At 38.8% G+C, this 288,358-nt stretch overlaps 1 protein-coding gene across 1 annotated transcript; it reads right to left on the bottom strand.

Moving 5' to 3' along the window:
- Window positions 1-58,744: 58,744 nt before the first annotated feature.
- On the bottom strand, window positions 58,745-210,851 carry LOC136885340 (uncharacterized). Its single transcript, XM_068230281.1, has 6 exons — window positions 210,525-210,851; window positions 204,496-204,621; window positions 199,000-199,095; window positions 117,428-117,510; window positions 105,577-105,811; window positions 58,745-58,855 (listed from the first exon to the last, which is right to left on the bottom strand). The coding sequence occupies exons 2-6, from the start codon at window positions 204,559-204,561 to the stop codon at window positions 58,745-58,747; spliced, it is 591 nt and encodes a 196-aa protein (XP_068086382.1). The 5' UTR covers window positions 204,562-204,621; window positions 210,525-210,851.
- Window positions 210,852-288,358: the final 77,507 nt, after the last annotated feature.

Here is a 288,358-nt window from a genome sequence, read left to right as displayed (position 1 = left end):
AAGGCAGCTTGCATGAAAACTATGTCGGTAAGGGTCTTGTCGAGAAGGGCAGTATGCCTTAAAACATAGACCCCTCCGAGATGGTAACGGGAAGGGGCATGTCGAGAAGAGCATCTTGCCTTGATCCGCTGTTGTTAGGCCCCTGGCTGTGTCCTTAAATTCCGCAGCGTGGCTAAGTCCTGTCAAAATCACTTAAATTCCGCGATCCGCAGTCAGGATACGTCCTGTCAAGATGGCAGGGGTGCACGTGGTTAGGACCTATCAGATGTCAAAAAGCACGTGGATTTTGAATTCCACGCCACTAGATAGCAGCAATGAGGATAGGGTATGTCAAGATGGCAGCAGAGAAGCTAGCCACGTTCACTTGTTTGAAATTCTGCGGCCACGTGGTTAGAACCTGTCAGCTGTCAAAAGCACGTGAATGTTAAGTTGCGAGCCACCACGTGCACAAGGTGACAACTGTGAGGTTTAGCTCCGTCAATGTGGCAGCAATGAGGTTAGCCACGTTCACTTGTTAAAATCCCAAGCCCACGTGGATAGGACCTGACAGTTGCAAAAGCACGTCGATTTTAACTTGCCCGCCACCATATGCACTAGGTGGCAACAGTGAGGTTTAGCCTCGTCAAGTCGGCAGAGTGAGGTTAGCGATGCTCTGTTGTCTATAAAAGTAAGGTTTGAGTCTATGAAGATGTCAGCTGTCAAGTTGACATCTGTCAAAATGGACGTGGATTTTGAATTCCGTGCCACTACATGCATAAGGCGGCAGCAATGAGGTTTAGCCCCGTCAAGGTGGCAGCATGGAGGTTAGCGATGATCTGTTGTCCTCAAAAGTGAGGTTAGAATCCGTCAAGATAACAGCAGTCACGTTGTGAAGAAAGCACGTGGCTCTGTTTACAATGTGACGTCACAGTCACGACCTCGGGTGCTGACTCAGTAGGGAAAATGCTGACGAGGTGGCTTAGAATCCCCCTAGGCCTACTACTCATAGCGTTTGTTCTCCAGAGGAGTGACTACAAAAAGCGCCTATTCTCCATATCAGGGGCGGCCTAGCTACCTGTTGGTGACAGTCTCCGTGACCAGTCGGCCGTAAAATTGCATCGTCATACCTTTATGGAAATATATCTCATGGGATGTTTGTTGGCAAGCCCTGTCAGCTCGAAAGGGACGCAATGGTTACCGTAGCTCGGGCGGCGACAGCTAAACAAACGATTCAACACATTCTGTCTCACATCACTGAACGATGGCTGGTTTAGCGAATTAGCCACAGTACTTTAGATAAGCCATATAGACAGCTGCACGGTGCAGGAAAAAAGATGGAGTGCGGAAAGGTCAAGCGACGTTGGGTGAGACAACAAAATTATGTACAACGGATGCCGAAGAACAACCAACGGTGTTGGCATTGTAATACTGTTTGAGTCATCAGTCCACAGACTGGTTTGGTGCAGTCCTCCATACCACCCTATCCTGTGCTACCATTTTTATTTCTACGTAACTAGTTCGTCTTACATCTGCACTAATTTGCTCGTCATATTCATACATTGGTCTACCCCCACCGTTATTACCGCCTACACTTCCTTCAAAATCCAACTCAACAAGTCCTTGGTGTCTTAAGATGTGTCCTATCATTTTATCTCGTCTTCTCGTCAAATTTAGCCAAATCGATCTCCTCTCACCAATTCCAGTCTGTATTTTTTCATTCGTTTCGATCTATCCGTCTCATGTTCAGCATTCTTCTGAAACACCACATTACAAAAGCTTCTATGCTCTTCCCTTCTGTCCTAGTTATCGTCCACGTTTCACTTCCATACAATGCAACGCTCCAGATGAAACTCTTCAGAAACTTTTTCTCTAATTCCTATATCAATGTTTGAAGTGAGCAAATTTCTTTTCTTAAGAAAGCTCTTCCTTGCTTGTGCTAGTCTGCATTTTATGTCTTCTCTACTTTTGCCATCGTTAGTTATTTTACTACCCAAGTAACAATATTCATCTACTTCCTTTAAGACCTCATTTCCTAATTTAATATATCCTGCATGGCTTGCTTTCGTTCGACTGCACTCCATTACTTATGTTTTTGACTTATTTATATTTATCTTGTACTCCTTACCCAGAAAAATTTTATGGTTCGTATCCGAGGTGCAACGGTAACTTGATCGCTTGATGAAAATCGTATATATTGCGGATAAAGATAAAATACAATTTTTCAGTGACAACGCTCCACAAAACAAAGATACCTTTTGGGCACTGATTGACAAGAAGACCGCTGACTAAGTTATTATAGGTGGTGATCTGAATGGACACGTCGGACGGAGGAAACAAGACCACACAGCCCTTGGCGTACATTGATATGGACAAAAGAACGACGACGTCCGACGAATTCCCGATTATGCAGAACCTGATCATCGCAAACACATGGTTCTGAAAGCGTGATACTCATCTAGTCACCTATCACAGTGGCTCCGTTGCAAATCACATTGACTACATCCTTTTTTGAGACGACAGTATCTCAAAGATGTTCTCGACATAACAGTTATTCCTTAAAAAAACGTTCCGATGCAACATCGACCAATCATCTGTAAGCTGCGGATAAATTCGCCGAGAGCTCAATAGTCTTCCATAAATGGACCAAAAAGAATCAAATGGTGGCGCCTTTAAAATGACGCCTACGTTGTTGCAAAAATTACAGTGCCACTAACCACCAATGTTCAAGTAAGCTGGTTTAAACTGAAAGACGCTGTAGGCTCTATTCTTGGAACAACTAAACCAGGACGATGAGGGATTGATAATGACGGGTGACTTTTGAATGATGGTGAAACAGCTGTAGCGCAAGTTTCTTTCAGATAAAACTCCATCTCGATTGAATGCCTACAAAGCAGCCCGTAATGAAGCGAGGAAAGTCACTGCCGTAACAAAAGCAAATAGGTTTGCAGGCCTACACGTGAAACTTGAAACGCGCGAAGGCGAGCGGGACATTTACCGGCAAGTCAAATCGAGACATTGCTAAACGGAAGACATCCAACATTTTTACCGCATCAATGAGGAAACAGACGATCTGCTACTCTATTAGCAGGAAGCGCGGGACGCTGGAGAACTACTTTGACAAACTTTCAAGCTTCGAATTTCCCCATTTACTAATCCCAGCCACCTCGACTGTTTTGAAGTCCCAATTACGGATATTGATACAAGAAGTTCAGGCTATGCTGAAGGAGATGAAACCAGGGAAAGCCGGCAGAGTTTTGTTTTTCTCAATGTTGGTATGTAGAAGTGTGGCTAAAACAGCTTTTCAACCAGTACATCAAAGAAGGTCAAATACCAACAGACTGGCGATGGAGCATCTTTACACAAATTAGGGAAACCGTGCCGATTTTCCTAATTACCATCCGATCAGAATTCTGAGACACGAGGTGAAGGCTTTTCAACAAATCCTCGAATAAAGTATTAGTGATTTAGCCGAACTTACAATGAGCCAAGCTGAATTTGTGAAAATGTGTGGCACAACAAATTCAATCCACACTGCACGCCTGTTAGTTATAAATACCGTGAAAAGAATAAGAGGCTTCATAACGACTTTCTGGACCGTGAGAAGGACATCCATCGTGTACCACACGACCTAATCTGATCAGAGGTACTAGTACATGGCATTCCAGAGCACCTTGTTGAGAGGGGAAAATTGCTCTACGTAGAAGCAAGGAGTTATGTTCAACCCGCCGCAGGAACGTCCCACGACTTCTGCATAACTTTAGGAGTCCACCAAAGCCCCGCCTTATCCCCACTGATGTGTATTATTTTGATGGGCACCGTTATATCAGACCTGAATTAGCCAATACCACCGACACTTTTCTACGCTGATGGTGTCATTTCGGCTGCGGAGGATAAGCTACATCTCGAGGGCTCGACAATCGACTAGAGCAATATAGAACGCACCTCAACAGAAAGAAGAGAGAATACATGACATTAGAATCTCGAGAAGTTACAACCATCCACGTTAACAGTGAAGATACACTACGAGTAGATAAATTAATGTATCTCGGCTCTACAATCTCTGACGATGAGAAACTTACTGATGAAGTGAACTGAAATGACTAAATTGGCGAATGACAATGGGCGCCGTTGCTACCACAGGATGAAGTACCATCTGAAATCACAGATCCCGTCCTGTTGTTATCTACGACACCGAATGGTGGCCAGCTACAAAGGGGGTAGAACGCCAGCTAAGAGTCATGGATTCGAAGATGATTAAGTGGAAGGCTGGCATAACTAGACTGGATCACATTTCATATGATGTTATTAGGACACGCTTTGGCACGTCACCGATCCAGAAGAAAATTCAGGAAAGCTATGTGCGCTGGTTTGGACATATATTGCGTGCAGAGGATGATAAATTGTCAAAGCCAGTGTATAAAAAGGAAGTCAATGGAAAGAGGCGCATGGGACGAACAAGACAGTAAAGGAACGATAAAGTGCACAACGACCTGAAAGCTGTAAGACTACATACAAATATGAACAGAGAAAGAACTAATTGGAGACAACAAATCACAACACCGGACCTTGCCACCAGGCAGGACAAACGCTAAAGAAGCAGATTAACAAGAAACAGACTGATGAATATTCTGATGTACAAAAATGGTAAACAATGGATACTTTACACATCCTAGCATTCAAATTAATGTGTTCAAATTCCCTGCCTCAAAGCCTGTGTCCAATATATATAAAAGATATATTTTCACAAAATAGAGTTTCAAAAACAGAACGCTTGTTGATTTCGTGTTTAATTCACTCCATTATATGCATTATTGAGAAAATATATCTCAACGAAAGACAAATTTCAGGATTATATAAGTTAATTGGTAGTGATAGTTTGAATATCTGCTGTGATTCTATGAGTAACAACAAGAGCATAGTCTCTCAGTGTTTTCTAGGCTGAATGGAATTTCACAATTCATATGTCTGCTTACACCCCATCATAGATAGCAGTGGAAGGTAACCCTATCACTAAGTGGTTAGCTCAGGGCCATATGTCTCTACACACGTTGAAGGTAACCTTGGCACTAAGTGGTTAGCTCAGGGCCATATGTCTCTCAACATGTTGAAGGTAACCTTGGCAGTAACTGTTTAGCTCAGGGTCATGTGTCCCTCCAGGAATGGAAGCTAACTTCAGCACTATGTAGTTAGCTCAGAACCATGGGTGTCTGCCCAAGTGAAAGGTAACCTGAGTACTAAGTGGTTATCTCGGGACCATGTGAGACTTCGCAAGTGGAAGGTAACCTGAGTACTAAGTGGTTTGCTCGGGGCAATGTCTTTCTCCATAAGTGGAAGGTAACCTTGGCCCTATGTGGTTAGCTCAGGGCCATGTCTCTCTCCTCAAGTGGAAGGTAAGCTTGGCACTAAGTGGTTAGCTCAGGGCCATATGTGTCTACACAAGTGGAAGGTAACATGGCCCTATGTCATTAGCTCAGGGCCATGTCTCTCTCCCCAAAGTGGAAGGTAAGCTTGGCACTAAGTGGTTAGCTCAGGGTCATGTCTTCCCCCAAGAGTGGAAGCTAACCGCAGCAAAATGTGATAAGCTCAACACTATGTATCTCTCCACAAATGTAAGGTAACCCGAGGAATAAATGTTTAGCTCAGGGCCATGTGTCTCTCCGTAAGTGAAAGTAATCTGAGTAATAAATCGTTAGTTCAAGGCCACGTGTGTCTCCACACGAGGACGGTAACCTCATCAGTAAGTGGTAAACTCAGGGATGTGCGTCTTTCTACAGTACCAAATTGAAATGGAATATCTTTCAGACATTTTGAAAGAAGTCATTTATGTTGTTGCTTAATATTTGTAGACTGCTGAAATGAGAGCCAGGACAACAGTGCCAGAGGTGAGATATGAAAAAACGTGGGAAGCAGTAGGTACTCTAAGTGATGGTCGACTGGATCCTTCAGAAGCATCTAAGTCCTATCATATTCAATGGACTAAGCTACTTAGATCATTGACTCTCCTCTGCCTTCTATACAAAGGAAAAAGAGTATATGCAAAGGTCTTGTGCTTTCCTGGTTAGAGAGTGCCTCTTCACAAGATATAATAAGAAGAAATCAATATGAAACCCTATCCAAAAATAGAATCATGCATTGTGGAATAATGAATTTGTGTATCAAAAGTGTTCATAAGCAACATTTTTAATGGTGGTCCTATTACATTATTGTTATGTAAATTAGACTATTGTGTCCTGTTACACAAGAATTACAAAGAAACAGGAGAATATGAACCTCGAACTGTTGACATATCTGGGCATTCTTCAGTTGTGTGCATACTTTAGGAACAAGTCAGTGCATCGCATAACAGATTAGAAGAATCTAACCAGCCACAAAATCAAATAAACCTTTCAGAAATCATAGTTTCCATCATCAATCCAGTATGAAATCAAACCTTAGACTACGACTAGCCATTGCAGAACCTGCTGATACAAGTCCAAGCTTATACAATCAGTTTACATTGAGCGTAGGAGTGGCAATCAAGGATCATTTCACGCAGTAACCAACAAAAGTGTGACAGCTCAACGGCACACCCAAAGTTAAAAGTAAAAAGTTTGCAAACAGGACATAGAATGGCACTACTCTGTAATGTCACTGATTGGTAATAATGATTCCAAAATGAAATTACATCATTATATTACTATTTACCTGACATTTATGACATGGCAAATTTTATTATTTAAAGAATTCTTGCAATTTATAAAAACTGCGTGTATGAGATTGCAATCAACTCAGTACAAGCACTTGACTATGAGCACTAAAATGAATAGTAGGAAATGGCAGCGATCAGCCAGTATGACCATAACACTGGAACAAACTTCAATTCAATACCACAATATCTTGGTACTCTCACAACAATGTGGGAATTGTAGTTGAAAACTATTATATCTAAAATGTAGCTTTACTACTTTGAAGGTTTCATTTGTACAACAGAATATCTGCTTTGGTGTCCACAAATGGAGGAATTCAACTTAACAAACAACACAACAGGAAAGATCATAAAAAGGCAATGTATCGAAATAAATAATATGAAAATGGCAACAAACATTGTGTTTCAAACTATTGAATAGAGCCATCAATATGGTGATTTATGAAGGTAAATTATGTAATTTGAAATAACTATATTGTTTCCAATGCACACACAAATGTAACAATTTTGAGTTGGTTTACTCTTTAATCTATAAACATGGTTTCCTCTGTTTTTCACTGTTGGTACTAATGTACAAAATTTCTGACAATATCTGGAGATAATAGTTGCAGATGACACTTCAGATGATAAAAATGCGACGAGCAAATGATGCAGTGGCAATTAACGAATATATTTTTCATGGTAGCATAATGGTATTACAAACAAATACACTTCAGATATATCTAGCTCTACCAGACATACTTTTAGAGATATGTATTCAATAAAACTACGTCAAGGAGCATAATGATCTTAATGTTCCTAAATATTACAGATAATTTCAACCAATAGATTTTTTACGATGTTATAGCTTAAACGGTGGCGGTTTCTGGTATAACCCAAGGGAGCAATGAACCTCCAGTTTATATCACATTGTACTTAACTACTTAATTTTCACAACTGCCTTGTCAATCTCGAAGCCTTTGCCAAGCTCATCTATCCGTAATATACTCGTACTGACTTTCAATTCAAGCGAGCCGCGCGAAGCCCTCGCTGGATACTCGTCTGGAATGCACCCCCTATGCAAGGCCACATCTCCGTCCGTACCATGGTGAAGGGTGTGGTGAAGTGTGGTGAGGTGCGGGGAGAAACCGACCAACACGTAGACAAGACCAGGCTATCGCAGAAACGAATATCCGTGATTTACGCATGCGATGTATGCCACTCTCTCTCATCCGTCGTCGTGTTGTTGGGGTTAGAAAACTAGTACATGCCTGCCATCTGTTGCCCTTTCAGGAATTTAAACACGGCAGCAAAGAATAGTACATATAGTTAACACTGGTGTTGGAAAGCATCATTGCTACAAAAGGTCACATTAAACTGCCAAATTCACATTGATATTTTGTCCCAAATATATTACTAATACTTACTGAACATCTTTTCATTTGCCTTCTTTGGAGTAATTACTTCTTGGAGAGAAACTTGACTTAAATTATTGAAGCAAAAAATACCAATGGAAATGCTAACTGCCTAGCCCACACGAGTTCGTAAAATTAAGTTACCAACGTTGTCAACAGTGCTAACACACATCCCTAGTTTCCTTCTGTTTTTCAAATGTGATACTAGTGTTTATAAAACTTTGCAGTATTTATCATAATTCGTTATATTATTGTACGCTGTGCAAGCATGTCAGTGTACTATTGTGTCATACAGAAACTTAATTTTTAGAACATAAAGAAGTTACAATCTTATGTCCGTGTGTGTGTGTTTTTGTGCATTGTGGTTGCGTCCACAATCTTTGTGCTAGGGGAAGGTTAGGAGCTACAAAATGAGTATAAACATTGTCCAGATACCTAGAAAGACAAAATTTTCTTCTCTCTCTCTCTCTTGAGCGCAAACTTGAGATTAAGAATGCCGGCCACCCACTGCCTGATCTTGATATAACGATGCAGATTAAAAGTAAAGAAATCGTGCGTAAATTCAGAATGGATATAGGCACTATGTAAAAAAAATCTAGTGGATGTGTGGGTGCGAAATTACCAACATGATGTTTTGTTTTCCCTGTTTATTTTTTGTGAGCGATGAAAGCGAAGGGACTTGGACCAAAGTCGGAGTGGTAGTATGTGGGGGCGAAGGGAGGGGGGGAGGGTCGGCGACACAATAATTCTTCCTTCTGTTGAACCCCCAGTGACGAAAGTCACGTGCCGCCACTGAGCTTAAATATAACCTTGTAAAGAAAGGACCTAATTGATCAAAATGGCCAGTTTACAGAGATAAACCTCTCACTACTGAACACAACAGTAAATAGGTACAACATATTGTGGAGCGTTTTTGATGTATGTACTTTGCTTCTTCCTTGATGTATGGCACCAACTCGGTAACTGTATGTTGTTCTACATATAGTTCATCCTTAATGTCTGCAGAAGGTAATAAGTAGGATATAAGGAGTCCAGGAACAAAAAAATAAACAAGATACAGCTGAGATTTTTTGTATTGGCACAATAAGAGTATTAAAGGCGTGTTCGGCTTACCCGGAAGGATGTGGGTTCGAATCCCCGTTAGGAAGTCGTAAAATTTAAGAAACAACATTTCCACTTCCGGAGGTGCATATGGCCCTGAGGTTCACTCAGCCTACACCAAGAATGAGTACCAGGTTCATTTCTGGGGCAAATAAATAAATAAATCAGTCAAACATAAAACCCCTCTATCCCCACTGATCAGCATTTAGGGCTGTCACACAGGTGGCAGAATGTTTATCAGTTGTTTACATAGAAAAAGAATTTGGAAATTTATGAAACAACTCCCTTGGAAAATTATTTCCATCCCTAACTCCGCTTCCTATAAATGAACATTTGCCAAATTTGTCACCTTGAATTTCAAATTACTGTATCTTTCCTACTTTTACAGAACACTGACTTATTTATTCATCTACTAATGTCATTCCAAGAGATCTCTCCAATGACAACTCACGCTATGCCACAGTCGTGCAGCTTGTCTCCCTTCTCCAAGTCTTCCCAGCGCAAATTTTGCAACATCTCTGTAACACAACTCTTTTGTCAGAAATCACCAACAAGAAATGGAACAGCTTTCTGTGGATTATTTGCTGTTCTCTAATCAAGTAATCGTGGTGATGGTCCCATGCTCTAATTGCGGCCTTGCTGGAGATATAAATACAACCCCTACATAACCTCACAGAATCATTATAGGATCAAATAAAGCTTCAACTACCGTAATGCTCTAATATCAACAAGATGGCCACCAGTGCTTAGTAGCGTGTGTTTCAGTCTCCAGGTTTATCAGTGATTTGAAGGTGTAAGATCGGAATTTACGTGTGGAACTTTCAGTTAAGTGATAAGTAAAACGATCGCGCTACGAATAGCCGGTTCAATGTGTGTCAAAAGTAATTAACAACATAATATTTCTAGTGAACAGTCATGCCAGGGAAAGGAAAGGTAGCCCAGTGAAGCGCGCCCTACAGGAAGCTCTGAGAGTCAAGGAAACACTCGCCACGCTAGACGAGATCATACAAGACCAGGTAGCCAGGGCCGTTATAGAGCAGCTTAAAGCTACGATAGATTTAAATACCAAAGACGGGGGAAGCGCTCGAGGCCAGAGACAAAGCAATATCAGGCCTCGGAGAACAGCTCGAAACTAAGACGATGCTCTCGAGCAATACCAGCGGCGACAATCTCTACGTGTTTTCGGGGTGCGGGAATTGAGAACTGAGGACAGGGACAAAGTTGTCATTGATCAAGCTGACAATGTTGGAGTGCATTTAATGCACGAGGACATGGACAGTAGTCATAGGGTAGGCAAGATGAGTACAGATAAGCCGCGTCCGATAATAGTGAAGTTCTTGTCGTACCGCAAACGGAACGAACTGTTGAAGTCATAAAAGAAACTCAAAGGAAGGGCAAAACAACCAGGGAAGACCTCACGGCAATCAGGATTAAACTGTTGCAAGAAGTGATCACTAGGTTTTCTGTGTCCAATTGTTGGACAATAGACGGTTATTATTTTGAAACACAATGGTGTGAAATATCGTGTGTCGAGCCGAGCGCAATTGGACAGGATTAAATAAACAGACAGACCGAAACTAACACAGCATTGCACAATTTATAGTTTTAAGTAAATTAGATATTAGACTTTAGTGTATTACTATAATTGCTATTCCATCTATTACTTGTAGATTATATCTCCGTTAGATTTAAGACACGCTAGGCAAGATAGCGTACAGGTTGGCAACTCAAAGTGAGAGTGCTGCACATGCTTCTGTTTTCGGCCAGGTTAATGGTGGTCAGTTGTGCTGAATTTCCGCCCCCTTACCTACCCAGCCACCTAAAACTAATCCCCTCACAAGTGTTTTTAACAACTTCGCAAATTCCTTACAGGTAGTACATGCTAACGTTCGAAGTCTAATTCCTTACTTCCACGAACTCCGTAACGTAATTGCTAATGTCAACCCTCGCATCGTGATGAACGGGGAAACCTAGATGAAACCTTCGGTTGTCGGAATCCCTCGTCCACCTCGAAAATTATACTTTGATCTGAAATGATCGCACAGATAACCCGGAGGCGGAGTAGCTACGTATAATAGGAACGACCTAAAATATAAAATAATCTACAAAATAATTAGTGAAAACTGTGCAAGGTATGAGTTCATGGACATAAAAATTGAGGCTCTACGTGAAAAGTACTTACTGAGTGTAATGTATCGCCCACCAAAGATTGGATATATCACCTACCTTTAGGACATCCTACTAAACCTGATACTCAGGTATGAGCATGTTTTGTTACTAGGCGACCTCAATACTAACATTCTTAAGCATTAAATGACTGAGACTAAGCAAATAATCAATACATTTAATTCTTGTTACATGACGATTTTGCCACTTATTGCAACACAGCCACGTCACCTACATTACTGGACTTAATTGTAACGAATAAGCCTGACAGGGTACCGACCCACTGTCTGCTTGCGGACTATCCAATCAAGACTTAATTTATTTAGCATATTCACTTAAATGCCCCAAGTACAGACCTAAATTTATATTTCGAGACCTAAAATAATTTGACGAAGCCTTTGTATTTGAGAAAACATTGTTTTTAAGAGCCAATGCAATTTGTTGAAGAACAATTATTCGTGTGTGTGCTTTTATCTGTCGGTTAGTACCTTAAAATATTTTTTGTACACAGACCCCTACTGTTACGATGTCCGAGTTCATGAAGAAGAGGACGAAGAAGATGGTGGAGAAAATGTGTTAAAGTGAATTCGCATTACACTGACGTAGGTTACAATGATCGAGTCTCCACGCCTATTTACCCGCCGTTTGTTGCTGAAGAGACTGAAATAGAATGCAGTGCCAATTTTCAAGGGCCTGCGGGTAGTTCTAGTAAGAGATCACAGTCTCCACAAGAGCATTCGTTGGAGAGTGACTCTAATAATACCCCCTCCAGTGCCCTTTGTTCTGTTCGTGACATCAAGCAAACAGAGAGCGGAACATTTTTGCCCCCCTCTCGTACAGCTGGTGCTAGATTGGTTCCGTACTCAGATTCTGAAGATGAAGATTTTGGAAATAATAAGAATGGTTGTAAGAAAAGGAAAAGAAATACTCTTTTGTGGAAGAAGAATGTGAGGAAAGTAAAGTTTTTAGGTGGAGAGGAATGTGTCTCTTCAGCTGGTAAGTCAGTTCGTAAGCGTGTCCTTCGTTCTGAATGTAGAAACTGCAGTATGAAATGTTAAATAAAGGTAATTGAGGTTGAAAGACAGCAAATATTTAATGAATTTTGGAGCTCAGAGAAGAGTTGGGACTTTAAAAGACAGTACATTTTTTCCCTTGTGGAGGAAAAGCCAGTTCGGCAAAGAACAGCAACAAATATTTATCACTTAAACGTGTCAAACTATAAAATCCCCGTTTGTTAAGGAATGTTTTTAAGTACACTGAGGATAAGTATTCAAATGGTGAAAACTGCCTTGAAAAAGGCCAGTGGGTGTGGTATGATTGAAGTTGATGGAAGAGGTAAACACATGCCATCAAATAAAATCTCAGAAGAGCTTTGTCATGATATTAGAGCATATATTGACAGATGTCCGGTTTATGAGAGTCATTACAGCAGGGAACGAACAAGAGGAAGTACAAAGGAAGTGAATTGAATCTATCAAAAATGTATTCTTTATACTGCCAAGAATGCACCAAGGAAGGAAAAATAGCAGCAAAAGAGTGGTTGTTCAAAAAGTATTCAATGAAGAGCATAACATCGCCTTTAAGTTGCCTGATAACGTACGTGTGATAAGTGCGATGAGTATGAAATCCAGATAAACCAACAATCGTCCACACAACATGAGATATCGGAGATTATGGAAAGGAAGAGAGAGCACTTCGAAGAAGCCACTCGCCGCTACAAGATGAAAGCAAATGACGAGGAAACTTGCGGCGAAAACGGGAAAGTCGTAATGGTGGACCTACAAAAATGTTTACCGGCACCATATCAAACAAATTCAGAGTGCTACAGTCTCAGCAAGTTATGGACACTAAATTATACTGTATATGATTCCACACTGAGACAGTACTATTGCATGATGTATGATGAAACCTGTGGAGGCCGTGGAGGAAATGCGATGGCTTCATTTCTTGAAATGGGCAAATAATCATCTAACTGATGAAACGCACATCCTCACTGTCTGGTCAGGTAACTGCTCAGCAGAGAACATAAATCATCAAATGATTATCGTGTACTTCTGGGTTATTTCAAAATGGAAACATTTGCAAGTTATTAACCACAAGTACTTGTTGCGTGGGCACACCCACATGGAAGTGGATACTGTACACAGCATTACTGAAAGGAAGAATAAAAGGATCGAGACACAGAACATCCTAACTTGTAGTGATTGGATACGCATAGCAGAAGAAAGTGGGAAAAATAAATGTTGAAATAATGTGTTTGGCAGATTTCAAAGATTTCTTGTGTGTTTCAAGCAAAGAGAGCAGCATGATTGTTCTGAACAAGAAAAACACCCTGGGAGAAAACGCACATATATCTGAAATGGTTTGGATGCAGGTGAGGAAAGACAAACCATACACCTATCAGTACGAAACCTCGTTCCAGGATGAAATGTTCAAAGTCGTCGATTTCAGGAGGAATACCAGAAGTGCCATGACATCTTTCCCACAAACCCTTCCTGTGATTAAAACTGTTAAAAAGTCAATTAGTAAAGAAGAGAATAAGGATTTGTGCACCAAGTGGGTTGCAGAAAATATCACTTGTACTTCAGGAATCTTAAGACTGAAGAATCCGTCACAGAAGACCACCCTGACTCGGAATAAAAATTGCCTGATTAACAGTTTTGGCTCATGATCTATAAACTTTAACATAAGCGCAGTAGCGCTGAATGATGTACTGGATTTTATTGAAGTTTTCTTCCTTGTGATTTTTATATGTTTATAATAAAGTCAATGTGAAAGAGTTAGCGCTATAATTTTAGAGTTTAACATGTTTTTCTTCTATCCTAAGTCCTTTCCACATCCTGACAAACATATATCTTAAGTCCACAAAAAATATATAAGAATGAGAGAACAAAAACCCGTCATCACAGTAGTGAGTACAAGTGCTTATGGTTATATAAATGTAAGATAAATGTTATTTCAGTCTTTTGTTACGACCTTGTACGGAAAGTTGCAAGTAAAAGTTCCTTTTCTACTGTTAAGCTTACTTAAGATAGTCTGGTACAGTATTAACATCGTGCGTCTGACAAGTACTTCATTCTCAAATACTGTAGCACCAAACAAAATCACTTCCTTTCGTATAGTTTTACTTTCATTACTACCATGCCTATGCTTTTGCTGGCAGGACCTAGTGTTTACAGTGCACTATGTCTTCTGGTATGGGCTAGAGCAATATTGTTACTTTCATTGATCTGTCTCAGCTTTATCCTAGGCTTTGACAGGATGAAAGTGACTGAGATATGAGTGATGCTAGTAATGCCATTCCTTATGCAGTCAGCCCTGCTATGTATGGTGTGAAAATGTTGCCCATAGGGTCAGTTGGTGCATGCATTTCAGTGGGCTTGGCAGACTGATATATAACAGCAACTTCTGGCTCGGTGAGGAAAGCAACGGGAAACTACCTCACTCCTCATTTCCCTAGTGCGCCTCTTCAGTGATGCCTAGGCCATTTATGACAGCTGATGGCGGAGCTGTTGAGGATCCAACCAGCCTTCGGGCTGAGGACTAAACATACTACCATGCCTATTTATTCATTTATTGGCCATGTAAAAACTACAGATTACTGGCGAATATCGAGACAAGAGAAGCAAGGTTTATTTTCATTTCATAATGCAATTTGTGTGAGGCACATGGGGACTTACAACGAAAAGTATGACGACATAAGTATACGATTCCCCTCTCATGCAACAACTGTCAGTGGCGGTTTCTCACAGTTCAACAAGCTGAAAACCCACCTATGAGTGGGATTGCAAAATCGTGTTTGCAGGAATGTTGTAAATACTGTAGTCTCTTCATTCGGCAGGTAAAAACGAACTCATGATCTCCTCATGAAAACAATTCTACAGATAGAAGGCAGTTACGAGAATAAAGTAAAAATTATTATTATTATTTTGAGTGTGCTAAGGATCCTTTTACCCGTACAGCGTTAAGGCCCTTCCTGTTTTACTTACGGCGAATGCATAGTTCGAACTGAACTGACACACAGGCCTACAGACGAACAGTCAAACGAACAAACGTTTTCTGTCACATACATCCTGCACGCAGCTTAGTTGAATTAAATTTTGTTTCAATTTCCTTATCGCCTTGATTGCTTGTTTACATAATTCAGACACTTTTTAAAACTAAATTTTCAGCGATTTTAGGGACGTATCATCAGAAACCCTCGTGACATATATAAACAACCACAAGCCAGCATATACCATATGGTACCACCATCAAACATACGAATTCTTTTAAATTCGCGCAAGCCATGTAAACACTGTGCGTAGAAACGCCGGTCAGCAGTGCGGTTGTTTTTACCAATTCCTTCACAGTCTAGAACGAATTCTAATCTCGTACGCTACTGTAAACGTTCATAACAATTTGTTTAGACTTACTCCTTATTTCCCCCCTCTTTTTATTAGCTTTGAAGTATTTCACTTGCGACCCAAGCGTCACAGCTTCACCCACGTGCTGCTCACGGCGGGCAGCCATTATGAATATTGAGTATGCTATTGCCGCCAGTCCTGCCAACAGTTCTCTTGGATCCACATTCAACACCGTAAAAATTATGCAAACTATACAGAAATGGAATGAACTCGAGCAAAGCTTAAAAGTACACAATGCAATAAGATATCAAACTCATGTTAAATAATTATTTTGTTACATACACTACCGGGAACAATAACTATTCACAGCCATCTACCTAAGAAATGTAAGAGCTGGTAACGAACCAGAATAACATACAACTTGTGAAATATTTTCCATATTTCTAAAGAGTGAAAATTTTTAATTGGTCAAGTCAGTTGGCCAGAATATCTAACCACATTGAGGGAAGCTCCTGACTGCAGCAACAAGCAACAAACATACGAACGATTTACCGTTGCAGAAACTTCTTCACTGAACAAAAGTCTGGCTAATATCAAAGGGAGACCGCTTAGGTCTTGAGTAGACTCCCACTATAGCCCAGGACGTCATCAGATAGCGGTGCACACTACGGTACTGCGTAGTCTTTCATATAACGACATTCATAATTAAATGTGTTCAACATGGCGTCTGTACAACATGCTTTGTAATCACCATGTACTAGAAAAAATAATTACTTTAAAGGTTGCCATAAAGAATGAAGTACAAAATAAAAGGCTTTTTTGGGGGCGTTTAGCATACTGAAGTATCCTATGAACACAGTTATGACGCATAACTATCCCGAGTACTATGCAGCTTCTATATCGTTTCTATAGCAAAACGTCATGATTGTATAAACTGAAACCAAGGAAAACTGAATACGATAAATGTAGCTTCTCCCCTAGTAACCGTGTTGATGGAAGAGTACACAAATACAGAGTTACGCTAACAAATTACTTTTTCATTCCTTATGCCATAGCGTATGTTTCAACCACTAATTGTAAACCAAAATAGGCATGCACGTAATGGTATCATCCTACGTATGTCCTATGACTATTACCACTGCCATTGGTTCATGCAGTATGACGTAAGAGCCAGGAAAAACAGAGTCAGATATAGTTACCAAGTACCGCAGAAAAAAATTCTAAACAATCTGGGCCAGCGGTTAGAAGAGCATGAGGAGGAGGGGGCAGCACCGCTAAACATCCGTCTATGGGTGGGGGCGGTAGAGTAGCACCCACCGCATCCCCTGCATGCCGTAAGAGGCGACTAAAAGAGCCCCCAGGGCCTCTCAAATTGAGAGCGTGGGTTGGCAACCGCAGGGCCCTCACGTGAATTCTGGCATCGCTACCCCTTGTACCAAGTTCTTCACTTTCATCTACCCTATCCGACCTCACTTCGTCAACTCTTGTTCTATCCCGACCACGACAGTATTAGGTATCGAGGCCTAGGGAGTCTTTCATTTTTACGCCCTTCGTGGCTCTTGTCTTTCTTTGGCTGATACCTTCATCTTTCCAAGTGTCGGATCTCCTCGATTATACCCTCAGATTAATGTTAATAGAGGATGGTTGTATTTACTCTTAAAACAATTATCACCACCACGATCTGCTAAACACTAGTCAGGCTGTGCGCAGACCAATAAATAAAGGCCATGGTTCCGGGATTGGAGAATCAGCAACCGCTCGATGTGAGCAATGCATGTGGAACAATCAACAAAAAATAGTAGAGCATCTCAACCGTGCTCCAGCATGACTCGGAGGTGACGAGGGGATATCGAGTACAGAATGCCGTCAATATGGTGCCTGAGTTGAAGCCAGCGGACTCGCACGACCGCCATAGTGTGTGTATCAAAGCATCGGAGATTGTAAACAAATACAGGGTAATTTATAGAAACGGCCCCATTTCCATCAGATAACACATAGGAAGATGCGACTGCATTCTTAATGTGAAGAAACTCTGTAAGATTCAGTTACCAATATTTGAAATCAATGTGCACCTTGTTCTTTGTTAGGCGGCAATTTTTTCTTGTTGCCGGCTTGCCTGTTGTTTGTACATTAATTGAAGATCCAGTGCACATTGCATCGGCACGTGTTTTTAGTGAAAAGTTATTGGATTACCATGTCCATTGTATCCACGGAAAGGACGTTCAGGAGAGAGACACGAAACTGGCTAAAGTGACAAAGATGGAGGCTGGCAAGCATCACACATCTGATTTGGCAGGGAATGTTCACTCGTTTGCTTGTTTCCTACGAAATCATTGCGATGTTTGTTTCAGGAGGCGGCATATTGGTATTCAAATTGTCAAAGTGGAACCGAGGTAAAGGAACTGCGTCTACACACGGCGACTCCATTCACGAGTTGCAGGAACCGGATAAGTATGAGAGAGTCTTGTACGGCTACTGGGAATTCTGAACATCAAAAGGTTCACAGGTGACTCCTGGTTACTTAAACTAACCCTTTCAATTTTTCCCGTTCATCACTGCGCATGTATAAACGGCAGTAAGATAAGAATTCACATAACAGCAAAAGCTACATGACAATAAGTTGAGATCATTTGCTGTTTATATTAAGTTCCTTTCTCCAAAATCATACCAGAAGGGCCTATTCATTTGAGAGAAACACTTTCGACAGTTTCATTTCATTCTATTACCAATTAACCCGTAAGATCATTAATTAATATAATAACAGTTTCATGTAGGTGCAGCGCCTGAGAGCAGACACTCCGGTTAGGGTGGGCGTTGTCTGCCATGTATAGGAAACTGCATGGAGGGTGTTGTGAGAGTCAGGGATGTTCAGTGGTGGTGGTCGTGGTGATGATTGTTTTAGGATGTAAAACTAGGCAACCATCCTCATTATACACTAATCAGAGAGAAAAAATAGAAGGGATCTGACATTTCAAAAAATGAATGTATTGGCCAAAGGAAGATGAGGGCCATGAAAATGAAAGACTTCCTAGGATTCTAGTGCCCTAATACCGTCGAGGTCGAAAAAGAACAAGAGTTGACCAAGGGAGGTCAGATGGGATAGATGAAGGTGAGGAGCCTAGCACAAGTGGAAGCAATGCCGGGAATCAGCTAAGGGCCCCGTGGTCGCCAACCCACGCTCCAAAGCACAGAGCCTTGGGCCCTTTTAGTCACCTCTTACGACAGGTAGGGGATACCATGGGTGTCATTCTACTGCCCCCACCCACAGGGGAAGCAGGGATGTTGAGTATACTGTAAAATCACAGTCCCTGAAGCAAGGAAATTAAACGTTAACCTCGACACAGCCAAGATTCCATTCTGGAGCCCCGAGGACTGAAGGCCAACCGTTCAATATGCTTAAAAGTTTCATACGTAGGGTTAGTGCGATATATATTTTCACAATGGCCATGTAATTTTCTTATTTATAAGTAGGCCTATCATGTGTATTTTTGTTGTGGCTGTTATAATGTATGTATACTAATATTAATATGTTCACACTGTGGTTCTGTATGGCTTTGTGAATTCGTTCCGCTATTTTTAGCTATACTTCGCAAATCTATAATACGTTTGAGCTAAATACAATTTAATATAATTATAGGCTATTTGATACCATAATTCCGAATTCTTAAGTCATTGCGATTTAAAAGTGTTCAGGACTCTCGAATGCATATCTTCACGATTAGGATGCCCTCCTATTCCATCACTGATAAAAACAACACTGAAATGTCTGATCATGTAGGAATTAAATGGCACTGGTGATCTTCCCAATATGGGTACTCACACAAAACTCTGCTTTCGAGTAAACAATGCCATTTATACATTATTTATGCATTTGCTGCAATTGTGAAATCTAACAGATACAATGAGGGGTTTTTATTCACAATTTGTCTTTATCTAATCATAGTAATCGTGTATGGCGATTAGTGCCGGTAGAGTACAAGGACAAGTTCGGCTAGCCAGATGCAAGTCTTTTTGATTCGCTGCATGTCTTTATCTGGTAACCGGTGATAATTTAGCGGCTAAAATTTAATTTCTAAGCATTATATTATGACTACCAATGCGGTTTTCTACATAATAAAAATATCATGAATGCAACGGTTGATATTTTGATTCAGCTGCAAGATGCCTTAAATAAAGGTTATCTAGCCATAGGCTAACTCACAGAAAGCTTGATAGAGTGAACCAGGAGTTGTTAATGGCATAACTAATCAAAATTGGTATGTGTGGAACACCTTTACGATGGTGTTTAAAACATAGGGCAAAATATGTACATCTGTAAAGCCTATAAAGCTAGGAGTGCCCCAGGAACCTCTTCAGGACCTGTACTAATTCTATAGGATAATTAGATCCAAGATGTAAGATGACACTAAACTCTTTCATACCTCTTCTTCACCTATTCTGGTCGTATACATACCCATCGAACGGACACTCCTGAGCTCACCTAGGGTCGGCTCGTCAGACGTCATGGGTTATTGTAATTAATAATAGGCCCACCCTTTCTTAGAAGTAATAGTTATCAAATATCTCGAAACCAATTTTTACGTCTGGTATGAGGTGGTGGTGATGATTGTTTTAATAGGAAGTACTATTAGGCAACCATCCTACATATACCAGTAATCAGAAAGGAAATGTGGAAGGCATCTAACATGTCAAAAGTGAAGACATCAGCTAATGAATGGCAAGGGCCATGAAGGGCATGAAAATGAAAGACTTCCTAGGCCTTGAGTGCGCTAATACGTCAGGCTTGTAGAAAAACAATTGACCAAGGGAGGTCGGAGAAGATAGATGAAAGTGAGGAGCCTGGCACAAGTGAGTGGAAGCAATGCTAGGACTCAGATAAGAACCCCATATCTGCCAACCCATGCTCCCAAGTTGACAGCCCTGGGCCCCTTTTAAACGCTTTTTACAACAGGCAGGGGATACCGTGGGTGTTTATCGGCCCTTCGCACAGGGGTATGAAATCTGGTAAAATAAAATCCGCACAAAATTTTGTGTGACCTAAATACCTGCAAAGCTCGTGACTGAACAAAATAAATAACAGTTTCTCGAAATATAGCATAAAGATGTGCAATTACTTGCACTTGTATAAACAAGGGTGGTGGTGAACTGTTTCGACCCCTGCCTGTTGTACAAGGCCACTAAAAGTGTAGTCAGCTTGTGGCAGCTTTCCTACCCAACCTCCACTATGTTCGCCGAGATGTCGGGATTTTGTCCGACAGAGGTTCCTTTATCTTTGACGTACGGGACTGGTGGTCATAGAGGTCCGCCACTTCCAAGAATGAAGGTGTCCGCTAAATAACCTAGGGTTCACAAACCGGACACAGTGAGTAGGTTGCAGTCTCCGCTAAGGGAAACGTGGTCGCTACCCATAGTCTTCGAATGTTGGTTGTGATAACCCCTTTGCACCAGGACTTGATTCATCTTCCGAGTAAGGCACCGCTGCGAAGTTAATCGTTGCGAGTCACATCGATCTCGTGATAATTAAGTTCCCTTTCACTGACGTGACATTCATGCGTAACCACAGGCACTGAAATTGAACATCAAATTTGCATTCAGAACAAGTCTAAGGAGACAATGTTCTTGTACAAGGGCTGAAGACGAAGGTAGAGTTTTGAGCTACTGGTCTAATTATAATTAACGGAACACACTAGTGACATGTAGCAAGGGGGAGCACAGGTGCTCAGTCTTCAGCAACAATTTATAATGACTTGATTCGGCACTTACTTATTCCCTTCAATTGTTTATTCAAATGTTTGAATATGTTTCTACTGCGCTTCTAGTCTTGTACCACTTGCATTCATCTTTGTCGTACGATTCTTCTGTGTACATCCGGATGACTTCTTACCCTCGCACCTAGACGGCTGCTCAATCAGGTTACTGACTACACTTCTACTGATGTCTGGAAGCAGAAAAGGGGTCGTCCTGTGTTGAAAACAAGTGGACGTAAATGATCTGGGATTGATCACGAGAAAACTCAAGAAATGTCCTTTGCTCCTTTCACACACGGACCTGGCATTTTACTGCCTGAAGATTCTACCTCAGAAAAAATGCCACATAGGGATGGACCACTCTCCAGAGTACATCATGACTTGTGACAAGAAGGTGCTGTTCTAGCTGAAAAAAATTAATACTTCTACGTTGTGTGCGATCGCATGTGCCTGGCTACATCTCAGGAATTGGAGAAGGTCTTGAGGAACTCAAGACCCTCGTGCAGTAGTTAGTGGAATATAAAAACAAGATAACATTATTACATCGCGTGCGGCTTCAGCCTAGTGTGACGATACGGTGCTGCGTGCGAACGATTTGCCACCAAACACAGCAGTGCGTCATCACTCCAGTGTGGTTCATATGTGCATGGTTAAGTTAAATGATGCTCTGAACATTTTATCGCATTACTGAGCACTCGTCTACCATCACACGCATGTAAACTGTTAGACTGACTTTCTAGCTTGACATTTGCCACAAGTATTTCAGCAGTATGGTTTGTCGTCTGCATGTGTTTCGAGAGTGGAATTCTCCCGCAGAAGTGCTTACTAAAGATAATGCAGCGGTGCGGGTACTCGCACGTGTGAATCCGCACGAGACGTACTAGGATGGACTTCGCGCTGGCTTCTCGCCTTTGTGAGTGCGCAAGTGACCTGCTAGCTGCCCTCGCCAGCTGAAGGATTTGCCACAGACATTACAACAGTATGCCTTCTCACCTGCGTGAGTTCGAATGTGATCTCTTAAACTGCCTCTACGGCTGAAGGATTTCCCACAGACATGGCAGCTGTGTGGCTTCTCTCCTGTGTGAACAAGCGTGTGATCTGTAAGATGGCCTTTTTGCCTGAAGAACTTGCCACAGACGTTGCAGCAGAATGGCTTATCGCCCCTGTGTGTGCGCATGTGAACTGTAAGAATGCCTTTAAGACTGAAGAATTTGCCGCAAACATTGCAGCAGTGTGGCTTTAGGTCCGTGTGAGTCCGCATGTGATCTACCGTGTTGTCAAATTTGGTGAAAAATTTGCCACAGACACTGCAACAGTGCTGCTTCTCAGTCGTGTGGGTCCGTATGTGAACCATAAGATTGGTTTTATAGCTGAAGGATTTGCCGCAGACATTGCAGGAGTAAGGCTTCTCACCAGTGTGAGTCCGCATATGTCCTGTAAGGCTGCCTCTTTTTCTAAAGAATTTGCCACAGGCATTGCAACAGTATGGCATCGCTCGCGTGTGATACCGCATGTGATCTGCTAGCAGGTCACGCCTGGTGAATAATTTGCTACAGACATGGCAACTCTCTTGCTTCTCAGCCGTATGGGTCCGCATGTGAACTTTAAGATTGCCTTTACGGTTGACGGATTTGCCACACACAGTGCAGCAGTGAGGCTTATCGCTTGCGTGAGTGAGCATGTGAGCTGTAAGACTGACTTTATGGCTGAAGGATTTGCCACAGACATTGCACCAAAATGGCAGCTCGCCTGTGTGAGTCCGCATATGAACAGTAAGATTGCTTTTTTGGCTGAAGGATTTGCCACAGACATTGCAACAATGTGGCTTCTCGCCCGTGTGAGTACGCCTGTGAAGAGTAAGAAAACCTTTCCACCTGAAGGATCTGGCACAGATATTGCACCTGAAACAAGGTGTTCCACCATCTGGAAGTCGATGATCCACGTAGCTCACGTCTAGTCTCGATCTACAATGACAAATCAAAACGATGTGACCAACAGTCCGACACTCAACTTCACTACAACTCTCACCGAATGGAAATGATACTGAATATTCCATTAACTGGTATCCCATCCTCAAAGCTCATTACTCATGGGAGTACACAATATCAGATGTCAAATTCAGAGTGTAGTCATAAATTTGAAAAAGCTGTCACTTTTTACGTGGATGTGTTGTGTCTTTTCTCTCTAATCATGATATCAAGTGCAACAAACGTCTGTCGGTTTAGGAACGTACGAGCTCACAGACAACTTCATCTAAATAATGCATGAGAAGAAGTGGTCCAAACTAAAAGTTGAAATACAAGCTCTTTTATCCGGCAAACATTTATTTATTAAAATCCTTATGTTTGTTCCGCTACGTAAAGGATGGCATATGATTTGGAGATTTGATCCTATTCAACCGCTCTGCAGTTTCTGGCAGGCGAGTAATATTTTTTGTAAAAGCACATGTTGTTGAGGTTGTCTGAGAGAATCTCAGTGTAGCAGATATTAATAAAGTTGAGAACATTGTTTCCCGACAGTCAACGAGATCTGATGTGGAATCAAATAAAGCCGACCTATATATATGATGGGAGGTTCATAAGAGGAAGTTGATACATACTAGCATACTACCATACTACTGATGTCATAGACATTATGATGGCGACAAATAATATGGCTTGGTTGTAATGTTTTATTACTATGTTCTGAAAACCTGAAATATCTGAACCCAAGTACAAGCTATCACGTTCTTGAATATTCGTACAAGTGTTCCTTTAACACTACAGTTAAAAGAAGCATGAAAATCAAGGCTTGGGAAAAAATTCAATGTTACAGGATATTCAAATGCACCATAGCGGATATTGCTGCTATATAAAGGAAGAAAAGAGATAACTTTTATTACAAAACCTCAACGACCAAGTGATAATGTTTAGGGATATGATAACATCGTTGGATACCATCCAAGTGTGTGCCTGTCTCCCCACCGCAGAGTGATTCTAGATACTAGCAAAATCAACCAAGAAATAAAAATTTCATGGTTAAAGGTGGGATTCGCTTGCAACAGGAGCATGGCAAATGTCCATCAAGCAGGACAAAATACATCATAATACGCGGAGTTTAACGGGTCAAGCAAGCAAGCTGCTAATTGTAGATACTCCGCCATCTTACAACAAGGTGTCCTTCTCAACATACTGTTAACTCAGAGAACGACCAGATGCCCTTCCTGACGGTCCCCATCAGACGGTGAAGTTTCTGACCTAGTAAGGATTCGAACTCACAGTCAAAGTACGCACCGTACACGACAGGGGAGGCAAGCAGGAAACTAAACCTCTACAGCGACTTCTGCTCAGCACGACTCTGTTAATCTAGACTACTCGTACCCTCGAACTCGAGATGTCCGAGACAAGAAGCAAGCAACAAGTCAACATGCTTTACCTTAAAAAATTCCTTGCTTCTTGTGCGGCAACTTTAAGGATGCATTTTTGGTCTGCAAAATTTCTGACCTGGTAAGGAAACGAACTCATAGTTAAAGCATGCACCCTACATGATGGGAGATGCAAGTAAAAAACTAAACTTCTACAGCCTTATACTTACATGTAAAAAGCGTTGGAGGAAAAAGAATAACTCATAATTTTTTGCATGCAGTCTGCTCTTAGTACTGCGAGTTATGCTACTGCTTGCGAAAACGTGAACGGAAGTAACATATCAAGTCGGCAAAATACACATTACTTAGTTCACGCACATTCAAGTAAGACACTGGATACTGCGATTCAAAATCCCGGTGACTTAATGTCCTGTTACTTGATTGACTTTAGGAAGGGCATCCAGCCATAAAACTGATTCTTATGTTTTTATTAATTACATCTTAGCGGTAAAACAGTATCCTTGATTTTGTTTTACGTTGCACCGACACAGATAGGTCTTACGGCGACGAAAGGGCTAGAAGCGGGAAGGAAGCGGTCGTCACCATAGTTATGGTGCAGTCCCTGGAGCAGGAAAGGGCTAGGAGCGGCAAGGAAGCAGCCGTTAAGGTACAGCTCCAGCATTTGCCTGGTGTGAAATAGGAAACTATTTTCAGGGTTGACGGCAGTGTAGTTCGAACCCGCTATCTCCCGAATACTAGCCGCAATTAAGTGTAATGCATGCAGGTACAAACTTCTAGCTGTGTAAAAACACTACGTTATGCTTCTCCTAGGCTAATATAACAGAGCTTGTTGTTGACAGGAAAACTATCCAGCGGTAAAACAGCATCTTTAGTGACTATGATCGTTAAGGCGCTGAAGTCTGACACCAAGGTTAACCGGTTGGATTCCCGCCAAATTTTCACCATCAGAATGTTAGCCGGCAGGGTAAGGGAGGTGGTAGTATACAATTTCTAACTGCGTGCGAAAAACCTGTATTGAATTCCAAGAGTGTGGCCATATAACGCTGTTGACGATGATTCGTCTGTTGGATGGGGATATTAAGCTTTGTGCAGGCCCCTTGATGCTGGAGTAGGCTATTTGCCGGCACCGTGTTTTACCGTCTTTCTACTGTCATACATCACGTCCTACTTCTCAGTGCTCATATAGAGTTAGGTCATATAACGTTTTAGATGGTGATTCATCCGTCGGACGGTTAGAGCCCCGCGAAATTTTTACTGTGATAATGTTAGCTGGCAGAGTAGGCGAGGTGGTAGTATACAATTTATAATTGTGTGCTAAAAAAAAGCCCGGAAAGCGCTGACATGAATTGTGTGCTAAAAGCCTGCAAACTACTTCTCAGTGCTCATATAGTTAAGTAAATGCCTTTATTTTCCTCCGATCTACAACATTGAAGCCTTATTGATCTATTAAGGAGAAAAATAATAATGCCCAACCTAGACAGCTTAATCTAACATACACATATAATAATTCCTGTAAAATAAACATATATAACACCACAGCAAGGAAAAAAACCAATACTGATCTAAATAAAAATAATCAAATGGCAACGAGGCAGAATGGTCTGTTGTCCCTAGTATAAGACAGTATGGCAATATGGCAATGAGAAATTAAACTGGTAATATATTGCTATGAAGAGTACGATGTTGTGTCAGATTTGCATCTGCAATTTAATCACAGAGTATATCACTTCCGGCCGGGTTCGTACTCAGCATATTCTTTCTTGAAAACTGACCTCTCTGGTTTTCTACCTAAGTTGCAAACCTGGCTTCGTATTTCCTCCACTGTAGTGCCGGTGTGCAATTTTTCACCTTACGTTTCGTTACTGTTGACCACTATTTGAACTCTATTGTCTCACTATATTTATCTTTAGAATCCAGTCAACTCACCACATTAACTGAAACCATATTCACTCACCATTAACTTGGACCCTCAGCTCATATACCAACCATCTCCACATATTAGCTTAATCCTTAACACCTATCCAATTTACAATCACTCTCTTCCTCATTCACTGCACACTTTACCGCCTACAAATTTAACTATTTAATCACTCTTGCCATAGTTACGAATAACACACAACTCCGCTATTCTCATGTGTACACCAATTTACTTTCTATTGCAGATTGCCTTTTTTGCTTCTTGTCACTATGCCTTCTTCCAATTTGTTCTTCTTACCCCATATCTCCCTTAGGCTCAAACTTCTCCCTTTTGCCAGGGTACCTCTTACTTCTTCCTGCCTCCCAGCCATATTTTTACTTCCTTTGTGTGCACTTGTCACATTTTGTGTTTCTGTCCCCACAATCACTTACTGTATCTTCCTTTCTTCTCTCACACAGGCCTTCGTCCTCAGCTCCTTAATTTGTGCCCAGGTCTCCCTGTTTTCCTTCCTTATTTCCCTCCTCATCTCAGCTGTTACCTCTCTGGCTCCTTCTTCGATCGATTTGAAAATAGCTTCTATCAAGTTAATTTCTTCTTGCTGCGAGCTTGGGTCCAGTGTCTTATTTTCTTTGGTTCTTCCTTTATCTCCAGGTCCGTCTTCACCCACTTTACTGTCTCTGACTTGCCTTTCTTCCACTCTTTTCCCCACTACTCCTTCATCCTTCCTATTCTCTTCCACTTCCTGTAATTTCTTCGCTGTCCACACTCTGGTCCATAGTCCATTGGATACCACTAGTTGTTGACCCTTAATGTAGGCTCTTAACCCTTGTATCTTAGCCCTAACTAAGTGTTTTTTCAGAGTGTTTATATTCTTTACCCCTTCTCTTCCCATGTCTCTTTCAATCCAAATTTTTGCGCTACATATATTATCTGCGCCTCTTATAACTACTTCCGACATCAGGGTGGAAAATATCTTCAGTTTTATCGGCCTATCACCCCAATTTTTACCTACCCTTTCCACGTCATCGGTATCAACTTCACTAATGTTAATTTTCATAATTTTCTGAATAACTTCCACAACTTTGTAGGTTGTCAGCACTTTGTCTTCCCCTTTGTCTTCCGGCACTCCATATATAAACAAGCATTTCTTCCTGCGTTCCCGGTTGCTGTCTTCAATTTCTGCTTTCAGCTTCACCACCTCTTCCTCCTACTCCTTTATTTTTGCCTTTAGTGATATCATTTCTCTCTCTCTGTTTTCCACTTTGTTCATTGTCTCGTCAGTTTTTCCCTGTATCCAACGCCTCATATGTTCAAATTCCTTCGTTTGTTCTATCATCATAATTTTAATCTGCTCAAACGGACATACTTCTTTCACCACTCTTCTTATGACATCCACGTCTTCCCAGTTCATGTTGCCACTGGAAGTCGGGCCAGGGTTCACTTCCACACCTCCTACGGCTAACAGTACCATAATCACCACTGCCACCAGTATCATCTCGCACATCATTCTTGTTTCCACTTTGCCTCCTTTATTTCTGTTTCCTTTTTCCATCTCCCCTGCCATCTTCCAACAGCTACACGATATTGATCCACACCAATAATCTTCCTCTTCCCTCCTGTCTTACTTTTCCACTCACCGATCACACTCCACACCGGCTCTACCGGCACCTCAACTCAGCACATCTGTCAACGAACGCTCACTAGGTTAAGACTCCAGTGCTCATATAGAGGGCATATAATGCTGTTGATGGTGATTCATCCGTCGGACGGTTAGAGTCCCGCTAAATTTTTACTGTGTGAATGTTAGCTGGCAGGGTAGGGGAGGTGGTAGTATACAATTTCTAAAGGTCTGCATTAAATTCCAAACCTCCTCGCAGTGCTTGAGGGCATATCACGCTGCTGATCCATCGGATGGGGACGTTAAGCTTTGGGCAGACCCCTTGATGCTGAAGTAGGCTATGTGCCGGCACCGGGTGTTATCCTGAGTCCTGGGGGATCATCAGGCAGGAAACACTGTCGGTGTTATTCTACACCACCCACTTACAGGGGATGTGTTTCTAATCTCTGACCCTGTTGTACAAAAACGTTGTTGGAGACGAAGTTAGGGAATATTTTTAGAGCAAGCTTCAAGCAAACACAAGCTGCTGAAGTCGTGTGTGTATGCTCTAGCGAGAGTACATTGGAATGTCGCCATCAGCAACTTTTGCCTCGGGGAGAGGACGAAGTGCATTTGCAAACTGTATCATAAGAAAACACACAACAGTAGCTCAATCAGTTGTAACAAGTTCAGTCTAGTAATACAACAGCCTCGTACTTGCTAACTAACACAGAGCCCAAGAGACACATGGTAAGCGCCTGGCTCATTGCACCAAAGTTGCCCCCAAATTAACAGTCTACAGATCTAAGCAACCCAGCTCAAGACCCGAGGGTCACTCCCAAGTTAACAGACTACAGGACTAAGCGCTCTGCTCAAGGCCCGAGGGACGCTCCCAACTTAACAGGCTACAGGAATAAGTGCTTAGCTCAAGGCCCCCAAGGGTCGCTCCCAAGTTACCAGGCTACAGGACTAAAGCGCTCAGCTCAAGGCCCCAAGGGTCGCTCCCAAGTTAAAAGTCACGTGTAGGCGTTGTTTAGAGCCCCTAGATCCTATCTTAGACCAGGCAGAGGGATAATGAAACGGGAAGGAAGAGCTAGGAGAAGGGATTTAGTCTACTGCTCACCCTATAGGCCTGTGATTTAGTAGATTTTAACTAGACATAGTACCAACCGCTTCTTTGAGGACACTTACCTGAAGGAAGTCAGTGCGTAAAATTTTGTTACAACTGTACTGCGAACGTACACACTTTCTGCTTTGCTCTCTAGCAACAAGTTTCAGTTCACCGGATGTACTCTGTATGAAGCGCACGGCAGTTGCAATGTTCATGTGAGCTAAGTGCTGATTATATAAAATCGTATGTGCATATAATCGAATAGGGAATTTACTGTATTCCCTCACTTTCAACGAAGCTGAACATCATGACGGATATCTGCAAAAAGTAAGTTTCTTTCTTTGCATATTATTATTTTTTTTTTCAATTTTTTTAATTTTACAATTTATTTTTCTTTGTTTTTTAGAAAATCATTGTCTGCTGTAAACATTATTCCAGTGATATCAGCTAAAGCATTCTTCAGTTTTGCAGCCTTTATCTACATTGCACGTGCACATCTTAAAGTGAGACTGGTGTTAAACTGTTGCTTATACGGTCGGTTAGTGCTTGCATTTTTCGAAGGCAACTTTTACGCTAGCTGGTGAAGATCTGGCTAACCTTCGAGTTGCATGTATTTTAGTTCAGTAAAGGAAGCTACCTTACTTTTAGGCTAGCTGTTGAACAGCACCCCTCCCTTACCGATAATATATGAATAATATAATACGCACATCGGGAGATTCGAGGCGTGGACTGCGACAAGGAAAGGCCAAAGACATGGCCCTGAACTGGAAATGACCCTAATCAACAATGCATAACAAGGATGAGACTAATACTACTAGCAATAAAATTCAAATACAATTTAAATGAGGGTTTATTGATGTAATATAATTCAAAGAAAAAGAAAATGAAGCCAGCAATTGAAAGTATAAGAAGGATACGTACATGGTGTTCATGAGGTTCAGTCGATGTACTAACCTAAATGTGTGAGCACAGCATTTCTCAAAAAACCAACCTTAATATTAAATTTACGACGTTCTCACCGTCTCAATTGTATTTTCAGTACATAATGAGCTACACTGAATACAATCCACACGGATTAGTTTGGTCGTTCTTTCCATAAGATTATTTACATTGTTTACATACGCGTCCTTCAAACTCCATCATCATCTCAACAACTGCAATATAAAGGTAATATCCCCAAGCATCCGGGAGAAACTCAGTCATATAAAATAAAGGAATGCAGGTATCAGCATGACACAGATAGAAAACATCTTTGGACCAAAGAAACAATATTCAAAACCCAAGGAGAATCACAGACATGCCCATAGCCTGAGTATAAGGAAGCAAACATGGTGGCCTCATGGGCAAGCTAACGGCCAAGACAGAAACCAAGGCAAAATAATTAACACCGTACCGAAAACAATCACAAGTTAAGGAAACAAGATCAAGGAAAAACTAAGCTGACCGATACGCCATCTTTTCACTCTCCTCACTCACCTACACACACCCAAATATTCAGGCATTGCCGTTATCGGCCAAACAATGCGAGCAGTAGCTCCCATCAATAAGCTGAACACAAACTCATATAGCATGACTCTCATGGTCACCGAGCTCGATAGCTGTAGTCGCTTAAGTGCGGCCAGTATCCAGCATTCGGGAGACAGTAGGTTCGAACCCCACTGTTGGCAGCCCTGAAAATGGTTTTCTGTGGTTTCCCATTTTCACACCAGGCAAATGCTGGGGCTGTACCTTAATTAAGGCCACGGCCGCTTCCTTCCCATTCCTAGCCCTTTCCTGTCCCATCGTCGCCATAAGACCTATCTGTGTCGGTGCGACGTAAAGCAACTAACAAAAAAACTCTCATGGTCACAAACAAAGGTCTCACATATGTCAGAGATAGTGTGCAAGGGGTAGAAAATTTGTAGCAGAATAATAGCGACCCAGTGGTCACGCAAAAAACCATCAACTTACGCACTCCGTACAACACGAATGGATCTCTGCGTCGAGACGCAGGGCATACATTAATTTGATGGCAAAATACATTAGAATGCAGTGCGCATAAATAGAATTGATCAGAGACCCAGTTACCAACATCACACAATCACAATAACAGCAACAAACACGCGGTCCATTCACCCCGCAGAGCAGAAAAATGCATATCAATCAGCTGTGATTAAAAGCAAAAAAACACGAGATAACCATAGAACCAATATAAATACAAGGATTACCATACCTGCAATACTAGCCGCCAAAATAAAAAGAAGGATGGCAGTATAGGCTGAGTTTAAATCTAATAAATAACCATCTATAGCTCAGAAAAGCCACTCCGATCTGCGTGGAGCCCATTTCATATTCCTCTTTCATAACCACAACAAACATTCGAGTCAAAGAGATAAAGTTACAGTCTCACCGGAAAGAATGAGCCTCCGTGTTCACAACTGAGGCTGCTGCCCTCTCTAGTACAACCTTGGAAATAGTAAAGTCAATCAATGTTAAGCCGCAAGAGGCCTTTAGCAATAATAGAAAGGTGACTTTTATGAAATTGCCATTCAAACATGGCACACTGTTGATGATCCGACTAACATTCGAGCCCTTTCCTATCCTATCGTCACTATAAGACCTATGTGCGACGCAAGTGCTCGCATTTTTCAAAAGCAACTTCTATGCTAGCTGTTTAAGATCTGACTAACCTTCGAGTTGCATGTATTTCAGCTCAATAAAGGAAGATGCATTATTGTTTGACTAGCTGTTGACGAACAAACTAACCTTTCCAGCCCCACTCGTAGCCCTTTTTTATCGTATAATTACTATAAGACCTATGTGCAACACAAGTGCTTGCATTTTTCAAAAGCAGCTTTACTTTAGTAATGCCTAGGCTGCTTCATAAAAAGCTACATACCTTTGTACGGCTCGGCTATCTATCAAGCTACAGACATACATTAACATTTTTTTGTTTTCTAGGTACATAAAGAATTATCATCATCGTCATTCATTCGAGTCGCGGTTTGCAGTCTTCATCTACATTGCACGTGCACATCTTAAAGTATGTTTCGATCTTTTTATCGATCTCATATGTTTAAATTTTTTTCTTAATTCTAAAAAATGCTATTTCGCTTTTTTGTAGAATGGAGAAGATGAACCAGCTAGGTCGAATTTCAGCTTCTACAAACAGGCCGCAGACAAGTCTACCACTAAATCAGCAATTTAAATTTACTGCGCTACGAAAATTGAAAACAAAATTTGGGGAAATAATTTTGTGCGTCTGTGAAGATTTTCAAGTTTTATCCGCAATAGATTTAGTGTGATAACAGATTTAGAAATAGAAGAACTAAATCAATGTTCTATTTGCATTACATACCGTGGAATAAAGAACAGATCTTGTGTCATTAATTTTGTTGATGCGTAATTATGACAATGAATTGGGAAACTATACATACATGTTTTTCATCGCATAAACCAAGCGGCATTAAACGAAATTTATCAAATGTGTTACATCCAAATTCCTTCTTACTCTCTTGCTATCATGCTTTTGAAGGAAAAGTCAGTTCTTTGCTGTCCATGCATACGGCGCTTAAACAAAACGCTAATCTTGCATGATGCTTAATTCTTTTCAAAAATAATCACGAAATTCATGAAATATTTTACATTTCTTTTTAAATGACGAAACTCTTATGTTCAGACGATATTTCGGTATGGTTTCGCAAACATATCGTCGACACATTGCTGGCTAAATTTTAAATGTTTGAAGAAGGGGCAAGTAGTAAAGCACTTGAAAGTAATTTGCATCTTCAAATTAATGTGTGCAAATTCGACCCGTTGAATTCAGGTAGGCGACACATCCAACTTCCTCCAGCGATTGTAAATAAGAGAGCAGTGATCAATATTCAGAATAACGAGGACTATTGCTTTCAATGGTGTATTGCAATGGCGTTGAAACCAGCAACAAGTAATCATTCAAAAACTTTTCAGTATAATGATATGTTTAGTCAGTTGCAAGATACATTAAATTTTGAAGGTGTTTCTTTTCCTATGGATTTAGCAAACTTCTCTACGTTTGAAAAAAATTAATTTTTCCTTTTCTGTATACGGTGTCAACGGAGACCATATTTTAGGACCACTTTACACCGCTTCATCTCCGAAACAACACCATCTTCAAATTTTATATGTTTGCAATGTAAACACAAGCCACTACTGCTACATATCCAATCTTTCCCGTCCCTTAAACTCAGAACTTTCAATACACAATGGGAAAAAGTATATATGCGAGAGATGTTTGCAATACTTTTCTACACAAAGCATGTTAGCTACACACTAATTGATTGTACAACAAATCCTGCCATAAAACTTGTTCTGCCAACCACAGAAAATGCAGAAATGAAATTTGGGAATTCTTATCAACAGGAACCTGTTCCCTTCACTGTTTATTAAAATGTTGAATGTTTTAGTGTACCTTTTGATCTTTGCCAACCAAACATGAGCAAATCATTCACGGATTATGTGCAAAAGCGCACTCCGTTTTCAGTAGCTTACAAAGTCGTTTGTTCCTACGATCCATCTCTATCCCTTATTAATATCTATCGAGGAGCAAAATGTACTGCATGGCTGTTAAAAGAATTAGAAAAGTAGCACAACGCGTTCAGACGCTTATTTCGTAATCCGTGCCCATTCAAATGACACTGGATGAAATGATTTTGCATGATGAAACTGATGAATGTCACATCTGTAAACAGCCGATTATTTTCCCCCAGATTAAGTTTAGAGATCACTGCCACTTTACCGGGAAATATCGCGGACCTGCACATGATTCGTGCAATCTCTCATATCGTGTACCTAAATTTATTCCATGCTTTTTCCATAACTTCTCAGGCTACAACAGTCACTACATCGTTCGAGAATTTGCACAATTAAATTGTACAAAGTTCACTGTGATTGCACAAAACCATGAACGGTTTATTTCATTCAGTTATCGTGTAGACGATATTGGCATTCGCTTTCTAGATTCATATAAATTTATGAACTTATCACTTGATACACTTGTAAATAGGCTTTCCAGCGACGACTTGAAATACATTCGGGAGTATATTCAGATCCTGAACAATTTAAACTTTGTATAAGGAAAGGTGTTCACCCCTATGACTATATTCAGAGCTTTAAAACATTAGAAGAAACAAAATTACCTCCTCAGTCTGCATTTACAAGTGTGTTATGTGAATGTAGCACGCCGTCACTCAGCTCATCGTCATACGATAAGCATACAGTATTTATTTCTGATGAAGACTATCTGCATGCCTGCCAGGTGTGGTCAACGCTTCAGGTACAGACCTTAGGTGAATATGCCGACTTGTATTTGAAGGTAGATACACTTTTACTCTGTGATATGTTTGAAGAATTGCTAATACTACACAACACTTGGTCTGTCATGGGATGCGATGCTCAAGTGTACTGGTGTTCAACTTGATCTTCTAGTGGATGTCGACATGCTTTTGTTTTTTGAACGCGGCATTCGCGGCGGACTAGTTTCGCTTGTCAACAGGCATACCATCGCAAATAATTCCTTCGCTATATCACTTTATTAGATCGACAACTACAATTCAGAAAAGAAGATTCTTATCCGACATATTTCGATGTCAATAATCTGTATGGGTGGGCCATGTCACAGCCATTACCATGTAAAAATTTTGTATGGTTAACAAAAACTGAAATTCAACATTTTGATGTTTTTAAGGATGCTAATGATCCTCATCGCGGCTACGTGGTGGAAGCTTCTCTTGCATACCATTCTCATCTGCACGATTCACATTCTGACCTTCATTTCTTTGTTTAAAAAATGATTTCACCTAACGATACATCGCAACATACTAAACTGCTAGCCACTCTTTTTCCGAAAAAACGCTATGCTATCCACATACAATGTCTCGAATACGTGTATTCATCGTATCGTTGCGTTTAAGCACGAAGCGTGGCGTAAAACATACATGGATTTAAATACTGAACATTGTCAACGTGCTACAACAACATTTGAGAGTACGTTTTTCAAACTGATGAATAACTAGATCTATGGCAAAAGCATGGAAAATATACGCAAACATCGTGACATTCATTTAATTAATCAATGGGATGGGGGGTATGGGGCACGCAGGTACATCTCAAAACCAAATTTCAAAGCCTATCATGTTATTGATCATGACCTTATTTCTGTTGAAATGAAGAAAGCAGAGATCGTCTATGCCAAGCCAATTTATTTGGGAATGGCTATACTTGATCTTTCAAAATTAAAAATGTATGATGTTCATTATGGATTTGCAAAGCAACAGTTTTCAGATCTTACACTTTTGTATATGGATACAGACAGTTTCATTTATTATATTCGGAACACAGACATCTAAGATGTGATGCGAAACCATTCGCAGTACTTTGACACTTCTTCCTTTTCACCTAGTAATCTGTTCAACATTCGGCCACAGAACAAGAAAGTCATAGGGCTTATGAAAGATGAATGCGGCATGAATATCATGACTAAGTTTATTGGTTTAGCACCAAAAATGTATGCCTATGATACTCAAAATTCACAGTCTGTTAACAAAAGCAAAAGGCGTACGTTCAAGGGTCATTAGACGTTTACACCTACAACACTATCGCGATGTACTTACCTCTAGAAATGCCGCTTTCTGTATGCAAAAAGGACAAAATCACGTAAACATCATGTGTATACGAACGAACAAAATAAATGTTCATCGTTTCTTTTCGATGATGACAAACGTGTATGGGATAGTGATTCCCTTACTAGTGCTAATGTAGGTAATGTACTCCATGGGGGTACAGCAACAATTTGAGAATAGCTTAATCATTTACGAAGTATACTAACACTGTATTCAAGACGAAACTTGTACATACTAAATGTAATGTAGAATTGGCATATTCTTTTATTTCAGATTAGGTATTCCTTTGATGTGTATTACCTCTTTCTCCTCCTCCCGCTCACTCTTTTTCTTTGCAAGATAACGTTTTGTTCGTTTGGTTAAATACCACATCACACGGAGAAGAAGAGGCAGTTTAAATTTCTTAAAATAAGTATGTCAAGAAAGAAAGTGTTGAAAAAAGCAGAATTGTAAGTATGTCAAGGTCTCAGCTTGCTTTAAAAACTAAGAGAGGAGCAGCTCAGTAAGTATGTTGAGAGGGGAATTCTTTTTTCTACAAAGGTGTGTCTCTATGATCTGTTTTACGATTATAGTATTGTTTTCGACAAAAGTATCTCTTGCAATGCAGTAAACATGTTCTGAACACGTGTTGTAGGTAACGATATCAACTATAGTATGTGATTCTAGTTTTAATATGTTTTAGTGTTCTGAGCACTCCTTGTAGATAACGAAATTGACTAGAGTATGTGATTCTAATCGTGATATATTTTAGTGTTCTGAAAACGGTTTTTTTTTTTTGCTAGGGGCTTTACGTCGCGCCGACACAGATAGGTCTTATGGCGACGATGGGATAGGAAAGGCTTAGGAGTTGGAAGGAAGCGGCCGCGGCCTTAATTAAGGTACAGCCCCAGCATTTGCCTGGTGTGAAAATGGGAAACCACGGAAAACCATTTTCAGGGCTGCCGATAGTGGGAATCGAACCTACTATCTCCCGGATGCAAGCTCACAGCCGCGCGCCTCTACGCGTATGGCCAACTCGCCCGGTATGTTCTGAAAACAGCAATAGATATTCTTAACAGCAGCTTCGTACGTATGTGATCAAGTCTAAACATACACAACTATGATGATGTCATCGCTGCAGGTTAAAAACAGAATAATAGCACGTGCACACTCTTGCCTTCACGTCGTTACAATAATGCATGTTTGAACTTGTTCGATAGAGATATAAAGCTATGCCTTGACATAGGAGGAGGAGGAGGAAGAAGTCATAACAGCCTACGTATAGCCGCCATCTTGTGTAGTAGCCTCTAAGCTACCAGCTGCCGTCTTGTGTAATTAGCGTCGGGAAGGGAATCTTGTCGTAAAACTAAGGATAGCCCCTTCAAGATAGCGGATGTGAGGTTAGGTTCGCTCTCTAAGGCGTCGTAAATGCACTGACGTTTTGTTGTTTAAAGATGGTCGCTGAAAGCTAACAGAATTTTTCAAATAGCCCGGTACCACATGCCTAAGGTGGTAGCCATGAGGCTTTTACCCCTGCCAGCTCTAACGTTTGCGATCGTCTGTTGTTTAAAGATGGCCGATATAAAAAAGCACGTGGATTTGAAGAGCACGTGGAATATCAAATTGCCCACTACCACGTAGCTAATGTAGCAAATATGAGGTTTAGTGGTGTCAAGATAGAAGCACTAAGGTTAGCGATCGTCAGTTGTTTAAAGATGGCCGCTGTCAAAAAAGCACGTGGCTTTGTTTACAAACAAGAGCACGTGGCTTGGTTTAAAGATGGCCGCTGACAGCTGTCAAGAAGGCACGTGTAATTTCAAATTGCCCGCCACCACGTAGCTAAGGTGGCAACTATGAGGTTTAGTGCCATCAAGATGGCAGCACTGAGGTTAGCGATGCTCTGTTGTGTAAAGATGACCGCTGACAGCTGTCAAAAAACGTGAATTTCATATTTCCCGCCACTACGTGCCTAAGGTGGCAACTATTAGGTTTAGATTCATAAAGATGGCAGCACTGCGGTTAGCCATGCTCTGTTGTTCAAAGATGGCCGCTGACAGCTGTCAAAAAGCACGTGGCTTTGTTTACAAACAAAAGCACGTGGTCGTTAAGTCACCATCACGTGACCGGGATCAATGACCTCGGATGCTGACACAGCGTATTTAGAACGCACCTAGCCCTACTAATTAATTGTCTACATTGGTGATAGAAGGAAAATCCAATTCTTCAGTGCAACGCTCCACAAACTGGACTAGGCACACAAACCGAAGATGCCTTCTGCACAGAAGAACGATGGCGACGGCCAACGAATTTCCGATTATGCACAAACTGACTATCCACCAGTCATCTGTAAGCTACGGATGTCACCAAGAGCCCAATACTCCGCAAGAAATGGACCAAAATGGATCAAATGGGGATCAAATGGTGGCACCTGAAGAAGGAGGCTGACGTTGTTACAAACATTACAGTGCCACCAATCACCACACTTGAAGTGAGCCGAACTAAACTGTAAGACGTCGCATGCCCTGTTCTTGGGACAACTAAATGAGGGTGACGACGACGTCGGATTAACAATGACACGTGGCTGCGGAATGATGATGTTAAGGATGCAGTAAGGTTGAAGGAACAGCTGTTCCACAAAATGTTTTGAACATTGGAATGCCTACAAAGCAGCCAGTAAAAAAGTGAAGGAGATCATTGCCATAACAAAACCAAACAGCTATGCAGGTCTATATGTGTAACTTGACATGTGCGAATACGAGCAAGATATTTAACGGCTAGTCAAATCGAGGCATTTCGAAAAGGAAGAAAGCCAATGTTTTTATGGTATCAATGAGGAAACAGAATATTCGCTTCTCGACTGGCAGGAAGCGCAAGAGCGCTGGCAGACTTCTTTGACAAAATTCCAATATTGGAATTTCCGTATCTACCAGTCCCAATCACCTCCGTTGTTGTTCAGCTTCATGGCTAAATGTTTAGCGTGATGGTCTTTGGTCAAAGGGGTCGCGGGTTCGATTCACAGCAGGATCGGGAATTTAAACCATAATTGGTTAAATTCGCTTGCACGGGGGCTGGGTGTATGTGTTGTCTTCATCACCATTTCATCCTCATCACGACGCGCAGTTAGCCTACGATCGTCAAATCAAAAAGGACCTGCATCTGGCGAGCCGAACTTGTCCTTGGACACTCCCGGCACTAAAAGCCATACGCCAATTCATTTTACCTCCGTTGTTGAAGGTCTGATGAAGGAAATTGATGTTACTGAAGTCCAGGCTCTGCTGAAGGAAATAAAACCACGGAAAGCCATTGGTCGCAAAGATTTCCAGCACAGTTTCGTTTTGCTCAAACGGTGGAATGCAGGAGTTGCGACTAAAACAAGCTTTGGAAGCAGATATCAAAGGAGGTCAGAAACCAACAGATTGGCGAGGGTACCCATTAAAAAAATAAGGGACGCCCAGGCGATTTTTACAATTACTGCCCGATTATAATTCTGAGCTATGCAATGATAGTTTTCGAACAATTCCTCGAAAATACGATTAGCGATGAGCTGGATTTCTGTAAAATTGTGGTGCAACAGGAGCAATCCTGGCACGACTGTTAGTTGAGAGACACTGTTAAAAGAATAAGAGACTTCATCTCGACTTTCTGGACCTTGAGAAAGCCTTCCACACGACCTTATCTGGCCAGAGCAACTTGCTGACGGGATAAAATTGCTCCACGTAGAACCAAGGAGTCATGTTCAAGCTGCGGCAGGAGCGCGTGATGACTTCCACATAACTGTAGGAGTCCTCCGAGGCCCAGCGTTATCACCACTGCTGTTCATTCTTTTGATGGACTACATTACATTAGACCTCCACAAGCCAATACCATGGACACTTGTCTATGCAAATTATGTCATTATGGCTGAAGAGAAAAAGCTTTATCTGCAGTGCCAAACAAAAATTGGAACAATCGACTAATGCAATTTTCCCCAGGCCTCAACGAAAAGAAGACAGAATGCATCACATTACATAGTTGAGAAGTTGGAACCATGCATGTTGAGGCTGAAGATATAGCATGAGTAGAGAAATTTAGGTATCTTGGTTTCACGATCTCTGGTGATGGCCAACTTACTGAAGTCATCTTAAGGATGTGCTGAAGTGGAGAATGACAAGGACAGCTCATGCAACCGTCGGATGAAGGACCATCTCAAACTTAAGGTACCGAAAAATTATACATTCTGTCGTTTTCTACCGCAACGAATTCTGGCTAGCTACAGAGGAGATAAAACGCCAACTAAGCATCATGGATAGGTCATGCTTAGGTGGAAGGTTGGCATTACTAGACTGGATCACATTTCAAATGATGTTATTAGGAAATGTTTAGGCAGTGCAAAGATCCAGAAAAAATTAAGGAAAGCCGTGTGTGCTGGTTTGGGCAAATCTTGCGGGCAGAGGGCAATAAATTGAGAAAGTCAGCGTACGCACAGGAAGTCAGTGGAAAGAGGCGCAAGGGACGAACAATACAGCAAAGGACAGATACAGAGCAAAAGACATGAAAGCTGTGAGACTACATACAGACATGGCTAGACACCAATATAGCTGGAGACAACGTACTACTGCCACCAGGCAGGACTAACATTAAAGAAGCAGAATAACAAGAAGCAGATTGATGAATATTCTACTGTAAAATTGAGGAAAATGAATATTTTACACAGCCTAGCATTCAACTCACAATGTTCGAATTCTCTTCCCTAAAGCCTATTACTAATATCTATAAATGATTTATCTTCACAAAATAATGTTTGAATGACAGAATGCCTCTGGATTTCGTGTTTAATTGACTGCATTAAATGTATTATATAGAAAAATGCATAACTCAACAAAAGAAAACTGTATGGATTATCTGTGTTAATCAGGAGTGACAGTTGGAATATGCAGTGAAATTCTGTGGGTACTAACAAGTCAGTCTATTCTAGGCTGAATGGAATTTCACAACTCATATTTTGGCTTACATCCATCATAGATAGCAGACGATCAGATCAATCAATTTATTTTGACCCTGAACACTATAAATATGACGACCAAGGAGGAGTGGCACAAAGTAGTCAGCTCTGTGCCAAGTGGCACTCAACACTCTACAAGTGGAAGGAAAACGCAGCACTTAGTGGTTATTTCAGGATCATGTATCAATATACAAACGAAAGTTAACCTCTTCACTAATTATTTAGCTCACAACGATTTGTCTCTCTGCAAATGGAAGGTAACCTCAGCACAAAATGGTTAGCACCGGGCAATGTGTCTCTACACAAATGGAAGTTAACCTCACCACTAATTGTTTAGCTCAGCACTATGTCTCTCTCCACAAATGTAAGGTAAGCTCATCACTAATTTTTAAGCTCACGAATACTAGTCTTTCCACAACTCAGCAATTAGGAAATTTTATGAATCTTAAAACCTGTCCTTACATAATTCAGAACCAAATTGACATGGCATATCTCTTAGACATTTTGAAAGAAGTCATTTAAGTTGCTGCAAGATATTTGTAGATGACTGACTTGAGAGTCAGGATAACACAGCACCAGAGCGGAGATATAAAAAAGTGGGAAGCAGTAGATACAGTAAGATCCGGTCAACAGAATCCTTCAGAAGTAGCTAAAACCTATGATATATACAACAGGCTCAGCTACATACACAATGGAATGTCCTATGCCTTCTATACTAAGAGAAAAGAATACACACAAAAGGCTTGTAGCTTTGCTGGTTCGAGAGTGCCTCTGCACAAGATATGCTTAGGGAGAACAAAGCTAAATTAAACTCCATCCTAAAATAGTAATATGCATTTGTGCTTGTAAAGTATTCAAAGCAACATTTTTATTGGTGGTCCTATTACAAGATTGATCTATTGTGTTTTGTTAAACAAGAATTACAAAGAAACAACAGAATTTGAACCTCGAAGAGTTTACGTATTTGGGCGTTCTTCTGTTGTGTGCATGGTTCTACTCTGACTAATGAGAGAATGTAAGCTGGTAGTGGGTGGTTCTGAGGACTGAAAAGAATATTTCTTGCCACTAGTTGTGAATGTACAGTAGGAAAAAGTCATTGCGACACATAACAGATGAAAATACTCTAACAACCCACAAAATCAAATAAACCATTCAGAATTCTTTGTTTCCATCAATAATCAGGTTTGAAGTCAATCCTTAGGCTATGACTAGCAATTGCAGAACCTCCTGATTCAAGGGCATGCTAAGAGCACAAAGCTAAGCTTACACAATCATTTCCCAGGGACTGTCAAAGATCATTCCACACAGTAACCAACAAAGGTGTGATGGCAAAATATTAATTAGCAATTAATTGAAAAACACTACTGCTTTAAAAGTTTGAAAACAGGATACACCCTTGTATTACTCTGTTATGTCACTGATAAAAAGAACAATTTTGAAATAATATTCTAACATTACATCATTATTTACCCACTCCTATGAGATAATAAATTCACCTAATTGAAGAATTCTGGAAACTCTTAAGCAACCTGCACAAATTTTAAACTTATCTTGTGGCTGCCATTTGATTAGTTTATAATTGTGTAAATGTGTTTGCAAAGAACAATCTACAAGCACTTGACTGACAATGAGCACTAAAATAAGAAGTGGGAAATGGCAACAATCAGCAAGTGCGACCACAACACTGGAACAAGCATAAATTCAATACCATGACATATTTATACGCTTATAACAATGTGAAAGTTTTATTTGATGACTATGGTATCAAAGATGTAGCGCTAATGATCTGAACGTTTCCTTCCCACGACATATTATCTGCTTTGGCGTTCACAAATGGAAAAATTTGATTTAATGCAATATAGAACTGGAAAGATAATTAAAAATGATTCTAACCAAATAGATAATTTAAAAAAATTATATGAGTTATAAACTATTAAACGGAGCCATCAATATATTGATCAATGAATCTATCTTATATTAGTTTGAAATTATTACATTTTCGACAATGAAAATAAAAAATAATTTTGAATTTGTAGATTAAGTTTATAATCTACAGACATGTCTTTTTCTGTGTGTCACTGTTGGTACAAACATCCAAAATTACTGAGAATATCTGGAGGTAGTAGTTGCACATGGCATTTCAGATGACAAATAGGTCATGAACAAATGATACAGTGGCAGTGAAAGAAAGAATGCATTTTTCATCGTTGCTTAAAGTATTGTAAGCAATGATACTTTAGAAATATCTAGTTCTACCGCAGATTTTTTGTAGATATATATTTTAAATAAAACTACATTAAGGAACAGTAAATTTGATCTTAACATTTCTGAATATTTGAGGTAATTTTAACCAATAGAATTTTAAGATATTAGTGTTTAAATGTAGCCTTGTAAAGACAGAATTAAACTGATAAAAATGGTCACTTCCAGATATAAAACAAGCACAACTGAACACACCTCTATATAGGTACAAAATTTTCCATATTGTACAGGCTTGGTGGTGTACGTACTTTGTTTCATCTTTGATGTATGCCAGCAGCTGATCATCAGTATGTTGTTTTATGAATATTTCCTTCTTAATGTCTTCGGAAAGCTGTAGACAAGAAATAAGAGAAGTTGAATGGGGACGTAAAGGAATAAAAATATGAGAATATAGGTTTACACAAGAAAACTGCTGAGAAAATGAATTTCATATTAGCACAATAAGAGTATAATTAATCTCCCAATTTCTAAATGCAAATTTCAACAATGGAACGTAACAATCAAATAAAAAGCACTTTATTTACAAAAGGGGTGTCCACCTCGGTGGCAAATGGTACACAAAAATACATTATTATCAAGCACTAAATTTTAAATTGACAAGAGAAGAAGACATTTTCCTAAAATACAGTGTTATACAATTTACACTAACAATTTAATCACACAGCCCATCCTTAATAAATTTAAATTATTTACAAAATTCTACTCATAACATCTTCTGTACTTACAAACATATTCAACTCATATACAGTGTGTGGAATAACTTTAAGTACTACCACACAAGTGCTATAAGATTAAAATTTACATTTCATGAAAATTTTAGCATTGCATTTAAATTGCAATTATTTCCTTTTTTACCCTTTTTTGGAACCTAAGAAGCATAACAACCTGCTGCGTCTTAACCAGAGCCCCTTTTGCCACCGTATTTCAGAGAGTGATAAGAGAGATAAGAACATGAAAAGGTGCATCTACTAGGATGGCAGTAGACAAGGTAGTGATAGAAAAGGAGGAACATGAAAGGAAAAATACTATCTCCATATCCTTACCCAATACCATTCCTTGCTTCTCTTTCTCTATCTGTTGATCCCTATTTCCACACTGACTAACTATTTTGTTTATCCTTATCTATTCACATTCCCCTGTTCCCATCCTTTTATACATGACTTGTCTTGTCGCCTCTTTGTTACTTTCCATGTTCCTATTGTCCCCTTCAAGTTCGGCTAATAATAAGCATTTTATCATGTGTTTCCAATGGCTAATAACATTCTTCTATTGGGAGTAGGGAGTTTGATCCTGGCCCTTATTTCTAATCCCGGGATTTCAGGATTACACTTCGTCAGCCCCGGGATCCCAGGATTATCCCAGGATTGAAGGTTACAAATAACAAATAAGAAAATCTTACAGAAATCAGCTGTTTAATCAGCAAATCGAAATTTAGACAAAATCAACATATTTTACGGTATATACCTAACTAATCTAATCACTCTTTCTAATCAGACTTAGAGACAGACTAACCAGATTTAAAATCACTCAGTCTCTACGTTAAACTTACATACATTTATAAAACCCTTATGTAACAAACTATGCAAATAAACTGTGGAAATTAACAATCTCTCTGAACATGGACTAAATAGACGACCTTCATGTAATAAAACAATAAGTACACAGAATGTTTCTTAGCAAAAATCATTTAGAAATAATATTAATTAGTCACATTTCACATTTATCGTGAATATAAGAAAACTAGCTACATAGGAAGATTCTAATTTTTAATTGCGAAAATATGGTCCGAGAAATAACAACGCGTCCAGTGTCTCATCACCGAGCCTATATGCAGCTGCTGAGAAAGCGCGTGCAGGTTCGATGGAAGTTGGAGGAATCGTTAGTAAATACTTATAAGCCTGCTCTAAGTTCCCGGTAGAATTCGAAGACTCGTATAGGTTCATTTGCTTCTTAACAATTCTGGAACATTCATTTTCATTTAATGCTTCAGGAGATATAATTTTCATGCTGTTTTCTATTTCCAGCTGAAGCTTTTCTTTGAACGTCAAATCAATTTTTTTTGTATTTGTAGGCTCGACTTGCATATTTTGTTCTTCCTCTTTGTCATTTTTTACCATTTAATCTCTCAATTAAAGAAACAATCTTGTTTTTTATCAGGAATTTGCTCAGACTTGAAATGCTATGCTTTATTTCCTAACTGAACACCAACGCCACATTGTCACTATGAGGACTTTGTAGGTAGCATAATACGCCACTCAACTAATTTCTTCGGGAATCTTTTATGCGCCTTTGTAAATGTATTTTGAATTTAGAATCCAACTCGGAGCTATCGTCATTTAACTGCTTAAAAAGAAACTTAAGGGCAGCATCAGCTGTGCATAAATTCCCATCAGTGCAACAGAGTGCTTCTAGAGTTAGTTTGACTGGAGCCAAGACTTCAAGGATTTCATCGATGAGTTTGAAATCTGACTCTTCCAACTGCACTGGATTATTCAAATATGTAAGCATGTTTTTGACGCTAAATTTCAAGAAGGCAAAACGCTCGATCTTAGTGTAGAGGCTGTTCCATCTGGTTTTGCAATGAAGAAGTAAACTTACTCCCTTGCCATGCTCTATCTTCACAAGTTTTGAAGAATGGTATCATTCTTCAAGGACGCTCATTTGAAAATGAGAACATTTTTGCGAACTTTTTATTACACACTTGATGTCCTGGTGATTCGTCAAATCTGGACAATTTTCTCTTTCTTCAAGGTCTAATACTGATTCAAGTTTCAAGATCAAGGTAATCGCTCATCTCACTCACAAGGGAGAGGGAATGTACTAATGCACGCATTGTGATCAGACTTTCACGCACACACGGTACGAACAGTACAGTCATGCGCTAAACGAGAAGAGGCATTTACACACCGAAAAGATGCATAAATAACGCACTGAGAGTTTCGCTTCACGCAGTCTATTTTGCAAATTTTTAAAAATGATGCATGCAATTTTGTTCAAAACTCCCTTAATCGATTGTGTTTGGGAGTAGGCAAGTTTGCCCGTTATTATAAAAAATTTACTCATCTAAAATGTGACTGGCATTAGGCATAGTGGCCTTGCTATTAGAAAGGAAACTCACAAACTCGGTGTGACTTTCATTAAGAAAAGGGTGCTGTCATTATAATGATAACAGTGCAACTCAATTCTGACAAGCAGTAGGGAAGGTGCCTGCTATTATAATAAAAACTCCTCAACTGTAATGTGTCTGGAACTAGGAACAGGCACCTGCCATTATAATGAGAACTCTCCGAATCTATTGCGACCATGCAGTAGGTAGAGGTGCTAGCCTTCGAACTGGATAATAAGTAATCACTCTCCTCAGAAAATTTTTGAGTTTAAGTCCAAAGCATGTCCTCCATTCTCGAAAATAATACCCCCTTTGTCCTTCCCGACACAATCTATTATTAAGTATATCATATCACACAATAACTTTTGCACACTAACTGTTAATTCAATGATGAAACATTCTTTGTAACATGTTTCGCATCCAGCAGATGCTTTTCAGTGTCGTTATTCTTGAAACATCCTTCCCCCTGTGATGACATTTTCGTCTTATTAACCATAAACGATTCCAGTGTATATGTGCTTAATGTGGCCCTCAATTCTGTAAATACAACATTACTTAATCATCTGTACTGGAAAAGAGCAGAGAAACTCCTTCATTAGCACAATGAATTTGACACGCAGCAATGAATTTGTATAGAAACGCTATACTGTGTCCAAAATGGCGGTGTATATGAATTTCATTTCTGAATCTCTCGATAAGAGGCAACAAGTGGATGTTGTTTATATGGACTTCTCTAAAGCCTTTGATTCAGTTCAACATGATGCTCTACTCACCAAATTACCAGCATACAGGATAGGAGGAAGTGCTTTGGAGTGGATTAGAAGCTATCTCACTATTAGAGTTCATGTAGTAAAAGCTGATGGTATTATGACAAAGCCGTACCACCCTACTTCACGTGTCCCCCAAGGATCTTTACTGGGCCCTATTTTCTTTGTCATATTCATAAATGATATAACATCAGTTATACAACACAGTAATTGCCTTCTCTATGCTGATGATCTAAAGATCTTTAAGGTGGTCAATAGTGAGATAGACTGTAAGTTGCTACAGTCTGACTTAAACCTACTAAGTAACTAGTGTAAAAAGTGGCTGCTGGGTTTGAATACTTCAAAATGCAACGCAATTACATTTTCACGCAAGTTGGAACCAGTAAATTACCCTTACCATTTATGCAATGACCAAACAGCTAGTGTGAATGAAATAAATGATCTTGGTGTGACACTTTCAAACTGCTACGGTCTTTCCTTCGAGAAACATTTAGACAAGATTCATAGGAAAGGGTTTAAATTACTTGGCTTTCTGAAAAGAAATTGTGCCGAATTTTGTTTCTCTTAGAACTCTAATAACTTTGTTTTGCACTCTAATCAGGCCATCATTAGAATACTGTTGCGAGGTGTGGCTACATTCTCAGCAGTATTTAATACAAAACTTGGAGAGAGTCCAAATTAGGTTCATGAAATGGTTCAGCTACAAGGGTTTGGGTATTTCTCTCTCTTCGTCTGGTTACGAGTCTTTTTGTGAGACTATGAGCATGAGGACATTGCACTCACGCTGCAGATGTGCCAATGACCTCTTTCTTTATAAGTGTCTGACGAACAGAGTGGATTGCTCATCATTACTGCAGCTAATTCCATTACATGTTCCTCGTCGCAATACTAGGCAAAGGTATACTTTTCATCTGCCTAAATTGAGAACTGTGGCTCGGGCTAACTCATGGCTTGTGAGGGCACTAACATCACTGAATGAGGTGGGCGAATCAGTGGACCTTTTTAATTCACCCCCGTCTAAAATCATACATGCGCTATTGACCTCATGAATGTAAGGCCCTATATGTAAGATATGTAAATGTTACTTGATGTAGTTTAATAATGTCAATTATTTAAGGATATTGAGTTTTATTTAATTTATTTAAGCTTTTCTAAATATGCATATAAAAAGGTCTCTAGATTTAGTTTGAATTTGGTTATTATTTTAGGAAATTAGTGTTATTTACTTAAGGTGTATTTGTTGTATATTATGTTTTATTGAATCATCTTTAATTGGGAAAATAACGTGTTGATGATAAATAAATCTATTCTACTATTGTTGCCAACTCGCAAGCAATGAAACAAGGGGAATTTATCAGACGAGCTGGAAAGGACTGAAAATATTTTCCTCTTTATATCTTTTTACCTGCGGAAAATGACTTTTGTGATTTCCGTAATAATTTTCCCTTCGACCATGATGACGTAATTGTGAGGTGAAGCCCGTATTAATTACAGACAACACGTAACAGTTAGCACCACTGAATAGATAATGGGGTCTCCCATAATAATAAAAATTACCAACTCAATTGTGAATGGCAGTAGACAGGTGAGCATGCTGTTATCATCACAACTCTGCTACTTGCAATTTACATTGGAAACAACGTATGGGAACCTCACCCTGCTGCTTCTGGATAAGCTGAGAGACATGCAATTTCTAAAACTCTTATTCACTGCACGTACAGTAATTTACTTCGATATTCGTACACAATATAGAATGCCTTAGGAAGGCACGGGTACATATGCTAGTAATTAATGTAATCAATAAGATAACAAAGGTGTATCAATTGAAAGAAACTAGTAAAATATCCAGTAACAGCAACAAAAGAATATATCTTATAGCAACTCTGAGCTCAAAAATATTTACGAAGTCAAAAGAATTAGTAGGAATGACCCCAGCACCCAAATTATATAACGTAGAGGTCTTTGCACCAATCGTAACTGCTACACAATACTTAAACTTTTCCACTCCTATGTCGAGTGCGGTTCAACATTAAAATATTACACTTGCGCTCTGATGTCAAACTCCACTCGACATGACATTATCTCGTACTTTTAGCGCTCATATGACGACTGTTCCGTGTTCTGTTATTGTAGAGCTATCTAACGGTCTCTAAGAGAACACGTTTTTCTATTTACAATTGTTCACGGGAATTGAGGTAACTTTTTTAAGCTCTGTTATTCTCGAATATTTATGCATGTGCACAGATGTTGTTGTTTGAATGTAAACATGGCTTCTGCTTTGTCTTCACTCACGGAACTGAATATTTTAGAACAGTTAGTGGACAGTGATAGTGACGATGATGAACCAACAACTGACTTGGATGATTTATTAGTGATCAATGTAAGTGAAAGTCAACAAAGTGATAGTGATAATGAAACCAGAGGTGGTGATGCTCCTCCATACCCATGGCGCGAGCGGAAAGCTGGCGATACTGATTTACCTGCATTCTCATTCAATGAAACAATTTGTGAAAAGAAAACATCAGGTAGGAACAATCCCTCAACACCTTACGGATTTTTTCAACTTATTTTTAGTGACGAGTTATTCAAGCAAATTGCCGACGAGACTAACAGATAAGTTAAAGGAGGTAGAAAGGAAACAGTTTACTACTGCAAAAATGTTTGAGGAAACCAGGTCTCCACCCAGAAAACTGTTTTGAAAAGTAGCACACAGTGAAAACCTACAAGGATTAACAAATTTTGTGTGCCTAATTGTAAATATATTGATGTAACATACTTATATTTTGTGTTAGATTCTTTTGCATTGTTCACATCCTACAGCTGTTCATAGTGCAGAAATTATTTAGGAGTGGATAAGGAAGCATACGCTAAGGGTAATGGAGTTTAAAGATAAAAATTTCATTGTTCCGTATTGATCGGCTGACGATGACCTGGACTATGGTCGAAACTGTTCCCAATTCTAATTACTATTAAATAAGAATGTAATCACTACATTTCTTTTTCTTATGTATTGAATACATTGATCCTCTTTTTCAATTATTCAATTTTTACGTTAAGGGTAATGGAGGTCAAAAGGTTAATGCAAAATCATGGAACAATTTGAAGGAAAAGTTAAAATTAGGTAAGTAAACAGTAAACCTCATAAAAAGTATATTTTCCATTGGACTATCAATTGTATGCATTGAAATGAAAGGTCAACCACGGCTTTCTGTACAGCCATTTTCTAACTATTTTCATTACCTGACGATGGCTTATCAAATTATGTACATTACCTCAAGAGAGTTTTCCTGTGTTGACTCTGACTCTGTTAACTCTGACTTGGCTTCTTTTTTCAGAGCTATCACTTCTGATACATGTTCAATATTTTCCTGTGGAAAATAATATATATTAGGTATGCACATAACACACATCTACACATATAGTCAACAACAAAAGGGCATGATAATTCATTACCTGCCAGTATTACAGTTACTTTCAAAATTTCAGTAATGTTTAAGGACGATTTCTACCAGCAGAGGATTCTTAAAACCAATGGCTCTACTAAGAAGGGTGTTACTATCTTTGCTCACTCCCTATATCAGAGAAAGGGTGAGACTGAGAACCAAATATAAAATGGGAAACATTTTCTAGCCATATCAGAAGGTATCCTACCAGGAATGGAATTGGAACCATCTCGCACAGAATTTGGAAGGAAGCTGGCATAGACATAAACATTGAATCTTGTGAACTGTTTCATATGTCCAATTGTATCAATCAAATTTTAGAGGTTGTTTGAACCACTTTGATGCGTTAAAACTGTTCTAAATATTTTTTTAATTCTCAGCATAGAGTTTGTTTACAGACATTAAAATACCTTGAAATATTTTAATCACATTCTCTACTCTGGTTTTGCCGTATACACAGAGGCTACATAATGCATTGAGACAGTCCTGTTTCAAACAGCACATTTCAGTGATTCCAGATGTAAATATAAAAAATGATCATGAAAGAAGCAGGCTCATCACAGTCAGACACCAGGGAAAGATATGATGTAGTCCAAACTCAAACCAACTACTGTACAAATGAAAATGGTTTACCATTGCAAAGATGTTATGTAGTGTTCTGTGAAGAACTGTGGGGATATGAACATCATCAGTGGAGAGTCAGCAGTGTTGGAGTGTACATCTACAGTTTCAGAAGCCCTTTCATGATCTACTACAAGACCTTCAAATTGCTCACTTGGATTCATAAAATGTTGTTGGCATTGAAGGGGTGGGGGAGGGACTGTGATCAAAAGCTTACATTCTAATGTAAGTTCATTTACTAATCAAAGTGAATTAACTGAGCTCGATAGCTGCAGTCGCTTAAGTGCGGCCAGTATCCAGTATTCGCGAGATAGTAGGTTCGAACCCCACTGTCGACAGCCCTGAAAATGTTCTTCCGTGGTTTTCCATTTTCACACCAGGCAAATGCTGGGGCTGTACCATAATTAAGGCCATGGCCGTTTCCTTCCCACTCCTAGACCTTCCCTGTGTCAATGAAGCCATAAGACCTATCTGTGTCGGTGCGACGTAAAGCAACTACCAAAAAAAAAAAAAAGGAATTAAAGTGTAAAAGTCTAGAATATACAGACTTGAACCATTCAATACAGAAGAAAGAGAACAGTGGCCATACAAAGAAAAGGATGAAAAAAGATGCACAAAACAGAGAAGGAAAAAATGATAAAGAAGAAATAAAAGTTTGTCTTTAATGTGCCTTAAGTTCCCAAAGTATCAGAGCCCACTAAGAACGGGCATATTAAAGAAAATTGCCTCAAAAATAATGAATTCTAGAGTCCTTAGACATGGTTCTCTACGTAGCATAGACACTGATCTGTATTTGAGGAATAAAATGAGCTTATTACTAATCTGCCTTTTTAATGAATTTAACGTCTGATCAAAATACTAATTTTGAGAGAAATTACATTTGAATTTTGAGCTATTTGATCTCTCATATGTCACAGGCAAATCTGCTCTTTCCTTAACACAGATATCTCCCAGCAGATTGTGGATGTGAGAGTAACCCTGAGTAATCACGCCTTTGTTGATATTCTGTTTACCAGACTGGTATATCCAGTCTCACGAACACTGATGAAAGTTTGTGATTTATCTTCTTCTACACTAATTAAGATAGGAGTAATAATTTTTAACATGTGGTGCTAATGGGTGTGTGGTAGTGTTTGACGATATTACAGTTTTAAAAAAGTACAATGGGCCAACCATCCTCTTTTATGATCAGAGTAACCAAAGCAATTTCGATACTGACGGTAACATGTACAGACTAATCCCACTGCAACATTAACACACTCGCTAACAGTTTCCGATATTGGCACACATTTCATTAACATAATTTTTATATCTCTACAAGTATGATGCAGTGACATTATAAGAAACATCAAACCTAGAGTTCTTGATCAGGAGTGCGCTCATATGTCAGGTTCATGTTTGACACAGAACATAAAAAGAAATGTTGAAGGTAGAGATCTTGAACAGCAGTACGCTCACATCTCGGATAAGTTCAGAAACCATTCTCTTCTGTAGCACCTGTAACTTAGAACTCAACAAGCACATATTAATTCTGAGAATTGTGTGCAGGTATTGCAGAATTTTAGCTTTAAGCAACTCTTGCACAATATCTCATCTATAAATTAGCATTTCACTGTATTTGCAATAGGTTATTACTGTCAAGTCACAGTTATTCATTGAACATCCCTCTTCCAACTTTCAAGCTTTTCAAAGACTCGCAGGTGCCATAATGAAGTACAGTAATTCACATTCATGCTGGTATCACTATAGATATGTGCTGGGATAATTCAGCTCCTTCAAATACCTCTATACCGAACCCGAATCACATTCGGCAAAATGAAATTAGCACGTCACCAGTTTACCCTCTGAGCTATCAAAAGAAGTCACTGAACTGAAAAATCCACACTCAGAGGATTGAAACAGACTGTGTACGCAACAGCAACAAAGAGCAAGGAAAGATAATGAAAATATCTTGCTTCTACCATAAATATTCCACTGCATCTCCACCTTCATCAGGGTGCTTGTCTTAGGCGAGCTATACTCACAATAAACTGCCGAAGCAGAATTTTATTACATGCTCACCCAACATTACTAACATTGTAAAAAAGTTTAAATGATGCAAATCTTACCCGGAATTTCTTTTTGAGGAAAAATATATTCACCATGTGAGCTAGAGACCTACTGGCCATAACCTAAATCCATTTAGCACCCACCATTTTCTATCACCTCAGTAACTACTAGCACTGCAATTGGCGAACATATAATAGGAAATTATGTCAATACCACAAAGATTCCATTACCAAACCATGAAGGATAAACTCATAAAAACGCACCCTCCAGAAATCCATTTCAATAACCAACAGAGGTAATCAATTAACAACAGACAGTTGGTCAAAGGGTAATTAACACATGAAATGCCCTGAAACCTCGAACATGAGACACTGCCTTCTCAACTTTGTCACAAGCTGGACCTAACCAAGGCTCCATCACTATCAAGCCCACAACATTAATTCAGCTTTTTGCCACTACAAAACATAGAAGGCACTGCCATCTCCCTAGCAAATGCTACAGGCCAATTGTCCACTCAGCAGCCCTAATCTGGGGGCTTATGCCATCAGAACATCTTTTCTTGTCCCATGAACAATGCTTTGTCACTAGCTGGACCCATGGATGTACAACAATAGTGTTGTTTATAGTTCCTAGCAGTTGGCAGCTTTGTTTAGCAAAGTGTGGCATATTCCCAGACAAAGAAACAAAACAGACACACCACGCCTAGATGCCCATGCAGCGAATGGTGAGTGCTGGTGTTAATATTGGGTAAGCGCATAGTAAATTTTGCCCCTGCCAAACTTATTCAGCTACTAAGGGTTAAATTCTGATCTCTATAAAGTTATCAGAATCAGACTTACAAATGATGCATTCGTTGTTTCTTCAAGCCAGGCTGGTTCCTCCTTGATGTTCACTTCCAGGTCCATTTCACACTGCAACCGAAGTAGTTACAAGGTACTGGGGTTGTTGGTTACTTTGTAAGTCCTTACACTGAAACACAGGCCAGAAAAATATATTACCTTATTGCTGTCATTGCTACATAGATTATTTGTCAATAGACTAAACAACAAGCTTGTAATTTTACATGTCTGTCAATATTATGGTAATACAGAAAAGACCCAAAATTTTAGGTGCCTGTTGATATTGTGATCGTACCTATAGGACTTCAAGTTTTCTATGACTGATACTATGATCATGGCTAAAGACCTCCAGTTTTACATGACTTCTAATTCAGTGATCACTTCCATACGATATCTAATTTAACATAAGTTCGATACTGAGGTCATAGTCAAAGGTTTCCTAGTTTTACATGACACCTTATTATCATATTCATAGCTATATATGATACAGTTTTTATTTATTTATTTATTTATTCATTTATTTATTTAATACATGTGCCACCAACAGAGACACGCTCCAATTATAGGTGGCTTTTACAAATTATTTGAACAAATAACATAGAAATACCAAAAAGAAGAAAATGTGAAAACGCTATGTAAATGAGATGATAATGCTCTGTATGAAATGGATGAGACAATATATCGTATACAGAAGCCTGTTAATAAATCAAACAAAAAATTGTAACAAAATCATGTAAATATTATACATATAAACAAATCACTTCGACGAGAAAAATTCTTTTAATATATTTACATATGTGTCATATTCATAAGCAAAGTCAAGATCTATATGATACTTATTAACTAAGTTATTTTATGTTTCACACATATTGATAAACGGAGAGTTCTTAAAAAATACAGTTTTGGAGACTGGAGTAATAAACAATTGCCGAAATCTTAAATTTCCTTTTCTAACATTAAAACATAACTCGTGAAGCGAACTATTATCGTCAATTAATGCATTAACCATCTTATAGAGATAAATTTGTTGGGCTATTACACGCCTACTGGCTAGCGATACATATTTAAATTCATTCAACAAAAATTCATATGAAATATAATTTCTAAAGGGGAATATCTTATATTTTTTATAATAAATATATCTTAAAAAGCGTTTCTGCACCCTTTCAATTTGATTCTGGTAAGATTTATAACATGGAGACCAAATTATACATGAATACTCAAGTTTTGGTCGGACAATACTATTGAATAATAAGGTGAGTGCATACGTGTTAGAAAAATCTCTTGAATTTCTAATTATAAAACCCAATTTCTTATAGGAATCATTAACCATTGTATTAATATGCTCTTTGAAAGATAAATTTCTTGTAACAATTACCCCTAAGTCATTAACAGAGTGGACAACTTTAAGTTCTTCATTATTAATTTTATATTTATAATTCAATGTATTTTTCTTATTTGAAATCTGAAGGAAACAGCATTTATTTATATTAAGTTGCAAACAGTTTTCAATACTCCATGCGTATAAGTAATCCAAATCATATTGCAATTTCAACATATCATCAACATTTTTTATCTCTTTATAAAGTTTGACATCATCAGCATATAATAAACAGTGAGAAAACCTAATTCTAGTGGGCAAATCATTAATATATAAAATAAAGAATAAAGGGCCAAGGTTAGACCCTTGTGGTACACCAGAAGTAACATTGTATGTGAAAGACTCATGTTGATGATAGTAAACATATTGTTTCCGTGCACTAAGATAAGATGCAAGCAGTTTTAACCAAGGAGGGGTCAGACCAAAGCATGACAATTTTTTCATTAAAATGCCGTGATCTAATTTGTCGAAGGCTTTGGAAAAATCTGTGTATATTACGTCGACCTGTCCTTGATTATTCAAAACGGTATACGCATATTGTATAAATTTTAATAAATTAGTCGTAGTTGATCTACCTGGCATAAAACCATGCTGATTGATATGTATACCGACCCTCACATGATTAAATATACGCGTGTACATTATTTGCTCAAATACTTTAGCCGGTGCACACAAAATACAAACAGGGCGATAGTTTTCAATATTTTTACTGTCCCCACATTTAAAAACTGGACACACTTTCGCTATCTTCCATACTTTTGGAAAGGTTTGCGTTTTTACCACAATGTTATATAAGGCTCGTAAGGGAAAATCCAACAAATTTGAACATGCTTTCAGTACGTACGGCGGTATTCCATCAACACCACATGACCTTTTAGGTTTTAATTTTTTAATAGCTAACTTATATTCCTTTTCGTCCACTAATTCTAAAGATAACGGATAATTAACATATACATCAGATGAATCAGGAATATCATAGGTTGGTGGAGGTTTCGAATATACCGATCCAAAAAAGGTTGCAAAGCCATCAGCTATACTTTTATTATTATTAAGTAAGATATTGTTAAATTTCATGCCCTGTTGCAGACCCTCCTTGGTATTTCTTTTGCATTTTATATAGCTCCAGAACTGATTAACATCACTTTTGATATTCTCTTCAAGTTTAGAAATATAATTCTTATACGCTTTACTGATCATATGTTTCGTTTCTCTCCTTAACTGGTTAAATATTACCCTACTATACTCTGAATGTTTCCTTCGCTTTCTGTGGATTTCCTTCAGTTTCAAGTTATTTATTATGTCTTTAGTAAACCATGGAGGATACTTTTTCTTTGTGTGAAAATTCTTCATAGGTACCGTTTCACAAAATACAGAGTGTACCTGAGCATAAAAATACTCAACAGCCTGGTCAGCGTCTGTAAATTCTACAATCCTAGACCAATCCATTCGCTCGAACCTTTTATACATTTGAAAGAAATTAGCCCTTCTAAAGTCAAATAACTGCTTAGGTTGTTCAGGATGTTGTGAAACATGGCTACGCTCTCTGTTTAATAGTAGCGTGACTGCAATTGCAGGATGATAACTATCCTCCTTAATTAAGGGGCACTCATCTCTATATACTGTTAATGTGTTAACATTCGTAATAATAAGATCAAGTGTATTTCCATTTGCATTAAGAATATTATTGACCAAGTGCAAATGATAGAGTGACATAAACTCAGCTAAGGTTCTATATGCAGGTCCAAAATTTACAATATTACTTTGCTCACCAGTAATTAATGGCAAATTAAAGTCACCAGCTATAATAAGATCTAAATTGGAAAAGTCCTTATTAACTTCAAACAATCTATAGAAGTCCAAATATGCTTCCAATTTGGTTGCAGGTGGAAAATACACTGTCATTATTACATAACTGTGACCATTAACTATAATTTTTACACAAACTGCTTCAGTATCACCAAAATCTAACGTTATTTGTCTTGATACTATAGAACCTTTAACAGCTATCAATGCGCCTCCTCCTTTTCTTGTACCTCCACGATTTTTTCTATACACATTAAAATCCCTACTAAACAGTTCGCTGTTAGCAACATGAGATTGTAACCATGTTTCCGTAATCAACAGAATATCGTATTCTGATTCACTATTGTTAACATAAAACTCCGAAATTTTAGTGTTTAACCCTCTTACATTCTGGTAGTAAATATTAATTGCATTAAAAATCATTTTTCTCAAAACAAAAAAGTTACACAGTCTCATTTAATCCATACACATCGTCCAGGGTTTTTAGATTAAACACCTGCCGATCACCCTCTCTTTTTCGGAGTTTAATGTTACCTCCATGATCTACCCATAGAAAAGCATAATTTCTCTCCTTCTTAATTTTTCGAGCTTGGCCAAGAACCTTTCTTCGTAGGGACGTCAAACTGTGGTTTATATACACCGTCTCATACTCAGAAAATCCGAGATGAGACGCATTTAAATCCCTTTTAACCTTGCGTTTTTGAATGAGTTCATTCTTGACACTACGGTGTACAAACTTCACTACAATGGCACCTGAAGCTTGATGCAATTGCCTCTTCAACCTATGACATGCATCAATCGATTCATTCTTGATCTCCACATTTAATACTCGACCAACATGCTTAACAATTTCATAAACATCCTCATTAACTCGTTCAGGTACGCCTAAAATTTCAACCGTGTTACGACGACCATACTGATCAAGTTCATCTAACTGTATTTGTGTGTCTTTTAGTTGCTTCTTGAGATTTAAATTTTCTTCTCTCAATTTTTCCATTTTCTCCATGCACTGATTTATTACTTCCGATTGCTTTTTAATGAATGTTGCATTCTCATCCAATTTTACGTGAGCTAACTCCAAACTTTTGCCTAACTCTCGCTCCGCCTCTATACTTGATTTCTTAACCTCTGCAATTTCTTTCTTCAACTCAAGTAAGAGCTGATAGACATTGCCAATAGATGGTGCTGTTGCTAGTTCCAAGCCATGTACACTATTTCGTCTTTCCTTTTCACAACAAGCACACCTCCAAACTTGATTTTCAGATTTTAAGAAATTTAATTCAACGTCTCCTATATTAACACATTTGCAATGGAACCAGCCTTGACAGTTACTGCACTGAATCTTAGAATTTATATCCTGCCTAGAAACAGCCTTCTGACATGCTACACAAGAGCTCATGGTGGCGAAGAATGGTATCACGATCGATATAAGAATCGATTGTGTAAGTTGACGGTAACTGCTCTTCACTACTCTTTGGAAATAAGTTCAAGTTGGTAGCACTTCACCTCAATGTTTACATTAACAGATTCTTCCTCAAATAACATAAACTTGGCTCGTAATACATCACTAATTAAGATCTAATAAAAATGCAATACGTACATCAATTCTTCAAACCTTAATAATCCAGAGGCACACGGTTTCACTTTGTTATTCAAACTACGTACAACCAAAATTACAAGATATTGAGGAGCACTACCGTCACACACCCACTACTCAGCCATGTTGTTGTGAGTTTTATATGGAACTGATTCACAGCAAGGTAACTTTTCAAAAATCCAACATACATTGATTGTGATTGAAATTAACAAAATTCCTTGAAAATTCAGTAACTATTCCATTTGCACACAACTTGGATCACCCGGGTCCATATCCTGGAATCTTCCCACTATTTTTATCCTCTGCATTTGCTTCAAACTAACTGAACTAGTTCACAGTGCCATTAGATTTGTTCTATCAAACTCTCCATTCCTAGCATCAGATTCTCACAAACCATTCTCCTCTCAACAAGCTGATTCACTGTCTCCTTATTTCAGACATATTATACCCATCTGATCTTCAACAACTTCCAATAACACGGCATTTCAAAGGCTTCAACTCTGGTTTTCTTGGCTCCAGTTATTATCCATGTTTCACTTCCATACAGTGCTATACTCCACACTCAGTGTAAACACAATTTTTAAGTTTTTCAATCCACTGAATCTAAAGAACATGATGAAGAAAGGATGGGAGTTTAGATAGGATTTAGTGATGATATTTATAGACATTGAGCAGGTATATGGCAGTGTACCACGACAAGTGGCCTTGGATGCATTGATAAAAAAGAAGGCACGGAGAGGAGAAGAACCAATTATAAAAACCAAAAACAAAAAATAAGTAGTATGAAGACTACGATAGAACAAACAAACTGCTTCAAAGTAGAAACAGGACTTCAACAAGGATGTGCATTATTCCCTCTACTCTTCATTACAGTCATGGACGAAATCCACAAGAGTATACAACAGAAATGGAAACCGAGGAGGCATAGTAAGATAACAAAGTAATGTGATGAGATGGTGAAATAGAAGTACAAGAACACAATACTGTATGGAATCACGAAACAGAGGTATATGGAATCAAAATAAGTGTGCAGAAGTGTACGATAGTAGTGGTGTGCTACAACGGTACTGAAATGAGCACACACAAGTAATAACACAGAATGATAACAATGACAGAAATAAAACACCAGGTCCAAAAAAACAAGGAAGGAAACTTACCAGAGAGAGACCTAGGAGGAGTGGATCAGGATACATACCTATACGGTATCAGTCTAATACCCATTAAAAGAAGAACACCTCTTAAAATTGAACAAGAAAATTTAATTTAGGAAAAAAATTACGCTTTAAAATTGAATAAGGAGAGAGCAGAATTAGGGCTTAAATTTTAATTAACAGGAAGCAAAATTTAAAGTCATCTTCAATTAAAATACAAAAAAAGGTATAAACAATAACAAGTTTTTATATGAGAACAAGATTGACAACTAGAGGACTAACCCTATTCAAAATGCAATCGGCTGATGCGAAAGGAAAATAGTTGAAAGGAAATGGAAATAGTTGAAATGGAAATCACATAACTTATTAGCAAGCTTAAGTTTTAGATTTTAAGTTACACCAGAAATAATTTTAAGAAGAAAACATTTTCAAAGATTCGCAATGTAGACATTATATTCACAAGCTCCGCTACATAAAATAGTTCAGAATGTGGAGTTGATGGGACAGCAGTACCATGATACGTAAATCACTCCCACAAAATACAGACACGAAGGCATGCATTCCCAGAAACACAAAATTTCCACAGCGGAAAGCCATATCTAAGAATGTTAACGAAGGGAACAACAGTGTAACCTCAGTTACACAGGTGACAAGAGGTAATAAAGAAGGAAGAGGGAATACTGAAGTAAATGGAAGAAAATCTGAAGTTGTGGAAAGCTTCAAGTATTCGGAGAGATTAATTGTATTACACACCAATTATGACATATGCAGCAGGCACATGGACAACAAAAAAACATTATGAAAGCAGAATCCAAGAGGCAGAGATAAAATTCCTTAGAGGAATAATAGGGAAGATATTAAAGGATAAAATCAGAAACATAGAAATCAGGGAGGGACTGTCCGACTCGTTGGCTGAATGGTCAGCATACTGGCCTTCGGTTCAGAGGGTCCTGGGTTCGATTCCCGGCCGGGTCGGGGATTTTAACCTTAATTGGTTAATTCCAATGGCCCGGGGGCTGGGTGTTTGTGCTGTCCCCAACATCCCTGCAACTCACACACCACACATAACACTATCCTCCACCACAATAACACGCAGTTACCTACAAATGGCAGATGCCGCCCACCCTCATCGTAGGGTCTGCCTTACAAGGGCTGCACTCGGCTAGAAATAGCCACACGAAATTAAATTAAAGGGAGGGACTTGGTTCCCTACATAGCAAAACAGTATAGAGACCAGTACGCTGAAATGGTATGTACACATGATGAGAATGGAAGAGGATACAGTTCCAAAGTGAGTATTTACAGAGAAACTGATAGGAGAAAGACATCAGGGAATGCCCAGGTAGAGGTGGATAGGTACGGCGTAGGAGAGTACAGAGAAGCTAGGTATAAATGTAGGAAATATACTGGAGGAAGGGATTGGTGGAGAGATAGAAAACTGAGGAGATCCTTGATTCACAACTTTACCCAGAAGAGTGGAAATAGAAAATGAAGAAGAATAATCTGTTGAACTGAAGACTACAATTTATACAACACTGCCATCAGCTCATTTCATTGAACAATGCCACCAGCCTTTATTTAAGTGTCCTATCATTATTTGTCTGTGCATGTCATGACTAATGACACAACCAGGCGTTGCTTACTAGAGTGCCCCTTGAAGGGAGTACAGTGTCAAACAATTGGTTTAAATGTTTAGCAGTTTTTATTGTTCCCCGGGTGGTACGAAACTTGTATGCGATGAATACTGAATGGTCCCTTACTGAATTAATTTCAGCCAAGAACAGTGTTTGTTAGTCACTTTGTGATATTCTACTGTAAAAGTAAACTCAATGCACTAACAGTGAATACTACAATTTCTTACACATATAATAAGAGCTTCGTTCCTGTGGCCAATTGCATTGATTCTTACTCATTGCCAGGAAACGGATTTCTATCTATTCAGGAAACTATGGTTAATTGTATTTTGTATATTTCAACATAGGGAACACTACTAAAGTGTGTAAGGTTTACTTGTCCTGGCCATCAATGGTTATTCTAATAACATATTATTGGTTTTACATTCAAGTATCTGCATTTTACAGTTTCCTCATAGGGAAAGGACTAGGATTAGGACGATTAAGGTTAATTAATGAGAAAATGCAGAAACCATGGTAACGCTTTGCAAGGCTGCCAATCGTGGAATTCAAACTCACGCCAACTCACTGCCACTCGCCCCTGAAGAAGATATTTTACACACCAATAATTATCAGGAAATATGTTACAAAAGAGAGGCAGCCTACTGTTAATTAAAACATGAGGACTAAATACTAGATATAGCTGTTGTGGTGTAATGATGTGATACAGAAGAATCTCCATAACAACACGGATATACCTACCAAGAATTCTACATATTTAGATCATGTTACAGATATCCTATACGAAACAACTCTGAAGATTTAGAATGCTCGTTTTGCAACCTACAGTGTAAAGAAAAACCATTCACAGCGTCACTTTTAATTCCCACACAGATGTAAATCAACAAAATAATTAATGTTCACTACATTTTGTAACTTCTTTCTGAAATTACCAACTAAAAATAAAATTTAAGAACATTAAAGGTATTAAATATACAAAACATGTAGGTTAGAATGCTGAAACTGAGAAATCTTAGTGTTATGTCAGTACGGTTCCCAATTGAGATCTTTAAGTTTGGGAAAAGTAAATTATTGAACTTGAACATTACCTACAATATGTTAGACGTGAACACACTGCGAAATTATAGAAATCACAATTTGTCAATGAAGAAAATATGTAACACAATTGACGGTTAAGCTGTACAACTGGCTAAATCGCGTCTTACATAACAACATACCCGACACTTCGAAACAAAACTGGATATTTTAATGTATTTTAATCACTTAAAACAAACGCTTAAAGAACAAATTTGATTTCTATCATTCCGTAGCATAGGCTAAATTTAGAAAATGATTTAGAACCACTGACAACTCCGAAGTATACGACACTTATTGAAAAAAGAGCACTCCCTGTCATGTGCAGTGATGTGCGCGAATGACGCCTGTAATCACGAGAATCGGTTCCTACGACTGCAAAGTCGCACTCAATGTCGCATGAGTCCAGTGGCGTATCCTGGAATCTCCACTGTGGCATGCAACTAGTAACCATGCAGTTAACACAACGTATTAAGTAAATTTCAATTCTACTCACCCTAATTACATGTAGGTGAACTCGAGCCAAACAGTTTTACTGTAAGTTTCTGGATTGAGCGTGCGTACACAATTCTTGTTTTCTGTTTTTAAATTTACGAGGGTCCGCCTCTGTGGTGTAGTGGTTAGTGTAATTAGCCGCCACCCCCGGAGGCCCGGGTTCGATTCCCGGCTCTGCCACGAAATTTGAAAAGTGGTACGAGGGCTGGAACGGAGACCACTCCGCCTCGGGAGGTCAACTGAGTAGAGGTGGGTTCGATTCCCACCTCAGCCATCCTGGAAGTGGTTTTCCGTGGTTTCCCACTTCTCCTCCAGGCAAATGCCGGGATGGTACCTAACTTCAGGCCACGGCCGCTTCCTTCCCTCTTCCTTGTCTATCTCTTCCAATCTTCCCATCCCCCGCAAGGCCCCTGTTCAGCATAGCAGGTGAGGCGAGGTACTGGTCATCCTCCCCAGTTGTATCCCCCGACCCAGAGTCTGAAGCTCCAGTACACTGCCCTTGAGGAGGTAGAGGAGGGATCCCTCATTGAGTCCGAGGGAAAAGCCAACCCTGGAGGGTAAGCAGATTAAGAAGAAGAAGAGGAATAAATTTACGAGGGAAGGTTGAGTAAATGGCTTTTCAAACTGATTTACAATTATATCCGTTTTAGACTCATCCATCGTCAATACCACATCTGCGCAAGATATAACAAAACACCGTAAATACAATGAATAACTCGCTAGTTAGCCACAACTCAAGCACTGGAGGTAAGTCACGCCAGTGGCATTGGTCAGTTTCGTCACGTTGGGTTCTCGCTGGGGGGGGGGGTAATCTGTGGGTCCCGTTCGCTGTAAAGATGCCGACTTTCTCCAAGTTGCTAACAGATGGCAGAGGGTAGCACGGATATAGGGTGACAAATTCTGACCAAGTTTCAATTGCAGCGACATCGTTCGGAGGGTTTCAAAACTATGTCTGCCACCGAATGCAATTTTAAGATTGCATGCCTTTCTTCCTGAACTCGTCCATTCGCTGTCTCTTTCTTCCTAGAGTGGTGTAGACGGCGAGACTACACCAGCACCACACGTAGTCAAGCAACGGAACCAGTACAGTTGCGCGGACATTTTGAACTTCTGAGAGATGAAATCGTTAATATTCGACTTGAAACAACCTAAAATCGTACATCAGACAGTTATTTGTGTTATCATAACGCATGGAATGAATGCCTTGCATTCAAGGAGAATACGCCCCTGCATGAGTCAGAGCGCACGCTTCTTGGACACGCGACATGGGACAGTAAACACGACTGAAATAACTTGTCCTGTCCCGTGTCCCATACGCCACGTACATGCACATCTGTGGGCCATTAGTTAAGATGTCCTTTAGTGATTTGGAAGGCTTGTTGTTACGAGAATTACGAAGAAGTCGGGTGACTAGACGAAAAAAGAGATTTTGGGTCAACTCATACTCGCATAACGTAGACTGCCAAGAGAATGGTGCTTTCGTGTTGGCTAAGAAACTTAAGATCCTTCATAATTTCATACATTTTATTACAGAATGAACTGGAAGACATTTCAAAAGTTACTGCATATGGTAAAGCCACTAATTGAGAAAAAAAAAAAAAAGAATTCAGGGATCCTATTCTACCAGCTGAAAGATTATTGATAACACTCATGCTGAATGCTTCGCCTATTTCTCGCCAGATATTTTGACATATGGACCTATTTGAATAATCCTTTAATCTGTAATTATACAGCACTTCATGCTTCTCCACTCTATTGAGGTGCATATATTGAAATTACTACACCAAACTCACGCGCGAAGTGGTGGGACACGTCCTACGAAATGCAACAGGCGATACCTCGACGGGACATGTCCGCTGTTACATGGGACAGTCCATGCCCTTGACCGATAAGTGTGCGGGCTTCCTCTCGATTACACGTGCTGTATCCACTTGGAACATGTCCCTTTTGTCGCATCCCATGTGTCGTGGCCCTTGTCCAATAAGTGTGCGCTCCGCCTAAGCAGTATCGGTTCCCGATGACGTCACCATTTATTTATTTATTCATTTATACCGAGCTCGATAGCTGCAGTCGCTTAAGTGCGGCCAGTATCCAGTATTCGGGAGATTGCAGGTTCGAACCCTACTGTCGGCAGCCCTGAAAATGGTTTTCCGTGGTTTCCCATTTTCACACCAGGCAAATGCTGGGGCTGTACCTTAATTAAGGCCATGGCCGTTCCTTCCCACTCCCAGCCCTTTCCTGTCCCATCGTCGCCATAAGACCTATCTGTGTCACTGCGACGTAAGAAAAAATTTATTTATTTATTTATTTACTCTCACAGGTTTCCATCCAATACATGGTTCAAATTTGGTATAGCCTAAGCGACATAATTAAAAAGTCAGCCAAATATAATAAACTGACAATAAAATGCAATCATACCTCATATGGCCATGATCAACCCTTATTAGTGATCCATAGACCTTGGCATGCAATCGACATAAACGGTAAAAAACAGAGTAAATAAGCAAAACAATATAATAATAATAATAATAATAATAATAATAATAATAATAATAATAATAATAATAATAATAATAATAATAATAATAATAATAATTAAAGAAAAGGAAACCCGATTCACCTTGGACACGCCATGAGGTCCTTCGGATACTCCGGAAACGTGGCCTTCAAGGGGAGGGTCACCACAGTAGTCATCTTCCGTCCCTATATGGCATGTCCAATGTCAACGACCTTCTTGCCCTCCTATCTAGTCACGCACACCTTTGAAAATTTCATTCCGCATACCTTACTACAACCTGACCCACTCTTGGTAGCTGAGTCAAGACTTACATCACCAGCCGCTTATGTGCACCTCGAGTCTTCCGTATATAAGTGTGGCAAATTCGAACGTGCAATATTTACTATTTCTTTTCATACAGGGAAATGTCTTATTGGTTGTCATGAATCAATTATACCACATAATAATGAAATAACAACTTATCCTGGTATTGTGGAATTCACATTACATTTCGACACTGTTGTTGTTATTTATGCTTATACTGTATTTTTCTAATGTGGTTATCAAATATCGCTAGTATGTATGTATGTATGTATGTTTAGTCCTCAGCCCGGAGGCTGGTTGGATCCTCAACAGTTCCGTCATCAGCTGTCATAAATGGCCTAGGCATCACTGAAGAGGCGTACTAGGGAAATGAGGAGTGAGGTAGTTTCCCGTTGCTTTCCTCACCGAGCCAGAAGTTGCTATTACATATCAGTCTGCCAAGCGCACTGAAATGCATGCACCAACTGACCCTATGAGCAACATTTTCACACCATTCATAGCAGGGACTGGCTGCATAAGGAATGGCATTACTAGCATCACTCATACCTCAGTCACTTTCATTTTGTCAAAGTCAAGGATAAAGCTGAGACAGATCAATGAAAGTAACAATATTGCTCTAGCCCATACCAGAAGACATAGTGCATTGTAAACACTACGTCCTGCCAGCAAAGGTATTATCGCTAGTATAAAAGTATAAAATCTGTAGTACTAAGTCACATTTTTTATAAGCCCATAAGTTGTTTCGTAGCGTACCTGTCTTCCGTTATATTTAATTTGCAATGCACATTTTGTGTTACTGTCCGATTCATTGGCTGATTGGTCAGCGTTGAGGCCTTTGGTTCCGAGGGTCCTGGGTTTGCCTCCTGGCCGGGTGGGGGATTTTATTCGCCTCTGCTTAGTTCTCTTGGCCCGGGAACTCGGGTTTGTTCCAATATTTCCCTCTTCATATTCAGACAACATACTACACTAACAACCACCACAGGAACACGCAATAGTGATAACATCCCTCCACATAGGGTTGGCGTCAGGAAGGGCATCCTGTTGTAAAACAGGGCCAAATCAACATATGCGCTACACTTCGCACCCGAGACCCCATAGGTGTGTGAAAAGTGGTAGAAAAATAAGATGAAGTATATTTCATACGACTGCTAAATATTATTATGTGAAACTGTCAGAATTACTATTTTTGTTTTCATCACTGCTTAACATTAGTTAATGTTGCCTATTTAGTGCAATTGTATTTTGTTGTAATAGTAGTGTTATATTATGTCATAATATCCGTAGAAGTTTCGATTTGTTTACAATCCATAGAATTTGATTAGTTCCAAACAGAGAATCAAATTACATTCGCGTTAAAGTATATAACTCCAGGACACTACAGTGAGAGCAAGCGCGGCTTGTAAAGTGACCTGGTTATAAACCAAAACGAACTACATCAGAGAACAAATTCGTGCTGCAAGTGTTTACGCATCTGCATCGTAGATGGTGCTACTAGTTCCTCGGAATCGATTCCGGAATCGGGTACCCGATTCCGCAGGCAAGACCAAGACCAACTCCAATCCTCAGACCGTCATATTAAAAAGAACATGGCGGCCGAAGTAGCCGGATCTTTGGTATTGGCTAACACGAAAATATCACGTACTTATTACTTAAACGGCGGTAATTTAATATGATAAATGTAATATCACTTTTACACGTATGAAAACGCTTCGCCAACAAGTACGCACCACATATAATAAACTAGAATCACATATGTTAGAATCACATATGTTAGAAATTTCAATTCTTCGCATAACGTTTCCTCTTAGATTTCACTTTGCTGGATAGATGAAAATACATGATAAAACTGTTAACATTATATTTCTAACATCATTTTGAATGTTTAAAAAAATTAAGGTGCGAAATTCCTCGCTTCATTCGCTCTCATGAAAACTGTGAAACATAATTTGTTACCTTAGTTTTGAAGTGGTGGACATTTTCTTAAATTCAGCACCCAATGAATGGGAAGTACACAGGAAATAATAATGTTATTGGCTTTACGTCCCACTAACTACATTTTTTACGGCTTTCGGAGACGTCGAAGTGCCGAAATTTAGTCCTGTATTAGTCCTATTACGTGCCAGTAAATCCATCGACACAAGGCTGGCGTATTTGAACACCTTCAAATACCACCTGACTGAGCCAGGATCGAATCTGCCAACTTGGGGTCAGAAGGTCAGCGCCTTAACCGCCTAAGCTACTAAACCCAAGGATCGTCGCCAGCCGTAGGACAAGGCGAGGGCACTTCCCAGTAGTTCCCCTATGCAGAGGAGATATGAAATTTGAGTCTTACATTGTAATTAATACTTTACAAATCAATAGTGACTGTCAGCAGGAGGGCGTCTGCTGTTGTAATCAGTACTCCCCACGTCGACTTTAACAAGCAATAGGAATGGGGTCCTTCTAAGCGCCTGTGTACCACTGTAATGTATAATTTCCTTCTTGATTTGACTAGCAGAGGGCAAGGGAGCGTGCAATTTAAAACAAATCTCTTTTACCTGATTATCTTTAACATTAGGTATAGGTACCTCCGATTATAAACAAATTTACCATCAAAATGTGACTGGCGTTACGCATAGTGAATTGCGGCAGACAAGTGGACCTGTCGTTATCATCACAACTCTGCAACTCGCACTTTACATTGGAAACAACGTCTGCGGACCTCCCTATGCTTTTTCTCGGATAACGCCAAGAGACATGCAATTTAAAAAATCTTATTCACTTCATGTACAGCTATTTACTTCGATATCCGTATACATCGTAGAATACCGTAGCGAAGCACGGGTACATTTGCCAGTTGTATATAAAAATGGATGTATGTGTGTAAATGACACATCTCTTCCTAAACCACTCGAGCAATTTCAATCAAATTTTGAACACTTATTATTTGCTACCTGGGACGAGCACTGTGGGGGTAAGCCACCCCTAGCCCCCTTAGGGGTGGGGGTTAGAGGGTCAGGTAAAAAAAATCGAGAATAATGTCGAATCCATAGTTTTTGGGGTCGATGAGGTGGATAGTGACACTCCCGAATTTCTAAAAGTGAAATTTCTGCTTCCATTTGGGAGGGGGGCAAGGGGGGACTGATATATGAAATTAAACGAAGATAGTGTCGAATACATAGTTTTCGGGGTCGCCGAGGTGAATTGTACACTCCGGATTTTAAGTATCAGGAGACAAACCACGTGGGGGTAATACACCCCAAGAAACTTTAGTGGTAGGGGGGGGCAAGGGGACTGAGATACAAAAATCATCAAAAGTAGTGTGGAATCCATACTTTCCGGGCTCGCTGACACGAATAGTGACACTCCGGAATTTTTAAATGTCCATGTGCAACCCCCTTCGTAGTAGGGGGCGATTAGAGAGTGATATATAAAAATAATCGAAAAGAGTGCCGAATCCATAGTTGTCGGGGTCGCTGAGATGAATAGTGAGACTCCGGATATTTTACACAACTAAGTTCATCACACTTTGGGGTGGGGGCGAGGGGGAGTATATATAAAATTAATCGAAAATAAGTGTCCAATACATTGTTTCCGGGGTCGCCGAGGTGAATTGTACACTTCAGATTTTTAGTATCAGGAGATAAACCACGTGGGAGTAGGAGACCCCAGGAACGCTTAGGGGCGAGGGGGGGGGGCAGGGGCTGAAATATAAATATCAAAGGACCAGCCATTTAGATCTCTCAATGAGGCCAGAGGCGTATATTCATACAATCCGTTTCTCAATTTGAATGCACCGCTTAGCAACAATTATTCTGTAAATGAAGGTGAACATGCCTATACTTCCGTATGTCGATCTACATTTATTAATTTAAGTCGATTTGTAGCGATCTAGAAGGGGGTGTCTTACATTGTAATTAATACTTTACAAATCAATAGTGACTGTCAGCAGGAGGGCGTCTGCTGTTGTAATCAGTATTCCCCACATCGACTTTAACTAGCAATACGAATGGGGTCCTTCTCCAGCGCCTGTGTACCATTGCAATGTATAATTCCCTTCTTGATTTGACTAGCCGAAGGCAAGGGAGCGTGCATTAAAAAAACTTCTTTTACCTGATTCTCCTTATCATTAGGTATAGGTTCCCCCGATTACAAACAAATTTACCCATCAAAATGTGACTGACGTCATGCATAGTGAATTGCGGCAGACAAGTGTACCTGTCGTTATCATCACAACTATGCAACTCGCACTTTACATTGGAAACAACGTCTGCGGACCTCCCTATGTTTTTTCTCGGATAACGCCAAGAGATATGCGACAAAAAACTCTTATTCACTTTCTGTACAGCAATTTACTTCGATATCCGTATACATTGTAGAATACCGTAGCGAAGCACGGGTACATTTGCTTGTACTATATATGAAAATTGGTGTATGTGTGTAAATGACACATCTCCTCCTAAACACTCGAGCAATTTCAATCAAATTTTGAACACTTGCTATCTGGAGACGAGCACTGTGGGGGTAAGCCACCTCTAGTCCCTTTAGGGGTTGGGGATTAGGGGGGGGTCAGGTAAAAAAGTAGTCGAAAATAGTGTCGAATCCATAGTTTTTGGGCTCGCTGAGGTGAATAGTGACACTCCCGAATTTCTAAAAGTGAAATTTCTGCTTCCATTTGGGTGGGGGGCAAGGGGGGACTGATATATAAAATCAAACGAAAATAGTGTCGAATACATAGTTTTCGGGGTCGCCGAGGTGAATTGTACACTCCGGATTTTTAGTATCAGGACACAAACCACGTGGGGGTAAGACAGCCGTGGAAACCTTAGGGATCAGATATACAAATTAACGAAAATAGTGCCCAATCCATACTTTTCGGGGTCGCAGAGATAAATAGTAAGATTCCGGATTTTTAAAGTCCAACTTCAGCCCCGTTTGGCATGGGGGGGGGGGTAAGAAAGGGTGAAAAAATAAATTGTCTAAAATGCCCAAGGAGATAGACGTGTGTATGTTCAAGTATCACTTACTATCTGCAAAACATACTGTGGGAGTAAGACGCCCCTAGAACTTCTACGGAAGCGGGTGAAATATAATCCATATTAATAAATAGAAGTCAGTTGGCGCGATCTATATATACTCTACTATATACATATATATAAATTAAGGCATAAAGATGAAAACAGACGTGAATTAATGAGACCATTCTAGGCATCTTAAAAACTTAAAACTTGGTACCAGGCAACCTGATGACTTCAAGGATCCGTAGAAAAATCTAAAATTCTCACAAATCTCTGAGAGGTACACGCTTCGATTTTCAAATCTGCATAAGAACACAGTCGGTGATATTTATCCAGAACGATAACCTATAGGTTGCATGGGCTTAAAAGTTTCCTGAAAGTCCTAATTTTTAACCCCCACCCCCATATCCAGATGGCGGCACTATCTCCCAGACGAGTTAGAAAATTGAAATTTGGCAATATTATAGCTTTTAGCCTGTAACCGACGGAAAATTTACTAGATATTTTAACCTTTTATTTTCTACTCCCGGATGATATCGAAATATGGAGGGAATTTTCATGACGGTGCAGACCTTCCTTTCGAGGTATTTGGTGGCTAAACGGTAAGTCGTATCACAAAACGGACGCCACAATCTCCGTTCAATTTGGAGTGATCTACAACTTTGGTCTTATGACTTTTTGTCGTATCTCTATTCCTTATGTTAAATTTGGCTCTATTTCTGGATTTACTTAAATTCTACACTTTGTACACGTATAATTGATGGTTTGATTCACTTATAGGAAAGATGGGATCATCAAATTCTACACGAATATTGGCCCACCCAGCCAAAATCTATGTTTGAAGCTATCGCACAAGTATCTGAAAAGTAATTCACTGTGTGAATTTCACCCGTTCAAAGTTTCTAAAGTAATCTTGCCTTTAAATAGATGAGATACGAGAAAATATCATAGAGCCAGCCATTTAGATCGCTAAATGAGGCGTAGGCGTCTTTTCATACTATCCTTTTTTCAATGTGAATACACCGTTTAGCAGCAGTTATTCTGTAAATGAAGGTGAACATGCATATACTTCCGTATGTCGATCTACATTTATTAATTTAAGTCGATTTGTAACGATCTAGAAGGGGGGTGTCTTACATTGTAATTAATACTTTACAAATCAATAGTGACTGTCAGCAGGAGGGCGTCTGCTGTTGTAATCAGTATTACCCAGATCGACTTTAACTAGCGATAGGAATGGTGTCCTTCTCGAACGCTTGTGTACCATTGTAATGTATAATTTCCTTCTTGATTTGACAAGCAGAAGGCAAAGGAGCGTACATTTTAAAAAAATACGCTTTTATCTGATTCATTTCATCATTAGGTATAGGTGCCTCCGATTATAAACAAATTTACCCATCAAAATGTGACTGGCGTTACGCATAGTGAACTGCGGCAGACAATTGGACCTGTCGTTATCATCACAACTCTGCACCTCGCACTTTACATTGGAAACAACGTCTGCGGACCTCCCTATGCTTTTTCTCGGATAACGCCAAGAGACATGCAATTTAAAAAATCTTATTCACTTCATGTACAGCAATTTACTTCGATATACGCACACATTGTAGAATACCGTAGTGAAGCACGGGTACATTTGCTAGTTGTATATAAAAATGGATGTATGTGTGTAAATGACACATCTCCTAAATCACTGGAGCAATTTCAATCAAATTTTGAATACTTATTATTTGCTACCTGGAGACCTGCACTGTGGGGGTAAGCCACCTCTAGCCCCCTTAGGGGTGGGGGTTAGGGCGTCAGGTAAAAAATTAATCGAAAATAGTGTCGAATCCATAGTTTTTGGTGTCGCGGAGGTGAATGGTGACACTCCAGATTTTTAGTATCAGGAGACAAACCACGTGGGGGTAATACACCCCAAGAAACCTTAGGGGAAGGGGGGGCAAGGGGACTGAGATACAAAAATCATCAAAAGTAGTGTGGAATCCATACTTTCCGGGCTCGCTGAAACGAATAGTCACACTCCGGAATTTTTAAATGTCCATGTTCAGCCCCCTTCGTTGTAGGGGGCGATTGGGGAGTGATATATAAAAATAATCGAAAAGAGTGTCGAATTCATAGTTGTCTGGGTCGCTGAGATGAATAGTGAGACTCCGGATATTTTATAAATCTAAGTTCATCCCCCTTTGCGGTGGGGGCCTGTGTACCATTGTAATGAATAATTCCCTTCTTGATTTGACTAGCCGAAGGCAAGGGAGGGTGCATTTAAAAAACTCTTTTACCTGATTCTCCTTATGATTAGGTATAGGTGCCCCCGATTATAAACAAATTTACCCATCAAAATGTGACTGACGTAACGCATAGTGAATTGCGGCAGACAAGTGGACCTGTCGTTATCATCACAACTCTGCAACTCGCACTTTACATTGGAAACAACGTCTGCGGATCTCCCTATGCTTTTTCTCGGATAACGCCAAGAGACATGCAATTAAAAAATTGTTATTCAGTTCATGTACAGCAATTTAGTTCGATATCCGTATACATTGTAGAATACCGTTACGAAGCACGGGTACATTTGCTAGTTACATTATAAAAGACATGTTTCGTTTTACATAAAAGGCAACTTCAGTCATTGTATCACCTCGAGATTAAATCATTCACCTAATTTAAATTTAAAATATAAATTCTAATATTTAACATTTACACACTCAAAATTGGAAACATTTGAAAAGGAAAGTGGGATTAGAATATTGTTTTTGTTTTTCAATAACAACATTTCAGTCGTTACCCGTAAAATTGATGGTTGTGTCAAAAGTTCATAGCACAATGATTTATAGTAGCAGTCTATCTTGAGGCTTTTATAATGTTACAATTTACCATAATATATAGGAAATTAGTTCATTAAGACCTTGTTCAGGAATAATGTCATTAAAGCTGTGAAGCTATCTGGTTGACTTCTTTGGTTCGAGAGATTAATATTTGTGACTGACTTATAAATGCGTAATTGATTATTTGGCATTTGACGTGGTCCGTTAAAAAGATTTTAATGTTAAAGTATGACAACTACTTGATTTGAGTATCTTGAATTAAGATAGGCCATCATCAATTTTGTTGCACAAGTAGACTTGTAAAGAAAACAGCTTGACGGTGTTGGTGCGTATTGAAAATTAGCGTGTTGGTAGAAGGGGACATCTGACTTGTGATTGGTGATATGAGATACCAAGAGTGTGTAGACTCTCTGCAATTAAAGTAATTCATTATTACACCTACTGTTCAAAAGAACTGAGCTACGCAGTGAAGATGAATAAATCGGAGTTACCACTTACCCCTTAGACCGCTAAGGTGTTACATATTCGTGTTGAGTGTTGCCAGACTACTGGAGATCGCTTGGTTCTTACTTCTCGTATTATATCCGTGAGGTCCTGGTAGAGGGGAGAGGGAGAGCTTGGGAAGAAAGAGCTATAGGCTTGTTGTCTACGTTTGGAGGAGAGTTGACGCAAATGGGGGAAGCGGAGAGGAGAGGGTGCCAGTCTACTTGGTGGTAATATTAGCTGAAATTGTATTTAAAATTTTGAAAATCCATTTCTTGAAGTAGAATCGGAATTTGGTAATATAAGGGGCTTTTTATATCTATTATGTCACTCGAGTTCGTGTCTTTATTGTAATGCTGGTCCAGAAAGGTGTATAGGTCTTCAAATTCAGTCATAAGTCTGCCTTTCTCGATTCTTTCCATGGTTTTCCAATCCCGTTCTATTGACGTGAATTGGTGACCTGTATCACTCATGTGGATACTCATCGTGGAAAATTGACTGTGCTTTTGAGCGTTAAAATGTTCTGAATATGTAGTTTGGAAGCTACGCCCAGTTTGACCGATATACGAAAAATTACATTCTGAACAACTGAGTCTATAAATTGCTGATCCTGTATAGAGGTTGTTATTTACACAGACTATGTTTTGATTTGTGTTCCGCGTTTTGAAGGCGATGTTAACTTCGTGTTTGATAGGGGTTTAGTTATTTGATGGATAATCGGATCTGTATATGTGAAAGTTGCGTATTTTGGTTTATGAGGTTTTATTGGAGGAAATTGTGTGATCAGTTTTAGTTTTATTTTGTTAATAATTTTGTTAATCGTGTTGAAGTTGAAGCCGTTCAATTTCGGTTATTTCTGTTATGTAATCCACTTATTTTTTCAAATTATTGGTCGGAAGAGGAATTTTTAGAGCTCTATATATTAAACTATAATATAAAGCTCGTTTATGGGAGTGTTACTGCACATATCGCATTAACAATTATATCTAGAAATTATGTCATTTATTTGTGGTTTTTAAAATCTACAATATCGTAGTATTTCATTTATAATATGTATTTATTAATGGAGTTGTGTATAGAGTGCAGCACCTCGCTTCCGGGGACTGTTTTCTGGCGCGAGTGACTGGATAGGGAGGAGGAGAAGCGCGTCAGACATGCCGCGAGTAACATGTGGAGACAACAGTCTCATAAAAAATTGCACAACAGTGCTAACATTTCAAGTGCAGTCAAACCATTGGCACAATAACAATTACGTCTTCAAGTGTAAAGAATATTTCTAGTGTTAATTTGTGTCAGTACGTAGCTCATGTATAAATATATAATTGTATATGTACAAGAAGTACTTACAGTGCTAGTGTGTTTTTAGTTCACGTACATCTGAATAAATAAGTGACTTGTGTGCTCTTTATGTTTTACATACTGTATTTTCTTAATAACATTTAAGTGGTCCTCCGAAAGTGTACTTTAATTTTTTATATGTGTTTATCATACGCGACCACCAGAGGTAAGGTTAGATCGGAAACAAAACAACAGTTTCATCTCGGTCAAACAGGGAGTTTGGATGCAATGAACGATGAACGGTGTGAAGGAAGGTTTTCTACAGATCTGAACGTCGTGTGATGTCTAAAAAGTTATTCTAATCTTCCTTCGTGAATTTTATATTATTATCTAGAGTTTTTAAATTATAAGAATGTTGTCACTGTCATTGCATTGTTTGTCAATTATTAGTAACGTATCGTCAACTTAACGGAGCCATGGGGAAGTCCGTTAATGTTTTTATTATTTTTGTGTTCCAAATTGTCCATTTGGATGTCAGCCAACATTCCCGAAATAGGGTCACCCATCGCCAAACTTTCTTGCTGATATATTTTGTTGTTAAACATGAAGTAGTTATTGTTTAAAACGAAACTTAATACTTGGATAAATTCTTCAATTTCAATTTTGCTAGGGCCACTATGCCTAGAAATTAATTGTTTCATTGGCCGGAATGTTCGGGTACTTGTTGGTAATATAAAATGAGCATAAAGTGTGGTTAGGTAATACCTTTTTTTAAAGTTTCGAATAAGATAATTGAGTTTTAATGGGATTTTGATTATTGAATTTGGAATTTTTTGAGAAAATTATGCAGAAATTGTGTAGTTTTGTATGTCGGAATGTTTCTACTGTTAATAATTGGTCGGATAGGAACGTCTTTTTGTGAATTTTGAGTAAGGCTTTGGCAGTGGGTAACTCAGGATTCATATAAACTAGTTTAAGATTTTCTTGGTCGTTTAAAAGGGAACTTGAATTTTAAGGGGTGTTTTAAGTATCTTTGTTAACGGTAGTGTAGGTTTTATCCGAAAAGAAATCTTCCGTTTCTTTATATAACTTGTTTGTTCATTAGTACAGTTGTATTACCTTTATCGTCTTTTGTTACTATAACATTATTGGTGTTTATTTTAGGCTTTAATTCCTGGGTCTGTTTTGAGAGGATTGTATCTTTGTTGGTTTTTATTTCTTTAACTAAGGAAGGTAGTTTCTTATTTCGTACCTAACGCCGTTTTGTTTCTCTATGGTCATTTGTTTATTTGTATTGGATTCGACCTCTACGATTGTTGTGATTATATCATCGATCTTATGGGTGCTTGGCAATTATATTTTAAGCCTCTGTTTAGGAGACTCATTTCACTGTCAGAAATAGTGGTGTCAGGCAAATTAATTGTGGTAGGGGTGTTATTTAATAAAGTGGATATAATGTTAATGTTTTATTATTTTCTACTATGCTAGGTTTAGTTCCCTTCAGGTGAGCTGGTTTAAGGTCCAATGTTTTGTGTTTTTCCTAGTATGTTTGCTAATTTATAATCGGTGTGTCCCGTGAATGATTTCCCTTCCAGTGGGGAGAAGTATTGTGCAATAGTAAAATTCGCTCGGTGTAACTGTGAATTTAAATATGATTTTTTCTTATGTAATTGTTTCATTTCATTTTTCAACCAGACGTTATTAACTTTATACTGAGTGTCCAATAATTTTTGAGTTGGAATGAGTTCCTTTGCAGCAGTTTCAAAAATTTAGGCACTAAACCATGTTTTAAACATTCCTTAAGGCAGTTAATATCTTTGGAAATTTTGCCTATTTTTATCCTGAGGTTTAGATACTTATTGGTTTTTACAGTAGCCTGGTTGGCTTTGACGTTGTTAGTAATATATAGCATTGTCGTTCCGTATTGGAGATTACTATACTTATGTGATTATAAATTAATTTATCATTTTACCACCTATTCAATACATTTGGGTCTTATATAATTGGGATTTTATACATATTACATTATAAAAATATGAGTCATGTTTCGCCTTTCATAGAAGGCATCACCTCGAGATTAAATCAGGCAACTGATTTAAATTTAAAATATAATTATTAAGATTTAACATTTACGGAACAAAAATAGGAAACAGTTGAAAAGAAAAGTTGGGTTAAACTTTTACTTTTGTTTTCGAATAACAACGTATTAGCCATTAGCTGTAAAATTGATGGTTGTGTCAAAAGTACATAGCACAATGCTTTATAGCAGTAGTCTATCTTTATGTTCTTATAGTGTTACAATTTACCATAATATATAGGAAATGCATTCCAACGATATGGAATCAGTTAATTAAGACCTCGTTAAGGAATAATTTCATTAAAGCTGTGAAACTGTCTGGTTGAAATCTTTGGTTCGAGAGATTAATGTTTGTGATTATTGACTTACAAATACGTAATTGATGATTTGGCATTTGATGTGGTCCGCTAAAGGATTAAAATGTTGAAGTATGACAAGAACTTGATTTGGGTATCTAGAATTAAAATAGGCCTCATTAATCTTGGTGAAGATATAGAGTTGAAGTAGCACAGCTTGATAATGTTGGTGCGTATTCCCATTTCCTTCAACTCTCCTCCACACGTAGACAACAAGCCTATAGCTCTTCCTTCCCAAGCGTTCCCCTCTCCTTCGCCTCCCCTATTTCCATCAACTCTCCTCCGTACGAAGACAACAAGCCTATAGTTCTTCCTTCCCAAGCGCTCCCCTCCCCTCTACCAGGACCTCACGGATACAATACGAGAAGTAAGAACCGAGCGACCTCCATTAGGCTGGCAACACTCAACACGAATAGGTAACACCTTGGCGGTCTAAAGGGTAAGTGGTAACTGCGATTTATTCATTTCCGCTGCGTAGCTCAGTTCTTTTGAACAGTGGATTTAATAATGAATTGCTTTAATTTCCGATAGTCTTCACACGCTTGGTATCTCATATCACCCATCACAGGTTAGATGTCCCTTTCTACCAACACGCACCAACACCGTCAAGCTGTGCTACTTACAACTCTACTTAATCAACAAGATTAATGATGGCCTATCATAATTCAAGATACTCAAATCAAGTTATGTCATACTTAAACATTTTAATTTTTTAACGGCCACGATTATGATTTTCTTATAAATATGCCAAACGACTTGGATACCGTAATGCTTAAAATACACAACTGGTCACATCATCCAGACAATTAAACTTCTGTGTCATGGTAAAATACGAATGACAGCCGTGTAATAACATCAAAAGAAAAAGTACATAACACAATTTTTTTCTGCAAATTAGAAGACATATAGTAAAAGTTTCTTTTTCACTTTTCTTTTAGTTAATCAAGGTTAGGGCGTCATGTCTGGGTAATTTATAATCCAAAACCTTAGGTTTCGATCATCTCTCGTACGTTCAAATTTTTTTGTGTTAGAACAGTCGAGGCTCCTTTGTGCGGAAGCAAAATATAACTTTCACGATGGATGAGTTCAGCTTGTGACATCACGACATACTGTACATATTACCAGCAACTGCAGGGAAAGGGAAAATGATTCGAGACGAAGAAAAAGGATCTGGAATCAATAAAGTATTGATAAAACCATTTCCTAACAACTTAGTGCACTTTTCAATGATCGTTTTGAACTTCATACTGAATTAACTGAAATCCTAACACTACCAGTGCCTATCTTTGATTCCGCATCTTGAGAAATCCTGGTTTGTAACTGCCACTAATTAACATCTGGGAAATTCTGAATATGTTACAACGCAAGGACATGACCATCGATGATGGATACTTTAAAGAACTCCTCTTCACTAGATTAAAATACATCATCTTTTCCCTGTCACCAACCACAAGCAATTCCCTTTCAGCATGCAACATTTTAATGCAGACATCTCACTTTTTATATATTTCAATCATATGCAAACTGGTGTGGCTAGCAATGCGGACCAAATTCCACAGTGTTTCAAGGAGAACTGTGATGTGAAGTACTTCCTATAATGCAGGCTCTAGCACATCTAAATTATCAATAACTCCATCATGACTATTGACATAGATATTATGAGCAAAGTATTTCAATTGAAATGAAGCTAATTTTGCAAACCTCATCTCCATTACACCTAACACTTTGATCTTTCTTTCAGACTCAAGGATTCGTTCCACAGAAGCATTGTAAGTGCAAGTACTCAATCTCCTGTAGACACCAACCCCTCTAAACTGTCTGTCTGCAATTTTGTAATAAGGACATAAGACCAGTGGTAATTATTGAGAATATATTTACACAGTTCTATCACTGTGGTAGGTATGTGACCAATCTTCCTGCTCTTTATGACATGTGCTCAAGTCCATATAAGTATTAAACGTGTAGGAATGAAAGGTTCAGGTTATCAGGACCAGTGATTGGACTAGCATCTTCATGGGATGCTGTACATTGCAGACTGACCACCACTTTTGAATTACTTTTAGAAACTGGATTGTGCCATCAGAAACATTCACACCTTGACTTTTAAGCAATTACAAACCAGCAACATTCTTATGATCAAAGACTTTATTGCTAGTGATATATTCTGTCTCTACTGTTGGTGCATACAGAGCCTTCCTAGATAAATTTGGAGCCATTTTAGTAACAATCTCTCCTCTGAATGAGACATTAGTTGACGGTCTGAAAATTTGGCCTCAGTAATTGTACATTTACAGACAAATGTCTTATCAAGAGAACGTTGCTGCCCATATCATTAGTTCTGGAGAGTATCTTATTAGGTTAGTTATAGAGAACTCTAACTGTTCCAGGACAAATTTCGTTTTACCACTTCTCTCTGTATTAAACTCACAGTCTTCCTCAAGTGCACTTTTTCAAAAGGTTCGTTAAAAGAGAAATTTTATGAGTGAGCCCAATATTATCATCAGAATAACATGTGAGATGACTTAACAAAGTGCTAAACGTAGTCCATATGTCACATTTCAGGTTTTCAGAAGCATCAGATGCCAATATAAAACTAAATTGCTCTGTAGGCAAACACAAATTTTTCGTAAATATTTGAACTGCAAAAGAACTTGAAACTTTAAAACTTACTGACGGAACATTAATAAATGGCTCATCGTCCACCTTCACAAACAACACATATTCTTAATTTACTAGTACATTGAATGGTTTTACGAATTTCTCCTGAACTTCACAGATGAAGGAGGTAAAATCTGTTATTTTGTCACTTTGACACCACTTACTGACTTAACGTCTAAATACTAAAAACATCATAGCACACTCAAAATATCCAGATAACCAATAAAATGACATTCCACCAATATATAACTCACAAAAATCTTCGGTGGAAAATTAAATCACGAAATTCAATGGTGAGATAACCTCAGCCAACCACACACCTGAGCGGTATAAACCAAAATGAACTGAATGTAAACAAGGCCTCACACGCCGTCTACACGTGGCCTAATGTGGCAGCCATTTTGTCACGTATCGATATACGCATTCAGATCTGATAATACTGTAGGTTGGTCTTGGTTCGTATAGTGATAAAAATCGACAATCCTTTCCAGCATACGATAAGTCAAAGACGCCAAAGATTGGTTGTTTGAGATAGCCGACAACGCGAAGAGGCTGGGTGGTCTGCATACAGACGTAGATATATCGCAAGATTAAATTTCCTGAAAAGTGTTTCTTATTTCGAAAATAAGGAGCAACATAATAAATATAACAGATCCGTCCGACTCCTATGCTTATTTGTCAGCGTTGTGGTCTTCAGTTCGGTGGGTTCCGTGTTCCAATTCCGGGAGGGTCATGATTTTAATTGCTTCTGGCTCGGGGACTGGGATTTGTGTTCATCCCAACACTCTCCTCTTCATACTTACGCAAAACCACCAACACACAATAGTCATTACATCCCATCACGTAGGCTTGGCGTCGGGAAGAGCCTCTGATCGTAGAACACAGTGCGACCCATCTCGCACCCACGATCCACTGGTGCGGGAAAAGCGGTAGAAGATCCATGCCATGTTATTTTAACTGATCTACAAGAAGCACGATTATGTAACATGCGTCGCGCGCAGTTGGTGCGACCCTCTTCCTCTCTCCTTAGCAGGATGACGACGAAATGTTGTGAATGCACGTATTTTATAATTATTGTAGTTAGTTCACTTACTTAGACTAATAGGTACAATTTGCTAGTAAAATATGAATTTCATGAAATATTTAATCATTTTCAGAACGTCGGACATTTTATTCAGTGAATTGGACTTAGCTATGGAACGTGGTTCATGTTCCACCACTGCTTCTCTTGCAGTCGTAGATCGAAGTACGCTGTGTTCCAACACAGTGCTTCGAAGAAATTCGCTGTGCCGTATCGAATGTTGGAAGCAGTCAGCAGTGACATTTAGCCCATATCTACTGTTAAAACTGCATTTAAGTCTACACGAAGCGGAATAATTCAGGCTTATCGCATTATATGTTGTACAGATATAATCATATGAATCTAGCAATGATTCTTCTTCTTCTAACATATCTTCATCGCATGTCCGCTGTCATCAGGGCGATCTGCGAATTTACTGTTCCTGGCTCAAACATAGTTCCCTTTGGATCTGAAACTAGAGAAGGTGATGTCTACGGAGAGGGCGAACTGCGGCTGCTTCATGTCGAGCGCCAGGTGGAGCTATGCCCGCAAGGGAGGGTTGGTTTCAGGCACCCTGTGATCAGTCAGCAAGCTTCGAACATTTTGGCATGTACAGATGTATACCACACAGCAGAGGCAATTGGCACTGTTTCTGGATGAGCAGCCGAGCTTGATCATATCAAAGCAACAGAGGCCTTTTGCCTCGATGTTGGCGCAGTGATACGCAAAGTGTACCTTCAGATATTTAGGCGGATCACTTTTCCCATCCACATCACCTCCAGCTTCAAGGCGCCCTTTATTCCCCACGTGAAAAGCTAATGTCTGGCTTTTTGATGGATCTGGTTTGAAATCATTACTTTTTAAACGTATAAACCACTAGACAACCTCACAATTTCGAATGGTGTGACCAGAGTACTCCACTTTCTGATATTGTACGTGACCTGCAGCTCGGAGTACGGTGTTCAGGCCTCAGCAACATAAATTAAGGCAGGATATACACAACACCGAAGTAAGAGAGGATTTAAATCATTTTCATGAAAGCAGTCCTTTGGACCTAATTTCAAATGGACTGCTCATGCTGTGATCAAGTAGGCAGGTGAGAGACCTAAAACACTGTGCAAGCTCCGGTTATGTGGCAGGTACTGTCATGTTTATAGGTTGAATGTCATGTTTTCTTACGCTCACTACGTTAGTATTTTTCGTGGATCTTCAGCACTTATTGCAAACAGAAAGTTATCATCTGTATATTGCAGATTATTTATTACGATTCCATTAACAATGATGATATCCTGTTTTCCTTGCAGTGCTCAAGAAAAACACCCTTTCATAGTAGATATGGAAGAGGAGTGGAATTATAACAGGGCCTTGCCTAAACCCTTGCTTTATTTCAATAGCAGGTGCTGGCGTTATCAACCTTAACAGATGAGGACCGATTTTAATACAGGTTGGCAACGGTTCGTATGGATTTTCTATCCAGACCAATATCATATACACTAGTTTAGTCAATTTATTATGTAACCAAAAAGTCTCTGGGCAACTGGGAATAATGCAGCACCAAGATGAATTAGTCTCTTCTGCAAGGATATTTGCCGTCTTTCATGAACATAGATACCTTGATCATGATCAAGGGTTTCTAGTTAAGTGTGGAATCCGAACCAGAATGAAGTTTTCTTCACTTCATAACTCCCATTTTCCGTGGCCGGAACTCCAACCACAGCCAGTTCAGCTACAATGATACTAGGCTATCATGCCTCCTGATCTTTATCCTAAGATTAGGTCAGCAATAACCTTATGATAGACACACCTGTCTTGGTCGAAATAGGCGTGCACTTTGTGTCGAATTTGGATGCCATCATCTAAGGCACCTTTTTTGTAGTCCAGTGACAGAGGACACTAGCAAAGGAGATGTGGAGGTACAGGCAAGAGACCAAGAGAATATAGAATTTTGGGTAAATGTGTTGTAAGGAAAATATTTCAAGATTTCTTTAGTGATGTGGGCCGTAACTTCAGCAGTGTCCGCTCCCCATGCTCGACAGCTTCCTGAACTCTGCGATTTTCGATTTATTCTTCCACGGCCGGCGTCTTCTCTGTACGCCGTGGTCAAATTGCGTTAGTAGCTGCCAAGGTTTCGCCGGAAACTGAGCGCAGCGTTCTTAGGAATCCGCTCTGTATGATGGTCAGTCGTGTACTCAAGGTGTGGCATCCAGTAAATGGAAGAGTAACCCGAAGTGGCAAGAAATTTCTCTGAAAGGAAGCATAAAACACTTTGTTGGTGTAGCTCCCAAGACGTAGCAGATTGAAACTGCCAAGAAAGTGAGGATTTGGCAACGCTTGTGGCCGACATGTGGAATGGACGTGTTCCTACAAGCTGGGCTCAGCTTACCTCGCCTGTCCGTTATGTAAAACAGAGGAAGGTTTGTTTACAACTCGGCCATGTGTAGAGCTGTATAGTGATTACATTCCTCATGACAGAACTGCAACGTGTGTCACAATTAGCCAAGTCTACTCCATCATTTCGTGATGTGATGATGATGATTGTTATTTGAAGGGGCCGAGCATCTAAGTCATCGGCCCTTAATGGTAAGAAATGTAATATAAATTCTCAAGTCCAAAGATTCATCCACCGACCACAATCCAAATCTTGATTATGAATAATGAATGGATGAATAATAATGTACAATTATTAGCATATCCAGCTCACAGTATAATATTTACAAGGAGTATAATTGGATGGTTCTGGCGCATCCTCCCGCGGTAAATTTGAAATTTGGCGGGAAATTAGAATTTTGGCGGGAAATTTGAATTTTGGCGCGAGATTTGAATTTGTAAACAAAGCCACGTGCTTTTTGACAGCTGTCATCGACAACAACGCATCGCTAACCTCACTGCTGCCATCTTGACGGGCCTAAACCTCAGTGGTACCAACTTAACCTAACTAGCGCGAGGTAAACAAAGCCACGTGTTTTTGACAGCCACGTGCTTTTTGACAGACAACAACGCATCGCTAACCTCAGTACTGCCATCTTGACGGGCCTAAACCTCAGTAGTGCCAACTTAACCTAACTAGCGCGAGGTAAACAAAGCCACGTGTTTTTTGACAGCCACGTGCTTTTTGACAGACAACAACGCATCGCTAACATCAGTACTGCCATCTTGACGGGCCAAAACCTCAGTAGTACCAACTTAACCTCACAAGCGCGAGATAAACAAAGCCACGTGCTTTTTGACAGCCACGTGCTTTTTTGACAGCTGTCATCCGCCATCTTTAATCCAGAGAGCACCGTGCAGCCCTCTTTATCGTAGTAGATGTAAATTCGTCACCTGTCATCGGCAGTGCTGCCATCTTGGCGGGCCTAAACCTTAGTGCTACCAACTTAACCTCACTAGCGCGAGATAAACAAATCCACATGCAGCTGACATCCGCCATCTATAGAGCGCAGTGCTGACCTCTTTAGCTACTTACCTTTGAAATGTGGTACGTCACAGCTGTCATCCGCCATCTTTAATCCAGAGAGAACAGTGTTGCAATCTTTAGTTGAAATGTGGTGGCGGCAAATTCTACGTGCTCTTGTTTGGAAACAAATTCACGTGCTATTTTCTGACAGCTGTCATCCGCCATCTCGCATCACAAACCTCAGTGCTACACTCTTTAGCTAGATACCTTTGAAATGTGGTGGCGGCAAATTCTACATGCTCTTGTTTGGAAACAAACCTATGCGCCTTTTTGACAGCTAACATCCGCCATCTTTAATCCAGAGAGCACCGTGCTGCCCTCTTTAGCTACTTACCTTTGAAATGTGGTGGCGGCAAATTCTACGTGCTCTTGTTTGGAAACAAACCCATGTGCTTTTCTGACAGCTGTCATCCACCATCTTTAATCCAGAGAGAACAGTGCTGCACTCTTTAGTTGAAATGTGGTGGCGGCAAATTCCACGTGCTCTTGTTTGGAAACAAACCCATGTGCTTTTCTGTCATCCACCATCTTTAATCCAGAAAGAACAGTGCCGCACTCTTTAGTTGAAAAGTGGTGGCGGCAAATTCCACGTGCTCTTGTTTGGAAACAAACCCATGTGCTTTTCTGACAGCTGCCATCCACCATCTTTAATCCAGAGAGAACAGTGCCGCACTCTTTAGTTGAAATGTGGTGGCGGCAAATTCCACGTGCTCTTGTTTGGAAACAAATTCTACGCGCTCTTCAGCTGACATCCACCATCTTTAATCAAGAGAGCACCGTGCTGCCCTCTTTGTGGTGGCGGATAATTTGAAAAATTCTTTTCGACAAGCAGCCATCTTTAATCCAGAGAGAACAGTACTGCCCTCTTTAGCTACTTACCTTTGAGGCGGTTCATTTGAAAAATTCTTTTCGACAAGCAGCCATCTTTAATCCAGAGAGAACAGTGCTGCCCTCTTTAGCTACTTACCTTTGAGACGGTTAATTTGAAAAATTCTATTTAACAAGCTGCCACCTTTCATGAAAAGAGCATCGTGGTACTATCTTGCGGGTAAATTTTATGTCACAGCTGTCATCCACCATCTTGCATTGCTAACCTTAGTGCTGCCCTCTTTAGCTACTTACCTTTGAAAAAAAAATCTTTTTGACAAGCTGTCACCCGCCATCTTGCATCACAAACCTCAGTGCTGCACTCTATGTAGTGGCGGATAATTTGAGAAAATCTTTTTGACAAGCAGCCATCTTTAATCAACAGAGCACCGTGCTGCCATCTTTAGCTACCGCCATCTTACATCGCTTTCCTCGCTGCTGCACTCTTTATTTGAAATGTGGTGGCGGTTAATTCGAACAAGTTTCATCACGCATCGGGCAAGCTAGAGTAAGGACGTGCTGCAGTGATGACGTCATCATGCATGTTTAGACTTGTCCGTTTTCTTAAGAGTAAGTCGGTGTAAAGGAATGCAATAAGTATGCATCATAAAAACAAGAGTTTGCATGTGCTGCAGTGATGACGTTATTGTGCATGTTTAAACCCGTTCGTTGACTAAAAGCTTTAGTCTTCGAGAAACAGTGATAGTGTGTGGAGTGCAAACATGACGAAAACATTAATAGTTGATGTGCAAGGCTTTAAAGTAAACGGAAACAAATTTGTGTTTAAAGAGGTGGCTGTGTTAGATTGCAGTGTGTTGTGGGCGCCAAAACTTGTTAGTTTAGTATTTAGTCCACCGTTCCCTTACTGTTTGCAAACAGACGAAGATAAAAAGCAGACTCAGTGGATTGAAAACAATTTAGGTTTGAAGTGGGAAGAAAAAGGATTCCCTTATCGTTTTCTACCTTTAATGATGAATGCACATTTGTCAAGAGCAGATCTTGTTCTTTTAAAGGGTTGTGAAAAGAAAGAATGGTTGCGTGATTTTCTACCATCATCGTGTGAAGTTATCGACATGCATGAATTGGGGTGCCCATCATTTAAAACTCTTCCGAAAGAGCATAGTAGAGAAACAAGTAAACAGTCTTTACAACATGTATGCATGCTCTTTGATTGGTTGTGTCGCAGTGCATGCCGGGAAGTGAACAACATATGTAAACTGCAGTGTCGAAATAACCTTAGTGTAAAAGAAACATTTGTAGAGTAAAGACATCATGTCATTTCTAACAGATACTAAGTGTAACGCAGTTGAAAAGGCGATCGTAAAGTTTTATGCATGCAAAAATAAACTAAACACTTTTACTGAAGAAGAGGTAAATGCATTACCAAAGGCATTTTTGGTTAATGTAGCTGCGAATGCTGTAAAGAAGATTTGGGATAAGGTGCCTCGTGAGTGGACTTAAGATCCTACTTTGTCAGAGCTTCAAACATGTAGTTTACATCATGAACACGTGAGTTTAGGTAGACGACCTTCTGTGAGACAGTGCCGTACATGTCAACTAATTAAACTGTATCACGGACCTAAAACTAACGAGTTGTCCTCGCTTATAAACACTTATCATGGCTGTGGAGAGAGTAAACAAGGAAAGGGTGAAGAAACGTGCTGGGAGAAAGATGAGGAAGCATGTTGGGCGTGGACTCATCAATAGAGTGATTGATCTTCTTTTCTTCGTGCTTCATCTCCCCTGCGGCCCTAGAACACGTTCGCCTGACACGTGGTTACATGCTGCCTGCATAGAGTATGTCGTGTAGCTGTTAAAATCTGCTTCGTACAGTTATGCTGTGTGTGTGTGTGTGTTTTATTACCTAGTGCTTTAGCTGCTCAGAAGATAGCAGCACTTGTCGTTGTTGGTGCAATAAAACGAAAACTGAGTGACAAAGACAGTAAAATAAACAAAGGTAAAAATGTATATATATATTCTAAAATAAATATGAATTGTCAAAACATATTACAGGTGTTGTTTAATCCTATAGCATGTCCTAGTGACTTAGAAGAAAGGAAACGTAGAGGATTAAAAGAAAACACACATAAGATTTAAAGTACATCCTCTTTATTAATCCATGAATTAAAGCTGTTATTAAAACCAAGCCATTTAACATACAGTTTATTGCCACGACGTCGAATAACACGTTCAACTAAATAGTGATCAGGATATTTTGTTTTGTGCAGTTCTTCGACGTAGAATCCTCCTTCAATAGGCTGTCCTCTGAGATCGCGAAGTAAATACGTAACTGGATTAGTAAGCTTAACACTTCTGATTTGAAAAATTTCAGTGCTCCAGTTAGGTGTGTATCCTTTTGCAAAGATAGACTTGTGTTTGCTGATGCGAACAAAATCACCTTCTTTAAAGCGATGGCGACGTGGATCAGCTGTTTTAATTACAAGATGAATAGCATTTATACGAGGTATTCTTTGTAACAAGACGTGGCCTTGTTCCGATAGTGCGATGAGATGTATCGTTGTAGGTAGATAAAAGTCTAGGTAGCAGATCAATCCAACGATATGAACCTTGCGCTGTAAATTCGCGCCACATCATTGTTTTGAGTGTACGATTAAAGCGTTCTACAACACTTGCCTTGAGATTGCTGAACGTAGAGTAGTGTTGAATGCCAAGTAACTTGAGGTAAGAAGAAAAATCCTTGTTGTAAAACTCTTCACCTTGATCAGTTTGAAGAAGCCTTGGGCAGCGTTTCGATTCTTCAACAATATGTTTAAATGCTTCTTTAACTTGAGCTGCTATTTTAGAACGCACAGGTTGTGCAAAAGCAAACTTCGAGTACACATCGATAATAGTAAGTAGATACTTATACCCCTTATTACTAGAAGCATATGGAATCATTTCTACTAAGTCTGCTTGCCAGAGATCATCTTTTCCTCGTGTAATAACGCGTCTGCGACAGTAGGTGCGACGTGCTGGTTTATGTAACTCATGTGCGATGTTTACCTTTACAGGTGAGATCTTCTCTTGACGAGCCATTACAAAATAATACCGGCATAACGTAGTTCTCTTTCTATTTCTAGAATTTCTGATCCGTGACCAGTGTGACCAGCCTCTTGCGATGCTGTTAAAAGTTGTAATCGTTCAACGAGTAAGTTTGGGTCATTCCAGTATCTTACATCCACATACGGCAACAAAGGCTTGTAGATAACATCTAGACTACGTGCAGTCGGAAACAGCTTAGAAATAAACTCACGATACTTGTAACTCTTATTCGCATTTACAGCTTCTGTTCTCTTGTAATTACGTCGTGTTGCGTCAGTAGCAAAAAGTATTGCTTTATATTTTTTAAGATCATCTTGTAAAATTATTTCCTTGTCAGGTATTCGTGAGAAAAGAAGTTCTAAGAGTCCTTTCGTGGGTTTATAGGTAACACCTTTTACAATGAGTTTATTGCTATTAATCTTAACATTTGAATATCCTATCCGGAAACAGTCATCTTCGTAGCGAATACCGTAGGTAGTGTCAGTTTGTCCTGTAAAAAGTTTTTCTATATAAGGTGCAAAGAGAGATCCATAGGTATCTTGAATAAAAGTTCTAAACTGATTGCGATACTCTGGCGTAATCATAACCCCAGACAAAGATGGTAGATTTTGCGTCGATGTAGTAGGTGTTTCAGCAATAACATCTGTAGTTAAAAACCCAACACGCTTAGATGGTGATTTATCATTTTCTTCTTCTCCTTCTTCCTTATCTTCCTCTTCTTGATCTACATCCTGCTTCTTCTCTTCCGTATCTTCTTCATGCTTTTCTTCTTCATGCTTCTCTTTATGATATGATGTTTGCATAGAAGCAAAACTTGAAGTAGACTGCGGTAATGAAGTAGAATTAAAAATTTCTTTGAGTGGTGTACTTAGTTGTATTTTTTAAAATAAATCCGTGTCTGTTGAATACGTTTAAGCTCTTTAAATTTCCGCCGAATATTGTTTCGAGCTTGGATGATATGTTTTGTGATCTCCTTGCTAGATGTTAACATGATGATGGTTTTTAATCAAGTAGTTACTGTAATTCTGTGTTAATGCATATAAAATGATCGAAACCCATGCGATATCGTCCTTGCTGTACATCACTTTCTTTATCAATTACTAAAAAGCTGTGACGGTGTAATGACCAACATTTAGCGCACATACGTTTAAAGTCATCGAATGTCATATCAGTGTTAACATGATCGTTATACACATGTGGCATGTTGCGCTCATCTTGCCGAAAAAGCACAATAACATTTGCGTTGTCGCATATCAACTGCTTAGGCACACGAGAATAGGTTTGGCACAAATAGATGCAATCAACATATTTATGCCGACCCATACTAAAGAATGCACAAATAACGTTTTGCTGTTCTGTTGCGACATCATCAAAGATCATAAGAGAATTAGGAAGCACATCGTCTGGTGATGGTACTTGCTCATGTGAATTAAATTTAAAATATCTTATTCCATCTTTAACTAGATCGTGCATTACAGTTTGTAGAATAGTATATAGCGGCTGATAGAGTGACTTTGTGAAAACGTAAATATTCTCGAAGCGTACACCAGTTACAGAAGTAATACGTGTGAGTAAAAGATTTGTTTTACCACATCCCGACGGACCTGATATAATACATCGAACAGTGAAAGGAAACAACGTTCCATGACGTTTTCTTGTAGTTGTACTAGAACTAGGTAAGAGATGTGGTACAATGTCGGTAACAGGTAGCGTGTCTTGCTGCTTTATAATCTTCATGATAACTGTATCATAAAGTACGTAATAGTAATATATATATTAAACGAAACAAGAGGTAACGGTTAGTTTATGATTTGCTCTTGACTAGTAAAGTCGTGTCCAGCATGGTGAAACAACGATATCCAAACGACATGAAGAAGAAGAAGAAAGTAAAAACTGTTGGATGGAAAGATGTTATAAAGGCTGCGCAAAAAGCTATTCGAGGGGAATACAATCCTCGTGTAGCTATTACTAAAGCGTTACGCGCAGCAAGAGCGAGAATTTCTCCAAAGTGCAGAGCAATATTTAGTAAACGTGCACGAATTATTCCTGTACCAAAACGAGGAGGATTTCTTCCTGCGCTGTTTGCTGGCTTAGCAGCTTTAGGGTCATTGCTAGGTGGTGCTAGTGCTGTAGCGAGAACTGTCAAAGCTGTAGAAGAAGCGAAACAACAGTTGAAAGAGAGTGAACGTCATAACAAGACGATGGAGGCAATTGCGTTACGAGGCAAAGGTGTGAACATGAAGCTAGCGCCATACAAGAAACGGCTTGGTATCTACATTTCTCCAAAAAACGTCTACTGAATGCACTGCCATATCGAGCTCTAACGCATGATGAAGTTTTTACGTTTGCTGAACAACTAGGAATTCATTATTTTCGAGGAGTGTATATGCGCGATCAACTACCAGCGCGCCCACGTGAACGTGAAAGTGCCGTAATTAACTTGGACGACAGTCGTGGACCTGGAACTCATTACGTCGCTTATGTAAAACGTAAATCTAAAGTATGGTATTTTGATAGCTATGGAGATTTACCTCCTCCTTTTGAGCTCATACGTTATTTCGGAAGCAGTGCAGACACTGTTTACAATAAAAACCGTGTGCAAAACTTTAATACACGCATGTGCGGACGATTATGTCTTATGTTCTTATATCAAACCCAGACAGTAGAGAAAGTGCATTAGTGTCTACGTGATGACGAACAGTGAAAGAACGTTTGCTGTACGTGGAGAAGGACCTGAAACAACCGTCTATTTTAATCCACCAATCGAACTTGGTTATCAGCCGCATAGTCTTGGACTAGTATCGTTTGAAAGCTACAATAAAATCTATAATGTGCGTGATGGTTTAAACAAGTTCTATTACGATGAGTATGTGCTAACACTACCCTCAGGTAGTTATACAGTAGACGATATTCACGACTATATTGAAAGTACGTTAATTGATCAGTTTGGGGAAGATAGTTTTAGTAATCATAATTACAAGTTCTCAATCACTATAAGCAACATTACACATAAATGTGTTATTGAATCATCATTTATGATTGACTTCAAATCACAACGTGATTCGATTGGACCACTGCTTGGATTTTCATCGAGGGAGCTCCTACCGAACGTACGTTACGAGTCTGATCAACCTATAAAACTCTTCGATGATTATAATGTGAACATTACTTGTAATATTATTACAGACTTGAATAGTAATCTACAACCTTCGCACGTCCTGCACGACTTTATTGTTACAGAGGAACGTGGATATACTATTTGTGAGAAACCAGCAGTAGTTCTTTATCATCCTGTGTCTGTAAAACACATTAGCAACATTACTCTTAGACTTGTAAATAAACATAATCAGCTTATTCATTTAGATCAGCACGCGTACGTAGCTTACAAACTACATCTTAAACCAGTATGAAAACCATCTATAAAACACGGTGTACATTCCGAAGACATACTACATGTGTGCAGAGACTCATCGAGTTAACAGATACCCATAAGCAGATACTCCAAGATTTAGGATATACACTACTACAACAGAATGGAAGAAATGCTAGACATTACGAATACAGTAGAAAGTCGTGAAGGTGTAGTACGAAGTGAGCTTCATTCCTATCAACCTTTTACGTTTGGGTTAAATAAAATGATGAAATTCATTTTATTATTAATCAACAAGATGTTTACACCTTACCACACGAAAGCTACCTCTATATTGAAGGACGACTAGAAAAGTCTGATGGAAGTGGACCAAGCACTTCACAACTAAACAACCATGCTCTAGCTTTTCTCTTTTCTGAAGCGCGATATGAAGTAAATAATGTTGAAATAGATCGAACGAAGAATGTTGGTATTGTAAGTGCAATGAAACTCTACCCTTCTTTCTGTGATGAAGAAAGTAATCTTTTGCGGATGGCTGGATGGTGTCCAAAAGCTACTAACAACTGGATGATTAATGAGGATGGAACTTTTACGGGTATGTTATCACTGAAACATATTTTTGGATTCGCAGAAGACTTTACACGTATTATAATCAACGCAAAACAAGAGCTTATTCTAATCCGTGATCGAAGTGATTACAATTCTCTTAAAGCAGTAGAAACACCAGTAGAGTCGAAAATAACACTGCATCGTATACTGTGGCGGATTCCACATGTAACCTTATCTGATCGTGAAAAACTTCGATTGCTCAAGATTGTAGAAAATGATACACCATTACCTATACGTTTTAGAAGTTGGGAGCTGCATGAATATCCTGTGTTACCACCTACAAACAAGCATAGCTGGGCTGTTAAAACATCACGTTCTACTGAGAAGCCCTTGTACATTATTTTTGGATTTCAAAATAATCGTAAATTCAATCAAGAAAAAGATAGCTCACTCTCTGATCACTGTAAATTAAGACACGTTAGACTATATCTCAACGGAATTACGTATCCCTACGAAAACATAGACATTAACTTTGAGAAAAATAAGTTTGGGATGCTCTATGACATGTTTTGTAAATTTCAATCATCGTATTATCAGAAAGAAGATCGTCCGCTATTTACACCTCAAGAATTTAAAAATAAAGCACCGATTGCAGTTATAGACTGCTCTTATCATGAAGAATCTACAAAAGAATCTCCAGTTGATATTCGTTTAGAATTTGAAACATCTGAAAACATTCCTGCTAACACAGCAGCCCATTGTCTTATTATTCATATGAGTGATGTTACTTACCATCCGCTAACGAATATTGTTACGAGGCTATAAATAAGAATGGATCTTTATCATTTTCATTAGTGTGTGCTTCGACATCGTACGCTATGGAACAAAACTGTAAATGTGCATGCTGTTTGCATGCTCATACGCAACGTCTTATTTATCTTACACGAGTGAGTGAGGCTATTAAGATGTTCTATAAACATAGATCGTCGATGCCGAAACATCTTATTCAATACTTACCACCAGGATTTTTATATACGTACGCTGCCTCTTACGTACATCATTTTTGGGACATCCTTCCTCTACACAGTAAGATGTCGATCGAAGTAGCTTTATGCAGAATTTGTGAGCGACATTACAAGCATCGAGGAGAAAATGGTGATGATGATTGGGATGGACCAAATCCGAGGATTGAACACTGTACACAGTGTATGAATGAACTTTCTCTAGTACCTCATGATGATGATGATGATTCCGAAAAGGAATAACAACAAGGTAAGAAGTATATGATCTTCTCTGTAAAGCATAACATACTTAGTATAATATATTTTTAAATGTTTTGTTTAATTTGAATGTTGCAGGAGGCATTTCAGAAGCATACGTTGTTAAGAAGCACACCAACCTTGTCAGCAGCAAAAACGAACACTGTTGTAGTACATTTGTAAATAAATATTTGTTCGCATTAAAAAATGTTGTACTTATTGCATTGCTTTACTCCGACTTACTCTTAACAAAAACGATTAGATCTAAACATGCACAATGACGTCATCACTGCAGCACGTGCTTACTCTAACTTTCCCGATGCATGTTTAAACTTGTTCAAATTTATCGCTACCACATTCCTTTACACCGACTTACTCTTAAGAAAACGGACAAGTCTAAACATGCATGATGACGTCATCACTGCAGCACGTCCTTACTCTAGCTTGCCCGATGCGTGATTAAACTTGTTCGAATTAACCGCCACCACATTTCAACTAAAGAGTGCAGCAGCGAGGTAAGCGATGTAAGATGGCGGTAGCTAAAGATGGCAGCACGGTGCTCTGTTGATTAAAGATGACAGCTTGTCAAAAAGATTTTCTCAAATTATCCGCCACTACATAGAGGGCAGCACTAAGGTTAGCAATGCAAGATGGTGGATGACAGCTGTGACGTAAAATTTACCCGCAAGATAGCACCACGATGCTCTTTTCCTTAAAGATGGCAGCTTGTTAAATAGAATTTTTCAAATTAACCGCCTCAAAGGTAAGTAGCTAAAGAGGGCAGCACTGTTCTCTCTGGATTAAAGATGGCTGCTTGTCGAAAAGAATTTTTCAAATGAACCGCCTCAAAGGTAAGTAGCTAAAGAGGGCAGCACTGTTCTCTCTGGATTAAAGATGGCTGCTTGTCGAAAATAATTTTTCAAATTATCCGCCACCACAAAGAGGGCAGCACGGTGCTCTCTTGATTAAAGATGGTGGATGTCAGCTGAAGAGCGCGTAGAATTTGTTTCCAAACAAGAGCACGTGGAATTTGCCGCCACCACATTTCAACTAAAGAGTGCGGCACTGGTCTCTCTGGATTAAAGATGGTGGATGACAGAAAAGCACATGGGTTTGTTTCCAAACAAGAGCACGTGGAATTTGCCGCCACGACATTTCAACTATAGAGTGCGGCACTGTTCTCTCTGGATTAAAGATGGTGGATGACAGAAAAGCACATGGGTTTGTTTCCGAACAAGAGCACGTGGAATTTGCCGCCACCACATTTCAACTAAAGAGCGCAGCACTGTTCTCTCTGGATTAAAGATGGTGGATGACAGCTGTCAGAAAAGCACATGGGTTTGTTTCCAAACAAGAGCACGTAGAATTTGCCGCCACCACATTTCAAAGGTAAGTAGCTAAAGAGGGCAGCACGGTGCTCTCTGGATTAAAGATGGCGGATGACAGCTGTCAAAATAGCACGTGGCTGTCAAAAAGCACGTGGCTTTGTTTATCTCGCGCTTGTGAGGTTAAGTTGGTACTACTGAGGTTTAGGCCCGTCAAGATGGCAGTACTGAGGTTAGCGATGCGTTGTTGTCTGTCAAAAAGCACGTGTCTGTCAAAAAGCACGTGGCTGTCAAAAAACACGTGGCTTTGTTTACCTCGCGCTAGTTAGGTTAAGTTGGCACTACTGAGGTTTAGGCCCGTCAAGATGGCAGTACTGAGGTTAGCGATGCGTTGTTGTCTGTCAAAAAGCACGTGGCTGTCAAAAACACGTGGATTTGTTTACCTCGCGCTAGTTAGGTTAAGTTGGTACCACTGAGGTTTAGGCCCGTCAAGATGGCAGCAGTGAGGTTAGCGATGCGTTGTTGTCGATGACAGCTGTCAAAAAGCACGTGGCTTTGTTTACAAATTCAAATCTCGCGCCAAAATTCAAATTTCCTGCCAAAAATTCAAATTTCCCGCCAAATTTCAAATTTCCCACGGGAGGAGGCGCCAGAACCATCCAATTATACTACTTTTACAAATAATTACAAATCAATCCTCCGACTAGAATTCAAAAACACGACGATGAGCAATGATTATGAACTGAAAACCATCAGTGGATCCGATCCGCAATGACCCACCTTCTCACAATCTAACTTAAAACAAAGGTATGTACTCACCATGGAGCTGCTTGCAAAGCACATCCCTGAATCGATGATGCTTTTCGTCTAAAGGGGTCCAACATCCAGATCAACGGCCTCTCATAAAGGTAAAGCTGAACCATGTTATTCCCCTTGTAGCGGTACTAATCACAAGTAATATAGACTCACGGTAATCCTCACATTGCAATACTACTCACAGGCAACGCAAACCTATGGTGTTCCTCACATAAGAGCGCCCCTCATAAGCAACGCAAAACCATGGTGTATCTAACATAGTAGGTACTAATCACAGGGACCCGTACCATTCCGTAGTGTTCCTCACATAGTTGGTACTAATGATAGGTAAAACCCAGACCCGCGGTATTTCTTGGAACGAAATCCTATGGTGATCGTCACATAGTTGTACAAATCTCAGGGAACGGTACTATCCCGTTGTGTTCCTCACATAGTGGACTTTAGTGATAGTTAAAGCCCAGACCCGTGGTATTTCTCGGAACGCAAACCCATGGTGTTCCTTACATAGTGGTAATAATCTCACGATCCCGTACTATCCCGTGGTGTTCCTCACAAAGTGGGTATTAATGACAGATAAACCCCAGACCCGTGGTGTTTCTCGGAACGCAAACTCACGGTGTTCCTCACAGAGTGGGTATTAGTGATTAAAGCCCAGACCCGTGGTATTTCTCGGAACGCAAACTCATGGTGTTCTTTACATAGTGGTACTAATATCAGGGTCCCGTACTATTCCGTGGCGTTCCTCACAAAGTGGGTATTAATGACAGATAAACCACAGACCCGTGGTGTTCCTCGGGACGCAGATACGTAGTGTCCACAACCAGATGCTGTAACACCTGAGCGAGGTTAGCCTCTTTTTATCTGCATTAGATTTTCCCTACCGAATCTGGGCAAAGAGTTAGCCTCCGTCATAGTGGCGAGTACTATACACGGTACTGCAAATCCGTAGTGATCCTCCAACAGACCCATGGTATTCCTCAGTTTGTGGCACTAATCGCAAGGATTAGACAATCACAGGCAATTTGGTTCAAAATTCAGCATCGGTTGGTTTCGTCCCCCACCCACAGGGGTTCGTGTGCTTGGCCCGCGAGAGCTATTTTATTTCGCTCAAGTCGGCTGGCAAGCCCGATAGGAACCCCTACCGCCACCTTGGATGCAGCACGTAGGAGTATCACCTCTCCCCCCTGATACGACAACGTTCTATGTTCGTGGTTAATTTGCTGTTATCTGATGGCTTACAACTGCCAATGGCTGCCATGAAGAAAAGCCGCATAAGATAACTAGACCCTAATTCTTCTGGCCGTAAAATTTTGAAGTCTGATGGTGAGGTTTACAATTTTCCACGAGCTGGCGGGCAATCTGTATAGCTGTTACATTCGCATGGCCCTGTCTAGCTGTTGGGTCACAACTCAGACGCTTATGAAACTTGCAGGCTTTCTGGCTACTCTTCCTTAGATCAGTCTCCTCCATCGCTCCTGTTATTAGACATCGCTTTTAAGAGATCTTCCCCAGATTGGACTGTATCGGAAGTCAAGGGATCGTTGTCAACGAGAACACGATAGCTTCTTAATATTTCCCTAGTTTCTGTATATAGTGTGCAGCCCCAGGGAATTGAGATACAGAAGAATGCTTCACGATATTTAAAAATTCACCATATGATTCAGGAAAAGGCTCTATGTTCAGAATCTTCTCGTCCATTGAAATGAAACATTTCTCCAAATCCGATTTCTTGAAATGATATCTTCTTCGAAAAGTAACTCAGATTATAACGATTTAAATACAAGATGTATAGAACTAAGACAACGCCACAGAACTAGATGCAAATAGAGGATTGTGATGGCGTTTAGTAGATTCACAGAGGGTCGCACACTGAACGCTGAAATGCTTAACAGTCTGTAATGAAGATATATGTATGAAGAGGAACTGTCCGTGGTCAGATTACAGCATATATCTGGCATACAAGAGGATGATGAGGGATTGCTTGCCCCACTGATTTCGGTGATAACAGAGCCATGTCTCAGATGCTGTAAGTTAATATCTTGATTAAATCCATGCTTCCATCTCGCATTGTTGAAAGTTGCTGGACGTTTGTTATCATGCAGTAGAATTGGATCACACGAATCTCCCCATTCTACCTCAGCCTCTGCGCTTTTGTCGGTACCTGGGTAGCCCATGTTGTATTACGTCTGTTGAAATCACCAATCACCAACTTCACATATTGATGCTGGAATGCCCCACAAACCTGAACACAGAACCTGGTGGCTTATTAATTAATCTCTACTGTGAGAGTTTCAACGTCATCACGGGAAAGAATCTGGATATTGGATAGCACTGAGGGTGTTCACCCACTAAGCGCATGCCCTTGCTTTTTGGACGGTGAAGATTATAGTCTCGGCAAGTTTCTTGAATGCATATTTTTAGCATGTGGGGAAAACTGCCAGTGTATAATTTTGTGTTCTCTTTCAGATTATTAGAATTAAGTCAATAACAGAAATAAAATAATCAAAAAGCAAAATATTATTATGCAAACTTGCGTAAAATAAACCAGTAAACCCTTATATACAGAGGACGACGATGAGAAGAAATTCCGATATGATTTTAAATAAAATCTGTGTATTCCAGTAACTTCAATAAGTAATCCGGTGTATTTTTGCTATGTGTAGGGCTAATTTGACCTTGTTTTATTTTAGTGGAAGTTTGTCATAGTTTCAACTATAAATTTTTGTGCTGGGAAGACATGAGGCAAAATTTGCGATGCTTGCATGTGTTGGAAGTGTCACTATGTTATAACAGAAATTTTGTCATAATTTTCTTCAGGTTGGGACGTTAAATTTAGTGCACTTATCATCGAATTTGTTCCTACATAATGAGAAACATGTTTGCAGTAGAGCAGTGAAATTGAGGGAAATTTTAAGTACGTTTATTTTGGAGATTTCATGTCCACAGACGTAGAATCAGTTGTGTATGAAAATTGGGAAGTTTTGGTCAACGTATAATTTTTAAATGTCAATGATTATAAAATATGCATTTATTTACTTGTTTACTAATTTATATGGTCTATGGCTACATTACTAAAAATAATTAATATTTACAATATTTATCTCATACTAATAACAAGAATAATAATTGATTCCGTCACACTAGTAAGTTGAAGATGGCAGAAAGTTCTATTTTAATCTATCTCAGCAATACAACTAAGGTATATAGCGTTACAGTTTGCCTCAAGACATTTTCTGGCAAGCTAGTTAATGTAAAAATAATATCTAATGGTTTTCCTTTGCAGATGGTCCAGTTTTTCTATCCAACAATAAGCATGAATGAATTCAGTCCCTGGAGAAACTTCAAGCAATTGCATCTAAAACGAATCCAAATCTCACATAGGAAACCAAATACATCAAAGGATCTGCTCGATACTTACACAAATAAAATGTGATAAATCAGTTTGGCAAAACTGCTCTGGTAAATAATTTCAAATACTTGGCGAAATCATCCAACCATCTGCATTAAATCATAAAGCAAACAGAGAGAGAGAATATCTATATTACAAGAAGGCCATAGAATCATATGGAAAAGGTACAACATGAACTCAATATCCCACAACGCTAAATTAAAACATTATAACCCCGTAATTAAGCCTGAAGCATTACACGAGTCAGAAACATTGATATTGGAGAAAGGCCACTGTCTAAAATTTTAGGAAAATACGAAAGAGAAGTCCTGAGGGAAATCTTTAATAACCAAGTATGCATAGAAGGAGTGTGGATGAATAAGAGGCCTCCGGAATTATACCAACATACAGATAAAATGTCACATACAACTGGAAAAAGGCGATTGAAATTTGCTGGCCATATTCAAAGAATGGATGATGAAAGACTCCCTAAAAAGATATTTAGTTATGCCGCCTCACCAAAAGTCAAGAATAATTGGATAATCGAAATTGAAAAAGACATTCAACAAATCAGCATACCAGATTAAATTATATGGGACACGCCTAGCTTTAAAATGTTGAGGAACAAACATGATTTTGCCAAAAACCCAAGATGACAACACCACTGCATAGACGGAAGAACGGATGAAATACACAGCGAGGTAAGAAGAGAATCTGGGAAGAGAAGACAGCACACTCATCTGCAAAGTAAGAATAATCGTGCTCCTAAGTTGGGCACAGCAATTTGAAATAATAATAATAAATAATGGAATGAGTAATAGTTACTATCTGTGTGGCATGATTTGTTCTGTGAAAGGTCAGTCTGTGATAAACTTGTCAGGTGATGGGACGGGGTTTGGTATAATGAGGTTTAGTCCGCCTGCATAGCGTAAGGGGTCGATGTTGAAGTCCGTGTCATATGTACATGGAGTATTGTATTTCCAAGTGAAGTGAGAATCTTCGTAACTGTCCATAACTGTCACTGGCAGATGTTTTATTTGTCCAAGTAGTAATGAAACCATGCGATTCAGTGAGTCATGTTCCTAGTAGATATTCAGAGGTAATAGTGTAGATAATGTCCAGAGTCCTTTGTAAAAATGTACGAAGGAAAATCGTCAGGACGGAATGTTTTGAAATATGGTAAGGCCCATGGTTCGAACATTGAATAGGATCCTATATCCAGAGGGATCATTTTTCAACAAATAACTCCATTAATGCCAGTGAAAGGCATATCATATTCCACGGATCCCATTAGACTCGAATAGATTCGTGATGGTAATAATGTTGACCGATAAGTTGTCTAAAAATACAAGGATTTGAACATAGATCTGTGCTGTAGTAAAAGGACGTCCGTTGCAAGATTTCTTTGCTCAGTTGTAAGGCAGTGGAGAGTAGCAGGTATAAACATGTTTGACGAGATAACAGGTGTTCACATTTATATAAGGCGGACCCTGTTCTGGAATAGAAGGGCGTGTTACAACATTATCGATATTAAAGTAAAGGGAAGTTATTTGTATTTCCATTCTATTGCATAGGCAAATGATAGAGTGGATTCTCAGTAACAGTTCCGAACACTTGACTTTGATTTCCATTTTGGATGCTTCAATAACACAGTCGTAATTCGTATTCCCACTGAGCATTTAAATAATTAATTTGCTTTCAGAAGGATGTCCTCAGATATTTAGGCTTTCCATTCCTTGATTTGTTCATAGAGCAGCTAGGAGTTAAGGGTTCTTGATGGAAATGTAAGATAGTGGCTGAAGAGCATGAAAGGGATATCTGGGACTGCTCGGCCATGCTAGGACTGTGAAATGATGAATGATTTACCTAAACAACTACTACTAGATGAGAGGTGAGTATACTAGTTTGACACACAGAGTCGGTACCACATGGTATTCCATAAGATGTAGTAGCACTCTGCCATTAGACCACAAGATGCCCATGATTTATGGCCATGTTGTTCATAAAGGTGTTGTAATATTGTGCATGTTTATGTTTTAGTCGGACTATATAAGTGCATGTAGTTGAACTCCGTGACCAATAATATTTAAGGGTTACCCATGAGTCGAATTTATTTTGGGGTTTGTTTGAACATTATAACAAATGATAGAATGGGTCAAATTGTAGTAGCACAGGATTTCCTTTTTTTTTTTGCTAGGGGCTTTACGTCGCACCGACACAGATAGGTCTTATGGCGACGATGGGATAGGAAAGACCTAGGAGTTGGAAGGAAGCGGCCGTGGCCTTAATTAAGGTACAGCCCCGGCATTTGCCTGGTGTGAAAATGGGAAACCATGGAAAACCATCTTCAGGGCTGCCGATAGTGGGATTCGAACCTACTATCTCCCGGATGCAAGCTCACAGCCGCGCGCCTCTACGCGCACGGCCAACTCGCCTGGTGGATTTCCTTTTATAGGTTTCCATGAATGTATACCAATCAGACTTCAACCTGTTGTTTTAATTTGTGAAATAACATAATTCAATATAAATACTATTTTATGATGTGTAATTTTCCCTATTAATTCACTGGCACTTAAAGTCTCCTTGCTTTGGAGGGTCAATTTGGTCATCAGGCACATTCAATTAGCTTGAAGGATCAACTGGGTCATCAGGCACGTTTCTTTAATCTTAAACATTAACTTTTTAGATGATAATTATAGTTACAAGTAACTGTTCTCATCTAAAAATTATTATAAATAATTATAGCTCAGCGATGTGAATTGGAGGTTACTCAGATTCAATTGAGGGCCGAGGTAACTCATGCTACACTGATTACCAGTTAGTGGACAGCCTTAATTAAAAACCTCTGGAGGTCACTTGCTGATATTTAGACGTCCGAGATATCGGAAGCATAACGCACAGTTGTCTATGGAGCCAAGCAGATTTAATCTCATATTGTTGTTTTCTAGTTAACCACAAAGTCGCTTCATCAGGCTTTCCTTTGTGGTGGATATTAATTTCCTCCTGAAACCGTCCAGCCGCAGCATTATATTAATGTCATGGCCGTATTCGTAAACACACCGGCCACCATATTTAATTGTTTTTGCTTGAATAAGCATTGAATAAACAGTCTGATTATGTAAGCTTTTGATTTACGTAAGTAGGCCTTGCTTGATACCCGATAGTCATGTCTGGAAGTGACGAAGAGCCATTAACACCCCCTGACACACAAGAGTTAACAATTCATGCTAAAGACCTAGAAATGGCGAATAATATTTTAACATGAAGAAAATGGATCAGTACGTACTACATCCCTTCAATACTAGCAACTTTGAGATATAAGCGATTTTTAGTAACTTATGTGTTTCATTAGAGAAAATTGAGTGACCAATTCTCTGCCACCAGATAAACAAAATGGAGAAAGGTAAGCGTGAATACACTGCATCTGTCGATCAATGAGTCTTTACTTCGGTCGCCTCCTCGAGAACTACGTGATCTTCAAGAACAGCTACGGGCACTGAAGTTGAATTTCCAATTTGCACTCAGAAGAGTTTGACACACACAGTATTATCGTACAAGAGCTGAGGGCGCAGGTACAGTTTTGAGCTACTGGTGCACTCAGTATGAAAGTAACACACTTGTGACAAGAAGGGGAAGCACAGGTGTCCTCACTCATCAGCAGCAATTTCTCACCTTATTATAACTTTATTCGGCACTTATTTATTTCCTTCAATTGTTTGTTCAAACGTTTGAATATCCTCCTACTGTGCTTCTAGTCAATTACCACTTGTCTTTGTTATATGATTCTTCTCTTTTCATCCGGATTACTTCTTATCGTCACATCAGCACGGCTCTTTAATGAATGTTATTGAGCACACTTCTACTGAAGTGCGAAAATAGAAAAACGGTCATCTATGGCTGAGAAAAAGCAGGTGTCATATATGTGAGACTGGTGAGGAGATATTTCATGAAAAATCCTTTGATCCTTTTAGCACACGGACCCAGCATTATGTTACCTGACGATTCTATCTCAGAGAAAATGGCACAAAGGGGCAGATCGCTCTCCGGTGTACATCATGGTGTTCCGAGAACATGCTGTTCTGGCTGAAGAAATTATTACTTCTCTACTGTGTGCAATCGCATATGCCTGGCTACATCTCCAGAATTGGAGAAGGTGTTGTTGAACTACTAACTACTTGAAGTACTTAGTGGAACCTAAACACAGGTATATTACTATTACATCACGTGCGGATTCATCCAGTTGTGACGTCATGGACGTACGCCCAATTGCCCGTGTGCACCAAAAGCGAGGTGATGCTGCGAGCTATTTGCTACAAAGCACAGAGAAGTGCGGCTTCACTCCAGTGTAGTCCACATGTGCAAGTTAAATTCACCTGATTCCCGGTATCGCAGTATTGAGCAACTGTGCGCGTTCGGATGGATAAGGTTAGATTTAATTTCTTGCTGAAGATTTGCAACACATTTAAACAATATGGCTTCTCGTCCGTATGCGACTGTGTGCGTTTCTAGAGGCCAATTTCCCCATAGTAGTAATTACTACAGCTACTGCTGTGGTGTGGCTACTCGCCCATGTCAGTCTGCATGTTTTGTACTAGGTAGGCCTTCTGGCAGAAGGATTTGCCACAGACAATGCTTCAGTTCGGCTTGATGCCCGTCTGAGACGTCCATGTTTCGCGATAGATAGTTCCACTACATTAATTGAAGTATTTGCCACAAAAGTTGTATTAGTGTGCGCCTTTGTGAGTCAACTTATGTTTTCTTAGGTTGGCTCTCCACCCGAATGATTTGCCACACACATTGCAACAATGAGGCTTCGAACCTGTGTGCATGCGCATATGACTTGCCAGGTTGGACTTCGTGCTGAAGAATGCGCCACAGACATTGCAACAGAAAGGTCTCACACCTCTGTGAAAAAGCATGTGTTTCGTGAGTTTATTTCTATCTATGAAGAGCTTTTTGCAGACACTACAACAATGCGGCCTTTCGCCTGTGTGAGTCATGATATGTACAGTTATGTGAGGTTTCGTGCGAAAGGATTTGCCACAGTCATTGCAAGTGTATGGCTTATTACTAGTGTGAGTCTGCATGTGGTTACGAAGTGAACTTGCATCAATAAAACGATTACCACAGATACTGCAGAGGTGGGGTTTGTCACCTGTATGAGCTCGAATGTGTCTCGAGAATGTATTTAAACGTGTAAAGAGACGACCACAAACACTGCAACAGTATGTGTTTTCATCTGTGTGAATACGCATGTGACGTTTTAACTTAAAACTCGTGCTGAACGACTTCTTACAGACGTTACACGGCAATGGCTCCTGACCTGTATGAATAAGCATGTGATCTCTCACACTGACTTTGCACTTGAAGGATTTGCTACAGACACTGCAGGAATAATGCTCAAAGGCTGTGTGAGTACGCAAATGAAGTTTTAAGGTGATACGCTGCCTAAAGGATTTGCCGCAGTCATGGCATTTGAATGGCTTTTCGCCTGTGTGAGTTCGCATATGAGTCGTGAGTGAACTATTTTCGGTGAAACGCTTATCACAGACACTGCAACAGAATTGCTTCTCTCTCATGTGAACCCGCGTATGATTTTGTAAGTGGATTCTCTGCCGGAAGGACTTGCCACAGGTTTCGCAACAGTGTGGCCTTTCACCAGTGTGAGTACGCATGTGTTCTGCAAGAATGTCTCCCCGGCCGTAACTTTTTCCACAGACGTTGCAAGAGTGCGGCTTCTCGCCTGTGTGAGTCGGCATGTGACGTGCTAAACCGACACTCTGGCTGAAGGATTTTCCACAGACATTGCAACAGTACGGCTTCTCACCCGTGTGTGTTCTCATGTGCATCGTCAGTTTACTTTTACAAGCGACCAGCTTACCACAGACACTGCAACGGTTTGGTGTCCTGATACCTGGAGGCTGATGATCTACATCGCTCACCTCGGGTCTCGATCTACAGTGGCAAATTAATAAGATGTGACCAATGGTTTAACAGGCAACTAAGCTACAAATCGGACACAAAGGAATTGCTACTGAACATTCCACTCACTGATATCCAAAACAAAATGGTTGATACTCATTAACATCACATTCCTGAGGGTGAACATAATCTGAGGTCAAATGCACAGTGTAGTGTTAAATTTCAACAGCTCCCACCTGTTACGAGGATGTGTTGCATCTTTTCTGTCGAATCGGCATATCACGCTCAAGAAACTTCAGTGTCAAAAACATATCAGATGTAAGGCTTTTCAAGTGTTTGCTCTATTAACCAGCGTTTCATCCTAGATCTGACACTAGACTCATCAGAGTGGGATGTGTCAGACCCTACGCACTGACGCTGGGTGTATGCAGGTGAACTTATCATAAGCCTATATAAGACGCACAGTCTGATAACTACATACAGGAGATAAATCTCCACAATGAAATTATTGCCCACCTAGCAATTGCCTTTTATATAGAGGCTTCTGATAAGTTCACCTGCATACACCCAGCGTCAATCGGTAGGGTCTGACACATCCCACTCTGATGAGTCTATTGTCAGACCTAAGACAAAACGCTGGTCAATAGAGCAACTGCCTGAAAAGCCTTACATCTGAGATGTTTTTGACATTTTTGACATGCTCTATTGGTGAAAAATATCTAATTCCCTCCATGGGAATTTAGAATTTTCCAAGAAACTTCTGTTGGAAAGTACGAGCTCATAGACGTCATTTTGATTTCTAAAGTGTGCCGATAATACATATATTATAGGTGTGCAAACTGAATACCACAGCGTTTATATATACCTGAGTGAGGTGCAGTTGCATAATTGTGAAGTGTATAAACATACTCATATGTGCGATAAGTTATTAATACTCAATTCTGATAAGAAACTATTGACCTGACGATGTTTTGCATATTATTGAAGTTTCAAGAAGGTAGCCAACCAAAGAGAATAACAGCATTGAGAATACCCGCTGGTGAATAACAGCATACTTAATATCAAGGAATAAACTGTCTTCTTTTCAAGTTATCAAACCAAAAAGAAATAACAGCGAGCCATTACTCAGTTTGGGAACATACAGTTCTAAATGGGAAAATGTTCAGTGGTCTAATAATTTATTAATTAATTATTAACTTATATTGTGTTCAATTTGTTCAAAATGTCTTCATTCTAATCTCCGATTAGGACCATTTTATAAGTCTAATAATTCTGTAAGTTCGTAGTTATTTCCGGAAATGACATCTGCAGTGTCTTACATACGAGAGAAATGGCAAGATGGCTCCCATAGAGAAAACAGGAGTGAACACAGACAACATGGCTGTCAACAGTAATTCGACATCACCAAATAACCCTTCATCAGGGAAAGGAAAATTGTGTGGAACATGCAAAATAGTCATTGATAAGGATTGCGATGCAATTGAATGCGAGGGTCCATGTAGCTCATGGTACCACAAAACCTGGTCGAAACTTACAAACGGAGAATTCGATATAATTAAGAGATGCAAATGTAAACTCACTTGGCTCTGCGACTCATGCAAACCAAAAATTTTAAAGCCGAAAGAAACAAATGACCTGAAGGAACTAAATGAGAAAGTGGAAAATATCATCAACTTTCTGACAAACGAATTGACTATCACGATGACAAAAACAGTCGAGAAGCCGCTCCAACTCGAAGAAAGGTCGATAGGGATAAATTGGCTGAACGGTCAGTGTACTGGCCTTCGATTCAGAGGGTCCCGGGTTCGATTCCCGGCCGGGTCGGGGATTTTAACCTTAATTGGTTAATTCCAATGGCACGGGGGCTGGGTGTATGTGTTGTCTTCATCATCATTTCATCATCACGACGCGCAGGTCGCCTATGGGCGTCAAATATAAAGACCTGCACCTGACAAACCGAACCCGTCCTGGGATATACCGACACTAAAAGCCATACGACATTTCATTTCAAGGAATCCAATAAGAGGCAGGCTCACCCAGTGTCCCAACAGATGCAAACTTCTGAAACACCACAACAGGAAGAATCACAAGAAACAGTGACAACGAAAGATCAGCATCTCGCCCAGAGCAAGTACCCGAGCCAGAAAGCAGAAACGGGACATACGCAGGTGCTGCCAGAAGCCCATAAAAACCTGGAGAACCCCAGGAATACAGGAACCAATAGGAGAACTTCAAGCAGGCCCTCGATATGCATGGCTGTGCATTGGGAAACTACACCGTGAAGCCACAAAAGAAATAATTGAAAGGCATTTACAAAAACAAGGCATTACCGAAATTAAAGAGTGTGTGGAGCTGTCAAGAGTTGGCCATTTAAAGGCCTTTCATGTAGGAATACCAATAGAAGATTGAAAAATGCGACCGACACAAACTTCTGGCCAAGAGGAGTTACGGTCAGACATTTCCGTTTTCGTCGGTCCACAGGAGCGTGACTTGACTAGAAAGACCCCAACGCAAACGAACCAGACAAAAACATACCAAAACTACTCCAATTGAACGTAGAAGGCCTAAAGAATCCAAAAGCAGCAGCCCCTACCTATTTTTGGAACAATTTCGACACAGTAATAGACACTGAATTTTTCCTCTCAGAGCCCATCGACAAACCCCTCTTCTACAGTACACATGCACCGGCAAAAACAAAAGAATGCAGTACACTAGAAGGAGGCGTAACCGTCATGTATAACACCACCATAGGAAAACTCAAAGCAAAACACACAGAAGAAAACAGTCATCATAAAAGCTGACAGAATAACTAATCATAGGCCAGGCTGAGTGGCTCAGACGGTTGAGGCGTTGGCCTTCTGACCCCAACTTGGCAGGTTTGATCCTGGCACAGTCCGGTGGTATTTGAAGGTGCTCAAATATGTCAGCCTCGTGTCAGTATATTTACTGGCACGTAAAAGAACTCCAGCAGGACTAAATTCCGGCACCTCGGCGCCTCCGAAAACCGTAAAAGAGTAGTTAGTGGGACGTAAAGCAAATAACAGTATTACTATTAACTAATCATAGGATTGTACACAAGTCCAGCGCAAACATTCGACGATACAGTAGAACAGATAATTAATGCAATCTCGATGACACAGCAAGAAGAAAATGTGATTCTGGGAGGAGACCTAAACTGCAGACTGGACAAGCCTGACCAAGAAACAGCTCTGGTTTTGGAATTACTACAGGAAGAAGGGTTCACAATGGTCAATAAAAAGGAAGAATTGACATACCTTGCGCCTAACGGATCCAGTAAAATAGACCTGGTGATCTACAGAGGAAAACACATTAAAATAAAATCACGTGAAGTGCTGGAACCATCAACAGTCGCCCAATTGAAAAAACCTCTACCAGTCTGCACCATATTTGCCATATACGGAGCGGCCACATTGCCGAAAACCTCCCATACACAGAAGATCTCAAGGAAACTGAACAATGATGCATTAGAAGAGAGAAAGGAACTCCTAGGAAATGTTCCAAGCCTATTAGAAGAAGGACTGCTCCAATATGCACTGGACTCATACAGGAAGCTAAACCTGCTCAAAACATCAAATCACACGGAAGCAGATGCACAAAGACAAGCAGAAGAAGCCCTAAAGGACCCCTTTATAGCGATCAAGAAGGAAATCAGAGCAGGAGTGGCAGGAATCCCGATGAATGTTTGGGAACAGCACTTCATTCAGCTTTACAACAAGAACAACTTAGAACAAACATACGAAACTGAAGAGTCATACACCATAGAATCTGGACCAATAACCGACGACGAAGTAACACAAGCCATCCTAAAATCTAAAAAGGAAAAGCAGCTGGACTAGATGAGGTATTCAACGAAAACCTCATAGAAACTCTTGAACAACTCGCCCAGCTGTGGACGATGTACAAATGCCTTACATCAGGAAAAATACCAGAGGATTTGAGGTAGTTGAATATCATCTTGTTATACCAGGGCAAAGGTGACATAGAGGACCTCAACGCATACAGAGGGATTGCACTTGAGAACATCATCTTCAAGATATTCTCCAAAATTCTGACGAACAGACTCTACTCACGTTCAGACGCTTTAATGCCGGAAACACAGATCGGATTCAGGAAGGGAAGAGCAACCCTTTACGCAGGTGCTAACCTCCTAGAAGATACACATGATGCACTAAGACACCCGTCGAGAAAAATCTACACAGTCCGTTGATTTCACAAAAGCCTTTGACCTGCTGAACAGACAAATACTCATGAAGAAACTTGAATGTATGACAGTAAAGGATAACCCAACAACAGCTGCTTCAAAATCCTGCTCACCTACAACAAAATCATAATCAAAGATGGCGTGATGACCTCAGAAAACATAGTACAGACCCACGGTGTTTTACAAGGAGACATGATTAGTCCAACCCTATTCAACATCGTCATGTCAGACGTCAGACATCCTACAAAAGGACTCAGTGAAAATGTACCTCTACGCAGACGACATCGTATTAGGCTCGCATGACAGGGAGGCCCTGTAAGACACTGTAGACCGGCTCCAGGAATGGGTTGGAAGCAACCAACTCCAGCTGAATACCAACAAGACAATGCAAATGATCTTCAGGAGGGGAGGAAGAACCTCTGCACAAGACAAAATGTACTACGGAGCGGAAGTGTTAAAGATCGTAAACTCCTTCAAGTACCTAGGCATCACCCTACAACCATCGGGATCATCCTACAAATTTCACATACAGGAGAGGACAGCTGCCGCCATAAAAGCCATTTATGACATAAAAATCTGACAAGACTAGCACGAGACACTGCATTAACACTTTTCTATGCAAAGATAATGCCTATTCTGACCTATGGCATTGAGCTCATGTGGAACAACCTGACAACTAAAGACCTCTCTACCCCTGAGTGTGTGAAAGCAAGATACCTAAAGAGAACTTTGGATATATCAAAATACGCCCCTTCGAGACTGACCTACTAACTTGCAAAAACGTGCTTCTTCATAGAAGACTTGAGGTTAAGACAACAGCTGCCAGCGAGGAAACAAGAGTCGCACCTGCTTTGGGACAGACAAAACAAGAGAGCGGAGATCTGACCCGAATTCTACGCAACAGATACGATGCTAGTCGGAACTGGACGGAACCAATCAAGAATTTACGAAGTGCCATAACTAGGCTCGTGGTGCACGGTTTCCACCACAAGCTATGCAGAGAAACTGTTTCCACGAACCCTCACAAGAGCATTAAATCACTAATGGAATATAGCAAAGAACAATGACATTAACTCTCTGCATGTTTGTGCGCTTTTCTTATTAAGAATAATTTTGAGAATGCACAAAAAGAAGTGGTCCAGCCCAAAAGGAGAAATACAAGCCCTTTAACCCGGCACACATTTATCTAATGAAATCCGTATACGCTTGTTCTCCTCCATAAGGAATGGCATATGCTTTAGAGTTTTGATCTGCTTCAAACACTCTGCACTTTGTGCCAGGCAACTAATAATTTTTGAAAAACCCCTTGTTGTTGAGCTATTTGAGAGAATGCCAATGTTGTACATATTGACAATGTTGAGAACGTTGCTTCCCGACAGTAAACAAGATCAGTTGAACCATGGCTGTTCTTTTATGAATGTTATTTACTGTCGAGCAACCATGCATATTGTATTTCTACATTGTTATCATATCAGTGTAGCATTCTATTACATCACGTGTGGTTGTCTCCAATTACATAGCTTTCCTGTGCAATCAAAAAGAGCCGAACTACATATAGGACGATATGTTTCTACAAGGAAGTACATTCATTCTACCATGTATTACAACAGTCTACGTTCCAACTGCTGTCTTTAACAGAGGCAGAATGCAACATGGAAGCCACAAACCTGATAAAATCCTCGAAAAGCTGAAATATAACAAGCTCTTTCCTTTACACTGACGTTTGCTTTTCTGCTCTCATAGACATCAAGAAGGCCACAAAGGATATGGCATTGGTAGTAATGTTTGATTTCAATGTTGTGATATCCTGAATTTGAACCCAAATGCAAGCTATCATGTCCTTGAATAATCTTGCAAGGGTTCCTTTTAAAACTACAATTAGAAGGAGTATGAAAATCAAGGCTTCAGCCAAAATTCGAGATGATAGGATGAATTGCACTGTAGTGGATATTGCTGCTATGTAATGAAGGAATGAGATTCCTTTTATACAAAAGTTTACAGTCAAAGTGATTATCTTTAGTGGAATGGTAACATCACTGGATAGCATCCACGCCTGTACCTGTCTCCCAACCGCAGAGTGGTTATACGTATTCTAGGAAAGAAGAGCGAGAAATAAAAATTTCTTGGTAAAGGTTCAGATCTGCTTATAACAGGCACATGTGAAAAGACGATCACGTGGCCGGAATAAATCGAAACATGAAGTTACACTTCCCAATTCATGCTGTATGCGCTGAATTCACATGGCACAGTCGAATGCATGATTTTATCACAAGCAAAGCAGTGAGAGGCTCAACCGCGTGTGGTTACTGCACTCTTAAGAGAAAATAAGCGGACAAATAAAAGGGTGACACAGATTCCAGATATGACAGGCTAGACCTTTAGATCATCACGGAAGATATTGATTTTGATAATGTACCCTTCAAAATTGGTAAAAGAAGGAATATTTTAATATCTCGGTGTGTTAAACTATTATTTCATCTGCCAGGTTGTAAATTTTCCCAGTTCAGCATCACCGTGAGGCGAGCAGCTCGGAACCGGAATTTCCAAGCTGAGAGGGGAGAGCTGGAAATTTTTTATACGCCTGATAGCCAGCTGTATGCCACGTGACCGGCGGGGGAGATTCCAAACCCAGTCGATCGATAATGAAAACGCCGTCCTACACCTAACTGTACATCCAATAAAATTATAACACCCGCTCAAGTGAAAGCTATGGACCAATCAGAGACAATTACGGCAACACACCCTCGTCTCAAGACAATTGTAATGTGGTGTTTCCCAAACGAACTGCTCATTCTAGTGTTCATCCTCGTCTTAGCCTGCATCAAATTCTGACTGCTTCTTATGACTTGCTGCTACTTGGAAAATCTGCCGACACTAAATTAACAGACCTCCCTGGATTCGATTATTCGGCAGTTCAGATTATTATAAAAATTTGATCTACGAATTTAGAAGACTATTGCAAAAGATACGTATTAATTCATAGCGTTTTTCATTGCGTGTGTGTTCTGTACACATTTTAAGACTTGTTTCTTAGTTTCAGCTTATTCTATACTGGGAGAACAGAAGAGGAAGACTCTGTGGAGCTCGAGATAATTTCAAGATGCCAGCACACCAGCCAAAGGAAGTCCACTGTTATTCCATGTTCGTCCTCGCAGCTGCTATGATGTTCTAAAATGTGAGGCAACTTCGGACATGAAGGGGACGGAGTTCGATGGTGGGTGACCTGTTCCATGTCTCAGGTCATTGGTCAAAATCCAGCTTAAACATTCACTTAAGTACCATATTAATTAAAATTATATCTGTAAATCTGTGTACCTAAAATGTAGACATTACCCTTCCTTATTCATTTGCTTAGATTTCTGTTAGTGTTGCAGTAGTTAGACATTTCATTTCTTCTTTCCTTGGTGAAAGGTAGTTTGATATTGTGTGTGAATGTGTACTGGACTCTATTAGATAGTCAGTGCAGTGTGTATGTCTTCGAAATATATTCCAACTGTCCCAATTCAGTAGTACAGGAGTGTGTAAAACTAACAGACCTCTCCAATAATTATAAATTAATTTGAAATTAAATATTAATTTATTTAAAGTCATGAGGGGCAGATATTAGTATGTTTCTTTACGTCAGATTTTCCTCGACGATATTGTGATTTGGGACGGATCTCAAACGTGTTAGAGTCATCAGATAATTTTATCAACCTTTAGCATATGTGGATATGTGACCACGCACGGTTAATAATAATAATAATAATAATAATAATAATATTATAATAATTATTTGGGGATATTAGGTCGTGTAATAATAAATAAATACCAGCTGACGCGTTTCAATCCTGCGACCAGGATCATCTTCAGAGCAACAACAAAGCAAAATGGCTACGGTCTCTCCATAGTAAACAGACTCAAGATAGAGAGACCCTGTTAGAAATGTAGTTCATTCCAGGGCCTTCAGAGTCACGGAGAAAGATGTTGACAAGTTAACTATGGAGGGTAGCCATGATATACTCAGTATATAGCCGTCACCTTTGTTAAAATTATTCGGGCGTTTAGCAGTTTCTATCGCCTCACGAATGATTCTGGGAATAAAATGTTTCTCTTTACAAATGACAAAAGTAGCATCAAAAATTATTTGATGGTCATTATGTATGGCATGTTCTGCCACAGCAGACTTCTCTGGCTGGCAAAGACATAAACCAATCCACAGGAGCAAGGAATCATATATATTCCAGTGCAGTTTAAACCAATAGGATCTTTGACAGATCGCAAACAATTGCCTATGGTGATGTTAGGCTTAAAAATAGTCTTGATATTGTGTTTTCTGAGAATATTGCCAATCCTATCCATGACAGATTGCACGTATGGCAAGAAGGCCAGACTCAAAGGACGAGAATCACGTGACAATCTGTCTTTTGGCTTAGGATGTAGCACTTCGTCAATCTGTTTCCCTGAATAGCCATTGCTCAGAAATGTTCTGGATAGGAACTCAAGTTCACCGTTTAATTTATCCTCCTCACAAACTTCCCTTGCTCGGCTGATAAGAGTGTTAAGCATAGCACGCTTTTGGCAAGGATGGTGATGAGAGGACCCATGAAGGTATCTATTAGTATGGGTAGGTTTACGGTAAACCGAATGACCTAAAGTTCCATCTGATTTCTTAGAAACCAAAACATCCAAGAACGGCAAACATCCTCCACGTTCAGTCTCCATGGTAAATTTAATATTTGGATGTATGCTGTTCAAGTGATCCAAAAATATAGATAATTCGTGTTCACCACGGGGCCAGATAACAAATGTGTCATCGACAAATCTCAACCAGATGGACGGCTTGAGCGTGCAAGATTGAAGACAACGCTCTTCAAAATCTTGCATATAGAAATTAGCGATGACTGGTGCCAATGGCGATCCCATGGCAACACCATCCATTTGTTCGTATATTGTACCATGAAAACTGAAATATGTGATTTAATCAGAGAAGGCCTTCTCATTAAATTTCATTTATTATGAATTCATTTCAGTCAATGTAAGCTAATATTTGTCCATATAATTACAGATATTCATATTCGTTGATTTTGGGGAAGAGATTCCGAATTTTCAAAGAAACCGTCTGAGAAGAAGCAAAAAAAAAAATACAAGATTTTGTTAAAATTTGAGTTTTTGTGAAGAGTGCTAGTTTTAATAAATGTTGAAACCTTATTTTAGTGTTTATTTTTATTGCTGCTAGTCCTTAAGCTAATCCTGCCCTTAAAAATTCTTGTATAGCCAGAAAACGAACAGTCTGAAACTGAGACTCTCATTCTCCAGCTAAGTAGCCCGGGAAAAAGGGGGCAATACTACAACAAGGGGCAGAAATTCGACACTGTCATATCACGCCAAGCAAAAGGTGCAAAAGTCTACAGCCATTCTTCTTTTTGTGATTACATGATTTTTGTGACAACTTCACAGTCAGTATTTCAGTAAAATGGTATTTCATTTTGCATTGATGAATATTCTTCATGAACCAGCTACATTGCTGTAAAAGTGGCCTGTCCCAGGTGACGGATAAGTCTTCGCCACGGGCCTTCCAGCAGACTTGGGCAAAATATAATAGCTCTCGCGGACCAAACATGCACAAAGTTTTTAAAGACAACTTTGGCGGAGATGGAGACGTTCGGTTCGGAGCAGTTGGAAGAAGAGGTACTCTACCTTTCTGGAAGTTAATGCAGAAAGGAACGTCGCATTCCTTTTCTACAGGATTGACTGCAAAAGGCGTCTCTTCCGCATGTCCGGAGTGGCGTAACTACCTACTGTCATGAGATCTAAAATACTTCAAGCAGGCCGTAAATAGCACCGTCTCATTGTTACGGAAATATGTCTCATGGAATCGGGCGAGCGTTGGCAGGTTCCAGTCAGCATGAAAAGTATGCAAAGGTTAACGTCGCAATGGCTGTATTCAACACGTACTAAATGTATGTAACACGACCTAATAGGTTGAAAGTCGGTTTCGATTACAATGCGGTCGTGAAAATTCAATATTCATTGACTTGGCCCTCAACGGGCAACTTAAACGCACTCTACAGTGTGGTGGTAGTAGTACCGGACCTGTAGCTTAGATCCTTTCCAACAGAACAAAGATGGCCTAGGCCACCATAGCTCAATTGGTAGAGAAACCGACGCGAAATCGGGAGGTTGTGGGTTCGGATCCCACTGGTGTCTGGTTGGCCATTTTTGTTCTGTACTTAACATCTATTCAACACGTACTAAATGTATGTAACACGACCTAATAGGTTGAAAGTGGGTTTCGATTACAACGAATCCCCTTGACCGTTCCTTCCACCGGGTACTTCATACCATAGCATTCCAGAGCACCTTGTTGAGAGGATATAATTGCTCTACAAGGAACCAAGCAGTTATGTTCAAGCTGCCACAGGAGCGTCTGATGACTAACTGCATAACTGTAGGACTAGACCAAGGAACTGCCTTATCACCACAGTTGTTCATTCTTGTGTTGGACACCATTATATAAGACCTGCAGAGTCCAATACCGTGGACACTTCCCTATGCGAATGACGTAATTTTGGCTGGCATAAGCTCGACCTCCACCTCCAAACAGAAGCCTGGAATAATCGACTAGTGCAATATGATCCATGCCTCAACAAACAGAAGACAGAATTTACGACACTACAATGTCGGTAAGTTGGAATCATGCATGTTGATAGTGAAGATAAAGCACGAGTTGAGAAATTTAAGTATCTTGGCTCCTCAATATCTGATGATGGCCCAGTCACTGACGAAGCCAATTACAGGCAACGCAAGCCATTGGTGGTTCCTCATATAGTGAGCACTAATCATAGGTAAGCCAGAACCATGGGTTCCCTCATCCCATGGTGTCACTCATATAGTGCTACTAATCATAGGTACTGTAAAAGCCATTGTGTTCTTGTTTGCTACTAATCACAAACCTATTTGGTACCCAACATAGTGGTACTACGCGCAAGTAAAAGCGGCCTATTGTGTTCCCCACGTGGTGGTACTAATCACAACTAGTGTCATGGTTCTAAATTGATCATCCCTTGGTCGCCCCCTTTAGTCACCTCTTTCGACAGGCAGGGAGCACCGTGGGTGAATTCTTTGTCTGCGTCCCCCCACAGGGTTTTTTTCATGGTTGCTTAAAGGTCCTGTAAAAAATGCACTTCAAAAATATCTAGCTTTACCAGAGATTTGTTTTGTAGATATATATATTCAATAAAACTACATGAAGGAACATTAAATATGGTCTTAAAGTTCCTGAATATTTTAAATAATTTTAACCAATAGAATTTTAAGATATTAGTGATTCAATGTAACCTTGTAAAAAAATATTAAACTGATGAAAATGGACAGTTTTTGGAGATAAGCCCACCACAACAGAACACAACATATTCCATATTGTTTAGGATTTCTAGTGTACGTACTTTCTTTCTTCTTTGATGTACGGCAACAGCTGATCATCAGTATGTTCTTCTATGAATATTTCTTCCTTAATATCTTTGGAAGGCTATAAGTAAGAAATAAGAAAAGAAAAGTACAATAAAGAAGTATGGGAATAAAAATATATAGACCTAAACAAGAAACAGGTGAGAAAATAAATTTAGTGTAGGCACAAGAAGAATAAAATTAATTTTTCTCCCATTTTAAAAATATAAGAATGAAAAGGGACAATCAAATCCAAATCACTTTAGATGCAAAATAGGTGTCAACCTTGGTGGCAAATGGTACACAAAATACATTATTATCAAGCACTAAATTTTAAATAAGCAGAGGAGAAGACAATTTCCTAAAATACAGGATTATACAATTCACACTAAATTTTTCTTTATATTAAACACACAACTCATCCCTAATAAATTTACATTATTGACAAAATTCAAATCATAATGTCTTGTGTATTTACAAACATAATCAACTCACATAAAACATGTGGAATAACTTCAAAGAATACTAAACAACTTCTATTAGATTAAAATTTAGATGGCATTTATTTATTTTATTTTTAACCCTTTTTGGAACGTAACTTGCATAACGACCTGCTGCATCTTAACCAGAGCCCCTTTTGCCACTGCTTTTCAGACAGCTGATAAGTGAGATAAGAACATGAAAAGGAACAAACTGTAGGATAGCAGTAGACAAGGTAGCAACAGAAAAGGAGGAACATTTGTAAATATGTAAATTAAAAATTGCCTACACATTCATTCATGAATACTCAGCAGAGTATATGTACACATACATGTGGGGATGGAGGCACTACTGTGTATGTGTGCATGTACAATTTAACAAAAATAAATAACAAGAATAATAATAATAATAATAATAACAATAATAAAAAAATTATAATAATAATAATAATAATAATAATAATAATAATAATAATAATAATAATAATAATAATAATAATAATAATATTAATAATAATAAAAAATACTATCTCGAAATCATTACCCAATGCCATTCCTAGCTTCTCTTTGTCTTCCTGTAATATCAAATAATCCCACATTATTCCTACCACTTTCCCAACAAGTGGACAATGCTTAAATCATAACTATAGAAATATCCATCATCCCTCTGGAAATCACATTAAGATGAAAAAACATAAATCAATCAATATCTCAATCAATCAATCAATCAATCAATCAATCAATCAATCAATCAATCAATAAAACAAGAGCACTTAGAGCTCTCTGTTGTTTATGTAGAAAAAGATTGTGGAAAGGTATGAAACAAATCCCTTCGTAAATTATTTCAATCACTAAATCATCTTCCTATAAGTGTACATTTACCAAAATTTCTTGCCATGAGTTCCAACTTATCTTCATGTTGTGATATTTCCTATATTTAAAAAATATGACTTAAATTTATTAATCAACCAAAGTCATTCCAAGCCATCTCTCCAATGACATCCAAGAATATACTGCTTAATCGAACAGCTTGTCTCCTTTCTCCGAGTGTTCCCAGCCGAAACTTTGCAACATCTCTGCAACAACTCTTTTCTCAGAAATCACACACAAGAAATGGAGCTGTTTCTGTGGATTATTTCCTGTTCTCTAATCAAGTAATACTAGTGACGGTCTCATACTCTCATTGTGGCCTTGCTGGAGATTTATATGCCCTCTCCTTTAGAGCCTCTAAATAATTTCATACCATATTAAGAGATCTGTAAATTTTATTTCCAATCCTGTTTACGTGATTACGGCAATGAAAATCTATCCTTATTATGAATACCTAAAAACATAAAGAGGTGCATATGAGGAACTCTCACCCCATCAACGCAATAATTAAAACAGAGAGGACTTTCTTTTTGTGAAACACACAACCTGACTTTTCACCCCGTTTACAATCATACCATTGTCCGATGTCCATCTCAAAATATCACCAAGGTATTTTCGCAGTTGCTCACAATCCTGAAACATATTTATTGCAAAGAGCCTTACCTCTCATTCTAGTTCATTATTCATATTGTTTATATATTTCAGAAAATAAAGGTCTCATAATACTTTCCTGTGGGAACCAATCCCATAATTGTTACAGGATCAAATAAAGCTTCACCTACTCTAATGCTCAGAGTTCTATTTTCTAGAAATACACCACATGTGACCAAATTATTAGGGTAAATGGTATATTCCTATCTGTATGTAAATTATCGACCTCAATAGCCTAATCCTGGAACATGTTTGGTGGTAAAGTTACCCCTTAGGATATCCCTGTCTTCACTAATGTATTTTTTCATACAGTGGCTACAGTGAGAACCACAATGTAATTTCATTATTTAGATTGTTTTGTGTCATTTTTGTTAGTGTTCATGTTTTGTTGTTTATCACCTATATCTGCACATTTTTGCTGTAGTGAAGTAAATAATGTGACATATTGTTAAGACTGTGCATTCTGTAAGACACAGGCATTACTGATACTATTCAAGAGTTGGGTTGATATTTTTTAAGAGTGGTTCTAGAAAACTGTCACATTTTGAGGTTATGGGGATATGAAAGGACCTTTTGCCAAGAAAGATAGGCATTTTCAGAGAGCTACTTGTTGAGAAACTCTATTCACAGCAAGATATAGCTTCTAGCAAATACAGTAGAGACAATACGCGACACTTCCACACTTGGCCTTGTTAAAATGGGAGACAATTTGCAAGTGGCGCTCCTAGTGGCCTGACCTGAAAATTCGTGCTAAATTCAAATATCAATGGAAATGTATATACGGAAATGGATAAATAAATTACGTTTAGAAAGAAGGTGTTGCTAAAACATTGACTTCAAAGTTGCTAAAGCAATTCTGGATATATGAATGAAGAATTATTTATCAGGTTATTAATATTTAAAGACAGAAATTAGACATATAATCAAGATGTGAAATGGACTGCTGTGAAATGGCTTGATCTTTCATTTATGCATTACTTTTTTAGCTTTAGCATACCTGCCTGAACTTTCATGGCTAGATCTGACTTTTTTTCTCATCCAAAAGCATTGTACATCACATTAAGACAATTATCAATAAAAATATCGGCACATTCCTTATATTCATGATTTAATGAATTTACATTTAAAAGCTGCACTATTTTTCTTTCAACTTGAAGCCTGCTACAAGTTTAGCCGCAAAAGTATTTAAAATTTTCCTATAGGCAATACTAGCCATTACATTAGGTAAAGCAAATTTGCATCATCATCATCACATTTCTTAAATCCCCTGGATTTTCTTCAGTGCTTGACAACGCGTTACGGCATTCCAAATGGGGCAACTTGGAACACACATATGCATTTTCCTGAATGAAATCAAAACCCACATATCACACCTACAACACCACATGCTGTAGTTATACAATGAAATGAACTTATTAAAATATGGGTCACGCAGGTCAGAAGTAGCCCTTCTATAAAAATATCTTTGTAACTGGAAGAATATATATGCAAACACAGTATTTACTTACATTTTCTTGTCACGAGGGAAACGGAAGAAAGACCGCGAATCCTTCTGCACTTCATAGTTATTGCAGCCGAACGCAGCACATATATTTCCACTCATATTGAGAGGAGATATAAAGGAAAGACACATGCTACTATCCACTTATGTCAACTTAATGCAAATGCATAAATAACCCCAAAAACTTCACAAACAAATACACGTGCTCTTATGTCAGAATCAGTAACTCGCAGGTCACTCCGCTCGATAGAGCTCTAATCACTGTCCCTTGATATCTCGCCAGAATGTCGAGTATTGGCTCTAATGTATTTGCTTCTAGACTGCAATTACCACAGCAATCTGTTGGTAGAAGAAGACAAGAGGAAGACTAAATGTCAACAACGTGTTGGAAACTGCGTGTGAAAGAAGAAACTAACCCCAAGGGGTAGCGAAAACAGATTAATTTGTCAGTAAACATTCGCAAGGCTGCTAGTTCGGATTTACCTAAGAAATTTGTAGAGTATGGGTCATTCGTATCAGCCATGACTGTGACACGAGAGCTGTTTAATGCCGGAATGAAAGCAAGACGACCTGGAAGAAAATCAAAGATTACTCCTGCTATGGCTGCATAGTGTTTCCAGTGGGCCCAGACTCTCTAGAATTGGTCATCTGATGACTGGAAAAGTCATGTCCATCACAATTACTATAATTCCTAAACTATAATTTCCTTATTCCATTTTTAACCCAATCTAACTGATGTAACCATCAAGTACAGTTCAAGTATGAAATTTTTCTTTGATTCTGTTCAGCTTATTGCATTTAATGCTAGGCTTATATGTTTTATTTATTTCAGGTTTGTTTTAGTGACGAATAGGTATCTCCTGTCGAAGAAGAGATAAGTCAATATGTCAGAAGAAAAGAAACATTCCATCCAGATTGTGTGAAGCATCCAACTTCAGTGATGGTCTGGAGAGTGTGTGGACGATCATATATTTTAGAAGAAACTGTGAGACATGAGCAGTATAGTATTAAGAACCTCAGGTGCAAGAATGGTTTGGCCAAAGTGAAATTATTTCTATGCAAAGCCACAAAGCGAATAAAGTATTGGAATTTTTAAGGGACAACATTGTAGAAGTGCTTAATTGGCCGAGAAATAGTCCAGACATGAAAACCATAGAAAATCTTTGAGCGATAGCAAAGAAAAAATCAGAGAAACAAATATAACGACAAAAATTGGGTTGACTAAGAAGCTCGTTCAAATCTGCTTTCATGATGACGGTTTAAAGAGTCAGTGAAATACTGATTGAGGGTATGCCCAGTCGAATAGAGTCACTCATAAAAGCAAAGGGGATGCATACCAATTACCGAAGTCATCAGCTTACAAACTGGGAACATCTTACGTGTTCAATTCTCACCTAACCTTGAAAAACTGAATGTTTTAATGTTCACTCTAATAATTTGGCCACGTCTTTATAGCCGCCCTTTTAGTCACTATTTTACCTAGCAAAATTGCACTATCAGTAGTCTCCCAAGATCTACCTTATCAACAGCCTTAGATATGTCAATCGTGATACCTTTGATGTCCTGAATCTAATATATCTGCTATATAGTGCTGGAATCTACAAGATGAGCTTCAGTAAAATAATGTTTACTAAACCTGAACTACCTTCCATCGAACCAGTCGGTAATTTTGTAAAGGTGCATAATATAATCAGAAAGGATGCATTCCAACACCAGTCAAAAGGACTAGTGAGTAATTATTGGATTTCTTTATACACAGGGTGCTACTACACCAATGCTTCGTTCTTCTGGTATAGCTGCTTCAAACATACACCAGTCAATTAAGCACTACAGATTTGGTTGTATATCTTGACCAATTGAATTTCATATATGCCCAGAAATTTAACAATCCTAGCAACATTTCTAGTTTTGAATTTTTTATCTTATATTCTATGTCTTTTTATTGTAGGTCCATGCGGACATTGCAAAATAATTTCAAGGGATTGGGTGAAATTGTCAACTGCAACAGGTACTGTAAAAGGACATAGCCATACCATAGGTGACACGTCGTATGCCTCACAAATGATGGACGCGATGCATATTTGCTGGTGAACAGTGTCTGTTTTCTACATGATGCAGGAGTTCGATGCCCATCAACTAATGGAGTATACACATTCCCATGTTGTATAACTGCTACTCCATACCCTTTCTCAGTCTATCAACACTCAACAACAAACACAGCAACAAGACATTGTACCATGCAGTATATTCTGGACTTCATATTTAGTGGCATTCTTCAGAGTGTATGCCTGGAAGTTCCTTTTTTTTTTCTCAACCATGCCGCCTTTATTATAATTTGCACTTCAACAAGTATCCCACTGTCAGTCTGTAGGCAAGATCCTAGATACCTGAATCAACTTGGATGGAGCCACTAGATGGTTCGGATGACTCCAGGTATTCACTCTTCTTTTTGATCATTCTAAGGTTCCATTGTGAGAAACAGGTATTCCAATCTTCACCTTGATGCCACAGCTGCATTAGGGGTCTATCAGCAAGTGCAACATCATCTCCATATAACAGAGTCCTAGGAACATTCCATTGCAGGTCCCACGTGGTGGTGTCCATGCTGCAATGGGGACAGAGCGGAACATTGGTGTACACACCACCTTCCACTGAGGAGCTCTCCGAGACGTTGACAGAGCAACGTACACAACCTCTGGTGTTCGTGTATAGCGTCTTGATCCAAATTACAAGCATTTTTAGTACACCGTGGTCGCAAATGCAGACCAGATCACATGTTTGAAGTGTATGCTCGAAGATGCAACACTGCCGCGTCGCGATTGCATATTCCTTCACTCACAACATTTAAAATTCAATGAAATACTGAACAAAGGAATGGTTTATTTACAGTAGATGTTCAATGTGGCCCCCTCCTACTTCGGTTCATAGCTCACAATGGTGTAGTAGTGAGTGACTCTTGGACTCTATCCAGGACGTGTAGTGTGGGGCGAACGGCTTGGAAAGATGCGTATGTTCTCGGTACAAGTACTTATATAGGGTTCACATAGTAATCAACTTCTGAGGAACAAACTGTACACTGCCTACCGGAGCTCGGAAGCGACTATGCGAAATGAAAGAGAAACTTGTATATTCGCACCGATCATTACCTGTCTCCCACTTTTCACTTCCCCTCCCTTCTCTCTTTTGACGCACAGAAACAGGCAGCGGCTGGCTCTCTAGATTAGCAAATTCTTCAATTTGAATCAGGAGCTCAGATATAACAAGGTCACTTTGTTTCCACAAAAATAAATACTTCCCCGGAAATCTCACTGCACCATCATTCTCAACATCACAGGAAGAGCAAGCGTGACTTCCTTGTCAGTATAGTTCTGGTACACGTTGTACACAGGTCATTACAGTGAGTGTGCCTTGATTCAGCGACAGATTTCTTAGCCACACATTTGCCAATGACAATTCCTTCCCCGTGTTCAGGGGGCTTTTGCGAAACCCAGTTTATATACAGTTCGTCTTTGTCCTTTCTTACACCTCTTCTTGGACTGGAATCATCCATAAGGACGTTTGACTTTCAAAACAATAGGAACTAGTTATGTTGTACCCACGTTTACTGTAACGGTTGCAGTGAAATATCTGTAGAATGTGTCCACACGTTGTCGATTGTATTTAAGTCAATGAGAGGGAAATTTATGCTGTCTGCTAGGGTCTCCTTCTAGTTTTTATGCCTCCACCATTTGAACTTCTCGGGACCATTTATCCCTCCACCTCTACGAAGCATAGAGATCCTTAAATCCGCTATGACTACCCTATGCTATGACGTATTTTGGAGTAATTGTATATGTTTGGCTATCTAGCATATTTGGAAATTGTATCATGGCGAATTATCATCCATGATTGGGTCTCGTTGACCTGTTAGCGTGTTATTAAATTTGTAACATTATCCTGTGACAGGGATCGCTGGACTCCTGGAGCTCGTCTGTCTGTACGGTGGTGCCACCTGGCCACGTGTCAACTTGTGCGTACGACAAAAACTCTCAGTTGTTAGTCTGAGGTGTTCGTAGAGTAAACATCAATCTTTGCTGTTGCTGGTGGATTCTTAATTGAAGTTTAGTAAAATAAGAAGAAATGGTGAAGGAGTATGATCCTGGTTGCCGGCGATAGGTCAAACATATCTTGGATTATTTTCTTAATTTTTCTTCCTGCAAAACCGTAACATTATCAGTTATTCTTGGTCCCCGAACTGAAATCAAGTGATGAGTACTGACCTAAAATTGAACAATGACTGCGTTGTTCAGAATATGTGCATCTAAATTTGGTTCTGGTGATATTTATTTTACTTCGATGATAAAGAAATTGCGTTTAGGCAGAAATGAAATTGAGTTCCAAGTCACCATAATCTTGTAGAGTTATTGCCAATGTATTTGGGATTCTTCGACAAAATTTGTCAGACGAATTATTTTTGGTCTGATGACCATTTCAAAATTGCTTAAACATTATAAATTAAATGTTATTTACTGTACGAGCTTGTAATGGCAAGTATAACTCGTTTACTGTGGTATCAAAGAATGTCTATCCTGTTGTGTAAGTCAACGATGGCACTTACTAGTTCCTGAATAATTGTTTTAATCTACCTAAATACCACAGAACTGGAATGTAATTTAATGAGTTGAAAACTGTTTCTTTTAACTAACTTGGCTGGTATTGAGGAAGCCATTTTTCTTTCCTGGGTCACTTGATCTCGTTGCTATAGTTGTACTATAAAAACATTATGTGAGCGTTGCTCTGATATTGTTTGACATTTGACGTATGATTGCTCTGTTATGCGTTTTAACATTCAACTATTGAGATGGTGTGGGGTTCTTCTTGGTAATGGATGTTGATTCTGATTCATGTTTACCAAATCTGTGCTTTCACATACCTTACTGCAATTGATGTTTAAGGATAATTATGTTCGGATGTGTTAACTGACCTGTGGGTTTCTTGATTTACTAATTCTGAACTTTTTGCATTTCCGATGCTTGTTCCTTGTGGAACTTATGCTGGGTGTTGCATCGTTTCTGACTCACCTTTTCAAGTTAACTAGAGATAGCCATAAGGAAACTGTTTTCTGCTCTAGTACTGAAGTCAAGATTTTGTCAAGGTCATTAAATTATTATTGTAAATTTCATTAACTCATTGAATCATTGGTTGCATACCGCATAATAAAAGGTGTTAAGTTTTCATTGTATTTGATGGTTAGCTTAGGGGTACCAAAATATGAAAAGGATTAATGTTGTTTTCATCTTAACGAAAGCTAAAATTTTAATGTCTAATTTTAATTCAAATTAATTGTTTACTTTTTATTTGGGAGTTAATTTTGTCTTGAAACTAGTTTAAGTACCTTCTATTTAATTACAGTTTGTGTTTGAATCTGGTGTTATTAATTTAGTCAGTACATTGGAATTAAATTTTTACTAATCCACCTAGATTGCTTCCCTTCTTTGCCGTGACTGCCTTAGGGACAGTTATGGTAAGTGTTCTTGATTTTTTACTGTTGTAGTTTGTCTATTTGTCCCTGGTCGTGCAACAACTATGGCAGTGAATATCTTGGAAAATACACGATAATGCTGATCTACAAGATGATATGACATTCGCATCCTTTATTAGTCGGAGATAACGATGCCAAACAATGATAAGGTCAATTTGGTTGCTGCAGTCACCAATAAACAATAAGGTCAATTTGACTGCTGCAGTCACTACAAGTATAGGTGATGGTGTGATTGATGCACTTTTGAAGAACGTATCACCAGAAACCAAGTCATTTGCCTTACTGAAATCTAAAATATGAGTTCCATCATCATATCAGATACCATAGGTATTGCCACTATGGCAGCTATAACAATTCTTAGTGTGACCAACATGCGCATTAAGATCACCACAGAGAAGTGAGAAATCATCTTCAGCACACGCTGAAACATGACCTCGTAGCTCCTGCCAATGCTGTTCCTTATCTAGGTCATCACAGCCAGATTGTAACAGAGAAAACACAAGATCGAGAGGATGCAAAGTCCATTGTAAGTGACATAAGGCTGTCTCAATATCAATGAACCTCAGCAACACAATCTTGCAGGCTTGTGCACACAATGAAGCCAACACTATTCCTGGTGGATGTACCCTGGTAGATAAGTTCATAGACATCTCTGATGTCAAGACATTTCATGCCTTTTCAAAGCAAGCAACTTCCTACCTAATTAAAATAGCCTGTTCAATTCTAAACTGCACTTAAAATAGAGTAATTACAACAGGTTAACTGACACAATATAATTTTAGTGAGAACTAAATTTATAGGAAGATATCTCCCCTACAATGAATGAATATATTATAATAATGCAAGCATAATATTTAGTAATATAATAACTACACTACAAAAATTCCAAGCTACGTTTAGATGTATACTAATTACAATAGTTTAACTGAAACAACAAATATACTTAATACTATGAATCTATGGAAAGTATGAGCCTGTAAATTTCCATTGACTATGTACATAACATTTAGTTACCTTGGTTTATGAAAGAGACAAAGAGGTGAAAACTTTGAATGCATTTATCAGTCACAGAACAGTGCCATAATTTTTTAATGATTTCTGTCATTTCTCTTTCATCAAAGAATTGTTTTTCATCACATGACACAGTTAGGTTGAATGGCGATGACGAGCTATGAGTGAGAAGGAAGCAACAGTGGCCTTATTTAAGGTACAGCCGCACCATTTCCTTGCTGTGAAAATGTGAAACAATGGAAAACCTACACTTCAGGGCTGTCAGCAGTGCATTCGAACCCAGCATCTCCCGACAGCTACACGGCCAGTTGTTCAGCACCACAAAGAAGCAATCACTTGAATTCTTCATCTTCCAATACTTATTGTGTGAGTATCTTAATATGTAATTTCAAACAACATGTTAAAAAGTAAGTTTATATTTTCAAAATTCAGTGTTCACAATTACCCAGATTTACATTCACCTTTGGACATAAGTTTTCATATACATGCCCAAAATCTTACGATATATAGGGGTTACTTTGGTAAAGTAAAGAGTAAAATAGCACCCCAAATACACATGTTACAAAATTCCATGCAGAGCATGCTTTCCTATCTTGAAGTCAAGATGGGTGGCCTACCTACACTCTTTGGTTCTATGATCGAGGTAGCCCTTACTTCTTTGCAGTTTCTCTGTATGTCTTTCACCAAGAATCCCGTTAAGAGATTTATCAAGCATATCGGCATTGTAGTTACTATAGACCATGCTTCCAAGTTTATACTTATGTTCTTGCAGCACAATCCGAAGTAACCCAACGAAAGCATCCTACTCAGAAAAACTGCCAAGACATGATTCTTGAGGTGACCAAGCTAACACAAGTTGATACTAAGAGAACTTCAGTTGGTGTAAAACACTCAAAAACAATTCACTTCAACTAGCATTTGTTGACAATGAGAACATTCAGTACCACATGATTCAACAAACAAATTCTATCACTGAGGGACAGAGCTTAAGACATAACAATCAAGAAATAGGTTTATCACAATGGTTCTATGAACTTCGATTGTCCACCATTAACAAAGATCTATCCATATTAAGAAACAAAGGGTATACTTGTTTGAAGATAAACTGACATCCAGAATTGTCCCATGGAATATTGGAAGCTAATTCTCCGACATTTCACACCAGGCAAATGCTGGGGCTGTACCTTAATTAAGGAAACGGCTGCTTCCCTCAAACTCGTAGGCCTTTCCTATCCCGTTGCCATAAGACTTGTGTGTGTCGGTACGACATAAAGCCAATAAAAAAAATCTCAGACAAGTGTAAGGAAATATTAGTAAATTGGATGGTATATGCTATAAAATGGAATCATGGATCGAAGGTATCTGGGCATAGAGAAATGCTCGTGGCTCAATTTATCTCCAAAGGAAAGAGATTGGGTTGGGTCAAACACATTTCAATGACACTTGGGTGAATTATCAAATAACAAATACTAAATTTAATGATCAACATTATTTTACTGTAAGACCGCTTATATTATTAAAATTGACAGTTAAAATATAGCTGGGCATCTCGGAAAATTTTACTGTTAATAATGTAGAATGACCCTGCATAAGCACTGTACAAATCTACAGATAGTTTCACTTTAAAGTTCTACACAACAATTTATACTGAAAATGATATTTTCACACCAGAAATAGGATTTCTACAAACCAATTTTACTAATTCAACAACACATCAATATATCAAAATATTACATTCTTAATACTTCTGTATCATTTATACAATAGTTAATACTTTTGAAAGAAATATTTCATCTACAACATACTGTACCCGCATATGGCTTAATTGGAGAAAAATTGAGATTGCCGCAAAGGCTTAATTTGATTCGGTCAGTGGGTCATTTATAACAGCTGTGGTTCAGGCCAGGATCAGATAACCTTGGAGCAAGTCACCTTTAAGCTCACAGCTGCATGACCGTGTGGCGATCCGTTCCTTTTCTCTTATTGGTCAGGAGCCTAGCATGCGACAGATAAGACCAGTTAACATTTTCAAGGCTAGCACCACCCAGCAAGTTTTCAGAACTCTTCACAAGATCAGTTTCAAGCCACGACATTTTAAGAAGACATGAAGAAACTTCATGATTGGTTTCCAACACATGACACCTTCTGGGCTAAGAACTGATAAAGGCAGTGTGTAATCGATGCTCAACTTGCTCTACTGTTTTCATACTGCTCTACTTTAGAGCACAACTTCACTTCGCTTTCCCACTGATATTCTACAAGATATTCTATGCCAATCAACGTTTATTAGCCGTGATAACTTACAGAAGGAACACGTGTGGTATGCATAAATCATCTGAACCCAAAAGTTAAGAGTCGACTAACATTCAAATTGGCATGGTTGGAGCACATATTAATGTGCCATTTTAGTTTCAGTGTGTGCGAGTGTGTGTGTGTGTGTGTGTGTGTGTGTGTGTGTGTGTAGGAAATCTACTGTTAGAAGAAGCCTGCAGGAGAAGGGACAAGGGTAACCATCATGCTGCTTGCAGGAGGAATTTCTACTTTCATCATGGTGCAAGTTGCAAGGGATATTCCCTCCGGTATGTGCCCTAAAGTGTGCTAAAGGAACCAATCCTGAGACGTTGCCAGCCAGGACTGAATAAAATTACATCATAAAAATTTACATACTTTTTTTCAAAATATTACTTTACTTTTCAGAAGGACGCATTATTGATATAATATTTTCTATAATTTTGTGTTGTTACAGATTCTTATCGCTTCTGATCTACTTATTGATGATGGTAAATATTGTGAATGATTGGTGGGTTACTGTAGTCACATCCTAGTTTGTGAACCATAGGCAACGGCTGAGTGGCCTACTAAGTGGTCCTGAAAGTCGGCATACCAGTTGCTATGGAATGGGAGTGGGCATCGCGGACATGTTCTGAGTCTTGGCCCTCCTTGTGCTCAGGCGGCTAGGACTACACAATCCACCAGTGGTCCATTACCCATTAGAGGAGGGATCCTCACTTGGACTATGTGTAAGTAGGGTAGCATCCTGCTTCATGAATTTACTGAGCGCATAACATTTTAAGCAAGCCTCGGACCTATGGGAGTAATGGAGTCCCACTCCCATTTGATCGGCGAGGGACTCCTTGGAAACAACTTGGCAAATGAAATGGCATTTGATGGGGAGCTATCAATATTAATGGGGCTTATGGAAGAAAGAAAGTAGAACTGGCTGAGTCAGCTAAGAGGATGCATCTGGATGTGCTAGGAGTAAGTGATATTCGGGTAAGGGGAGATAACGAGGAAGAGATAGGACATTATAAAGTGTACTTGACGGGTGTTAGAAAGGGAAGGGCAGAGTCTGGGCTAGGGCTCTTTATCAGGTATAGCACTGCACGCAACATAGTTTCTGTTAGGCATGTAAATGAGCCAATGATGTGGGTAGATTTGTCAGTTGGAGGAATTAGGACTAGAATTGTCTCCATGTATTCACCATGTGAGGCTGCAGATGAGGCTGAAGTTGACAAGTTTTATGAAGCATTGAGTGACATCGTGGTCAGGGTCAACAGCAAGGATAGAATAGTGCTAATAGGCGATTTAAATGCAAGAGTTGGCAATAGAACTGAAGGATACGAAAGGGTGATTGTTAAATGTGGGGAAGATTTGGAAGCTAATGGGAATGGGAAGCGTTTGCTGCACTTGTGTGCTAGTATGGGTTTCGCAGTTACGAATACATTCTTCAAGCATAAGGCTATTCACCGCTATACATGGGAGGCCAGAGGTACCAGAACCATAACAGACTATATCATAACCGACTTCGAATTCAGGAAATCTGTTAGGAATGTACGAGTTTTCTGGGGATCTTTCGATGATACAGACCACTATCTGATCTGTAGTGAAATAAGTATCTCTAGGCCTAGGGTAGAGAAAGTGAAATCTGTCTGCAAACAAATAAGGGTAGAAAATCTCCAGCATGAGGAAATTAGACAGAAGTACATGGATATGATTAGTGAGAAGTTTTGAACAGTAGACAATAAGCAGGTTCCGAATATAGAAAGTGAATGGGTGGCATACAGGGATGCTGTAGTAGAAACAGCAAGGGAATGCCTAGGAACAACTGTATGTAAAGATGGGAAAAGGCAAACATCTTGGTGAAATGATGAAGTGAGAGCAGCCTGTAAACGTAAAAAGAAGGCTTATCAGAAATGGCTCCAAACAAGGGCCGAGGCAGATAGGGATTTGTACATAGATGAAACAGAGCAAAACAGATAGTTGTTGAATCCAAAAAGAAGTAGTGGGAAGATTTTGATAATAACCTGGAAAGGCTAGGTCAAGCAGCAGGGAAACCTGTCTGCACAGTAATAAAGAATCTTAGGAAGGGAGGGAAAAAGGAAATGAACAGTGTTTTGAGTAATTCAGGTGAACTCATAATTGATCCTAGGGAATCACTAGAGAGGTGGAGGGAATATTTTGAAAATCTTCTGAACATAAAAGGAAATCTTCATGGTGGTGTCACAAACAACAGAGCTCATAGGGAGGAGGAAAATGATGTTGGTGAAATTATGCTTGAGGAAGTGGGAAGGATGGTAAATAAACTCCATTATCATAAAGCAGCAGGAATAGATGAAATTAGACCTGAAATGGTGAAGTATATTGGGAAGGCAGGGGTGAAATGGCTTCACAGAATAATATTAGCATGGAGTGTTGGTAAGGTACCTTTAGATTGGACAAAAGCAGTAATTGCACCTATCTATAAGCAGGGGAACAGGAAGGATTGCAATAACTATCGAAGTATCTCAGTGAATAGTGTTAACAGGCAAAGTATACACTGGCATCTTGGAAGAGACGGTGCAATCAATCATTGAGAGGAAGTTGGATGAAAACCAGTGTGATTTCAGACCAATTTTCAGTATGCGCCAGGTAATTGAAAAATGCTACAAGAGGAACAGACAGTTGTGTTTATGTTTCGTAGATCTAGAGAAAGCATACGATAGGGTACTGAGGGAAAAGATTTTCACCATACTGGGGGACTATGGGATTAATGGTAGATTATTTATGGTAGATTTATACAATTGCGCTGCAGTGAGAATTGATGGTAGAATGAGTTGTTGGTTCAGGGTACTTACAAGGGTTAGACAAGTCTGTAATCTTTCACCTTTGTTGTTCGTAGTTTACATGGATCATCTGCTGAAAGGTATAAAATGGCAGGGAGGGTTTCAATTAGGTGGAAATGTAGTAAGCAGTCTGGCCTATGCTGACGACTTGGTCTTAATGGCAGATTGTGCCGAAAGCCTACAGTCTAATATCTTGGAACTTGAAAAGAGGTGCAATGAGTATGGTATGAAAATTAGCCTCTCAAAGACTAAATTGATGTCAGTAGGTAAGAAATTCAACAGAATTGAATGTCAGATTGGTGATTCAAAGCTAGAACAGGTCGATAATTTCAAGTATTTAGGTTGTGTGTTCTCCCAGGATGGTAATATAGTAAGTAAGATAGAATCAAGGTGTCGTAAAGCAAATGCAGTGAGCTCGCAGTTGCGATCAACAGTATTCTGTATGAAGGAAGTCAGCTCCCAGATGAAACTATCTTTACATCGGTCTGTTTTCAGACCAACTTTGCTTTACGGGAGTGAAAGCTGGGTGGATTCAGGATATTTTATTCATAAGTTAGAAGTAACAGACATGAAAGTAGTGAGAATGATTGCTGGTACAAACAGGTGGGAACAATGGCAGGAGGGTACTTGGAATGAGGAGTTAACAGCTAATTTAGGAATGAACTCAATGGATGAAGCTGTACGCATAAACTGGCTTTGGTGGTGGGGTTATGTCAGGTGAATGGAGGAGGATAGGTTACCTAGGAGAATAATTGACTCTGTTATGGAGGGTAAGAGAAATAGAGGTAGACCGAGACGACGATGGTTGGACTCGGTTTCTAACGATTTAAAGGTAAGAGGTATAGAACTAAATGAGGCCACAACACTAGTTGCAAATCGAGGATTGTGGCGACGTTTAATAAATTCACAGAGGCTTGCAGACTGAACGCTGAAAGGCATAACAGTCTATAATGATAATGTATGTAATGTATGTATGTATGTTGAAATACACTCATGTCCATAAAATCCAGAACACCTTGAAATACTAAAGACAGGAAGTTGACATTCACAGGACGTGCATACTAGTATGTTCTGAAGAAATGATTAGCATTTGAACATTTGAACATTGTCGACCCTCATGTCCAAGGTCCACATCGATATCTCTGCGCAACAACACCGACTGGTAAATTGTGGCTTGGCACTAAAACTGAAGGCGATGGATCAGTGTGAATTGAGCAGATGTGTACACATATGCAAGATAAGTGCTGTCAAATAAGTGAGTTTGAAAGAGGATTGAGCAGATGTGTACACATATGCAAGATAAGTGCTGTCAAATAAGTGAGTTTGAAAGAGGGCGCATTATTGGCATGAGAGAATGTGATGCATCTATCCAGGAAATTGCAGCTCATGTGCACACATGTTTGTCGGCAGTACAATGGGTGTGTACAGAACGTTCACAAAAGGCAGTAGAAGATGACGAGATGGGTCTGGCTGTACCACCCAGATCACCTCCCCACCGAGAATATCGACACCTCATCTGAATAGCATTGCAGCACAGATCTGCATCTTCCTCGGCTCTGGCGCAACACATCGTACACTATCAGGAGTGACAGTCAGTCCTTGTTTATTACGATCTGGGTTACCAGCGTGTTGTCCACTCCTCTTCCTACCTGTGACTAATGTGCATAAATGGCCTAGACTGCAATGGTGTAAAGAATGACATCACTGGGGACAGGAATGGCAGCAGCTAGTGTTTTCGGGCAAATCCAGGTTCTATTTGTTTGAAAATGATGGCCACATTTTAGTTTGCTGCAGACAGCGGGAGAGGCATCACACTGACTGCATTCGCACAAGACATACAGCACCAACTCAAGGCTTTATGGTGTGGGGTGCTATTGGGTACAACCACAAATCACAGTTGGTACGTGTCCAAGTCACTGTTACCAGTTTGACCTACGTGAATGACACCCTGCAACCAGCAGCCATACCCTTTCTGCACGACACCCCAGATGCCATAAATCAGTAGGACAATGCGCGACCACATGTCACTGCATGACCAAGTGCCTTCTTGTTCTCACAGGATGTCAGTCTGTTGCCCTCACCTACCTGATCACTGGACTTGTCGCTAATCAGAAATATGTGCGATATGGTGAAACGATGGGTGCAGCACTGTGACGCAGTGCCAACCACCAAAGATGAGCTGTGGAACCAGGTGAATGCAGCATGGATGGCTATACACCAGGACGCCATTCACACCTTATACGTGTGGAAGCCATCACACATGGAATATGTTATCAGTGCTCCTGGAGGACCCAGTGCCTACTGGGCAATGGGGCACATGCCGAACCTGGGTGACTGAAATGCTAATAGTTTCTGCAGAAAATACTAATGACCTTGTCCTGTGAATATGAACTTCCTATCCCTAGTCTTTCAAGGTGCACTGTTTTTTTTTTATGAACATGAGTGTAGTTCTATCAGTTAAAATGTGTTGATATTGTAAGTCTTCAATTATATGCACTTCATTAACAGCGTAGTGCAATAGCAATCAAGTGTTAAAAATCATAGACTGATATATTTAATTAAGAACATAAGAGACTAACTAGAATGGATATAATGCATTCTATTGCAAATTTTTATAGAATATGACACCTCATCTAGCTTAATTTCACCAACAAAGTATAAATTGTCATCTAAATGTTATTCATGTACATTAGAGACTAAACTTATGATATAAAAATAAGTTATGTTAAAAGTAATGACCGTGGATGTAAATGATTGAGTGTTAATAACAGGTTTTAATGACCTATTTAAGAAGGCAGATAATGCTCAATGGAAATAGCCCAGGCTTGTTAAGTGACAGAATGGGATTATAGCACATATTTATGATCACTGAGGACGTAGCAACGAATGTTGCATTATGGAGAGTATATTACTGTGCACATGAGGCAACCAGCTCAGTTTAAGGTAATAATCACTCTCTGTGCTCACTCAACAATCCCAAGCTCATCTAATTAAAGAAACGTGCCTAATTAATGCTGATTTGAAACCACTATTAGTCTGCCTTCTATAATGTGTGAAGATAAATTGACAAGTCTTCTTAATGTCCTAAAGTGGTCATTCTTCTAGTTATTCAATCATGATTCTTATAGTGAGGGACACATAAATTCTCGAATGTTCATGAAGTTCAGGTTTTCAGTAAATAATGAAGAACATATATAATGTAACTAGCTGATGTACCTGTGCTTCGCTACGGAATTCTCAGAAAGACTGACTTTGTGGTTTTCCTAACCTGAAATCAACATAGGCCATTACAAAAACGTAAGTACGCATGTAGTGATTAAAAGCAATGCTATCATATAAAATATTCGATCAAATGGAAAGCCGCACATTTTATCACTTTTAACGAACTGTACAGCGGTGCCAATCTAATGGACCAAAGTTTCAGAGCTGGGATGACCAGGCCGCAGATTGCCATGAACACTCATCTGCCATTATTCTGTTAAATATACACACTCTTCATTCCAATCAGTGCCTCAGAGTAGGGACTGAATAGCCCGAATTCTATGATGATCCAGTGTGTTACGTACCAGTAGTATCATAAAATTTATAAACCAGGGGAATGGCATGCTAAAGAAGAAAGTTATCTAACCCCCCAGCTACTTCTCATCAATATTCAGGCAGGCTGTTACACTCTGTACGACTGGGCGTGTTGGCCGTGTGGTTAGCGGTGCTTGCATCCGAGGGATAGTGGATGCGAACCCCATTGTCGGCAGCGCTGAAGATGGTATTCCATGGTTTCCCACTTTCACACCAGTCAAATGCTGGGCCTGTACCTTAATGAAGGCCTAAGGCACTCCTAGCCCTTTCCTATCCCATCGTCGCCATAAAACCTATCTATGACAGTGCGACGTAAATCAAATAAAAAATACTTTGTACGCAGTAGTAATCCTATCTACCGGAGATGAGGGGCAACAGAAGACACAAAGCACATCACGACAAACAATGGTCAATATAATGTTATTATTGATCATTCTCCGACTTAACATACCGATTTTCATTAAATACTGTTTACCCATTTTCTCATTACTCGGCGCTGATATGGACTTGGTAAAAAAAAATCCAAATTCATTAATATCTTTGTGATCATAGCTAGTACGGTAACAATGTATAAGACATGAATAATAGGAAATTTAATACTGTATAACCCTAGTTACGTAGCATTCATCGATTACACCTCTAATAAGAAATATTTGAGAATTACATTTTAGGCCTTCCCCTAAACTACCATTTCACTCAGCGTGAATAAAATAATTTACAGCCTAGACTATAGCGACTTATTTCCTGACTTTGCTTACCGATTTTCATCAAGATAGGACTACTAATAACAATATTTGAGAATTATATTTTAGGCCTTCCCCTAAACTACCATTTTTCTCAGCGTGAATACAATTATTGATAGCCTAGATTGTAGCAACTTATTCCCCAACTTTGCATACCCATTTTCTTTAAAATACGACCACTAATAACATAAATAGTTGAGAATTCAATTTTAGGCCTTCCCCTAAATTACCATTTCACTCAGCGTGAGTAAAATGATTTATAGCCTAGATTGTAGAGGCTCATCCCCCGACTTCACATACCGATTTTCATTAGACCACTAATATCATAAATAGTTGAGAATTCAATTTTAGACCTTCCCCTAAACTACCATTTCACTCAGCTTGAGTAAAATGATTCATAGCCTAGATTGTAGGGGCTCATCCCCCGACTTCAGATACCGATTTTCATTAAATTCTCTTCAACCGTTTTCTCGTGATGCGTGTACATACGTACAGACAGACAGACAGACAGACAGACAGACAGACAGACAGACAGAAATTACGGAAAAGTAAAAACTGCATTTTCTTATTACTATGGACATGACCGATACAGAAATACTATTATTTTCAAATTCTGAGCAATGTACAGACAAAACTCTTATTTTATATACATAGATAATATAATGTAATAATCAAGCCTAAATAAAATGATTAACCTCACATGACCTTACTTTGGGGGGGCGGGATTTTAAAAGTAGGGCTTGGGCAAGAGTGCAAGCTTAACAGAACACATAGCAAGAAATGTTCCGGTGGCCAAAGAATTTTTTTCCTCTATGCATGTAGTAAATAAGCAGTAAAGCAAAATTTGAAGTGATAGTTCACTTAAGTGTTCAACGTACTAACGAAATACAACAAAAATTCCCAGCACCCCGAGGTACAGCCGTGGCCCCACAGAGAAGTTCATTGCATGGTTTTGCCTAGACGGCCAGAGCAGTACAGTCTAGCGGTACAAGAAGCTTGCATTGCTTGATAGTACACATTGAAAATAACAGAGCGTGCCACAATTTGTTTATTACTGCTTAGGACTGCAATCGCAAGGCACTCATTGTTTTACAGTAGGGTGTATGAAATACTTGCGAGATATTTCTAAGTAATTTTACCAGTGAACGGAGAAGTTAGCTATAAAAATGAAACTGTTTTCTTCTCAAACTTGAAAGAAAATGACACTAGCCCTTCAGTATGAGAATTCTGGTAAGTAGTGTCCATGTCAAAATGATCTATAAAGTTTTGCAACACAAAAACTCTTCACAAAATTAAATTTGAAATATATTTATTTCCTATTTACTCGTTGATAAATGTTCAGTGTTAATGTAAAATGTCGCTATGTTGTCAATGAATGTTGTCATTTTAGAAAATGAAGATACGCTCATATTTATGTTACGTTTATTGCGATAAGTGTAGAAATCAGCTCAGGTATGGGTGCAACAATTTGTGACCTAATAATTAGGTAAGCATAAGCTTGGGGTGAAAAGGGGAAATCACAGAAAACCATGACCCGGTGTCCTGACATTAGGATTCAAACCTACAATCTCCAAAATCTAGAGCTTGCAAGTTAGCTAACCCGGCACACCTAAGCGTATGGCTAAACTGACTGGACAAATACTCACATACTGCCAATAAAAGGAGGTTGGATTAATAAAAAATGGACTATATATTGGAAACCAAGCATGCCAGGGTTTGCTACGAGGCCATAGCGGTATGCTTGCATAGTGAATTCAACAGCTCAGCGGTCCACTGGCCGGCAGGGAAAGTCATATAGCAACACCTGTCAGTGGTACATTGTACCGCCGTGGACTCATGAGACACTCAGCCAATGTGTTAACCTAACAGTCACGGATTCAACTTGAGGCGTAACATCACAGGACCTTAAAAGGTCATCAGCTCAGCTTTACAGACTCAAGTTTGATGTCCAAGAGTGATGGCTTAAGCTAACAGGCAAGGGCAGTTGCCCAAGTGGCAGATTCCCTATCTGTTGTTTTCCTTCCCTTTCCTTAAATGATTGGAAAAAAAATGGGAAATTCATTGAATTCCGATAAACAAATATTTGCCCTGATTTTTCATCTTAAATTCCAACTATATCTTCATATTGTGATCTTTCCTACTTTTTAAAGATGCAAACAGATCCCCCTCCAGCACAAACCTTCAGTTATAACACACGCAGCAAGAAGTCTACTGTTGCAAATACTTCTAACTCATAACGTTACAAGCTATCTTTGTCACCGTCAAATGATTCCACTTTTATATGCTTTTCCAACTAGAATATCTACAAACTCACAATTTACAACATTTGAACATCACTTCAAATTTTGAGATGGTCCATAGTGATCCTATTTGAAACTGTTCTTCAACTTCTATTCACCAACTTCATATCCTCAACGTGTTCTACAACTTCACCATATGCATCTGACTTTCGTCTTTTATCTTCAAGATCATGATTAACTTCGGATCTCTCGACTAACTTTGACTTTTATTCTCTCTTCTTTACTTTGATTATATACAATTTTTCGCCATCGTCTAATTATAACCTCCAGACTATCAACTTTACGTTTATGCAATCTTACTACTTGTTGTATAACAATCTGTTGTTTTATCCATTGCACTTATTTTAGCAGCCTTCTAATGTTAATTTTGTTAATACTTCCACTATTATATCTCATCACATTGTATTTTCAAACCATCATTGTTATTTTTAATGTTATTTTACTTCAAATCTCTTCAAGATTTTAAAATTCATTTCATTACTACATGTTATTTAGACGCTTATTTTTAATTTAAGGTTATGGCTGTGGCTGATGATGCCTTCAGGGAAGGCGAAACATGTACCACTATTAGTTAACAAATTTATGTAAATCATCCAAGACGATTTTGTATTGATTAGGTGGTTTAATAAATAACTTAATGTTATTATTTCAATCAAATATCAATACGGACCAAAAATGATATTTATTACATGTAACATACCAATTAGTCGAGCAGCTCGCCTCCTCTCTCCAAGTCTTCCTAGCCCAAACTTTGCAACATTTTTGTAATGCTAATCTTTTGTCGGAAATCACCCACAAAAAAATCGACCTGCTTTTCTTTGGATATTTCCAATTCTTGAATCAAGTAATCCTGGTGAGGGTCCCATTCACTTGAACCATACTCTAGATGGGGTCTTACCAGAGACTTATACGCCCTCTCTTTTACTTCCTTACTACATGCCCTAAATACCCTCATAACCATGTGCAGAGATCTGTACCCTTTATTTACAATCACAATGATCCCAAAAGGAACCTTCACGCCATCGGCACAGCAATCAAAACAGAGAGGACTTTACCTATTCATGAAACTCACAACCTGAAGTTTGACCCCATTTATCATCATACCATTGCCTACTGTCCATCTCACAACATTGCTCACAATCTTGTTATTTATTTATTAATCTGTCCAGAATAATATCATCTGCAAAAAGCCTTATTTCTGATTCCACTTCATTACACATATCATTGATATATATCTGTATATAAGAAAGCATAAACGTCCTATAATACTGCCTTACCGAGCTCGATACCTGCAGTCGCTTAAGTGTGGCCAGTATCCAGTATTCGGGAGATAGTAGGTTCAAACCCCACTGTCGGCTGCCCTGAAAATGGTTTTCCGTGGCTTCCCATTTTCACACCAGGCCTTAATTAAGGGCACGGCCGCTTCCTTCCCACTCCTAGCCCTTTCCTGTGCCGTCATCGCCGTAAGACCTATCTCTTGCAAGTAATCAGCTTCATTTTTCGTATCAAAATTTAATTACTAAGTTTTACAATATTAAAATTCTTCAACCGTTTTGATACTATTTTATTTGTCCTTTAGATAATTTGTATTTTTCAACAGTACATGTTTCGTTCCTTATTCAGTAACATCCTCAGCTGTTATTATAGCTTAGGTGAATTGCTAAGATTTTAAACACGTTAATTTGCAGGTACATTGATTCACTTAAAAACTATTAAAATACCAATTAAATTAAATTATATTAGAAACAATGTAGGGGTTAGTGTGTTAATGATACGAGAACGGATGATTACATAGTTGCGTCAGCTTAAAAACTATGTCTATTCATTTGAATAGTTGATAAAAAAAATTTCATTTTGTTACATTAAAATGTATGTTTGCGGTTAAAAGTTTTAAAAATGTTTGACTTCATAACACTGTTCAAATTATTGAAAGTTTTTTCTTCTGTTCCTTCCAGGTAAGTTGTATTATATTATGAGTTTGCTTATAGTGCCTTTGATTGAGTCTAATGTGGAACTTTGAAGCTGATTGCTGATGAAGTTTTGTGAAGGGAGCTTCGTTTCAATTTCTGAAATGAAATAAAATAAGGAAATGGGAATTTGTTTGAAAACATTTGTCTTTACGTAATAACTAAATGTATAAAAAAGTTCTTTACCTTCCTGTTGTTAGACTCCAATTCTACTGTAACCCTGGAGGAACGTTTGATGTTGCTTTACGTCTAGTATAGTAAAGGTGTGTGTGTTCCGTTGTATGCTCCTCCTTACGAGGAGGCAAGGCTGCGGAGAGGGGAGGGGGCGTGTTGGTTTCTGTCACGGCTTCAACTTTAGAAGGGGCGGGGAGAGGGCATGTACAAAATGGCGGAGGCTCAGTCTTATTTATCGTTTTACTATTTGTATTGTGTCTTCTGCCTAAAATTTCAAGACTTGATAATGTCCCTTCAAATATAGGGTTTCTATTGTCAATAGTTTCATTTAGGTTATTGTCCTGATTGCTTTTTTGTTCTAAATAAATATACAGATTTTCTAATGTATTAAGGAGAGATCCTTTGTTTATTTTATGCAATGTAGTTAAATCTTGCTCTATGGTTGTGAACTCATGTCCGGTTGAACTCATGTGTTGGCCTGTCGCGGATTTTTTTAAATGTCTTTCAGCATTGACATGCTCCCGGTATCTTACAGTAAAACTGCGCCCTGTTTGTCCGACATAACTTTTTTACATTGATGACACTTCAATTTATAAACTCCTGATTCAGAATGTTTGTTTTTCCCCAGGGAATTAACACTATTGTAATTAAATAATGTATGCTTTGTGTTATTGCTGGTTGAATATGCTATCTTATAATTATATTTTTTAAACAAATCGGTTACTGTGTATAAGTTAGGGTTTCTGAACGTGAACTTGGCATTTTTGTCTTTGTTTTTTGTTTCGGGTGTTAGATTAGTTTGTAATTTCTGTTTGAATTTACCAATTATTTTGTTTGTTATTTTTGGCTCAAAACCATTGTATTGGGCTTGTTTGCGAATAAAGAGCAGTTCTCTTTCTCTTTCTGTGCGTGTAAGGGGTATATTAAACGCTCTACATATGTAACTGTAATAAGCTGACCTTTTTTGCGATTCCGGGTGCAATGAGTAGTTCTTTATTGTAATGGGAGTAAAAATGGGTTTTTATGTGTATCTTGAAGACAAATTCTTCCTTTATCCGTGTTACATATATGTCTAAAAAATGTATGGAGCTTTCTTTTTCTTTCTCTACTGTAAACTTTATTCTGGAATCAAGTGTATTTAATTTATTGGGGATATTGTCACTGTTATTCTCTCTTCGATCTATTACGGCAAAAGTGTCATCTACAAAGCGTATCCATAAATTGAGACATTCTATCTGTCCTATTATTTTGGTATGTTCGAGGTAATCAAGGTAAATATTAGCTAAAATGCCCGAAGCGGGAGCACCCATTGGGAGGCCTTCTTGTCTATATATTTTTTATTGAAAGTGAAGTAACTGTGTTTCGTAACGAATTTGAGTATATTAATAAAATCTTCTACTTCTGGTATGCCGAGTTGTTTATGTTCTATAAGATTCTTCCTGATAATTTTTATTATTCCGTTCACTGGAATATTTGTATACATGTCCTTGATATCAAAAGAACATATTATTTGATGTGATGTTAATTTAAAGTTTTTGAGTACTTTGCAAAAATCTACTGAATTTTTTATTGGTGTCTTGTTGTGAAAAACGTAATGTTTGGTTAGGAATGTATGTACGTATTGTGATGTTTTATAAGTAGGACTGTTGCGGAAGTTTATTATTGGTCTTATGGGAATTCCTTCTTTATGTAACTTGGGTAAGGCTCGAGCTGTTGGAAGGCTGGGATTCATGTTTATCAGCTTTTGGATGTCTTGTTCACTTAAAATAAAGGTTGCGTTTCTTAATAGTGTTTTTAACTCTTTCTGAGTTTTAGTTGTAGGGTCTCGATATATTTCCGAAAAAGTGCTATTGCTGAAGAAAGTTCCTGTTTTTTGATGTATTCCTCCTTATCTACTATTGTCCCCTCTTGTCTGCTTTGGTAAATACTATTTCCTCTTGTTTTATTTTATGTGATAAACTTGAAGTAGGTTTATTTCTGTTATGGGAAACTTTTAAGCCTTTTCTAGGTTTGGAATTTTCTTTTTTACCTCGTGTCTGACGTCATTCTGAACTTCGTTAGGGAGTTTTTGTATAGACGTTTCTACTTCTGCAATGGTAGTTATTAGTTCTTTTTCCTTGTTCCTACCTATCCAATTGAAATTAGGGCCTTGACTTAGGGTTTTCATTTCCTCCTCTCAGTGAGATTAACCTTAGAAATGTTGTTAACGGGCAAAGGGTATTCCTCTAATTCAGTTTCTGAATTTGAAGAGTAAGCTTTGCCATTTTCATTTCTTGTCTTGGCATTTTTTAATGAAGTTAATTTGTTATTAAGGGTTTCCTGTTTTTTTACTTAAAATGATATCCATTATTTCATGGGCGTATCTTTGAATCGAATCCCACTCTAAGGGTAACAGTAGTGTTGGACATTGGAGATGTGCCAAATACATTTTACCATTGAGAATTGCTTTCTTTCTATAAAAGTATTTTATTTCATTTTTTAGCCATATTTGATTGACTCTTTTTTGTATTTCAAAGTGGTGCCTGGAGGGTACGTGTTTCTTTTGAGTTTTACTTAGAAATTTAGTAACTAGGTTGTCCTTAAGACATTTCTTCAAGAAATCTATGTCCTTAGTTAACTTAGCTACCTTCACCTTTAGATTAAAATAGATGTTGCCTTGTTTATTTGCCTGGTTGGCCTTAGTATTGAAAGTAATCAGCTTCATTTTCCGTATAAAAATCTACTCACTAAGTTTCACAATATTAAAATTCTTCAACCGTTTTGATACTTTTTTATTTGCTTTTGGGCAAATTTTTATTTCTCAACAGTACGTGTTTCGTTCCTTATTTAGGAACACCCTCAGCTGTTATTATAGCTTAGGTGAATTGCTAAGATTTTAAACAAGTTAATTTGCAGGTACATTGATTCACTTAAATACTACTAAAATACCAATTAAATTAAATTATATTAAAAACAATGTAGGAGCTAGTGTGTTAATGATACGAGAACGGATGATTACATAGTTGCGTCAGCTTAAAAACTATGTCTATTCATTTCAATAGTTGATAAAAAAAATTTTCATTTTGTTACATTAAAATGTATGTTTGCAGTTAAAAGTTTTAAAAATGTTTGACTTCATAACACTGTTCAAATTATTGAAAGTTTTTTCTTCCGTTCCTTCCAGGTAAGTTGTATTATATTATTAGTTTGCTTATAGTGCCTTTGATTGAGCCTAATGTGGAACTTTGAAGCTGATTGCTGATGAAGTTTTGTGAAGGGAGCTTCGTTTCAATTTCTGAAATGAAATAAAATACGGAAATGGGAATTTGTTTGAAAACATGTGTCTTTACATAATAACTAAATGTATAAAAAAGTTCTTTACCTTGCTGTTGTTAGACTCCAATTCTACTGTGACCCTGGAGGGACGTTTGATGCTGCTTTATGTCTAGTATAGTAAAGGTGTGTGTGTTCCGTTGTACGCTCCTCCTTACGGGGAGGCAAGGCTGCGGAGAGGGGAGGGGGCGTGTCGTTTACTGTCACGGCTTCAACTTTAGAAGGGGTGGGAAGAGAGGATGTACAAAATGGCGGAGGCTCGGTCTTATTTATTCTTTTACTATTTGTATTGTGTCTTTTGCCTAAAATTTCAAGACTTGATAATGTCCCTTCAAATATAAGGTTTCTATTGTCAATAGTTTCATTTAGGTTATTGTCCTGATTGCTTTTTTGTTCTAAATAAATATACAGATTTTCTAATGTATTAAGGAGAGCTCCTTTGTTTATTTTATGCAACGTAGTTAAATCCTGCTCTATGGTTGTGAATTGATGTCCGGTTGAACTCATGTGTTGGCCCATCGCAGAAATTTTTTTATGTCTTTCAGCATTGACATGCTCCCGGTATCTTACAGTAAAACTTCGCCCTGTTCATCCGACATAACTTTTTTTACATTGATGACACTTCAATTTATAAACTCCCGATTCAGAATGTTTGTTTTTTCCTATTGTAATTTAATAATTTATGCTTTGTGTTATTGCTGGTTGAATATGTGATCTTATAAGGCAACATCTATTTTAATCTAAAGGAGAACTAAGGACATAGATTTCTTAAAGAAATGTCTTAAAGACAACCTAGTTATTAAATTTCTAAGTAAAACTCAAAAGAAACACGTAACATCCAGGCACCACTTTGAAACACAAAAAGGAGTCAATCAAATACGAAAACGAAATAAAATACCTTTATAGAAAGAAAGCATTTCTCAACGGTAAAATGTATTTGGCACATCTCCAAAGTCCAACACTACTGTTACCCTTAGAGTGGGATTAATTTCAAAGATACACCCATGAAAAATGGATATCATTTTAAGTAAAAAACAGGAAACCCATAATAACAAATTAACATCGTTAAAAAATGCCGAGATAAAAAATGAAAACGGCAAAGCTTACTCTTCAAATTCAGAAACAGAAGTAGAGGAATACCCTTTGCCCGTTAAGAACATTTCTAAGGTTAATCTCACTGAGAGGAGGAAATGAAAACCCTAAGTCAAGGCCCTAATTTCAATTGGATAGGTAGGAACAAAGAAAAAGAACTAATAACTACCATTGCAGAAGTAGAAACGGCTATACAAAAACTCAATAACGAAGTTCAGAATGACGTCAGACACGAGGTAAAAAAGAAAATTCCAAACCTAGTAAAAGGCTTAAAAGTTTCCCATAACAGAAATAAACCTACTTCAAGTTTATCACATAAAATAAAACAAGAGGAAATAGTAATTGCCAAAGCAGACAAGGAAGGGACAATAGTAGTTTTAGATAAGGAGGCATACATCAAAAAAACAGAAACTTTCTTCAGCAATAGCACTTTTTCGGAAATAAATCGAGACCCTACAACTAAAACTCAGAAAGAGTTAAAAACACTATTAAGAAACGCAACCTTTATTTTAAGTGAACAAGACGTCCAAAAGCTGATAAACATGAATCCCGGCCTTCCAACAGCTCGAGCCTTACCCAAGTTACATACAGAAGGAATTCCCATAAGACCAATAATAAACTTCCGCAACAGTCCTACTTATAAAACATCACAATACGTACATACATTCCTAACCAAACATTACGTTTTTCACAACAAGACACCAATAAAAAATTCAGTAGATTTTTGCAAAGTACTCAAAAACTTTAAATTAACATCACATCAAATAATATGTTCCTTTGATATCAAGGACATGCATACAAATATTCCAGTGTACGAAACAATAAAAATTATCAGGAAGAATCTTATAGAACATAAAGAACTCGGCATACCAGAAGTAGAAGATTTCATTAATATACTCAAATTCGTTACGAAACACAATTACTTCACTTTCAATAAAAAAATATATAGACAAGAAGGCCTCCCTATGGGTGCTCCCGCTTCGGGCATTTTAGCTAATATTTATCTTGATTACCACGAACATACCAAAAAAATAGGACAAATAGAAGGTCTTAATTTATGGATACGCTTTGCAGACGACACTTTTGCCGTTATACATCGAAGAGAGAATAACAGTGACGATATCCTCAATAAATTAAATATACTTGATTCCAGAACAAAGTTTACAGTAGAGAAAGAAAAAGAAAGCTCCATACATTTTTTAGACATAAATGTAACACGGAAAAAGGAAGAATTTGTCTTCAAGATACACAGAAAACCCATTTTTACTCCCATTACAATAAAGAACTACTCATTGCACCCGGAATCGCAAAAAAGGTCAGCTTATTACAGTTACATATATAGAGCGTTTAATATACCCCTTACACACACAGAAAGAGAAAAAGAACTGCTCTTTATTCGCAAACAAGCCCAATACAACGGTTTTGAACCACAAATAATGAACAAAATAATTGGTAAATTCAAACAGAAATTACAAACTAATCAAACACCCGAAACAAAAAAGAAAGACAAATACGCCAAGTTCATGGTCAATAACCCTAACTTATACACAGTAACCAATTTGTTTAAAAAAATATAATTATAAGATCGCATATTCAACTAGCAATAACACAAAGCATAAATTATTTAATTACAATAGTGTTAATTCCCTAGAAAAAAACAAACATTCTGAATCAGTTTATAAATTGAAGTGTCATCAATGTAAAAAAAGTTATGTCGGAAAAACAGGATGCAGTTTTACTGTAAGATACCAGGAGCATGTCAATGCTGAAAGACATAAAAAAAATTCCGCGAATGGCCAACACATGAGTTCAACCGGACATCAATTCACAACCATAGAGCAAGATTTAACTACATTGCATAAAATAAACAAAGGAGCTCTCCTTAATACATTAGAAAATCTGTATATTTATTTAGAACAAAAAAGCAATCAGGAGAATAACCTAAATGAAACTACTGACAATAGAAACCCTATATTTGAAGGGACATTATCAAGTCTTGAAATTTTAGGCAGAAGACACAATACAAATAGTAAAAGGATGAATAAGACCGAGCCTCCGCCATTTTGTACATCATCTCTTCCCACCCCTTCTAAAGTTGAAGCCGTGACAGAAACCGACACGCCCCCTCCCCTCTCCGCAGCCTTGCCTCCCCGTAAGGAGTGGTTCATGCGCCCATGAACGTATGATTTATTGGCAATTCTCACTATTTTTGGTACTTTTCTTCTTGTTTGAATTTAAGTATGATGTTGCGCTTACCTTTAATTATGTTATGTTTAGTTATTTTTCGTTGATTTATAACAAGTTCCCCTTGGCGTGCACTCATGTTACAGGTCATACGAACAGTGTTTGCTTATTTCTTCCTTTCGCTTCGCTAACCTACGTCATTTTTACGTCGCCTGTTGATTGGTCACATTACCTTCACATGACTGCTTGCGACACTGGTAACTTGTCTCCTTCTGGTACCGAGAATGTGTTCTTCCGCGTCTTTCTATTTTTTCAATGGTTATTTCTGTTTTTTCCCTTGCCTTTATTATATTATTAATTGTATGGAAATTATGAATATTCTTTCTGGAATTCTCTTTTTTCATTATTTTGTATTTTTTGGTAAGGTTTCTCATGTACTTTCTAGTAATTATTATGGTTAGTCTTGCAGCACTACTTTTTGTTGAATCTGGAATATTATGCAGTGCTTCTTAAGGACTGCTACCCAACATGCTCCACTCCACTCTGCTCTGCACTCGACTCCGAACCTGGACTCCGTTCCAAGGCTCGAGTTGAGGACTCGGCGTGAGGACTAGGCTCCTCACTTTGCTTCGGGCAGCCCGCTAGAACTGTCAATTCGCAGCAACGTCCATGGGGACTACACACCCAGCCTGCAAGCCTCGCCGCGTGTTTGGAAGTGGCATTTCTCATGACATGTAATCACTTCGCCCTGCTTGGGGCCGTTGACACGGGCTTGCCCTCCTGTATAAACAAAATTATGTCAAGCCGAGTACCTTCTACTTCGCACCAGCTGGCCTGTTCAGCAATTCAACTCTATTAAATTTCATTAATGCGAGCCTGGAGTTAGCATTCTGCTTTACTTTTATGGACACTTTTAATCTACGTTTGTCGGCATGTCTGATCTAGAAGATGACATTTCCTACTGAGCTGGTTTGCCTAAAAGGATTTGAATTTTACACTGCAGTGTTGGACTATTAATCTGACAGCTCAATGTTTTCATTATTGTTAATGTTATCTCCCCGGTGGAGAATTTAATGTTGCAAGTCTGCCTCAAGTTCGTTATTAAATTTCGTGTCCTTTTCAATCTATTGTTAAAGCAACCCATGTTTTTTCTATGTAGCTTCGTCATTTGATGGTTTTGAATATTCATTTACTACTATGTAAAGTTTCAATACTGGTTTGGCTTGCGCCAGCCTTTCACATTTAAAGCAACATTCAGATAATTCTGAATTTTCTCAGTTTCAATTTATAATCACTATCATGTGCACGGCCGGTGGTCAGTTCGGCTCAAAGCTAAGTGTACGTCACTTGAATTTCGTATTTAATCATGGATCAAATTATTCAAATAATTTATTGTTGTTTTTTTTTCTGAAAGATTATAATAAATGTTGTTGACTGCTGATCCTTTATCTTTCATTCCCGTAAAACTGGGAATAACTCCTTGTTCTTTCATGGTTTTACCATATGGTGCCGTGACCAGGATCAGCAGATTTCGGTTTCTTACTATTTTGTATTCATTTTGAATTGTTATTGTTTCAGAAGGTGATTTTGTAATTACTTCATTGTGTTCCTGATGCAGCCTGCAGTTGCCCCAGTTAACCCGGAAGCCAGCATGCTGCCCGAGGACAAGCTGATACGTGCTCGCGCAGCCTACAAGGGACAGTTAAGCCTGTTTCGTAAGTTCCTTGCCAGCTGGGAAGACGAAACTTGTAATGTTGACAATCTTGTTCAAAGGTTGAAAAATTATGAGGTGACTTACAGTCGTTATGATGAAGCCCAAACGAATTTAGAAATTCCATGTCCGGAGCAGTCAGTTGATAGGGAGGAGGTTTAGAACCTCTATTATGAAGGACACGCTCAAGCTGTTCAAATTATTAGACGTCTTACTCATTCCTTAAAGCAGGAAGAACTTTCAAATTCTACTCCCCGGTCAGGATTGTTGAAAACTCCTGACACTCCCGCTCAGGCCTCATTGCCTAAAATTCAGCTTCCTCCGTTTCGCGGTAATGAAGAAGAATGGGATTCTTTTTTTTGAATTGTTTGACTCTTTAGTCAACCAGAATGAGTCGCTTCCTGACATTCAAAAATTTCACTACCTTCGTTCTTCGTTACAGGGTTTGGCGTTGAAACTCGCTGAGTCTCTTTCTCTTAATAATGATAACTATAAGGTTGCTCTAGGGTTATTGAAGGAGCGTTATGCTAATCCCCATCTGAGGATACATCGGCATATGCAAGCCCTATTTAATTTACCTGCTACAAGAGTAGATAAGGTTCAAACATTTAGAGCATTATTAGACACTGTTGAACTTCATGTTAAGGCGATTTTAAACCAACCGGTTGAACACTGGGATACTTTCTTAGTATATTTGGTTTCTTCTAAATTTGATCAGGATACTTTAAAAATCTGGGAGTCTGAGGTCTCCAATTCTCAAACAGTTACTTATAAAAATGTAATTCAATTCCTAAAGCAGAGATGTCAGATTCTTTCAGCTGTTGATTTTCAAATGAATGGTCAGCCTTCAAAATTGACGAATACACTTCCGCTGCCCACAAAGGTCTCTAAATTCAGATCATTTTCAAAACCTCAGGTGTTGAATGTTCAGACCAAAAATGCCAAATGCGCGTGTGGTTCAGAAGGTCATTTATTATATTTGTGCCCTAAATTTAAATCGCTGTCCATAGATGACAGGAGGTTATTTCTTCAGGCAAACAAGCGTTGCTTTAATTGCCTATCCAGCAATCATTTGCTAAACAAATGCAACTCTACTAATTCTTGTACGCATTGTGGCTCTAAGCATCATTCTTTAATACACCGTCATATCAAAACTGGAGTTAATGCTTCATCGGCAGACTCTGCTCAAGACAGTACTCCATCTGCTAGTGCACAAACCTTTACTCAGGGCTCATCCACTTTGCGAGGTTCTCAAGTACTATTTTCCACAGCGGTTGTTCAGATAAAGGATTCCGAAGGTCAGTGGAACTCTGTTCGATGTCTGTTGGATAATGCAGCCACCCACGACTTTATTAGTGAAAATCTGATAGAAAGATTAGGATTGCAAAAAATACCCACCGATGTGGAGGTCAGAGGCATCAATAACAACAAAACATGTTCTACTAGCTTTGTTAGGATCTGTATAAGGGACTCTATTCAAAACAATGTATTTTTTAATTTGAATTGTTTAGCTATAAAAGTTATCAGTAGTAACACACCTCATCTTTCCTTCGATATTAAGGACTGGGACATCCCCCCCTCAAGTTCAATTAGCAGACCCTAGTTTCTTTGAGAGTGCACCTATAGATCTTTTATTAAGTGCTGATATTTTTTGGCAAGTATTATTGCCTGAGAAAGTGCAAATCATGCCCAATGTGTTTGCCCGTAAAACTAAGCTGGGTTGGATTCTTACCGGGCGCCTCCCTAAGAATCCTATTAAACCTCAATGTCATTTCATCTCCGCTCAGGATCAACATAATTTGGAAAGATTTTGGAAATTGGAAGAATGTTCTTTAGATTCACTTCAGCTCTCTGAGCAGGAGCAAATTTGTGAACAACTTTATAAACAAGCTACTCTTCGTAATTGTGATGGTAGATTCGTGGTTCAACTTCCTCGTGTCTCCAATCCCCCTCCTTTAAGTAATACTAAGCCTCGTACTCTTAGGGCCCTGATAGCTATTGAATCGAAATTTAGGAATGATCCTTGTCTTAAATTTCAATATGCTCAATTCATGGAAGAGTATGAAGCTTTAAATCACATGGAAGTAGTAAGGAAATATGAAGACACTATTCTTACTGATTCTGTCCATCTTAATCATCATCCCGTTTGGAAGAGTGGGAATGAAAAATCTAAGAAAATACGAGTAGTATTTAATGGTTCAGCCCTGGATGATCAAGAAACTTCTTTAAATGATACCCTTTTGGCTGGTCCTTCTATTCAAGTTGATTTATCTATTATTTTGTTAAATTTTAGATTATTCCCAGTTGCCGTGATGGCTGACATTCAACAAATGTATCAGCAAATTCTGATTGATCCCGCTCAACGTGACCTGCAAAGGATCCTCTGGCGCGATGATCCTAAGAAACCGCTAAAGGTCTTCAGGTTAAAAACTCTAACTTATGGATTGAAACCTTCCTCTTTTTTGGCGATCAGAACTCTCCATCATCTTGCTGAATTAGATGGTCATCTTTTTCCTCCTGAGGTAAGTCAGGCTCTAACTACATCCTTTTATGTGGACGATTTATTGTCCTCTTTTTATTCAATCGAAGAAGCTGCCCAGGTTGCTAAGGGTTTGATTCAATTGCTTGAAGGTGGTGGATTCGTCTTACACAAGTGGTGTTCCAATCACGACCTATTTTTAAACGCCTTTAAGGATAGAGATCTGATTAATGATTGCGTTGAATTGTTTAAGGAAGAAACTACCATTAAGGCTCTTGGGATATATTGGAGTCCTAAGCAGGATATATTCACTTATAAATTGGCATTCTCTTCAGAGCCGCCTACCACTAAATGTCAAATCCTTTCTGAAATTGCAAAAATCTATGATCCTTTGCAATATTTAGCTCCTATCGTTGTCCTGGCTAAACTTTTCATGCAGGAGTTGTGGACATTGAAAACAACTTGGGATGAAGTTGTCCCCCCTAGTTATCTTCAAAAATGGATTAAATATAGAGACAGCCTTCTTGAGGTTTCTACTATTTTTATACCTAGAGTTCTCATTAAGCATCCCCCTGCTGATATTCTGGAACTCCATTTGTTTTCTGATAGTTCTGAAAAGGCATACGGGTGTTGCGCTTACCTTGTCTCGAGAAACGAACTATTTTTTTCCAATCTTGTATCTTCGAAATCCAAGGTAGCTCCTTTGAAGGTCGTTTCATTGCCTCGGTTAGAACTTTGTGCAGCCCTACTTGTTGTGGAATTGTCTAATAAACTACTTCAAAATTTAAAGGTTCACATTTCTCAAACTTTTTTCTGGACTGATTCGACTATCGTTCTGTCGTGGCTTGCTAAGCCTTCATATCATTGGCAACCCTTTGTCTCACACAGAGTTGCTAAAATTCAGGAACAAACTTCAGTAGACTCTTGGCGGTATGTTCCTACTCACGACAACCCTGCTGACGTGATCTCGAGAGGTTGTAGTCCTAGGCGTTTAGCTAACCTTGCTTTATATTGGCACGGTCCTATTTGGCTTGTTCAACCTACTTCTCTATGGCCTAGCCATCCTAATTTAGAGTCTGTTGAGCAATTTGAAGTTCGCACGACTTTAATTTCTGCGCATGCTGCTATTGCAACTTATCCATTGCTTCACAAATTTTCCACTTTTCACAAGCTCGTAAGAGTTATGGCTTATGTTCTCAGATGGAAATTTTTTGTATTAGATCAGCCTTTAAGGCCTCGAGAATTTCTAACTGCTTTAGAATTAAGAACAGCTACTAATAAAATATTGTTTTTAGTGCAGCAAGAAGTATTTTTGGAGGAGTTTCGATCACTTAGTAAGGGCACTTCCTTAAAAAACGGCAGTAAACTTCTGTCGTTGTCCCCCTATCTTGATCAGGATAATCTCTTACGAGTAGGTGGTCAGTTGTCTTCTTCTGTTTTATCAGAGGATAAGAAGCACCCCATCATCTTACCTTCTAAACATCACGTTACTGAATTGATTATAAGACAATTTCATTATCAGCATTTGCATGCCGGTGCTCGCACTTTGCTATACCTTATTCGTGAACATTATTGGATTATTAATGGGGTTCATGAGGTTAATTCTGTGATACGTAAATGTGTAAAATGTTTTCGTGCCAATCCCATACCTTCATCTCAGCTCATGAGTGATCTGCCCTCATTTAGATCTCAACCCTGTCGCCCTTTTGAGTACACCGGTGTTGATTATGCTGGTCCATTTTCTTATAAAACCAATCCTCTAAGGCCTGCCTCTAAGACTTTAGGTAAGGCTTATGTTGTTCTGTTTGTTTGTATGGTCACTGGGGCTATACATCTTGAGCTTGTTATTAATGCTTCTACTTCCTATTTTTTAGCTGCTTTCTCTAGGTTCTTCTCTCATAGAGGGTTCCCCTCAGAAGTTTTTTCTGACAATGATAAAACATTTTGTGGAACTTCCGAAGAATTAAGGCGAGCTATTGCTTCTTCTTCTTCTTCAGCTCAGCAGGAAATTCAAAATTTTGCATATTTAAAGGGATTTAAGGGGAATTTTATTCCTCCATATGGGCCCCACCATGGAGGCAGATGGGAATCTTGTGTTAAACTTCTTAAACGGCATTTAAGGAGAACTTTGAATTCATCTTTTCTTTCCTATGAAGAATTTAATTTGCTACTTATTTTGATTGAAGCTGTGATAAATTCTAGGCCACTCACCCCTTTATCTCAGGACCCTCAAGATCTTCTTCCCCTTACCACTTCACATATCTTGATAGGGCAATCTATGGTCTCCTCTCCTCCGGCACTGCTCCGAAGGCCAGATTTATCTTCGCCGATTTTGTGGAGAAAAGTAGAGGCTGCTCGTGAAAGATTCTGGCAGCGCTGGTGCCTGGAATACCTGGAGCAGCTTCAGGTAAGGAGCAAATGGAAATTTGAGCAACCCAACATTAAGGAAGGCGATTTGGTTCTCTTGCGGGATCTAAGTCCTCCTTTAGTATGGCCGTTGGGCAGAATTGTTCAAGTCTTTTCTGGTCAGGATAAAAGGATTAGGGTGGTAAAGATCCGCACTAGTAATGGAATCTTTGTTAGACCCATTACGTCATTGTGCTCTCTCCCTCTTGATGTAAATGAATGAATTTGTAACCTTGTTATTTGTAAGTCCCGAAAGAATATCTTTTTTCTTTTTTTCTTTTCGCCCTCGCCCCAGTATGGATCATGCGCCCATGAACGTATGATTTATTGGCAATTCTCACTATTTTCGGTACTTTTCTTCTTGTTTGAATTTAAGTATGATGTTGCGCTTACGTTTAATTATGTTACGTTTAGTTATTTTTCGTTGATTTATAACAAGTTCCCCTTGGCGTGCACTCATGTTACAGGTCATACGAACACTGTTTGCTTATTTCTTCCTTTCGCTTCGCTAACCTACGTCATTTTTACGTCGCCTGTTGATTGGTCACATTACCTTCACATGACTGCTTGCGTCACCGGTAACTTGTCTCCTGGTACCAAGAATGTGTTCTTCCGCGTCTTTCTATTTTTTCATTGGTTATTTCTGTTTTTTCCCTTGCCTTTATTATATTATTAATTGTATGGAAATTATGAATATTCTTTCTGGACTTCTCTTTTTTCATTATTTTGTATTTTTTGGTAAGGTTTCTCATGTACTTTCTAGTAATTATTATGGTTAGTCTTGCAGCACTACTTTTTGTTGAATCTGGAATATTCTGCAGTGCTTCTTAAGGACTGCTACCCAACATGCTCCACTCCACTCTGCTCTGCACTCTGCACTGGACTCCGAACCTGGACTCCGTTCCAAGGCTCGAGTTGAGGACTCGGCGTGAGGACTAGGCTCCTCACTTTGCTTCGGGCAGCCCGCTAGAACTGTCAATTCGCAGCAACGTCCATGGGGACTACACACCCAGCCTGCAAGCCTCGCCGCGTGTTTGGAAGTGGCATTTCTCATGACATGTAATCACTTCACCCTGCTTGGGTCCGTTGACACGGGCTTGCCCTCCTGTATAAACAAAACTATGTCAAGCCGAGTACCTTCTACTTCGCACCAGCTGGCCTGTTCAGCAATTCAACTCTATTAAATTTCATTAATGCGAGCCTGGAGTTAGCATTCTGCTTTACTTTTATGGACACTTTTAATCCACGTTTGTCGTCATGTCTGATCTAGAAGATGACATTTCCTACTGAGCTGGTTTGCCTAAAAGGATTTGAATTTTACACTGCAGTGTTGGACTATTAATCTGACAGCTCAATGTTTTCATTATTGTTAATGTTATCTCCCCGGTGGAGAATTTAATGTTACAAGTCTGCCTCAAGTTCGTTATTAAATTTCGTGTCCTTTTCAATCCATTGTTAAAGCAACCCATGTTTTTTCTATTTAGCTTCGTCATTTGATGGTTTTGAATATTTATTTACTACTATGTAAAGTTTCAATACTGGTTTGGCTTGCGCCAGCCTTTCACATTTAAAGCAATATTCAGATAATTCTGAATTTTCTCAGTTTCAATTTATAATCACTATCATGTGCACGGCCGGTGGTCAGTTCGGCTCAAAGCTAAGTGTACGTCACTTGAATTTCGTATTTAATCATGGATCAAATTATTCAAATAATTTATTGTTGTTTTTTTTTCTGAAAGATTATAATAAATGTTGTTGTTGACTGCTGATCCTTTATCTTTCATTCCCGTAAAACTGGGAATTACTCCCTGTTCTTTCCTGGTTTTACCAAGGAGCATACAACGGAACACACACACCTCTACTATACTAGACGTAAAGCAGCATCAAACCTCCCTCCAGGGTCACAGTAGAATTGGAGTCTAACAACAGCAATGTAAAGAACTTTTTTATACATTTAGTTATTATGTAAAGACACATGTTTTCAAACAAATTCCCATTTCCTTATTTTATTTCATTTCAGAAATTGAAATGAAGCTCCCTTCACAAAACTTCATCAGCAATCAGCTTCAAAGTTCCACATTAGACTCAATCAAAGGCACTATAAGCAAACTCATAATATAATACAACTTACCTGGAAAGAAGGGAAGAAAAAACTTTCAATAATTTGAACAGTTTTATGAAGTCAAACATTTTTAAAACTTTTAACCGCAAACAGACATTTTAATGTAACAAAATGAAAAATTTTTTAACAACTATTCAAATGAAGAGACATAGTTTTTAAGCTGACAAACTATGTAATCATCCGTTCTCATATCATTAACACACTAACCCCTACATTGTTTTTTATATAATTTAATATAATTGGTATTTTAGTAGTTTTTAAGTGAATCAATGTACCTGCAAATTAACGTGTTTAAAATCTTAGCAATTCACCTAAGCTATAATAACAGCTGAGGGTGTTCCTAAATAAGGAACGAAACATGTACTGTTAAGAAATAAATATTTGCCAAAAGGCAAATAAAAAAGTATCAAAACGGTTGAAGAATTTTAATATTATAAAACTTAGAGACCTATCTGTGTCGGTGTGATGTAAAACAACTAGCAAAAAAAAAAAAAAATAATAATAATACTGCTTTGAGGAATTTTCCTCTTAATTATTACAGAGACAGGTACTTCACCTACTCTAATCCTCTGAGTTCTATTTTCTAGAAACAGAGCCACCCATTCTGTCACCCTTCTGTCAAGTCCAATTGAACTCATTTTTGCCTGTAGTTGCCCATGATCTACCCTATGAAATGCCTTAGGTCAATCACGATACAGTCCAACTGACCTCCTGAATCCAGGATATCTGCTATATCTTGCTGGAATCCTACAAGTTGAGCTTCAGTGGAATAAAATTTCCTAAACCCAAACTGCCTTCTATTCAACCAGTTAATAATGTTGCAAACATGTCTTATGTAATCAGAAAGAATGCTTTCCCAAAACCTAAATGCAATGCATGTCAAACTGACTGGCCTGTAATTTTCAGCTTTATGTCTATCACCCTTTCCTTTATACATAGGAGCTACTACAGCAACTCTCCGTTCATTTGGTATAGTTCCTTCACGCAAACAATAATCAAATAAGTACTTCAAATAAAGTACTATATCCCAACCCAGTATCTTTAGTAAATCAACCAAAATTCGAGCTGCTTTTCTAGTTTTCAACTTTTGTATCTTACTGTAAATGTCACTGCCCTCATAGGTAAATTTTAATACTTCTTGAGCATTAGTCAACTCCTCTATCTTGACATTATCCTTGAAACCTATAATCTTTACATACTGCTGACTGAACACTTCTGCCTTTTGAAGATCCTCGCATAAACACTCCCCTTGTTCATTAATGATTCCTGGAATGTCCTTCCTGGAACCTGTTTCTGCCTTAAAGTACCTACATATACTCCTCCCTTTTTCACTAAAATTTTTATGACCACCAATTATGCTGGCCATCAAGTTATCCTTAGCTGACTTCTTTGCCAGATTCAAGTTCCTAGTAAGTTCCTTCAATTTCTCCTTACTTCCACAGCCATTTCGCATGCACGAAGAAACATCTATGTTACATTCCCTATAAATCTAAACAAATGGTAATAAAGATAATTGTTGACCACAGGAGAAGGCTATGCGAGAGAATGTAACATTGACTTTTATTCCGTAAACCAACAGGTTTGAAGTGCACACGCTCACACATTATCACTTAATGGATGCATACAGAGGACAATAAATAAACTCAGAAATATAAGACTGAACACACCAGAATAATTTCTGGACTAGAATATGTTCATTACATTGCATTCAATTCATGATATCTTCGAACGCTTGCAGGGGAAACGATGTAACATAGACTTTTGTTCCATTATTTTTTAAGTGCATTTCTCTTCACAATTTCTGGAATACTATAACCAAATGTTGAGATATGCTCAAACTACCTGCAAATACCACAGATCCAGGACACATCATAGATGTTTGTTCTGTGAATATCTCAAATGCCACAAAATTGTAATATAGATGTTTCTTCGTGCATACGCCTCAATTAATGAACAAGCAGAGTGTGTATGTGAGGATCTTCAAAAGGCAGAAGTATACAGTGAGCAATATGTAAAGATTGTTGGTTACAAGGATAGTGTCCAAATAGAGGAATTCGGTAATGCTAAAGATAAGAGAATGTGAGTAATGTTGAAGAAGTATTAAAATTTACATATGATAACAATGACATTAACAATAAGACAAAAAGGATGAAAACTAGAAAAGCAGCTGGAATTGATGAGATTTCTGGGGATATACTAAAGAAAATGGGTTGTGATATAGTACCATATCTGATGTACTTATTTGATTATTGTTTGAAAGGAGGAGCGATACCAAATTAATGAAGAGTTGCTATTATAGCCCTGTGTGTAAATGAAAGGGTGATAGACATAAAGCTGAAAATTACAGGCCAATAAGTTAGACATGCGTTGCCTGTAAGTTTTGGGAAGGCATTCTTTCTCATTATATTGGACATGTTTGTGAAATTAATAACTGGTTTGATAGAAGGCAGTTTCGTTTTTATTCACTGAAGCTCAACTTGTAGGATTCCAGCAAGATATAGCAGATATCTTGGATTCAGGAGGTTAAATGGACTGTATCAAGACTGACCTGTCTAAAGTATTGATAGGGTGGATCATGGGAGACCAATGGCAAAAATGAGTGCAATTGGACTAGACAAAAGAGTGACTGAATGGGGTGCTATCTTTCTAGAAAATAAATCTCAGAATTAGAGTAGGCGAAGCTTTATCTGACCCTGTAATAATTAAGAGGGGAATTCCTCAAGGCACTATTAATGGACCTTTACCTTTTTTTATATGTGAAAATGACATGAGTAAAGAAGTGGAATCAGAAGTAAGGCTTTTTGCGGATGTTATTCTGTATAGAGTAATAAATAAGTTACAAGACTGTGAGCAACTGTAATATGACCCCAATAATTTAGCGAGATGGACAGCAGGCAACGGTATGATGATAAACGGGGTTAAAAGTCAGGTTGTGAGTTTCACAAATAGGAATAGTCCTCTCAGGTTTAATTACTGTGTTGATGGGGTGAAAATTCCTTTTGGGGATCACTGTAAGTACCAAGGTGTCAGGGAAGATCTTCATTGGGGTAATCACATAAATGGGATTGTAAATAACAGGTACAGATCTCTGCACATGGTTATGAGGGTGTTTAGGGGTACAGAAAGGATGTAAAGAAGAGGGTGTATAAGTCTATGGTAAGACCCAAACTAGCGTATGGTTCCAGTATATGAGACCCTCCTCAGGATTACTTGATTCAAGAACTGGAAAAAATCCAATGAATAGCAGCTCAGTTTTTTCTGGGTTATTTCCAACAAAAGAATAGCATCACAAAAATGTTGCCAAGTATGGGCTGGGAAGAATTGGGAGAAGATGAGCTGCTTGACTCAGTGGTAAGTTGCAAGTGATTAATATCATTGTAGATCCATATAAAAATTTGTTATACTTCCTAAATAATTAATTGTTTATTGTTCACCCACCTATTCAATACATTAAAGTCATAAGAAATTTTAGGGTTTTATCCCTCTTATATAAGATGAAATGGGACATGTTTTGCCTCACTTTGAAAACAACCTCAGCCATTGTATCTCCTCAAGATTAAATAAAGGCACCTGACTCAAAGTTAACTTATAAGTTACAAAGATTATATACACTTAAAATTGGATAGCAGTCATTATAGAAGAATTGAAATATAAAATTATAGTAATGCATTGAATTAACATGTTCCCTGCTTCGCGAGTCACATGTGACTCATACAGCACAAAATTGTGGTGCTGGAAAAAAGTAAACAATTTATTCCTATGCTGCTACGGTGATAACTTTGTGTAACAGTACGACAGCAAGTCACAGGTGGTATCTATGTTGTTCTGTGGCATAGTTGTACATTTAACAACTACCTTACACCACGAGTCACCAGTACCTCGCATTTTTGCTAGACATCCCGATCAAGTCCGGTGGACTATATGGGCTGTACATTGTTGATCGAGTATTATCATGCCCTAGCCGTCATTGTAGGCTGGTGGAAATCTGTATTGACAGTGTGTGATTACTCTTGTCATCGTGTGAGGTAACTACAGGATATACAATTGGGCATCTTCTCTGTGCAGCATCACGGTAAGAACATTACTTATATACAGATTTCATCATCTTATTCTCAACTAGAAGCATAGAAAGCTAAGGAATGTCTGTGAATTGTTTCAGATGAAACGTAGATTAGCAGACTTCCAGCTACCCAAAGAGTGTTCCAGTTTGGACCCTTCACAACGAGCCAAGAGATCTCGATTAGAGAAACCATTAGAAGAGGCAGATACTGGGGATCCCAATTTTTCATTGTCAATTTCATGATCTTCACTAGTGTCCTCTGGAATCGACATAGATGTACATGATAGCCACAGCGAAAGTGACAGTAAACAAGTTAAAATACAATTAGTTAAATAAGGCTGCAGTTGGTGCGATATAACCAGGAATGATTCAGGCTTCACTGTTTTTCCTGCGGAAGCAAAGGTTCAGTTACAGTTAGAAGAGGGACAGCCCACTGATATATACTCTGACTTTGTGGATGACAGCCTATTAGAAACGAGGGTTCAGGAAACCAACAATTTAAACAAAGTCCTAATGAGAAAAGCTACTCCAGAAGTTTGAAATGGAAGGAAACTAATGTTGAGGAAATGAAACAGTTTCTAGGAATTACCATGTGTATGGGTCTTATTCCTCACCCAACTATTAACTCATACTGCTCTAAGAATGACTTGTATGATGTGGGACTTATTAGACAGGCAATGCCATGGGATCTCTCGAGATTTGGGCACTTTGCAGACAATGAAGCTAACCAACAACCAGGTTATCGTCTTTATCGAATCTAACCCCTCCTTGATAAATTAAACCAAAATTTTTGAAATTCCTAGACAATGGGGAAGGAAATAGTTATAGATGAAACTATGGTTCTTGGAGAGGCAGTTTAGTTTCCAGAACGTATATTCCTACAAAACTCACAAATACGGAGTTAAGGTGTATAAACGAAAGAAGGCTACACTGTTAAAACGAAGGTCTATGCAGGAAAATCCAGTACGAGTGAAAGTGGAGTAGGTCATGCTCATTCCATTGTAATGTAGCTTCTATGTGGATTCTTAAATGAAGGGCGATAATTTCCACACCAGTGTGCCTCTGGCAGAAGAACTTCTAAGGAACTAAACATTTGTGTGTGGGACCCTTCATAGCAATAGATGTGGACTACCAAGGATAGTGAAAGAGAAAATGAAGAAGGGAGATGTGGTGGGTAAGATGTGTAGGCACGGTACTCGAGTTATCAAATGGGTTGACAAGTAACCTGCTCTAATGCCTTCAACACTGCCGAGCCATAGTGACTGTCTGGTAGACTCTGGAAATAAAAACAGAGACAGTGAGCCTGTCGGGAAGCCTCCCTCTTTTCTTGATTACAATGTAGCTAAAAAGCGGGTCGATTTCAGTGATTAGATGTCTTCCTATTATTCAGGTCTGTGGAAAGGTTTAAAATGGTACAGGAAAATAGCCCTGGAAATTATCGTTGGAATGGCCTTGGTTAATGCTTGGATACTTCACACCATGACATCTGGAAAAAAAAAAAAAAAAATATGCCACTGCTGAAATTTCAAGAGAAGGTCGCAAGAAGTCTGATTGGACCACAGACAGAACCTGTCATCAGTCCTAGGAGGAGGTGTGCGCACACACTCTCAAAGATGGAAGGACCAGCCCGAAAACGATGCGTGGTTTGCTCTAAAGCAAGAATGTGGCACATCGAAAGATGCTGACAACAAAACAAAGCAGGCGACAACGTACTGTGAGGAATGCCCAAACAAACAATTCATGTGCATTGGATGAATTAATAAGGTTCATAAATGCTGAAATTGAAATTACTGCATTCAAAATATAAACTGCCGTTATATACTAACAAAATTAGTGAGATCATGAGTGTAAATAGTTTAGGGAATTTTGAGATCAGTGAAAAGAAATAGACTATTCAGTTCAAATATACGAGTGTGTTATCTTTTGAAAAATATTATTTTAAATTTTATATGCAGTGCCTTTATTACAAAGCAAATAAATATGTTCATTTATTGTTTGTGTAAAAATGCATTTATGGTCATGTAAATCACCCTTTACCAACATGCAGAACGGAATGTTAACGCTGTGTTCCATGCTACGCGAGGCACGGGTGACTCGTGGACGTTAATAATTACTGCCGCTAAACCGAGCGCTGGTGGATCCTCCTGCTGAGGAATGTGAGAACTTGACATCCACATATTTTGAACAAATATACTTTCACCATCCACAGGCAGCCCGTAGAGCTACTTCCGTAGGACAAGTCACACATGCCTCATGAAGCACACCAGCAAAGTACAGTACAAGACATTGGTGACTCATGACGCACTCACACTTAATACAGTGCGAACCGGTCCCGAGAAAACTCGTGTTTGCCTTACCGAACCTTATGGACCGGTCTCGAGTTATCTTGTGTTAGCAGCAGATCCAGCAGACTGAAATTTAGTGCTATCTTTTGAGATATACCGGAACTGTTTGGAGGTCGAGGGTGATAGAACTCTGTTACGTATGCTTTTACACAATCGATAGTCACATTTCTTTACAATTATTCTTCATATCATAGATTTTCTTTGCATTTCCTGACAACATGTTTACAAAATTTGAAGAGCCATGCAAGATGGCAGCGCCCAGGGATCACATGAGTTTATACAAGGATGAAATTATTCACAAATTACCGTATTTCCTGGCATAATCATCGCACTTTTTATACCAAAATTTTCGAAACAAAAGTAGGGTGCAACTATTATAGGAAGAATTTTTAATACCAGTATTTGTATTACTCAAAAAATTCATTTATAACTAAACTGTATTTGGTACCAATTTAAGATGCACATTTTACTTGTGTTTATTCATTAAAATAATTAAAATAGTCTAAAACAAAATTCATAATTATTTGCAACAATTCGACAAATGTTTTTCCAACCTGAAAATAAAAATGAACGTAATAAGTTAATTGTCATTAATTTGAGTATTAAAGTTAAAATATTACACTTGCAAAAAATTATTGCTTTGTTATGGAATACGGACTTACTGGTACACAATTTATTCCAAATCTTCTGTGTTGCTATCACAGGTTTCGGTATCTGATGCACCATCCTCGCCGCTGTTAATATCAGTATCAGATTCTTCGTCTCTCTGCCATACTAAGTCATCTTCAGATCCGTCTAGTGCATTCGAAATCCCAGTCCTTTTGAAGCTCTTGGAGACTAGTTCAGGTGGTATAAGATCCCAACTCTTCATCACCCATGAGCATAACGAGTCCAAGTGTGGACGCCTGATATTTCCCGCGGACGTCAATTGCTGATCGCCGCTCATCATCCACTCACTGTAAAATCGATGTAAGTGGTTTTTAAGGGTTTATTAATACATATGTCTAGTGGCTGCAAGAAAGATGTTAGGCCACCAGGAATGACTATCTGTCGTGTCATATTTTTACTGAGAAGTTGCTTCACTTCGTTCACAAGGCGACCTCGGAAACTATCTAAAACAAGGAGAGCTGGTTGTTTTAGTAGTGCACCGGGTCTTCTATCCCACACAGTTTTAACCCAGTCCAGAATGAGTTCTACGTCCATCCAACCCTTTGGTTGCATTCGTACATGAATTCCCTGGGGAAACTGTATATTCTTAGGCATCATTTTCCTCTTGAAAATGATGTAAGGCAACAACTTTTTCTTCCATCAGCTGTAATGGCTAGCATTGCCATGCATCGCAAGTTCTCACTATCGCTGGTTTTTATTAATACACTCCTTGATCCTTTAAGCGCAATAGTGCTGTTGCGAGGCATATCAAAAAAAGATTGGAGTCTGATCGGCATTACCGATTTGAGAAAGCAAGTACGAATTTTCCTTGTGCAAACGTATGACAAATCGGTGAAAATTTACAATCATGTCCGTGTAATCAGAAGGCAACTTTTGCCTTAGTGATGTTCTCCTTCACACTGACAGAAAACTTCCCTGTTTTAGGACCTCTAAATCCGCATCTAGAAGGGTTTGTGCTTTTTAGCATGTTTTTTAATTTCCGCCAGTCACGCACCAACTTTTCACTTACTGAAAATGTTCTTTCTGCATCTCTGTTCCCGTGCTGTTCAGCGAAGGCAATTACGCTCAGCTTGAAACCCGCAGAGTAGTTTCTACAATCTATTTACCCATAATCCCTTATAAATGCTTCACACGTTAATGTTTTGCAATATAAATGACTTTCCGTAATTGTTCACAATTGGAACTATTTATTTCCACAAACACCCCAAACACAAAATTAAAAACTTAAATTCTCATGCACACATGTCTACAGTAATCACGTCAGTCACAAACAAATAAATACATCTGTGATGTGTCAATTCCAGAGCAGCCAATACTGTTAGGCAGCAAGGAAGCATGCAGCAATTTGTTATCAGTTGAGTTCGTAGGTTGCGACACACTAGTGCGCTTGCGCGAAGCTCACAAACCGGAGCACGGACGTCTTCATACATCGCTCTAGCTAGCACGGTGTAGATCTACTGTAGTTGACCGTGTTCTAAGATGTCAGTACCAAATATTCATTTTCTCAATTGCTTTTAAACATACGGTAATTGGGTTAATATTTCTTCCCAGTTAGTGATGATTTTACATTACATTACTGACGAGTTTATAAAATAAAACTTTAATACCATTGGATAATAATTACCTTGACTGCTTGGGTAAAAGTTTTTATCCCATGCCTGGACACGTATGACGTAGTAGTAAGATAAGATTCTAGTGATGACAACTGAGACATTGTAAATAATTCGGCTGACCGTGAGCTGAATAATTCCATGGAAATCTGTGTTATCGTCTTGGATTTCACTTCGTGTGCAATAACGCAGGAGCCGACCCCATGGTGTAGGGGTAGCGTGCCTGCGTCTTACACGGAGCCCCAGGTTCAATTCATGACCGGGTCAGGGAATTTTATCTGTACCTGAGGGCTGGTTCGAGCTCCACTCAACCTACGTGATTACAATTGAGGAGCTATCTGATGGCAAGATGGCAGCCCTGGTTTAGAGAGCCAATAACGGCCGTGATAATTCGTCAATTGGTCAACACGACACCTCGTAATCTGCAGGCCCTCGGGCTGAGCAGCGACCGCTTGCTAGGCCAAAGTCCTTCGCGACTGTTGCGCCGAGGGGTGGTTGGTTGTAATAACGCAGAATTCAATCAAACCTCTTGTCTACTAGAAGACAAGTGTGTGTTGGTACTGGTATTTCTTGGCAACGTTGCCAATAAGCAATAACTTACAGCCTTACGTATTTCAAATGAGAACTCATAATATGTAGGTGGTGAATAAATTGTACACTGTCTCGCGACCACGTTGTCAAACTGCCAACAGCCTACCGGTAAGTCATGAGTCGTACATATACCAGTATTATTTATTTATACGTTGTGCAACATCTCGCAAATGTGACTGTGTTGCCAAAATGCCCATAAACCATACACGTATTTAAATTGCGCATTCATGTGCAACTTATATTGCAGTTCCATTTACCTTTTAACCAGATTGGTGAACAAAATTTGGACGTGCGACGATTACCCGATTAAATGTTTGTATTGAAAATAAAGGATGCGATGATTACGTGGTGGCGACGATTATGCCGGGAAATACGGTATGTGCTGATACACGCTCTGAATATCCAAGTGATGTTGAGTTCGATGATGAAATATCTTCTAATGGAAATGTTTCAAGTGATGATGAGGTGTAGAACTCACATAGCGCAGAACGAGTCTGATAATTGTGTTACGGGTGTAAATACTCTAAATATTGTAAATAATGTAGTGTTCACTGACAACTGGGTTGTGGACAACAGTGAACCTAGGCTAGAGGATTTTGAAGGTGCTCCTGGTGTAAATGTATGCCCTAATGAATCTGGAAACATAGTACAAGTAGCAGGACTTATGTTTGGTGAGGAATTTTTTTCAGTATGTAGCTGAGCAGACAAACTTTAACTATGAGCAGAATTCACATTCTCATAACGTATCCCCTAAAATACTAAAGTGGACTAATGTCATTAGCAGGGAAATTTAAAAAGTATTGCTGTGTGTATATTGATAGGGCATGTGAAGAAATCATGTCTGAAAGATTACGGACCAGCCAATCCCCTAATAGAAAATCCCATATTTCCGAAAACTATGAGCCGAAATAGATTTCAACAAATACTCTGTATAGAGTTTTTTGTCCTCTTCTAGGACAAATCTCCCTCTCGCTATCTCTCTCACTCTTCCCTTCACTGCTATTTCATTCCACCCTGCTTGGCTGAACGGCTGCCATCAACCTGCTTGACCTTCACTAGCTCGTTAATTACGGTTCCCTACTGGACACTGGCCTTGTCTCAACCCTCTGTACAAACTCCGGAACTTACAGTAACTTGCTTCTTAGTAATAACTAACAGCTGACTATCACCTTTTCCTGTAAATTGTCAGAATAGGTTTAGAACATGATTATGTAACATATCGACCCCTTTCAGAGACGAGGAGCATCAAGGATTGCACGAGTAGATTGCAGAAGCATGTGGAAGGGAAAAGTATATTAGAAATTTTTCATACTAACATTAGAAGCATAAGGAAAAATAAGAACATTTTTAGACGTTGTTTTGAAAGCATATGATCATAGGTTTGATGTCATAATTTTAACAGAAAGTTGGTCACTGAGTAATGTAAATATAAGTAACCATGCCTTGTATAAATTTTATTACAATTAGGGTTCAGTTAACAAATGTGCTGGAGTTGTATTAATGGTAAAAAATGGTTTGGAGCATGAAATGGAAATTATTGAGTATGATGACTTTAAATTTCTCAGAGTAGTAATTAACTATAACAAGAAAGTAGCTATTACAGGAGTGTATCGGTCAAACAAATATCACAAACAGCGGTTTCTCAGTGCATTAGATCATTATATCCAAGATAGATGCCATGTTGAAACTGAACTGATAATAGGGGACACAAATATAGACCTTTTAAATGAACAGGACTGTGACGAATATCTCAACATGGTACGAGAAAGTAATTTTCAGTCCTTAATAAACAATCCTACTAGAGTATCTGGTACAAGTAAATCCTGTATTGATCATGCTTTGATTAAAAGTAGGTTGAGAAATGATGACATTCTGTCTATCATCTCTCACAGTAAAATTTCAGACTATTATCCTATAATAGTAAGTCTCAACATTCAAGATGCCTCGGTCCCTAATAATATACCCAATTTTCGCCGTAAATGTTTCAAAAAAAGATCATTTTGAGCATAAAAATCATTTAAGTAAAATAAATCGGGGAGACATCTTGAACAGCAGTGATTTAGATATCAAACTTGATAAATTCGTGAATATGATTAAAAGCTGCATGAGCCTGTCCACTGTTAAATTGAAATCAAAGGAAGTTAAAAGAACAGAATGGATTTCTTATGGTTTGGTGAAATCTATTCACACAAGAGACCGACTTTATCAACAATATTTAAAAAAATAAGGATAACTTGGAAATTAAAGAACAGTACAGAAAATATAGGAACAAACTAAATGATCTAATTATGAAAACGAAAACTGAGTACTATAGAAATCTGATCATTTGCAATTCAAATAACTGGGGTAAGGTCTGGGGCATAGTCAATGAAATAACACAAAGGTCAGTTAGAAAAGAAGAATTCAAGGAAATCAGATATAAAGGTGAAATCTGTAATGATATAAATATTTCTAATATATTTAACAATTATTTCATTAACAAAACCACTGTGACTAGGTTAACATTAAACGAATATTTTGTAAATTGTATGTAACCCACATTAAATTTTGCTTGCAACCCTCATACTTGCTTCCTTGCATTGGTAACAGAATACGATCTGAAGAGATGTTTGAATGAAGTACATGAAAACAAAGCTGTAGGAGTAGACAGTATTTCGGCTTGAATTATTAAAGAAAATATAGAGTCATTAAAGGAACCATTGCTGAATATTATCAATGACTCCTTCACCTTAGGTTACTTTCCAAAGCAGCTTAAAACAACAATAGTAAAACCTCTTCACAAGTCTGGAAATATTTATGACATTAGAAATTACAGACCCATTTCGATAACTACAACAATATCAAAAAATATTGAGAAATGCTTAAAGAACATTATTTACCAATTTTTAGAAAAACACCAAATACTTTCACCCAGTTTGGATTCATTAAAAATCCCAGAACGACTGATGCTATATCCACCTTAACAAAGAGAATATATGCAAATCTTAATTCTTCTATGCTCTCCACAGGGATATTTCTCGACCTTGAAAAGGCATTTGATAGTGTGTCGCACAACTAGCTCCTCCAGAAATTGGAAAGATAAGGCTTTAGTGGTAATGTGCTGGATTTGCTTGAGAGTTACTTGACAGATCGAATACAGTATGTCAATATTAATCAACATCTAAGCATTACGATGAAGATAATAAAGGGTGTCCCACAAGGCACGGCATTAGGTCCACTATTGTTTATTCTATTTATTAATGATCTAGAGAAAACAATAGCAAATGCCAAACATACGCACATCGTAACATATGCAGATGATACAGTCATTTATGTAGAAGGTGATAGCTGGAATCTCGTCAGACAAAGAGCAACTCAAGCACTGCTTAAAGTTAAAGCATGGTTAGATAATAATGAATTATTTTTAAACATTAAAAAGACAAAATTTATGAATTTTTCAGTAACAGATACAGGGAACGATTTTAATGAATTAACTGTACACAACATCAACTGTAAATTTAATTGTAACTGCTACAAAATTTATAAAGTAAGTAATGTTAAGTATTTGGGAGTATTAATTGATTCGAACATGAAATGGGAAAGTCACATTACTGATTTAAGAAAGAAAATCAGAAGAACTGTTTATATATTTCACAATTTACAATACATATCCAGTATGAAATTGTTTAGAGAGGTTTATGACGCTTTAGTTCAATCTATTGTTAGCTACGGAATATTAGCATGGGGAGGAGCATACAAAAATGTAATCAATAAAATACAGGTTGTTCAAAACCTTATATTACAAATAATGTACCAGAAAGGAAGATTATACCCAAGTAGTCAATTATATGCTGAAGCAAATATATTTAATGTAAAACAGCTCTATGCCCTTGAAATATACAAATATATTAACAAAAACAAAAGTATAATTGAGAACATTAAACATGAATATTCAACATGCAGTAAGATGTACCACCGTTGTATGTTATACAAACCCAAACTTAGCATAACAAAGTGCAATTTCTTGTACTTCATTCCAAAATTCTTTAATGTCCTTTCCAGTTCTTTACAAACTACTTCATTAAGTCAGAAAATGAGTCTGAAGTGTCTTAAATCCTTTGTCAGGGATAATAAAACTCGTATTGAAGAAATAACTAAATGAGAATATCACGTCACCATATTAAATTTCTATTCGATGCTCCACCATGTGCTGTTGATCATATCCATCATTCACTCATACCCATACTCGTACTTCAGGCATCTTACACTTAACCACAATATTTAAAATAATTAACATACAGTATAATATTTAAATATAACACATTTTTTTAAAAATAATATAGTACTAATAGAAAATGTGGAGATTGTAATAAAAACCATTATAGAATGTACAACATGACAATGTAAATGCACATGGTAATAAATATAAAACTAACACTAGTGATAATAAGGGACGTAAACCCAGTAAAAACCTATAACTAGCGAATATGATTCTACTTTTTACGAAAATATGTTCATTCACGCACTCATTCACACTACACACATCGAAAAGTCAGCTAGAAGTATTCAGAAAGTGATTTCAGCAATCCATGTTAAATATCCTACGAGAACGCAAATCCCTAATGGTAGCAGGTAGGGTATTCCATAGCCTCGCGGCAGTGACTACAAAGGAGCAGTTGTACGTCCTGGAGTGACTGAGAGATATTGTTAAACAGGAGCCAGATCGTGTATCGTGCTTATGATAGGAGGAGAGGTAATTAAATTTTGAAGAGAGATAATTCGGTACACCTGTATTTAGAACTCCATGCAGAAGGGAGAACAAGTGGAGACTGCAACGCTCATGAACACGAAGCCATGACAACTCCCTGTAATAAGGTGAAATGTGAGAACCATATCGCAGCTTAAATATGAATCGAATACAGGTGTTTAAACTCCGTTCAAGCATCTTGTTACTGTCATGAGATATGTCCGTAAGTACAGTGTCGCAGTAGTCTAGAATTGGTAAGATTAGGGATTTTACCAGTTGTATTTTGAGACGATGTGGAAATATAGTAGAGTTTGAGAGGAAAAAGGAATTTCTGCACTTTACGGCATGTATTTGTCACTTGTTCAGTCCAATTTAGTGTCTCAGTCATTATAACGCCTAAGTTTCTTACTGACATACAACAGGGCACGACAATATTATTTAAAATAATTGGGGGTACATGTCTACTTTTTAACAAGTTAAGGTTTCTTTTGGTACCAAATATAATAGCCTGAGTTTTGTTAGGATTTATTAACAAGCTGTTATTTTTCGCATAGACATTCAGTCTGTTATTTATAAGTTTCATTTCCGTATTGATGGATATTACTTTACAGAAAAACAATATATATACAAATCTCCACCTTATCAATACAAATTTATTTCACATTAAGCAAGTAAATATAGTCAAATAGTCAAGACTAGTTTCGACCCCATTAACCACCATGAATCCAGGGATACCTACAGCTAAAGCTTATCCTAAGATCCATAAAAACAATATTCCTATGAGACCCATAATAAATTATAGACCAAGCCCTATTTATAAATTATCCAAATACATACAAAAATTCCTTAAACATTACGTTTTTCAAGCAAACAAAACCATAAAAAACTCAATAGATTTCTGCAACATTACTAAGAATATAAGAATAGAACACTTCTACAAGCTAGCAACATATGATATAACAAACATGTATCCCAATATACCCACACAAAAAACTATCACTATCATAGAATCCAACCTTTATAACCACAGTAAGCTAAGCAAATTGGAAATAGATGAATTTATTAAACTTTTACAATTCGCTATCAATAACAATTATTTCAAGTTCCATGACACTATCTATCAACAAAAAGGATTACCCATGGGATCACCAATATCAGGCATAATAGCTGATATATATATGGATTACTTAGAACACCAAGAAATTAAAAAAATAGAAAATATCATCTATTGGTGCAGGTTTGTCGATGATGCATTTATAATCATGGACAATAGACATACTAATGAAAACATAATCCTAGAACAACTAAATAGAATAGATCCCCACATTAAATTTACCATGGACACTGAACACAACAATACCATAAACTACTTAGACATATCCATAACCAGACATAACAACCACCTAACATACAATATATATAGAAAACCTACCCACACATCAAATACAATAAAGATAGACTCCACCCACCCACATGCCCATAAAAGAGCTGCATACTATAGTATGATTCATAGAGCATACAACATTCCACTTTCAAAGGAAAATCTAAATAAAGAACTAAACACAATCCATGAAATAGCAAAACAAAACGGATATAAAAGAGAAATGATAAACCGGATCATCAATAAAGTCAAAAACCAACCTAAAACCAAGCTAACCAGAATCACTAAAAATAAAAAAGAATATGCACTGTTTACTTACAACAATAACCATATACATCCCATAACAAATATCTTCAAAAAACAAGGCCTAAAAATAGCATATAAAACGGCACGCAATAACACCAACATACTATACAATTCCAAATCAGTTAATAACATAAATAAATACAATCACTCAGGAGTCTATCGCCTAAAATGCAACGACTGCCGAGCCAGCTATATAGGACTTACCGGTAGAAGTTTTATAATACGATATAATGAACATGTAAACGCCGTCAAACACAGACATTTCTCAGCTATGGGTCAGCATATTGACGATCAAAAACATAATTTCACGGACATTAAGAACGACATGCAAATCCTTAATATGAATCCAAAAAGTCCCTTGCTCAGTATAATAGAAGAATTTTACATAAATTTAGACAAATACGTGAATCCAAACTCCAACCTAAATGAAAGTATAGACAAAAACAATATTCTTTTTCATGCAGTAATTCCCTTATTAAAAGATTTCTATATCAAAAGAATAAGCAAACAAAAATCGATATGTTCAAATCAACCGCCCCAAAACCCTCTCCCCTCCAACCCCACTCCCATCACTAACACTCCACCCATCCCCCCAAACCCCCCCTCTACCGCCGCTAACTACAATCTCAGAGCTACACGTATCAGATCCCAACAGGCAGCTACTAAGAACGCACGGTTCCAACATTTTACGTAAGTAAAACGACATACGATTCACTATTACACTTTCTATCCACAACATTATCACACTATTATTTCTATTTCCAGACACTCCACCTTGTTTTTTACAACATATAAGCTTCCAGGACAAATCAACGTGCACCAAGACGCATAACTTTCAACATATTTGACTAATGCCACCAACTATAAACATCGCGATTACGGAAGAAAACATGCTCCATTAATATTCTAATAACTCCAATATCTGTAGCTGCCAATAATATCTCCAGATAAATAAACAGCATTACCTGATCTGCAGCGGATCATTATAATACCAATTGTCTTTACATATAATATTTTTATGGATCCATTTTGTTGGAACACTATATATACAAACCTCATTTATTCCAAATCAGTGTACATGTTGTACCGCACATAAACAACATCAATGTAATGTATTTTTAACTAGACATGTGTGGCATACATACCACTGTTTTTGACTATATGCCCATTTTAACAACATTTTAATGTCTACATTAGCAAATATTTTTATTCAAATTTTAACTTCATACTAAGTTTCAATCAGAAGTAATGGGCCTTACAAACTGAATTTAGCTTCTAGGATGTATGCAAGCAAGGTGTTGCATTGATACCTCAATCAGAAATGTTCAAGCCAGTGTTCTGTACTTTCATGTGACTAATCAATAGCCAATTGTGTACATAGTTGAACTTGCCACTGTTGAGTTACACAAACATATGTGTGTTCCATATTATATAACCTAAAATTGGATGGTAGTAGCAGTAAGGTGATATGTGTCTTCATGAACGATGCACACTAGTCATGCATTAGACATACCAACATTAATGATCAGTCTAAATTAGTCCAAACTTTTACCACTATATGTGATGTTTTTATCAACAATACAATTTTTATTGCATGTCAACTGAGGATGACCCCTTAGGGGTCGAAACTAGTCTTGACTATTTGACTATATTTACTTGCTTAATGTGAAATAAATTTGTATTGATAAGGTGGAGATTTGTATATATATTGTTTTTCTGTAAAGTAATATCCATCAATACGGAAATGAAACTTATAAATAACAGTAGAAAAGCCAACCAGGCAAGAAAAATGGCACACAGATACCAAAATCTGAAGATTAAGATCACAAATATTGTCAAAAACATCACTTTCTTAAAACAATGCCTACTTAATAATCTAACTCCTAAATTTCTTAGGAAATATAATAATAAACATAGAAGCACATATCAAACCCAAAATACCCAAAACAAAACCAATCGAATATGGCTTAAAGAAGAAATTAAATTCATGTATAGGAAAAAACAACACCTCAACATACAAATGTATGAAGCACACCTTAAAGCCTCACATGAGCTACCACACACATACTGGAGCAACTTCCAACAAATAACTAACGAAAAGATAGAAAACATAGCCATACAGAAGCAGAATACCTTAAACAAGAAACTTAACGCACTCAAGGCATCACTAAACCAAACCAACCATACACAGTATAGACAACATATTACTGTTTCTACAGATAACAACCAACATATTTTCCATCCCCCACTCCAAAACCTAACTAACACAACATTCAATGAAAAAGAAACAACTATACTGAGCAAAGGACCAAAACATAACTGGAAAAACAATTCAGTATTTGAAAACATAGCCACTATTATTACTGAAACAGAAGATGCTCTAAACAAAATACCCCAAGAAAAACAAAATGAAATTAGATATGAAATTAAAAAAACACTACCACAATATGTTGATAAGATCACTCAAAAACCTCAGAATCAAGATATCACAAACCAAACACAAATTAAGGTACTCAAAAATAAAATCCAGCAAAATAACCTAATAGTAACAAAGGCAGATAAAGGAAACACTACAGTTATTATGGATAAAGAGGAATATATAACAAAAACAAAAACCTGCTTTCAAGATGAAACTTTTCAAATCAAGACTAAAGATCCTACTAACAGTATCCAGAAAAACTTAAAAATTCTCCTAAAAAACACCAATTTTCTTTTGAACGAACAGGAAACTGCAAAATTAACCACCATGAATCCAGGGATACCTACAGCTAAAGCTTATCCTAAGATCCATAAAAACAATATTCCTATGAGACCCATAATAAATTATAGACCAAGCCCTATTTATAAATTATCCAAATACATACAAAAATTCCTTAAAAAACATTACGTTTTTCAAGCAAACAAAACCATAAAAAACTCAATAGATTTCTGCAACATTACTAAGAATATAAGAATAGAACACTTCTACAAGCTAGCAACATATGATATAACAAACATGTATCCCAATACACCCACACAAAAAACTATCACTATCATAGAATCCAACCTTTATAACCACAGTAAGCTAAGCAAATTGGAAATAGATGAATTTATTAAACTTTTACAATTCGCTATCAATAACAATTATTTCAAGTTCCATGACACTATCTATCAACAAAAAGGATTACCCATGGGATCACCAATATCAGGCATAATAGCTGATATATATATGGATTACTTAGAACACCAAGAAATTAAAAAAATAGAAAATATCATCTATTGGTGCAGGTTTGTCGATGATGCATTTATAATCATGGACAATAGACATACTAATGAAAACATAATCCTAGAACAACTAAATAGAATAGATCCCCACATTAAATTTACCATGGACACTGAACACAACAATACCATAAACTACTTAGACATATCCATAACCAGACATAACAACCACCTAACATACAATATATATAGAAAACCTACCCACACATCAAATACAATAAAGATAGACTCCACCCACCCACATGCCCATAAAAGAGCTGCATACTATAGTATGATTCATAGAGCATACAACATTCCACTTTCAAAGGAAAATCTAAATAAAGAACTAAACACAATCCATGAAATAGCAAAACAAAACGGATATAAAAGAGAAATGATAAACCGGATCATCAATAAAGTCAAAAACCAACCTAAAACCAAGCTAACCAGAATCACTAAAAATAAAAAAGAATATGCACTGTTTACTTACAACAATAACCATATACATCCCATAACAAATATCTTCAAAAAACAAGGCCTAAAAATAGCATATAAAACGGCACGCAATAACACCAACATACTATACAATTCCAAATCAGTTAATAACATAAATAAATACAATCACTCAGGAGTCTATCGCCTAAAATGCAACGTCTGCCGAGCCAGCTATATAGGACTTACCGGTAGAAGTTTTATAATACGATATAATGAACATGTAAACGCCGTCAAACACAGACATTTCTCAGCTATGGGTCAGCATATTGACGATCAAAAACATAATTTCACGGACATTAAGAACGACATGCAAATCCTTAATATGAATCCAAAAAGTCCCTTGCTCAGTATAATAGAAGAATTTTACATAAATTTAGACAAATACGTGAATCCAAACTCCAACCTAAATGAAAGTATAGACAAAAACAATATTCTTTTTTCATGCAGTAATTCCCTTATTAAAAGATTTCTATATCAAAAGAATAAGCAAACAAAAATCGATATGTTCAAATCAACCGCCCCAAAACCCTCTCCCCTCCAACCCCACTCCCATCACTAACACTCCACCCATCCCCCCAAACCCCCCCTCTACCGCCGCTAACTACAATCTCAGAGCTACACGTATCAGATCCCAACAGGCAGCTACTAAGAACGCACGGTTCCAACATTTTACGTAAGTAAAACGACATACGATTCACTATTACACTTTCTATCCACAACATTATCACACTATTATTTCTATTTCCAGACACTCCACCTTGTTTTTTACAACATATAAGCTTCCAGGACAAATCAACGTGCACCAAGACGCATAACTTTCAACATATTTGACTAATGCCACCAACTATAAACATCGCGATTACGGAAGAAAACATGCTCCATTAATATTCTAATAACTCCAATATCTGTAGCTGCCAATAATATCTCCAGATAAATAAACAGCATTACCTGATCTGCAGCGGATCATTATAATACCAATTGTCTTTACATATAATATTTTTATGGATCCATTTTGTTGGAACACTATATATACAAACCTCATTTATTCCAAATCAGTGTACATGTTGTACCGCACATAAACAACATCAATGTAATGTATTTTTAACTAGACATGTGTGGCATACATACCACTGTTTTTGACTATATGCCCATTTTAACAACATTTTAATGTCTACATTAGCAAATATTTTTATTCAAATTTTAACTTCATACTAAGTTTCAATCAGAAGTAATGGGCCTTACAAACTGAATTTAGCTTCTAGGATGTATGCAAGCAAGGTGTTGCATTGATACCTCAATCAGAAATGTTCAAGCCAGTGTTCTGTACTTTCATGTGACTAATCAATAGCCAATTGTGTACATAGTTGAACTTGCCACTGTTGAGTTACACAAACATATGTGTGTTCCATATTATATAACCTAAAATTGGATGGTAGTAGCAGTAAGGTGATATGTGTCTTCATGAACGATGCACACTAGTCATGCATTAGACATACCAACATTAATGATCAGTCTAAATTAGTCCAAACTTTTACCACTATATGTGATGTTTTTATCAACAGTACAATTTTTATTGCATGTCAACTGAGGATGACCCCTTAGGGGTCGAAACTAGTCTTGACTATTTGACTATATTTACTTGCTTAATGTGAAATAAATTTGTATTGATAAGGTGGAGATTTGTATATATATTGTTTTTCTGTAAAGTAATATCCATCAATACGGAAATGAAACTTATAAATAACAGTAGAAAAGCCAACCAGGCAAGAAAAATGGCACACAGATACCAAAATCTGAAGATTAAGATCACAAATATTGTCAAAAACATCACTTTCTTAAAACAATGCCTACTTAATAATCTAACTCCTAAATTTCTTAGGAAATATAATAATAAACATAGAAGCACATATCAAACCCAAAATACCCAAAACAAAACCAATCGAATATGGCTTAAAGAAGAAATTAAATTCATGTATAGGAAAAAACAACACCTCAACATACAAATGTATGAAGCACACCTTAAAGCCTCACATGAGCTACCACACACATACTGGAGCAACTTCCAACAAATAACTAACGAAAAGATAGAAAACATAGCCATACAGAAGCAGAATACCTTAAACAAGAAACTTAACGCACTCAAGGCATCACTAAACCAAACCAACCATACACAGTATAGACAACATATTACTGTTTCTACAGATAACAACCAACATATTTTCCATCCCCCACTCCAAAACCTAACTAACACAACATTCAATGAAAAAGAAACAACTATACTGAGCAAAGGACCAAAACATAACTGGAAAAACAATTCAGTATTTGAAAACATAGCCACTATTATTACTGAAACAGAAGATGCTCTAAACAAAATACCCCAAGAAAAACAAAATGAAATTAGATATGAAATTAAAAAAACACTACCACAATATGTTGATAAGATCACTCAAAAACCTCAGAATCAAGATATCACAAACCAAACACAAATTAAGGTACTCAAAAATAAAATCCAGCAAAATAACCTAATAGTAACAAAGGCAGATAAAGGAAACACTACAGTTATTATGGATAAAGAGGAATATATAACAAAAACAAAAACCTGCTTTCAAGATGAAACTTTTCAAATCAAGACTAAAGATCCTACTAACAGTATCCAGAAAAACTTAAAAATTCTCCTAAAAAACACCAATTTTCTTTTGAACGAACAGGAAACTGCAAAATTAACCACCATGAATCCAGGGATACCTACAGCTAAAGCTTATCCTAAGATCCATAAAAACAATATTCCTATGAGACCCATAATAAATTATAGACCAAGCCCTATTTATAAATTATCCAAATACATACAAAAATTCCTTAAAAAACATTACGTTTTTCAAGCAAACAAAACCATAAAAAACTCAATAGATTTCTGCAACATTACTAAGAATATAAGAATAGAACACTTCTACAAGCTAGCAACATATGATATAACAAACATGTATCCCAATACACCCACACAAAAAACTATCACTATCATAGAATCCAACCTTTATAACCACAGTAAGCTAAGCAAATTGGAAATAGATGAATTTATTAAACTTTTACAATTCGCTATCAATAACAATTATTTCAAGTTCCATGACACTATCTATCAACAAAAAGGATTACCCATGGGATCACCAATATCAGGCATAATAGCTGATATATATATGGATTACTTAGAACACCAAGAAATTAAAAAAATAGAAAATATCATCTATTGGTGCAGGTTTGTCGATGATGCATTTATAATCATGGACAATAGACATACTAATGAAAACATAATCCTAGAACAACTAAATAGAATAGATCCCCACATTAAATTTACCATGGACACTGAACACAACAATACCATAAACTACTTAGACATATCCATAACCAGACATAACAACCACCTAACATACAATATATATAGAAAACCTACCCACACATCAAATACAATAAAGATAGACTCCACCCACCCACATGCCCATAAAAGAGCTGCATACTATAGTATGATTCATAGAGCATACAACATTCCACTTTCAAAGGAAAATCTAAATAAAGAACTAAACACAATCCATGAAATAGCAAAACAAAACGGATATAAAAGAGAAATGATAAACCGGATCATCAATAAAGTCAAAAACCAACCTAAAACCAAGCTAACCAGAATCACTAAAAATAAAAAAGAATATGCACTGTTTACTTACAACAATAACCATATACATCCCATAACAAATATCTTCAAAAAACAAGGCCTAAAAATAGCATATAAAACGGCACGCAATAACACCAACATACTATACAATTCCAAATCAGTTAATAACATAAATAAATACAATCACTCAGGAGTCTATCGCCTAAAATGCAACGTCTGCCGAGCCAGCTATATAGGACTTACCGGTAGAAGTTTTATAATACGATATAATGAACATGTAAACGCCGTCAAACACAGACATTTCTCAGCTATGGGTCAGCATATTGACGATCAAAAACATAATTTCACGGACATTAAGAACGACATGCAAATCCTTAATATGAATCCAAAAAGTCCCTTGCTCAGTATAATAGAAGAATTTTACATAAATTTAGACAAATACGTGAATCCAAACTCCAACCTAAATGAAAGTATAGACAAAAACAATATTCTTTTTTCATGCAGTAATTCCCTTATTAAAAGATTTCTATATCAAAAGAATAAGCAAACAAAAATCGATATGTTCAAATCAACCGCCCCAAAACCCTCTCCCCTCCAACCCCACTCCCATCACTAACACTCCACCCATCCCCCCAAACCCCCCCTCTACCGCCGCTAACTACAATCTCAGAGCTACACGTATCAGATCCCAACAGGCAGCTACTAAGAACGCACGGTTCCAACATTTTACGTAAGTAAAACGACATACGATTCACTATTACACTTTCTATCCACAACATTATCACACTATTATTTCTATTTCCAGACACTCCACCTTGTTTTTTACAACATATAAGCTTCCAGGACAAATCAACGTGCACCAAGACGCATAACTTTCAACATATTTGACTAATGCCACCAACTATAAACATCGCGATTACGGAAGAAAACATGCTCCATTAATATTCTAATAACTCCAATATCTGTAGCTGCCAATAATATCTCCAGATAAATAAACAGCATTACCTGATCTGCAGCGGATCATTATAATACCAATTGTCTTTACATATAATATTTTTATGGATCCATTTTGTTGGAACACTATATATACAAACCTCATTTATTCCAAATCAGTGTACATGTTGTACCGCACATAAACAACATCAATGTAATGTATTTTTAACTAGACATGTGTGGCATACATACCACTGTTTTTGACTATATGCCCATTTTAACAACATTTTAATGTCTACATTAGCAAATATTTTTATTCAAATTTTAACTTCATACTAAGTTTCAATCAGAAGTAATGGGCCTTACAAACTGAATTTAGCTTCTAGGATGTATGCAAGCAAGGTGTTGCATTGATACCTCAATCAGAAATGTTCAAGCCAGTGTTCTGTACTTTCATGTGACTAATCAATAGCCAATTGTGTACATAGTTGAACTTGCCACTGTTGAGTTACACAAACATATGTGTGTTCCATATTATATAACCTAAAATTGGATGGTAGTAGCAGTAAGGTGATATGTGTCTTCATGAACGATGCACACTAGTCATGCATTAGACATACCAACATTAATGATCAGTCTAAATTAGTCCAAACTTTTACCACTATATGTGATGTTTTTATCAACAATACAATTTTTATTGCATGTCAACTGAGGATGACCCCTTAGGGGTCGAAACTAGTCTTGACTATTTGACTATATTTACTTGCTTAATGTGAAATAAATTTGTATTGATAAGGTGGAGATTTGTATATATATTGTTTTTCTGTAAAGTAATATCCATCAATACGGAAATGAAACTTATAAATAACAGTAGAAAAGCCAACCAGGCAAGAAAAATGGCACACAGATACCAAAATCTGAAGATTAAGATCACAAATATTGTCAAAAACATCACTTTCTTAAAACAATGCCTACTTAATAATCTAACTCCTAAATTTCTTAGGAAATATAATAATAAACATAGAAGCACATATCAAACCCAAAATACCCAAAACAAAACCAATCGAATATGGCTTAAAGAAGAAATTAAATTCATGTATAGGAAAAAACAACACCTCAACATACAAATGTATGAAGCACACCTTAAAGCCTCACATGAGCTACCACACACATACTGGAGCAACTTCCAACAAATAACTAACGAAAAGATAGAAAACATAGCCATACAGAAGCAGAATACCTTAAACAAGAAACTTAACGCACTCAAGGCATCACTAAACCAAACCAACCATACACAGTATAGACAACATATTACTGTTTCTACAGATAACAACCAACATATTTTCCATCCCCCACTCCAAAACCTAACTAACACAACATTCAATGAAAAAGAAACAACTATACTGAGCAAAGGACCAAAACATAACTGGAAAAACAATTCAGTATTTGAAAACATAGCCACTATTATTACTGAAACAGAAGATGCTCTAAACAAAATACCCCAAGAAAAACAAAATGAAATTAGATATGAAATTAAAAAAACACTACCACAATATGTTGATAAGATCACTCAAAAACCTCAGAATCAAGATATCACAAACCAAACACAAATTAAGGTACTCAAAAATAAAATCCAGCAAAATAACCTAATAGTAACAAAGGCAGATAAAGGAAACACTACAGTTATTATGGATAAAGAGGAATATATAACAAAAACAAAAACCTGCTTTCAAGATGAAACTTTTCAAATCAAGACTAAAGATCCTACTAACAGTATCCAGAAAAACTTAAAAATTCTCCTAAAAAACACCAATTTTCTTTTGAACGAACAGGAAACTGCAAAATTAACCACCATGAATCCAGGGATACCTACAGCTAAAGCTTATCCTAAGATCCATAAAAACAATATTCCTATGAGACCCATAATAAATTATAGACCAAGCCCTATTTATAAATTATCCAAATACATACAAAAATTCCTTAAAAAACATTACGTTTTTCAAGCAAACAAAACCATAAAAAACTCAATAGATTTCTGCAACATTACTAAGAATATAAGAATAGAACACTTCTACAAGCTAGCAACATATGATATAACAAACATGTATCCCAATACACCCACACAAAAAACTATCACTATCATAGAATCCAACCTTTATAACCACAGTAAGCTAAGCAAATTGGAAATAGATGAATTTATTAAACTTTTACAATTCGCTATCAATAACAATTATTTCAAGTTCCATGACACTATCTATCAACAAAAAGGATTACCCATGGGATCACCAATATCAGGCATAATAGCTGATATATATATGGATTACTTAGAACACCAAGAAATTAAAAAAATAGAAAATATCATCTATTGGTGCAGGTTTGTCGATGATGCATTTATAATCATGGACAATAGACATACTAATGAAAACATAATCCTAGAACAACTAAATAGAATAGATCCCCACATTAAATTTACCATGGACACTGAACACAACAATACCATAAACTACTTAGACATATCCATAACCAGACATAACAACCACCTAACATACAATATATATAGAAAACCTACCCACACATCAAATACAATAAAGATAGACTCCACCCACCCACATGCCCATAAAAGAGCTGCATACTATAGTATGATTCATAGAGCATACAACATTCCACTTTCAAAGGAAAATCTAAATAAAGAACTAAACACAATCCATGAAATAGCAAAACAAAACGGATATAAAAGAGAAATGATAAACCGGATCATCAATAAAGTCAAAAACCAACCTAAAACCAAGCTAACCAGAATCACTAAAAATAAAAAAGAATATGCACTGTTTACTTACAACAATAACCATATACATCCCATAACAAATATCTTCAAAAAACAAGGCCTAAAAATAGCATATAAAACGGCACGCAATAACACCAACATACTATACAATTCCAAATCAGTTAATAACATAAATAAATACAATCACTCAGGAGTCTATCGCCTAAAATGCAACGTCTGCCGAGCCAGCTATATAGGACTTACCGGTAGAAGTTTTATAATACGATATAATGAACATGTAAACGCCGTCAAACACAGACATTTCTCAGCTATGGGTCAGCATATTGACGATCAAAAACATAATTTCACGGACATTAAGAACGACATGCAAATCCTTAATATGAATCCAAAAAGTCCCTTGCTCAGTATAATAGAAGAATTTTACATAAATTTAGACAAATACGTGAATCCAAACTCCAACCTAAATGAAAGTATAGACAAAAACAATATTCTTTTTTCATGCAGTAATTCCCTTATTAAAAGATTTCTATATCAAAAGAATAAGCAAACAAAAATCGATATGTTCAAATCAACCGCCCCAAAACCCTCTCCCCTCCAACCCCACTCCCATCACTAACACTCCACCCATCCCCCCAAACCCCCCCTCTACCGCCGCTAACTACAATCTCAGAGCTACACGTATCAGATCCCAACAGGCAGCTACTAAGAACGCACGGTTCCAACATTTTACGTAAGTAAAACGACATACGATTCACTATTACACTTTCTATCCACAACATTATCACACTATTATTTCTATTTCCAGACACTCCACCTTGTTTTTTACAACATATAAGCTTCCAGGACAAATCAACGTGCACCAAGACGCATAACTTTCAACATATTTGACTAATGCCACCAACTATAAACATCGCGATTACGGAAGAAAACATGCTCCATTAATATTCTAATAACTCCAATATCTGTAGCTGCCAATAATATCTCCAGATAAATAAACAGCATTACCTGATCTGCAGCGGATCATTATAATACCAATTGTCTTTACATATAATATTTTTATGGATCCATTTTGTTGGAACACTATATATACAAACCTCATTTATTCCAAATCAGTGTACATGTTGTACCGCACATAAACAACATCAATGTAATGTATTTTTAACTAGACATGTGTGGCATACATACCACTGTTTTTGACTATATGCCCATTTTAACAACATTTTAATGTCTACATTAGCAAATATTTTTATTCAAATTTTAACTTCATACTAAGTTTCAATCAGAAGTAATGGGCCTTACAAACTGAATTTAGCTTCTAGGATGTATGCAAGCAAGGTGTTGCATTGATACCTCAATCAGAAATGTTCAAGCCAGTGTTCTGTACTTTCATGTGACTAATCAATAGCCAATTGTGTACATAGTTGAACTTGCCACTGTTGAGTTACACAAACATATGTGTGTTCCATATTATATAACCTAAAATTGGATGGTAGTAGCAGTAAGGTGATATGTGTCTTCATGAACGATGCACACTAGTCATGCATTAGACATACCAACATTAATGATCAGTCTAAATTAGTCCAAACTTTTACCACTATATGTGATGTTTTTATCAACAGTACAATTTTTATTGCATGTCAACTGAGGATGACCCCTTAGGGGTCGAAACTAGTCTTGACTATTTGACTATATTTACTTGCTTAATGTGAAATAAATTTGTATTGATAAGGTGGAGATTTGTATATATATTGTTTTTCTGTAAAGTAATATCCATCAATACGGAAATGAAACTTATAAATAACAGTAGAAAAGCCAACCAGGCAAGAAAAATGGCACACAGATACCAAAATCTGAAGATTAAGATCACAAATATTGTCAAAAACATCACTTTCTTAAAACAATGCCTACTTAATAATCTAACTCCTAAATTTCTTAGGAAATATAATAATAAACATAGAAGCACATATCAAACCCAAAATACCCAAAACAAAACCAATCGAATATGGCTTAAAGAAGAAATTAAATTCATGTATAGGAAAAAACAACACCTCAACATACAAATGTATGAAGCACACCTTAAAGCCTCACATGAGCTACCACACACATACTGGAGCAACTTCCAACAAATAACTAACGAAAAGATAGAAAACATAGCCATACAGAAGCAGAATACCTTAAACAAGAAACTTAACGCACTCAAGGCATCACTAAACCAAACCAACCATACACAGTATAGACAACATATTACTGTTTCTACAGATAACAACCAACATATTTTCCATCCCCCACTCCAAAACCTAACTAACACAACATTCAATGAAAAAGAAACAACTATACTGAGCAAAGGACCAAAACATAACTGGAAAAACAATTCAGTATTTGAAAACATAGCCACTATTATTACTGAAACAGAAGATGCTCTAAACAAAATACCCCAAGAAAAACAAAATGAAATTAGATATGAAATTAAAAAAACACTACCACAATATGTTGATAAGATCACTCAAAAACCTCAGAATCAAGATATCACAAACCAAACACAAATTAAGGTACTCAAAAATAAAATCCAGCAAAATAACCTAATAGTAACAAAGGCAGATAAAGGAAACACTACAGTTATTATGGATAAAGAGGAATATATAACAAAAACAAAAACCTGCTTTCAAGATGAAACTTTTCAAATCAAGACTAAAGATCCTACTAACAGTATCCAGAAAAACTTAAAAATTCTCCTAAAAAACACCAATTTTCTTTTGAACGAACAGGAAACTGCAAAATTAACCACCATGAATCCAGGGATACCTACAGCTAAAGCTTATCCTAAGATCCATAAAAACAATATTCCTATGAGACCCATAATAAATTATAGACCAAGCCCTATTTATAAATTATCCAAATACATACAAAAATTCCTTAAAAAACATTACGTTTTTCAAGCAAACAAAACCATAAAAAACTCAATAGATTTCTGCAACATTACTAAGAATATAAGAATAGAACACTTCTACAAGCTAGCAACATATGATATAACAAACATGTATCCCAATACACCCACACAAAAAACTATCACTATCATAGAATCCAACCTTTATAACCACAGTAAGCTAAGCAAATTGGAAATAGATGAATTTATTAAACTTTTACAATTCGCTATCAATAACAATTATTTCAAGTTCCATGACACTATCTATCAACAAAAAGGATTACCCATGGGATCACCAATATCAGGCATAATAGCTGATATATATATGGATTACTTAGAACACCAAGAAATTAAAAAAATAGAAAATATCATCTATTGGTGCAGGTTTGTCGATGATGCATTTATAATCATGGACAATAGACATACTAATGAAAACATAATCCTAGAACAACTAAATAGAATAGATCCCCACATTAAATTTACCATGGACACTGAACACAACAATACCATAAACTACTTAGACATATCCATAACCAGACATAACAACCACCTAACATACAATATATATAGAAAACCTACCCACACATCAAATACAATAAAGATAGACTCCACCCACCCACATGCCCATAAAAGAGCTGCATACTATAGTATGATTCATAGAGCATACAACATTCCACTTTCAAAGGAAAATCTAAATAAAGAACTAAACACAATCCATGAAATAGCAAAACAAAACGGATATAAAAGAGAAATGATAAACCGGATCATCAATAAAGTCAAAAACCAACCTAAAACCAAGCTAACCAGAATCACTAAAAATAAAAAAGAATATGCACTGTTTACTTACAACAATAACCATATACATCCCATAACAAATATCTTCAAAAAACAAGGCCTAAAAATAGCATATAAAACGGCACGCAATAACACCAACATACTATACAATTCCAAATCAGTTAATAACATAAATAAATACAATCACTCAGGAGTCTATCGCCTAAAATGCAACGTCTGCCGAGCCAGCTATATAGGACTTACCGGTAGAAGTTTTATAATACGATATAATGAACATGTAAACGCCGTCAAACACAGACATTTCTCAGCTATGGGTCAGCATATTGACGATCAAAAACATAATTTCACGGACATTAAGAACGACATGCAAATCCTTAATATGAATCCAAAAAGTCCCTTGCTCAGTATAATAGAAGAATTTTACATAAATTTAGACAAATACGTGAATCCAAACTCCAACCTAAATGAAAGTATAGACAAAAACAATATTCTTTTTTCATGCAGTAATTCCCTTATTAAAAGATTTCTATATCAAAAGAATAAGCAAACAAAAATCGATATGTTCAAATCAACCGCCCCAAAACCCTCTCCCCTCCAACCCCACTCCCATCACTAACACTCCACCCATCCCCCCAAACCCCCCCTCTACCGCCGCTAACTACAATCTCAGAGCTACACGTATCAGATCCCAACAGGCAGCTACTAAGAACGCACGGTTCCAACATTTTACGTAAGTAAAACGACATACGATTCACTATTACACTTTCTATCCACAACATTATCACACTATTATTTCTATTTCCAGACACTCCACCTTGTTTTTTACAACATATAAGCTTCCAGGACAAATCAACGTGCACCAAGACGCATAACTTTCAACATATTTGACTAATGCCACCAACTATAAACATCGCGATTACGGAAGAAAACATGCTCCATTAATATTCTAATAACTCCAATATCTGTAGCTGCCAATAATATCTCCAGATAAATAAACAGCATTACCTGATCTGCAGCGGATCATTATAATACCAATTGTCTTTACATATAATATTTTTATGGATCCATTTTGTTGGAACACTATATATACAAACCTCATTTATTCCAAATCAGTGTACATGTTGTACCGCACATAAACAACATCAATGTAATGTATTTTTAACTAGACATGTGTGGCATACATACCACTGTTTTTGACTATATGCCCATTTTAACAACATTTTAATGTCTACATTAGCAAATATTTTTATTCAAATTTTAACTTCATACTAAGTTTCAATCAGAAGTAATGGGCCTTACAAACTGAATTTAGCTTCTAGGATGTATGCAAGCAAGGTGTTGCATTGATACCTCAATCAGAAATGTTCAAGCCAGTGTTCTGTACTTTCATGTGACTAATCAATAGCCAATTGTGTACATAGTTGAACTTGCCACTGTTGAGTTACACAAACATATGTGTGTTCCATATTATATAACCTAAAATTGGATGGTAGTAGCAGTAAGGTGATATGTGTCTTCATGAACGATGCACACTAGTCATGCATTAGACATACCAACATTAATGATCAGTCTAAATTAGTCCAAACTTTTACCACTATATGTGATGTTTTTATCAACAGTACAATTTTTATTGCATGTCAACTGAGGATGACCCCTTAGGGGTCGAAACTAGTCTTGACTATTTGACTATATTTACTTGCTTAATGTGAAATAAATTTGTATTGATAAGGTGGAGATTTGTATATATATTGTTTTTCTGTAAAGTAATATCCATCAATACGGAAATGAAACTTATAAATAACAGTAGAAAAGCCAACCAGGCAAGAAAAATGGCACACAGATACCAAAATCTGAAGATTAAGATCACAAATATTGTCAAAAACATCACTTTCTTAAAACAATGCCTACTTAATAATCTAACTCCTAAATTTCTTAGGAAATATAATAATAAACATAGAAGCACATATCAAACCCAAAATACCCAAAACAAAACCAATCGAATATGGCTTAAAGAAGAAATTAAATTCATGTATAGGAAAAAACAACACCTCAACATACAAATGTATGAAGCACACCTTAAAGCCTCACATGAGCTACCACACACATACTGGAGCAACTTCCAACAAATAACTAACGAAAAGATAGAAAACATAGCCATACAGAAGCAGAATACCTTAAACAAGAAACTTAACGCACTCAAGGCATCACTAAACCAAACCAACCATACACAGTATAGACAACATATTACTGTTTCTACAGATAACAACCAACATATTTTCCATCCCCCACTCCAAAACCTAACTAACACAACATTCAATGAAAAAGAAACAACTATACTGAGCAAAGGACCAAAACATAACTGGAAAAACAATTCAGTATTTGAAAACATAGCCACTATTATTACTGAAACAGAAGATGCTCTAAACAAAATACCCCAAGAAAAACAAAATGAAATTAGATATGAAATTAAAAAAACACTACCACAATATGTTGATAAGATCACTCAAAAACCTCAGAATCAAGATATCACAAACCAAACACAAATTAAGGTACTCAAAAATAAAATCCAGCAAAATAACCTAATAGTAACAAAGGCAGATAAAGGAAACACTACAGTTATTATGGATAAAGAGGAATATATAACAAAAACAAAAACCTGCTTTCAAGATGAAACTTTTCAAATCAAGACTAAAGATCCTACTAACAGTATCCAGAAAAACTTAAAAATTCTCCTAAAAAACACCAATTTTCTTTTGAACGAACAGGAAACTGCAAAATTAACCACCATGAATCCAGGGATACCTACAGCTAAAGCTTATCCTAAGATCCATAAAAACAATATTCCTATGAGACCCATAATAAATTATAGACCAAGCCCTATTTATAAATTATCCAAATACATACAAAAATTCCTTAAAAAACATTACGTTTTTCAAGCAAACAAAACCATAAAAAACTCAATAGATTTCTGCAACATTACTAAGAATATAAGAATAGAACACTTCTACAAGCTAGCAACATATGATATAACAAACATGTATCCCAATACACCCACACAAAAAACTATCACTATCATAGAATCCAACCTTTATAACCACAGTAAGCTAAGCAAATTGGAAATAGATGAATTTATTAAACTTTTACAATTCGCTATCAATAACAATTATTTCAAGTTCCATGACACTATCTATCAACAAAAAGGATTACCCATGGGATCACCAATATCAGGCATAATAGCTGATATATATATGGATTACTTAGAACACCAAGAAATTAAAAAAATAGAAAATATCATCTATTGGTGCAGGTTTGTCGATGATGCATTTATAATCATGGACAATAGACATACTAATGAAAACATAATCCTAGAACAACTAAATAGAATAGATCCCCACATTAAATTTACCATGGACACTGAACACAACAATACCATAAACTACTTAGACATATCCATAACCAGACATAACAACCACCTAACATACAATATATATAGAAAACCTACCCACACATCAAATACAATAAAGATAGACTCCACCCACCCACATGCCCATAAAAGAGCTGCATACTATAGTATGATTCATAGAGCATACAACATTCCACTTTCAAAGGAAAATCTAAATAAAGAACTAAACACAATCCATGAAATAGCAAAACAAAACGGATATAAAAGAGAAATGATAAACCGGATCATCAATAAAGTCAAAAACCAACCTAAAACCAAGCTAACCAGAATCACTAAAAATAAAAAAGAATATGCACTGTTTACTTACAACAATAACCATATACATCCCATAACAAATATCTTCAAAAAACAAGGCCTAAAAATAGCATATAAAACGGCACGCAATAACACCAACATACTATACAATTCCAAATCAGTTAATAACATAAATAAATACAATCACTCAGGAGTCTATCGCCTAAAATGCAACGACTGCCGAGCCAGCTATATAGGACTTACCGGTAGAAGTTTTATAATACGATATAATGAACATGTAAACGCCGTCAAACACAGACATTTCTCAGCTATGGGTCAGCATATTGACGATCAAAAACATAATTTCACGGACATTAAGAACGACATGCAAATCCTTAATATGAATCCAAAAAGTCCCTTGCTCAGTATAATAGAAGAATTTTACATAAATTTAGACAAATACGTGAATCCAAACTCCAACCTAAATGAAAGTATAGACAAAAACAATATTCTTTTTCATGCAGTAATTCCCTTATTAAAAGATTTCTATATCAAAAGAATAAGCAAACAAAAATCGATATGTTCAAATCAACCGCCCCAAAACCCTCTCCCCTCCAACCCCACTCCCATCACTAACACTCCACCCATCCCCCCAAACCCCCCCTCTACCGCCGCTAACTACAATCTCAGAGCTACACGTATCAGATCCCAACAGGCAGCTACTAAGAACGCACGGTTCCAACATTTTACGTAAGTAAAACGACATACGATTCACTATTACACTTTCTATCCACAACATTATCACACTATTATTTCTATTTCCAGACACTCCACCTTGTTTTTTACAACATATAAGCTTCCAGGACAAATCAACGTGCACCAAGACGCATAACTTTCAACATATTTGACTAATGCCACCAACTATAAACATCGCGATTACGGAAGAAAACATGCTCCATTAATATTCTAATAACTCCAATATCTGTAGCTGCCAATAATATCTCCAGATAAATAAACAGCATTACCTGATCTGCAGCGGATCATTATAATACCAATTGTCTTTACATATAATATTTTTATGGATCCATTTTGTTGGAACACTATATATACAAACCTCATTTATTCCAAATCAGTGTACATGTTGTACCGCACATAAACAACATCAATGTAATGTATTTTTAACTAGACATGTGTGGCATACATACCACTGTTTTTGACTATATGCCCATTTTAACAACATTTTAATGTCTACATTAGCAAATATTTTTATTCAAATTTTAACTTCATACTAAGTTTCAATCAGAAGTAATGGGCCTTACAAACTGAATTTAGCTTCTAGGATGTATGCAAGCAAGGTGTTGCATTGATACCTCAATCAGAAATGTTCAAGCCAGTGTTCTGTACTTTCATGTGACTAATCAATAGCCAATTGTGTACATAGTTGAACTTGCCACTGTTGAGTTACACAAACATATGTGTGTTCCATATTATATAACCTAAAATTGGATGGTAGTAGCAGTAAGGTGATATGTGTCTTCATGAACGATGCACACTAGTCATGCATTAGACATACCAACATTAATGATCAGTCTAAATTAGTCCAAACTTTTACCACTATATGTGATGTTTTTATCAACAGTACAATTTTTATTGCATGTCAACTGAGGATGACCCCTTAGGGGTCGAAACTAGTCTTGACTATTTGACTATATTTACTTGCTTAATGTGAAATAAATTTGTATTGATAAGGTGGAGATTTGTATATATATTGTTTTTCTGTAAAGTAATATCCATCAATACGGAAATGAAACTTATAAATAACAGTAGAAAAGCCAACCAGGCAAGAAAAATGGCACACAGATACCAAAATCTGAAGATTAAGATCACAAATATTGTCAAAAACATCACTTTCTTAAAACAATGCCTACTTAATAATCTAACTCCTAAATTTCTTAGGAAATATAATAATAAACATAGAAGCACATATCAAACCCAAAATACCCAAAACAAAACCAATCGAATATGGCTTAAAGAAGAAATTAAATTCATGTATAGGAAAAAACAACACCTCAACATACAAATGTATGAAGCACACCTTAAAGCCTCACATGAGCTACCACACACATACTGGAGCAACTTCCAACAAATAACTAACGAAAAGATAGAAAACATAGCCATACAGAAGCAGAATACCTTAAACAAGAAACTTAACGCACTCAAGGCATCACTAAACCAAACCAACCATACACAGTATAGACAACATATTACTGTTTCTACAGATAACAACCAACATATTTTCCATCCCCCACTCCAAAACCTAACTAACACAACATTCAATGAAAAAGAAACAACTATACTGAGCAAAGGACCAAAACATAACTGGAAAAACAATTCAGTATTTGAAAACATAGCCACTATTATTACTGAAACAGAAGATGCTCTAAACAAAATACCCCAAGAAAAACAAAATGAAATTAGATATGAAATTAAAAAAAACACTACCACAATATGTTGATAAGATCACTCAAAAACCTCAGAATCAAGATATCACAAACCAAACACAAATTAAGGTACTCAAAAATAAAATCCAGCAAAATAACCTAATAGTAACAAAGGCAGATAAAGGAAACACTACAGTTATTATGGATAAAGAGGAATATATAACAAAAACAAAAACCTGCTTTCAAGATGAAACTTTTCAAATCAAGACTAAAGATCCTACTAACAGTATCCAGAAAAACTTAAAAATTCTCCTAAAAAACACCAATTTTCTTTTGAACGAACAGGAAACTGCAAAATTAACCACCATGAATCCAGGGATACCTACAGCTAAAGCTTATCCTAAGATCCATAAAAACAATATTCCTATGAGACCCATAATAAATTATAGACCAAGCCCTATTTATAAATTATCCAAATACATACAAAAATTCCTTAAAAAACATTACGTTTTTCAAGCAAACAAAACCATAAAAAACTCAATAGATTTCTGCAACATTACTAAGAATATAAGAATAGAACACTTCTACAAGCTAGCAACATATGATATAACAAACATGTATCCCAATATACCCACACAAAAAACTATCACTATCATAGAATCCAACCTTTATAACCACAGTAAGCTAAGCAAATTGGAAATAGATGAATTTATTAAACTTTTACAATTCGCTATCAATAACAATTATTTCAAGTTCCATGACACTATCTATCAACAAAAAGGATTACCCATGGGATCACCAATATCAGGCATAATAGCTGATATATATATGGATTACTTAGAACACCAAGAAATTAAAAAAATAGAAAATATCATCTATTGGTGCAGGTTTGTCGATGATGCATTTATAATCATGGACAATAGACATACTAATGAAAACATAATCCTAGAACAACTAAATAGAATAGATCCCCACATTAAATTTACCATGGACACTGAACACAACAATACCATAAACTACTTAGACATATCCATAACCAGACATAACAACCACCTAACATACAATATATATAGAAAACCTACCCACACATCAAATACAATAAAGATAGACTCCACCCACCCACATGCCCATAAAAGAGCTGCATACTATAGTATGATTCATAGAGCATACAACATTCCACTTTCAAAGGAAAATCTAAATAAAGAACTAAACACAATCCATGAAATAGCAAAACAAAACGGATATAAAAGAGAAATGATAAACCGGATCATCAATAAAGTCAAAAACCAACCTAAAACCAAGCTAACCAGAATCACTAAAAATAAAAAAGAATATGCACTGTTTACTTACAAACAATAACCATATACATCCCATAACAAATATCTTCAAAAAACAAGGCCTAAAAATAGCATATAAAACGGCACGCAATAACACCAACATACTATACAATTCCAAAACAGTTAATAACATAAATAAATACAATCACTCAGGAGTCTATCGCCTAAAATGCAACGACTGCCGAGCCAGCTATATAGGACTTACCGGTAGAAGTTTTATAATACGATATAATGAACATGTAAACGCCGTCAAACACAGACATTTCTCAGCTATGGGTCAGCATATTGACGATCAAAAACATAATTTCACGGACATTAAGAACGACATGCAAATCCTTAATATGAATCCAAAAAGTCCCTTGCTCAGTATAATAGAAGAATTTTACATAAATTTAGACAAATACGTGAATCCAAACTCCAACCTAAATGAAAGTATAGACAAAAACAATATTCTTTTTCATGCAGTAATTCCCTTATTAAAAGATTTCTATATCAAAAGAATAAGCAAACAAAAATCGATATGTTCAAATCAACCGCCCCAAAAACCCTCTCCCCTCCAACCCCACTCCCATCACTAACACTCCACCCATCCCCCCAAACCCCCCCTCTACCGCCGCTAACTACAATCTCAGAGCTACACGTATCAGATCCCAACAGGCAGCTACTAAGAACGCACGGTTCCAACATTTTACGTAAGTAAAACGACATACGATTCACTATTACACTTTCTATCCACAAATTATCACACTATTATTTCTATTTCCAGACACTCCACCTTGTTTTTTACAACATATAAGCTTCCAGGACAAATCAACGTGCACCAAGACGCATAACTTTCAACATATTTGACTAATGCCACCAACTATAAACATCGCGATTACGGAAGAAAACATGCTCCATTAATATTCTAATAACTCCAATATCTGTAGCTGCCAATAATATCTCCAGATAAATAAACAGCATTACCTGATCTGCAGCGGATCATTATAATACCAATTGTCTTTACATATAATATTTTTATGGATCCATTTTGTTGGAACACTATATATACAAACCTCATTTATTCCAAATCAGTGTACATGTTGTACCGCACATAAACAACATCAATGTAATGTATTTTTAACTAGACATGTGTGGCATACATACCACTGTTTTTGACTATATGCCCATTTTAACAACATTTTAATGTCTACATTAGCAAATATTTTTATTCAAATTTTAACTTCATACTAAGTTTCAATCAGAAGTAATGGGCCTTACAAACTGAATTTAGCTTCTAGGATGTATGCAAGCAAGGTGTTGCATTGATACCTCAATCAGAAATGTTCAAGCCAGTGTTCTGTACTTTCATGTGACTAATCAATAGCCAATTGTGTACATAGTTGAACTTGCCACTGTTGAGTTACACAAACATATGTGTGTTCCATATTATATAACCTAAAATTGGATGGTAGTAGCAGTAAGGTGATATGTGTCTTCATGAACGATGCACACTAGTCATGCATTAGACATACCAACATTAATGATCAGTCTAAATTAGTCCAAACTTTTACCACTATATGTGATGTTTTTATCAACAGTACAATTTTTATTGCATGTCAACTGAGGATGACCCCTTAGGGGTCGAAACTAGTCTTGACTATTTGACTATATTTACTTGCTTAATGTGAAATAAATTTGTATTGATAAGGTGGAGATTTGTATATATATTGTTTTTCTGTAAAGTAGACATTCAGTCGTCGTAAGTCAAAATTTACTCTGTCAATGGCTACATCTATGTCTTGTGGATATGAGTGATAATAAATCTGAAGATCATCTGCATAGATATGGTACTTGCTATATTTCAATGCAAGAAACAGAGTCCTGTAAATATGTAAACAACATAATGAGTGAATAAATACTACTACTACTACTACCTACTTTTTGACAACTATCCAGGAAGGCCACCAGAAAAAAAAACAGTAGTCCTTCAAAAGCTAGTGAAGTTCTGACAGTTTATTTGAATGCATGCACTCCAGCCTGGAGGTAGTTAGAAAGTGGCCGCGAACAGGGCTGTCCACGGGGTGAAGGGCACCCGGTCTGCAATGTGTTCACGTCAACAGTGTAACAATAGCAGCGAATGTGTTAACAAAATTATAGCAATCGCTATGATTAAAAATTGATTATATCAAATGTACTTAATATGACATAAATGGAGGCAATATTATGTAATGTTAAGAGCTGTTACACATTTTCAGCATGATTATAAGAAAACACATGCCAACTAAAGTATCAATTGGCAATACTGTTAAAATCTTATATAAATAATAACGTTAAAAATATAAAATCATCTGGTTAGAGTCCTGGGTTGGAGAGATTAAAAATTTGTTTAACATGCATTGTATATATATATGGTTGAAGTATTAGCGTTAGATATAGTCCTTGAAGAAGAGTTCAAGAATTAAATTTTAAGCAACAAACAACGTAATTAAAGTTGTCATGAACTCAATTGGGCCATCTTCCATCATGTTAGAGTGCTGATGGATAAATAAAGGTGCTATTAGCATCACTTCTCGATGATGGAACGTGATGATACAAGCAAGCTGGTCGAAAGGGAACAATCAAACTTTTTGATAGACATTATGAGTGGGCAGAATGCCAAGTGCGTTTTGAAAGTCTGTATCATATAGATGTTGATTCACATATGGAACCTGAAATATTGCAATAAGTAAATTTGTAATACCATTATAAATGGTCCATTATTGGACATAATAAATTTCCCAGATAAATCCTTCCTGAATGCCAGCATTTCACCCTAGTGTGCTAAGTCAGGCTTATCAGGTGGTAAATAGCATACCCTCCAAAACGCATGGCTAGTGCATACCATGGGGGCCACTGCATAGGCTATTTGGAGCCACCGGCAGTACCAATGCACTATGACAGACTTTGTCTCATTATCAAAAATTGATGCCTGCCTGGTCATCAGATGATATAGATGTTGATTCCCATAGGGAACCTGAAATATTTGTCCCAAATGAGTAAATTTATGATACCAATATAAATGGTCTGTTATTGGACATTATAAATTTTCCAGCTAAGTCATTCCTCGTTGCCTGTGTTTCGCCCCAGTGTGCTAAGTTGGGCTCATCATTTGGTAAATAGCACTGCCACCAAGACGCATGGCTAGTGCATAATTTGGTGGCCTTTCTCCAAAACAACCCCAAGAAAAACGAACTCTTCACGGCAACTGCAGGCATGGGACTGACATAGTATTTCGTCCTACCTGCAGCACCACACTTTGGTGGAATCTGGGAAGCAGCTGTCAAGAGTCTGAAATATCACCTCAGAAGAGCAATGGATTTTTATCGCTTCACCAACAAAGGATGGAACACTCTTACGAAACATATGTCCCTTTATTAAAGTGACCCTTTTTGATACTTCTTACCTACCTACATCCCATTTCCTTATAGGAGAGCCAATTACTACACTCCCTGATCGCGAACATACTTTCTCCCTCATCACTAACTCGCCCAGATGGCTATATATTCAACAGCTAACCCAGAACTTCTGGAAGAGATGGTCAAATGAATATCTCAATAAATGGGCAATGAAATACCCCATACCAGCATGCTATGCAGTGGACAATGGCAGTGATCAAATGTGTTTCCTGGTAGTGACAGATTAATTCATGTAACAAATGTTCAGCTAAGTAATGGTAAACATGCAACACCTATTCACAAACAATATCCCTTACGAATTATGAAACAGAAAGTCAAGATCACTCTTGAAGAGCTTATTTATTCATTGCAAGTTTAAGCAATATTATAAATCACAATAGCTTAATAACACCACAGACCACATTACGTAGAATAACGATGTTTCTCACTTGCCACATGTTGGCTACAATGCGTGTAGTGTATATGTGAATGCTCACAGTAAGCAAGCATACCACCTTCACCTTGTATCTATAAATAATTGTATTATCTAGAAATTGATAATTAAAATAATCAATAAGATTACAAAGATGTTTCATTTGGAAGCAACTAATAAAATATCCAACAACAGTAACAAGAGAATGTATCTTATAGCAACTCTGTGTTCGAAACTATTTACGTAGTCAAAAGTATCAGTAGGAATGATACCAGACCCCAAATTATATACAGTAGATGTCTTTGGAGCAATCCCAACTGCTACAAAATACATAATGCAAGATTGTGGAACAACTTGATGGAAAAGTGAAATTAGGTAAGTAAAAGTCAATCTCATAAAAAAGTATTTTTTGCGCAGGACTTTCAATTGTATGTATTGAAATGAAGAATCACCCACTGATATCTGTTGGGCAATTTTCTAACTATTTTCATAAACTGATGACGGCTTATCAGATTATACACATTACCTCAGGAGAGTTTTCCTGTGTTTGCCTTGGCTCTGTTAACTCCGATTTGGCTTCTTTCTTCAGAACTATCAAATCTGATACATGTTCAATATTTTCCTGTGGAAAATAAGATATAATAGTTATGCACATAACAGACATGTACAAATATAGTCACCAAAAAATTAGCATGATAATTCATTACCAGCCAGTATTACAGTTACTTTCAAAATTTCACTAATATTTAAGGAAGATTTCTACCAGCAGAGGATTCGTATAACAAAAAGCTGTACTGAGAATGGTGTTATGATCCTTACTCACTACTTATGTCAGAGAAAGGATGAGACTGAAAACCAACTATAAAATGAGAAACATTTTCTATCCATATCAGAAGATATCCTACCAGGCATGCAATTGGGGCCATCTCACACAGAATTTGGAAGGACAGACATAAACACTAAATCGTATTAACTGTTTTCATATGTCCAATCATATCAATCAAATCTTAGAGGTTGTTTGAACCACTTCCAGGTGTTAAAACTGTTCTATATCATTTTTTTTTTCCTCAGCATAGAGTCTGCTTACAGACAGATTAAAATACCTTGAAATATTTGAATCACATTCACTACTCTGGTTTTGCTGAGCTCACAAGAGCTACATAAAGCATTGAGGCAGTTCTGTTTCAAACAGCATATTTCAATGCTTCCAAGTGTAAAAATAAAAAACGAACATGAAAGAAGCAGGCTTATCACAGTCATATAACAGGGAAAGATGTGATGTAGCCTAAACTCAAAGCAACTACAAACGAAATGTTATAATACTACAAGGATGTTATATAGAATTCTGTGAAGAACTGTGGGGGTGAGAACACAATCAGTGGAGAGTCAGCAGTGTTGCAGTGTAAATCTGCAGTTTCAGAAACTCTTTCATGATCTACTACGAGACCTTTAAATTTCTCACTTGGATTCATGAAACCTCGCTGGCACTTAAGGTGTGGGAGAGGGACTGTGATCAAAAGCTCACATTCAAATATAAGTTCATTTACTAATAAAAGTGAATTAAAGTATACAATTCTAGAATACAAAGACTTAACCCATTCAATATAGGAGAAAGAGAATAGAAGCTGAACTATGGAAAGGATGCCAAATGATGGACAAAATGAAATAATGACAAAGAGGGAAGAAAAGTCCATTTTTAATGTGACTTAAGTCCGCAAAGTGTCAGAGCCCACTAAGAAGGGGCATATTAAAGACAATTTTCTCAGAAATCATGTATTCTAGAGTCCTTATACATGGTTCTATATGTAACATAGACACGGTCTGTACTGAAGGAATAAAATTAATCGCTATTCTGCCTTTCTAAATGAATTCAACATTTCAGCAAAATACTTATTTCGCGAGAAATTACCATTCAGATTTTGAGCTATTTTATCTCTCATATTTCATTGGCAAATCTGCTCTTTCCTTAACACACACATCTTCCAGCAGATTGTGGATGTGAGTGTACCCCAGAGTAATCACACCTGTGTTGACATTCTGTTTTAGTACAATGTTTTGGTGGTGATGATGCTGGTTTAAAGGGGCTTAACATCTAGGTCATCAGCCCATAATTGTTCGAAATGAGACGAAATGTAAAGACAATTTAAAACTACAAAATTCATCAACAGACCAGAATTTAAAATGTAATGATGAAGAATGAATGGATGAATATGAATTTAAAACAATCAGTGGATCCGACCCGCAATGTCTCACCTCTCCAGAAACTATATTACTGACCAAGGGACTTCTTCCACAGCACAATCCTGATATGCTTGTTGTCTAAGGGGGTGCTACATCCAGGTCAACGGTCCCTCATAATAGCACTTAATGCTAGTAAAGTAGAACCATGGTATTTCTCAAGTTGCGGTACTAATCAAAGGTAGTGTAAACTCACAGTGTTTGAAGCATTATGGTACCACTCACAAGTACTGTACGTCCTACAGGTAACGCAGAACTACAATGTTTCTCACATAATGGTGCCACTCGTAGGCAATGCAAAACCATGGTGCACCTCACATAGGTGTATTAATCATACGGATTTGTACTATCCCGTGGTTGTTCCTCACATACTGGGTACAAATCACAGGCCATGCAGACCAACAGTGTTGCTCGTACAGCGGTACAAATCTCAGGCAACGCCCTGACGCATGGTGTTTCTCACATAATGGTATAAATCACAGGCATTGTAAGCCCGTGATGTTCTGCATATAGTGGTACTAATCACAGGTACTGGAAACCCCCAGTGAATTGCTCTCTGCTGCTACTAATCACAAACCTATAGTGTACCTAACATAGTTGAACCACTCGCTAGTGATGGCGACCCATGGCTTCCCCCAGTGTTGGTACTAATCACAAGTAGTTTCATGGTTCTGATTCAATCATCCCTTGGCGCCCCTCTTTGTCACCTCTTACGACAGGCACGGGATACCGTGGGTGTATTATTCATCTGTGTCCCCCACCCAAAGGGGGTAGTAGTCTCACCAAAGATTTGTGATTCATCTTCTTCAAAACTAATTAAGATAGGAGTAAATATTTTGAACATGTGGTGGTAATGGTGGTGCAGTAGTGATGGAGGATATTATTGCTTTTAAAAGTACAATGGGCCAACTATCCTCTATTATAATCAGATGGTAAAAATAGAAGAGGTGCAATCCCTAAACCAAAGTAAGTTTGATACTGACAATAAAACGTTCAGAAAAATCCAACCCCAAACTTAATACACTTGCTGACTGTTTCCAATATTGGCTGGCACACATTTCTTTAACATAAGTTTGATATCTCTACAAGTTTGACGCATGTTCGCAAGTATGATTCTAGTCCGGTTTAGAGTTATTTGAAGAAGCTGAATTATCCGAGCACATGTCTGTAGTTATACTGGCTTGAAAGTAAATTCCTGCACATCATTCTGGCACCTCAGAGTCTTTGAAATCCTGTGAAACTCTTGGGCAACATCTCACCTATACATTAGCAGTCTCCAGTGTTTGCAACAGATTATCACTGTCAAGTCATAGTTATTTATTGAACATCTCTCTTCCAACTTTCAAGGATTTCAAAGACTCTGAGGTGCCAGAATGATGTGCAGGAATTTACTTTCAAGCCAGTATAACTACAGACATGTGCTCGGATAATTCAGCTTTTTCAAATAACTCTAAACCGGACCAGAATCATACTTGCGAACATGAAATTAGCATGGCATCAGTTTACACTCTGAGCTACGAGATCAAGAATCACTGAACTGAAAGCCACACACTCAGAAGAGTGCAATGAACTGTGATTAGACTAGCAACACACAGAGCAAGGAAAGGTGATGAAAAAATCATGTTTCTTGTCAAAAATATTCCACTGCATCTCCGCCTTCATCAGGGTGTTTGCTTTAGATGAGCTATACCCACAGTAAACTGCCAAGGCAGAATTTTACATGCTCACCCAACATTAGTAAAATTGTAAAGAAGTTTAAATGATGCAAATCTTACCTGGAATTTTTTTTGGAGGAAAAATATGTTCACCATGAGAGCCAGGGACCTACTGGCCATAACCCAATTCAACCTAGCACCCACCATTTTACACCACCTCAGCAATTACCACCACTGCAATTGGCTGACATATGATAGGAAATTATGTCAATCCCACAAAGATTCCATTACCAAACCGAGCAGAATAAAGACTTGACCACACACTCTACAGAAATCTATTTCAACAACCAACAGAGGTAGACATTTAAAAACACAGTCAGTCAATGGGTAATTAACACATGAAATGCCCTGAAGCCTCAATCTTGAGACACAGCTTATCACAACATCGTCACTGGATGGACCTAACAGGTTATTTCACTACCAAGAACAAAACAGTAATTCAGCATTTTGCCAGTATCAAACATGGAATGCACGGCCATCTCCCTAGTAATTGCTAGAGGTCAATTGTCCACTTGGTGGCCGTTACCTGCGGGCTTATGCCACCAGGACCCCTTTCCTTGACACATGAACTATGTTTTCATCACTAGCTGGACCAATAGATGTACAACTTGGGTGTGAAAATTTCGGAGACTGGCCGCCCAGTTTGTACACCGTGCTAGTTCTGACAATGCGCTCGCACATACGCATTGCGAGACATGACACCAAGTGCCCCATATTGGTCAACTCAACATAGTTAAACGGAGTTGAATGCTGCAACACATTGCACGGAGTCAGTTTGAGGACTCGTGTCATAGCACAATGGAGTGCAAAATGGAGCAATGCATTAACTTGAAGTTTTGCTTCCACCTAGGAAAAACGGCAACAGAAACCTACGCAATGTTAGTGCAAGTTTACCACGCTCAAGGAGTGAGTAAAAAGTGCATTTTTGACTGGTTGGGATTCAGAGCGAGGCGCGTTCGTGTCGACCAACCACAAGCATATCTCCAGACATCGAACAAGTGCGACCGATGCTTGCGAATGATCGGCGACTGTTCTTACGAATTATAGCAAATGAAGTGGGTGCAGGCAAGGACAGTGTAAGCACCATTGTTCACGAACATTTTAAAAAGTAGAAGATTTGTGCCTGGTTTGTACCGCACAACCTGACAGACGAGCAGAAGCAAAATCGGATGGAAACGTTGGATTTCATTGACGTTTGTGATCAAAATCAGCAGGTCTTAAAAAACATCATTACAGGAGATGAGTCGTGGTGCTACCAGTATGATCCAGAGACCAAGAGACAGTCAATAGCATGGTGTTCAGCGTCTTCTCTGCCTCCCAAGAAAAGCTGACTCACAATCGCCTTTTTCGACAGCAAAGGTGTCATTCATCATGAATTTGTACCCCAGGGTATGCCTGTCAACGCGGAATTCTACGATGGAGTTTCGAAACGGCTACTGCAACGCATCAGATGGGTTCGGCCTGAACTGTACCAGAGTGGACAGCGGAAGCTCCTCCACGACAATGCCCATCTGCACACCGTGATCCGCGTGACCCAGTTTCTCGCTGAACGCAAGGAGACTGTTCTTCCACACCCTCCGTATTTTCTGGATTTTGGGCCAGCAGATTTTGTTTTGTTCCCCCGTGTCAAATTAGCCCTGATAGGCCACCAGTTCGACACTGTAGCAGGTATCCAACAATGCGTGACAAGGGTTCTCCAGGAGATTTCAAAAGAAGCGTTTGCTGGCAGCTTCCAGTAGCTTTACAGTCAATGTCAAAAGTGTGTTGTAACTAACGGAGATTATTTCGAAGGCCAGTAAGGGAATTTTATGTGTAACTTACGTTGTCTTTATTTCATAAGAACATTCACCGAACTTTTCAGAGTTGGCAGCGTTGTGTAGCATACTGCTGCAGTATTCCCAGACAAAGAAACAAAACAGAGACATTCCACGCTTTGATAACCATGCAGCAAATGGTGGCTGCTGGTGTTAATATAGGGGAAGCACATAGTAAATTATGCCCCAGCAAACATATTCAGCTGCTAAGGGTTAAATTCTGAACTCTATAAAGTTATCTGAAATGAGACTTACAAGTGATGCATTTGTTGTTCCTTCAAGCCTGGTTGGTTCCTCCTTCATCTCTATTTCCAGGTCCATTTCACACTGCAACTGAAGTAGTTTGAAGGTAATGGAGTTTTTGACTATAATGACCTTACACTGAAACACAGGCCAGAAAATTATATTACCTTATTGTTACTTAGGTTATTTGTCAACAGACTAAGCAAATTTTTTTTGCTAGTGGCTTTACATCGCATCGGCACAGATAGGTCTTATGGTGATGAAGGGAAAGGGAAGGTCTAGGAATGGGAAGGAAGTGGCCGTGGCCTTATTTAAGGTACAGCCCCAGAATTAGCCTGGTGTGAAAATGGGAAACAACGGAAAATAGAAGTTTATACAACACTTCTATCAGCTCATTTCATCAAACAATGCTACCAACATTTACTTAAGAGCACTTTCATTATTTCTCTGCGCATGGCGTGTCTAATGACAGAACCAAGATTTGATTAACAGAGCACCCCATGAAGGGAGTTCCATGTCTATAATTGGTTTAAATATTTAGAAGTTTTTATAGTTACCCAGGTGGTAAAAAATTGTCTGTGTTGAACACCTCGAGTGGTGCCTCACTGAATTCATTTCAGCCAATAACAGTGCTTGTTAGTCACCATGATATTTTACTGTCACATTAAACATAACGCACAAATGTAATACGAGCTTCAATCTTGCGGCCAACTGCATCGATTCTTATTCATTGCCAGAAACAGATTTCTACATAAAAACATATGTATTCAGGAAACTATGATCAATTGTATTTTGTATATCACAACATATGCAACACTACTAACTTGTTCTGGCCATCACTGGTTATTGTATTAATATATTATTGATTTTACTTTCAAGTAACTACCTTTTACAGTTTCCAGAGCCAGAATGTATCCCTGAAGGTTTTTCTTCCATTCTTGCTACTGGTTGCACTAACAAATCAAAGGGAAAGTGCTAGGATTAAGAAAGTAGCGGCGTTAATTAAGGTTAACAAGAAAATGGGGAAACCACGGATATGATTTTCAGGGCTGTCTATCCTGGGATTCGAACCCATGCAAACTCATGGCCATGCGCCTGTGAAGATCTTTTGCACACCAATAAATCAGGAAATATCTTACTAAAACATAAGGAGTAAATAGCAAATACAGCTGTTGTGCTGTAAGGATGTGATACAGAAGAATCTCCACAATACTGATACACCATGAATCCTACATATGCAGATATCCTTACAGATATCCAACACGGAATAGCTCTCAGGGTATCAAACACTGCTATAATCTTTTGCAGCCTACAGTGTAAAAAACAACTCAACTCACTTTTAATTCACACACAGAGGCAAATAACACACCAACACAATAATTAGAATTATACATTAAATCTTGTAATTTCTTTCTAAAACTAATATCCGCAATTCTTCATCTGCGTAGCCCTACAGAAAAATTCCTCATTCCAATAAATTTCGATATCCAATATATTGCTACAACACATGAGGATAAGACTTGCCGGCAATTGCCAGGAGTTTTCAAAAAGAAAGCTAGTTATATGTGTATACATTTTTAATGCTTAAGTAAAAATAACATTTAATAAAATTAAAATATTAAATAACTTATTAAAAATATGTAGAATGCTGAAACTGAGAAAGATTAGTATTAACTTCTCAACTGAGATCTGTAAGTCTGGCAAAAGTAAATTACTGAAACTTGAACATTACCGACAATATGTCAGAGGTTGCGGACATAGTGCAAAATGATCAGAAATCACAATTCCTCTGTGAAGTAAATCTGTAACACAATTAACGTAATAAGCTGTACAACTGGCTAATATGCGTCTTATAAATTAATGACGTTAGGTAAATTTGAAATGTTGAAACGTAAAAACTGCAAATTACTATGGATGTGTGAAAAGTGCAAGCATGAGATAATTAATGATAAGCAAGTGAGAGCGGACAAAATAGAGAGCCTGGCCCAAAGAATGGACATGATCCCAAATAAATCGGAAATTAAATGTGCAATAGCAGATGTTAAATCTTCTATTGATGCACTAAGTGAGACACTACTAACGAAACTAGCACTAATACTTGAGGTACAAGTGAAACAAGCCGAAATACTAACAGACCACCTCAAAAACACTGAAAGTGCGAGCTGGCCCTCACTGCCAAGGAAAAAACAAAGACTTATGAAATCCTGCAACTTCTAAAATAGATGAAAATTATGCACAAAATCAAGATCTACTACAATATTGTAATCAAGATGAAGTGCAGCTCCCTCAAAGCAGCATGGGCGAACAAACCAAATCCCCCACTTCCCAAGTACCAATGTACGGGAGGCCACGATTACAGGTAAGAGCTGATAACATGAAAATCGGTGTAACAGAGACAAACGTAACAAGACAAGAGCGCAGGGGCCAACAAGAACGACCCAACGACGTTGAAATACATATAATAGAAGATGAAGAGTGGAAGCAAACAACAGGGCAGCTTAGAACACCAGTAAATGATGAAACTAAACTAAAGAACCAGGATAGGGAGTGGACAACAGCGGTGAGAGGCGGGAACAGACGAGGAAACGAGACAGGAAAAGAAATTAACGGAAGAATAATGGGAATGAGACAAGGACAAAGTAAATTAAAGGCAGCGGAATGATATGCCTGATTATACGTAGGATAACTGGACAAAGATACGACAGAGGAAGCTATCATAGAATACCTGAAGGAAAACGGCGTAAAAAGGAAAATTTACTGTGACCTAGTGAATGACAAAATAGGAAGCAGAGCTTTCAAAATAGGCATTCCAATGCAAGACCTAGAAACAGTCTACGATAGAAACTTCTGGCTGGAAGGTGTAATATGTCGGCCCTTTCGGCAACCCTGGAAGTTCCGAGGCCCGGCAACCAGGGATTAATATTAATATCATAACATGGAATGTAGAGGGTGTGAGGGGAGTCTTGAGCCTGCTCCTGAGAAATATCATGGCTGATTATGACATTGGAGTACTAACATAGACAATGGTAAAAGAGGACACAGAACTAAACATCCCAGAATTTTACAATTTTCATGCCCATGCGATACAGTGTATGAGAAGAGGAAGACCAGCAGGAGGGGTGCTATACATAATCAAACCACAACTGGCCCCCTTCAAACTACTATTAAGAGAAGATAACATGCTGGTTGTCAGGACAAGAATTGGAGTTATAGTAGCAGTCTACTTCTATCCAGATCACACCGTGACAGACATAATAGACAAACTAGGGATGGCCATGGATCACAGTAGAAGTATGGATAAGATCATGATTGCGGGGGATCTGAATTGTGCAATAAATAGGCAAGATAGAAAATGCAAAGAAATAATGGAGTATCTAACAAACGAAGGTTTTACAGTACACAACAGACAGGACGGGACATACATAGGACATAACAGAGCTAGCACAAAAGATCTAATAATCACAAAGGGCTTTAGAACAAAACACCCTGCTACCAGAGTGAAAAAAGAAGAAGCAGTCATCCGTAAACACACTCCAGTACAATTAAATATAGAAAACGTCAGAGTTAGCAAATTAGAAGAAAGACGAAATATAACATTTGGCAAGATCTTGGACATGGAAAAAATTAAAGAGAAAATGAAAGAAAAAGATAAGTTTGAAAGAGCAATAAGAGCAGGAAATATTGATGATGCCGCTATATGGCTGAAATCAACTATAATAAATGGGGCCACCACATAAAATACAAACAGGAAGTTGAGGCCATGGTTCGACAGAGAATGTTATGAACAAAGAAAATAGACACTGAAAACACTACATAAAACTGGAGAACAAATGGCAAGCGCAACCACCGAAGAATACCAACGAGAACGAAAGAAATACAAGAACCTAATAAGAAAGAAGAAAAAGCAACACCTGGAAGAAGAGAATAAGAAAATGGTAGAGGAGGCAGAAGAAGACCCTTACTGAGCTTTGAGACCGAAAAGGCAGAAAATACAGCCCGACATATCCATGGAAACATGGATAGATCATATAAGAATAGTAATCTGCTCAAAAGAAGCAAGACCCATGATTAAGACACCTAGGACTCCACAAGCTGATGAGATCTTCACCACGGATGAAATTGCGAGAGCGATACAGAAAATGAAGAATAAGAGAGCTCCAGGAATAGATGGAATAAGAAGTGAACACTTAAAGCAAACAGCACAAGAATACCTACTGATATGGACCTTACTTCTAAACAAATGTTCAGAGCTAGGAGCATACCAGATGAATGGAGAAAGTCAGCAATCAAATTATTATACAAGGGTAAAGGAGACACACAGAACCCAAACGCGTATACAGGAATAGCGTTGGAATCTACATCACTGAAGCTCTTAACAGGAATCCTCGCCAATAGGCTGGCAGAGAAGCTAGAACCCATTCTACCAGAGGGACAGTTTGGTTTTAGAAAGGGAAGGTCCACAACTCTGGCAGTAGAAAATCTGTTGGAGCAAATAAAGCAGACGATAGAAAGGCCAAAAGGAAAACTTTATGTGGTTTTTGTTGACTACCGTACTCAAAAGCCTTCGATATGGTCAACAGAAAGGTACTAATAGATAAACTGGAGGAACTATTTGGGAGAACGAGCACGACCCTCATATCAAATATACTGGCAGAAAATCACATAGAGATAGATGATGGAATAGACATATCAGACTGGCTGCCGCAGACGAACAGTGTCCTCCAGGGTGACCCACTCAGCCCTCTCCTGTTTAATGTCCTTACGTACGATGTCACCAAAGGAATGGCAGGAACAAGCACATACATATACGCTGATGACATGGCCATCGCAGCGATAGATATAAATAAACTGCAAATATCGATAAACACACTATGTGAATGCGCAGAGAGAAACGACATCCAGATAAACGAAGAGAAAACTGAATTGGTAGTGTTTAGGAAGGGAGGAAGACTCACTGAAGCAGAGAACGTCAAATGGCAAACTACTCAAGAGGGCTAACAATTTTAAATACGTAGGTATCACATATAAGATATAGAGCAGTGGCAGCCACTAGAGCTATGAATGAAATCAGAAACATCACGCAACTATCGATCAACACAGCTATGGACCTGTTTAGGCTGAAGATATCTGTTTTGACATATGGCCTAGAATTAGTGGGAGAACACCTCACATACAAACAGCTGGAAGAATTGGAGTGAATAAAGGCCAGATACCTGAAGAGGAGTCCCGCAGAATGAAAGATCAAGGCTAGTGTATGAGCTTACCAGAGATACCTTCTTAATAGAGGATCTGAGATGTGGGCTCATACTTCCAGCTAGTACCAGCTTTAAACAACTTATACAAGATCTGAATGCGAAGAAAAACACCATACCAAAGGACTTCTATGCAACATCTGCTATGCAAGACAGGACCTGGATGGAAGCTAATCATGCTATGCGATACGTGACGACGAGACTGGCGAACCATGGTTTTCACCACAAGGTGTGTCGCAACAAATTATATCATGAACCAAACGATGCATATGTGTGTGTGTGTGTGTGTTATGCTTGGAACTCTGTGATAGATACCATATTATAAAATGCAGGAATAGACAGAAATCCATCGTAGCATATAGCTAAGAAAAGTAATGTAAACGTAATGTAATGATTTCTTATTGCATGGCATGAGTGCGTTTTCAATAATAAATATAACAACATACCTGACACTTCGAGACAAAACCTGATATTTTAATGTAATTTAATCACTTAAAACAAAATCCTGAAAAACGGATTTGATTTGTACCAGTCTGTAGAACAGGCTGAATTTAGGAAAGGAATACTCCAGAGTATAAGACACTTACTGGAAAGAGCACTGGGTGCAATAATCACAATCCACTATGCTAGGCCCAAAGAGGATCTTCGTCTCGTTGTAAGGTTAAGTTTTTACCAAGTCACAATAAAAATGTGAGGGAACACAACTGACACTTCCTCAATAACGTACAAATTGTACACGAAACTTCCGGTCAGTTTACCTGTTGAGGAAGTGCAAAATTCTTACCTTACCTTACACACAATAAGTAGGACTAACAAGAGGTTCTTCTTTCTTTTCTTTCTTGAGGAGATTGGTTGTTCTATTTCCCAGTCACAAGCCTTTGTAAATATTGCACTTAATTCACTTTTAGGTTACACACACAGCACTAATAGCCTTTAGAAACACTATAACACTGGATAGCATGTAATAGTAAGGAAACGGTATATGACTGACAAGAACGTTATGAACGCCCTGGCGACTTATATAAGTGTCACTTCCTTGCATTCACGAAAAACAACTGAATTACTATAGCGAATTACAACTTTATTTGGGTGGAATCAAGGTACTCGTTAAGAATAGTGATGACTTGTGGTGAAGGTTGGAATAGCTAGATTGAAATTCTCGTAGGCAAAGGTATGTTAAAATTGACTAACAAGAGGTTCCTGAATCGTTGCAACCCCGAATGAAGCTCGTCTGCAGAGTTGCCAACACTGTAAAAGTGAGAACCCCTAACTGACTGTGCCAATTCCGTTAGAAATCCGCTAGATTCTTCAACATTTATTTCAATAGTAAATAAAACGTGCAATCTTGTATTATTTATTTCCTGAGTTGGAACGAAGCTTAGTAGAGCATAAAATTGGGAATGGTTGCAATATCACCACTTAGTATAAGAATGTATGATTCATTAAATATAAGTGCTTATATATAAGTGCTTAACTGCCTACCGCTTACTGGAAAGTCATGCCCTCTTGATCAACACAATATAAATACGGTATTACAGGCACCAGTCATTAGGAAGCTATTACACCGTAAAACGTTGCACAGAATTTTAAGACCCCAGCAAATGTTGATTCGTCAATGACGATACTGTAAAGGCTGTCACTTAGTTATTTTCTCCACTCATTTATGAAATGAGGGCCAAGTATATTTTAGTTATTGCAGTATATTTCGTTCTATGGACCTGAAAATCTCTGGCACATCGTCTTGCAAACTTCGGCAAAGTGATTGATTACTGGTTAATAAACTACAGTGTTCCTGATATTTAAACATGCGCATACAGTACGGTAAGTACAATGAGACATTAAGGGAGAGGCAATATAAATTAATTGATCAAGTATATTGTTTAAACATAAAAAACAGAGAATGCATGCAAAACGCACTGATGAAAGTCACTAAAATACTAAATAATTTTAAAAATGGCACCTTGGTGCTACAGGAGAATGACTCAGTCTCACACAGACAGCAGCGATGAACTGAACTAATGTACACACTCATAACGGTAAGCAGATCTCGTATAGTAAGAAAAAAAGTACTTCCCAATTACATGAAGGTGATTTACAAGCACTACCCTACGGAAATCAGAGACAACTTTATGTGGTACTTCCAGCGCAGACTAGGCACACTTTTCCCACTAATTTTACTCAGTACCTATTATTTGTGCCATGAATGTGTTCAATTACGCTTACATTTTACAAACCCACTAGAAAATCCCCTGACTCTTCAAAATTCCGCTAATCGCTAAATGCATTATTTCGCCGCTAGAAGGATTTAGAATCCGCCAGATTTAGCGATAAATCCGCTAAGTAGGCAACACTGCTCGTCTGTAAGAAGGATGACCAAACAACTTCACTTTTATGATAAGCAAATAAATTTGCGGTAGTACTCAGTCACTATACGGGGAAAAGAGACACACACAGAAAGGATAGTGTCACAGTTCACTCAGCCAGAAACATTCCGAATCATTATAAAGGGGTATAGTAGTATAATTGGATGGTTCGGGCGCCGCCTCCGCCTCAGGGCTCCCAGGGGCCCCTCGGCCTCCGCCTCACGGGAGGCCCTCCCAGAGGCCTCCTCCGCCTCCGCCTCCCGAGGGGCCTTCCCAGAGGCCTCCTCCGCCTCCCGCGGGAAATTTGAATTGGTAAACAAAGCCACGTGCTTTTTGACAGCTGTCATCGACAACAACGCATCGCTAACCTCACTGCTGCCATCTTGACGGGCCTAAACCTCAGTAGTACCAACTTAACCTAACTGGCGCGAGGTAAACAAATCCACGTGTTTTATGACAGCCACGTGCTTTTTGACAGACAACAACGCATCGCTAACCTCGTACTGCCATCTTGACGGGCCTAAACCTCAGTGGTACCAACTTAACCAAACTAGCGCGAGATAAACAAATCCACGTGTTTTTTGACAGCCACGTGCTTTTTTGACAGCTGTCATCCGTCATCTTTAAACTACAGAGCACCGTGCTGCCCTCTTTATCGCAGTAGCTGTAAATTCGTCACCTGTCATCGGCAGTGCTGCCATCTTGGCGGGCCTAAACCTTAGTGCTACCAACTTAACCTCACTAGCGCGAGATAAACAAATCCACGTTTTTTTTGACAGCTGACATCCGCCATCTTTTATCAACAGAGCACAGTTCTGCCCTCTTTAGCTACTTACCTTTGAAATGTGGTGGCGGAAAATTTGAAAAATGCTTTTTGACAGCAGCCATCTTTGAGCACCGTGCTGCCCTCTTCAGCTAGATACCTCTGGTGGCAGGCAATTCCACGTGACAGCAGCCATCTTTAATCAAGAGAGCACCGTGCTGCCCTCTTTGTGGTGGCGGGAAATTCCACGTGCTCTTGTTTAGAAACAAACTCACGTGCTTTTTTCTGACAGCTGTCATCCGCCATCTTGCATCACAAACCTCAGTGCTGCACTATTTAGGTACATACCTTTGAAATATGGTGGCGGATAATTTAAAAAGAAAAATTCTACAGCAGCCATCTCTCGACGCTAATTGCGCAAGATGGTGGCTATACATGACTCCATAAAGGTGCTTGTGCAAGATGGCCGCTATACATAGGTTCTTATGAGACTCCCTTGGGATGCTTGCGCAATATGGCGGTTATACAAGGCTCCTTATGAGACGTCCTAGGTAACCAAGCCACGTGCTTTTTTGACAGCTGTCTTCTTGACGGACCCTAACCTCACATTGGAGGACAATAGAGCGTCGCTAACCTCACTGCTGCCATCTTTACGGCGGTAAACCTCAAGGCTGCCACCTTATGCATGTTATAGCGCGGAATTTAAAATCCAGCATCAGAACGTCACTAACCTCACTCTTGCCATCTTGATGGGCTTAAACCTTACTGTTGCTACCTTGGTTATACGCTTTTGTGTTAGTTTACTGTTAATCGCTAAGCTGTTCGCATCATCGAAGTAGAGTGTAACAAATATCAAGTAGATTTAAAGAAGAATCTGTTAGCAGAAGATAAAAGTCCGTCATGGAAAAACCTATTTCTATGTATATTTGCGAAGAGTGTGGAAAAGCATTTTCCCGAGGCTATCACAGGAGACGTCATGAGATATCATGTAGGGCAATTTTTCAATGCAAACATTGTAGAAGAGAGTTCAAGAACGCATACAACGCACAACGTCATGAAGCCGCGTGTAATGTGGCTTCATCGGGAACAAAATACAAAGAGCTCAACCATATTCCAGCGAACACTGATTTATGTTTAAAAAGTACACCTCTGCGAGAGATTATTAATTCTCCCTTGTTGTCTAGACCTGCTGCAATTTCTGTTACTAAGCACAAACTTCAAGATAAAGAGAGGCAAGATCATGATTATGATAATAAGGATAATGATTTTGATCGAAACAGTAGTAAAGGGAATGTAGAAGAAGAAGAAAATCTTAATGTTTCATTGCCATTACAGCTTGATGATTTTACTTCATTTTTAAGCCTACTACACGTTCTGTCGCAGTGCAAACATCTCAAGAAGAGATGCAAGGTAAAGAAGAAGGAAATTTCAACGCTTCATCGCTATCGAAACAAGTTAAGTTTGTACCTAGAAACGCTACTGTCGAAGCACGTATTACATCAAAACAAGTCCCTATACATCAACTGTCTGCATATAGACTCAAAGTTCACAACAAGCCTCTGTTACCCTATGTAGATATAAGATACTGTTAAGACCCCAACGTACTCGTAAAACGTTTACAACTGCTAAGAGCCTATCATGATGCTGGTTACACACAGTACAAAGAAGATATTTTTGAAATAGAGCATGAATTACGTCGTATAGGTATTATTAAGTAAGCGCTTACCCTCACCTAAGTCATCCATGTGTAGTATATAGTCGATCGAGTAGCTATATTCGTATAGATTATTTCTCAACATTCTTCCTTCCTTAGGTTGTTAACTCCGCCTCTAGTTGTAGAGCCGGTCTCAAGCCCGGATAAAGAGAGGAGAGGCACCCTAGCCCTTTAGCCCATTAGCCCTTTAGCCCTTTAGCCCTTTTTCCCATTAGCCCTTTAGCCTATTAGCCCTACAAGGAATGTGCGGTAACCTAATCTTCTTAGAACAAAGGTATCCCCTGACATGTTCTAAACACATGTTGTATCGAGTACAGTGTTCTATTTTAGTCTTGATCACTTATTTAGTGTTCTAAACACTTCAATCAATGTTCCGATCACATGATAAAGTTAACGGCATAGAGTGCAGTGTTCGATTCTAGCCCTGTTATGTTTCTTTAGTGATTTGCAAATCTAAACATGCATAATAACGTCATTGCAGCACGTGCTTACTCTAGCTATCCCGATGCAGGTTTAAACTTGTTCGATAGAGCTATGCCTTGACATAAGAGGAGGCCTTAACAGCTTATGTATAGCCGCTATTGTTTAAAGATAGCTGCTGTTAAGAGAAAAACACGTAGAATTTTTCATATTTGTTGACGATGAGGTTTAGTGCTGTAAAGATACCTGCACGATGCAAAGCTAGTTTCTTCATCAGAGCAGCCACTATCTTGTGTGAGCACCTCTAGGCCGTATCATAAGGAGCTGTGTATAGTCACCGTCTTGTCGCTGCTACCTTGCGCAAGCACCCCTAGGGTGTCTCATGAGAGCAGCAGCCATCTTGTGCAAGCGCTCTTAAGCTGTCTCATAAGAAGCTATGTATAGCCGTCATCTTGTAGAATTAGATAGCTGCCAATGCCAAAGGGCCTAAGTAGGGATCGAACCTTCGATCTCATCATTAGACAATGTTTTTCTTATGCTATCATGTTCCTGATACTGCAAACCTAGGTATCAGGTGGAAATGTTTTTGTCCGTTTTCGAGATATTTAATATTTTCTATTTAAGCCCCAAATTTAATGAATCGAACCTGCACGGCACGTTATACTCTCTACCATAGCCAGACCTGATCATGTTACGAAGACTTGCTTCAATACAAGCGAAAACAGAGCGAATGCCAAAGGGCCTAAGTAGGAACCGAACCGTTGATCTCATCATTAGACTATGTTTTTCTTATGCTATCATGTTCCTCATACTGCGAACCGAGGTATTGGGCAAAAAAATTTTACCCGTTTTGCTCTACGATGCACCGTTTTCGAGATATTTAACATTTTGCATTTAAGCCCCAAATTTAATGAATCGAACTAGCACGACCCGTTAGCCTCTAAGCTAGCTTTCTTCATAAGAGCAGCAGCCATCTTGCGCAAGCACCACTAAGGCGTCTCATAAGGAGTCGAGTATAGCCGCCATCTTGCGCCCGCCATCTTGCGCAAGCATCCTTAGGGCGTCTCTAGCCATCTTGTGCAAGGACCCTTAAGCCGCCTCATAAGAGCAACCGCCATCTTGTGCAAGCATCCCTAGGACGTCTCATAAGGAGCCTTGTATAACCGCCATCTTGCGCAAGCATCCCAAGGGGTCTCATAAGAACCTATGTATAGCGGCCATCTTGCATAAGCACCTTTATGGAGTCATGTATAGCCACCATCTTGTGCAATTAGCGTCGAGAGATGGCTACTGTAGAATTTTTCTTTTTAAATTATCCACCACCATATTTCAAAGGTATGTACCTAAAGAGTGTAGCACTGAGGTTTGCGATGTAAGACGGCGGATGACAGCTGACAAAAAAGCGCGTGAGTTTGTTTACTAAACAAGAGCACGTGGAATTTTTCAATTTGCCGCCACCACATTTCAAAGGTATCTAGCTAAAGATGGCAGCACGGTGCTCTCTTGATTAAAGATGGCGGATGACAGCTAACAGAACTTTTCAAATTGCCCGCTACTACATGTCATAAAGAGGGCAGCACTGTGCTCTGTTGATAACAGATGGCGGATGTCAGCTGTCAAAAAAGCACGTGGATTTGTTTATCTCGCGCTAGTTAGGTTAAGTTGGTACCACTGAGGTTTAGGCCCGTCAAGATGGCAGTACTGAGGTTAGCGATGCGTTGTTGTCTGTCAAAAAGCACGTGGCTGTCAAAAAACACGTGGATTTGTTTACCTCGCGCTAGTTAGGTTAAGTTGGTACTACTGAGGTTTAAGCCCGTCAAGATGGCAGCAGTGAGGTTAGCGATGCGTTTTTGTCGATGACAGCTGTCAAAAAGCACGTGGCTTTGTTTACCATTCAAATTTCCCGCGGGAGGAGGAGGAGGCCTCTGGGAAGGCCCCTCGGGAGGCGGAGGCGGAGGAGGCCTCTGGGAGGACCTCCCGTGAGGCGGAGGCGGCGCCCGAACCATCCAATTATACTACTGTGTATATAGACCGGCATAGAAAGGGAATCATATCAAACCTGCAAATTACACACATAGGAAGATCACAAGGACACAAGGTGCAAAGCTTCACACCAGAGTGGTCCTTCTCGGCGACTTACTACGACACATACATAACCGGATCGGCATACAAGGAGGATGTGAGGAAATGCCCAAAGAGGATATATAATAGAGAATGAAACTCTCCGTGTATAAACAGACGGGAATGCACAATTTCGACGTCATTTACTTCAAGGGAGAAAAAGAATATGGCGGCAGGTCCATAAGTCGTAACGTATGTGGACAGCCATGGAAGGAGGGATCAACTGACTGAATTTTATGATCCATATCTTCGTATAACAGAAATAAAACAGTAATGTATTATTATTATTATTATTATTATTATTATTATTATTATTATTATTATTATTATTATTATTATTATTATTATATTGTTTTTACGGGGATACCCGTGCAGCAGAAAGAGGTTAAAGAAGGTGCCGGGGTGAATGGGTCTATCTACAATATCAAAGTTGAGTTAAAACTTTAAAAGGTTTTATTTCTTTTCCAAAAACATACTTAGCAATGTTTTTCACTGAGTGAACATAACAATATATCAGGTACAAAAGAAATCTTGAAACAAGACTAGGAAAATCCAAGATTCAGAACTTTAACCATTTTGAGCTTCAAGTCCCTAGTTTACAATGTCAGAGATACCGGATTCAGTTTACCAAAACTTTAATTCCAACTAAGTGGGGAAAATATTGAAACCGAAGGAAGATGCAGGCGATTATCAGGTGTTATTTTTGAGAAAGAGTGAAAAGAATGGGTGGATAGTTTTTCTTTTCCTCCGGTAAGGAATGAGGCATCTGTTGCAGGAAAAGGATATAGTATATGTGCTGCCAAATTCTACTGAGCAGTGGTTGACAAAGAGACAAAAATGATTCCTCAAATTTGGAATTAACTTCCAGTCCATTGAAGTCCGTTAATTTCAAATGTGTATGCGTGGTTGAATGCCTGTATTATTAGTTATATTATTTATACGAGGATTGTACGTGTAGATTACATAAAATTTGGAAATAACTCTGTAATTAAGTTCTTCTAATGAAACTCTGTAGACTGGTTCATGGTACCCCAAGGGTGGGGCAGAATGAACCATTTACCTAATTTATTTAAATACATGCAGCTCAGAAACTGTTATCCGTAGTGTATTCATATAAGGGGATTTGATACTTGAGTTATTGAACTTCAAAAGGGAGAAAACCGCAGGTCTGTATTAAAATTACTGGATAAGAAACAGTGAAAATTATTTCTTCCGGTTCAATGTGCCCCACTCTTCCCTGGGCAATTGAAAGTGAGATTTGGAAATCCTAACGGGTGGGTAGGAAATACGGATTTGCACACAGATGGCCATCACTTGAACGGCATTGATAGACCTACGTGTAAGTTAGTGGATTTTTCATGATAGTCATAGGGAGGTATATTCAAAGAAACGCGGTTGACTAGGAAGCGATGATCAGATGCGGATCCAGGGTTCCTTGAAGGAGAGGGGAACTTATTTTTTAAATATATGCGACAGGAAAAACAACGAATTTACATTGTGTAGTGAAGCGAGACGTAAGAACTGTATTAACATTTACAGTTCCATGAATTTTCATGAGTATTAAAATGTTTAGAATTACAGTGCCGATTGCAGAAACGACGAGTAGTTTTAAGCCCTAGACAACGTCTACCTAAACAACGCCTAAGTTGTGCACGGTCTTCCATTGTATAAACAATGTTTGGCCGGTATTTTTCTAGGCATCGTTTAAAGTTTCAATATTGATTCGAAAATGGAGACAGAAATGTCTCTCTTGCTTGTCGCAACCAATTAAATTTGTCGGCACGTGCGCCGAACGCTAGTCAGCTGTTGTCCTCCTACACATTACTCAAATATTGCTGTAGATTAGGTCGTAAATACACATTATTTTTGTAACAACTCATTCAGTTTTCAATATTCATAAACAACTTTTATTCACAATCAAAACATGTTAACACCAGACCACAGAATACACAAAACCCCAAAGAGTAAAGGAACAAACATTGCCAACTTTAACATCTACAAATATCTCGACATACTTCCACCTAATTTACAATTTTCTCAAAATTGGAAATTATCAAATCATTGAGGGTAACTGAACAAGGGATGCCAAGTGGATTCTTTCTACCCTGCCTCATGAAATCAAAGATTTAGTCTTTTAGGAGGAATCACATTTCTTCCTACTCTTGTTCTTAATTCTTCAGGGGATTTAGACACGTCCTCTTCCTTGAGCTGGGCTTTTGTTTGGCAACTCTCAATGCTAGAGTGGACCTCCAAGGGGTACACTCTCTGTAGAGGACGCACAACTGTACCACTGCTAGTCTTCAGTTGAACCACCCGGACTCTTCCATCTCGCCCTGGAATGAGATGCTCAACTCTTACCAAAGGCCAATCCATCCTCTTTCGATTGTCCGATCCTATTATTACCACCTCACCAACTGTAGGCTTCCGAGTTTCACGTCGTTTTGTTCAAGTTAAATGTCCCAGGTACTCTGAACGGAAACGTCTTCTTAGCTCTTCTCTCAGTCTTTGCAGATACCAAATTTTCCGAGTGATGCTTGCAGACTCAATGCAGTCCAAGTCAGGCACTCCTGTCTCTCGTACTTCTTGTAGCAGCATTGATGGTGTTAATGGAATAGGATCTTTATTATCTTCAGCATTTATCACTGCCTCACAGTCAATAAGTATAGTCTGTAGTTCATCCCAAGATAATGCGGCCTTCCTTAGGGTCTTCCGTAAAATTTGCTTAACCAGGCTCACTAATCGTTCCCAGAAGCCTCCCCACCACGAAACCGTAGGCGGATTGAACCTCCAAATTATACGTTCCCCGGTGCTGTATGTAACAATTTGATCCCAATCTGACTTTTCCATAGCATTACATGTTCCTCGAAAATTTGTGCCATTATCACAGAGGATCACTTTTGGTCGACCACGCCGTGCGATGAAACGCCTCAGTGCTCTAATGAATGCCTCGGTTGACAGAGACGAAACTAGTTCCAGATGGACAGCCCGGTAGTAAGCATACGTGATTAGGGCAATCCATGTCCTTGACGAATCACGAAGATACAAAGGTCCTGCAAAATCTAACCCGATGACTTCCAATATGGCTGCATCCTTAACTCGAAGATCAGGCAAAGGAGGGAACTGAGTGTCAAAGGTTTTTGCTTGAAAACGCCGGCAAACAACATATTTGTTGACGATTCCTCTCGCAAACTGGCGTCGTTTAATGATCCAGAATCTCTCGCGTAACAAGCCTAGGAGAGTTGCTGGACCGGGATGTTTACTTTTACGATGCACTTCTTCCGCGTACCTTTTGACCACCGGATGTTCGTGAGGCAGCAAGGCTTGTAGTCTGAAGGCGCACTTGTCCACGCGTTTAACTGTCCGTGTCTGGAGTCTGATTATGCCTTTTTATCTTGGAATACTTGAAAATTCTTACGTCTCTGATTGTCTGGGAATTCGAAGGACTCTGCCTGAATGAGCAGAACAAGTTTATCTTCAGCTGCATCTACCTCGTTTGTCGATAACGAACCTCTTCTTTTAATTTCAATGCGTCGACTGTTGTTGAGAAATCTGAAGATCCAGCCCACCATCCGTACAATATGCTCATATTTGCTGAATCGGTGATACAGCCACGTAGTATTGTGAGTGACTGCAATAAGATTATATTCGTTTGCCACTCCATAGCTCATATGAGATTCAAGTCAATTTTCTTCTCCTTCAGCAAGCCACTTAGGCCCTTTCCACCATTCGGATTCGAGCAGTTGCGCGACAGTATATCCTCTTGAGTGTAGATCTGCGGGGTTCAAATCGCCTGGTATATGTCTCCAGCTTCGTACATCAGTGAGATCCCCTATCTCCTTCACTCGATTCCTAACAAACACAGTCTTGTCTTCCTTGCCAAGAATCCAGGCTAACACTGTGCTTGAATCAGTCCAACAATGAACAGGGACTTCTTTCCAATCTAGGCTTTCTTGAACTGATTTCAGTAGACGAGCTCCAATAAGAGTTCATAATAATTCCACTTGAGGAATGGTCAGGCGCTTAAGCGGTGTTGCTCTTGCTTTGGCTACCGCTAACCGAATGTGTACCTCTCCTTGGTAACCGCTCCTGATAAAGACAACAGCTGCATATGCACTCTGACTTCCATCACAGAATACATGCAGTGAGATATCCTCCTCGCTGCCGAGGTGGCGCATCATCCCGATTTCTCTTAAGTGAGGCAAGTCCTTCAACCACCTCTCAAATTGTCGTCGAGTATCTTTGTCAATAGGGTCGTTCCATCCTAACTTTCTGGTCCATAACACTTGAATTAACATTTTCAACTTATCGTTACTGAAACGGTTAGTCCAATCGGATCAAAAATGCGGTGAACTATTGAAAGAACAGTCCTTTTTGTCAGATTTTCCATTTCCCACGCTTTCTCCCAACAATCCATATTGATCTTCAAAGTGTCATCTCGATGATTCCACCTAATGCCAAGCAGTGTAGACTCCTGGGGAGAGTTGTCTCCGGTCCACTCCCACCCTCGAAGGTCGAACCCTGCCCTCGCCATGATGGTCTTCGAAAGATAAACGAATTCCTCTACTTCTTCTGCTCGGTCGAGCCTTGTCACTAGATTGTTAACATAAAAATTATTCTTCAATGATGCCGCCATGTTTGCCTCCTTTGAATCAGTTGATTCCATACATTTTTATAGGTGGTACCCAATAACTGTTCCAAGAAGAAACGGACTACTGGTAACACCGAAAACCACTCTGGCATGACGAAGGACTCGTAGGTCTTTCTCATTATCTTCATACCACAAGAAATTCAAGTAGTCTCTCTCCTCTGGGTGTATTCTTATCTGCAAAAATGCCTTTTTTATATCAGCTGTGATACCCATCCTCCGTTGTCGAAACATCAAGAGCATTTCTGGTATGATTTCCACGAGGTTCGATCCTTCTTCAAGGCAGTCGTTTAGTGATGGGAAACCTCTCTCTTTCGCTGAGGCATCGAAGACGGGACGCACTTTCGTAGTTGCACTAGTTTCCTTCAATACCGGGCAGTGAGGAAGGTAGTGTCCTGTAGATAGATCCATTGCACCTTCGACAATGCCTTCTTTCACCCAGTCTTGTAAGATGGTATCATATTCTTCGTAGAGTCCACGCTTTGCCTTTAATTTTCGGGTCATTCGGGTTAATCTGCCTTCTGCAATCTCTCTATTGGTTGGAAGGTCTGGAGCATCTCTCCTCCATGGAAGACGTACCTCATACCTGCCATCTACAAAATTAACCGTATTTTTGAAATATCAGAGTGCTGACATCCTCTTCTCCTCCTTTGTCGCATTTTCTACTGGATCGGCGATCCTAATGGTCTCCATTTTCCATAGATCAGATACAGGTAGCTGAGTAATACTGAGTGCAGTGACTGTATTCGCAATACTTGCATGCTGGGCTATATCGATTTTTCCTATGGTGCATACTTCCTTCTACTTCCCCGTACCGTCCATCCTAAACGGGTTTCAATGGCTACCAGTCCAGAAGGTAGAGTCACCATTTTGCCCGTCCACAACTTTCCCGCGATGTCAGAACCTATCAAGATGTTAGTCGGAGCACTAGAATCTCTGTACATCGGAATGTGTTCTCTCAGTAACTCTTCCTCACTTCCTTCCTGACTTCTACTGATGAAACCGCAGCTGTAATTGTTCTCTGGTCTAACGCTGTGAAGTTGCATGCAAGGTCATTACATAAGCTGGGTAAGTGCACTTTATAGCATCTGTGCTTGAATACCCCTGTTGGCTTACTACCAAAAAGAGAGTGTATAATGTTTTCTTCCCCAATTGGAAAGTAGTTCATTTCTTAGGCCAAACTACTAGAAACGTACGAACGTTGGGATCCTCTATCTATCAGTACCCTGGCCTTCCTGATTTTGTCACCATTCTTTACATTAACTAGCAGAGTCTGTAGATAGACCTCCGTTTGGGAGCTAATTGTCAAATTGTTATCAACAGATGAAGTATTGAACAAGGAAACCTCTTCTCGTTTGCTCTCAGGATGACTACCCTCAATACATTCTTTCTTTTCCACTTGGTACTTCTCAACAGAGAGGCATAATAATGGCACATGCCGTCCACGACAAACAACACACCGTGCTCGACATTGCTGCGCAGAACGGCCTGCTATGGCACAAGAAAAACAGCGCTTAACTTCAAACAGAACCCCTTTCCCATCTTCAAGTGACATTTTTTGTGTATGGAGGCATTCTGTTGAATAATGATTCACCCCTTTACAAAATACACACTTCTGAGAGTCAGATTCAATTCCGAGAGTAGCAATATCGATTGCAGAGACAAAATGAACCTTGTCCTTATCATGTGATCTTCCCGGATTCTTAGCCTGGCTATAGGAAAAGGACTGATTATTTTCCATTGCGAGTCTCTCCTCCCCTTCTATTTCTCTTTTCAAAAACAACATTAAGTTATCCATTTGCTCCTGCAGTGTCCTATTGGGTTTATTGGAACGTTGCCACATATTCAATATGTCCGTGGGCAGACACGATTCTATTCGCGGAAACAATAATGCGGCATAATTATCCGAGAAGGCCTTTAATGCCTCTAATGCCCGTAACTGAGTTTCTAGTTTGTCATACAAAATACTGATCTTCACCGTCTTCTTTTCCAAAACCAAACTTAGTAGCTCCCGAACATAATACTCGATAAGGAGGTCATAACGCCAAAATCTGTCTTTAAGTGCTTGAATGGCCCTTCCGTAATTTTTACCTGAGGGAGGAAAACTCATAACAACCGCGCGTGCTCGTGAATTTTCTTTCGCAGCTTGAATCAAATACTGAAACTTTTTCTCCCTACTTCACGACTGACTCTCGTAAATTTGTGAGAACTGTGACCAGATTGATATCCAACTGGCTATTTCCCCGTCGTACTTATTTAATTCCAATTTCGGTAGACGAAGAGATATTTCGTTTCCCGAACGATCACCAACACATCTAGGTGAAGTATGGGCAGCACTATTCATTGTGATCAAATCAGAGGCCTTACTTTTAATGCTGTGGTAACGTAAGGTATACTCCTCTGCTTTCTCCATTTCTGCCATCAGCACTTCTTCAATCTCCTCTTACTTTGTTTCAGCACAGATGTTTTCACAAATCTGACTGTACAGTTCCGATAACTTGTTTCTTCTCTCTTCGAGCACTAGTAGACGCGTACTTATTAATTGTAAATCTACATCCCTCTACGTCACTAGATCATCCATAGTATTGCAAGCTTTCGTGAACAATGTGCGGATAACAGCTCTTTACTTAGTTACTTGTGTAGACGACATGATTACGATGTACGAATGTAAACAACAGGATAGGGTATACTGGATATACAGACACAGTTATACTCGCTATCAAATTATAATTCAACAAAGTCTACGTTAAATCCTGTCACGGTCGCCATATGTAGATTAGGTCGTAAATACACATTATTTTTGTAACAACTCATTCAGTTTTCAATATTCATAAACAACTTTTATTCACAATCAAAACATGTTAACACCAGACCACAGAATACACAAAACCCCAAAGAGTAAAGGAAGAAACATTGCCAACTTTAACATCAACAAATATCTCGACAATTGCTAAGCATATCTTGCCCGCAGATAAGAATATCACTTTCGGTGGAAATTAAATTTCATAATATTATCGACACAAAAGCGAAACGCCACCGCACGAGGAAATGTAGCTTTGATTATAGTGTTGTTATGGTGAGTGTAATGGTACTCGTAAATAGTTTCGGCGAAGGGAAGATGAAACAATAGTACTGTGTAACCGAATAAATTGTTCATGCCATATAGATGTACCTTGCATTCTGGGCAGCAGAGGTTCGAAACGCATCATCGGCAGCCCTGAAGATATTGTTTTCCATAGTTTCCCTATTTTTACACCAGGCAAATACTAGGGCTGTTCTTATGGCCACGGCTCTTCTTCCGCAGCACTCCTCTTTAAACAATAATCACCACCACCACCACCACTTGCCTTTTCCTATATTATAGTTGCCGGAAACTTATCTGAATAAGCGCGACGATTATAAAACCCCACATACAACCTATTTTTCAGTTGTCACTATTATGTGTGCTTACTGGACATTAAATATCATATAAGTGAATCCCTCCCAGGTATGTATGTGACAGCCCTCTGACCACTGAGACAAGTAATTCTGGCATGTATGTTGTCGAAGTGACCTCCCAGGTATGTATGTGACAGCCCTCTGACCACTGAGACAAGTAATTCTGGCATGTATGTTGTCGAAGTGACCTATACCTCCTTGGAAATTATTCCATGTACAATGTTGACAAGAATTGTAGTCAAGTTGACAGTTACCGGACCGCCCATTTGTCAGTCTCAAGAAACAAGTCTCTCGAATAGCGAAATACCTGTACCTCCTCGTACATTTCAAATTAATTGGTGCTTTTACGCAGCGTATGGCACACAGGGCCTTCCGACTAGCCTTTTTCCCGAAATTATCTCAACATAATGATACAAATTACATGTGATTCACTCATCACATTTGAGGTAAACAGTGTTCTCGGCAGTGCTTACACATGGCAGGTTGAACATCGGTTTTAGACAGTGTCTAAGTGATAAATAACTTCTCTGCAATGCGGCAGCAGTACTTAGACATTTTTTAACCGTAGACATCGTCTAAACACCGTTTCTGCAATCGGCCTATAATTTTTATATGACTACCAACATTCCAGTAAGCATTCAATATTTTCATACAAAAATAACACGAAGGTTTAGTGAGTTCCTGTTGTATTATTTACCGTAATTAGATTACTGTAAAGAAGGAGGTTTTACTAAGCACACAAAGCACCACTAGCAACTACGCATTCCCATGTTTGGGTCATGTGTGAAGTTTATTTTGAATAAATAATAATAATAATAATAATAATAATAATAATAATAATAATAATAATAATAATAATAATAATAATAATAATAATAGTTACGGGCTTTTTCCGTGATCTACGGATGTAAACGTGAGGGCTAAATGCATGTGAAAAAGTAGGAACCAAAGTATAAATTTTGAAAATTACCTGTATTGAATATTTTCGTTCCTTTACTGAAGAAAGATATGTCGAGACAACATCAAGAAGAAAAATGATAGTGATTTAACAACAGATAACGAACGACAAGCTTATAAGCTTAGTTAATTCACATCCAGTGAAGAAAGGAATCCCAATTTCACACAAGACTTTTTGTCGAAACCAGGCCAATAGATCTTATAAATTTACAAATCTTCGGCACAAATAGTGAGGTATTAGCCTTTACAAATGAAGTCCTCCCAGCAGAGGGTATATAGAAACTCACTTTGTTTAAACAGGAAGACGGAGAGGATTCTATAACAAAGTTACCAAGTGGGGAATCGAACCCTCAAATTCAAAGTTACATATCAGATGGGTCTAGAACCTTGAGCCACAATTAACAATAAATATCTTACAGTGACCTAATGGGCCTCGAATTCACATTAGGCTAATGACTTCACGTCAAAACACCTCTAGTCACATTTAGCAGAATTCTGCTCTTAAACACTACCCTAAATTTATCGGGGAGACAGAAAATACACGAGCCACACGGCCAAGAAGAGCCGAGAACAAAAATGAAATGGAGGCACTCCTATTACTAGGTCCGGTGCCACTGAAATGAGAAAAGTTCAAGGCCGAAAGGAAGGGCAGAAAATTCGAATTTGAAAACTCAGTCACCAGAAAATAAAGTGGACAAGAGAAAAGGGGTTACACACTCGTGCGTCCCTTTTAGGAGTTTTGCATTAAGTCCGTAGAAACCTTACATTTTAAGTCCCAACACAAAGGGGAGGAACCATATATTTAAATTTGAGAAAACTCAGATCGACCTAACTGTTACATGTTAAAGGGGAACGCTGGAGTCTCCCTTTTGCCATAAGCAGGTAACTTCACATAGTAATGTGTTTGTTCTGCCTTGCCTTATGCCAGTTTTACGCGTTGGGCTCCAGAAAAGGTCTCCTCAATTAACGTAGCACTCTGAAAGGTCCCAATGAATATTGACACTATGAGCTTCAAACTCACAGCTATGAAAATGGAGCTGGGAAATGACGTAATTCAACATCCTGATTTGTGAAATATGACACCATAAGTCAGATAGCTGATTGGTTGATGAACTCAACAGCAGCTGAGAGTGACCAGGTTCATTACCGTTCAATCCACTAGGTGGCACTTAGAAACAAGGTTGGTGACATCTTGTGAAGAACGAGACACTGCTCATAGACGATACCATCACTACCCAACTGAAGTGAACCACCACCTTATAAAACATTGCGTAATAAAACGACCTCTAAAATTCGAAGCGCTACACTACGTTACGCCCATAACTTGATTAGACCTGACGTGCGACCTGCGACGAAATGGAAATCTGTGAAATATTTTGGCATCAAAAACCAGAAATCTAACGAAGAACTAAATGTCAGCGTAGATGAATTAAACGACCATTTCATCTCGTCAACGGAAATTAATCCAGTCGTGGAAGAGAATGCAATTAATACACATGATAATACGCCATCTACACACAGAGATAAATTTTACTTCAGTCACGTCACACCGCAAGAAGTAATTGACTCAATAAAACGCATCAAGACCAAGGCTAGGGGCGTAGATAATATAGGCCACGAAATGCTTATGAAAATTCTCCATCACATAATTTATCCATTCCTGAATATCTTTAATTATTCACTGCAACAGGGGACTTACCGCTTGCGAACATAAGACTGGCAAAGTACGTCAGTGACTATCGGCAGATTAGCATCTTATGCATATTGTCAAAAAATTTTAAAATTCGTATTTCACAAGCAGATTACCAACTATCTTACTCAACACAATCTCTTCGACGTCCACCAGTCCGTCTTTAGAACGAGGCACAGCACTTGCAGTGCATTAACACATGTGACTGATGATACACGGCAAGCTATGGACAAAAATCATCTGGCAGTTGTAGCATTATTGTACTTGAGGAAAGCTTTTGACACTGTTGACCGAGGCATACTTATATCCAAATTAAATGGTTTAAATTTCTGCGCGAGTGCAATCCAGTGGAGCAGTTCCTCTCTCACCGGCCGCCGGCAGTGTGTACTGAATATAACTGAATACTCAAATTGGCGTACGGTTGACGTAGGAATACAACAAGGATCTGTACTGGGAACCCTATTTTTCTCTTTGTATGTAAATTGCATAACTTCCTGATTAAAACACCGTAAGTACGAAGGTCGATCGAATTTAAATGGCATTGTTTGTTCCTGAACATTAACAGTTGGTAGGACTGACCCCACACTTCTGCTGTGCTTAGTCGGGACCATTAAAAGTGGGTAGAGCGTGATGTTAGATGTTTCCCGCCGTTTCGTTTATAACGTTGACGACATCGGAACAACATGTGCACCCCTCCACTGCGCAACGCGTAATTATAAAATTGCTTGTTCGTGAAGGAGTTACAGCGACGGGAATTTGCCAGAGATTGACTGCACAGTTCGGTGATCAAACATTGTCAAGGACGCGTGTGTTTGCCTGGCACAAAATGTTCAAGGAAGGACGAGAACGTGTGAAAAAAATCAGCAATACGAACGCCGTCTTGGGACCAGCATTACAGACGAAAATATTCGTGCGATTAAAGATATTACTGACGACCACCTACGGGCGGCAGTATCAGAAATTGCAGAACAAATCGGAATCAGTTATGGGAGCTGTCAAGCAATCATCACAATGCGACAATGCGCGGTCCCATACTGCAGCTCTGTCTCCAAGCTACAGCAAATGCACTGGACTACGCTTTATCACCCTCCCTACAGCCTGGACTTATCGTCCTGCGATTTCCATTTGCTCGGACCGCTTAAATTAGCTCTAGGAGGCCAAGCATTTGAAGATAACAAGAATGTGGAAGACTTCGCGCGCAACTGACTGGTGACACGACCCTGTTCTTTTCACGATAAGGGCATCAAAAAGGTGCCAAATGCACTTCCACAGCAGGAAACCATGTGGAAGAATAAATTGTAAATCCCTTGTGTTTTTTAATAAATGGATTTAAATAAAAAATGAAATCCCGTGTACATTCGATCCCCCCTCGTACCGCTTATACGCAGATGACTTACAGATATATATATATATATATATATATATATATATATATATATATATATATATATATATACAGCAAACCTGAAAACCTACGCTCAGAAACACTTTACCTGAATGAAAACTTGATGACTATAGATACATTGGCCAAAAATCACGGATTAAAATTAAACTTTTCAAAATCCCAGGCGATAATTATTGGTTTTCCTAAATTACTTTGCAAACTCAATTGAACTGTGTTACCACAGTTGTCCATGAATGGTACTCCCTTACGCTATAGCCAAAATGTAAGGAACCTTGGTATAATATTTGACGAACATCTGTCCCGGTCTGCCCAAATTATATCTGTGTGTAGAAAAATATACGGAACGCTACACTGTCTCAATAATTTGAAATTCACATTCCCTTTTAAACTAAAGGAAATTCTTGTGGAATCGCTCGCGTTACCTCATTTTGATTATTACGATATAGTTTAAAACAACCTACGAGTAGGCTGGGGAAGGAAATTACAGTGTACTCAGAATGCTTGTGTATGATTTATCTGTGGCCTTCGTTACGCTGACCATGTCACACCGTCTTAAACACGTCTCGGGTGGCTTCGCCTGCAAGAACGACGCTCACTTCATACTATTTCCTTTTTGCAGCCTATCTCCGTGATCACATCAAGTTCATCTCCACAGACCATAACAAAATTCCCGATCCTGCAGCACCATGTGTTTGTCCCTTCCTGTACACAGTACAGCACTCTACACGAAATCATTCAGGGTTAACGCAGACCGACAATGGAATCTTTTACCGGTGGACGTTAGAAGCATGCCAGCAGCTCAGCTTTGAAACACGCCCGTGTCGAAATACTAGGTAAACATGCATTAATCATCAAGTTTTGACCTGAAAACACCTCCTCCTACCACCTCTTCATCATTATTTCCTTCTCCCTTTCACAGATCTTCTTACAAATCCTTCTATTTACCGCTCAACTGAAGGCAATATCTCGGTATATTGTCGAAATGTACATATTTTCTAAACATTAAGTAGTTATAGTACACATTATTCGTATATTTTAATGAACTCTACGTACTGTTACCTTAAATATTACGTTGACTAATGGTTCGAATGAAATTATAGATATGCCTCGGCTGGTGTCAACGGAGATCCATGAAAGTCCACTCATGGGCGCGTAAGTTCGACGATTATTGGTCACAGGTCACACCGTTTAGTGTTGAGCCATAAATGACATCACGAGAATGCATTTTCTTATAATTATTCGAAATTATTCTAAATCTTAATCCACAAATAAGAATAATGAGGGTCATTTTCATTTGGAAGGATATTCCGAATTAATGAACTAATTTCTCTATGAAATATAACCAATAATATTAATTGAGTCTGACAACATGATTGGATAATCAGTAAAATTGAATATGAACTCCGCCAGTGCCGGGCCCAAGCCCGGGGCCTCACCTCGCAAGTGATGAGGAAGGAGGAGGGGGAGGCGTAACACCTCGTACAAAATCCAGAGCTCATCTGGCTCCGAATGATTGCACGCTGTAAGTGTCCCTGTCTGGGTTACAGACGAAGAAGGAGACCAATAGCTTGCACAGAAATAAAATACATAACCTCAACGGTGTTGAAGGTGAAGAATGATCTATCCCCGACAGTTGAGCTACAATCCAGACACACCTACTGGACAGGAGCAACCCCATGGCACACAACTTTAATGGTATCTTGAGCTTACCCCAACAACTCCCATTAACTCGCATGATGGACACATTACTTACGGAAACTACTCCAGGTGTCAGCCTCTGCTACAAGCAGTGCACTTAGGTCATCGGAATCTGGAGAGCCCGAACCAACATGCATGGATGAGTCGGAACATCTAGGAAACCCACTGCCATCACACGCATCCAAACTGAATACACCAAAATTAAGACCTAAACGGAAACGCTTTTTTGGCACCCTGAACATAAATTCTCTTCTAAAAACAGGAAAACTTAAACAACTTACAGATGTAATGGTCCAGCAAAATATTCCGATCATAGCACTTCAAGAAACAAGATTCACAGGTGACATCACGATGGAATCAAGCAACCATAGAATCCTGAAAGGCAAGGCTGGCATAGGGAATATGAAGAACATGCAACACTTTGGAACAGCATTTGTAATCAATAAAAAGACTCTAAATTCGGTTATATACCTCCAGTCTCCAAATGGAAGGCTCTCACTACTAACCATTAAGTGTGCAAAGAAAATATACACCATCATTAATGCTCATGCACCAATTAATGACGACAATAGAACTAACCCACAAAAGGTTGATGACTTTTGGGAAACGAGACTTCCACTTCCGGAGGTGCACATGACCCCGAGGTTCATTGAGAAAAATACCGTGGCCTACCAACCGACCGCTGCTCAGCCCGTGGGCCTGCACATTACGAGGTGTTGTGTGGTCAGCACGACGAAACCTCTCAGCCGTTAATGTTGGCTTTCTTCACCGGTCGCCATCTCACCGTCAGATAGCTCCTCAGTTGTAATCATGTAGGCTGAGTGAACCTCGAACCAGCCCTCAGGTGCAGGTTAGAAACTTCATACCTGGGCGGGAATCGAACCCGGCGCCTCCGGACAACGGGACCGGTCAAAAGTTCACTCAGCCTACACCAAAAATGAGTACGCTAGTATACCTATGGTAGAAGTGATAGGGGACTAGACGTATGCATACATTTAGAGTAAGGAAAACGCCTAAAGGCATCAAACAGAACAAGGAATACGCGTGTGACAGCTGTTGATGCCTTTAAGCGTCAAACCAAGGCAAGGGGTTAATTCCTGGGGGCAAAGGCGGCCGGGTGCAGAGTTGACCATTCTATCCTACCAAGTGCCGAGGTTACGGATAGTGGAAGCATTTAACCTTCCATTCCTCCAAGGGCCTTCGTGGCCTGTACGGAGGTGACTTTGCTTTACTTACGTATTATTTTATTTCGTATAATAATAGATTAATTATGTGCCTATTTCCTGTAGGTTATGCAAGACGTTCCGCCTCCAGATGATTCAGAAGAAAGTGAGGATCAAAGGCAGGAACCGGAATTGGAACCAGAAGAGTGCAGGACGTTGGAAGGAATTTCTACCCCAGGATGTTCTTCCTCATGCATTACCACACCATCAACATCTAAGGGTGTTACCATCAGAAGGTCGAGAAAAAGACCAATGAAAGAATATCCACTATCGGTAAATTAAATCAACTGGCGGCACCGATACTGTATGCTGAGAAGTTGAGGTGCTTAGATCCAATTCAACGAACATATGCAGAAAAATCTTAGTAGATACACGAGACTAACCGCACTGGAAGTTCACAATACTCTGGACAGTTTAGGCCATTATATGCAGCAACCTCACGTGACTACTCTGTTTCGAGATCAAATAAGTTATCAAGAATTATCAAATAGGGGACCTGAATACACCAAGTTCGTGGCCCAGTTTGTGCTAACATTTGATCCAAATGAAAACAAAAACAGTACATTTTAATCAGTTAGAATGCGATTTTCCATCTGCTTTATATTGATATTATTTCCATTTACTATTTACAATTAAGGTTCCACGTTGTTCCTAATACCACGTATTATTTAATTATTTAATCCGGCAAAACCACTTATTTCTTTTCATTGCACATGAATCACACTAAAACTGCTATAGAATAAAATACATTACTTCCATCCACCAACTTCGGATCACCCGAAACTAGGACAGATTGTAATCCAAATGTTGTTTTGATAGGCAAAATTTCCTTATCACAACTAGTTCATCTATTACGACATTAAACTGTAGAATTTTTAAATTGTATTTTAATTAATTAATTAATTAATTAATTAATTAATTAATTAATTAATTAATTCATTCATTCATTCATTCATTCATTCATTTTGTCCTAGATGTTAACAATGTTACATGATTTAGGACAATGCTTAGTTTCACAATTCTACACCTGATCTAGTTATACTACAGTTACAACACACATAGTGAATGGCTGCATGTATAATGAATGAATGAATGAATGAATGAATGAATGATTTGAATTGTATTCATGAATATTTGCATCCAAACTTCAGCAGCTGAGGAAGGAACACGCAGTCTATTTTACCTAAGCAAAATAATACACTTGAAATCTCACTTTTAAATATTCCTCTCTTAGTACTACATGCACAGGACAGCATGTTTTAGGAATGATGTGGCTTAACGATGAACGAGGCACTATACCAGAAAATTTAAGGTCGGCATAGCTCCTTCCCGTTGCCACAAAACTCAATGTTACTACAAGTCTTTCAAGAGCGCTTATCGATTCTCTCATTACACTGTCTTCTCTCCTTGTATGCGGTATGACATACTGCTAGAGCACTAAGAATGTCTCTTCGTCCATTCTCAAGTAGTTAAACCAGGCATCTTCTTCCAATTTTAACACCTTCAAAAGATTAATGTGCGAATGCGAAACACGACTTAGAAGCCACGCTTTTGTCCACCTTCTGCGTTGTGATTTATTCCTCTTTTTAACTTCCGAAATAACAACACTAGACAGAAATACCACTTTGTAAGTTAATTGACTTAATCTGGCCATGGTCAGGAAATACTATTTGCGCTTGTCTCGATTAGAAATATAGGAATGTGCGAAAGCTGTACAAATGGTCGGAACGTGTAAACGCAGCGTGAACAGCGCAGACCAGATGTGCAGACGGTCGTTGCGAACGTGGTCTGCGCAGACAAGTCTGAGCGTGTAAAGGGCCCTTCATTCTTCAATATTCGCAGCTGCGAAAATTTCTTTGAAATGAGGAGTATATTGCCAAAGTGATGACTTGAATAAAGTCCCTCTCAGGCAAAGGAGGATCCAAATATTGCATCTTCTTCAATAGTGACAGTAGAAAATCAGAGTATCGAGAGGTATTATTCGATGTATTGTACTTTCTTGAATACAATTGAAGTTTGATTAGATGCTGTGTTTCCGCGTTCCAAAAACGGTTAATTAATGCATCCTTAAACTCCGAGTAGGTCTTCATGTTTAATTTGAAGACAGCATACCATGAACCACTGAGCGACAGTCTTAACTTCCTATCCTCACTAATTCTGTGTTCTTGGAAGTACTCTTCTACGTTAAGTAAAAGTATCTTGGCAGTGTATTCTTACTTGCCGGAGAATTTAGGAGGTTTTCTTCTTGGACTTTAATTACTGTCGTCTGATGCGAAGTGTCGCCTACTCCCTCTATCGTACTATAGATTGGTCTAGATATATCTCGAAACTCTAAATTGGCAACTTAATCCGCCAGCTGGTCTATACTACCTTACAAATTGGTCCTATAATCTCTCAATTGAAGTTGGACGATCCCTTCCACCTTTTTGACTTCATTCTTGAGTTCCGTCTTTGGTTCACCAACATCCTCACAAGTACGACTGACTTGTGTGGTCGTACTTTCGGCTTGTTGAGTGAGCCGTTTTTCAAAATCGGCCAGTTTAGCTTTTAACAAGCTAATTTCATATCCTACTTTGGAAAAATTGTTTCTGAATGACTCTCTAAGATTGTCTTGCACGGAAACAAACTTAACCTGCATCTGTGAAAGCTGACCATGTGAGTCCTAAAATTCAGTTTTGTAAACTTCAGTGACTTTGGCGAGCTGTTAGAATGAAGGAAGAACGTCTTTTAAATATTCCCTAACGACTTCTATTAGTTGATTCTTAATGGTTTTTCTCATTTCTTCGACATTATTAGTTAGTTGTGTGGCGATTTCTGTGAATCGATCATCAAACTTTTGATTAAAATCCGCAAATCGTTTTTGTATTCTGGTACTTGCTTCATCGAGACGTGATTATAACTTCTCATCTGTTTCAGTAAATCAGGACTCAAATTGGTAAAAACCAGCCTTAGACTGGGCTAACAGTTGAGCACCAATTTCAGCTAAACGCCTAACTAAGTTGGCATTAAGTTCAACTGTAAGATTGGCAGTAGATTCAGATAAACGCCTGCCTAAGTTCGCACTAAGTTCAATTGCAAGATTGGCAGTAGATTCAGCTAAACGCCTATCTAAGTTGGCATTAAGTTCAACTGCAAGATTGGCAGTAGATTCAGCTAAACGCCTACCTAAGTTGGCATTAAGTTCAACTGCAAGATTGGCAGTAGGTTCAGCTAAACGCCTACCTAAGTTGGCATTAAGTTCAACTGCAAGATTGGCAGTAGATTCAGCTAAACGCCTACCTAAGTTGGCATTAAGTTCAACTGCAAGATTGGCAGTAGATTCAGCTAAACGCCTATATAAATTAGCATTATATTCTGCCCGAGACTGAGTTAAATTATTTAAGCGCTGATCTACATTAGCGAGATTAGCGTTAACTCGGATATTAGATTCAGCTATACTAGCGAGATAGTTATTATTTTCTGTAAGGCGCCGCTCTATGTTAGCGCACGTTTCTAAGTTAGCATTAGCTTCAGCATTGGATTGAGCCAAGTTATTTACATTACGCCTAAGGGCTTCAATTGCTGCAAGTATGTTATCCATTTTGCTACAAAACATAGAACTATCAAATTTAAACTGTGGATTGAGGTATAAGTTGTTTCAAAGTTCAAAAAAACACTCAGTTCTTTCAAAATATAAATATTACACTGGAGAAGAAAATGTCTCATGTTCAGTCTTATAAAGAGAACACATAGAAAATATTCAAACACTTGTATAAGGATAATTTACTAGCCACGTCCATGGAATCAATTGCACTTTACTCTAACAGCACGTCCATGGTGTTGCATTTATCTGTACAATTCTGATAGCAATGTCTTTCCTAACTATCGAGCTCTCAGGTCTAGGGGGCCACGTTTACCTTCTCCCATATGTACCGGTAGAAGGCAGCTCGACTCAACTGATGATTCAAAGAGCAAGGAAAATAAAGTTGCCAGGGCATGTTGAAATTTATATCACCTTAGTGTTGTGAATTGTCGTCTCCAGAATCACCTTCTAGAGTGGTTCTCACAGGGAACCTCTTGGTCCCGGGTCATCTCGTCACCATGGAATCGAACATTGGAATTAGACTTAGATTTCCAAGTCCGTTCACCAGGGTGGATTCGAACCCGTACCACTCGCGATTTAACTTACACGAGTGTCCACATTCGTACAGTCCCCGGACACGTTCAGAATCACTTGGCACCAAAGACCACACGAACTTTGAGGTATGCCAACATTTCACTCGACACTTGTAGATAGAAATTGTTAAATGTTACTTTAGAATTCGTGCTGGGCTCATTCCTGATCACTGGCCGCTACTAAGGGAATCCTTGGTAGTTTCTTTTGCTCCGCTTAATAATATGCTTAACTTCAGCAGGTAGTCTCGCCCGGTCTGCTTATACTGTATTTTTCTAATGTGGTTTTCAAATATCGGTAGTATACAAGAACAAAATCTGTGGAACTAAGTCACATGTTTTAAAAGCCCACAAGTTGTTTCGTAGCGTACCTGTCTTCCGTTAAATTTAATTTGCAATGAACATTTTGTGTTACTTCCGACTCATTGGCTGAATGGTCAGCGTTGAGGCCTTCGGTTCCGAGGGTCTTGGGTTTGACTCCTGGCCGGGTGGGGGTTTTATTCGCCTCTGATTAGTTCTTTTGGCCCGTGGACTCGGTGTTTGTTCCAATATTTCCCTCTTCATATTCATACAACACACTACACTAACAACCACCACAGGAACACGCAATAGTGATTACATCCCTCCACAGAGGTTTGTAGTCAGGAGGGGCATCCTATTTTAAAACAGGGCGAAATCAACATGTGCGATACAGTTCGCACCCACGACCCCACAGGTGTGGGAAAAGTGGTAAAAGAAGATAAAGTATATTTCATACGACTGCTAAATATTATTATGTGAAATTGTCCGAATTACTATTTTTGTTTTCATCACTGTTTAACATTAGTTAATGTTGTCTGTTTAGTACAATTGTATTTTGGTAAAATAGTAGTGTCATATTATGTCATAATCCCCGTAGAGAAGTTTTGATTTGTTTACAATCCATACAATTTGATTAGTTTCAAACAGAGAATCATATTTTCTGATCAAATTACAGTCGCATTAGTGTATATAACTCCAGGACACTACAGTGAGAGCAGGCACGGCTTGTAAAGTGACCTGGTTATAAATCAAAACGAACTACATTAGAGAACAAATTCGTGATGCACGTGTTTACGCATATGCATTGTAGATGGTGCTACTAATTCCTCGGAATCGATTCCGCAGGCAAGACCAACTACAATATCTCAGACTTTAACCGACCTATCGAAACTGTCCATAATGGCGGCAGCTGGAGGGCTAGCATGCGTTTGTTTTGATTTGTGTTGTTGCCAAATATTTACGGAAATTTGAATATTATTATTAATAGTACATTATATTTATTTATAGTCTTAAGAAGGTTATGGATTCTCTTTCAGTGTCGTTAGAAGCTGTTTGTTCCCAAAGAGCTTACTTATCCCAACAATATCGGTGGTGATTAGGTTAATGTTGATTCTCGTGTTCTTCTCTGATAGTATTTTCTTCATTTTTAGTTACCTAGGCAATATGTTTATAGTTTAATATGCTGCGTGCCTGGACGTAAGTAAGAGCTTTAGTGTTCCCGTTTGCAAAATACCCAGTATTAAGGCTAAATTAGGATAAGAGCATTCGTAAGGAAAACTTCGAACCGAATCATAGGACTAATAATGTTGTGTGCATTGATCATTTTATCATTTTTGAAATCAAATGTACTGTATTGTGAGGGAGGACATTATATACCCATAGGATAGGATAGATAAAAGTAGAGGCAATGTCAGGACTTATCTAAGGGCCCTCGTATACGTCAAACCCACGCTCCAAAGTTCAGAGTCCCTAGGGGCTCCTTTTAGTCGCCTCTTACGACAGATAGGGGATACCGTGGGTGTTATTCTACAGCACTTTTACACACACACCATAATAATTTAAAAGATCCAACTCACTTTAGTACTAAATAGTCAACATGGTCCATAAAAATAAACTGGTACTAGAATTTAATACCGCAGTTCTCGTATTACGGCATCAGAATGATCAAATACACATCCCGAACCAAGCTAGGAATTACAAAATCTCTTGAATAATGACGTGTTTATTGCTTACGTTGTTGGAGAGCAAAGCGGTTAATGTGTTGCAACTAAAATGTTCTCAAATTATGCTGAGAAGCAAACAGGAAGTTTCACGTTGCAGGTGCAGGTGTTTGTACATGCTATTGTCCGGCCTGAATGATGAATGAAATATGCGTACGTTTGTACTTTGGGTTGTTATTTAAAGTCGGGGTTATTAACAGCTGGTGTCATTATTCTCAGGAAACTTGGTAAGGTACGTTCTTATTATTATTACTAAATCTTGCTTGACGGTTTTTAACATTACGACTAACTCTTTACTCCTACATTTAACCTGTATTGTTACATTGTTGTTCTCTTCAAGCTTCAAGCTCGTTACTGTATTACACCTTTACTAATCGAATTTTCGTTTCTTCTAGTTGTTTAACCTTGCGACTCGACAGAAGGACATTCAACTGAAGAGCGTGAGTTAGCTGAAGTTGATATATTTTTAACAAGGGCGGCAACACCAACATCGATTGTTATCTGCAAGAGTGCTTCTACTTTGTTAGGTATGAGAAATTAATCTCTATTAGTAATTCGTTTGTCTCTATAACTTTAAACTCACGACAATATCTGTCTTCCATGGGTTAAAACTTGGTTTCTTACGAACTTTACAACTAAGTGTGTCTCCGTTACTCTTACATGTAATATTTATTAGTAAATGGTTAGTCTGTTGTAACTTTAAACTCGCGACGATGTCTGACCTCTATAGATTAAAACTTGGTTTCTTCCTAACATTGCAACTATCCGTAACTATTTACTCTTTGGTCTAATCTCTAGTGATAAATTATTGTTCTCTTTCATAAGGTAGCCCTGTGAATTATTAATTTACTGTATTTGATTTTCGCAGAGATTTAATGAGCTGCAGCAGTTAACTGAAGTACTTCTATCAGCATCTACTATGTTTAAGTGTGATCTGTGCATTAAGAGCTTTGCAAGGCGTGACAACCTTGTCAGACATAAAGATGCTAAACACAGTAACACTATGTTCCCCTGCGGGCAGTGTGAGGCTACGTTTACAAGACGGGATAACCTAGCACCTCATATTAAAATAAAACATCCTAGCATAACAATTGCTTTATGTGAAGTTTGTGGGGAATATTTTGCTAATGTAGAGCAGTACCAGGCTCACTTAGTAAAAGTACATCACCAGGCTCAGGTACCTACTTGCGACTATAACCCTCAGGCTACGCGAAGAAAGCGTGTCAATACTGATGCAGATGAAGAAAGCTGTAGTATGGAAAAACCTAGGAAAAATGAAGTCAGTAAAGAACTTCAAACTATACACTGCGAACACTGTAACACTAATGTACTATCTTCACATTTTCAGGGCCACTTAAGAAGTAATGTACATAAAAACAATGCTTGTAGGACTGCAGCTGATACAAACATCGAAGTAATTGGGAGTGCATGCAGAAGTAGGATTTTGAGTTGTAGAATTCGTACTAGTCAGAAGTTTCAAAGCACTGAAAGCTTTCTTAATTGCGTTAAACCGGATGTGCAACAGCTTCTGAACAAAACTTTGTCTGATCATAATTTATTTAAAGTTAATTTTGAACATTTTGCGTTGTATATTAAGAGCACAGATGAAAGTGAAATAACGTCGGCTTTAAATCCTGCGAAATCGAATGTAGCGAACAGAACATCATTGTATCTCACTATTCAACACAATTAAATTTAGATGCTATAGAATATCATATAATAAAAATCTTCCGGGCTGTTATGCCGTGGTCCACTCCTCTCGCTTCTCCCAGACGTTTCGACTACTGCTGCGGTAGTCATCTTCTGTGGCATCGTGTAGATACGCTCTCCTGTATCCCGCTGGCGATTGCGAAAGTTTTTTTTTTTTTTTTTTTTTTTTTTTTTTTTTTTTTTTTTTTTGTTGGCCAGTGGATGGGAGCCCCGGGGCGAAAATGATGCCCCCCTACTCATCTGTTTCCTAGGTGTTGCCGATGAGGCAGGAAGTCTCTGTTCTCACTGCACTGGCGGGGGAAAAACGATCTGTCAGATAGGCCAAGGGTCTATCGTCAGAAAAGAAACCCCCTCTTCGCTACTGATTTTGTTCTCAAAAGAAAAGGAGTCGGAGTAATGTATTTGAAAAATAAGCCCTTCTTAACAAACGGCCCCTAGCAGGGGAAGAATTTTGAGGTATTTAGTGGGAGTAAGTTTTAATTTGGAAAAGGCCGAAAGGGTTGGCAGGTTCGAATTAAAACAGGTCTTAGAGGATCCAAGGGCCACGGTACTTCAGGCGAGTACTCGGCTTCTTGGTCCTCATGACCCGCTTTAGCAGTAAAATACCAGGGTCCTCTGAATGGTTCGAGAGGATCCTAGCCCTGGTCATCCTCACTATTTTATTTATCTGAGATCTAAGTGTAGGGATACGAAGTTCGGCTCGTATCCTCTTGTTAGATTTCAGATAAGGTGCTCTAGTCATCATTCTTAGTGTCTTATTTTGAAAGGTCTGTAATTTCGAAAGAGGAGTCTTGGCAATATAGCCCCAGGCCTCGCAGCCATACAGCAGGATGGGCCTGATACATGCTAGGTAAATATTTCTCTTGATGGTGGTAGAGATATACTTATTGCCTAGCAGAGGTCTCAGTGCTTTCATCCGTGCCGTGGCACGCTGTCGGGCCTGTTCTATATTGTAGCTCCAGGACAAAGTTCTGTCCATTATTAGGCCGAGATATTTAATTTGGTTTGTCCAAGACACAGGGACGCTGTTAATAGTGAGGCGATCAAGGCTAGGCCGGCGCCGGGTGAAAATAATTGCCTGAGTTTTGTCTGCATTTATTTTCACCTTGTTCCGGAGACACCACTCCCAGAAGGAATCGATCCATTGCTGTAATCGCCGGACAGCATAGTCATTTCGCTTCATGCCAATGTAAATGGCTATGTCATCCGCGTACTGCTGGATCTCTACTCCATCTCGTGTGGGAAGATCGTTCACATATAGGCCGTAGAGGGTGGGGCTCAGCACTCCACCCTGTGGGACTCCAGCTCTAAGTACCCGAGGGGTAGATTGCTCCCCTTCACAGGAAACGTAGAATTTCCTGTTAGTCAAATAAGACTGTATAATTTTGACAAGATAATTGGGAACTTTATATAGTTCCAGAAGTTTCACTATTAGATTATCGTGCCAGACAGTGTCGAAAGCTTTCTCTACATCGAAAAATACTGCTGGCACGCTACGGCGCATATTGAACGACCTTGTGACATACTGTGTCAGGCGCAGCACCGCAAGGGGGGCACTGCGCCTGGACCTGAACCCAAACTGCTCAGGTCGCAGTATGTTGCGGGTATTTAGGTATCCATTGAGGCGTGAGAGAAGAAGTCTCTCGAATATCTTAGAGATATGTGATAACAGGGTTATCGGGCGATAATTTATCTTTCCCCGGCTTCGGGAAGACTATCATTTTACCAGTCTTCCAGACGTCAGGGAAGTATCCCAGTTTAATGCAGGCCGAAAAGATGGTAGCTAAGAATATTACTGCCCTGTATGGCAGTGACTTGATTTCCTTGTTTGATACCCTGTCATCACCGGGAGACTTCTTCTCGTTTAAGTTTTTAATAACCCTGCGAACCTCGCGAGGCTGAAAGTCAGGTACATTAAGGTCTGGTGTCCATTGTCTTTCGAAAGCCAAGGCTTTTCTGCGTATCTCACGGGTCCGTCGTTCGTCATCGTCATCGTCATCGTCAGCTAAGTTGTGAGTTACGCATTGGCTTTCAATAGTGTCCGCGAAAGCCTCAGCTTTATCATAGGGAGAGAATACCAGGCCGTGCCGGCCGTGGATGGCACGCCGGGGTTCCTGGGTTCGAGTAAGTCCGCGAGTGACACGCCAAAAGTCGCGCTCTGACTCTTTCTCTGAAAGATGTCGACAGAACTCCTCCCATCTTTCAATCTTACGCTCCAGCAAGCGATTGCGGACTTCTCGGGCTAATTCCTGATATTCCGCCCGGTCAGCTGGGTCACGGAATCGCTGCCATCTCTTCCGGTATCTATTTTTAATTTGGATCAAGTCCTTAAGGAGATCCGGTGTGGAATCGTCCTCAGAACCAGGGCAGTTCTGAGAGCGATTATTATTATTATTATTATTATTATTAATTTTGGCTGCTCGAATGATGTATTTCCGTGCGTTACTGACCTTATTATTAAGGTGCGCAATCGCACGGTCAACATCATTCTCGCTGGTGACCGGAAAAGTTTTCAGATTTTTATTGACATGCCACGTGAATTTGTGGTAGTCAAGATTTAACTTAGGTACAGGAAGAGACGGCTCGTCGAGCCTAACCCAGGTAAGATTAAAGATGATGGGCTTGTGATCTGAATTTAATTCATCAGGGACTAAGAAATCAATAGCCCTGTTATAGTATTTGGTAACTGCGACATCTAGGACATCAGGTAAGCCACCCCCATCCGGATAAAAGGTAGGTTCCTTGGGGGCGTATACACTGATATCAGTATCAAGTGTATGTTGCTGGAGTATTCTCCCCCTAAGATTTATAGTCCTGGAGTTCCAGTCGGTGTGCTTGGAATTCAAGTCGCCTCCGATGATAGAGGGCGTATGGCTTTGATTATTAAGTAAAATATTTAACTCCGCCGTATGAAGTGGAGCTTTGGGGGGTAGATAGGCCGCAAAAATTCGATAGTGATAGTTATCATGTCTAATCTCGATACCGAGAGACTCAATAGCTCCAAGAGGGAGAGGGTCGATGACGTGATGAGTAAGCTTAGACTTAATCAGCACAGCCACGCCCCCGCCCTCCCTGTCAGCTCTATCTTTGCGGTATACCGCAAAGTTCTTAATTTTGAAGGGCATATGGGGTTTCAGCCATGTTTCCCCTAGTAGGAGGATATCGACGTTATGCTCAGAGATAAACGACTCGAGTTCGTATCTCTGAGCAGAAACACCCTTGCAATTCCATGCACAAACCCTAAGGTCCATGGTCAAACAATGACAGCCTCTTTAGGGCTCTGAAAAGTACTGAAAAACAGCACTTAACAGGACTCCAATCTTATCTATCATTGTTTCACATGACCTTAGTTTGGTCATCGTGTCTTTAATAATTGGTAGTAATTTCGAAAAATTTATCTGCCTCACAAGGTTCAAAATGTCACTCATGCCCGAGAAGTCGGAGATGGGTGACGCTTCCACTGAGGGGGCAGGGTTCGATGCAGGGGCGGGGGCCGCCTGGGCGCCTCCAGCAGCAGCTGCGTAGGAGAAGTTGGGATCTACTGCGCGGGAGGGGGGGAGGACCTTTCGCTTCTCGGATTTCAGGACCTCCCTAACCATCTTCTGTTCCATAATATTCCGGAACAGCTGGCATCCCCTCCAGGAGGCGGGGTGTTCGCCCTGGCAATTTGCACACTTAGCTGGTGCCTCCGGGTTTAAGGGGCAGGCAGCAGCTGAGTGGTTTTCACCACACTTAACACATCTTCTAGGCATTTTACAGTAATTAGCGGTGTGCCCCCACCGCTGGCATCGATAACATTGAGAAGGGCCCTCACGGCCCCTAAAGGCGTCAATTTTGACCGCACACCCACACAAATATTTGAGGGAGTAAATGGTCTCGGAGAATTTATCCTTTGGGAGTGTTACACTCATAACACTCAAGGGTATCACTTTCTTGGACGTGGCATCTCGTCGCGTGTACTGGTACACGTCCTGAGGTTGATATCCGAGTGCTACGAGTTCCTCTCGAACCCAGTCCACATCAACTGTAGAAACAATGTTTCGGATGACAACTTTCAAGAGCCTTTTACTCGCGAGCTGATGCGTGTAAAAGCTCTTATTGTTCTCTTCGAAATACTGTTTCAACAGTTGGTAATCCTGCTCATTCTCTGCATGGAATTTCAGAGCATCCCTGGTGTTGATAACTCTGATATTGCCAGTGCAGCGTGTTCTCAGGTAGTTATAGTGGCGCTGATACTCCGACTTATCATGCACCACTATAGGGGGAACAGAGACTTTCTTCTGGGGTACCACATCCATGGCCTCACCCTGGCTTCCTTGCGATGAGCTCGGCCCAGTCTCAATAAAACTAGGGGTCGAACTAGCAACCCCATCAGGCCTAGGAGGATGAGAGGGAGCCGTGCTGGTAGAGGGTTGGGGTGTAGGTGAGGTTTCAGGGGGAAGGGGGACTAGATCAGCCGCAGTCATATTGCCCTCAGTGGGCAAGGAAGCAAGTACACTAAAAGTATTGGAGGTAGAAACAGGCTTGGGACGTAGTTCCCTTTTGGCCTGCTTCTCTCTAATGTATAGATTTCTAAACTTCTTGGCTAGGGGATTATTGCTACGGAAGGCGGCAGCCAAGTGAGCCGGGAAGTCACCAGTTCTAGAATATTCTTCAAACTTCTCCCTTGTGAGGGAGGAGAGAATATTAATGGTAGAGCCGGCTCTAGATGCCGACGAGGTCCGATTATCGCACCTAGCGCGCTTTATCGTGGCTGCAAGAGGTGGAAAATCATCTCCACCACCTCCCGGTGGCGGGGAGTTAGCCATCATGCAACTACAAGTCTACAAGCAGGCACACACCAACAAGCAAGTCAGCAGGCAATGTGCACTTACCAGATATGCAGATAGGTAGCCAAAAGGATTGTTGTAATCCACTTTAGCACTTCTCTGTATATGCTGTAGTATAATTAAATTCGCTCCACTAAGAGAAAAGGCTCACACCAAGTCAAATCAGGAGAGAGCAGAACAACGCGTCCGTAAAGATCACCAGATTGTTCTCGAATGGCTGGCTGAAAAACGAAAGTTGTTTGGGAAGCAGCTGTATTTATAAGTAAGTGTGTGGCCTCCAATTGGTTCGCGCTGTGCAATCCGACATCTGATTGACTATCTGAAAGCACGACCTCCGATTGGGTCGCGCCGAGCAGCCTGACATTTGGTTATTTGGTTGGCTATCTGAGCACACGACCTCTGATTGGTTCGCGCCGGGCATGGATTCTGACTGGGTCGCTCCGAGAAGTCTGTCATCTGATTGGATCTCGGAGTGCACGAACTCCGATTGGGTCGTGCCGAGCAATGGATCCTCTGGTTGGTTGACTGTAATGTCCCTGATCGTAGTAAACTTCGGCCGTACGTTATATAAAGGGGTGTACCAGGCCTTGCTAAGTTTCAGTCCTTCCTCCTTTCTATTAAAGTTATCCGGATGTTTATGTATTTCGATTGCTTCCCTGTAGAGACGGGCGTGAAAGCGGGATGTTGTGGCCAGTATGTCAGTATCCTCGTAACGGATCTCATGCTTTCCGTCAAGCAGTGCATGCTGCGCTACTGCTGATTTGTCGTATTGCCCCAAGCGACAATTCCTTTTGTGCTCCGTCAGGCGAGTATTGACACTTCTGCCAGTCGTGCCAATATAAACAGCTCCACAGCTGCACGGTATCCTATAGACCCCAGTAGATGTTAGAGGGTCACGTGTATCTTTGACAGAACGTAACATGTTTCGTAGCTGTTGGGTCGGCTGAAAAATGGTTTTAACTTCGTGACGTTCAAGGAGCCTTCCAATACGATCCGTGACGTCCCGTATATACGGCAAATAAGCGATACCTTTATTCCTGGGTTCTTCTCGCTTACTATTCGCTGGCTGTCTTCTGGGGTGGAGTGCTCTCCTGACCTCTTGTATCGTGTAGCCATTGGTTTGTAAGGCTAGATCAAGATGCCGTAGTTCCTTCTCGATGTACTCTGGTTCACAGACACGAAGGGCGCGATCCACCAAAGTCTTCATCATGGCGCGTTTCTGGCCAGGATGGTGATTCGAATTTTTGTTTAAGTATCGGTCTGTGTGTGTTGGTTTTCGGTATACTTGATGCCCTAGGGATCCATCATTCTTCCTCTTCACCAGCACGTCCAGGAAAGCTAATTCTCCATCCTTTCCCTTCTCCACGGTGAATTGTATACGGGGATGAATACTGTTCAGATGTGTAAGAAACCCGTCAAGTGCCTCCTCTCCATGTCCCCATATTACAAAAGTGTCATCCACAAAGCGGAACCAACAGCTGGGTTTATTTACAGCAGTCTGCAGGGCTTCCTCTTCAAAGAACTCCATATAAAAATTAGCAATAACAGGGCTAAGTGGGCTTCCTATGGCAACACCGTCTGTCTGTTCATAAAATTCATGTTTCCATTGGAAAAATGTCGTCCTAAGTACATGTTCAAATAAAACTACTGTCTCCTCTGCAAAGAGATGTTGAATATGTTCAAGAGTATCCTTGATTGGTACCATAGTGAACAGCGAAACGACGTCAAAACTAACGAGTATATCCCCCGGTTGTACTCGCAAGTGTCGCAATCTGTTTATGAAATGGGCCGAGTCTCTGATGTATGAGTCCTTAGTCCCTACGTAAGGTTTCAGTAAGTTGCTTAAGTATTTTGCGACTTCATAAGTTGGAGAGCCAATGGTACTAACGATGGGACGAAGAGGGACGCCTGACTTATGGACCTAAGGAAGACCATATAGTCTTGGACACAAGGCCTCTGATTTCTTCAGCTTCTTCTGTTCTTCTGGTGAAATAGAAGATTTCTTAATCAGAGTATTGGTTTTGCGCAGGATACTCATAGTCGGATCACGGGGAAGTTTTTTGTAGATCGATGGATCAAGAAGTTCTTTGATCTTATGTTCATAATCCACGGTGTTCAAGATAACAGTAGCATTACCTTTGTCAGCTCCTAATATGATAATACTTTCGTCGGCTTTTAAATTCTTTAGCGCAAGCCCCTCCTTCTTGCTAAGATTACGTTTTGGTAACTTGGCCTTGCAGAGTATCTTGGAACAGTCGTGACGTATTTCCTCAGAAACCTCAGGTGGCAACTGACGTATTCCTGATTCTATGTTGGAAATGATATCTTCTATTGGGATGGTTGCCGATGTAACAGCAAAATTGCCTCCTTTTGCAAGAACAGTATTTTCATCTTCTGTTAAACCACGGTTAGATAAATTAACGACTGTCCGGGCAGTGTCCACTCTGTCTATCGGATCCCTAATCCTCGTATTGCCACTTACGCGTTCGTACTTTTTCTTCTGCCGTAGCGTATCCTTCTTCTCCTGATGTTCCATGGTGTTGTAAGTAATCCTGTCAATTCGGTCCCAGTCACTCCAGTGCATCGAGTTGCCTGTCGACAAATGTAGTGATAAAAGCCGTTCATCATTCAGGGCCAGTTCTTTACGAGCAAAATGAATACGTTCCCTAAGAAGAGCTTGTTCCGTCCTGTTATAAATTCGTATGCATATAAAGGACTTTAAGCGCTTTGAACAACTGAATAATATTAGCATTAATGTGTATGGTGTAGGCAAAAAGTCTGTAGTAGGTCCTCTGTATTATGCAAGTAATAATAAGAGTACACATGTTAACTTACACTATATAGAAGATGGTGAGAATTGTCACTTTTGTTAGATTAAAAATTTAAGTAGACTTTTTACTAGTCAGTTGTCAAAACGTGATGGTGAAAAGTGGCTATGTGACGGATGCTTGCAGAATTTTTGAACTGAAAAAACCAAACCAAACCCCATGGCACTACAGCCCTTGAAGGGCCTTGGCCTGCCAAGCAACCGCTGCTCAGCCCGAAGGCCTGCAGATTACGAAGTGTCGTGTGGTCAGCACGACGAATCCTCTCGGCCGTTATTCTTGGCTTTCTAGACCGGGATTTTTGAACTGAAGTTCAGACAAAACACCATTCTAGAAATGACCGCAATCATGTATGTACAGAGATACCTACTACAGACAATAATGTTTTGATATTTATGAATTATAACAAGCAGCTGTGGGTGCCTTTCATCATTTACGAAGACTTTGAAGCCATCCTCAAACCATTTAGCACATGTGCACCTAATCCGGACAACTCTTTTACTAATACTACACACATGCATGTGTGTTAGAGCAAGTTAGAGCTGTATCGAGCACCTGATGCTGCTAAAATACTTTTAGAAAGACATGAAAGTGATGCTGTACGACTTAGCCGTATTCTAAATACTAGCATTCCTATGAAACCACTCTCTGAAATTCAGTTACAAGAACATGAACGTGCTACAAAATGTAGTATCTGTGATGGTGAATTTTCAGAAAGTGACCCTAAAGTTTTCGATCATGACCATTTAACTGGCTTCTACAGATGCCCTGCTCATAATAGCTGCAAAATTAATTAGAGAGTTCCAAAATTTATTCCTGTAATTTTGCATAACTTATCTGGTTACGACTCCCATTTTATTATTTCACAATTCTTTGGAGCTTCAGATGAAAAATATATTCCCCGAGAACAAAGAGCGGTATATACAGGGTGGCGCACGAATAGTTGACACATTTACTTTTAGAATATCAATTTTATTTTTCACCGAACACTAATAAAATTTTAGACACAGGTAGCTTGGACCCTGGAAATACACTTCACTATATCACAAGTTCAGTGTGGCCTCCACTGCTGCCAATAACCTCTTCGAGACGAGTACGCATGTTTCTGACGACTTTGCGGCACAGGTCTTCATGAATTTCACTACAGAGCAGCACAATCTGAGCACGCATTCCCATACGGCTTTGAGGTCTTGTCTGGTTTTCCTGTAGCCCCAAATCGCACATTTTCTTTATTAACTGCCCTGTTGAGTTGAAAATATGCTTCATCAAAGAGCCAAGTGTTAAACAGTACTTGATCTTTATCTTGAGTCCATAATGCGTACTGCAATCTCTTCTGCCTGTGAAGATCTGTTAGATTGTGTAGTACAGTCATTTTGTACGTGTGCAATTGAAGGTCACCGTGTAACATTCTTTGAACTGAACAGCGCGATATTCCACTTTCTCCTGAAGTTCGCCGTGTTAACTGGTGTGGGCTGCATGGCGACCCTCAGTGCAGCGATGTTTTCAGGAAACCGAACTGCTGGTGCACGTAGTCGCTTTTCTTCCTTCGCACTGCCTTGTTCTTCAAAGTTCCTGTATAAGCGAAGGATGGTGTTCCTTGCTGGTGTCCACCTGAAATTCAGTTCGAAATTTTATTTGTGACGCCGTAACACTTTTCGATTTCCAATGAAAGATTGTTTGGGCGCGCTGCTGAACGGATAGTCGGCCGCGGTTGCCCATGGCAGAAAGCTCGCTAGAATTCAGGCATTCGGAGACAAGGCAGCAGTGTCACCTCTACAGTTATTTCCATGAAACAAGGAAGATGTGCACGAAATTTGAACAACATAGTACATAAGTTGCATTTTATATTTTCTTTTCAAATGTGTCAACTATTCGTGCACCACCCTGTAGCATTTACAAAATGCGTAAATGTAGATGAGAAACATACTATACATTTGAGATTTCTTGACTCGTTTCGCTTTATGGCGAGTTGCCCTGAAAAACTTTCGAGTAATTTGCAACCAGAAAATTTCGCAGAAATTCGACGTGTTTTTCCTGAAGAAGAGCAGTTTAATTTAATTCGGCGTCAGGGTGTATTTTGTTGTGAATATATTGACTGCTTAAAAAGCCTCGAGGAACGCGCCTTTCCATCAAAACAATCATTTTATAGCTCGATGAATTCAGCTGATATTAGTGATGATGACTGTTTACATGCACAACGTATCTGGGAGCAGTTCCACATTCAAACTCAAGGCGAATACTCTGATTTATATTTAAAGACGGATGTTAGATGGTGTTTTTGTAAATTTTCGCTGTCTGCAAGAAAACGCACGGCTTTGATACATGTCAGTATTTTACAGCACCTGGGTTAAATTGGGATGCCATGTTAAAATACCCGCAAGTGAATTTGGAACTGCTAACAGATATCGATATGGTGCACTTCATAAAATCGTCTGTTCGAGTTGGCTTAAGTTAGTGTACTGGGCGGTATTCTAAGGCAAATAATAAAATTGTTTATCTTAATGCTAAGAATCAGTATGGGTGGGCAATGAGTCAGCACTTACCATTAAATGGCTTCAGCTGGCTACCGCAGTGCAAAATTGACGATTTACAGCTGCACACCCTAGGCGATGAAGCTAATAAAGGGAATTTCCTTGAAGTCCACTTACAGTATCCTAAAGAGTTACACACTTCTCATAATGACTTACCGTTCTGCACTGAAAATATGAAGTCTCCGTACATCACATCAATGTAATGTCACTCATTATCAGAATTTAAAGCAGTGTTTGGAGCATGGTTTCAAGTTACCAAAAATTCATCGCGTGCTAGAATTCTATCAGTCACCGTGGCTAAAACCGTATGTCGATCTCAACAAAGATTTAAGAACAAATGCAGTTAGCGAGCTTGAGAAAGATTTCTATAAGCTCTAGAATAATAGTGTGTTTGGTAAGACAGTGGAAAATGTTGACAAACGTGCTGATGTAAAATTGATTACAAACTTGGAAAATAAATATTAGAAAAAAATATGGTGCTAACAATTTAATAAGTAAAACAGTATTTTCATAGCTATACTATTATACATGGAAATTTAGTCATTATACAGATGAATCGTGTTAAGGTTAAGTACGACAAACCTATCTACGTTGGCTTTGCTGTACTTGAATTAGCTAAAACACTCATGTATGAATTCCATTGCGATTATATAATGAAGAAGTCCGCTCATAATGTGCAATTACTCTACGCAGATACCGACTCGTTTATTTACCAAATCAAAACTGATGACTATTACAATGATATAAAGCCAGACTTAGGTAGGTTTGATACCAGTAACTATCCTCACAATAATGCTTATAATCTACCACTAGTAAACAAAAAGTTCTAGGTAAAATGAAAGACGAATGTGCTGGAAAGATCATAAATTCATTTTTAGGTACTAAATCCAAATTACATTGCATAATTCCCTTAAATAAACCACAACTAAAGAGATTAAAAGGAATTAAAAAGAATGTAGTCCAGAATGAGTTAAGTGTACAAAATTATGAAAATTGTATACACAATAATCCACCTATTTTACAAAAGCAAATGGCTTTTATTAGAAGTAAGAAGCTCCAGTTGTACACTCATTTAATTAATAAAGTAGCACTTAAGAATGAAGACTGTAAACGGTTTGTCATTTCGAATTCTACCATCACTCTAGCCTGGGGGCATAGTTGTACTCTAGCCTGGGGGCATAGTGGTATTGACAGGTACTACTTGACCTAAAGCAGTTAATCTTAATGTGTGTGTGTGACTACACTTTGTGAATATTATGCTAGAGCTTTGTACTTTTTAATATATACGCTAATTTTAAGCTGTCTTACTTCACAGATAACTGTATATATCTTAGTATTTAAATGCGATTTTGTCAATATACTGTACATACATATTGTATAAAAGATCCGTAAAGATAGTGTTTTATAGCAGTATCATATTTGTTATAATATATGATAAACTAAAATATTATTTATTTATTTCTTTGTTCTCATAAGCATATCCCTTTAACCACCAATACTATTACCTTAATTTAGTTTCTACCTTCATCAACGAACATATGTACAGCTATGCAGAAATTATTTTTTACTGTGCTACAGGTAAGTATTATTCCATGCAGAAGATTTAAGAGTTTAGCCTGGCATCAAATCCTAGGGATATAGCGGCTACACATTGTACTGATAGGACTAGGAAGAGTCCTGTAAGACTTAATACATGTGCTTTATTGATTGGAATCATATGATGTTTGCATTAATAAGGAAGAGGGAATGTAAAAGAGGAACGTAGCTATGCCTGCTCCGTATCAGATACCCCTTTACGCCTCAATAAATAAAGCATATGTATTAAGTATCACACATCTCCCTAGTACCATGTCAAGTTCTAGGAGGTTAATGCGTGGTCAGCGCAAAGTTAGACCTGCACGGGTATCGAACGTGAAGTATAAGTAGGTAATATATTCAGTATTCAGTAATTCTATTAACACGTGAAATCCTGCAGGTATAAATTCCGGAACCACATTCGGTATTCAGTACGAAAATTAGGTTAAGTCTTCCTGCACGTATGTACACAAGTAGGGAACTTGTATAAATAATGAACTTTGTATTCCCTGTGTCAGCAAATACTTCCAACTGGCCTGTGCAGTCTTGCTGATATGTGCACGCTAGGCTAAAAGGTAATAAAAACAATGTCTAAAAAAACTCCTGACAAGTACTTTTCCAGTTACAACTTGACTTTAGCAGCCAAAAGGTTCTCCCACACCTAGATCCGATCTAATCTATGTGTACGTCCGACGAAATACGTTTTAGAGTCAGAATTTAGCCCCGCAGTGGTTCAGAATCAATTTGCGCTTTAGAGCTTCAAAGATGCTACCCAATATTACACTATATATCCCCACTCCTATGTGTTGCCGTCAGCTTCTACCAATCTTGGCACTAAAGTCCCTGGATCATGTCTCATCTCGTATAGTTAAGTTTAGCTTCAAACTTGAGACTGTAACGCCCTTGTAAAGTTAAGCCTGCGGTCAAATGCCTGGGTTAACCTAGCACTCTTAACCATAATCACATTGGTAGTTGGCTTTCTAATTTTCTGGACAGTGTTCACCACAACAGCTTCGTATGTATGTAAACAAAGTCTTAGAGTATTGAAAGTAGAAGCTTGGTTTAAAAACTAAGTTATCTAAGAGAAGTACGTCTTGCTAAGCAGTAAAGATGTTTTGAACAGTGTTCTGAACACCTGCTGTTCGATTCTAGTCGTGTTGAAGTAAGCAATATAATTTTCTGTTCGAATCTATCTACAAAAATATCTCTTGCACATGTTCTGAACAGTGTTCTCAAGAGCAGCTTCGTAAGTATATCAACAAAGTCTTAGAGTGTTGAAAACAGCATCATGGTTTAAAAACCTGGTTCTCTAAGATAATACTATGTTGAGAAGTGCAGCTTGCTTGCTTCTCCTGTTAAATCCCGCTCAATAAAGTTTACTTCCGTCCAGATAGCAACACTCAAGTAAGCCATGTGCATGTAGTTAAAGATGGCGGCTGACAACTGTCAAAAATCACGTGGAATTTTTCAAATTGCCCGCTACTACATGCCTAAGGTTGCAGGCATGTGGATTTAGCCCCTGCCAGCACTGAAGTATCCGATCGCCAGTTGTTTAAAGATGGTCGCTGACAGTTGTCAAAAAGCACGTGGCTTTGTTTACAAACAAGAGCACGTGGAATTTCAAGTTGCCCGCCACCACATGCCAAAGGTGGTAGCCGTGAGGTTTAGTTCCGTAAAGATGGCAGCACGATGCTCTATTGTTTAAAGATGGCTGCTGACAGCTGTCAAAACAGCACGTGGCTTTGTTTACAAACAAGAGCACGTGGTCATGACATTGCCAGACGTCAATGAGGAGGGGTCCGCGGCGTAACTGTCCAGAAACAGCTACTCTTAATTATTTGAGTATCTAATTCCCTTGTAGGAATTACGCACTACTTTCGCAATGTTCAAGAAATGGCCAGGTCCGCGTTCCTCCGACATGCACGTCCGACCCGTTCCAAAGTTAAGAGAGAGAACGAGTGTCTTCTTTACAACTTGGCGTTCTTCCGTTCGCGTTCCTCCTGGCGCGGCATCTGGGAAAACCCCTGACCGGTTTCACTATATTCCGCTTCCAGTAGCCACATACATTGAATTTAATTTTAATTAAGTTTAATTTTTCTAACCATGTAGAGGACTTATTCATCTTTTATAACACCTTCTTGTGGATTTCAGGCAATATTACAGCACGTTCACATTGGTGTCACTGCTGCTGCATTCCTGCGCTCCTCGCGCGCCCCCTTGCGATTCGCTGGTTCATAAGTCCTGCCAACTTAATTTTGGATAGCTCTGTCGCCTAACTCTTACACTTCTCCGTCTAGAGTGGAAGATTCCATTGCCTCCTTTCTTGTGCAATATCCGCCTACCTTGACAAGTGTGCTATTGGGCTTATAAATTTAGCAGCTGGATTGCACCATTCATCCAGCTTCCCCTCATGTAATATTACTTCTAAAATGTTTACAATTATATGCCAATGGCATAAACCAATTGGATTCAATACCCACGTTGTGTGTTTCGTGGATGAATCACGGGTATAAAACTATTTTCACAGTTGCAACTGGAACTGAGAAAGAGACAGCGAGGTTGAGGGAGAGAATTAGACTTGTAACAGAGAACTGGAATGAAGAAAAGTCTCTCTCAATCAATGTAGAGCATTCAGTAGGTAGGCATGAGGGAGGGAAAGGAAGGGGGGAAGTTATGGAAGACAGGTGGGCTCATGTTTTAAGTTCAAGGAAAACTATAGCTAAGAGTTTTCCTCAGGCATTGGGCCCAGGAGAGGTATCAGTGAGGAATCATTGTGAGTCAATGAAGGTAGATCAGCAAATGGGAGATGGCCATCAGGGAGGTGTTACAAAGGAGGGATAGGTGAAGAGCAAAGTGACCGATAGAAAAAGGAAACGTAGAGTAGAGGATAGAAAGAGAGAGGTGGAACAAGTTAGGGTAACGGAGCAAAGGGAGGAGGAAGTGGGTTCTGCGCCCGGCTCGACTACTAAATGGTTAGCGTGCTGGCTTTTGCCCACAGGGCCCCGGGGTTCGATTCTAGGCAGGGTAGGGAATTTTAACCATCATTGGTTGAGTTCGCTGGTACGGAGCCTGGTGTATGTGTCGTCTTCATAATCAGTTCATTCTCATAATGACGCACAGGTCGCTTACGGAAGTCACATCAAAATACCTGCAACTGGCGAGCCATAAATATCGTCGGACATTCCCGGCAGTGGGTTCTGCAGGAATCAAGGGATGCTCAGTGACACGAGCAGAAGTGAGGTTCAAATAAGGAGGGCGGTGTTGAGGAACTGGTCATTTGCGACTCAATTATCAGGCATGTGGGGAAAGTGTGAGGAGAAAAGGGAGCCAGAGTAGAGTGTTATCCTGCAATCACGTCAAGGCAGATAGTGACGAAAATAGAAGGGAGACAGGTGGTAAGGAGAAGGCGGTAATCTTCCGTGTTGGTACCAATAATGTATGAAAAGCAGGAATAGGTACTAACATGGTTGAGAAATGTGGGATCTAGTTACTGCAGCACGGAAGAAGTTTGAGGAAGCAGAGATTGTTGTCAATGGGGGTACTGTGCAGGAGAGAAACTGACTGGAGGGTAATTGGGGATTTAAATGAGACTGTGGAATGGGTACGTGGGAAGTTGCAAGTGATATTTGTGCATGCTATTGGCTGGATAGGGGATATGTATCTACGCTCAGATGGCCCTCACTTGAACCGCAATTGTACTTATAAATAGGGAAGTTTGTTAAAAAGCGTTATTGGGAGGCACATTAAGTGAAATGGAGTGGACCAGGGAGCGGCGATCAAGGTGCAGGACGTAAAGTTGGGATGACGTAAAAATTTTAGTATTGCACTGAGGACGTACTGTAAAGAAAGGAATAGACTTAAGGAGTTTGGTAGAATATACTTACCGTATGTTGTAAAAAATTAGAATCGTGACTTAGAATTGATAAAATAGAAGTAGAAACTGCCTCAGATTACTGAAGTGCTTATCGTAGATAGGATAGGAATTGTACAAGGGAGAGTACTCATTATGGTAAAAGAAAATAGTATAATACAGGGATTCGGCCGCCTCCACATCCTCCGGCTCTCGGGAGAGGCCTCCTCCACCCGCGGAAAATTTGAATTTTGGCGGGAAATTTGAAGTTTGGCGGGAGATATAAATCTTGGCGCGAGATTTGAATTTTCTCAACAAAGCCACGTTCTTTTTGACAGCTGTCATCGACAACAACGCATCGCTAACCTCACTGCTGCCATCTCGCGGGGCCTAAACATTAGTGGTACCAACTTAACCTCACTGGCGCGAGATTTGAATCGGTAAACAAATCCACGTGCTTCTTTGACAGCCACCTTCTTTTTGATAGACAACAACGCATCGCAAACCTCAGTGCTGCCATCTTAACGGTCCTAAACGTTAGTGGTACCAACTTAACCTCACTAGCGCGAGATTTGAATCGGTAAACAAATCCACGTGCTTTTCGACAGCCACGTGCTTTTTGATAGACAACAACGCATCGCTAACGTCAGTGCTGCCATCTAAACGGGCCTAAACCTTAGTGCTGCCAACTTAACCTCACTAGCGCGAGATTTCAATCGGTAAACAAATCCACGTGCTTTTATGACAGCTGTCATCCGCATCCTTTAATCAAGAGAGTACCGTGCTGCCCTCTTGCACGTAATTTCGACAGCAGTCATCCGCCATCTCTAATCCACAGAGCACCGTGGTGCCCTCTTTAGTTGAAATGTGGTGGCGGCAATTTGAAAAATTCCACATTCTCTTCTTTGGAAACAAACACATGCGCTTTTTTGACAGCTATCATCCGCCATCTTTAATCCAGAGAGCACAGTGCTGCCCTCTTTAGCTACTTACCTTTGAAATGTGGTGGCGGCAAATTCCACATGCTCTTCTTTGGAAACAAACCCATGTGCTTTTCTGACAGCTGTCATCCGCCATCCTTAATGAAGAGAGAACAGTGCTGCACTCTTTAGTTGAAATGTGGTGGCGGCAAAATCCACGTGCTCTTGTTTTGGAAACAAAATCACCTGCTCTTTTTGACAGCTGTCATCCGACATCTTTAATCAACGGAGCACAGTGCTGCCCTCTTTAGCTAGAAACCTTTGAAATGTGGTGGCGGCAATTTGAAAAATTCCACGCGCTCTTGTTTGGAAACAAAGCCACGTGCTTTTTTGACAGCTGTCATATTTAATCAACAGAGCACCGTGCTGTTATCATGCGGGAAATTTCGTCAGCCGTCATCCGCCATCTTTAATCTACAGAGCACCGTGCTGCCTTCTTTATGGCTGCTACCTTAAGCATGTAGTAGCGGGCAATTTGAAAAGTTCCGTTAGCTGTCATCCGCCATCTTTAATCAAGAGAACACCGTGCCGCACTCTTTAGTTGAAATATGGTGCGGCAAATTCCACGTGCTCTTGTTTGGAAACAAACTCACGTGGTTTTTTGACAGCTGTCATCCGCCATCTTGAATCACAAACCTCAGTGCTGCATTCTTTAGCTAGATACCTTTGAAATGTGGTGGCGGCAATTTGAAAAATGCTTTTTGACAAGTAGCCATCTTTAATCAACAAAGCATCGTGCTGCCCTCTTTAGCTACTTACCTTTGAGGCGGGCAATTTGAAAAATTATATTTGACAAGCTGTCATCTTTAATGAACAGAGCATCGTGCTGCTACCTTGCGGGTAATTTCTACGACACAGCTATCATCTACCATCTTATATTGCAAAGCTTAGTCCTGCCCTCTTTAGCTACTTACCTTTGAGGCGCACTATTTGAAAAATTCTATTTGACAAGCTGTCATCCGCCATCTTGCATCGCAAACCTCATGTGCTGCACTCTTTAGCTGAAATGTGGTGGCGGATAATTTGACAAGCTGCCATCTTTAATCAACAGAGCACCGTGCTGCTATCTTGCGGGTAATTCCACCCGCTGTCATCCACCATCTTTAATCAACAGAACAGCGTGCTGCTATCTTTATCGTAGTGGCGAGCAATTTAAAATCCACATGCTTTTCTAACAGCTGTCATCCGCCATCTTGCATTGCAAACCTCAATGCTGCACTCTTTAGTCGAAATGTGGTGGCGGATAATTTTAAAAATTATTTTTGACAAGCAGCCATCTTTGATCAACAGAGCACCGTGCTGCCATCTTTAGCTACCGCCATCTTACATCGCTTACCTCGGTGCCGCACTCTTTAGTTGAAATGTGGTGGCGGCAAACTCGAACAAGTTTAAACATGCATCGGGGAAGCTAGAGTAAGCACGTGCTGCAGTGATGACGTCATCATGCATGTTTAGACTTGTTCGTTTTCTTAAGAGTAAATCGGTGTAAGGAATGCAATATGTACAACATTTTGAATGCGATTACATATTTGTTTACAATCTACTACAAGAGTGTTCCTTTTGCTGCTGAAAAAGTTTGTATGCTTCTTAACAACCTATGCTTCTGAAATACCTCCAGCAATATTCAAATTACACAAAACATTTAGAAATATATTATACTAAGTATGTTATGGTTTACCGAGATCATACAGTTCTTACCTTGTTGTTAGTCCTTTTCTGAATCATAATCATCATCATCATCATCTTGAGGTACTAGAAAAAGTTCATTCATACATTGTGTACAGTGTTCAATCCTCGGATTTGGTCCATCCCTATCATCACCATTTTCTCCTCGATGCTTGTAATGTCGTTGACAAGTTCTGCATAAAGCTACATCGATCGCCATTTTACTGTGTACAGGAGGGATGTCCCAAAAATTATGTACGTAAGATGCAGCGTACGTAGATAAAAATCCTGGCGGTAAGTATGGAATAAGATGTTTTGGCATCGAGGTTCTATGTTTATAGAACATCTTAGTAGCCTCACGTACTCGTGTAAGATAAATAAGATGTTGCGTATGAGCATGCAAACAGCATGCACATTTATAGTTTTGTTCCATAGCGTACGATATCAAAGCACACACTAATCTTGATGATAAAGAGCTATCCTTATTTATTGTCTAGTAACAATATTCGTTAGCGGATGGTAAGTAACATCACTTTTACGAATAATAAGACAATAGGCTGCCGTGTTAGCAGGAATGTTTCCAGATGTTTCAAATTCTAAACGAATATCAGCTGGAGATTCTTTTATAGACTCTTCATGATAAGAGCAGTCTATAACTGCAATCGGTGCTTTATTTTTAAATTCTTGTTGTGTAAATAGCGGACGATCTTCTTTCTGATAATACGAGGATTGAAATTTACAAAACATGTCATAGAGCATCCCAAACTTATTTTTCTCAAAGTTAATGTCTATGTTTTCGTAGGGATACGTAATTCCGTTGAGATATTGTCTAACGTGTCTTAAATTACAGTGATCAAACAGTGAACTATCTTTTTCGTGATTGAATTTACGAATAGTTTGAAATCCTAAAATAATATACAAGGGCTTCTCGGTAAAACGTGATATTTTGACAACCCAGCTATGCTTGTTTGTAGGTGGTAACACAGGATATTCATGCAGTTCCCAACTTCGAAAACGTATAGGTAATGGTGTATCATTTTCTACAATCTTGAGCAATGGAAGTTTTTACGATCAGATAAGGTTACATGTGGAATACTCCGCAGTATACGATGAAGTGTAATTTTCGATTCTACTGGAGTTTCTGCTGCTTTAAGAGAATTGTAATCACTTCGATCACGGATTAGAATAAGCTCTTGTTTTGCGTTGATTATAATACGTGTAAAGTCTTCTGCAAAGCCAAAAATATGTTTCAGTGATAACATATCCGTAAAAGCTCCATCCTCATTAATCATCCAGTTGTTAGTAGCTTTTGGACACCATCCTGTCATCCGCAAAAGATTACTTTCTTCATCACAGAAAGAAGGGTAGAGTTTCATTGCACTTGTAATACCAACATTCTTCGTTCGATCTATTTCAACATTATTTACTTCATATCACGCTTCAGAAAAGAGAAAAGCTAGAGCATGTTTGTTTAGTTGTGATGTGCTTAGTCCACTTCCATCTGACTTTTCTAGTCGTCCTTCAATATAGAGGTAGCTTTCGTGTGGTAAGGTGTATACATCTTGCCGATTATACTATATTCGTAATGTCTAGCATTTCTTCCATTCTGTTGTAGAAGTGTATAACCTAAATCTTGGAGTATCTGCTTATGGGTATCTGTTAACTCGATGAGTCTCTGCACACATGTAGTATGTCTTCGGAATGTACGCCGTGTTTTATAGATGTTTTTCATACTGGTTTGATATGAAGTTTATAAGCTACGTACGCGTGCCGATCTAAATGAATAAGCTGATTATGTTTATTTACAAGCCTAAGGGCAATGTTACTAATGTGTTTCACAGACACAGGAAGATAAAGAACTACTGCTGGTTTCCCGCAAATAGTATATACACGTTCCTCTGTAACAATAAAGTCGTGTAGGACGTGCGAAGGTTGTAGATTACTATTCAAGTCTGTAATAATATTACAAGTAATGTTCATATGGTAATCATCGAAGAGGGTTACAGATTGATCAGACTCCTAACGTACGTTTGGTAGGAGCTCCCTTGATGAAAATCCAAGCAGTGGTCCAATCGAATCAGGTTGTGATTTGAAGTCAATCATAAATGATGATTCAATAACACATTTATGTGTAATGTTGTTTACAGTGATTGAGAACTTGTAATTATGATTACTCAAACTATCTTCTCCAAACGGATCAATTAATGTACTTTCAATATAGTCATGAATATGATCCACTGAATAACTACCTGAGGGTAGTGTTAGCACATACTCATCGTAATAGAACTTGTTTACACCATCACGCACATTATAAATTTTATTGTAGCTTTCAAACGATACTAGTCCAAGATTATGCGGCTGATAGCTAAGTTCGATCGGTGGATTAAAATAGACGGTTGTTTCAGGTCCTTCTCCACGTACAGCAAACGTTCTTTCACTGTTCTTCATCACGTACACACTAATGCACTTTCTCTACTGTCTGGGTTTGATATAAGAACATAAGACATAATCGTCCGCACATGCGTGTATTAAAGTTTTGCACACGGCTTTTACTATAAACAATGTCTGCACTGCTTCCGAAATAACGTATGAGCTCAAAAGTAGGAGGTAAGTCTCCATAACTATCAAAATACCATACTTTAGATTTACGTTTGACATAAGCAACGTAATGAGTTCCAGGTCCACGAATGTTGTCCAAGTTAGTTACGGCACTTTCACGATCACGTGGGAGCGCTGGTAGTTGATCGCGCATATACACACCTCGAAAATAATGAATTCCTAGTTGTTTAGCAAACGTAACATTTCATCATGCGTTAGAGCTCGATGTGGCAGTGCATTCAGTAGACTTTTTTTTGGAGAAATGTAGATACCAAGCCCTTTCTTGTATGGTGCTAGCTTCATGTGAACACCTTTGCCTCGAAATGCAATCGCCTTCATCGTCTTGTTATGACGTTCACTCTCTTTCAACTGTTGTTTTGCTTCTTCTACAGGTTTAACAGTTCTTGCTACAGCACTAGCACCACCCAGCAATGACCCTAAAGCTGCTAGGCCAGCAAACAGCGCAGGAAGAAATCCTCCTCGTTTTGGAACAGGAATAATTCGTGCACGTGTACTAAATATTGCTCTGCACTCTGGAGAAATTCTCGCTCTCGCTGCGCGTAATGCCTTAGTAATAGCTACATGAGGATTGTATTCCCCTCGAATAGCTTTTTGTGCAGCCTTTATAACATCATTCCATCCAACGGTTTTTGCTTTCTTCTTCATCATGTCGTTTGGATATCGTTGTTTTAAAATGCTGTACACGACTTTACTAGTCAAGAGCAAATCATAAATTGTTACCTCTTGTTTCGTTTAATATATATATATATTACTATTACCTACTTTATGATTCAGTTATCATGAAGATTATAAAGCAGCAATGTTACCGACATTGTACCACATCTCTTACCTAGTTCTAGTACAACTACAAGGAAACGTCACGGAACGTTGTTTCCTTTTACTGTTCGATGTATTATATCAGGCCCATCGGGATGTGGTAAAACAAATCTTTTACTCACACTTATTACTTCTGTAAATTGTATACTCTTCGAGAATATTTACGTTGTCGCAAAGTCACTCTATCAACCGCTATATACTATTCTACAAACTGTAATGCACGATCTAGTTAACGATGGAATAAGATATTTTAAATTTAATTCGCATGAGCAAGTACCATCACCAGACTATGTGCTTCCTAATTCTCATATGATCTTTGATGATGTCGCAACAGAACAGCAAAATGTTATTCGTGCATTCTTTAGTATGGTACGGCATAAATATGTTGATTGCATCTATTTGTGTCAAACCTATTCTCGTGTGCCTAAGCAGGTGATACGCGACAACGCAAATGTTATTGTGCTTTTTCGGCAAGATGAGCGCAACATGCGACATGCGTATAACGATCATGTTAACAATGATGTGACATTCGATGACTTTAAACGTATGTGTGCTAAATGTTGGTCATTACACCGTTACTGCTTTTCAGTTATTGATAAAGAAAGTGATGTTCAGCATGGACGATATCGCATGGGTTTCGATCATTTTATATGCATTAACACAGAATTACAGTAACTACTTGATTAAAAACCATCTTCATGTTAACTTCTAGCAAAGAGATTACAAAACATATCATCCGAGCTCGAAACAATATTCGACGGAATTTTAAAGAGCTTAAACGTATTCAAGCAGACACGGATTTATTTTTAAAAACACAACTAAGTACACCACTCAAAGAAATTTTTAATTCTATTTCATTACCACAGACTACTTCAAGTTTTGCTTCTATGCAAACATCATATCGTAAAGAGAAGCCTGAAAAAGAGGAAGAAAAGCATGAACAAGATAAGGTAGAGAAGAAGCAAGATGTAGATCAAGAAGAGGAAGAGGAGGATAACGAAGAAGAACTTAATGATACATCACCATCTAAGCGTGTTGAGTTTTTAACTACAGATGTTATTGCTGAAACACCAACTAAATCGACGCAAGATCTACCATCTTTGTGCGAGGTTGTGATTACGCCAGAGTATCGCAATCAGTTCAGAACTTTCATTCAAGATACCGATGGATCTCTCTTTGCACCTTATATAGAAAAAAGTTTTACAGGACAAACTGACACTACCTACGGTATTCGCTACGAATATGACTGTTTCTGGATAGGAAATTCAAATGTTAAGATTAATAACAACAAACTCATTGTAAAAGGTGTTACCTATAAACCTACGAAAGGACTCTTAGAACTTCTTTTCTCACGAATATCTGATAAGGATATCATTTTACAAGATGATCTTAAAAAATATAAGGCAATAATTTTTGCTACTGATGCAACACGACGTAATTAAAGGAGAACAGAATTTGTAAATGCAAATAAGACTTACAAGTCTCGTGAGTTTATTACTAAGCTGTTTCCGACTGCACGCGGTCTTGAATTTATCTACAAGCCTTTGCTGCCGTATGTGGACGTAAGATACTGGAATGACCCAAACTTACTCGTTGAACGATTACAAATTTTAAGAGCATCGCAAGATGCTGGTCACACAGGTCACGAATCAGAAATTCTAGAAATAGGAAGAGAATTACGTTATTTTGTAATGGCTCGTCAAGAGAAGATCTCACCTGTAAAAGTAAACATCGCACATGAGTTACATAAACCAGCACGTAGCACCTACTGTCGCAGACGCGTTATTACACGAGGAAAAGATGATCTCTGGCAAGCAGACTTAGTAGAAATGATTCCATATGCCTCTAGTAATAAGGGGTATAAGTATCTACTTACTGTTATCGATGTGTACTCGAAGTTCGCTTTTGCACAACCCGTGCGTTCTAAAACAGCAGCTCAAGTTACAGAAGCATTTAAAAATATTGTTGAAGAATAGAAACGCTGCCCAAGGCTTCTTCAAACTGATCAATGTAAAGAGTTTTACAACAAGGATTTTTCTTCTTACCTCAAGTTACTTGGTATTCAACACTACTCCACGCTCAGCAATCTCAAGGCAAGTGTTGTAGAACGCTTTAATCGTACACTTAAAACAATGATGTGGCGAGAATTTTCAGCACAAGGTTGATATCGTTGGATTGATCTGCTACCTAGACTTTTATCTACTTTTTACAGGACAAACTGACACTACCAACGGTATTCGCTACGAAGATGACTGTTTCTGGATAGGAAATTCAAATGTTAAGATTAATAACAACAAACACATTGTAAAAGGTGTTACCTATAAACCTACGAAAGGACTCTTAGAACTTCTTTTCTCACGAATACTTAAAACGATACACCTCATCGCACTATCGAAACAAAGCCACGTCTTGATACAAGGAATACACCTGAGACAATATTAAATAGTGTAAGCCTCCCCCTTATAACCATTTCGAACTGGCCTTGTGCTCTGGAAAATCTGTGTCAATCGTTTTAAGCTAAGGTATCCAGCGCGCCATTCTTCTGGCTCCGTGTGGTTCCGCGTACTGCGCATGCGCCCGCCGGTTACCAAGAGACTTGCTGCTTCCTCGCGTCTGACGCGAGAGCCAGTTCGCTTGGGTCAGCCATGTTGAGCGCTTGTGTGTTTGAGTGCCACGCCATGGAGCGGTGGATTACCAGAAAACCTCCGTAATTACTTCATTAACGGGGATTTTCACCGGGTGAACTAGTTGGAGACCTCCTGCCATTTCTTCTGATCATATTTTTGGATCTATATTTCGTCTGGATACTCGCTAACGAGGTCTGATGCCGGTCGTGTGACTGCATTCTTCGTCAACAATGGCCAGGTTTGAAATTCTCACAATTTCTTCACCACCAAAGGTATGTACCAGTGTTTGAAACATTTTAAACGTCGTCCAGAAGAGGATTTTGATATTTTCGATGATTTCAGGAATAATAATAATAATAATAATAATAATAATAATAATAATAATAATAATAATAATAATAATGATTTGAACTTCGTCGTTAAATTGGTACCTATTTGGCGTGTGCAGTTGTGAAAATCTGAAAAACAGTTTCGGCAACTAATCACAGTAATGTGGAAGGTTCACAGTGAACTGAATTGGGATTATTAATTTAAAACTTAAATGAGTTCTTTTTGGCACTTTAAATTGTAACCTTCCTTGTGAACCAAGGTACAGTCTCCAAGGTATCGGGCTTTACTTTCTTCGGCTTTCTGTTTGCTTTCCTGTGTTTTGTTTTCCCATTCGTTTGGTATGTTTCCTTCTCCCCTCCCCCTTCTGGGGTTTTTGGTGAATTAAAATTTTCTCTAACCTGTTTTCCTCCTTGTTTTTTGGAGGCGTTGCTTTTGTTTTGTGGTTACCTTGGCAACGGTTTGTGTGGGGATTGTTGTCGGGTTTTAATGTTGTCTGGCGCATGGAGCCTGTGCGGATCTTGAATTATATATTTCTGAGTTGAGTGTATCGTTTACGGTTTTAAATGTTAATTTATTAATTTTGACCACCCTTTAAAGTTGTGTTACCATTTTCTTGCCCTGGGCGGTGTGTATTTTTACGTAAAATTCTATATGTCTTTGAAACTGTCCTTGGTGGAAACTGAACGTTTTTAATTTTGGTAATTATGAGAAGCGGCCGCGTTGATGATCCATTTTATTGAAAACTTGTTAACTGTGTATGTTTTCTTTTAATTAATTAACTATCCGTGATCGATCACATTTTATTTCAAGGTAGTATTTATGTAAGGAAGTCAATTGGTTTTCCGTTGTTTTCTGATCGCATTTTATTAGGTACGGAGGTCATCCTTTTCTTTTTTTGTTGTTTTCTTAAAAATTTTAATTTATTATCTGTTAAAGAGTGTTTATTTACCATTAATTGTTAATTAATAATGAATTAATTTTTCTTTTAAACCATACCTGATTTATTCTGATTTATTTTATTTATTGTTAATTACTTTTCCACCTTTCAACTTTACGTTGAATTTATTTACATTTTGGCTTTACTTCTTAAAATAAACATAGGTTTTATCAACTTAATGATTTGGTTGTTACCTACAATTTGCCCTTCAATTTAAATTCTTTAACTTCATTGGAGTGCTGGTTTTCATTCGCCACGTTCGGTGGAGCACTGTCACCGACTTTCTTGTGTATTAACTTCCACAGCCTTAAGTCGCCTTCCTCCGCCGCTTCCGGTAAGTGTGGTAACTTCATCCCTTGTTTGTTTTTCTATGGTTTCTTGTTTTTTTATTGTGCTTGAACCTTTGTTGTCGTTCTTCTTGTGCCCATCATTCTCCCTCGTGTTCGCTATAACTCCCATTTTGGGGCGGACACGCTAGCAACCTTCTCACCAGGGTCTCCATCTCTCTCTCTCTTCCTCTCTCTGTCCTTTTTCCTCTCTCTTCTACTCTCACCCTGGTGGGTAAGGTTATTGACCCTCATCATCCGTAGGTCGTACCGGGGACCTAGGGGGTGGTGAACGGTGAGAGTGGTATCAGAGCAGTGGTTGTTTGTTGTTCCACTGTTGTTCTGAACCCGATTTGAGTGGTAGCAGACCTGTTGTTGTTGTTGTTGTTGCTCTGCTGCCTAATCTCTGTTGTTCCTGCCTTCTGCAGCCTAACTTTCCTCCCCTCCTACCCTTGCTTGGTGCAGTGCTGTGGCGAATGTTGGTGGATGGAAATCAAAAACTAAAAAACTAAAAGTGTTATTGTCAATAACTCTTGTGAAAGGGAGTGCAAGGATCTTGTGTAATTTTTTAAATTATTTGTTCCATGTTTGCTACCATGGCGCGTGCCGTTACGAACCCCTCCTTCCTGCGTCGTGCCGAATTGGAGTACGAGTTATCCATTCGTGGCCTTGAATCTGCCCGTACTGTCGCTGAATGCGCTGCCTTGCTATCAGCCAACTCCCAGGTCCCTATTAATGTATTTTCTATTGACAGGAGTCGAGTGGGTGAGTACCTTAACCTAATCTGTGACAATCTTAATGAAATTAACATTATTCGCGAAGAATTTATTGAATTGCCTCCGTCCAAAGCCCAAGTAAACCGGCTGAGGGCCAGAGCTGACCACTACTCGGGCCGAATTCAGGATATATTATCTATTAAGCCTGATTCTGTTTTTGTGTCAGAATGTGCTAGATTGTTAACGGTGGTTTCTGGCGTCACCTCTGATTTAGATTTGCTGTTAATTAACAGAGATGTGGAGAATTGTTCTATTTCTACTGGACTTAACCCTACTGTACCTACCCTGAGTGTCCCTTCCCACCAAATTGCGTCCTCGACCCATGCCCAAGGTCCGTGTTGTGTGACTGCTCCTTTTCTGGAAACCTTAGTCTCTAAGCTAAATTCGGCGTCATCGCCTAACTGTTTAAAGGAAGTTTTTCGCGGAGTGAAGTCCTTTTCTGTAAATTCTATCGATGAGTGTATTCGATTCCTACGGTTTCTGGTGGAGTTGACTGAGACTGGTAATGTGTACTCAGTCGATGATTTTGGGATTTTCCGCGCCCCCTTCCCTCATTGTGAAGGGATTCTACAGAGAGAAATTTCTGAAGCTATCTCTAAAAATTTATCGATTAGTACCTTTCATGAACTTGTCCTTTCCAAATTTATTCCCTCTCTTGCTCTCCAAAGTCTTGTGCCCCAACACTGTTTCCGGACCCAGTTCCTGCATGAGAACTTGCTAACTTATGTGCTAGATCTGCGATTCTTTTGCAAGGTTTTTAGAATTTCTGTGCCAGAATGTGAAATGATCTCTAGAATTTTAAAAGGAATATCTCCTGCGTACCGCTCCTATCTTTCCTTAACCCGTTGCCCTACTACCTTTCAAGAATTGGAAGAGGCCTGTTCCTTTGCTGAAGATGTCAAACATGGGGATGCCTCCAGACCTGTGAATTTCCCTCCCCCTACTACTACCAATTGTCCCGTCCTTCCGTCAACACCTAAAGTAGTGAATGCCCGTAAATGTTACAACTGTGGGTCCCGAAATCATCTAAGAAATTCCTGCCCTGACGTTAGACGTGGTCCAGGCGCTTGCTAATCCTGTGGCTCTAGACAGCATGTTAAAAGAAATTGCCCCTTGGTAGACAGAAATGGTACTCAATGACTAGAAAGGGAAAGGGCAAAGTCTGCCCATACTAAGTTTGTAAACCCTGAATCTCGTAAATAACCGGTGTGTCCCCCAAGGTGCAATAGTATTTTTGCTCATGCCCCGTCCTCTGGCACGTGCACATTTGTCGAGGTCAACAATGAACCCGTAGATGCCCTTCTTGATACTGGAAGCGTAGTATGCTTGATGAATTATGCCTGGTATTGTCAAAAGAAATCCTCGTGTAAACTTCCGGAAATAAAACCCACTAATCTAAGATGTGTTTCGGCTAATTGTCAGTTTTTAAATATTTTGGGTACTGTGAAGGTCAAGTTGAGGACTGGGAATTTCACTTGGAAGATCAAGTGCTTGGTGACATCCAATTTATCATGTAACATTATTCTGGGTACCAACTTTCTATCTTGGGCCGGTGTTGTTTTGGATCCTCAGTATCGAAATTTCTTTTTTAAATTTTCTCCTGACCTGAAATTTGAATTGATTAACGTTCCCTTGAAAATGCCTAAAATTTTGTGTGCGGGTTACCCTGAGTCAGATGAGTCTAGTGACATCGATCGGCTTGACCTGAATCATTTAGGAGATGCCGAAGCACGGCAAGTTCGTGATCTTTGCAAGGAATTTCCCGATGTGTTCTCTAGCAAGTTAGGCTTGACCGACGTACTCGAGTATGACATTGAGTTGTCTGACCTGCAGCCTGTTCGATCCCCTCCTTATCGCCTTTCCCCACCCCGTATGTTGGAACTAAAGAAAATCATTGAGCAAATGGAGAGAGACGGAGTGATCAGACCTTCGACTTCCCCGTATGCGTCCCCTGTGTTCTTGGTACCCAAACCTTCTGGTGGTTACCGTGCTGTGATTGACTATAGGGCCCTAAATAGTAAGATTGTACTCCAATCTATTCCCCTACCTGACCTTCATACTTGTTTTGGATGGTTCTCAGGTGCGAAATTTTTCACTGTCCTGGATTTGAACCAGGCATATTACCAAGTGCCTTTGTCGAAGAGATCAATTCCCCTCACTGCCTTCATCACCGACTGGAACTTGTATGAGTTCCTCAGACTTCCGTTCGGGCTCAGTTGTAGAGCAGCCGTGTTGTCGAGGTTGTTAAATTCCATTCTCTCTGACATTAAGTTCAGCTATGTCTTTAATTACCTGGACGATTTAGTAATTTATTCGAATACCACGTCTTGTTACAAAGAATACCTCGTATAAATGCTATTCATCTTGTAATTAAAACAGCTGATCCACGTCGCTATCGCTTTAAAGAAGGTGATTTTGTTCGCATCAGCGAACACAAGTCTATCTTTGCAAAAGGATACACACCTAACTGGAGCACTGACATTTTTCAAATCAGAAGTGTTAAGCTTACTAATCCAGTTACGTATTTACTGCGCGATCTCAGAGGACAACCTATTGAAGGAGGATTCTACATCGAAGAACTGCAGAAAACAAAATATCCTGATCACTATTTAGTTGAACGTGTTATTCGACGTCGTGGGAATAAACTGTACGTTAAAAGGCTTGGTTTTAATAACAGCTTTAATTCATGGATTAATAAAGAGGATGTGCTTAAAATCTTGTGTATGTTTTTAATCCTCTACCTCTCCTTTCTTCTAAGTCACTAGGACATGCTGTGGGATTAAACAACGCCTGTAATATGTTTTAATAACTCATATTTATCTTAGAATGTATATACATTTTAATCCTTAATTTTACCGTCTCTGTAACTCAATTTTCGTTTCATTGCACCACCAACAACAAGTGCTATCTTCTATGTACCTGAAGCTCTAGGTAATAACACACACAGCATAACTTTACGAAGCAGATTTTTATCAGCTACACGACATACTCTTTGCAGGCAGCATGTAACTACGTGTTAGGCGAACGTGTTCTAGGGCCGCAGGGGAGATGAAGCTCGAAGAAAGAAGATCAATCACTTTATTGATGAGCCCATCCCCAACATGCTTCATCTTTTTCCCAGCACGTTTCTTCACCTTTTCCTTGTTTACTCTCTTCACAGCCATGATAAGTGTTTATAAGCGAAGACAACTCGTTAGTTTTAGGTCCGTGATACAGTTTAATTAGTTGACATGTACGGCACTCTCACAGAAGGTCTTCTACCTAAACTCATGTGTTCATGATGTAAACTTCACGTTTGAAGCTCTGACAAAACAGGATCTTGAGTCCACTCACGAGGCACCTTATCCCAAATCTTCTTTACAGCAATCGCAGCTACATTAACCAAAAATGCCTTTGGTAATGCATTTAACTCTTCTTCAGTAAAAGTGTTTAGTTTCCTTTTGCATGCATATAATTTTACGATTGCCTTTTCAACTGCGTTACACTTAGTACCCGTTAGAAATGGCATGATATCTTTACTCTACAAATGTCTCTTTTACACTAAGGTTATTTCGACACTGCAGTTTACATATGTTGTTTACTTCCCGGTATGCACTGCAACACAACCAATCGAAGAGCATGCATACATGTTGTAAAGACTGTTTACTTGTTTCTCTACTATGCTCTTTCAGAAGAGTTTTAAATGATGGGCACCCTAATTCATGCACGTCGATAATTTCACACGATGATGGTAGATACTCACGCAACCATTCTTCCTTTTCACAAACCTTTAAAAGAACAAGATCTGCTCTTGACAAATGTGCGTTCATCATTAAAGATTGAAAAGGATAAGGTATTCCTTTTTCTTCCCACTTCAAACCTAAATTGTTTGCGATCCATTGAGTCTGCTTTTTATCTTCATCTGTTTGCAAACAGTAAGAAAAAGGTGGGCTAAATACTAAAGTAAAAAGTTTTGGTGCCCACAACACACTGCAATCTAACACCGCTACCTCTTTAAATACAAATTTGTTACCGTTTACTTTAAAGCCTTGTACATCAACTATTATTGTTTTCGTCATGTTTGCGCTCCACTCTCTATCACTGTATCTCAAAGACTCAAGCTTTTAGTCAACGAACAGGTTTAAACATGCGCACCTATAATAACGTCATCGCTGCCGCACATGCAAACTCTTGTTTTCGTGATGCATTCTTACCGCATTCCTTACACGATTTACGCTTAAGAAAACGAGCAAGTCTAAACATGCATGATGACGTCAATCACTGCAGCACGTGCTTACTCTAGCTTCCCCGATGCATGTTTAAACTTGTTCGAATTTGCCGCCACCACATTTCAACTAAAGAGTGCAGCACTGAGGTTTGCAATGCAAGATGGCGGATGACAGCTGTTAGAAAAGCATGTGGATTTTAAATTGCTCGCTACTACGATAAAGATAGCAACACGGTGTTCTGTTGATTAAAGATGGCAGCTTGTCAAATTATCCGCCACCACGTTTCAACTAAAGAGTGCAGCACTGAGGTTTGCGATGCAAGATGGCGGATGACAGCTTGTCAAATAGAATTTTTCAAATAGTGCGCCTCAAAGGTAAGTAGCTAAAGAGGGCAGCACTAAGGTTTGCAACGCAAGATGGTAGATGACAGCTGTGACGTAGAAATTACCTGCAAGGTAGCAGCACAATGCTCTGTTCATTAAAGATGGCAGCTTGTCAAATATAATTTTTCAAATTGCCCGCCTCAAAGGTAAGTAGCTAAAGAGGGCAGCACGATGCTTTGTTGATTAAAGATGGCTACTTGTCAAAAAGCATTTTTAAAATTGCCGCCACCACATTTCCAAGGTATCTAGCTAAAGAGTGCAGCACTGAGGTTTGTGATGCAAGATGGCGGATGACAGCTGTCAAAAAAGCACGTGAGTTTGTTTCCAAACAAGAGCACGTGGAATTTGCCGCCACCACATTTCAACTAAAGAGTGCGGCACAGTTCTCTCTTGATTAAAGATGGCGGATGACAGCTGACACAGTTACCTGCAAGAGGGCAGCACGGTGTTTTCTTGATTAAAGATGGCGGATGGCAGCTGTCAGAAAAGCACGTGGATTTGTTTACCGATTCAAATCTCGCGCTAGTGAGGTTAAGTTGGCAGCACTAAGGTTTAGGCCCATTAAGATGGCAGCACTAATATTTGCGATGCGTTGTTGTCTATCAAAAAGCACGTGGCTGTCAAAAAGCACGTGGATTTGTTTACCGATTCAGATCTCGCGCTAGCGAGGTTAAGTTGATACCACTAAGGTTTAGACCCGTCAAGATGGCGGCAGTGAGGTTAGCGATGCGTTGTTGTCGATGACAGCTGTCAAAAAGCACGTGGCTTTGTTTACAAATTCAAATCTCGCGCCAAAATTCAAATTTCCCGCTAAAATTCAAATTTCCCACGGGTGGAGGAGGCCTCTCCCGAGAGCCGGAGGAGGTGGAAGCGGCCGAATCCCTGTATTATACTACTAAAGAAGAATGTTTTAGCTACTAAAATGATAAAGATGACAAATATGAAATTCTAAGTGTAAGACTCATCTCTAACAGTAGTAGGCAACTTGATGTTTTTTGAGTGTATAGACCTAGAAATGGTGGCGTAGACACTGATTCGGAACTATTTGATAAGATAATCAGATTTGTGGGAAACGATATGGAAAGGAAAGTGATTGTAGCAGGTATTCTCAATATAGCAAATGTCAGTTGGGAAGGTTATGCGAAGGACAGGATGCATGACCAACAAATGGCAAGTAAGGTAATATGGGAAGGAAAGCTGATTCAGAAAATGATGGAACAAAGTAGAGGAAAGACTATTCTGGATGTGGTGCTGGAAACCAGATGAGGTCTATAGAGGAACTGAAGTAATAGATGGTGTTAGTATGAAATGACGTGTGGCCCCCAGACGCCTGATGCGGGTATTTCGATATGACACCCGTAGGCGACCTGCGCGTCGTGATAATGGTGATGATTACGGCAAACAATGCAGTCCCCAAGCCAGGGGAATTAACCAATTAAAGTTAAAATTCCCGACCCTGTTGGGAATCGAACCCGGGACCACTGTGCCCAATTATCCGTTGAGCCGGACGGTGGTATTAGTGATCACCAAGCTATTCTTCTCCTTGAAAAGTGATAGAAAGGATGGTCGTAATGGCAGTACCACATGGCTGATAAGACAGGTACGAGGGTGTTTAAAAAAGTAAGAATGATCAGAGGAAAACGGAAAATAAAAATGTAAACAGATATTGGGATGGGTTCAAAGCAATTGTCAAGGAACCTGAAAACAGCTATATACTTTTAAGTATAGTAAGGAATGGTTAAGACCCGCTATAATATAACAGAGACGTAAACAGACTAAGAAGAAGGTGCAGGCTGGGAAGAAATGGAGTTAGACATGGTTGTGAAGTAATGAGAAATTGAGGGAATTTATTAGAAAGTTGAATCTAGCGAAGAAGTCAGCTAATGAGAACATGTTTTCAACCATAACTGACAGTCACACACATTCCATTGAAATAAGTAAAGAACAGATAGGGTATCTGCCACATGGGCGACTGCAGATTAGTGGTGATTGTTAGATTGATATTTTAATAAAAGCAAAGGAATAAATAAAATTATATATATTCTTACAAGAACAGTCGGACGCTATTGTCAATGTTATAAAGAATACCATGTCAAGATTTGGACTCGGCATTTTGAAGGTAACCGCCTTTAGAGCAGTAGCGTTCACACTTCAGATTTCCAGTAGCCGACTTGTGAGAAGGGAAATACCTTGAATTAATACACAATGTTGTAGAAATGAATGCAGAATATTGCCACATGACGTAGAAAATACGATGCTGGAGTTTTTCCGAGTAATCTTACTCAAATATATACTGCACACTTGTGACTATACACACTGAATAGCATGACATACATGTTGACCTAATGAAGTTTAATAAGCGTGAAGGAATGGGTGAAAAATAAATTCAAATTTAGAAATAAACGAGAATATAAGTTAAAATGAGTTTAATGGCACCAAGTTAATCACAATAAAGTATTGTTATTTTTATTGCTGATCTGATCATCTAATATTAGTTAAAAATTACTCTCATCACTGAACACACCTCAATGCTTCATACTTCCAGCTCTGTTTGCTTTGTCAAGCCTGGGACATGTTTAAGTGGTACACCCTAAGTGAAAATACAATAATAATGATTTAAATTCAATAAATTTATTCCATTATTACAAGAACTATGACTTATTTAAATCAAGGCTGATGGCATAATGAACACCATAAAATACTACAGCAATGGTAGAACATGGTAACAAATTACATTTATTTACAGATAAAACATGGCAAGACTGTTGTTAAAACATCCAAGCCAGACTGAATCCCGGTAGAAAGTAGGCTTACACATGTTCATTCACCAACTGAAACAAACATGGAAGCAGACGACAAAGTCCTGCCTCCACTAAAATACAAGCTATCTAATGAAACGCTATGTTCCTACTTGTGGACCTACTAATGGCATTAATTAACAACAACCATTACGGCACAGGACAATGCTAAGAACACAGTCACATGTCTGCACAATATCCCATACTAAATGGATCGATTCACAAGAATATTACAAGTTGTCCATTCCATGACCATATCGATGTTTAATCAAGAAGTATAAATAACCACCTAATCGATACTTTATTAATGCCTCAGGCAAAATTGAATAAAATTAAAACTTACAAAGACAGACCCTCTAGACAGCCCAGAATAAACATCTTTTCCAAACAAGAGCGAGAGGCAAGATGACCTACTCTGATGACCTCCATTTTTATCAAAGGAGTCTCCAAAGAACTTTTATTTGTGCTTATTGTCAATGTTTTTCTTTTCAGTTCTTTATTTATACAGCTGAAGAGGACCACTAAGTGGTCGAAACATGTCCTGTAAGTTTTAATTTTATTCAATTTTGCCTGAGGCATTAATAAAGTATCGATTAGGTGGTTATTTATACTTACTTCTTCACAAGAATATCACAAATATCAGTATCATACATATTATTATTATTATTATTATTATTATTATTATTATTATTATTATTATTATTATTGCCCATTCACTGTCAAATTAATTATTCATTAATGAGATTGTATTCATTGTTAGAGATCAGAGAGGTTATCATCATAAGTTTCTTGGAGCTAATAATGATTTTTATTTATTAAATTTTGGAATAATAATTTTCTTCTTCTTTGTATTATTATTATGAGCATGGTGGTGAGAAATCAGAACAATTACGATTTATTATTATAGTTGAATAGTTACCATCCTACGATCAGCTGACCTACTTGTGAACCTGGTACCACAGCACAACTCAACTAGAGAATTGTGGAGGTCTGAACAGACACTCCACAGGCTAGAGAGAACACTATCAACAACATCACTAACACTACTATTTACGTGGAAATAAATCACAAAACCCTGGCATGGCGAGTGACCAGGCTTTACTTTCACAAAAACGTTCAAAAGAATACTAATGGATGGTTTGGGAACTGTGCATCTCAATAAACAGGCATAAGGTAATCTACAGGCTCCAAAAGACTTTAGAAGCAAACACAACACGATTTCCACCAAAAATTACAAACTACACATGCGAATGTTAATTGTCAAAATTCTTCTTCAAACAATGTAGTATGTTTGACACTGAACTAGCCATGGTCTGGGGACATGCCAACAAGATTTCCACCCTAGTCACAGACTAATTTAAATAACCTCTCAGTAATGACAAATGATGTAACTGGGACAATACTTATTCAAGAACACATAAAACCTGCTCTGGGGTAAAATCAATAAACATCTGGACGATGTGGTGGGACTTACACCTTACAAGGGCATACTAGTCATCATCACTGGTGCCTATGAACAATCTTATAAACCTCATTAGAGTGCCCCTCACATGGTGCATTATTCATTTATCATCAATACTAACTCCACCAGGGTTCAATACATCATCGCAGATTCATATTACTAGCCTCACATCAAGAACTCACTAACATCATCGCAGATTCATATTACTAGCCTCACATCAAGGATTCATTACATCATCGCAGATTCATATTACTAGCCTCACATCAAGGATTCATTACATATCGCAGATTCATATTATTAGCCTCACATTAACGACTCACTAACATCACCGCAAAATCATATTACTAGCCTCACATCAAGGACTCAGTAAGATCATCATAGACTCATATTACTAGCCTCACATCAAGGACTCACTAACATAATTATTTTACACAGTTACAGTTTATGAGTGAGTAGACATCGGATCTGTATGGAAATGCCGATAAATAGAGCTCCAAAACCGATAAGCAAAGGCGTTTGAAGGCGAAATGCGACCAATTATTGAGAGAAATAATGCATGTATATACATATTTGAATATATTTGAGATTCGAGCGTACATTTCAAATTTCGAATTTACTGTGCATGTTTCCGTTTTCTATTATGCACATTTAACCTGTTTTATAAGCAATCTTCAAAGATATTAAGTAATTAATACCGTGAACTCTTCCGTCAATAAAACAGTTGAAAGGGATTCGGCACCTATCAAGACACACTTCCAAATCATACGAGAATCAGTCAAGAAGCTAAACGCACGTGGATTGAGTCTTGGAGAACGTGAAGTGTGAAATGAATGTTTCCCAGTAAACCTCAGATAATGAGGATCTACCAGAATGTTTAACACATACACGCTCTCAAATTCAAGCACTCTCCTGTCACATCCGTACATGTAGAGAGAGCATTCTCCGCACTGAAGCTAGTTTTAACAGACATACGTCACGGGTTTAAAATATAAAACTTGTAAAAAAACTGTTGTAGAGCCTTGCAAAGCAAATTACGGTGCGCAGTAGCTCAAAGGGTTCAGGCGCTGGCCTCTTGGTCTCAACTTCGCAAGTTCGATCCTGGCTCAGTCCGGTGGTATTTCAAGGTGCTCAATACGTCAATCTCGTGTCGGTAGATTTGCTGGCATGTAAAAGAAATCCCGCAGAACTAAATTCCGGTACCTCGGCGTCTCCGAAAACCGGAAAAGCCGTTCGTGCGACGTAATACAAATAAGACTATTTTATTTAACATCTGATGAATGTAGTTCTATACTGTATCTTGTCACCCGATTGTTGTTGCTCCCTTAGCACCACCCGGGGGTCACGTGAAGGGTACTTTTAGGTTAAACCATCGGACGTGATGTCGGACAGCACCTACACATTAAGCTTATGAAAGATTTGTAGACGCTATGACATCTGCAGCAAAAAAAATTATCCCTAAATGCAGTGAGGAAAGTGAAAAACTCTACCAACAATTTCTTCAGGACAGTGGCCATGAAATTGCAGATCAACTCCTACACAGTCTAGATGCAGTCAGGAGGAAAAATGGGAAGATAAATATCGCTCACTTGACTGCACAAAATTAAGCCGAGAAGCATGGTCTCTTGTATGGAAAATTGGCGATGGAAAAACCACTGCACGAATGACGTCACATGTGGTTCACATGTTGGGTGGGCGTTGCGTCGAGATCCGCGGCTACAAGTCGCTTGCTCGGTGAGGAACGCAGATATATCCGCCACTTCAAATTATTTTTGTCTCAGTTACCCGCCTGTAGATTTTTATTTCTTTTTCAGCAAAGTATTATGAATGAGTCTGTCCTGTGTTGTGAATTTTTTCGACTATGTTCTCCCAATTCCAATGTGTCAACCACGAGTTGTATAATAAAGAACGCAACTTACGTCTGGGCAAGAACGACCTAAAGTCCAGTCTAGTAGCCTCGCGCTGAAACTACCTCATCGCGTAATCATCCCTTGGATGAAATAGTGTTGCTGTGGAAGGCATTTCTGGAGATCATGATACTCAACAGACCTCTCTGATGACACATTAGAACTGTGACCTTCAGTTCTTGGATTCTTTCTTCACGACTGACGATGACAGGGACAATGATAATACTAATAATAGTCCAACAAGTATAACTTCCTCGTCAAGCTGGACCAACAGTGGACAAAAATGAAGGTTCTGCTTTGATCCAAAATTTCGTCATGGTGTAACGGAAGAGTTTTGGGAAAAGAAAACCGAACGAAATATTTGAATTTTTTGATGACGAGATGTGCCAGAACAGCTGAACAGACAAAGAATGCCCGGCAGAAAATCGCGCGTAAAACTCAGTTTAGTAAAACAACCGAAGGAGTAGAAATAGAGACCGGGTCCGGACAAATAAATAAGAAATAACGATTCTTATGGACGTACTTTTACTGCAGGAGATTGAACAGAAAACTAAATTACGACATTATATATCTCACAGTTGCTTTTGGACAACTACTACTTCTTATGAGCTGATGACACAGAAGAGATTTTTCCTCGCCAGCCTGAGTGGTTCAGATGATTGAGGCGCTGGCCGCACTTCTGACCCCATCTTGACTCAGTCCGGTGGTATTTGAAGGTGGTCGAATACACCAGCCTCGTGTCGGTAGATTTACTTCCATGCAGAGGAACTCCTGCGGGATTAAATTCCGGCACGTCAGCGTCTCAAACATCAGTAAAATTAGTTAATGGAATGCAAAGACAGTAATACTATTATTATTAGATATTTCGTACACTTGTTTTTACATTTATCTGACAATGAGGCGTATAATGGACAAATTTCTCCCAAAATATATAAGGTAAAGCCAGTAATTGACCAGCTCGTAGCAAAATTTTTGGAAGCTTATACCACTGATGGCAAAGTGTCACTTGATGAGCACCTCTTGTTACGGTAAGGGTGGCTAGGGTGGAAAGTTTACATACCAAGAAATCGATCGCATTACCGAATGGAATCATACAAATTATGTGAAGCTGAGACAGGGTATGAAACATTATCTGCTTCCGTGAGTATCATAGTGAACAGCTGCAAAAGAAACAACACTGTGAAAACAACAAATACTGTAATTATTACCTATAGTGTAGTGTAATATGATACATGTGTGACAATTATGAATTGTAGGCCTATAAACTGAATCCCTCAAGCGCTAACGAATATAACGGAACCTATCGTGAATATTATTTATTCCATTTTAAACCTTCTAAGTACATGAAAACGTTGAAAATCAGAGATGTATATGCAGGGAAAAATTGATTTCCAGTTTATAGACCTGAAATTCATATTTGTCACGCATGGATTATATTGCACTACACCACAGGTAATATTTACAGCATTTCTCCTAATCAGTCCCGAGAAAAAGTTTCCAAAAGTTTGAGGATTTTGGATATTTTCACCACAATTACCAATAGATTCAGATTCCTCAAGGAGAAGTTGCCGATTAGTAATGTATCCTATAGGTGACATCAGGATTCAATGATATACAGTTTATTACTAATTTAAGATTTCAAAGCTGTGTTGTATTCCATTTATTTTACATTGTTACATGTTACATACAAATTTACATTGAACAATTTCAGGAAATCCACATCTGATATTTAAATGCATCAAATTGCTCTTTCTTACCCAGAAATGAGAGTTGTAGAATGCATACAAAGTAATGGAACTGTACAATGGTCGTCTATGCTAATTGTGCAAAAAGTACTTTTATTGAATTACGCCATTTCCTTAAACCAGAACGTTCAAAAGAAAATCATGTAGGATATTTTTCATTTCAGTTAAATCCTTTAGCATCCCTTTTATCAATACAGTTCATGATATAAGTTGAAACATTCTCTTCCTTGTAAGCAACAGATTCAGATTGCACACAGAACATCTAAGTTTAGTTGAATTTGCAGTGCAGACAGGCAGGCGGAAACAGTTTTTCTGGCAGGCATGGGAATTTCTCCTCTGGTGATCAGATGGATGTGGAAAATTCCCCTGAAACTTCTTGGTTGCTGGTGCATCCTGAGCTTCAAATTCCGATTAACTTGGTTTGGTTCTCCTTTCACATACCCCTTGCCAGGAACATAGCCCCTAAAAGAGTGATTTATTCATCTATGGAGACATTTTCACTGCAGGTGTATAGCAGGCAAGCTGTGAGGACACTGTTGAGTGTAGTCTGACTTCATTAGCAGTGTCATCATCAACTAAGTTCAAATTAGGTAAGTCTTACAATAGAGTTAAAGTAATGTATTAATAAGGTCCACCTTTTCAATACAAACTGTACAGATTTTAAATTACATATGTTTAGGGACTAGTTTCAACCTAACAGTAGGCCACCATCAGCCTAAAGCTAATTAAATACATAAGTACCGAAGAAATTAAACAATGTAAAGACACATAAGGTCTCAAAACTGTACATACCATGTGAGAAGCTGAGATAAGATATTAGAGACATGCTGCACTATGTTAAAAATAGCTCTGTGATAGAGATACGTAAAAAGTCCAGTGCGCCGAACAACATTAAAAAAGGTGTTAAGAGATAGAAATCCTTAAGCTGTTGGTCAAGGAATTCAATATATGCTGGCTCTTTAAAGATGCTATTATCCATACGACGAACAAGTCAGCCGAAGTCACGTCGTTTTCTTGAGATATACGTAAATATGGTAACACAAGGATGCTAGAAAGGCACTTCTGTTTTTTTGGACTTGAAGGAATGTGATTGTTGTGCGTGGAGGCTTAAGAATCGAGATATGCGCTACACTATGTTAAAAAATAGAGATTCATAAAAACGTCCAGTGCGCCGTGTAACATTAAAAAGTTGGACAAGTAACCCTTAAAATTGCTGGTCACAGAAATCATTATAGGCTGCCATGAAATACAATAAATTTTCAGCAGTTGGGCAACAAATGAATGATTACAATTATAAATTTACTGATATTAAGCATGATATGGAAATTCTCAAAATTATGAATATAGCATAGCAGAAAACTGATTTATACATCTAGACCAATATTTTCATCCAAATTACAACCTTAATGACATTTCCAAAAAACCGAATATTCTCTTTGACCTGATCATTCACCTTTTTAGAATCTCAAAATCAAATAATCAAGGTCTGATTTTTCATTCTATTTACTGTACTTTACTTAGGCAATCTTGCATATTCCCTCAGGCCCGCCTTAATAACCCCACTCCTCTCCTTCCGCTTACTTTCCTTTCTTTTCTTTCTCCCCGCACGTCCTACACAAGACTTCCTTTGAAACTCACCTACTCCATCCCTATTCTGCTTTCAATTCTAGCTCCCCTCAGCCTATCACAACATGAAGTAATTTCCCATATAACATATTCCATTTAAGTATTTTCTTCCCCCTAAATTATTTCCTTTCTTAGCTGTCATTTATTCAATGTCAACTGTACGGACCACATTGAACTGAGAATTTCTAACACCTTTATTTAATTTTATATATATTAAGTCTCCACGTGCAACCTCCTCAAGATTCTAGAAACAGAAGAGCTTTTTTCTAGCATCATGCTTCGCATCCATGTGTACTAAATTCATGAACATCTTGAGAAGACAGCGTGACTACAACTCTGTTGATCTTCTATGGAAAGCAGCATCTCTCATAAGCCAGCCTATATTGATTTCCGTGACCAGCAATTTTAAGCATTTTTACAACTTTTCAATGTTATGCAGCGCACTGTACTTTTTTATAAATCTCTATTTTTTAACATAGAGTAGCGCATCTCTTCATTGTTAAGCCTCCACACACAACAATCACCTTCCTTCAAGTCCAAGAAAAACAGAAGAGCCTTTCTAGCATCCATGTGTTATTACCTTTACGTATATCTCAAGAAAACGACGTGACTTCGGCTCACTTGTTCTTCATATGGATAACAGCATCTTTAAAGAGCCAGCATATATTGAATTCCTTGACCAACATCTTAAGGATTTCTATCTGTAACACCTTTATTAATGTTGTTCGGAACACTGGACTTTCTATGTATCTCTATCATAGAGCTATTTTTTAACATAGTGCAGCACATCTCTAATATCATATCTCAGTTTCTCACTTGGTATGTACGGTTTTGAGACCTTATCTCAGTTCCTCACATGGTATGTACAGTTTTGAGACCTCATCTCGGTTCCTCACATGGTACGTACAGTTTTGAGACCTTATCTCAGTTCCTCACATGGTACGTACATTTTTGAGACCTTATCTCAGTTTCTCACATGGTATGTAGAGTTTTGAGACCTTATCTCAGTTCCTCACATGGTACTACAGTTTTGAGGCCTTATCTCAGTTCCTCACATGGTATGTAGAGTTTTGAGACCTCATTTCAGTTCCTCACATGGTACGTACAGTTTTGAGACCTTATCTCAGTTTCTCACATGGTATGTAGAGTTTTGAGGCCTTATCTCAGTTTCTCACATGGTATGTACAGTTTTCAGACCTTATCTCAGTTTCTCACATGGTATGTAGAGTTTTGAGGCCTTATCTCAGTTTCTCACATGGTATGTAGAGTTTTGAGACCTTATCTCAGTTTCTCACATGGTATGTAGAGTTTTGAGGCCTTATCTCAGTTTCTCACATGGTATGTACAGTTTTGAGACCTCATCTCAGTTTGTCACATGGTATTTACAGTTTTGAGACCTTATCTCAGTTTCTCACATGGTATGTACAGTTTTGAGAACTTGTGTGTCTTTACATTGTTTAATTTCTTCGATATTTATGTATTTAATTTGCTTTACACTGATGATAACCTACTATTAGGTCAAAACTAGTCCCTAAACATATGTAATTTAAAATCTGTACAGTTTGTATTGAAAAGGTGGACCTTATTAATACATTATTTTAACTCTATTGTAATCACAGTTCAATGCAGATCTATTATAATGACATTTATTTATTTTAATAGGTAAGTCTTGCCATTGATGCTTTCAATGTCCATACTTTTAGACATGATACTGTATAGGCTTTTGGGCTTATGTCGTGTCAAGAAAATAAGGTGAAATTCAATAAGTTTCACAGAGAACTGTGCTCAGAATCATCAGAAGAAATCTCGACCATCTACAAGAAAGGCTTCTTAAACAATGTAAATAATTTCACCTTACTTTCTTGACATGGCACAAGCCCAAAAGGCTATAAAATATCATGTCTATAGGTATGTCTTATTCGGATGTAACGATATCTCATTATGTGGTCTGCTATACTTGCAAGTCTAGTTTTGGATGCCCAGTACATACAAATTCTGGGATATCTCGAATAGGACATGTGACTGTAAATTCCCAAAACCCCCTCATCTCTGTTTCAGTTAGAAGCTTTCCTGTATCTTGTGAATGTTGTGAGGTCTTTTATATCTGTAGGCATGTACTTGCTGAAATAATCATGTGGTGATAGTTTAGTTGCTTGTACCTGGTTTGCTGAGGTAGGAGCTGGTTGTAATGGCTGGAATCCATCAGAAGGTACTCCTTTCCGAAATACTCTCCGCCGAGAGCTGGGAGAATTTATACAAATGGGAGCTTCTGGGAAAGTCTCCAGTATAGGCCATGGCCGCCAAACCCCTCGCCTTCTCCGTTCATCTCCTTCACTGTAACACATCTTCCGGCCTGAGAGATGGTGTTACCGTCTAAGAGGCCCGCCTCCCCTTCAGGAGATGAATGAAAATATTTAAGGGAGAAAATGGAAGCTAGGCAGTAAATCTCCTTTAGCCTCAGTTTCTGAAGAATATTGCTGATTAATTTTGGGTAGGATGTAGGTTTTATCCTCCTCGTTATCACATCTTCAACAAACTCTGCAAAGTCAGGTGAACCTGTAAAAACACACTTAAGTTTAGTTCTAATAACATGAGTTTTAACTTAAAATATTGTAACAAATACTAGAGTATATGTACAGCAGACTAATATTAGCCATCAGTATCATCTGCGAACCATTATCTGCGAACCATGTGACCTTGCCGCGGTGGGGAGGCTTGCGTGTCCCAATGATGCAGATAGCCGAGCCGCAGGTGCAACCATATCGGATGGGTATCTGTTGAGAGACCAGACTAACGAATGGTTCATCGAAAGGGGGGTAGCAGCCTTTCGGTAGTTGCAAGGGCGGCAGTCTAGATGATTGACTGATACGGCCTTGTAATAATACTCAACATGGCTTAGCTGTGTTGATACTGCTACACGGCTGAAAGCAACGGGAAACTACAGCCGTAACCACCTCCCGAGGACATGCAGCTCTCTCTGTGTGAATGATGTACTGATGATGGCTTCCTCCTGCGTAAAATATTCCGGAGGTAAACTAGTCCCCCATTCGGATCTCCGGGTGGGGACTACACAAGAGGGGGCGATCATCAGGATGATGAATACTGACATTCTGCGAGTCGGAGCGTGGATGTTAGAAGTTTGAATCGTTGTGGTAGGTTAGAGAATCTGAAAAGGGAGATGGATAGGCTAAAGTTAGATGTAGTTGGTATAAGTGAAGTACGTTGGCAGGAAGAACAGGATTTTTGGTCAGGTGACTACCGAATTATCAACACAAAATCAAACAGGGGTAATGCAGGAGTTGGTTTAATAATGAATAAGAAAATAGGCAGCGGATAAGCTACTACGACCAGCATAGTGAAAGAATTATTGTCGCCAAGATAGACACCAAACCAATGCCCACCACAATAGTGCAGGTCTATATGCCTACTAGTTCAGCGGATGATGAAGAAATTGAAAGAATATATGAGGAGATACAAGATTTAATACAATATGTCAAAGGTGACGAGAATCTAAGTGTGATGGGAGACTGGAACGCAGTGGTAGGCCAAGGAAGAGAAGGTAGCACAGTAGGAGAATTTGGATTGGGACAAAGGAACGAAAGAGGAAGTCGGCTGGTTGAATTCTGCACTGACCATAATTTAGTCCTCGCCAATACTTGGTTCAAACACCACAAACGACGGCTGTATACGTGGACGAGACCTGGAAACACTGGAAGGTATCAAATAGACTTCATTCTGATTAGGCAGAGATTCAGAAACCAGGTGTTGGATTGCAAAACTTTCCCAGGAGCAGACGTGGACTCTGACCACAACTTGTTGGTCATGAAATGCCATCTGAAGTTGAAGAAATTGAAGAAAGGAAAGAATGCAAAAAGATGGGATCTAGACAAGTTGAAAGAAAAGAGTGTGATGGATTGTTTCAAGGAACATGTTGCACAAGGACTAAATGAAAAGGCCGAAGGAAACACAGTAGAGGAAGAGTGGAGAGTCATGAAAAATGAAGTCAGTAGGGCTGCTGAAGAAATGTTAGGAAGGAAGAAAAGATCAACTAAGAATCAGTGGATAACTCAGGAGATACTAGACCTGATTGATGAACGACGAAAATACAAGAATGCTAGAAATGAAGAAGGCAGAAAAGAATACAGGCGATTAAAGAATGAAGTGGATAGAAAGTGCAAGGTAGCTAAGGAAGAATGGCTGAAGGAGAAGTGCAAAGATGTCGAAGGCTGTATGGTCCTGGGAAAGGTAGATGCTGCATACAGGAAAATCAAGGAAACCTTTGGAGAAAGGAAATCTGGGTGCATGAATATTAAGAGCTCAGATGGAAAGCCACTTCTAGGGAAAGAAGACAAAGCAGAAAGATGGCAGGAGCATATCCAACAGTTGTATCAAGGTAACGATGTAGATAATTTCTTTCTGGAACATGAAGAGGCTGTTGATGCTGATGAAATGGGAGACCCAATTTTGAGGTCAGAGTTTGACAGAGCTGTGAGTGACCTAAATAGGAACAAGGCACCTGGAATTGATGATATTTCCTCTGAATTACTGACTGCCTTAGGAGAAACCAGCATGGTAAGGTTATTTCATTTAGTGTGCAAGATGTATGAGACAGGAGAAGTCCCATCCGATTTTCGGCAGAATGTTGTTATACCTATTCCCAAGAAAGCCGGTGCTGACAGGTGTGAAAACTGCCGCACTATTAGTTTAGTATCTCAAGCCTGCAAAATTTTAACACATATTATTTACAGAAGAATGGAAAAACAAGTTGAAGCTGAGTTGGGGGAAGATCAATTTGGATTCAGAAGAAATGTAGGAACACCTGAAGCAATCCTGACTTTACGTCTGATCTTAGAGGATCGAATCAAGAAGGACAAGCCCACGTACATGGCATTCATAGATCTAGAAAAGGCATTGTACGCCTCATTGTCAGATAAACGTAAAAAGATGTGGAGGAAAATCTATTAATAATATTATTATTGGCTTTACGTTCCACTGACTTATTTTGCGGTTTTCGGAGACGCTGAGGTGCCAGAATTTAGTCCCGCAGGACTTCCTTTGCATATCAGTAAGACTATCAACACGAGACTTAGGTAGTGATTATTGTGTTTTGAACATTAAGTGAATTGCCACGATGTGATACAATGTTAATATTTTGGCTGTGTTTAATATGTTAGTTATTGTTAAGATCTTCGCTAATTGGCTGATGATGACACTCTAAATGTGTTGAAACCGGTCCCATTAAACAGGTTGTAACTACTTTTTACTACGGAGTATTGAAAGGTGGATCCTTCGCTATTATATTGTACATCTTATTGGCTACATTTGACGAGAAGAAGAGATAGAATGATAGGACACATCTTAAGACACCCAGGACTTGTTCAGTTGGTTTTTGAAGGAAGTGTAGGTGGCAAGAACGGTAGGGGTAGACCAAGGTATGAATATGACAAACAGATTAGAGCAGACGTAGGATGCAATAGTTACGTAGAAATGAAAAGGTTAGCACATGATAGGGTGGCATGGAGAGCTGCATCAAACCAGTCTATGGACTGATGACTCAACAACAACATCATTTTATTATTTGTTTGTGTCCTTACAGTCTGTACAGGGAGCGTACACTTTTCCTTTTTTTTACCGAATTCTTATGGTTGGCACATACACACACCAGCAAGTTAGTTTTCTTTGTAATTATTTTTGTATTAAGGTTTATAAGGATTCAGCCTTTTTATGAAACATTTGTTGGAATCCCTAAAATAATCCAACAGTTGAGGGAAAAGTTAGGTGTATGGTTAATTGTTCCCCTTGTTCACTTTTTCCCAACCCATTACATGGCTTGGTGTCTTAAACATATGAATACATTATTAATGTGATTAAATAGCAAGAAATAAAAAATATTGCCAAGATATTGTGTTTTTTTTATCAAATTCATAGACTGTTTACAAAACATATGTATTGATTTAGAAACCAATGTCACCTATAGGATACATAAATATGGACTCCATATTATTTACATAAATACTTTAGTATTGCTAATCGTATTGTGCATCCCCGAATCATTAGGGCTTACATTTCTTAGAAACAATACTTACAAATTTTATAAAAGGAAAATATGACATGGAAAAGTAACTAACCTGGAGCAATTCACGTGTGTAGCCTACTCTTGAGATCCGCCATTTTGTCTGTCACATGTAAGCTGCCATGTGGTAGTTCCCTGTAATTTCTTAAATCCAGTATGAGGAACCATCTTTTAGCCAACACATGAACCGCTTCAAATTAAAATACAACCAATATCATTTAAGAGGTGAGAATTTTAATCAATACAGCATTGTGTCTCCTATATGAGACGCCATGACTGAGGAGATTATAATCTTGACAGTGTTGTTTTACAGCTCTTCATTCCGATACACACGGAAGCAGTTCATGTTATATACACTGTCTCAGTTTCACATAATTTGTATGGCTCTATTGGTACGTAAACTTTCCATCTGAGCTACACCTTCCTCAACGTATAAGCTTCCGAAAATTTTGCTACAAGGTGGTAAAATACTGGCTTTATCTTAAATACTTTGGGAGAATTTTGTCCACTATATGCCTCATTGTCAGATAAACGTAAAAAGATGTGGAGGAAAATCTATTAATAATATTATTATTGGCTTTACGTTCCACTGACTTACTTTGCGGTTTTCGGAGACGCTGAGGTGCCAGAATTTAGTCCCGCAGGACTTCCTTTGCATATCAGTAAGACTATCAACACGAGACTTATGTAGTAGACAAACGTAAAATACCACCCGACTGAACCAGGGCCGAACCTGACAAGCTGGGATCAGAAGGGTGGCCAGCACCACAACCTTCTGAGCGACTCAGTCTGGCGAGGAGAAATCTCTTCTGTGACATCAGCTCATAGGAAATAGGTGTAGTCAACGAGCATTTGCGAGAAATATAATGTCCTAATTTAGTTTTCTGGACAATCCCCTTTGACAAATGGATGCCCATAAGAATCTTTATTTCGGTTTTATTTGTCCGGATCCGAACTTAACTTCTACTCCTTCAGTTTTTCTTACTAAACTGAGTTTTATGTGCGATTTTCTTTCGGGCACCTTTTGTCTGTTCAGGTATGCTCAGCTATACCTCGTCATTAAAAATTCAAATGTTTCACTCGGTTTTGCTTTTCCTAAAAACTCTCACACTACATCATGACGGCATTTTTTATTTGAACAGGACCTTCTTTTTTTCCACTTTTTGTCCAGGCTGATGAAGAACTTGCACTGGTTGGACCATTATCAGCATTATCGTCACCACTGTCACTATCATGGTTCCTATTTAAAATGGTATCGAACATGTGTTACCTCTTCCGCGACTGCTAAATATTCGCATCAGCTGGGCTCGAACCCTGCACATTCGAGCCTGATGTACTTGTACCAGGTAAATTCCCGTCACCTAGAAATTAACCTTCGGCAAACTCTCCTACCCACTAAATTTCATCAATTCGTTTAT

This window comes from Anabrus simplex, chromosome 14 (assembly GCF_040414725.1).
Source record: "Anabrus simplex isolate iqAnaSimp1 chromosome 14, ASM4041472v1, whole genome shotgun sequence".
In the NCBI taxonomy this organism is placed as follows: Eukaryota; Metazoa; Arthropoda; class Insecta; order Orthoptera; family Tettigoniidae; genus Anabrus; species Anabrus simplex.
The sequence above is the reverse complement of the archived record's forward strand: the minus strand, read 5'-3'. Positions and strand labels throughout refer to the sequence as shown.

Coding starts and splice junctions, on each gene's coding strand:
- LOC136885340 (XM_068230281.1), bottom strand. CDS start 204,561: ATGGACCTGGAAATAGAGATGAAGGAGGAACCAACCAGGCTTGAAGGA. Junction 199,096..204,495: donor GAACAACAAATGCATCACTT/GTAAGTCTCATT, acceptor TATTTTCCACAG/GAAAATATTGAACATGTATC. Junction 117,511..198,999: donor CACAGGAAAACTCTCCTGAG/GTAATGTGTATA, acceptor TCTTACTTATAG/CCTTCCAAAGATATTAAGGA.